The 288,358-nt window shown below is 44.9% G+C and overlaps 1 protein-coding gene across 1 annotated transcript; it reads left to right on the forward strand.

Annotated features, from left to right (window-relative positions):
• The first annotated feature begins 6,555 nt into the window (after window positions 1-6,555).
• On the forward strand, window positions 6,556-208,642 carry Ebf2 (EBF transcription factor 2). Its single transcript, XM_051160756.1, has 16 exons — window positions 6,556-7,063; window positions 9,445-9,601; window positions 10,698-10,761; window positions 10,978-11,033; window positions 11,441-11,514; window positions 18,754-18,822; window positions 149,370-149,451; window positions 165,888-166,005; window positions 167,680-167,810; window positions 168,505-168,631; window positions 188,842-188,930; window positions 190,411-190,476; window positions 190,559-190,736; window positions 193,268-193,453; window positions 204,062-204,229; window positions 207,647-208,642. Exons 1-16 carry the CDS (start codon window positions 6,933-6,935, stop codon window positions 207,676-207,678), a joined length of 1,728 nt encoding a protein of 575 aa, XP_051016713.1. The 5' UTR covers window positions 6,556-6,932; the 3' UTR covers window positions 207,679-208,642.
• The last annotated feature ends 79,716 nt before the right edge of the window (window positions 208,643-288,358 follow it).

Raw genomic sequence — 288,358 nt, forward strand, 5'->3', positions numbered from 1 at the left:
ACCCGACCCTCCATGTTCTCAGCGGCCCCTGGTGGACTTGCCATCCGTGATTGGTCAGCGCAGTAAAATGCTGCGTGTTCCCTCCTAGGGAGACCCAATCACTTGGTTGCTTCCTGCGGGTAAGAAACAGGCCCCAAAATATTTTCCTCGATAGAATTCCATGTTTAAGACAATTGCAGAGTCCATTGAGCGAACTCCTACCTAAGCCAGGCCAAAGTCAGTGCAGGGGAGCAGGGCAAGCCTCACTAGCAGGGGTTGTTGGGGCAGAAGGAGCACGGACACAGGAAACCGGTGAGAACACAGTGTGTACATTGAGCAAACACTGAACTCACATGCTCCATAAATGTGCAGATGCGAGCGGGAGAGAAGCTTTTATTGAATACCTACTACATGCAGGTTGCTTTCTAAGTAATCTTCTACTTGTAAAGGTCTGAGACAACCCACATCTCTATTTTACCACTGAGGAGTTCAAGCTCATAGGAGTTAGATCACATGCCAGTTCCTAACCAGAGACAACAAAGCTGGACGTGTTTTTTGTTTTTTCCCACCGCTAGGCACACCTTCTGGGGTCCACTGAAGCAACAGGCCTATCCCTGGCTTAGTCTTGAGCCTAGAACAGGAGGTGAGTTTCTCAGCCGGTAGTCCAGCGCCCCCTATGAGGCATGGAGCGCATTGCCCTAAACACAGGTCTGGGAGTTTCTCTAGCCCCGGCCCTTCCGAACTCTGTGATTCCCTAGTGTGGAGAGCCTCCTTTAGAACTCCTTGTGTCGCCTCTGCTGATAGTCTGGGTCCAAGCTGTCCGGACTAAACAACCACTTGTTTTCTCTGCTGCCTCCGAAGTTTATGCGGGTGCATCTTGGACCTAACCTCTTCAAAGCTAAGGAACCGGGTCTTGGAAGGTGGACCGGTGAAAGTGGGGCTTTACGAAATGTCTAGGCCTTGGGAAGAGTTTGAGGAGACCCCATCCTTGGAGATTCAATTCAGAACTCGAAGAAACACATTTAGCTCCAGAGCCTTTTCTTGGTTTTGCATTCCTACTACCGAGGTGTGTGGCGTGGGTGGAGGTGTCGGTGTGTGGGTGTGCGTCGCTAGTGCCAGCTGGATTGAAATTCGAACTGGTGTGATATTTGTAGCTGCCTTCCTACACACACACACACACACACACACACACACACACACACACACACACACACACACAGAGGCACGGGCGCGCACACACACCCCTACCTGGAGAGTGACTTGGGGAGGTAAGTGTATCACAGAGAAGAAAAGTTGCATCAGGAAGCCAAGAGTGAGAGTTTTTTTTTTTTTTCTTGTGGGGGGGGGGGGGGGGGGGGGGTGGGGACTGACGGAGAAAATGGCCTAGTGGGTGCTTTTTGTCACCTCCTACGGGTTCAGAGGTAGAGATCCCCTGGGAACAGTCTCCCTGCGCTGCCCGGCGGCGAGCGCCCGTACCAAGTGTGTACGTGAATATACGTGTGAAATGTGGCGGCGCTGGCCGCTGCCGAGTGTGCGCTCCGCAAAAATATGAATAATCAACACATCGCTCACACCTCCGCCGGGAGCGGGAAGGGAGCTGGGAGGTCCCGCGGGCTTTCCCCTGCCGGCTGGCAGGGGGCGGGGGACCACCAGGAAAAGGAGGGTTATTTCAGAGTGGCTCTTTGCGTATTTCAAATGAGCTGAGAAACTGGGAGAAGGGGAAAGCGTTAGGAGAGTCACATTTCACTTCCCCCCTTCAAGGCCATCTCCTGCCTATCCTGTTTGGAAATGGAAGACCAGCGGAGTGGATTGTTTTCTGCTTATCAGCGTATCCCCCCTCCCAATCTTATTTTGTTCCACTGTATGTACACCCCACTGAAATGGTTGCTGTTGTCAAGCTGAGTGGTGGAACTTGCAGGTAGTGCCCGGCACCCCACAACTTCTTGGTAAATGGTCCGACTTTGGGCATTTGCCCCTTCCTGATCATGGCGCCCAGATATTTGGGGATAGTGTGCCTTCCAGCATAGGTTCCTGGAAGTGGCCGAAACCAAGCACGAGCCCAAGGAGGGACTTGTCTAGCCCAGATACACAGCACCCGGAGACAGTGGATCCCAGCGTTAGAGTAGAAGCCGCCACCCCACCTGTGTTCAACCGTAGACGTTAGGCACGCTGCTCAAGGGCCCAGTGCAGATGACACCAGGGCTCCAAACACAGCAGATGTAGTTGTTGCCGCTGCTAGCACTGTCGGTCCCTCTTTACCTTTCCGCACTTTGGCTGGGATCTGTCTCCGTGGCTTTTTTTGTGCTCGCAACCTCGGAATGAGAAAGTGGGAAGGAAGCATATTTGTAAAGTGCGCTACCAAGGGAAATATGAGGGAAGTAGAGGCTGGAAGAGGAAGGTGAAGTTGTGGAGGATTTTTCTGGAGCTTCCACAAGTGTTAGGCTCCTGCGGTTCATTTGGGGTAAAGACATTCCAGAGACCCAGTTGACTTAGGCACCACACGGGTGCGCCTGTAAAACTTTCTATACCGTATCTTAGCATTCTTGTAGGCGGTCCCACTTGACGCTGGCTTACCGTGTTAAGAACAAAACCCAAGTTTGACTGAACTGTCCGAAAAGGAAATTTCTTGGTGTGGACACGTGAGATAGTCATCATGAAGTCATAAATGAAGCAATTTCTTTGCTATCCCCTCTCTGGGGAATTTGCACTTATGTACTATACAAATCTAGTTTCTGGAAGAAAAAAAAATGCCCAGCTTGCAATTTGGTATGGGAGTCAATGAAGTTAGATATTTTTAAAAACCCATTTATGAATTGTGGATTGACTACCCAGTGGTGCTCTGAAATAGAGCAAGTCATTTGTTGCTAGTTGTGTAAATAAAGAAAAATTCCAGTTTAAATAAAAACAAAAACCGGCAAATGAAAAATGCATGTCCAAAGACAGGCTATGACTACCAAAGCTTTTTAAATGTACACAGTTCATACTAGCTGTCCTTGTCCATTGAATTCCCCACGAATGGTCCAAGTCTGGGCAGCATAGATGCAGACGTGTGTGTGTGTGTGTGTGTGTGTGTGTGTGTGTGTGTGTGAGAGAGAGAGAGAGAGAGAGAGAGAGAGAGAGAGAGAGAGAGAGAGAGGGAGGGAGAGAGAGAGAGAGAGAGAGAGAGAGAGAGAGAGAGAGAGAGAGGAAGAAGATCGTGGGGGTGTTATGACTCCTGGTAGGCATGCCACAAACCTCTGACACAGAGAAGGACCGGCTGCAGGATGACAGGGCTGGGAAATATTGGGCTAACCTGGCCTTAAAACCAGTTCAGACCGAATATACTGTACTAAGTAAGCTGCAGTAAAACGCAAACAAGGGAGGAAAATAAAACCTGGACTGTAACATTTTAGAAGAGTAAACAAAGGCGGGTGACAGGGTATAATATGGAATACCAACCCCACCTCCCCACTCCCGCCGTCCAGTTTATGTAACTAGATGGTCCTGAAGAATAGTAATACTGTGAGCTCTGGATGGAATGCTCCAACTTTGCGTGGTGGAAGGCTTGGTATCCTGCGGGGCTCGGCTTCTATGATGGGGGGGCAGGGGCACAACTCCTCCAGCCGTGTCCCAGAGCAACCCTCTGGGCGCCAGGATTGCTGCGCACTGCCTCCTAAGCACCGCTCTTTAAGCGCTGGTGGTCAATTCTGCTGCCACCCCTCCCCAAGATCTCCACAAATATAATCAAAGTCAAGGCGGCTGGCAGAAAGGTGCTCGGCTTGCACGAGCGCCGCCGCAGCTTAGGGGACAAGGCCAACGGCCTTGGGACTTCATCTCCGCCTAGAAGGAACTTCTGGACTCTTGGGCTAGCCACCCTAGGGACCTCAAGCTGCTGGTCCGCAAGTTGTCTCCTATGTCCAGGTAGTGCTTGAAGGGAGGGCTCCCTTAGTGTTGACGACTAAGCCAGGTTCCACTGGGTTAGAGTTCTAGAGGTACCGCACCCGGGCACCATCACCCACCCGAGGCGCCGCCACCCGAGCTTGTCACCACTTGTCACCGGGGAGGAGGGAAATGGGACGCCACTGACCAGGGTATAACTTGGAGAAGGCAGCAGGGAGCTGGGAGAAAAGGAGTAATTCGTTAGCTTCCTGAGGGGTACAATTTGGGCGGCAGCTGTTACTGGTGAAAAAAAGAGGCGTCGGCGACCTTGGCTCTGCCCTTTAACCGGAGCCTCTGGGCCCCCCCCCCCCAAGGGCCAGGCTACGCTGGAGCCCAGTGCTGCTGCCCAGTAGCCCCTCGGGCTCTCCGCATCTTCTGCGAACACTTTCGAGGTGTAGCTGATCAAAGTCTCCTCGGGGAGGTTAAAACAAAACAAAACAACAAAACAAAAGCCAGCCGTTTCATCTACACGTCAGAGGGCTCACCGGCTGGATCACACTCTTCACCAAGGAACCTGAGGCCTTGTCCAGCTGGGAACATTGCCCGGACCACCTCTCCCCCCCCCAAAAAAAAGAGAAGGACAAGGGATTATTTAAATCCCGTAGATTTTTTAAAAACCGAGCAGGCCGGATTCGGAAACTCTGGGTGATTTTATTAATTTTTTTTCCTGAGGTCGCAGTTATCAGTAAAGTCTTCTAATAACAGACCCGAAGAGCTGAAAGCACAGTAAATGGGTGTTATTTCTACCAGTTTCCCACCCCCCCATCCTTCCTCTTTTTTTGTTGGACAACTGCCTTTTATGTAACTCAGCCATTCCATTTTCTCACACCCACCTCACTACAAGCCACCCCTCCTCCTTTTTTTTTTTTTAGCCACCTGGGAAGGCCAAGCTAAAGGCCTAGAGTTGGGGAACACTATTAAACCGACTCCAGCCTCCTTTTTCCCCAAGCCAGTCTGTGCAAAGAGCACTCACGCACCCCCTTCCCCTCCCCACGCGCGCGCATTAGCTTTCAAGACAGTCTCTTCAGTAGACGGAGACCAGATCTCGTGGAGCATCATCCCGCCTGCGCAGTCCGTAGTCGCAGTTTGCCCCTGAGGTGAAGTGACGTGCACGGGTCCCTTTCTATGGAGAGTCGCAGTCTCTGAAAGCGCAAGCTTTCTGTTCCAACGCCAGGCAAACGTGCACCCCAGGCACTGTGTCCTCTAGCGGCTAACTCTCGTAGTTCATCTGTGAGCGCTCACCTACACCTAGGGGGTCCGGGCAGGAGTCAATTGACACTCAGACCTGAGTTCTGAGTAGGGAGGAAAGTCTCCCGAATGTAATGAGGCTGGGAGGCTCGGGTGCAGTCGCTCGAACCGCGGCGCAGCTGATGGTCTCCTCCATGGCAGATGGTCTTTGAGCACAGATTTGCATTCATTGTCTTCAAATCTGTTTTCGCGCTGGCGTTCTAGATTTCAACAGCAGATCTACGCGCAGATCAGAATACAAAAAGAGAAGCAAGAAAATAACACCCAGCCAGGAGGATTTTTTTTAATAGGTACCTCCAGCCGTCTAGGGTTTCAGCTATTTTGTGGAGCGACCGCTTCCCGACCACCAACCCTCGCCACCGTAGAGCTCGGCAGACAAAGTTTCCCTGACTCCCTCCTAGCCGCCGGTGTCTCCTCTGCAGGGTTCCCCGGACTTCAAGGATTGGAGAGGGGAGATAAAAGGGGGATTCTCGAAACTACAGGCCGCAGATCTCAGCCAGGCGCACTGTCAGCAACCTCTCCCATCTGCAAAGGTGCGTGTTCTTGCCCTCCCGGGGCTGTTTTTCTTAGCTCCTCCACCATTGCCCTCCGCACTCTATTTATTTAAACTGCGCTTGAGCCTCATTCCGCTTTTGCCTTCCTTCATCTCTTTTCTCCTTTTAACACTTGTAGCCTTCACACGAAGTGAGAGTCACCCTGGAACTCCATGATGCTTGGGAGACCGGTTCAGAAAGATAGGTGCCCAGGGGGAGGGGGGAGTGTTTGCGTGAAGCGTAAGTACCGGTAGTCACACTTTCTGTTGCTGGTAAGCATGCACACAGGTACAAACCCCGAGAATGAGTCTGCCGGGTTCCCCTCGCGCCCCCACCCCGTGGCCTTCCCCCCGCCCCCCTCCGCCCCTCCGCAGGCAATAAAAACCTGCATCTAGAGGCAAATCGGCACAGGCTCCCACGATCTGACAACTCTGAGTCTTGCTACTCTGTTTCAGTGCCGAATTTGGGGATCACCCTCCCCTGCCCCCCCCCCCCCCCGCCGCCCTTCCCACGTAGGCCAAACACTCGGAGCTCTGGCAGGGACTCGGGGCTTGCAGCTTGCAGTGGTAGCCTTTCACCTTCCGGACTTCGGGCAGTCTTGAGCTTGGGGAACGCCGCGCTAGGACCTCCGCCCGGTTTGCCCAGAACCGGCCAATCCCCGGCGTCCATGCAAATGAGGCTCCTTATCGGGCCTCGACTCCGCCTCCCGCGGCCCCGGTTGTAGTAACCATTCACCAGGCCCCCGCGCCGCAGCAGCCCGGCTCTGCAGCGCTCTCAGCCACCGCCTCCTCCCGGCTCCGGGTCTTCCCCTTCCTCTTACAACTGATCCTGTTGGGGATTTTTTTTTTTTTTTTTCTATATTGGAACGGTGGGGAGGAGCAGCGAGGGGGGACCAGGAGGAAGGGGAGAGACCAGGCAGCTATCTATCTCCTCCTGTTTTTCCCGGAACAGGTGATGCTTCTAAATTGTGACCACTTTCTGGAGAGCGCTCTGCAGCTAGGAGGATGCGGGCGACCTAGAGTGGAAGCCCCGAGTAGGCAGATCTGAAGCCACCGAGGATAAAAATCCAAACTTTGACTGCATTGCGCTTGAAGAAAAAGGGCTGGTTATTTCTTTGCAGAAGGGCCCCAAACTTCGGCACTTGTTCCCTTTCTCGGATTGCTTTGGAGAACGCCGTTTGCCGGCAGCATTGGAAAGTCAGAACGGTGTTGTCAAGTCACTTTTAAAGCGACAGTAGAGGACCAGACTTTTTAAATGTTTGGGATTCAAGATACGCTAGGAAGAGGACCGGCTCTGAAAGAAAAGTCGCTGGGCGCCGAGATGGATTCGGTCAGGTCCTGGGTACGGAATGTTGGCGTGGTGGACGCCAATGTCGCTGCTCAGAGGTAATGAGACTGGGGCCCTTGTCTCGGGTTGTGTCCGTCTCCCTGTGTGCCCTTCCCTCCCTCTCTCCCTCTTTTCCTTTCCTCTCCGTCCGTCTTCCCAGGCCGTGTGCACTGGGGCTCTCCCTGGGCGGGCAGGCCGCTGCAGCCAAAAAAAAAAAAAAAAAAAAAAAAAACACACCCCTTCTTTGGAGTTTGCGAACTACCGAGGCCATAGGTGTTTCTCATTTACTTCTTCCTCACAGTCCATTCTTTGGGGCAAAAAGAAAAAAATATTAAAAGTAGCATTCAGGCTTCACATCTCGGCGTTTACTCCTGGACTCTAGCGGAGTGGAGCGTGAGGACCCAAGCTGGCAGCCAGCACAGCAGCGGAGCCGGCTTCCCGGTCACTCCTAGGTTTCTCCGCTGCCTGCGAGCGCCTCTTCTGGGGCATCTTTCAGGATGGTTCTGAGACTCGGGGAGTCCGGCGGCCAGATGGTGGCGGCGGCGAGAGGATCGGGAGAGGCCACAAGCGGCTGCCGGGGAAGGCAAGGCGGTCGGGAGCTCTGGGAAAGGAGGCGCGAGCAACCGAGTCCTGGGTCAGAGAGACGTTGGGCCAGACGAACCCAGGCGGCGAGAAATTAAAGAGGAAGGACCGAAGCACCGGAGACGTCGAGGTCGAGAAGAAAATGGGGATCCGTCGCCTGAGCCGCAGAGAAGATCAACCTCCACTTTTGCGGGCTCCTCAGGTTGATTTTGTCTCCAAATCTTCGGGTGTGTGGATGGTAAAGACTTGTCCAGGGTTCCATCCCACGAAGACGTTCCACTCCCCGTTTCTTACCATCGCTTCTGAACTGGGATTCTGGACTGGTCTTGGTGTTCGGTCCCCCGCCCCTTCCGTTCTCCAAGAGCTCACAAACTTCTTCCACGACTATCGTCTTCCCTTCCGCTCTCCGCGCCACCTCCTTAAATCTGGACTTCACACTGAGAAATGACCATTTTCCCGGACAGGCCTCTTCTCCATGTGTCCCGGGTAGAGCGAACTGGGTGCCACCCTTGAAGGAGTGGAAGCAAAGGCCGTATGCGCCGCCGGCGAATGACTGACGCCGAAGCCGTGGCTGCGGTACCCGACTGCCACCCATCCGAGTCGGGATGCTCAGTGATCCCTGAAGTAGATGGTACCTCGCAGAGGCCGCGGCTCTCGAAAGCGATCTGAAGGCTCGCCCGGCGGCAAGCAGAGGGAACCGAGGCCGCTCCGCAGATCCACACCGTGATCCATCTCCTTAGCAGTGCTTAAAGACATCTTCCTTTCTTCCGGTCCGAAATAAAATGCACTTTGTTAAAGTTTGAACAGGCAGTCAGAGTTGGGGGGCGGGGGAGGAAGGGTGGTCTAACCAAAATTATACACCTTTCAAGAAAGTGGCTATGCCGATGCCCAACGCAAGAATCCAGAAGACCTCAAGGCCACCGGGCTGCCCTCGCCATCTGTCGGCTCGCCGGCTCCGCAAGCTTTTCATTTAAATGTGGCACATACGGAGGCAGGTATACAGGGAGGGCCTGTGTACATATTCAAGGCCCTGGAGGGCCCTGGGTCCAGCTTTACATAGTCAGGGAATTGGAAAAAACAAAACAAAAAAATCAACAAACCAACCAACCAACCAACAAACAAAACGCTTGAGTGCGGGTCTCCTGGGTCTCTGGCTAGGACGCTGACTGTCTCTTAACATTCTGGCTTTTCCACGTGGAACAGCTCTGGGAGGCGAAGGTCCTCAGTAGCCAGTGCTCAACCCTGGCCCGCTATTTCCCAGCAACAACTGCAGGGACGCTGTCCTAGATGCAGATCTCAGTAGAGTAAGGCAAACTATAGGTGAGGCCCTGAGGACAGAGACTTGGCCCCCAGGCTTCCCTCCTGGTAGGCTGTAGAGCAGGTCTGGTAACTCATTAGATAGGAATTAAAGGGGGGGGGGCGTCCCTTGTTCAAATGCAAAAGTATCTTATCCCCCTTAAAGCTGTGCCACAGCTTTGAGTTTTGGCAGTAGGCTGAAGGAAAAGATGGGGCGGGCATCAGAGGTTTAGAAACGCTTCTCAGGACTTCGGCGGCGGCGGACAGCCCAGGTCTTTCACTTCTACTAAAGGCGGGACAGCTGCCTGGTGAAGGGACTTTGGGAGGCTGTATAACCGGGCCGTGGAAGCAAGGTGCCAACTCCTCCAAGAGAGTATGCTTCTTAACCGTAAATGATGAAGGGCCTGAAGGTTTCGGGTCTTGGGTTCTTGGGGTCTTGGGGTCTGGGCCGTGGACCTCCTGAGCCTTCTGCCATGTGGTTTGGGCCCGTTAGTAACTGCCTAACACCCTGTCTTTCTCTCTTTTCTCCTTGTCCTGTCTCTCTCCATCTCGTCCTGTGCAGCGGAGTGGCCCTGTCCCGGGCCCACTTTGAAAAGCAACCTCCTTCTAACTTGAGGAAATCCAACTTTTTTCATTTTGTCCTGGCGCTCTACGACAGGCAGGGACAGCCGGTGGAGATCGAGCGCACGGCCTTCGTGGACTTTGTGGAGAACGACAAAGTAAGCGGACCCCTGACGCCACTCACCCCCCAACCAGTCACTAAGGATTCCATCTGTCACTTGCGACACCTTTCCCCGCTCGCATCATCAGGGATGATAAATTGAGGCTTCTCACCCTCAGCCTCTAACTCAGTGGATTTTTTCCCCCCTGCACCTCAGTGGGGCCCCTACTTCGAACCAGGAACCAGGCGCTAGCGGCTGTGCGCGCCTAGCCTTGGGGTCAGTAATAGCAGCTGGCCACCGACTGACCTCTGAGAAAACGTTCTTTAGACCTAGTTTTAAAAGTATACCCAACCCTGCCGCTGTCAGCTTTCAGGTTATTTATTTATTTTACTTTTTTATTTTCACTCTGCAGCGGGGAAGAGGGCAGGGGGTGCAGGTGGGTTAGTTCAGCCTTATGTGGCAACTCAGGCCAGCTTTCTCTGGCTCCCTTTCCTTCTTGAGACCCCTTATCCTCCCCCCGCCCCCCCAACTATGCAGTGCCTCCTTTGAACTCAAACCCTGATGTGAGGGCTGGATTTGATCCCAAATGAAGGTTTGTTTACCTAAACCAATATATGCCCAACAGCTGGTACAAAGGGAAGCCTTGGGTAGTAGTTGCCAAGCCCCTGAACCCTTGACCTGGTTACTCCCGTTTTTGTTTGTTTGTTTTTTGTTTGTTTTGTTTTTTCAGAATAGGACGAATGCTGCCTGTTCTAAAAGACAGATGGGCTCACTCTTTTTTTTTTTTTTTTTTTTTTTTTTTTTTTTTTTTTTTTTTTTTTTTTTTAGAGAGAGAGAAGCCCAGAGACTTGCTAAGGACAGATAGATAGATTAGATGGGGACTGTTTAAAGACAGTGTTGGTGTAGGTGTATGGTCATCAAGGCTGGAGGCAAGGCAGGACTGCACTCATGAGGTTTTTTTTTTTGAGGGGGGGAGCTGGTGAAGGTCAATGGTTGCAGGTCTTGACAAATTTCCCAAGATGGCCAATAGCGGGAGATGCTCCTTGCCCTTTGGCCCAGGGGCTGGACCAGGCTTGTTCAAGGTGGCAGACCTGTTTCTCTCATTTTGGAGGGCACTGAAAAGTTCAAGAATGAAAGGCTTCTGTCTTTTCAGGAGCAAGGCAACGAGAAGACCAATAATGGCACCCATTACAAATTACAGCTCCTTTACAGCAATGGTAAGTGGCTTCTCAGTCGTCAAGCAGCCAAATGTGCTGTGGCTACCAGCTACTGAGCCCTGGGAGGTATCAGACTAGTAAGGGCAGGTCTGGAAGGAGGGGGTTCTTGGTTGGGGATGCAGTTGAGGGGTATCCTCCAGGGTAGGAAAGTGGTTGGGGTGGGGGAGAGGATCTCTGCCATCCTTGTCCACCACCTGTCCCCTCCCATGCATGCAGGTGTCCGGACAGAGCAGGACCTCTACGTCAGGCTCATCGACTCTGTCACCAAACAGGTGAGCCCTGGAGGCAGCTGCCTTTGGCTCCTCACTTCCTGGGTTGTCTGTGACTTCTGCCTTTTGCATGATTTTCACTGTGGGACTCACACTTCTCTTCACCTCAAGTCCACTCTGGGGGGTACCCCCTCACCACCCCCTCTCTGGTTAGCCTGTCTCATCTGCTGTGGGTATGTGTGGGGGTTGAGGGGGTGGCAAATAAAAGGCTGAAGGCACCAAACAATTTTTGAAGATTCAGTTCACCGGAGAATTCCTCTTTGCTTAAGAGCTAAGGGGCAAACTTCTTCAGCTGTGTCAACCAAGCAACCACTCTGGGTCTAGTGGGGGAGGGTGAGATCTCCTAACTGAAAGTGAAAGGGACCCGACCTTGCGCTTGTTCTGAAGTCCGGTGTCTCCCTTCCTGACAGCCCATAGCCTATGAAGGACAGAATAAGAATCCCGAAATGTGCCGAGTTCTACTGACACATGAAGTGATGTGCAGGTAAGAGCCACTTTTTCCATGGGCTTGGTTGCAAAGCTGAGGGGAATCCTGGGCCTGATTTGCTAAAGGCACCTGGTTGATTTGTCGGGCTGATCTCGGAGACCCCTCCTTGTCTTTAAGGCCGGTTCTTTGGAGCATAGCCCTTAGCATTGGGAAAGGTGAAGCGGAAGACGGATGCCATCCCCCTGGCTTTCCCGAATTTCTTCCACAAGATGGGAAACCTCAGTGGCTGCTTAGGCTGCTCAGAGGTTGAATTCGAGATGGGGGCTTCCCTAGGACTCTTGATTACTGTCCCGGCGGGGCGTGCGCAGGGTAGATTTCCCGGAAGTGCCACTTGTGGAGCTAGTTGCCGAGCCCTAGGCACCACCAGAGGGCTGAGAGGCTCATTTCCAGGCTCCGGAATCCTAGGCCTCTGTCCTCCGTGGGGTGCCTAGGCTTTTTATCCCTTTCTTCTCCCATGACTGCAAACTTTCGCACCAGAGCCATTTCTTAGGCCAAGAAGAAATCATGGGGCATAAAAATCAGAGGCGGGGCGGAGGCGCGGGGGGGGGGGGGCACCAATCAATACAAGTTAGGGAGAAACCATGCTTGAGACATCTGAGGTTCTAGGGAAGATGGATTCAGAGACTCACCCTGTGAAAGGCACAGTCTGTGGAGTTCTTCCCTCCAGAGCCCAATCCATTCTATTTTGAGCTCTGCATATTGCCCCCTTTCTTCTACTTATATAGAAGAAAATTGGTGGTGATGGTGGTGGTGCAGAATTCATCCTCACATTTAATCTTTCAACTGATGTTACCGGAGCGTCTGGTGTGTGCTGTTTAGTCCTCTTCGAGGGTGTTAATGAGCCTCCCATGAAAGGAAGAGGACAAGCAAAGGAAACTCTGGGAAGAACTCAGTATAAAATGTAAAAGTCTGGTTTCTACACTCTTCTCTCCAAAGTTGGCCTGGAGGGAGAGCCTCAGTCAGTCCCTCCCTCCGTCCTGCTCTCAATTCATTGGCTGTTGTTCTCACCCCAGGCAGTTTGGGGATAAGTGCCTCCCCCCCATCTGATTTAGTAGGGACCATATCTTAGGCAGCTCTCTAACACCCCGCCCTCACGCCCCCTTAACCCAGCCAGTAAGAATCATAACAACCAGACATGCTTGTTTAGGTTGTGGCAAAGATAATGTTAGAAAGCTAAATACACCAAGAGGTAAAGTTGAGCCCTGGCTATGGCCTAAGCTCCGCCCCCCCACCCCCACCCACCCAGGTGCCACAGACTGGGTGGGGTGTGGGCAGTGCATAGGTACTCCATTGCTTGGGTCTGGTCAGAAGGAAGCTACTGTTCCAAGATGTATGTGTCGCTGATGCCTAGGCTATACAGTCGCAGCGCTTTGATTTGGTTGGCTAGTCAAAAGGAGGGGTTTTTGTTTGTTTGTTTGTTTTTTCCTCTCACTCCTTTTTAAGTATCTTTGTTTGGAGAGACAATCTTAACAGAGAAGAAAGGCCTCAAATAGTTCCTTGTCTAATAAGGCCTCTCCATCTCTTTAAATAATCCCCACAACACCTTATGCAGCAGTAGTTAAGGATGACATTTTTATTTTTTTAAGCCTAATCAAATCCCCCTCATTTTATGCTGCTTAAATAGCAGTATCAATTTTTAAAGCCTCTAGTTTAGTCTGCATTAGTAACACAATATAAAAATTTAATGTTCTGTAACTTCTCTGCAGTGGAGAGCTGGGAAGATGCACTCTTACTTTCTTTCCAAAACTAGATCCTCAAACAAATATTAATTATAGGTCAGTAAATGATCTGTTGGATGGGTCTGCGGTGTGCGTGTGTGTGCGTGCGTGTGCGTGTGTATGCGCGCTCGTGTGTGTGTGTGTGTGTGTGTGTGTGTGTGTGTGTGTGTGTGTTGGGAGACAGGGGATAGGTGAGTCCTTAAGGCACAGGGCAACGGCTCACTAGTCAAAAGAGGCTGATTCTCCTGGTAGGGGAAAAGTTCCTTCTTCATGTGACCAGTCAGCCACAGCTGTCAGTGATGGAGAAGGATAGTGAAATACCCATGTCTTCAGTGGTCAATTAGAACACATACTTCCATTGCATAGTCTTGTCTGGCATACCTGAGTACTTCCTGAAATGGTTTGCTATTCTGTATTCATTAGTAAAAGTTTCATTAATTGGTCTTTAGGCTTAGTGGTGGTGGTGGTGGTGGTGGTGGTGGGGTGTGTGTGTGACAAAATAAAGATGCAGAATTCATTTCTTTAGGAATAACTTTTCCATCCTTCCCTGGTGATCTCTGCTCTTCTCTTTCCTGACTTAGCTCATTTTGCCAATTATTAGCAAGGAGATATCTAGGTGTTATGTTGCTGCCAGCCACCCCTGTGCCCTCAATGCTCAGAGGGTTAAAAGATATTATAATTTGAACAGAAGTCGTCTCTAGGCCTACAGCTGGCTAATAACAGAGTTGTATTGAGCGTGAGCAAACCCCACAGCTGTGACTTTTCGCCACAAGGCGCAGGCTAGACAGAGCCCTAATCAGATGGGCCAGCCGGGCAGTGGGGCCAGTGTCTTTATCGGCCAGATGGTGTGAATTTAGACACTTTTGTTATGCAATCGCAGGGAGGAGTTGGGGAGAAGAAAACAAAACAAAAGCCACCATGCTGTGAGCTTATTTGAGTTTGAAATTAGAGACAGATTTTTGAAAGTTGAGGGTTGAATTTTAAAAAACGAGTTTGGAAGGGAAAAGGGCACATTAGCTTATCTTGGGCTGGAGTTTGGCTGACTAGACATCCTCAGACTGCGACCAGGGCTTCTTTTTTTTTTTTTTTTTCTTCTCCCTTCCCCAGCCATCTTTTCATCTTTCTTTCTCTTACTTTCCCCTTGCCTGAAAAAAAAAAAAAAAAAAAAAAAAATCAGTAAGACTCAGAATTGTGATAAAACTCAGGCCTCCAGCTTGCCTTTCTTTTTCTTTCCCCCTCTTCAAAGATTCCATGTTGGGGGAGAGGCCTTACGAGCAACTTAGTGTTTCAAGCAGAAGGTACCTCCAAATAAATTAAAGTAAACCAAACCAAACCAAACTGGACAGGGGCACAGTAAGAAAAAAAAAAAAAAAAAAAAAAAAAAAAAAAAAAAAAAAAAAAAAAACCCCAAGCCCTCAGGGTACTTCTGACCTATTGAAGTTCAGTCTTATTTATTTATTTATTTATTTATTTATTTATTTATTTATTTATTTATCTTTTTCTGTTTTATAGTCATTGCCAGTTGAAGACAAAACAAAGCAAGGGGTGTGGTGGCGCACACCTTTAATCCCAGCACTTGGAAGGCAGGTGGATCTCTGTGAATTCCAGGCCAGCCTGGTCTATGGAGTGATTTCCAGGACAACCAGGGCTACACAGAGAAACTCTGTCTCAAAAACCCAAACCAAACCAAAAATTTCTTCTCAGGAACTTCAGACTGAGAGACCTGCCTGTTGGATTATAAACCTCAGAGCCTTTGAACTAAAATAGATGAACCTGAAGTTGGTCATTCGGGCCTTGTCTAGAGAGGAAAGAAAAACATACTGTCACCCAAGTAATTCAGAGACCCAGTTCCTGAGTGTCAGCTATCCACAGTGTCATTGGACTGTGTCTCTCTTTCTTCCTTTCTTTCTTTCTTTCTGTTTTTTTTTTTTCTTTCTTCTGAGACAGGGTTTTTTTCTACATAGCCTTAGCTGTCGTCGACTTGCTTTGTAGACGTGGCTGGCCTCAAAATTCACAGAGATCCACCTGCCTCTGCCTTCCTAGGTGCTGGGATAACAGGTGTGCACCACCGCATCTGGCTACAACAGGACTGTGGGTTTCTATGGGTCTTGGGTTCACTGCTTCCCTTGGTTGTCAGGAATGCTAAGACTGACTGTCACTTAAAAACCAAATGAAACACAACTAGACTATATTAATGAGAAATTCTTTTTTTTTTTTTTTTTTACAAAAGCCAAAACCAAAACCAAAACCAAACAAATAAGCAAAAAAACTGGAAAAGGAATTTGTTTTAACTGAGAGATGCAGAGAAACTTTGAGTTTCATTCACATGGGGAAATACAACCAACTCCTATTACGTTTATATTTTCACTATTGAGGTGTAGCACCGAAGGCAATGTCTCTATCTGTTCTCTGGTAGGTGTTGACATTAGAGGTGATATTTCAATGCTTTCCTATTGGAAATAAAGGATCAGCCCTATAGTGTCTCTGTATTTCTTCTTTATAGGACATTTCCTTTCCTATCTTGCTTTCTCACATTGTACCATCCTGGCACAAGACTTACTTTAAAAAAAATTAAAAAAAAAAAAAAAAAATCTTTCCCCGTGCAAACCAGCTGAATTTGGTTGAGCAATTTTGCAAACTTACAGGAGCCTCCTCAGAATCATTCCTCCCCAAGCTAAACATATCGGCACATTCTGAGGGCATGTGTGATTGTAATTATATTGTGCCAGTGCTGCACACATGCTTGGGACTAGGCCGACAAGCTGGGGATGTTAAAAGAGAGTCTAGCTCTAAGGTCTTTAGGCAGCTAGTGTGTGTGTCGACTTTTAAAAGCGAGGTGATGGACAAAGTCATCTGGCCTGACCAGCTAAAGTTAACACCCTGGCAGGTGGGATTGGGAGTAAGGCTGGGTGGGGGAGGGGGGAGAGGGAATGCAAGGTGCTTTGGGAGGCTGGAGAACAGCTGACTAGAATTGTCTTGTTTTTTTTTTTTTTTTTTTTAAGACATGGTTTCACTGTCTAACCTTGGCTGTTCTGGACTCACTTTGTAGACCAGGCTGGCCTTGAACTCACAGAGATGGGCCTGCCTCTGCTCCCCCACCCCCCGCACCCCCTGCTGGAGTGCTGGGATTACGGGCATGCGCTACCACACCCAGAGTCTGGCTAGGATTAATTTTTATGGGTGTTAATATTGGGATGAATTGAAAAAAAATTAAAAGTTGAGACCTAATGTAATTTTAAAGGTCAAATATTATTTCAGAAAGTTTCACTGGCTAAGGCTGTCATCCAGGGAAGTTGAGACAGTTTTTAATACTTACTAATTTAATACATATCTCTGAGTTGCATCGTGCTCATTTGGTGAGCAGACTTTAGTGTCTCTCAAGGGCCTTTTACACTGAGGGTGGTAAGGTTGCCCACTGACTAATTTGTATATCTCCGGTGAGAGAGATGGGTTTCAAAAGTTTGTAAACATTCATTAAAAAAAAAAAAAAAAAAAAAAAAAAAAAAAAAGTGTGGCTGGGAAGATGGCTCAGCAATTAAGAAGACTTGAGGCTCTTGCAGAGGACCCAGGTCCAGTTCCAAGCACCCATATAGCAGCTCCTAATCACCTGTAACTTCGGTTCCAGCGGACGACACATGTGGTGCACATACATGCAGCCAAACGCTCCTGCACATTAAGTAGAAGAAATAAAATCTTTAAAAAATTTTTCTGCTAGGTGTAGTGGCGCACACCTCTAATTGCATCACTTGGGAGGCAGAGGCAGGCTATTTTTGTTGAGTTTGAGGCCAGCCTGGTCTACAGAACAGGTTCCCGGACAGCCAGGGCTACACAGAGACACTCTTGACTTGAAAAACAAAACACATTCCTTTTCTGCCTATGCTTTGCTTCTATATATGATATGCATGCCTGGTGTTCTAGGTGGCCATAAAAGGGCATTGCATTTCCTGTAGCTGAAGTTACAGATGATGTGAGCCACCGTGTGGTGCCGGGAATCTGACTTGGGTCCTAGAGATGAGCAGTCAGTGCTTCTAACTGCTGAGCCATCCTTTCAGTCCCCACGTTTGGTTGTTGCGTAAAAAGGCTGCAGAGGGTCACTGAACAGATCCCTGACTGGGGTGGGGCAGGTTTTGGAATCCCTTGTCATCACATGAGCTTTCTTCCTATTTCTCCTGTACTGTTATAACTTTCAAGAACTCCCATTACTTCACCCTCAGTGACTTAAACCTGGAAGCTGCTCTAAAGATAACTAACCCAAATGGTTCCCGGAGATGGGAAGCAAAACTCAGAGGGATTCAAGGTACTGGACTAAGTTCATGCAGTGAGTTAGTGATGGGTAAGATGTCAGACCTCTTGTTCCTTGTCCAGCAGTTTCTCAGTGGCACCGCCCTAGGTCTGAGCTGCAGAAGAGCCATGCTATGGTAGCACTCACATGCAGATGGTTATTATAACCATGTAGTAGATAGCCCCAACTTGTAGGAGTGGTCGTGAGCATTTAAGAGTCTGTGATCTGACAAGCAGCGGTTGGGGAGTGTGTACCATGTTGGCTTTCTCAGGTATGTCTGTTTAGTTTGAGCAGATATTTTTGGACTGGTGTGTTTGCTCTCTCAGGCCATTTGGAGCCTTTCTTTGTTGTAATTACTCTGGGGGCTTCTTCTTCTTCTTCTTCTCCTCCTCCTCCTCCTCCTCCTCCTCCTTCTCCTCCTCTTCCTCCTCCTTCTCTCTCTCTCTCTCTCCTTCTCTCCTCCCTCCCTCCATCCCTCCTCCTTCTCCCTTACTCAACATTTCTTTGTTGGTCTGTCTACCAGGATCCTGTACTTCACAGAGGAGACACCTTGGTAGGCAGGGACTTCATGACTGGGACTTGGACACATTCAAGTCCTATTTCTGTTCTGACGAAAATCATTAGCTATCCTTCTCCAACTTTGTGTTTCATTTCCTTCCTATTTTAAAGTGTATCACATTCTTTTTTATACATCCATTTTTGTAAGATGTATAAATTGTCATCTTCTCCCTTCATCTTTGGAAAATGACGATAATGAGCGGATAAGTAAATGCTTAGAAAAGACACCACGTTCTCCAGAGAACGCTGGCAGCTCAACAACGTTTACAGTAACCCAGGCAGGCACTTTTGGTTTATTTTATACATTCTTGCACTCTTTCTCTCTTTGAATATTTACTAGGATACAAAGGCCTGAAGTATAGTTTCATAAAATCATTGCTCATCAGCATGGATGTGACCTTGCAAACCTTAAAATTCAAACATCTGTGGCCAAGTTACAGACATGGTTCTCGGCAAAGCTGAGGTCCGGCAGCTTCTAAGACAGAGAGTTTGAATGAGTTTGGTGGCTTCAGATTCAGTTAAAAAAAAAAGAACATTGTCACAAAGTTTGCTCTCCTGTGGCTTCTAGTTTGGAGGCTACCTTGGTCATTCGGGGATGTTTTTGTGCTGTATATCCACTGAGCCTTTTTAGTCTGGCACAGCTTCTTTCATCATTTTTTATTCCTTCCCCCTCTACAGTCGATGCTGTGAGAAGAAGAGCTGTGGGAACCGGAATGAGACTCCATCAGACCCCGTTATCATCGACAGGTAGGGGACCGCGATTTCTGCTCTTCAGCTTCTTTTCCTAACTCTGGGGGACTTTGCCGTAAATAAGTTCAGCTTTGTATTTTCTACAAGGCGCGAAGCTCCCACAGCCAGGATTTCCTCATGTTGGTGACATCTCTTGAAAGAAATCGGGACTTTCCCTTTATTTTTCTTTATTCTCTTTAAAAAAATTAATCTTTGGTGTTTTGAGACGTGGTTTTGTTTTGTAGCTGAGGTTGTGCTTAAACTCTCTGCCTCCCAGGTGTTGGGGTACAGAAGGTGTACCTCTAAATCACTGGCAGATTTATTTGTCTGCCAACTGACTTTGGTCTCATAATGTGTGCGAATGGCAGAGGAAGAAGAAGGCCCTGTCCTCCCACTGCCCCTCTCTGGCAGGACACGGTCAATCCTTTCTCTAGAGGAATCTCTACACTCCAAGCTCAATGCCATTAAAAAAAAAATTAACCATGTATGGTGGCTGCTGCTGGGCTTGAGGCCTGTCATTTCAGGTCACCACGTAGGGGGCTTCTGACAAATTCACTCTTGCATTCAGGGAGAATCTTTCCTGCCACTCAGGACCATAGCCTGGGATCTACGCGGTGTTCAGAGTGAGATAGGTTCTCTGGGACAAGATGCTAATTCACTGCAATGCGACTTAGGCGTCCTCAGCTGTCTGTTTTTGTGATTGGAAACAGAACTTACAAACCGACGAAGAAATACCAAATTAACTTCCAGCAATCATGTAATTTTTAAAGAAACCCCATATTCCCATCCCTAATTTTTTCTCTTTCGTTAAAAAACGGGAAGAATTCCCTGTTGCTTCTTTCTCTGGGTTTTCATGTTTCTAGCCAGGTCCTGAAATGGTTCGGAGAGACCTCCGTCTCCAAAGCTGTTATTCTAATATCCCAGCATATTCTCAGTGGGGAGGATGGAACCCCTGGCACTCTTCCCAGGAAAGTCGGCTTGCTTTCTGCATGGGAAGGATAGCCTAGCCATAGGGACAGAGGAGGCTGGACTTGTGATTCTGTCCGAGCTCTTGACCTTGGCCAAGGCTCTCAGCGTCACTGTTCATTCATGGTAAAGTGGGTCTGTCGTGGGGATGCTGTCTGTTGCTCCAGGCCGCAGGAGATGTTGGAGATGCCTGGAAGAGGGTGATGAAAAAAGTGGAAAGTGTTTGCGGGATGTTACGGTAACTCTGTAATTTAAAGGGGGCTGTTTGGAGTTCCTCTGGTATTTACAAAAGTGCTAACTTAAATACGTATCATTGGGAGGACTCTCTGGGGGCCATTCATCTTCCTCAATTTATAGATAAAAGAGAAACAAGAGACTTTAAAAAAACTAAACTGGAGCCCTAGAGTGGTGACATGGCGTACACAGTTGATGTGGCTGAATTAGCACCGGGATACAGTTAATCGTACTGCCAGGTTCATGCTACTCTCAAGGCGACGATTGCATTCTCCTAGCATGCTCTCTGTTCTAACCAGTGTGTAAGGTCCGATGACCACACAGCATGCCATTTCTGTCCTTCCCACAATGCCTTTAGGATCCGCTGGGAACTGGAGACATATGCAGGCAGCCTGGCTACAAGCCTTGCCTTTTTGGTGTATGTATGCAACAAGCTCATTGATGCGTGTGGTGGGTGTGTGGGATGTGTGCGTCTGTGTGGGGTGGCGTGGGGGTGTGCGTGCCTGTGTGTTCATCGTGTGATGTTTAGAGAACAATCTCAGATACTGATCTTTGATTTCCACCTTGTTCAGCATAGGGTCTCCTGCTTTCACTAGTCTAGCTGGCCCACCAGCATCTGGCCTTCTCCTGTTCTTCCTGTAGGGGGCGCTGTTATTACAGACACGTGCGCTTTCAAGATTGGCTTTTCTATGGTTCTAGGGACCTGAACTCAAGCTGTCAGATTTGGGTTGTAAACACTCTCCCCACTGTACCCAGTCCTCATCTAATCTTTCCCACTAGTTCTAGCCCCTCTTTCAGGAACCTTACCTAGTTCTATGTCTGGCATCTCCTCTTGGGATAAATACTCCATAAGCCAGTTTTAGAAATGTTTGCAAACCTATAAGTGCTAACTGACTCCTGCATCTTACAAGCACACATCCCAGTGACTGTGCATTGCAGAAACTCTCACTTTTAAAAGCTCCTTGTAAAATGCACTCATGGATAAAGCCGAATGTGCTCTCAGAAATACATGTTAAAAGCACCAAAGAAGCCGGGCATGGTGGTGGTGCACACCTTTAATCCCAGCATTCAGGAGACAAGGCAGGCAGATCACAGTGAGTTTGAGGCCACCCTGTTCTACAAAGTGAGTTTAGGACATCCAAGGCTACACAGAGAAACCCTGTCTTGAAAAACCAAAAACAAACAAACAAGCAAACAAACAAACAAAAAATCAAGAAAGAAAGCAGACTTTAAAAAAGGTATATGTGTCAGGTAGTGGTGGTGCACGCCTTTAATCCCAGTGCTTGGGAGGCAGAGGCAGGAGGATCTCTGTGAGTTCAAGGCCAGCCTGGTCTACAGATCGAGTTCCAGGACAGCCAAGGCTACACAGAGAAACTCTGACTGGAAAAACAAATAAACAAAAGTTATATGTGTGTGTGGGGATTTGTACACATGAGTGCAGTTTTCATGGAGGCCAGTAGAGGGCATCCAGGTGGCTAGACAATGATGCTGGAAACTGAACTCTGGTCTTTTGTGATAATAGTGTGAGTTTATAACCACTGAGCTATCTCTGCAGCTCCCAGAAGGCAATATTCTTTCTTTTGTGAAGACAAAAGATTTTCCTATCAGGTGTCTTCATGGGTTGTGTTAGAATGCCTTAAAATATTCTAAGATGAAAAAAAAAATATTCTAAGATGGTGGAAATTGTGTCCTTACAAGTTGAATATGACAGTGGCATTTATTTTAGCCATCACATATACATCTAGACAGCCTGGTAAAGTCTCCGAGTCACCTGAAATATGTGTTACTTCCAAAGCCTTGCACATGTCCACATGGAAGCACACAAACCGAGCAAAACCGAGTAGTGCTATAAATCGTTCAATGCTGAGTTTTAGGAGAAGTGGTTTTATTATGAGCGTCCGTATTTGTGTGTCTTTTTCTGAAGACATTGCTTCCTCACCAAGCCTCATCTTGCTGCTCTCCAATGTCTTTTGGGTGTAACCTCATCAGCTTGAGAAGAGACTGAGTCAGGATTCTGTTTGTTGGGTGGGAAGGAGGAGCTTGTAGCATCCACCGGTTTGGCTGACCTGTGCATATGGTCCTTGGGTTCGACGTCCGCCAGCTCGAAAGTGTCGCATTTCCGTACCAAGCACCAAATGGGCGCAAAGTAGTTTATTTCAGATTTCCTCTGAGTAAATGTAGAAGTCTCTTCTTTGCCCTTGTTCCTATACTGCCAGCTAATTATCTCATCCCCTTCTCACCCGACCTCACCAGATGAGGTTAATTTACACGTTTCTCTTTGAGTTTCCCCAGCATAGGCCCAGCCCCATTCAGGCTCAAGGGAAGAGGGTTCACGCCCTTGGATTTGTGAATGTTCATGGATGGGGAGACACAAGCATGAGTCTTCAACTTTTTACCCTCTGTCAAGGGTCTTGTTCATTTTTTGCTTTAGTGAGCACAAAACTGCAGTGAGAGAATATGAGTGCAGCCATGCTTCCCTCTTTATGAAGATAGTCGGATGGGAAGCAGGAAATGTCATCTTAGCTGTGTCATCATCAATGGCCAATTAGCCTTTGGTCAGGATGAGGCAAACAGCATTCCTACAGGACATAAGGGACTTTGGGCTGCAACAAAACACCTGGATTTCCCAAGGAGCCCTGGTGATCACATTTCAGCAACCACTCAGTTTCCAACAGGCTGCTCCAAATAGGAAAAGGAGTGTTCAGCATTGTGTGGCTTCTTGTCTGACAGTTAGCTTTGACGGTAGGGGATCATCCTCACCAGGAACTTAGTTTTTTGTTTCCCAAGACTTAGCCCTAAAGTTAGAGTATGTCCTGCTAAACGGCCCCCTATCTTGATTGATCTAGAAACATACACCTATTTGTGTGTGTGTGTGTGTGTGTGTGTGTGTGTGTGTGTGTGTGTGTGAGAGAGAGAGAGAGAGAGAGAGAGAGAGAGAGAGAGAGAGAGAGAGATAGATAGATAGATAGATAGATTTTTATTTTATATGCATGATATTTTGTCTGTATGCATGTCTGTGTACAATGTGGGTACAGTGTCTCAGAGGTACTGGGCCCCAAAGAACTGGAGTTACAGATATTTGTCAGCTACCATATGGGTGCTGGAAATTGAACCTGTGTCCTCCAGAAGACCAGTGAATTCTTTTAACCACTTAGCCATTTCTCCATCCCTATACATCTGTTTTCTTTTCCTTTTTTCTTTCCTTTCTTTTTCTCTATCCATCTCCCTCCCTCCTGGTTTTGTTTTGTTTTTATTTAGGTTTTTTGAGACAGGGTTTCTCTGGGTAGTCTTAGCCAAGTCCTGGACTCACTTTGTTGACCAAGCTGTTCTGGACTCACTTTGTAGACCAGGCTTGTCTTGAACTCAGAGATTCACCTGCCTCTGCTTCTCAAGTGCTGGGATTAAAGGCATGTGCCATCATATCCTGGCTCTATTTTCTTATTCTTATTTGTGTCTTCAGCATGCTTTTGTGAAGTTTTCAGTAACCACTCCTTTCTCTGGAAGCCAGGTCAATACCCAGGCCAGAAGAACTTGCAAGCATTTACAAAAGCAGTGAAAAAGCATGCAACAGGAGAGCATCAAGTTCATGCATTTTTTAGTTTAAAAATTCAGAGTTCTTCTCTGGGAAAGCACAAAACAACATAACAGATGTATTGCTTGTTTCATACTGCTGGCCTGATAGAGATCTCTTTTGACATGAGGTTGGAGGGAGTCCGGACCAATATGAAGGAGAAGGACTGGCACTGGGCAGCGTTATGGCAGCAGGAGCCAGCAGAAGCTGCTTATTAAATGGTTTGGACGGGGAAGCAGAAAGACATCAGGCCAAAGCAGGCAGAGATGTCACCCTTACGCCTGTATCCAGCTAGGCCTCATGACACAGGCATTCGAAACAGCGCCACCAGCTGGTAACCATGTGTTTAAATACATGAGCCCGAGGGGGACATTCCATGGTCAAACGGTAACAATGACACATAACCCTTCTGTGGTCTTCTGCTGGGATTACAGTCACGTGCTGCTTGCTGTGTGTGGCTTTTTACATGGATTCTTGGGCATCTGGCCTCAGTTCCTCATGCCTGCATAGCAAGTATTTTATTGACTGTGCTGTTTCCATAGTCCCTACTTATATACTTTGAGATGAAGTTCTCTCTGTCTGACATCTTGGTAGGCATCTTCCCCAGTGGATGCCAGCTCTATGCTAGTGTTCTCGTCCACTTGCCCGTCCCCCAGTTCCCAGAACAACTACTTCCCATCTCAGACTGCCTTATAGACTACCTTTCTCCCTAGAGTCCCAGTCTAGACTGTCTTTCCCTGGCTACTGTGGCCCATTCCCTCTCGTGAGTGTGGTCGCTCATGTACAGTCCAGAGTTGCTTTTGGGATAGGAACTTCTAGAGCGTCACTGTTGGGGTGAAGCCCCAAGTGTTCTGCTCTGCGGGTTCAAGATTATGCCCATCCCGAATGCAGAAAGCTCCTTTCCTCATCAAATGAGTCGATTTAACCCTATTAATCTGTGTTCCCGGTTGGTGGTGTAGACTCTGCTGGCCCTTTGATTACAGAGCCACTGCTTGGGTCACCCTTGCACTTGAGTTCTATACAAGATGCCTGCAAAGCCCCCCGAGTACAATGTTCAGCCTGTGGACCACTCCCTCCTTTTCCCTGGAAAAGGGCATGTCAGATAGCTTAGCTTAGAATCATTCTCTTCCGACAACAAATGTTTACTTAGTATTTAATTGGCATTCATTGTATGCCGGTCATTATGCTAACCAACTTGTGGTAATTAAATGGCTTCCAGGGTTGCTTTAAAAAAAGGGGGACACGCAGGGCATGTGAAGGATCAGTCTCAAGGAGTTGGGGGTCACTTGGTTAAGGCCACATCAAGTTTCAGTAGTACAATCAAATTTTACTCCATCAGGGTTGTTATGGAGATAAAAGAGTTTGGTACAGTTAGAGGGAGAAACTGTCTAGAATTCAGAGCCTTTGAAAGCAGGAAGACTTGGGAGCATGACAAGTAAGGACCCCTGATGGGAGCAGTGGCGCAGGAAGCTGGCAGGGGTTGCTGGCCTTTGCAGTGTGTTAGCTGAGGTTGCTTGTAAGTCACATTCACCTGCCTGGCAGACTAGGGGATGGATCCCTCCTCACTGTGGCCACCGAGATCAGGAACTGGGGCCCCAATCACCTACTAACCACCCGTGTTACAGAGACCACAAGGCACTTCCCGGCCTCAGTTTCCCCCTCTGTAGAACAAAGGGCGTTAGATTAGTAGGTGGTTTTCATGGTCCTTTTTAGGTTTAATTTCCTCTGGGTATAGCTGTGAGCCCAGATGTAAGTTTCGGGTGTGACAATCTGTGGCCATCAGTGATGCTTAGAAGCTAACTGACCTGTATGAGGCCACCCGATCTCCAGAGTGGGGAAACCTAGCTAATAATGTCAAGAGGCCACAAAAGCCTGGTCTTGGGCTACTTCCGGGGATATATATGAAAATTCCATTCCCCAGGGAAGATTTAGATTTTTTAAAAAAGATAAAAGCATCGATTATCTGTTGGACGTGAATTCTTCATTCTTTTATGTTTTTCTTTTGTTTCCCAAGGAAACTTCTGCTATTTTCTTTCTTTCTTTTTACTTTGAGTGAATGTCTATGATTTACATGTCATGCACCACCAAAATCCCTCTCCTCCCCCCCCAGGAAAATAAAACAGATAAACAAACAAACAAAAAAATCTTGTCACAGAAGCTGTAGTGTATCACGCAGTATAGCCTTTTGTCCACATATGTTTACTTTCAAATGTTCATTGTTACAAGTCACGGGTCTGGTTTGAGGCCTACACTATCGTTAACGGATCCTCACTGGGACTGACGTGGGATATCCCGTGGTTGAGAGCTATGGGTGGGAAGGGGGGCTCAGGAAAGGTGCCCCTGCAGCCTGTGACGCAGGGAGAATGTCATCGTGGGTTGAGGAGCTTCCATGGGTAACAGCTTGAACCAAGGAAGAGGAAATGGAACAAACCTTTCTCCTAGGAAGTGTTTCCTGGGGCTGGGTTAGCGTTTGGTGGTAGAGCGCTTGCCTGGCACGTATGAAGCTCTAGGTTCAGCCCTCAGCGTGGCATAAGATCGAGTGCGGTGGCACACATGTGCCTCCTTAGCTCTTGGAAGGTGGAGGCAGGAGGGTTAGAAGTTCAAGGCCATCTTTGGCTACATAAGTTCAAAGCTAGCCTGGTCTGCATAGGCCATGCCTCAAAACCAAAACCCAAACCCAAACCCAAAAACCAAAAAACAAAAAAACTCTTCCTACTATGAACAAGGTGGTTTTGGGTTTGTGATCAAATAAATATACACAAACAGACTGGACAGCGCTCTGAGATGAGTGGACGGCAGGTTATTCGTCATTTCCTGCTCTGTAACCTCCTGGTCTAATAGACCAAGTGTCTGTGCTCTTCTTTTGACACTGTTTCCTCCTAGGCTATCTACCCTAGGTTTTTGCCAAATACAAACCCTGTCCCTTTGTTGGGACCTGATTCAGATTCTGCCACTTCCCCCCCCCCCCCCCCCGAGACATCAGATTTTGTAAGCAAGGTCTTTTCACTTGTCACATCTCGGTTGGGTACATAGGGACTGCTTATTCTCTTCTAGCCTGTCTGTGCTTGCCGATTGTTCCTCGCTATGGTCGTATTCTTGAATATCAGATACCATGTGCCATTTAAGACTCAATTCCAGGATTGGAAAGACATTTGCTGACGTTAATGATACTGCCTCTCCCATTAAATACAGGAAGGTACTCACACAGTACATGATATAGTGTGTGTGTGTGTGTGTGTGTGTGTGAGAGAGAGAGAGAGAGAGAGAGAGACAGACAGACAGACAGACAGAGACAGTGTGTGTGTGTGTGTGTGAGAGAGAGAGAGAGAGAGAGACAGACAGACAGACAGACAGACAGAGACAGTGTGTGTGTGTGTGTGTGTGTGTGAGAGAGAGAGAGAGACAGACAGACAGACAGAGACAGTGTGTGTGTGTGTGTGTGAGAGAGAGAGACAGAAACAGAGACAGACAGACAGACAGACAGAGACAGTGTGTGTGTGTGAGAGAGAGAGAGAGAGGAGGAGAGAGAGAGAGAGAGAGAGAGAGAGACAGACAGACAGACAGATAGACAGACAGACAGAGACAGAGAGAGACAGAGACAGAGAGAGACAGAGAGAGACAGAGAGAGACAGAGACAGAGACAGAGACAGAGACAGAGACAGAGACAGACAGACAGACACAGAGGTGAGAGAGAGGAGAAAGAGGTTAGGGATTGAACCTAGGGCGCCCACCTGTGCTAGGAAAGTGCTTTGTTCTCACAGTTGTAACTTTTTTATTTTGAAGCAAGGGAGTGGAGTAATAGCTCAGTGGTTAAGAGCGCTGGTTGCTCTTGAAGAGAATCTGGGTTTGGTTCCCAGTGCGCACATGGTGGTTCTAACCACTTGTGTGTATAGTTCCAGGGGATCCAGTGCCCTCTTCCGACTCCTGTAGCTATCAAACATGCATGTGGTACATATACATACATGCAGGAAAAACACTCACACACATAAAAATGCAATTTAAAATGCCACAGCAATTGTCCCATTTCTTCTGGTATGTCTATGCTGTGGTTTTGACATTCAGTTGATGTTAATTGGCAGTGTGATTTTTTTTTTTTCACTGATAAACCTTAAGGAGTTTTGGTGGCTGAGGAATCTGCAAGTTCATAAAGAGACTTTCCTCTAACTGTAATCAGTTGACAATGACTTAGCAATCTTAGCCCCAGTGGTTGATAGATTAAAAAAAAAAAAATCCAAAAAAACCAGATGGCTAAGGTTATAAGGCAGAATGAATCCTTACTTGTTCGGAAAGTACTTATGAAGGCCGTATTGTGTCACGAACTTTGCCGCGTGCCCCAAGGAATAAGACTGACCAGAAACAAAGCTCTTCTTCCTTCAAGGCTTTATCATTTAGACAGAAACAAAGAGCTCTCAGACACGGCCTGATGCAGAAAGTGCCACACGAGAGACGGAGATGAAGACCTCCGGGGCATGTGAAGGGTAGAGGCGATGCTGTGGTGAAGACTGTAACCATCCACCAGACCTAGGGCTGAAGGACCTTCGGGAAGGACTGAGTGTGGGGAAAGGAATTGTGGGAAGGAAGTTATTTCCTGGATCCACGCGTGGGTTTAGAGGCGCATGGGCACTGTGTAGGGAGGGGGAGTCTGGAAGATCACTTAGGACTAGATCTTGGGGGGCCGTATATGTTCCCATGGAAACATAGGAACACTAACTTATCGACAGCAGAAGGCACAAAGGATACTAAATAGTACAGCTGGGAGTTCAGTATAGTATTTTAAAGAGACAACTTGGAGAGTGGACGAGTGGATTGGAAAATGGCGGGTGAAAGGGAACCTCCCATTAGAAAGTCAGCTCTCCCTCATCACCTCAGGAGAAAGGCCATCTTCTTGCCTCTCCACACCCCACTTCCCTCCCTTTCCTACTGCAAAGCTTCTGCTGATACGTTGCCACTTGTCTCCACGAACCCACCCCACCCCCCACTTTGTTCACCCAGAAGCTTCGATCCCTTGCAAAGAGCTGCTGTTATGCCATCTGGCAATCTGTGAAAATTTTTCAGTATCCTGTGTGCTGGTAAGAAAGCAGAGTGTCAAAGTCTAGCATTCAAACCACTTACTTGTAAGTAGTTCTTTAGATGGCAGGAGGAAGAGACAAGCTGGCTCTCCATCAGGGGCTTCTGTCCTTCCAAGGGCTTGCTTAATCTCCCCCATCAATTTCCAGTGAAATCTCTCCCGGCTGGTCCACTGGGTGCATGGGCTCATTGAGAACAGACGGCTTTTGCAGATTTGCCAAGAAGTGGACGAGTCAGGATGAGTGAGAGATCACAGCGTTGAAACTGGGCTGTGTGACCAAAAAGAAACTCGTTTCTAGAAAGTGTGTCTCTTCCCAAACCTTGTCCACCTGACTGGCACTGGAGCAACAGAAATTGTGGAGCTAGGGAGGGTGATGGTAAGGATATCTGGGAATTTCAGCCTAGGAGTGAGCACTTGCTTAGCAGAGGTAAGGCCTCAAGTCCAACCCTGTGCCGAAAACATTACAGTAAGATCACAGACTTACACTCAGGGAAACTTAGAACTCCTAGACAGTGTGTGTGTGTGTGTGTGTGTGTGTGGTGTGCACACACATGCATGTAGTATGTATTTGGGTCTTTTTATTTATGTGTATCTGTGTATATCTGTGCTTGTCTGTGTCAGTATATGCTACATGTGTGCAAGTGCTTATAAGGACCAGCAGAGGGTGGTGAGTTGCAAGGAGCTGGAGTTCCAGGCCATTGTCAGCTCCCTGAGATGGGTACTAGAGATCAGATTCGGCTCCTCTGGAAGAGCAGAAAACACTCCTCATGCTGAAGCCTCTCTCCAGCCCATCTTTATTTTTATATTTGGGTAAATGGGCCTAAGTAAGTTCTTTTGGGTCTATTTTTGACTCAGCCAAGAAACTAACAGGCCACGTGGTTGGGAGATGAGACAGTACATGCCAAGGAGATGAGAAAATGTTGTCTACGTGACTTGGCAAGTTGAGGACCTACCCATTAGACTATGTGCATGCTGATCACAATCTTGTAGAAATTATTCTTTGAGGTTTTGTTTCCATGTTGGTCTGGAGCTAAAACTGGAGGCTCATTTCTCAGAAAGGAGGGTTAGGAGATGAGAACTTGATGTCTGGCATTCAAACTAAGCTCAAGTCTATGAGGCATGCGTTTGGTAGTTGTCCTTGTTGGCGTCGTCAGCTTGATACACACTAGAGTCATCTGAGATGAGGGAACCTCAGCTAAAATCAGGCCTCTATAAAACTGGCCAGCCTATGGCACATTTTCTTGATGGATGTGGGCTCAGCCTACTGTAGGCAGTGCCGTCCCTGTGTCCCTGTGTCCCTGTGCAGGTAGTTGTGGGATATGTAAAGAAGGAAACAGAATAAGCTACGAGGAACGGATTCCCCAACCACTTCAAATCTGTTCCTGCCTCCAGTTCTTGTCCGATTTCCCTCCGGGATGTAGTATGCCTTAGGAGTCCTAAGAAAAAGTAAGCAAAAAAAAAAGAAAAGAAAAAGTAAGCAGTGTACTTCCCAAGCTGCTTTTGGCCATTGTCTTTATTTGCAGCAATAGAAATCCTAAGATAAGGCATTTGCATCCATCAGCTGAGTGGTGTCCTCCTGGAAGGTTTTGTTCTAGCCTCAAACTTTCTACCATAGGCACACTTTATCTTCTCTCCGCAAGATTACCAGGAAGACAGAGCCGAGGGCGGGGAGCAGCCCAGTGGCATCTCCGCCATAACAAGACCTTGTAAGACAGAGATAAGGAAGGGATTTTTCATCTACAGATAAAGTGACAGGGATGAGACACTTGCAGGGAAGGGGCCTCTGGGTGCAGGCTGATACTTTAGGGACAACAGTATGCCACGAGCCCCATATAATGCCAGGACTTTTTCAAAGGACAGCTGACACACCAGTGGTGAGAGGAGGTTAGAGCTACTGTAGCCCCAAATGCTCTCATACCTGGTCCCTTCAGGAAAGCCCTGAGGTGGGTCTCCATGGAAACACGGTGAGCATCATCTGCATGAAGGCAGAAGAGTATTTTTCCAGTTCGTTCAAAGGTATACACGACTTATTTTTAACTACGTACTGGCATTGTCACTCCATATTTCAAAGACTAAAACCCAGCTGTAGACGAATGATTTCATAAGCCAGGCGGCAGGCCAAAGACTCATCCGGGTTCCTAGCTTCCAAGACAAAAAACTGGGGTAGCTTGTGCAAGGAGAGGGACAGGCGAAACAGTGAGCTTCTTGAGTATCAAACCATAATACTGGATTATAAAGCTTCCGGTTGTACTGAAGGGTCAAGGCATGTGCCACCTTCTAAGCATACACCGCGGGGGCAGAGTCAGGGTAATAATGCTCTATGTAACCAGTTTCCTCCATGCTCAAGAATAATTCTTCTATCCTATGCAAAAAGCATCTTCTTATTTCAGAATATGTAAGTATACATTTAATTCAGTCTTAGAATGTGTAGGCTGAGGACTTAAAGTGACAATTATTCTTACAATATGATAATGACCAGAGTCAAATCTGGTCCTAGAATTAGCATGAAGACTTCTATGCCATCCATCCATCCGTCCGTCCGTCCGTCCGTCCGTCCATCCATCCATCCATCCATCCATCCATCTCTTCCCTCTCATAGACTTGCAAATAAAATTATAGTATACTCAGGTAGACTTGAAGCAGTGTTATTTTAAAAGTGTATTTCTCAGTTACAGTTAAATGCCAGATAAACAGTACATTTCTTTTTCTTTTTCCTTATAAGTCTGTCCCATGTAACATCCTTGGGATAGACTTACCTGAAAAGCAATTGATTTTCTGTTTCTTTGAAATTCAACAGTTAACCAGGCATCATGTGTTTTATACAGTAACGCTAATGGAATCCATTTTATCTGAAGGATAGGAAAGTAATGTATGATTTCCCAGGCCTGTGGGGGAGGAAGGATGACACATGACCCTGACTGGTCCAGAGCCTTTAAAAATCTTTTAAGTGTGTGTGTGCTTTCTCCCTGTGTGTGGCTTACCACCTTCAGCTTGTGTTTACATAGGAGTTGGTTCACCCTTAGGTATTTATTTAAAGGGGACAGACCACAGGATTCAAGTTTAGAAGTCACCCTCTTGACTCCCTTCCTCAGTTTCTTGTTCCAGGGAGACATTGACTCCTACCCTGCCCCCACCTTCGGTCTCTTCCCTCCTTTTTTGTCACTTCTTGGTGCCTTGGTCTCATGCTGTCTAGACCCTGTTTTATGGACTTGCCACCTCTCCTGGATTGCTTTTGTTTAGTCCCCTGTCTGCTTGGCGAGCCGGGCCTTCTGACTTCTCTAAAAGCCTTTGTTCCACGGTCCCTGGGTCTCCTTCTACAGTGTTTCCCACATGTGGGATTGTTTAGGCTCCGGTGATAAACTGCAAGGACTAAGGGGTGAGGAAGCCCCACTCTCCCTGCTCCGCTCAGGCTGACGTTTGAACAAGAGCCAGACTTGACTTCTGTTTAATGCTTGGTCCACTTGACGGTCATCTAAGTCAGCAGAGAGTGTCGGACACATCTGAGCAGCCAGATGTTAGTAAGACGCCGACAGAGGGGTAGCCACCCTTTACAACTATCTCCAGATAATACCTTAGGTGTGACCTTGAAAAATCTGGCTGAATGTTTGATGTCATGTAGCTCCAACCCGTGCAGAAGAAGGGGTAGATGGCAGATTTAAACCAAAATCAAAACAAAAACAAAAAGCCTTTCGTTCCTTTGCAGCACCAACCTCATCCCCATTTTCCTCTTTTTCTTTTCCTTCTCTCTGTTTCCCTGCCCTCTTGCTTCCTGCCTCCTGTTTTAGTATTTTCGTTGCTGTTTTCTCAACTGTGCTGTCTTTCTGGTGGTTTCAGTTTCTGATGTAGCCTGACGTCCCACTCAGTAATGCTACTGTTAGGGGTTGGGGACATGGCTCAGTTGGTACAATGTTCTCTCAGCTCACACAGAGCCCTGGGTTTGGACAAATCCAAGCATTGAATAAACCCTACATGATGGCAAGGCTTTCATTCCCAGTGCTGGGGAAGTGGAGACAAGAAGATCAGGGGTAAAAAGTCACTCTCAGAGACATGGCGAGTTTGAGGCCAGCCTGAGTTAATGAAACCCTGTCTCAAAATAAAAGAGTTGAAGATGCAGCTCATTTGGTAGAGTGCCTGCCTAGTCCGTTAGCTTCCTGTACCCTGATGCCTTTTTCTGGCATCTCCTTTCTCTTCCTTCTATTCCCTTGTGAGGAATGAAATGCTGCCTTCCCTGGAAGAGTTCTGATAATAACTCCAGGGTGCTGGCTTTTTCTTCCATTGGTGTCCATTGGGCTTGTAAACGGTATTGGATCAGTGAGCCCATAATGAGACCCCCAAAACCTAAACACTGGAGGTCTGCCGGGACTTTATTGTTCATAAAGCTTTGTCTCTGGGGGAGGGATAGAGTCATTAGGTGTGCACTGTGTTTAATATTTGGTCATGACAGGAAGCAATCATTTTCTATTTTTATGGTGGCTTTGGAGTTTTTTTTTTTTTTTTTTTTTTGGTTTTAAAGAAATTGTCTAATTCCCATCAGCAGGGCTGGAAGTAAATGAAGTAGACAATGAGACAATGAGGAACGCCCCTTAGGGTTTCGGTTGGGGTAAATCTTCCTTCACATCTTTCCTCATCCCTGTGCCCTGCCCACACTCACTGTGATGGCTGGTACCTGCTTACCGATGGGGATTCCAAGCTTTTCAAAACTGATGTCACCCTTGAAACAGTTGCCTCCCCGTTTCCTGACACCCCCACATTAAAGCAGGTATTCTTAAGTATGATAGCCATCCTGAAGACATTCTAAAGACTTAAACTAGCAGGAAAAACAAAGCCCCATGTTGAGGCCCAAGGTTTCCCCATCTCATAGAGATAGAGCTAGCTTTGGCCTAGACATTTGGGAAATGAAGCTCAGGTGATGCGGAAAGCCAGGGTGCTTGAAGAACACCGGAGAAAAGGCTGATGGGGAGTTTGCACAGAGCTGGGCAGACCTGGAGTGCGGAGGCACTGGCAAGTCCATCCCAGAGTAGGCTTACTGTTCCTGGCGCATCTGAACAGGCGGCTGGAACCAGCAGGTTGCCTCAGAGGCCACAGGGGCCATCAAATGGAGGACGCCAGCCTGTTCCAACAGGAGAATTTGCAGTTTCACTGCACGGAAGTTCTCTGAAGTCATTATGAGGCCAACAAGCACTTTGACTGAGACCCGTTCTGCCTGTGGAATAGCTTCAGAATTTTTTCCCCTCCTGGGGCACTAAAGGGGCTTCCGAGACACACCTCTGTGGGAAGTCACCACTTGCCATTGGTTTTGCCAACTGAGAAAAATGATAGTGCCGGGGCTGCGGCACGAACTCTCAGCTGCCAGCCTTGGGAAATACTGCTGACTGCTCCCTGGCGTTTGATGCCTGAACTTGTTGCGTATTAGCGAGTTCCAGGGAAACTTAGGAAACTTTGGCCTAGAGGCTGACATCCCAGTTCAGGAAGTCTGTGGAAGGATCTGGTCATGCCGACGGTCACGCATGCCTCTCCTCTGAAGGGTTTCAAGCTACAGGATGCCTACTGTTTCCAGGGTTACCTCTTCTTCGCCATGAGTTCTTAGTGCCGTACCCCTGTACCACTGTGGTGCCTCAGAGTACATTGAAAATGGAATGAGATGCTGCATTTCTGTTAAGACCTCATCAACCAAACAAACAAAGCCCTTTGAGGTAGAAGGTTTCCCCATCAAGGTCTGTGTCAGCCTCTAAATACACAGGAAGTACTTCACAACACACTTTCTGCCTTTTCTCACTCCTATTTGCTCACTCTGGTTGCTTTCTTCTCTTTGTTGCCTCTGTCTCTCTCTCCCTGCTCTTTTCTACTTATTTTTTTCCCCATTCATCCTTGTATGTGGGGCTTTCCTGTCCCTACTGTCTGTCTTTCCCTTTTTTGGAGTCACAGTGGATGTGTCTGAGAGCAGACACGAACATGGTAACTTTGCTTCCGTTCTATTTCCTCTCAATGGTTCAGGTGTTTGCTCTTGTGAAAGAATAAAGGAATTAAAAAAAAAAACTTTTCCAACCTACGAGTTCGGTTGTCTCCCTAGGGAATCCTTGTTTGAATCTTTGCTGTAAGATTTTTTTTTTCCCCTTCTCTATGAAGTACCAAAGAAATAATTGCCTTATCGTTAACAAACAGAACCTGGCTCTTATCACCCCGCACCCCAGAGCCTTGGTGCGAAAGTTGGCCTGTGCCAAGTGCATGCGTTAACCTGATACGCAGAACCCCCTTTCAAAGCTGGTCCTTGGAGGATGCTTATTGAGGGCGTTTTTTGTCGAGAGGTGGCACGGCAAAACCACTTCTTATGGTGCTGGGTGCCAAAAGAGATTGGCTGGCGTTTACACCCCTCCTGTAACAAAAAAGAGTGCATTTCTCTTTGAGGAACATTTTCAGATTGTTCTAATTGTCACTGGCAACGAGCAATCCTTGGAACTTGAGTCTTTCTGTGGCCTCGCTGGAGGTTTAACGCTTCCTTTGGCACAGGGGGGTTTTGGGTTCTGTGGGTGAGCTGCGGCCTCTAAAAGCAAAAGGATCATAAAAAAAGGCCTGGGTCTGACTGCCCACTTGGCTCTGTGAAAGGAGGTGACATGGACTGGAACCCCAGGCTGGGTAGTCAGTGTGGACTCTGGGTTTGTTTTTGGAGCCACAGCAGCCTCCCCTGAGGGCTCATTTGAATCTGGTAATAGCCCCTTGGCACTGACCTGTTTGTGTTGTACTTTATAAAGTGCCACCATCTTTCTCTGGAACATGAAGAAGCTGCGATGTCTTACCCCTCACTTAATTGATGGTCATTTGCAGGAAAACCCATTGTGGTAACTGGGCTCTTTCCATTATGATCTATTGGATCAGTAAAACCTCTGGTGCTATTTGGATCCTTTAAACAAGGCAGATGTAGGGACCTCTGGGAATCGTGGGCTTCAAGGTCAGCTTGCATCTCCCTGCTAAAAAAAAAGTTTTCCCTATTGTGTCTTCTTTGCTAACATAAAATAAATAAATCAAAAAAGTCCACAGCAAAACCCGAAAAAAGATATATGATGTTACATCCGTACCATATATGACAGCAAGTCTCCAAAGATCCTTGGGGAAGCTTTTGTTTGGGGTGGGAGAGATCTTTTGTTGAAGCGTTTCCCAGCATCCTTTCCAAACATCTGGCTCTCTAATTTTCTCTCTCTGACTTCTGTGCCTTAAAAAAAAAAAAAAAAAAAAAAAAAAAAAAAAAAAAAAAAAAAAAAAAAAACAATAATTCCACTACTGTCATGATTTTTTATTATTTTTAACCGTTTCACTAAATGTGCTGAATGGTGATCTCACGTGACATCTTGCCTAAAACTCCTTTGCCTTTCAGAAGTGATGACCTTAACCAGTTTTTACTGGCAAGTGTCCTGCCTTTGTTACTCAAGAGACAGTTTATTTGTGTGTGTGTGTGTGTGTGTGTGTGAGAGAGAGAGAGAGAGAGAGAGAGAGAGAGAGAGAGGAGAGCGCTTTTCTTGAGATCATCTTATTATTCCCAGCATCCTTAGAAATAAACAAGGTGAGCCCCAGCCATACCTCCTATAGCCACAACTCCCTCTGAAAGGAACTGGGTCCTTTTCTGTTTGCGGTTTAAAATTGTCTAGTACAACTATCGAGTTACTTTCTCGTGCTTAGCAGAAATAGTGGCCAAAATGATTGAGTGGGAAACAGGCATGGGTGAATGAATGGGTGAAGGAAACTAGGATGGTAGCTCTGGGATCGAGCTTCCCCGGGACTCAGATCTGAGTTAGAAGACTCCACCTGGCTGCTCTGTTTGTCTTTGGACACCCGCTGCCCCTAGCCTCTATCACTGAATAAATAAGCAGGCTGAGGAGTGTGTCATAGCACACACTGGCTAAATAGGCTCCCAGGTGAAAAAAACCAGAATCAGTATAGGTGGTAGCTGGGCTGCCCTCCTCTCCCTGCACTAAAAACTGATACATCCCAAAGCCTATGAGCCATTAGGAAAAAAAGAAGGAACATTGTGATGACCTTTGACCTGGAAATGGAATAATTCCCTTCTAGCTGTGTTGGGAAGACTATTAGGGCTACAATGTGGAGCATCTCTTGTGGTGTAGTCTAGCGAGGCTACAGCATGAGGCTTTCTCTGATGGCAGAGGTCTAGAAGGCACTGTAGTACTGATAGAGGAAATGTCAACCCAGAGCTAGGAGCTGCTGTCGTCCAGTGGCCAGCATCCATAGTTGTCACTGTCCCAGGGTCTCCTTTTTTCAAGAGAGTGTAGGTCCCGTGGGTGGAGGCGTTGTTGTGCACACACAGAACTATGATGGGCCTGGCCAAGAGCTTGACCAAGTCCAGCCTGGGACGCAGCCCTCTTTCTGGTATGCTGGAAAGAGGAGGGAATCTCCTTTCTATTTATAGTTAAAGGTTTGGCTCAATAAAGTACCAACAAACCACTTTGTGGTAAGTCTGATTGCTTTATCAGTGACAGGCTCGGATTTATTTTTTTATGTTACCCCGCCTCATGTCTGTCATCACATGACCCTAAGTTATTGGAGGCAAGTGACTCTATTGATTCAATTGTCTAATCAACTGCTTTATCAACCCAAAATGTGTAGTGAGTTCCTGGGAAGGCTCAGCACTTCTGCTCTGCTGTGAGGCATGGTGAATGAGAGCTTCTGGCTAAGGGTGGGAGGGCGAGGCTTTGTAGCTGACAGAAGGGAGCAGCTAAGGTGTGTGTGTGTGTGTGTGTGTGTGTGTATGAGAGAGAGAGAGAGAGAGAGAGAGAGAGAGAGAGAGAGAGAGAGAGAGAGAGAGAATGTGTACGTGTGTGAACATATGTGTGTGTGTGTGTGTGTGTATGTTTGTGTCTGTGTATTTGGGCATGTGCGTGTGTGTGTGTGTGTGTGTGTGTGTGTGTGTGTGTGTGTGTGTGTGTGTATGTTTCACACAGAGGTCAACAGAATATCTTGCTAGGACCTCGGGACTTGTATTAGGCAAAGTGGACAATGAGCCTTAGGGAACCATCTGTGTCCACTTGCCCAGTGCAGGGACTGCAGGTGTGCACTACCGTACTTGGTTTTTTCCAAGCATGCTGGAGATCAAGCTCAGGGCATCATGCTTGCATGGCAAGAACTCTACCAATGATGCCATCTCCACAGCCTCACATGCTCTGAATTCCATCCAGAGGGATGCATGTTTTTAAGAGCTCTTAAGACGCCTCACAAGTGTCCGAGGCTCAAATTTAGCCATTAGTCCTGGGAGCTTTGTTGATATTGCTGCTGGATTATTTTTCCTCTCTGGTCAGTTTTATTTTCTTGAGCCACCCATCACAAAACAGAGGTCACGGCAGCATGACCTCTTCCTAGTGGAATGGACTGCTCAAGGAGTCACATGGCCAAGTTTGGATCGGGGGGTCCACATTTGTTTCTTCCACTCTTTTAATCAGAATGCTCATTTAATTCTATCCCAGCACCTGTTCAGCAATTAACACCCTCCGATTTGCATCTTACCCTGACATTTGCTATCTTTCCAATTAGTTTTTATATCAGTATAATTAGGTAGGGTTATTACAGTGCGTCAAGCAGGGTCATGGTTATTCCCAAGCCTTTAAGCGCTTTCCCAGATTTGTTTAGGGAAGCCACTAAGGGCAAACAGTGATTAGGATCACTGTTTTTCTTCACTCAGATGAGGAGAAAACTGTTTCCCCATGTGGCTCATGAAAGATCAGGGAAATATGTCAACCTGTAAGAATTAGTATTATGTAGTTCATGACTTTTGGGCAAATTTACAGAGGATCATCAGCAAGGTGCATAAGGTGGCTGTACCACAGCTTTTCCTATGCAGGGGCCGAGGTGAGGTCTTCATTTGCCTGCTTTGGGTATCAGAGGCAAGGGCTGGAGAAAAAAATGTCAGGGTAAATGGAAACTTCTGAAGTCAACTTTTCAACATGTGCATGCATAGACTTGCACAGGGTGTGCGCGTGCGTGTGTGTGTGTGTGTGTGTAGCAACAAATGCTTTCTCCCTAATCAAGGTGATTAAGAAAAAGCAATTTCAAAATTCAGCCAGTATGTCTATTTTGGGTTAAGCTTGGTTTAGTAATTTTTCAAATTCACTTTGAGGGCATGGAAGATTTCTATCAATAAAAAGTCCAGTTATGGGTAGAGGCCCTGGTGGAGCCATGGGTGTACCTACTGACCAGATCCTGGATTCTGATCAATGCTTGGTACTCTAAGCAGGTAACCCATAATATGTATTGGAGGGAAAGTGCAGAATGGAAGCTGATTTTTGAAAAGCTCAGATTTGTATTCTATTTCATCTAGTAGCATATTGCCCTACAATATATCGTAATGTGTATGGTATTTCTCCGTATGTGTCAATAGCAAATTTCTGGATTGTTTCCATGAGTACATGTGTGTTGGTTTTACATAACTGTGTAGGTCAAATTCCATTTCATACCACACCGAAGTTCTGGATTTTTTTCCTGAGACTAGGTTTCTCTGCACAGCCTTGGCTGTCCTAGACTCGCTTTGTAGACCAGGCTGGCCTCGAACTCACAGTGATCTGCCTGCCTCTGCCTCCTGAGTGCTGGGATTAAAGGCGTGCGCCAACCACGCCCGGCAAGTTCTGGAATTTTTAGAGTTGCTAGTCATTGGAAACAATTGAGAACTTTGCTATCTTTTTTTTTTGGCGAGTGTGTGTTTGGGGGACCTGTCTCCTATTTCTAGGGTGCAAAAGCAAGAGGCTGCAGAATCTAGAGATGTCATAGTCATGTCTGAGTCTCAGCTTGACGCAGTTTGTTGGAGAAACAATGCCATGATTGATGGGGGATGTAATGGTGCCACGTTCCTTGGGGAGAGAGTTTTACACTGTCTGATTTCGTATCGACAAGATTCTCTTTTCCCTGTGCCTCAGGGTTGCACAGACTCATCTTGTCGTGACTTGCCTTGATTTTTTTTTTCAATAGTGAGTAGAAATGTGATTTTTAGGTAGAGCATATTAGAACATCCAGGGACTCGGAATAGCCCCAAAATGGAGCACATCTGTTTATTATTTGTGTGTGTGTGTGTTTGTAGGAGGAGGGGGTGTGGGTGTCGGAAATGAGACATCCAAGTTCTGAATGGGATTGCTCTGAAAGCTTTTAGCATTGAGAACGACAGGAAAGCGAGTAGTTGGTTGGAGAGAAAGACGGGCTTAAGACCCACGTGACACAGCAGATGCTGCTTACCCCAACAACTTGATGTTTCTTCCTCGACGTGTTTAACGTAGCATAGACACTCAGCAGATATTACCCATAGCAGCATTAAAGCCCCTGGGTAAGCCAGCAAGGACGACAGAGGCAAAGTGGATGAGAGAAGAAACAGAAAAGGATGTGGCAAATTGTGGTCCAGTCTGGAAGAAAAATGAAGAGAAACAGAGCTATCTTACCATCCTCTGTGACTGCAGTGGTAAAGGCGAACAGAAAATCTCATTAGTTAATGTGTGTTTACTGTGTAACGGGGACAGTGTGTTTTGGTGTGATACGTTAGCGTAATGTCTTCTGGGTGTTTGTTTCAACGCCGCTTCAGTGACGTACCCACCAATCCAGCACTTCCTGAGCCCCTTCCTAACTTAATATATTCAACACTTTAGGAATTATTTTTTTAATCATGTGTATGCCTATCTGTGCACGTGAATGCAGTGCCCTCAGAGGCACTGGATCCCTTGAAACTGGAGTTACAGGCGGTTATAAGCCATCAGATATGGGTGCTGGGAACTGAACCCAGGTCCCCTGAAGGAGCAGTAGTGCTCTTAACCAATGAGTCTTAACTTTTTTCTTTTCAAGACAGGGTCTCACTGTGTAGTCTTCGCTGGCCTGGAACTCAATATACAGATTAGGCTGGCCTCAAAGTTACAAAGGTTCACTTGCCTCTGAGTCCTGAGTGCCTGGCTCAGACTTTAAGAAAAATCAACAACCAACCAACTAATATTTTGTTAACTTATTCATAGTCTGTTTTCCCTGCCTGACACTCACTGCTAAGCTGTGGGGTGGGGCTTGAGGGCCAGTGGCTTGGGCTTAGCCTTATCATCTAGAACAGTGGTTTTCAACCTGTGGGTCTTAACCTCCCAAAAGACCATCAGCAAAGACAGATATTTACATTATGGTTCATAGTAGTAGCACATTTACAGTTATGAAGTAGTAATGAAAATAATTTTATGGTTGGGGGTCACCACAGCACAAGGAACTGTATTAAGGGGTCACAGCACTAGGAAGGTTGAGGTCCACTGATCTAGAATAATGTCTTTCACACAGCCTAGGTATGGGTGGACTTTTGCATAATGAGTAAATAACAGAACACCAGTACTGCCAAGCACAGTTTCTCAGCAAAGGCTGGAGGCAAGGGGGCTCCTCTGAGCACACGTAGCTTGCTCTAGCAAGGACGCAGGGACATTTCCTCTCATCTGTAGGCTTTATCAGCAACACTTGCCGGGAATCTGGCGAGTATACCCCAAATGTGGAAAACGTCTCAAAAGGCATAGTGTACCTAGGGACACAGGTCAGGAACAGAGAGGGAGGCTACACCCATTGGTGGAAATGTCTCAACCTTGTCTTCTGACTTTTGGACCAAGCTTAAGATTCATCTTAGTAGAGTTCAAATAGGAATGGAAACATGGTAGGAAAAGGGGGCTTGTATCACATGAGATGTGTAGTGCCAGGGGTGGGCAGAGAGAGAGAGAGAAACAGAGAGAGAGAGAGAGAGAGAGAGAGAGAGAGAGAGAGAGAGAGAGAGAGAGAGAGAGAGAGAGAGAGAGAGAATGAGCACAGTAAATAAGAAACATTTTGTTTTTACTGGTTTTGAGACAGTTTCACGTAGGCCAGGCTAGCCTAAAAACTCACTATGTAGCCAATGATGACCTTGAACTTTTCTAATTCTCCTGTCTCCACATCCTGAGTGGTGATATTACAAGTAGACGTTGCTGTACGTACTTGGTTTGTGCGACGCTGGAATGGAGGGGGGCATCCTACACAGCAGGCAAGCACCCTTGCAGCCGAGCGACACTCCCAACCTTCAGACTTTTACTTTAAGGTTAAAGAAAGCTCCCCAGCTATTTTCAGTTAGTTATTGTTGGCCACATTTTTCTTTGCATTGCTTCAAAGCTCTATTTTCATATACATTAAAATATACTTATTGTAGTGTTCCTAGTAAGATTAAGGTCAACGTGAGCACACATATATTTATGTCTATTGAAAACATGGAAAGGAAGTTTGGGAGGAGTTTATCTACTGCTTCTCCTCCCTCCAGCCCAACCCTGCCTACCTTCAACTTCAAGTACAAAATTAAAGGCCCCTTTCTTTAACCAGAATCAGTGACCCAAGACCTCTAGAAAAATGATATGCTTGCAAAGACGTGGAAGAAGGAGAAAAATAAACAGGCACCATGCTCCCTGCTTAGCCCTGGACTCCGGCTTGCTAAGGTGATGAAGTCGCTTTCTTCGCTTGCCCTGTTCCTGAGGCCTTAGCTCCCTGGGGTTCCCTTTGGGCAGTTCCCACAGTAAGGTGAGAGAGAGGAACTCTCTGAGGACGGGGCTTTGAGATGACCCCTGTCTAGGCATCTGTTTATCATGATGTCACAAAGTTTCGGGCCACATACATACCCCAGAAATAGGGTAACATATAACTTCAAGAAAAAGCAAAACCAAACCCACCTCCCAAACTCTAAATAATCCCGTTCTTTCCTGTCAAAGACTGCTACTGTGCAGGGAGGCTCCTGCCGGGGCTGGACACAAACTGACCTTGGTTCTGGCAAGGTTCCTTTGAGTGGATGGTCCTGCCTGATGAGTTCTCATGTCTCCGTTTATTAAAAGGCTTGCTGGGAGGCAGAGCACCGTGTTAGTGGATGTCTCTGCCTTTGGCCTTGCTGAACGTGGCATCAAGCGGAGGAATAACCGGCTTGTTTATTTGTATGCTATTTATTTATATACTTTTGCTAATGTTTATTTGTTTACTAATGTTTACTATTGCCAATGTTCAAGAATTCAAATGGTTAGAAGTGATCCGAACAGATTGTACTTATAGTAACTATTATTATAGATGAGGCTAGCATTTAAAGATGGTCTGTCTGTCCTCCCTTCATATCTTCTTTCTCCTTCCTTCCTTCCTTCCTTTTTTCTTTTCTGTGTTCTTACGAGCACATGCTCACATAGATACATATACAAGATACCTTGAAAGAGAAGCCAACAGGCTAATTTTATGCACGTGGAAGTTTCTGGAAGGGACAGGTAAAGCGCTGCCCACCAATGCCTGCTTGAGTCCACAGCTAGATGTTTTGGATAGCTCGGCAGCATCACGGAGTGTTCTCAGCGGTGCTGTGCCCTCGGATCCAGAGAAAGCATTCCAAGATGTCACAAATAAATAAATAACATTTGCCGTTGTTTATAAATCAATTAATTTGTAAGTTGAAAGGCCACGCAAAATATTTAGAGCTCTCGGAGGTGGCTCTCAAGCTGCACCGCGGCAGCAGCTGTCAGAATCCCGCACCCACCTCTTCTGCACTCGGTCCCACGTCGCTGAGTATTTTCTGCTGGGAACGGGTGACCGCTTGATTAGTTGCTACTGGGTTTTGTTCAAGAGAGGGCTCTGCATGGTTGCATTTTAACACCTCCTCCTCTAAGCAGGAGGCCAGCACAGGGTGCTAAATTCCTGTCTGTGGCTGTCTGTGAAATAAATCTGTGTTGTGCCGTTCCAAGCTGTCAGCAGTGGTTCGCCCTGATGGGCCCCTGAAAGAAGTTTCCTTTTGGTCTGTGAAACAGTGAGCAGCCACTAGGGAGCTGTCTTTAGCTCAGATTTCAGAGTTAGCTCATTAGACCAATAACAGTGGGCAACTCTCTTAAACATAGTCACAGAGTTATAGTAGAAGAAGTTGGGGCGGGGGGTGGGGTGGGGAATCACCCCAGCCATACAGTGCCAATATTTGGTTTTCCTTCTCCAACAGCCTCCACTGGAGACAGGAGGCTTCATGACCTCAGCTCCTTTCTCTTCTGGGTCTCCCCACTTTTTTTTTCTCTCTTTCTGATGGGCAGCCTATCTTTGAAACACATTTATTTGTTAAAAAAAAAAAAAAAAGTCTCTTTCCGTTTTCTCCTTTTCTCCTTAGTGGGAGTTTCAGCCAACAATATCTGCAGCCGAGGGCGTCCAATGAGACGATTACCCCATGTTCTGGCTTCTTTCCTTATTCTTCCAATGCGTGTTTTCCCTCTTGGCGTAGCAAGTCAGCAATCTCCACAGATACTTATGTGAGAGTCATGAAATGAATCCAGTAACTAAATTTCTGAGCGGGGTGTTTCCCCGTAAAACATCTTGCTTCTCTTCTCTGTACTTAACCAGTTTAGCCCCCTGACTTTCAAACACTTTCGACTTTCTGCTCCTCTCAGCCCTAGCTGTTCTTGGCACCACTGCTAGATGGTACAATATATTATTTGCAAAGCATCTTGAAAACTTTTAATTTGGGGGGTGGGCAGCCAGTGTCTCCCAGACAACCACAGTTGGCAGAGGCAGCACCTAGCAATATCAACATGCAGGGAGCTGGTGTTTTACGTTGCTTGTTCCTGATCTGGCAATATGCCGATCACGGACACAATAATTTTGGTGTTAAACGCTTCAAAAAAATTTTTTTAATCTATTCTTTTTGGCTGATGGGTATTAAGTACATGCTTGCTTTATGACTCTGTGGTTATTTATCATGGTGACATGGGGTCTGATTTGTGTCTGGTAATGCTAGTTTTACGGTTCTGGGTAGATCTGCCGGGAGAATCGCCTGGCGCTTTCTTGTACGGCACACTGAATCTGTTCATACTTGGCTTTGGCTCAAAGGTGATTTTATTCTTTGTGGAAAAACAACAACAACACCCCGTACACACACACACACACACACACACACACACACACACATACACACACACACACACACACACAAAACTTGGGTAAGCTATGTTTAGCCATTGTGAAGAACTCAAGGAACAGAAAAGAAAGAGCAAAATGCTTTTTTTTTCTTCTTTTATGTCAAATTCAAGCTCCCACCTCATGCTTCCCCCACCCCCTTCTTTTGCTTTCACTCATGTATAACTTAAAAATGGCTCAGCTTGAAATTTTCCATGTGTCCAGGGAAAGCTCCTGGGGTTTCTGAGGATATGTGGGCAGGAAGCACTTCAGAGTATGTAAGCAATCCAAAAACTGTGTTCAGTTTTTAAGCATGCTATATTAAAAAAAAAAATCACAAGCATTTGGGCGTAAAAGCCTCGGCTCTACAACTTCATCCATACCCTGTGTGTTATTGTTTCTTACTTTTTCTCACTTCTAATTGATTTTGGGAGGTTGAAACATCAGTCCGAGACTTGCTGGGTTATCCTAGGGGTGGCCAGTAAACTATGTCTTTCCCTCATTCTTCCCGTTTTAGTGTCTGAGAAAACGAATGTCCCAGGGTAGGAAGAGCACAGCTGATTAACATTGGTGTTAAAATCTCATACACTTAGGAAAAAATAGCAAGCCTCAATTTATATCCTAATTATACTTACTTGGTTTTTTAAAATAAAATGTTTGTCTGTGAGTTCATTTGTCTCAGTATTTTGCTGGCTAACATGTAGGCTGATGGGCTGGATGCCCTGTAGGGTCTCCAGTAGCCCCTGGTCTATCTCACAGTGGCACCAGCCGACTGGCTTTTTGCTCTTGATAAGTTGCTGGAACATAAATTTAATGGCAATGGAACATGACCTTTCTAGATCCTTCTCAGCCGACACTTTCACAGTGGTAAGGTTAAGAGCCTGTTTTTCAGTATTGTTGTTCAAACGCAGAAAGGAAAGGATGTGAAGGGGGAAATCTAGCAACCAGAAGGAGAAAATGTATGCACGGCCACGTTAGGGACCTTGTGACTTTCCACAGAGTTCTTGGGCTTATAAACTAGGAGAGGAAAGTGTGCTGTAAATACTGCTTGGTAAAAATAGACCAGCACCCGGGTGTCACTTCAGTTCATCTTGTATGCTATTGGTGAAAGCTATAGTGACCTCGAAGATCTCCCAGGCCCTGCTGGTCATGATGATTACATTGGAATTGGGGACAGAGTGTCCCAAGTGCATTCAAATATTAGCCTCTGTGAGCAGCCCAAATGTAGGACGTTTGAAACTGTTTCACGTGGAAACTATGCAGCCATGTCTTCCTTTGCAGGAAAAACTGCTGAGATATATGGTAAGATTATTATTATCATTATTATTAATTATTATTATTATTTTTTTTAGGGAGACTTGAGATGTCTATTTTTCAAGTTATACAAGACTAGGCTTGAGTGTGTAGTCAGGAGCTGCTTTCTCCACCGTGTGCATGTGTGTGCGCATGTGTGCATGCGTGAGTGCACTTGACAAAACTGCAAGAGTATGGGAAAGCAGTGATTGTTTTTTTTTTTTTAGGAGTCCAACATCTGAGTGAGATCCAGGCTCCCAGTGCAATCCCAGTATTTAGCCCAGCTCCCACTCTGTGACCCCACGGTGTGTCTTAGGCTTTTCTGGCGTCTCAGGTTGCTTTTCATAGCATTCCATATATGCACTTGTGCTTGCGTGTGTTTCGGTTGCTGTCCACCTCTTGACACACCGGCTTTGTGTTTATAAACATTTTTTCAAACTTACTATAAATTAGCTCTGGATTAGATAGTTGTCGGCCGACAACTCCAAAAAGTGGAGAGAAACCTCTTCCAATGGTATAGGACCACAAAGGGAAACACACGGCATCTCTAGTTTCCCATAGGAATTGATAGGGAAGTGAGTCACCCTTTCTGGAACAGAGGCTGCAAAGAGGCAACAAGAGCCTGGGCTTCCTTCAAACTCCTGGGGTGAGTCAAAGCAGCAGGCTGGACACAGCCTGGTGACTTCTCCACTCATCAGCACTCCCACCCTTGCTCCGTGCGCTCCGATAACACGTCAGGACAGAGGTGCCTAGAGGTGTAGCTCACTTGCGAAGATACTGGCCTATGCGCAGAGCCCTGACTTCTGTCCCCGACACCAAGTGAAACTGAGGGTGTGAGTGCACATCCGGAATTGCAGCACTCAGAACGTAGAGAGGAGACCAAGAAGCTCAAGGCTAGCCTCAGCTATGTAGTGAGTTCACGGTTAGACCAGGCTACACGAGGCTCAATTGCAAAAATAAAACAAACAATAAAATATTAAGATGTGTGGGAGGAGGAGCAGTGTCCAGACCACAGGAGAAATCGTCACCAAAGAGCCAGGAGGGGCCATAGATCTCTCTGATACTTTACTCTTGGTGGAGGAGACTATTTCTTTTTCTTTTTCTTTTTTTATTTTGCTATATTTTTAAAATTAATTTATTCTTGTTACATCTCAATGTTTATCCCATCCCTTGTATCCTCCCATTCTTCCCTCCCTCCCATTTTCCCCTTATTCCCCTCCCCTATGACTGTTCTTGAGGGGGATTACCTCCCCCTGTATATGCTCATAGGGTATCAAGTCTCTTCTTGGTAACCTGCTGTCCTTCCTCTGAGTGCCACCAGGTCTTCCCCTCCAGGGGACGTGGTCAAATGTGAGGCACCAGAGTACGTGAGAAAGTCATACCCCACTCTCCACTCAACTGTGGAGAATGTTCTGTCCATTGGCTAGATCTGGGTAGGGGTTTAAAGTTTACCGCCTGTATTGTCCTTGGCTGGTGCCTTAGTTTGAGCGGGACCCCTGGGCCCAAATCTGCCTATCATAATGTTCTACTTGTAGGTTTCTAGGACCCTCTGGATCCTTCTACTTTGCTATTCTCCCATGCTTCTCTCATCTAGAGTCCCAATAGGATGTCCTCCCCTCTGTCCCAGTTGTCTGGTAAGTGAAGGCTTTGGTGGGACATGCCCCTTGGGCTAGTATGCAGATATAAGTGAGTATATACCATTTGAGTCTTTCTGCTTCTGGGTTAACTCACTCATTATGATCATTTCTAGATCAATCCATTTATCCACAAATTTCGGGAATTCCTTGTTTTTAATAGCTGAGTAGTATTCCATAGTGTATATGTACCACAGTTTCTTTATCAATTCTTCTACTGAGGGACACTTAGGCTGTTTCCATGTTCTGGCTATTATGAATAAGGCTGCTATGAACATGGCTGAGCAAATTTTCTTATTGTGTGCTGGAGCATCTTCTGGGTATATTCCAAGGAGTGGAATAGCTGGGTCTTGAAGAAGCCCTATTCCCATTTTTCTGAGATAGCACCAGATAGATTTCCAAAGTGGCTGTACTAGTTTGCATTCCCACCAGCAATGAAGGAGTGTTCCTCTCTCCCCACATCCTCGCCAGCATGTGGTGTCGCTTGAATTTTTGATCTTAGCCATTCTGATGGGTGTAAGATGGAATCTCAGAGTTGTTTTGATTTGCATTTCCCTGATGACTAAGGAGGTTGAGCATTTCTTTAAGTGTTTCTCAGCCATTTGATATTCCTCTGTTGAGAATTCTCTGTTTAGTTCCAAGCCCCATTTCTCAATTGGGTTATTTGGTTTGGTGGTGTTTAATTTCTTGAGTTCTTTATATATTTTGGATATTAGACCTTTGTCAGATGTAGGGTTGGTGAAGATTTTTTCCCAGTCTGTAGGCTGTCGCTTTGTTCTCTTGACAGTGCCTCCTGCCTTACAGAAGTTTCTCAGCCTCATGAGGTCCCATTTATTAATGGTTGACATTAAGGCCTGGGCCATTGGTGTTCTGTTCAGGAAGTTGTCTCCTGTGCCAATATGTTCCAGGCTCTTCCCCACTTTTTCTTCTAAGTGACTTAGTGTCTCTGGTTTTATGTTGAGGTCTTTAATCCACTTGGATTTGAGTTTTGTGCAAGGTGACAAATATGGGTCCAGTGCATTTTTTTACACATAGACCTCCAGTTAGACCAGCACCATTTGTTGAAGATGCTATCCTTTTTCCATTGAATGGATTTGGCTTCTTTGTCAAAATTCAAATGACCATATGTGCGTGGATTCATATCTGGGTCTTCGATTTGATTCCACTGATCAACCAGCCTGTTGCTGGTTGACTATTTCTTAAGGCAATTGGTGTCTTTGTACTACGGTGCTTTCAGGAACCCGCTTTTTCGGCGTGGGGCGGAGGTGGGGGAAGGGCTGGCCATATTCGTACATCTCATGAGGAAGCAGGCATCACCTCTAGGAAGCAGCGATCTCCTTTCATGCTCAGGTGAAGAGACAAGGTAGTAGCAACATCAGACTAAGGAGATGAAAACATACACCTCATGGATCTTGTGTTCCTTCCTCTGCAGAGTGCTGTGAGTAGAAATGACTGGTGCTGAGGGGCCATGATGCAAAAGTTAGAATCCTCCTAATTTCTTAGAACAGGACCAGCGGGGACTTGGCAGTATGCCTTGCTCCAAAAATGCCAACATCAGCCTTGCTAGGGTCTCTGAGTTTTGTGTTTAAAGAACTCCTGTTGAGTCCTGGCAAGGAGCTGGGATCACAGAAATGCAATGAGCTAACTTTGCAGTGCGGATTTTTCTCATTAGAAAGTCTATGGGAGGTTGTCCGGCTCAGCATAGCCTACAGGGAGTAAGGCAGCAGGAAAAGCAGTCTGCTTTGGCTGGGCATGGTGCCGCACGCCTTTAATCCCAGCCCTCGGGAGGCAGAGGCAGGTGGATCTCTATGAGTTCGAGGTCAGCCTGGTCTACAAAGTGAGTCTAGGACAGCCAAGGCTGTTATACAGAGAAACCCTGTCTTGAAAAAGAAAACCAACCCCGCTTGTGCAAAGGTGCTTATTCCATTGTTTTTTTGTGGAGGATAGCAAAGACGTGAGTAAACCAGATGCTGCACAGGATGGAGAGTAAGCAATGGTCATATAGGGATAGGACACACTATTATCCCTGTACTTAGGACAATCATGGAAGCCATGCATGGTGGCCCATGTCTAAAACCCCAGAACCTACAAGGCTGAGGCAGGAGGATCATATTTTGAGACCAACCTGGGTTACAGAGTGAGACCTCGTCTCAGCTGAGTGAAGGCAAACCAAACTAAACCAGAACTGTAGAGGCTGTCTCTAAGCGTGGAAAGTGTATGGTGATTAATTTTGAAAGGTTTGGGTGTCTTTTACCCAGACTTCATGGGGCCTATGGATGTTCAGATTTCAGCATGTTTTAGATCCTGGGATATATGTGCAGAATTCACTCAGTTGAGTGTTCCTAATCTGAAAATCAAAATTGGGATATGCTCTTTACCCAAAACCTTTCAAGTGGTGTCATGCTCTTGATAGAAAGAGTTTAATGGTTTGGACTATTATTGTTTTCAGATTTGTGGATTTGGGATGCTCACTCTGCACTGTAAAATGTGACTGCACGTGGGTGGGCAGGAAACAGAGGATGTAAATGATCTGTGGTCTGAGTGCTGCATTCGCAGCTCTGACTTGTTCCCACTGGTAATGTGCTTATCAGTAGTGCTTCAAAGAAGAATCACACGAGCCAGCTTTCTGATGACCTGTCTTTGTACATTTTCACCCTCAAAAAATCTAACCCCCAATGCATGTGTCAGGAAGGTGAGATACGTGTGTAGGTAGGTGAGTGCATGCAATCGTAGAGGTCAGAAGACAACCTTAAGTTAAGACAGTGCCTTCAGGCCATCTAGGGGGTTTTCTGTCTCTACCTCTCCTTTCCTCATAGGAGTTCTGGGCTTACAGAGGTATGTGCTATAGCTCTGTCTTTATATGGGTTCTGGGGGCTTGAACTCAGGTCTTCATGCTTGCACACCAAGTGCTTTTTTCTGCCAAGCCATCTCCCAGTCTAGCATGTTTTGATTCTTTATTCCTACTCTGGCTTTGTCTTGGACCAAGGATACTTAACTCTTTGGGAACATGAGCCTTTATTCTACAGAAAGGAAGTTTTATTGTGTTGGGGGAGGGGAATTAAAACATCAGTGGAAACATGCCTGATGGAAGCCATGACCACTTTAAAATAGTGACTAAACCGTAACTACTTTGTGAGGGAGCTGTACTCTGCGGTAACTGTTTCCAGGCACGAATCTTTCTTGGTCGCTTTTCCCACCAAAGAAAGCGCACATTAAGAAAACACAACACACCCTCGCTTGTAATAGAGTTGTTGCCGTGGACATCAATATAGAAAACATGGTCATAAACCACAGCCCAGCTGTTGCCTACCATCCACGGCGCTCCATTGCAGTGCTGCACAGGACGTGACAGAAGACAAGAAAGGCACGCACTTTTGTCTGATTCCTGCTACCGAACTTAGGTTTCTGGGCAGGTGGTTCTTCTCTGCGCCTCAATTACGGTCTTCAGGTCTCTTGTCGACCTCAAAGGAATACCACCAGCCTCTCGGGACTTTTGTGTATGGATCCCATTATTCCAGACAAACAAAGATCTTTGTGATAATTCTGTTTACTCTTTACAAAGCCCCTGTATTTTGGGATGAGCTGAGTCACATTTGAACTATGATTTTCATCTCATAGCCCTAGTTGTGACGTTGCCAGTTGGAATGGCAGCAGTTTAGGGGATTTGCTGTTTCAAAATATGAGTTTCAAGAGGAATGGTTTTGTCGAAAACATCCTATTGGAGACCACTTTGATTCTAGCCTCGTCCCAAGCTCAAGCCAAAATTTCCCTGAGTACAAATCAGTAGTTGGGCATTAACGGAACTCATGGTAACCCCTTTCTATCCCCTCTATTTTTTCCTGCAGTAACTGTTATCAAATGTAACTGGCTTGGAGACCAGTTATTCCAGGAAAAGCCAATGCGTAAAGCATTTCTGCTTCCAGAGAGGGTCTCATTTTGTAGCTCCGAATAGCTCCTTGACTTTGATATGCAGCCCAAGGCTAGCCTACAACTTGCTTTCCTCCTGCCTCTGCCTTCTAAATTGGGATTATAGGCACGTGTCACCATGCCTGGCTTGGAACCATAATGGTAACAAACTACCTGTAGCTTTCATTTGAAGTGCTTTTAATCAATTTTTAGAAAGCATGGCAGGGTATCCTAGGGCCATTGGACATGGGGGAAAATACTATTCTTGCTACTAACTGACGTTAGCAGCGAACGACCTTGGCACAGTGGGAGGAAACCGTCTCTCCTAATGAGATGGAAAACACAGATGAGGGTGTTTCAGAGACAAAGACCTTTGGTACACATGGCTCCCAGTCCCGGGAGAGCAAACGCACTTGCTGGCAAGAGACAGCGCTTGGCCTAATCCGTAATTGTTCTCTTGGTGCTTCACCAGAGAGATGGTTTTTCAGGCAAAGATGTCATGGTTCAGATCAGAAGATCCAAGCATTAGCGATGGGGAGGTTCAAGAGCCTTCGCCAGGCTTGGGTGGGCTTCGTACCTGACCCAGCTGTGTGCAGGGGATATTGTTTTCCCACCTGCTGTGACATCACTGTATTCAGGCCCACCTGGTGTGGACCTTGAAGGCTTTTCAGCCAGGTTGAATGGAATAGCGGGAGGGTACTCCACTCTGCTTCCTGATGCTGGTTGCACTTGGAGTTAGTTGTTGCTCGAAATGTACAGAAGTAGCTATAAAAACAAAACAAAACAAAACAAAACAAAACAAAAACAAAACCACCACCAACAACAACAAAACATGTATATCTCCCCTTTGTGGAGATGGTCGAGAGAACAAAATAAAGATAGAGCCATGGGAGAAACTCTAAAAATTCTGCCTCTTAGAAAACAACAGCTGTATCCATGACACAGAGCAAGGGAAGAGGCTGGTGAGGCATTTGGATCCTTTTCCATTAGGCTCTAAATCTCTGGCCCCAGGGCCCAAGGTTAAACTGCATCGCTTAGATGTAGCGGCCGCTCTTATCCAACCACTCCCAAACAATGTTCCAGAGTTTCAGGAGACTTCTAGGGCGGGACTACAGAAGCAACTTGAAACAGTCTTTCCAGTTGGATCATGCCCCCCCACCCCCCCTCCCCTCCTCGAAACCACCCAGGGAATTATTCTACAGGGTTCTCTATTTGTAAGAAACCAGGCACAGCCTGGGGCCGGAGGCCCTCAGCTGAGAGCGGTCTACGAACTGTGTGGAGCCACTTGCTTGGCTGCCCCAAAATGGCTATACTTCACGGGGTGGCTTCGAGATTTGAGTCGGTAACCGCGAGCCTCTCCACTGACTGCAGAGGATGCTCTTCACCCAAGGGAAGAGGCGAAGCCGGGAAGAATAGAGCCCGTTATTACCCTCATTATTTATTTCTCACCCAGCACTGCAGAGCCTGTGAGGAAAAGGAGTCTAATTCCCTTCGCATTTCAATCCTGCAATATTTACTTCAAGCCAGAGCCTCTGACTGCTAATATTCTCTCTGAGGAGCAGAGCTGGCTTTGAGGCCCGGGCCGTGGGGACACAGAACACAAAGGGCAAAGGAGAGAGAGAGAGAGAGAGAGAGAGAGAGAGAGAGAGAGAGAGAGAGAGAGAGAGAGAGAGAGAGAGGGAGAGGGGTCAGGTCTGAGCCTTCCTGGAGAACTGGGTAATTTACACACCTCTCCTAACGTGCCCCACATGTGTGCGCTACAAAAAGGTTTTCAGTAGCCTGGTGCTGTCTGCCTCGCAGTGGGCCTGCTGGGCACGTGTCAGCACCGTTAACAATGACAAAATAGTAGTTCATCAATAATCCGCCTGCCCCCTCCCCCCCCCCCCCCCCCCCCCCCCCGCAACACACATCCTTATCCAACAACAGAGACTTAAAATGAAGTGCAACTCCCGATGTAGCTTGAACCCCTGCACACATCTGCCCAGCCCCAAGCCTTAGACACCAGGAGTGAATATCAGTCCAACAGTGGGATCCTGGCTCAGGCTGGGCCTCCCATTCAGCAGGCAGGCAGAAGGCCCGCGAGTTCTCTTTTAAAACATCTCTGCTTCTATCAGGTGATACAGTGGTCCTCTTGATTATGATGCTGCTGGCCCCCTTTTGTGCCCTCCCTCCCCTCCTCCCTCCCTCCCCCCTCCCCCCGCCGCCCTGCGCCAAGGGAAGCAATCTTATTTTTTTAAAATAGTGGTTTTACCACCTTTATCTACCACCCTTCTCATTTCTGGTGGTCTCAAGTGTATAAGGTGCATGTGCATAGTGCCAGTAGGTTTTGGAGGCTGACTGGAGAGGGTGTGTGAGAACTAAAAATAAGTACTTTTTCCTTTCCTTTTCTTCTTCCTTTCTTTCTCTGGTCATTGTCTTCAGTATCTCAGGCTGGCCTCAAACAACCAGTGTAGCCAGGGACCACCTAGATAGTCTGATCTTCCTGCCGCCACCTCTCAGGTGCTGGAATTCTAGGCACGCTCCATCGTATCTTGTTTATGCTGCAGTATTAGGGATTAAACCCAGGGCTTCCTGTATGCCAGGCAAACACTGTACCAACTGAGCCACTTCCCTGGCTCTGATCAGCTCTTTAAAATTTTTTTTTAAAATTACATTTCTCTCTTTATTGTGGGGGTGGGGTGTGTGTGTGACATGTGCCACATCAAGCATGTGGAAATCAGAGGACAACATGTGGAAGTTGGTTCAATCCTTCCACCATATGGGGTCCTAAGGATTGAATTCAAGCCACATGGCTTGGTGGCAAGCGCCTTTACACACTGAGCCATCTCACTGGCCTCCTCCTCCTCCTATATAATTTTTTTTTCTTCCTGAGACAGAGTTTCTCTGTGTAGCCTTGGCTGTCCTGGAACTCACTCTGTAGACGAGGCTGGCATAGAATTCAGAGATCCTCCTGCCTCTGCCTCCCAAGTGCTAGGATTAAAGGCATGTGCCACCACTGCACGGCTCTCCTCCTATATAATAAAGCTTACTTAAAAAAAAAAAAAGTGTGTTCCATATTTGACAGACTAGGATGAAAGTAAACCCCACCCACTAGAATTGACCACTAATAATAATTAGCAAATAAGTAGAGGTTTATTCGGCTAGATTGTTGATAGATCTTTCCATTGGCTCCATTTTCTCTCTCATACAGCAATTCTTTTTCTTTTCTCCAAATAGTTTTGAAAGGTTAGAGTCAGCTCTACGAGCCATAGCCCACGGGTTCCTTCCCTCCCCTTCCAGGGCTGAATGGATAGCTTGTCCCCTTAGAAGGTTCAGCTTGCCTGTGCTAAGCCCGGTACCCAGTCCTGCACATATATCAGGCACCATTCACGCTGTGGCTCAGAGTTCCTTTCCAGCTATGCTTGATGCCATATGGTTGTGATCCAGTCTAAAAACTGCTTCTAGAAGACAGCGTTCTACGTGAAGCAAATGCTGTTGGTTACGACACGGGGTTGAGGTGTGTCTGAATATCCAGTCTTCTCATCTTACTTTGAGCTTGTCCCTCATTTTCTACTGCATGACCAATGGTGGCCTAACCATACGATATTGATTTTTTTTCTCTTTATTTATTGGGCCAGCCCCCAGCTGGCAATTTTTTATGGTTGTGTCCTGTCTGTTGATTATCTTTGGCTAAAGAACAAATGCCTAGCTAATGTCCATGGGGAAGAGCAATTTGCAAATTTCTTTTATCCTTTTGTTGGTATTTTGGTTCCAAAGGCTTGAGGTTAGTTTGCCTATCTAAGGCTTTCTCCCAGGTGTTTTCTTGCCACAGTGTCCTCTGGACCTGACTCCCTGGCATGACATTTAAGATGGCTAGAACATGCACATCCTTATGAAATGCCAACAGCCCCATTTATTAGGGGTTACAGAACCAAGGTATAGCCAGTTGATTACAGGAACAAGTGAATAGCAGGCTTATTTATGTGTCAATGGAGGCTGCTTATTGAGTTCGTCTTATTTTTCTCATACCATATGCTCTCGTGTTGGTATACACTGCTGCTGCTGCCTGCTGCTGGCTCCAGGAGAGGAGACCAGAGGGATTATGTCTGCCCATCTTCCAAAGACTCAGAACCACACCCTAGATCCATCCATGCTTCATCAACTTGTCCTTGGCATAACGATGTACAGCTGTCAATGGATAAGTCAGCACTCAACCCTTCTGTTTGTCCCCCTAAGGGCAGACATCCAGGCCAGCCTCAAAGCGGCATGTGTGGCTTGGGATGGAGGCCTCACCATGTCAGATTCACATGTACTATAGCTTAGAAGGTGCCAGGACTCTGGAAATATCCTGGGAAAATGGCCTTGGGATCTGTGCAGTGCTCTTAGCTGCCACAGGAGAGTCTTCCATCTCAGTGGGCAGGCACATTGGCTTTGATTTGCTGATTTTGCCCGCTATTCGTTCTGAGACTATGCACTAGGGAAATTCCAGGTCGGAGGTTTTGGCATGGATGTTTGATCCAAACGGAGTAGAGTGTTGAGTCACACGGATAGGACTGGACTGGTCTAGTGGGTTGGGTGGGCAGTGAAGGAAAAAAGGAGGACCAGGATTGATGAAACATGGCGGGCGGGTTGCTGCTAGTTCAAACCGTCATGGACTTGCATGGGTATGTTGAGCATGGGGCAGGAAGAAGAAGGGAGGGACAAAAGGAGCTCTCCTGGAAAAGAGTGTGAGGATACAGGCGAAGAAGGAAGGAAAGGAAGCTGAGATGTAATGTAAGAACAGGAAGAAAAGCAGGTGTGTGTGTGTGTGTGTGTGTGTGTGTGTGTGTGTGTACCTGTGGGACCTAGCCATAAAACGCCAAGACTGCAGGGGCGGGGGTGGGAAAGAAAGGGGCAGAAGTTGAGTCTAGTGGTATTGGGGGTATGTGGGGAGTTGGAGTATTGTCGGGTCTGGGGGTCTTTGGGGGTGGGGATATGTCAGGGGTGGGAGGTTTGTGGGGGTTGGGGGTATATGGGGAGTGAGAGGGGGGGGGATTGGGGTATGTCAGAAGTACGAGGTTTGTGGGGGGGGGTTGGTGTAGGGGTGGAGGATGGGGAACTCAGCCAGCTAAAGATTTCATAAGACAAGCTGCATTTATTAGCTAACCACAGACATTGAGGGCCGAAACAATGAAATGTATTTTTATCTTAATGAGTTTGAAAAAAATATATCATATATATTTTGGCACCCAAACCCATGGGATAGGGGGCCCAAACCATTATGCAAAGGTGTCTTGAGGTGAAGGCAGAAAGAAACAAAAATGATTTTGGGGATCCACTGCTTTTCCTTTTCCTTTTCCATTTCAAAGACACTTTAAGGACAGTCTGGTTTTGAGGCCCTTCCTTCCTTCTGCTTTCCCTTGGGCCTTCTGGGTGTTCTCAGCTTGCCTCGTCTGTTAGCGTAGTCTGTTTACAGCTGAGCAGTCAGCTATTCTCTCACCCCAGCAACCCTGACCTGATTTACTCTGGATACTAAATATCTTCCCTGAGATGGGCAGCCAGCACCTTCAGTTTTCTTGAAAAGTTTCCCCCCTCTGCCACTGTGAGTCACCCAGTGGCTCTGCTAAGTGGGGTTTCCTCTGTTTATTCAGAAGGAGACTCAGAAGAGAGTGTATTTTCTGTATTGTGAAATCTGAACTCCTCTGCTCTCTGGTAACGAGATATCAATCTTTTGTGTAATGCCGGGTACTGTGCGTAATTGCCCTCTTGTAATGTGTTATCCCTGAAATGATAATTTGAGTTATTTCTTTGTTAACCTTTACACAGCCAATAACAAATTAAACATCATTATCTGAGTTTAGAATAGGCTGTAAATCTCTAAGCCCTGGTAATACTCAGACACTTACAACCAGGGAGTCATAAAATGACATTAAATGACACTTTGAAACACACCCCAGAAGTGCCACAAATAAATGGGTAGAGAGTGGAATGTCTCCAATAGGAGTGCCTGGGATGCTTCTGATGAATTGGGACACAGACACCTTTGAAGATGTTGATTCTGCTCTAACCTGGAACTACAGAAAGATCCTTTCCGGACTCTTTCTGCTGCCCCCATCTCCTAGAGACTGAGCATTCTTCTCCCCCTCCCTCCTTCCCTCCCTCCCCCTCCCATCTCTTTCTCTCTCTGTGTGTGCTTGGAAATAACCCCAGAAAGTTCACAATTACTCCCACCTGCCTGTTTTGTTTTGTTTCATCACCCACCGCCTGAACCACCCAATTGGATGCTGACTTCTCTCTGACTGGCACTGCAGTCACCACACCCTGCTGACAGGGAGGCGCTCTAGTGAGTGGCTTTGCGTCTCGCCCTTATTTCACAGAGCAGGTGTACTACAATCTGGTGACAGGGGTGAGGGGGATGAGGAAGAAGGCATACATGTTCCCACAGCTACTTTTGCGTTGTTATGACCCAAATACCTGAGAGGAAAACTTGAAAGGGTGGGGATTGATTTTAGCTCATGGCTTCAGAGGTATCAGTCAGTCTATCATGGTATATAGAGGGCATGGCAGACCAGGACAGTTCACATCATGCCAGACAGAAAGCTGAGAAAAGGGACAAGGTACAGCCCAAAATATATACCCCCCCTAGGGACCTACTTACTCCAATGAGCCCTACCTCCTATTTTCTCCACCTCTGCATAATACCGTCACATTAGGAACCATCAAAAAATTGATCCGTTCATTAGCTCATGGCCTGATTGTTTCTGGAAACCTCATCCCAGACACACTGAGAAGTGTGCTTTGCCAGTCTCCTGGGCAATTCTAAGTCCTGTGAAGTGGACCTTTAGGATTCACGGTCACAGCAGAGGGCTGGGTTGTAGTTCCCAGCACCCACGTGGTGGCTCACACCATATGTAGCTCAACGTCTAGGGGACCTGATACCTTCTTCTGTGTCTCGCAGGCCCCAGGCACACATATGACACACAGACATGCATGTACTCAAAGTGCTACTAAGATAAGTAAATCTTAAAAAAAAATTTTTTTTTCTTTCAAGGTTAACTGTCACAGCAGAAGACACTGGTGTTTTGCCACAAGTGTCCTAAGTTTCTTTGAAAACCACTTTGTTGAGTCACCATACATGTGAGATGAGGAGCAAAGATAAAGTGTCTTCCTCAAGAACAGTAAGACCCCAGACTCACAGGCTCCTGTTTGAAAGCTCTCCTTACTATGCACACCCCATGTCAGACTGAGAGGGCAGAACATGCTTGTTTGATTAGTTTTTTTTTTTTTAAGATTACATAAACACTGGTGAGAATCTGAGAGGACGAGGGTCAACAGCACCCACCCACCTCCTTGAAGCACAAAACCACAGTACAAACCAACATATGCCTAAGCCTGGGATAGGCATGCGTGCGTGCGTGTGCGTGTGCGTGTGCGTGTGTGTGTGTGTGTGTGTGTGTGTATGGGCTGCACCCCATTACATCCAAGCACTGCTTGCACTAATTTTTAGGATCTTGTGGTAAGCTAATTCTCGCCTGTGTTTTCTCTGAGCTCCTCAAAGCACACATCTTTGCTCACGGCCAAAGAAGACATTTTTTAGTTTCTTCCGACCGAGCTGTGTTTACAATTTTCTTCTCCTTGAGGTTTAGTCTACAGTGCAGTGTTTTCATAGAGATGCTGGCACGAACTAACATTTTCATTTTGGTGTTATGCACGGTGCTCTCCCACAATGTAAAACATCCCCACTTTAGGGGCTGGAGAGATGGTTCAGTGGTTACGAACATTGGCTATGCTCACAGAGGACCCAGGTCCAACTCGCAACATCCACATGTCAGCTCACAACCGTTCCTATCTCCAGTCCCAGGGGACCTGGTACCCACTTCTGGCCTCTGAGGGAGGGCATCAGGGATGCATGGGGTACATAGATGTACACACAGGCAAAAAACCCATACACACAGAATATTTAAATGAAACAAAATATCCCCCCCCCCCCAGCCCCTGCTCACTTTAGCTGTGTGGTTAAAGCCCAGGTGTTCTTTGTCCCCAATAAAGTGAGCATATCTCTGTTTTTCTGTTTTTCTCCTCTCCTCCCATGTCCTTGGTGGGGGTGCTACCAGTTTATATTAAAATTATTTATTTAGGTCTGTTTGCTAGTTCTACTTCATTACGGCCTGAAGAATGCTCAGCGTTCCCTTCATAAACGCCATCCTGCTTTGTGGAGGGTCTCACTCTTAAGCTCCCTTCATTGAATTATTAAGTTTTTTCCTTTCTTTTTTTTCTTAATCAAAGAAATAATTTTGAGCTATATATTTTCCTGTCTGTGCAGCTTTGGCCATGAGCATTCATGAATTTTATTCCTAGTTGTGATTTGTTTATAAGAACTTCAACTGCAATTTTGATTACTCAGTGCTTTAATTAACAATTAAATTGTTAATTTTTTAAAATGTAAAAACTATCCTAAATAACCACATTCTGGTTAAAATGTGTGGTTTGGATAATTTGTTTCTTTTGAAATTGAAAAAAATGTATATATAAATTTTAAAAACCATTTAAAAAATCCAGCTCAGGGTTGTTTTGCTTTTAATGTTATTTTGTTTATTACAGTTCTGTGGGCTCTGCTTAATTTTTGTTCACATTAAACTCCATAATTCTTTGTTTATATTTTTGTTTCTAGCATTTTATTTGATGGTTCATTAAAATAGTTTTATGGAATGTAGTTTACATGCAATAAAATCCATCCATTTTCAGGGTACGAGTCAAAGGCTTTTAATCAATGAATAGGGGACAGATCATCTGAGTGCCTCTATAGCTAGCACAGTTGAGGCTGGTGGTACAGATTAGCTGGTAGCTGGTGATATAGATTAATTGCCTAGCATGCAAATGGTCTACCATGGGTTCAGCCTCTAGTACCATGTAGTCTGGCTATGATGTATCACGTCCATAGTCCTGGCACTCAGATGCCAGAGGCAGGAGAATCAGAATTTCAAAGTTATCCTTGACTACATATTAAGTTCAAGAGCAGCCTGAGTGATATGAGACTCTGTCTCAAAGAAACAAATACCAAATAAATAGCATATCGTTTTGAATGATTTTTTTACCCAATGTGAATTTTCACTTCGTTGTTCTTTTGTTTTGTTTGTTTTTTAAGACAGGGTTTCTCTGTGTAACCTTGACTGTCCTGGACTCACTTTGTAAATCAAGATGGCTTTGAATTCACAGTGATCCGCTTGCCTCTGCCTCCTGAGTGCTGGGATTGTAGGCATGCACCACCGTGTCTGGCTATTCATTTTCTTTTAAAAAAGAGTTTAAATTATTTACATTTATTGTTGTAGCTGACACTTTTGGTGCCTTATCTAGTCCCTTGCTCTATTTTTATTATTTTCTAAAAAGTTCCATGTTCTTTTAGGTACAGACATTATTATTTGCTTTTACTTTAAAATATTTTTGGAATGTGTATGTCTTCTTTAAAACTATCAGTTAAGGTTTAAGGAAAACATTTCTTAGCTTATATTGTCACTCAGTGCAATGGTATTTTTCCTGTTATTGGAGAAATTCTGAATTCATGTTATCTCTTTTCTATCTTTGCTGCCACTTCCAAGACCTGTTACAACAATGCACTTACTTTTTATATTCAGATTAATGGATTTTCACCCTATACCTTGTCTTGGAGTGATTTTTAATATTACTGTTTAGGCCTTATAGCTGTATTTGTACTATTAGATTCACTTCTGTCTTAATTGATTTCACTCTCCTTTACTTGTCCCTGTGGGTTACAATATCCACACCTTTGAGGTTTTCATTCTCCCTCATTTTTCTGGAATTGTATTCCATCTTCAATAATCATATCACGAAGCGTACATAGGTGATGTATTTTCTGAAACCGAACATCTAAGAGTCTTTTCTGAGGTCTCCACTAACCCAAAAATATTGGCCATAAAACTCTTGGGTCATTACCCTTTTCTACTTAAAACTATTTAGAGACGGTGTAGTCTAATATTTAATGTGAAGTAGAAAACTCTATTAATACTTTGACTTCTATTTCATTGATAATTCCTGGAACACAATGACTGCTTAGCATCAGCACGTATCTCATTAACTCAGAAGGGTATTCCCTGGGCGATTCTTATGTTTCTTCCACTGTTATTTTTATTTTTATTTATTTATTTATTTATTTGTCCTTCCCTTCTGTGTTTTAGAAGAGCAGGTCAGGCTTGTCTTTCTCATGGAGTTTATAGTTTCCTCATCAGTTGCTGGGCAGAGAATGTACTGGGTGGGGGTGGCTTGAGATAGAGCGTCACAGAAACACAGCAGGGACAACAGTTCAGGCGGTTTATATGGGGATGTAGAAAACACCATTAGCATAGTTCCTAATGAACTGGTCAAGTGGAAAGAAGCAGTATTTGGGATTGCAGTGAGCTTGCTTCCCCACCTACCCCCGAGACAGCTCTAGGTATTGAGGGGACATGGGAGTCGTCAGCCAGTGGTCACTTTGAACCAGAAATGTGCTAACAGCTGAGCAGATCTATAGGGGAAAAGGAGTCCTATTTGTATATTGTTGTGAGTGAAACAAACACTCACAAAGTTGACTTTTAAAAAGGAGAGGCTTAATAGCTCCCAGTTGCAAAGGCTTCAGCCCATGGTCTCCTGGCTCTGTGACTTTAAGGCTGTGGTGAGGCTGAAAGACAAGGCGGTGTGCAGTGGTGGAGCAAGACTGCTCACCTCACAGAGGCCAGGAAGCAGAAAGAACTGGGGTAAGGCCCCGGGACAAGACATACACTTCAAGGATACTGCCCCCTCAAGTGCCTACTTATTCAACTGGGTTTTACTTCCCAGTTCTCTTCCAATAAATAATGTTATCAGATTATGTATGTCTGGATTAGATTAGGACCCTCATGACCCAATCATTTTCCTAAAACTCTACCTTTGAATATTGTCTTAGGGACCAAACCTTCAGCATGTAAACCCTGGGAGGACATTTCATGCCCAAACCACAATGATTTGGCTTCTGAAAATGTCTTAAAAGCTACACAGCAAGGCCTCACTTGAGTCTTGGACCCTGGGTACTTGGCAATACAGTAAAACAATAAGAAGCAAAAAAGCTAGGTTCTTCTGTGATGTGCTTGAAGGCCCCAGTCTGTTAGTGGCAAAAACATGACAGTCTTCTGTGTTTTGGTACAGTCTGGCTTTCTGCTTGCCCCTTGTATTCGAAAGTCTTAGGTGTCTTTGGAGACCCTGAACCGTGACCTTCAGGAAGGTCAGCCGAACAGCTGGGTGTCATCCTCCTGTCCTCATCATCTCCATATTGACGAGCGCTGCTGAACATATCTTTACAATTCATAAACAACATGAGATTTCTAGTGAGAGGAATTCACAAGTAAACAAGAAAAGCTGACAACCATCTCAGGTCACTGTAGTGCTGCTGGCCTTTGGGTGGGATGGGTCAGTGGCTTTAGTGTAAAGGTCACTGGCGTCTTCTCCTTATTCTTCCTTGATCTAGATTCTGGCCAAGCACAGCGCCGAGGGGAGGCAGAGTGACAGCTGGGAGACAGGCTGTGTGCTTTGTAGTTCAGCTCCACTGAGCTGGGAGTTTGGAAGAGGTGCCACTCCTGGCTGGGCCTGCCACCAGCCTAGGCCTGCCTCGCTCCTCTCTTGCCACGCCCATCACAGTTGCTCTTCTTGGAATGCGACACCCTTTGCTTCCTAGTCATCCTTTGCTTTCTCTGTGTTTTCCTATCACGATTCTTATTCATTTTTGCCAGCATCTGATAATTTGACTTCTTTTCCTAGGAGTCGGTTTTCATATTCTTTTCCTCATGTTCTTCCCTGTTTTGTCTTCCTCCCTTCCACCGGCCTTCTGTGATATCTGTATGTTTCCCTGTACACTCTATTATGAACGTTTAGCTATACTCTAATTTTTATTTCTACCTTCCTTTCAGTTGTGGTGTGTGTGTGTTGTTGTGTGTGTGTGTGTGTGTGTGTGCATGTTGATCTGGAGCACAGAGGTCACAGAACAACTTTGGGCATCAGTCTTCACCTCCTACCTTGTCTCAAACGGCTCTCTCTGTTGTTTTGCTGTGTTGGGTATGCCAGGAAGGCTGGCCTTCAAGTTCAGGGAATTCTCCACTGTGTCTTCCATCTCACTGTAGGAACACTGGACTCTCCTGCTTTCTCCTGCTTGACTTTTATGTGAAGTTTTGGGATTTGAACTCAGGTTTGCACAGTTATTTGCAAGCGCTTTTTTTTTTCCCATTGAGCCATCTCCTCAGCTCCCCAAAGTAAGTTGTAGATGTCAGTCATTAAGAGAGTCCCCTAACATATGCCATGCATACCATTAACTTGAGCTCAGTATTAGCTGATATAACTGTTTTTCTTTTAAGGTAAAATTTAATAGAATCTTAAGGGTGTGATGAGATAGATTTTGGCAAATTGATACCTGGGGTAATCCAAGCCTCTGCCCATATGGATAATGTTCCAGGTACCTCAGAAATGTCTTCCTATTGTATCTCAGTTAACCCTGTCTCCACTCACCCTCCAAGACACAAGCTGTGTTCTGCTATCTTACCACTCTAGGGGACTTTTAACTGCTCTAGAGCCTCACAGAAATAGAACCACACAGAAGTGGGTTTGTTTGTTTGTTTGTTTGTTTGTTTTGTTTTGAGACAGGATTTCTCTGTGTAGCTCTGGCTGTCCTGGAACTCACTCTGTAGACCCGGCTGGCTTCAAACTCACAGACATCCGCCTGCCTTTGCCTCCCGAGTGCTGGGATTAAAGGCACACATGGCTAACACCCAGTCTCTTTTTAGAAGACTTCTTTCACTCAATAAAGTGATGTAAAGATTAACCAAAATTAACATTTGTATCAATAGTTATTCCTTTGACTTGGCTTAGTACTATTCCACGGCAAAGTGGCCCAGTTGGCCACACTCTCCCTCACCGTCTGTGTTGAATGAAAATGAAGTTGCTACGAGCTCTCCCTTGCTTTTCCTCTCCTCTCTCTTCTTTCCATCCCCCTTTCTGTTTCTAGAACACATTCAAGTTGTAAGTGGAGAGGACCACATGCCTGTGCTGGGAAGAAAGCAACAGTGTATCTGACAGACATGCAGTTTAGCCCTGACACAAAGTAGCCACTCAATCAATGACAGTGTTATCCAGACAAAGGCTTGCCCTTGTAGGATTTTTTTTTCTGACCAAATTTATGTACTATTTTCTAGTTCTGTGGCTTTTGCCAAGTTATGTCACACCTATATGCCTTCATTTATTCCTCTAAAATCTCTCCCATTCCTCGTGAGTTACATAGGGATAAACATACAAGCCTCCCTTGTGTTGTTGGAGAGGCAGGATGAAGAAATATGATGGTAAAAGAATTCGCAAAGGAAATAGCATCTACTTCTTTTTTTTCCCCCACCATGACTTGAGTTTTGTAAGAAATTGCTTCGAGATCCTTGGATGAGAAAAGTGTATTCAAAAGCCAAGAGCTGCGGTGGGAGAGCTACCCGGTTCCCAGACCCATTAGCTGCCATTCAGCGAGGACTTAGCAGTTTCCATTGGAGCGGAAAGAAGTTTATTTTGCCATTTTAATTTGGTGCTGTTTTATTTACCCTGTTTGTGCTAGCCCAAATTTGGCACCCACGCTGTACTCCAAGTGCTAATTTAAGTGGCATATTTCCGTTCTGCCTGGGAAGAGTACACAGAAGAGCTGAAAGACGTGTGTTTATAATTATAAGGGACTGAGCTGGCTCCAGCGACATCTTGGAGCATATGGGAACTATGTGGGCTAGTTAGCAAAAGTTTATACTGAAGCCTGATGCTGTTGGGCCGAGTTTTGTAAACTCAGAGTTGTTAAGCTGTGTCTAATAAAACACTGAGTAAATTTAATATTTCCAGGCTAGTGTGTGGCAGCAGCGAGGACAGCCCGGGTCCCCTTTCTTGGCATGAAATGGCAGAGGCTTCCGATTCCATACTGGAGATGGTAATTTAGTTGAGAAAAGAGTGATGGGCTAATTCTTTTTAGAACAGCATGGTTTTCAAGAAGCCGAACACAAGCCTGGGCTCCACATGGACTCAATCTGATGTTTTATTTTTCACTTCAGATTGACATAGAAGAGAGTTCTGGGTTTGTATTCCACACTGCACATTTTATGCTTTTTTTGTTTGTTTGTTTTTTGTTTATTTAATTTTTAAAATTCTATTTTATGTGTATGGGTGTTTTGTTTGCATGAATGTCCGTGCACCATTCACGCGCCTGGCGCCCATGGAAACAAGAAGAAGACACTGGATTCCCCTGGGACAGCAGTTACAGGCAGTTGTGAGCCACCATGTGGGGGTGCTGGGAATCAAATTCGCGTCCTCTGGAAGAGCAGCCAGTTCTCTTAACTGTCAAGCCATTTCCCCAGCCCCAACTGTCTGTGTCTTTTTAAAAACTTAATTACGTTTTTGTTTTGCTTTGAGATAGGGTTCAGGTTAGCATCAACTCCTTATACAGCCAAGGACGACCTTGAACTTCTAATATGTCTGCTTCTGCTTCCAAGCGCTGGGATTTTAGGTGTGTATCACCATGTATAGTTTGTATGGTGCTGGGGATGGAGCCCCGGGCCCTGTGGATTCTAGATTCTTTACCAGCTAAGGCATCCTCCCCTCCGAGCTTGCTGTCTATAAACAGAATCACAGCTGATATATACGGCCCATGGATTCTATAGTTATGCTGTTTAATAGGATGTGTATAAATGGGGCATGCTATTTATATTTTGCTGTATTTGGGGCTGAAACTAGCATCTCATATATGCTAAGTTTTTTTTTTTTTATCATCAAGCTACATGCCAAGACTCTTAATGTTTATCTATCTATCTATCTATCTATCTATCTATCTATCTATCTATCTATCTAAATTGCACAGCCTAATCTTAAACTCACACTGTAACCCAGGGGCTGACCTTGAACTTTGATCCTCCTGCTTCAGCCTTTCAGGTAGCTGGCATTACAGACCTACCCCACTATGCCTGACTATAGGGAGAATATATCCCCCCCCCCTTTTTTTTTTTTAAATGAGTAGCCCCTGTACAGCAACTCTCTATGTGAAGCAGGCTGGGCTCAAACTCAAAGATCCACCTGCGTCTGTGTCCCACGAGCTGGGGTTAGAGGTGCCACTACACCCAGCCCAAGTCTTATACATGCGGTGGAAAGATGTTCTACTGCAGAAATGGGTCTATTAATCACATGTGTGGGTGGATATGCCCACCCAGGGCCCTGCTTTGTACACATGCTGTACATAAGCACCCTGACCATCACTAACTGTTCATGCCGAGCCGTGAGGTATTTCTGCTCGCCTACTGTGTTGTAGGTGGGCCCTAGGCCAGCCAAGGTCTTGCTTCCTGCCCTGGGCTTCATCGTCTATCTGAAACCCTTGGCAGTGGGAAGAAGAGGTGACGAGTGACAACCGCCAGTCTCTGAATCCCCGCCGTAAACCCCATGAAGCTCTGAGCTCTAGATCCTCACCCTTGGGCCAATCCAGCTGGCAGAACAGAATGCCAGGAGCCCTCCAAGGAAGGCTTCCTGGGCAGTCTGCCCTGTGGTTCAGGACACATAGCTGCTGCTGATTAGAAAGCCACCTGCTGGCCCTTAATGCAGAAAACCAAGCCAAAGTGGCTTGTGGCAGGGGACCTCTCACAACCGGCTCCTGGTTATTTACACGGAATACACAATGCAGCTACCGCAGGAGTGCCGGCCTCAGAGGTAGGTCGCTTAAACTCCTAGCAAACAGAAGCCCAGTTCTCTGTAAGTCATTTACAGAGTCACGTGTCTGAATCAATTTGATTCTCAAGCGCCGCGGGCATATGAAGCCTGAGACGATGTAACATTTCTGAAGTCTCTGAAATTCTCTGTCCAGGTCAATATTTCCTGAAAGACATGGCATTTTATGCATCATATGATGTGCTTTTCTGCTTGCGCCTGCTTCAGTTTTGGAATTGAATAAGCTGAGGTGTTGTGTTCACAAGTTTTCTATGACATGGGTCCCATGACCCACGGTTGAATGTATTACAAGCCAAAACCTTACCCTGAGTGCCATATGGGGACAGTGACATCGGCTCTAGTGTGGCATTGGACAGTAGTGATTCTTTCACCTGTGTGTCCCGGGGCAGAGGCCTTTTCTTCCCACCCTGACACTGCTGAATCTCGTGTGGTTCTTCCTTTCCTGTTTGCTGAGTGTATTCCCGTACACCACAAGCCTCATGCCTTTCGCCAGCAGAGGCTACCAGCATCCCCATCTTATGGGAAACCGAGGTGCTGAGTGGCAAAGACATTTGAAGGAAGTCTTCCATATCATCTGCAAGGGACAGAGGCAAGTTGTTCCATTCTCTGCGTCTCATGCAGCTGGCCCTTGGTTGACTTAACAAGATCTGATGACCCGACGTCATCAGTTTAATACCACCATCAGTTGGCGTCTCCGGGCACACAGCCATCTCCCAGACAGAACTGTGAATTGGAAGTAGAAGAACTTCACAAAATTCCATGCTCTTCTACTTTTTAGCCTAGGATGGGGGTGGGGGGTGGGAATGCCATTTATGCCTCTGTTTCCTCATCTGTAGAGTGGGGCTATAGTAGGTGGGCATAGTAATTGCAGGAGTGGTATTTGGAGGGAGCCCCTTGGAAAGCAGAAATCAGCTGTAATCTCAGCCCTTGAGGGGGCATATGCTACCAAATACATTTCAGGACACAGTGAAGGTCATAATCCAGCCTTTGATTTGTTTCCTAGAAAATGCTAGTAGGTAGGCTAGTATGTATGACATGAGGTATAGGCCATATGTTCTGTAGATTATCCACTGACCACGGACCTTTAGAAAATCAGGTTTGAAGCCCTGTATGGTGGTGGCACACACCTGCAATCCCAGCACTCAGCAAGGCAGAGGCAGGCAGATTGTTGTGAATTCGAGGTCAGCCTGGTCTACAAATCGAGTTGAGAACAGTCAAGGCTGCACAAAAAATCGAAAAACAAAACAAAACAAAACCCAAAACAAACAAACAAACAAACAAAAAAACAAGAAGAAGAAGAAGAAGAAGAAGAAGAAGAAGAAGAAGAAGAAGAAGAAGAAGAAGAAGAAGAAAAGATTTGACATCATCGCACTTTGTACCTGCCTCAGAAGGCCACAGAGCAGAGGAGAGGGAACCAGTGCAGGCTACGGTGTAACAGTCTGGCTTTGTGAGAGAGCTGGGAATGGAAAGATGGGTAGAGCTGAGCTTGATAGCACAAGTCTGTCATCGCAGCTACCAGGGTGGCTGTGGCTGGGGTTGCAATTTAAGTCCTGCCTAGGCTACAGGATGAGTTCAAGTCCAGCTTGGGGCAATTTGGTGACACCCTTTCCCCCAAATCAAAATAAATAAATAAAATAAAGGCAAGATAGGGAAGTAGCTCAGTGGCAGAATGTGTGCCGGTTACGCATAAGACCTAGGTTAGGTCCCCAGTACAGCAATAAAACAAAGAGACAGATATAGGATTTAAATAGGAGAGGGGGGCATTCCAGGTCTGAGTTCCAGCACAGGCTCTGGATCCAGTCTTGGCATGTATGTCATGTATGAATATGTAAGAAGGGACTTGATGGGCTGACAGACAAGTGTCATAGCAAACGAGCTTCCTGAGGGCAAGACCCACAGTGTGTGCCCAACACTCTATTTCTCAACAAGTAACGTGTTACAGAAATGAATGTGTGCCTTATGGCTGCACCACAAGTAACTACGAAGCTCACGGGATCTTGCTGACACCACATGTCCCTTGTTGCTGTTGATGATGATCAGCAAGGTTCTTGTTACTTCCTGTTTTCTCCTGACTGGACCAAGAGCAGCCTTTGAGGGAGTGCCGATGGTGTGATCTATCCAGTGTCACGTGTCACGTGGCCCTGCAGCCGAAGCAACACTGTGGCCACTCCTTCTGTTTCTCAAGTGTGTACCTGGCTTTCTCATTTGGGGCAAAGTGACTCTGGAAAGCCCTGTGGCCCTAGGACTTCTTTTTCTCCCTCTGGAGGTGCCCCATCTGGGTTTACTGATGGAAATTTTATGTGCATGTCAGGTATGAAGAAATTGGACTGTGGTACTGTGCATTTTGTTTTATTCTTATATGTTTTAGGCACTTTTTTTTTTTTTTTTTTTTTTTTTGAGTCAAGGTCTCACTATGTAGCCTTGGCTGGCAGGGAACTTTTTATATAGACCAGGCTGGCCTAGAACTCACAGAGACCTGACCATCACTGTATTCTAAAGGCTACAATTAAAGGTGTGTGTGTGTGTGTGTGTGTGTGTGTGTGTGTGTGTGTGTGTGTGACTATGCTTGGCCACTTGTTCACTTTTATTAATTTTTTCTTGTTTACATTTGCCTGCTTTTTTTTTGTATGTGAGTAGATGAATGCATATTGGAGGTTAGAGTTCAACTTGGGGGAACGAGTTCTCTTTTTCACTGTGGAGTCCTGGAATCAAACTCAACTTGCAAGGCTTGGCAGCAAGTGCCCTCGTCCACTGAGCAATCGTGGTATCTCCTTCCTCGTGTATTTTATATGTGTCCACTGGGTGTTTCAGGGAAACTACCCACTGACTCCAAAAGGCACTTCATACCCACTATGGGCACAGGAGGCTCCCTCCACAGAACCCTGGTGCGTTTCGAGAAACTCTCTGGAGCCTTGAGGTGGACCAGGGAGCTCCAGTCTTGGCAGCCTCCCTTGCAGCTGTAGCACAGGCTCGGTGACTTCCTTCTGTTTTATCACTTTTCAAAGACAAACCATTCCCCTGCCTCCTTTAAGAGCAGAATTCCTCTCTCTGTGAGATCCCCCTGGAGAGAGAAGAAAGCCCTTGTAGGCTTTGCGTGTTGTGTTGCCACGATTATTCTTATAGTAGAATTTTTTTTTTTTTTTTTTTTTTTGGCAGGGCTGAGTTTTCAGAGGTCTCTCAGTTTCAGGAGGTGGGTGGGTTGCTAAGAGTCTTCGAGAACACCCAGGAAGGGAAGCCACAGACCTGAGCTCATTCTGCAAACTTCATTTGGCAGCACTTTTACTAAAGGCAGGGTGGTGACTCCTTTTGGGGGCATGGGGGTGGGGAGGGGGTGGGGGAGAGAGGCTGAATGTCCCTTTTCCAGAGGTCACCAAGGACAGACAACCGGAAAACGCAGGTATTTTCATTATGATTCGTTAACAGTAGCAAAGTTACAGTTGTGAAGCAGCAACGAAAACAATTTTGTGGTTAGGGTCACCTCGACAAGAGGAACTGTATTCAAGGGTCGCAGCATTAGGAGGGGTGAGAATCCCAAGCAGTACCCCAAAATGTAGGCAACGGGGAACCCTGGGTATTCCCTGGAGAGAGACTGGGCGTTTCTGAGGCAGGACGGGTGTGGGGGAGCACTGCTTTTCCCAGCCTCTGTACTTTGTTTACCTAATCTAGATCCGTGGATTTTGGGGGGTCTAGTTACTTATACTTTTAATCACGTGCTGATGCCACTTATGAGTGGAGCTGGTGATAGTGTGCCAGGTCCTCCCGGAAGCTAAGCTTTGCTGTGGGTGGTGTGGGGTTCCTGATCCTGTGCTCACCACAAATCTGGGAGACCCAGCCCTCTCTCCTCTTCACATTCCAGAAAGCGTTTATTTGGATTCCAGTCTACACCCACATGTACATGCTAACACACAAACACACACACACACACACGCGCGCACGCACACACACACACACACACACACACACACACACACACACACACACACCTTCTTCCCACCTTCTGTGGCCCTGGGAACCCACTGCCGTGATGGAGTGGAGGAGTGGGCCCTCCCAGTATGGCAAATATACTGAAAAAAAAAAATGCTAGATTTCATTTTTCTAGAGTGCACTGGAAAATGAAAAACTGAGATATCCTTGTCTTCCCTAAGACAAGGCCTTCTGTGGCCCAGGCTGGCCTCAAATGTAGCTAGTTAGCTGAGGATTACCCTGAACCTCCTGTTTCTCCTCTATTCCCGTGCACTTAGCTTTAAGGCATGGATTAAACCCAGGGCATTGTGCACTGTAGGTGAGCTCTCTGCTAGCTGAACCACAGCCCCCCGACCCACTTCCCGCTAGTGGAGTAGAGAGGTCACCAAGGCAAGCTTAGAGTTTTATATTGACGTTAGCACCAAGGGTGAAGTTCTTTGTTTTGGCTCCTCAGTCTCAGCCCATTCCTTGGTATCGGTGGGCACAGCCTACAAGCTTGTATAATTCATAAGCCCAGAGGCGGCACTAGCTGGGGCTGCCCAGAGCCAAAGCCAAGCATCCCGCTTGGGAAGCAGGGCCTGCCAGGGCTGAGTTCTGGAGGTCAATCGTGGGGACTCCTTGCTCCTCTCGTTCCAGCTTCCTGGGGTGTGTTGGGTCCCTGAGGACAACCCAGAGGAAGCCAGGAAAGGGAAGTTCCCATCAAGTCAAGGGACTTCACGTAAAATTTTCCTTTTATCATAGTATGAGATGATGAAACAAAAGAAAAGCCTGGAAAAGAGAGAAAGTTAAAAAAAAAAAATCACTAGGGTTTTCAATAGTTTGACATATTTTTATCTGAGCCATGTCTTCTATATTTCCTTGTGGGCCTATTTTACATGGGTCAGCGCATGCACGATTTTGTATTCTTTTATTTTAATTTACACACTGAACTGTGCACACTTTCCATGCCTTTAAGAGGTTTCTACCCCCTTTACAAAGACTTATTTATTTTTATTTTATGTGTATGAGCATTTGCCTGTGTGGGTGTCTGTGTACCATGTGTTTTCGACACTCTTGAAGGCCAGAAGATGCTCTGGGAATGGTTGGGAGCTGCCAGGCAGGTGCTGGGACCCGACCCCAGGTCCTCTGCAAGAGCAGCCAGGGCTCTTAAATACTGAATGTCTCTAGACCCCTTCAACTTGATATAATGGGTGAACACTGTTGCTTCCAGTGAGTGAGTAGAAAATAAGCCACTTAACCATTTCAATAATATTTCTGGTAGGGAGAGGTCCTCTCTATTTTTTTGCCTTTAAAAATGCTACATGAATATATTCATATGGGAAGCAGGGCATGAGCCGTGGCTCGGGAATATATTAGGGTCATAGCCAGTGATGTATGGAGTAATTTTTCTTTTTTTTCCCAGAGAGTCCAAAACATTCTACTTAGTTTATCTACAAACATAAGCCCTAGAACTATATGAAAATGAGACACAAGGATTATGTTGATGTCGTTGTATGCCTGTGTATAATATTTTAAGTATACACATGTATAGCATATAAAACGGATATTTTGGCTGTGTGTACACGTTTCCTTCCGATATAATAAAAGGGCTAATATTCTGAAAACCAAAATAATTTAAATCAACCTTATCTTTAAAGGATAAAAACAAAGCACAATTTTCTATTTCCAGTGGTGACAGAGAAGAGGGACGATATGTATGTGTGTATACATATGTACACACATGTACACACACACACACACACATATATATGTACATATACATACATACAACTCTTGAAAAGTTAGGGGCCACTGAAGGGCCTTAAAAGGCTTGGAGGATGGTGGGAAGACAGAACAATGAAATGGGACACTGGGCCTCCTTTTAGACAGTAGCGTTAGTGTCCTCCCTCAGTGGTCAGACTCCCTCCAGTGAGGATGGTCTGCGCCTGCCTCACTCTCCACTTCCCAGTTCCACATTTTGGTGGATGGGTCAGCTGCCTGGAGGAAGACAAAGGGCCACTGCTAACTGGACCATAGCCTGCCTGGGATGTGCTGACTACAAATTGGGATGGCCCCACCCACTGGGGGCTCTGGGAATCAGGAGAAGAGCTCAGTGTGGGTGTTCCAGGCAGATTGCTCACCACTAGCCATTTCGCACATGTCTGAAGGAATAGGTCACAGAATTGGCAGCAGGGTGCAGAAAGCTAGAGTCTGGGAAACAGGAATGCTTAACTCTTTTCTGAAGCACAAAGGGGAATGTGAGGCCAGGTGCATGAGAGTGGGGAGCTAAAAATGCCTCCACACCCAGTTCTAATTGGGCCAACTCTGTATATAACACAAGGGGCCGGGACTGTGGAGACAGCCCTCTGGGAGACAGGCAGCCGAGAGAGATCTTGTTTAAAAAGCTTAGTCCACAAGCCAAAAGAGACTCCCCCTAAAGTGTCTGGTTCAGAGAAAACCTTACACTATTTTATTAACCAACTGTGAGATTCTCTTTAATTTGCATTATCAGCGAGAGCATTTTGAGGCAGCTTGAAACCGAGTCTTCTGTTTTCAAGGAGGGAAAACTGGGCACCTTTCAGCATCCTGCTTGCTGAGTGAATAAACCACACACAATTTTCAGTGGAAGGAAAACGCGGGTGTGCGCTACGTGACTCCACATACTGATCTTTGCCCCAGATCTCATGGCCTTTCTCCTTGAAACCCATGCTCCTCAGCTGGTTTGGAGAGAGAGAGAGAGAGAGAGAGAGAGAGAGAGAGAGAGAGAGAGAGAGAGAGAGAGAGAGAAGAAGAAGAGAGAGGAGAGAAAGAGAAGGAGGAGAGAGAAGAGGAGCGGAGAGATGCTAGAGCTAACGATCTCTCTCTCTCTCGATCCGAGAGAATCGCTCGCTCGCCGCCTCCATCCAGAGTGCCAATGCCCACTCCTGCTGCTTATAAGTTATAATTGTTTTTATGGGTGATATCCCATGGCTTTCCCTTATACTCCTGCAGGTGTGAGGCTGTGGGTTTGATCTAAAGCAAGATACACATTTTTTTTTTTTTAAAGTAGGAAGCAGGAAGATGAAACAATGTCAAGAAAGGGATGCACGTAAGTGAGCATGGAGGCCAGCTGTGTTGGGAGGCGGTGGCAGCTGGAACGGAGGGTCATTGGGATGGCTGAGGAAGAAGGCTTTGAAGGCATGGTGTGGAAAGGGTGGCGGGTGGGGCAGCTGGGTGAGGGCAAGGCCCAGAGGTTGAACAGAAAGAGAGATATTTTGAATTTAGGGCAAGGAATTCAGCCCTTCCAGGAGCTGGGAATCAAAATATATGGTAGGGTTTTGAAATCATGTAAGAAGACATTCTATGAATGATCCACTTGAATCCTTCCAAAGAGCAGTCACAGTTATGCAAAGGGTATGGGGGCGGGTCACCTCCACCACACCACTGCTGCTGGAGTGTGCCTGTTCCCCCCACCACCACCAGCACCCCTCCCCCACTTCTTCCCTCCAAGGCATGTGGCATCCTTCCTTCTGGTGGCCTCTCAGTGTCATTAAACAAGTCAAAGGTCATCAGTCTAGAAATTGACACACTTGACCCATTTCTCTTCTGTGTTGGACCTGGAGTCTGGAGCCAGACGCCCCCAGGGACCATGTGGAGGCCTCAAAGCCCAGGGTTCATTGCTCTCTTCCCATGAGGTATATAATTTGATATTTATTGCCTCTCTCCCCAACAAGGTCTATGGTGCCACTGGGATCCATTCGCTAAAGAATGCTGATCCCTTATGAATTTTTGATGGTGGAGGAGGAGCGATTGAGACCACTGGGGGACCTTGTGAAATGGAAATGTTGTTTCTTTTTGATCTCTCTCTCTCTCTCTCTCTCTCTCTCTCTCTCTCTCTCTCTCTCTCTCTCTCTCTCTCTCTCTCTCTCTCTGTGTCTGTCTCCCTCCCCCCCCCCTCTCTCTCTCTCTCTCTCTCTCTCTCTCTGTGTGTGTTTTCTGTTATTTGCTTTCTCCAACATTGTTCCATGCGGGGCCTTCTCTGAGTGCAACTGTTTAACTCTCTTTGCAACAAGACAGAAGCACAGCTCTTTGGACCAGGAATACCCCTTTTCCTGTCTCACTGGGTTGGTCACAACCTCTGAGAACTTTATTCAAGGAAAAAGATGTTCCCGGGCAGAAAACAAAAAATTTCAAACTAAAACAAAGTAACAGACAAGATTCATCCTGGAGGAGAGGATGGTGAGTCTGTCGCCCCACCCCCATGGTTCCCCTTTTGGTGGTCTGAGGGGCAGGACTCCAGGGACCCAGGCAGTCAGAATCAGTATTTCACTGCAGAGCAGTTGACAGCCACAGTGCCTAGCAATACAGTGCTGCTTTTTATTAGCCTGTGTGAGTCCAGTACAGAAAAAAAAGAGTTCCATTTCCCCTTTTCTTTTCATTTTTCAAAAGTAGAAGTTTTTGTTTTGTTTTGTTTTTTGTATTTGTGTGTGTGTTTGTTTTTGTTTTGTTTTGTTTGCCAAACTATGAAGATGATTCAACTACAACTTCCTTCCTGATTTTTCCCCCAGGGGTCGGGGGAAAGGTGGAGGAGAGAGCCGGGTGGGTGTTATTGTTTAATAAGATTTAAACAGGGTGCCTATTTTGTGGCTGGAACAGCTTTCTGTGCCCTTTATCTGTACTGGGATTTCAGCTGGGTTTTTATTTTAGTGACATATGGCCCGTCCTATAATAAAGAGAGACGAACCATTCAGATTTAATTTGAACGGCTAAGGACGTCAGAAGGGCTGTAAGGGGGGAGGTTGTACCTGAGCCTTCTTCTTCTTCTTCTTCTTCTTTTTTTTTAAATCATGGAGTGAAGTTGAGAAGGTGACTTTTGGAATTAGTTTGGTTTGGAGGCATTAAGTCCCGGATCAAGAGGGAAGGTCAATTCCAAAGTTTGGGATCTATGCCAGCTTTGCTCGCTCTTTTATTGGAGTGTTGCCTGTGGGGCCTTTCAGGGGGTCTGTCCTTCAGGGGTGCTGCTTTCCACCTGCTACCCCCTTGAACAGGGAAATTGGCTTTTTAAAATATTATGCAGCATGCCCCAGCCGGCACCCTATCCAAATGCCTTGTGGCCTGTCACAATGTGACTTGGGGGCAGGGCTTGGGTCTGCAGCTGGCACACAGAGCCTGTCCGTTTGAGGGGATTGCCTCTCAGCTCCCAACACGAGCTGCCTTCTGAGGACACAGCCCACCTGGCTTTCACCCCCCCCCCCCCCCCCCCGGCAGCATTCCCAAGTCATTTACTCCCTTTCATTCCCCAAACACTGCCAATGGAGGAAAGGCCTTCAGCATCTAGGAGCCACACAACAACTTGTGGGTACGGTGGAGGCTTTGTGGGACCCGTGTCTTACAACGACAGAGCAAGCAGAGACATTTGTAAATGACATGGGACTCTCACCAGCAACTCGTATGTAGATTCTTCCTATGGGTGTGTGTTCATACACATGAGACTACATACTGGTATTTTGGAAAGCACACTGCATGCCTCAAGCGGCTTCTTTGCAGCCTGAAGCCTCTGCGTGTCTCAGAAAGGAACATTCCTTATGTTGGTCCCGTTTGCCCTACGCTTCTAACATGCATCTTCGCCATAATCTTTTACAGGCTTTCAGTACATGACCTGTGGCCACTGTGCTTTGAATCACCCCTTTTGTATTGCTTCTAATGAACTTTGATATCACCGATGTTTTGGAGGAAAGGGACTTGGTTAGTTTCCTTCAGCCAGGCCTGTGCCATGGGGGTAAAGTCACATTTTATGCTTGTGCTCTGGTTCTGAACTTGTGGCCAGAAGGCATAAGTGACTTTCTTCTTTCACCTGTATTGAGAACCAGAAAGACACTGCTTGCTTCTTTAACAGTCATGCAGAGCCTAGCTTGGTATAGACCTTTTCCAGGACGCCCTGCCCTTCACTCACCACCATGGGATGACAAGGATGACTGTTCAGGCCACTCTCTAAGACAGCTGCCAATAGCATCCTTGATTTACTTGCGAAGTCTTAGAGATTGGCTGCTAACAGCCATCTTGATGAGAAACAGTACTGTAATTGCTTGGGGAGAAAGGCAGGCATTTAGCAGTCGTAAAAGAAAATCTGCCCACCGCCAAGCCAAATGCTGCTGTTCCCCTTTCCATGTGGTTGGCTGTCTGTCCCTCTCTTCCAGCCACTCCCCCCCCCCCCCACTTCCCTCTCTTCCAGCCACTCCCCCCCCTCCACTTCTCCTGCAGCCAAGGCGGGTCTGGATGTTTTGGAGGAAAGGGACTTCTTCACCTTTTCCATTGCTAATTCTAGGTGCGAGTGATCCCTTTCTATTCCTCTTCAGAGAGCATGGGGCGGGGGAGGGGATTGCAGTATTCAGTACATGTTTTCCGGGCCTTCCAGTGTGCCGATCTTGGTGACAGGAGCCTCTTGACGGGTTCTGGGGCTGCCCAGCAGCCTGTGACCACAGTTGATCAGCTGGGGGGTTCACACTGCTATCTACCTTTTCCGAGTGACAACGAGGTAGAGGGAAAAAAAAAGAATGACAATAAAGCTTAAAGCAAGCCCCAAGCTTAGCTCGAGGGGAGCATATGAAACCAAGAATCATCCTGCTGTGTTCCTTCTCGTGGGCAGCCTGAAGGTGGTTAGTCGGTTGTACCTCGTCCGTACTCTGCGTCCACAATCTCCTGCCTATTTTATAGCTCTGTTTCTAGGAAAATGCATCTTTGACATGTGTCAGCCAGTGGCGTTTGTCCTTCTGCATTGCACGGAAGGAAGTGAAGTCTGACCAGAAACCTGGCCTGCACATAAAATGGTTAGGAATGAGCCTACACCTTGCTTTTACAAGAGAAAAAAAGGCACAGTGGCTTGGCCCTCACCTCCTTGCAGTGTCTAGCAAGGCCCAGATAGAGCACAGGACAGGAGACAGAAAGAGGATTCTTGGGGCCTGGCTAATCATCCATCACTCATCATGGATATAGCAAGCACCCCTCTGCATGTGGGGTACCGTGTCGCTGAAGCAGAAAAGCAGAGACCCCCAGCCCTTGCTTGTGTTCCTCGGAAAAATTGGGTTCAGATCTGTGGTGCTCTCCTGAGCTTGGTGGGTCCAGGAATGCAGGCCGGTTATGCACAAGTACCTGGCAAGGTCCCTAACTCCTGTAGGGGGTGGTTGGGGGGTCTGGTTGGGGGGCATTTGATGAGAGTTGAAATGATACAGCTCTGAGCCACTGTCCTATGCTCAGCCTGCACCTCCCGGAGTTCCAGGCCAGAGAAGGAGGTCAGGGTCTGGCTTAGAAATACCTCCTTGCTGTGTTCCCTAATCTGATCTCAGTCAGATAACAGCTCAGACCTGGGAACATGAGATTTTAATGTGAAATGAATAAGTACCCTGAGACTGAGGCTTGTCACTGCCGCGCATCTGGAATCACTTACAGTTGGGTAAATTCGCTGGGAGCTGCAACGCCAGTGAACAGGGCTCCAAAGGAGGCGCACAGCGGCGTTCCTTTTAATGTCTAAACAATCTGATGTTGACAAGCCTTTCACATTAGGCCCCAAATGGCAAAGTTTAAACCCTTTATTATTCGATTCAGTTTGGCAAGTCATTTAGAGGCTTAAGAGTCCATATTTACACGGGAAAGGCTGATCTCTGTCTCTCTGTCTCTCTCTTTCTCTCCCTCCACCCCCAACAACACAAGTACCACTAATATTATGCACATTTATGTTTACTTAGAAGGTTTAAAAGGCCTTGGACACTGAGGGAGACTCAGCCCAGAGAAAGTAAGTTGATTCTCTACCCCCCCCCACCCCCACCCCCAGGAAGCCCCTAATCTCTCTAGAATACAAAATGCACAAACCTTCCAAATCCTGGAAACACTATCAGATTAACAAATAAGTAGAGAAAAGAAATAACAGGAAATAGTTTCCAAATAGTATTTAGTCTTCATTTGAAATATATTGTCCCTTGGCAGCTAACCCTAGCTTGGTGTCATTTTCCTAAGATTTTTGCCCAGAACGTTATGAGAGATTCTGAAGACCGAGAAAGGTAGTTTGGGTTCTGTAGGGGACTACAGAATATTATGGAAGTTAGAAAGCTTAATAACTATCTCTTGGACCTGTTGCCAAATGGGCAAAACCTAAAGTGTCTCCATTAAAGCACGTGTAAGACAGAAGGAAGGCCGCAAGTGGTTTTTAAGACATAGATTCAATAATGATTTAATACTTTTACCACACCCTTTAAAAGTAATGAAGGCATTTTAATTCTTCTTCATTAAAAAGGTGTGACGCAAGAGCTGAATTTTTAATTTTCATCAGAGAGAGAGTTTTAATGCAATTTGATTCATTAATATTTATGTTGAAGGAGACCCCCAAACTGAGACCATGGTCCCTCTGACTCACACCAATGTAGGGATCCTGGTGGAAGCGTCCACTGTTACCTTGGATTCTCTTGAAGACACTTAGAAAGATGAACACAGCAGTGTAATTTTGACTGCAGCTGTTCACCCTTTAGATAAAAATTTTAACTTTCCTTTGGCAGCTGTACAGAGTTGAAGCTCAAATTATGAGTCTCCTGTTTTGCTTAAACAGATTTTCAGATTTGGTCCTGATTTCTTTTCTTTCCCTATTAAATCTCCTCAGCCAGTACACACATAAAGCCAGTTTTGACAGCTCAGGATACTACTGTCCAGTTCTGGTAGATAGGAAGATTTCTGTTTGATTTCAACATTGCTAGGGAAATGCAACAGCCATTTAACCTCACCTTTCAGTTTAGGGTTAGGCCAGAAAAAGAGGACCTTAGACTCTCACATGCATAAGGGCACTTCTGGGCTGGATCGATGACCCCGCAGCTCAACGCTTCCTTGTGCTGTTCTTTTAAGAGGATCCAAGTTTGGTTCCCAGCACTCATGTCCAGAAACTCATAATAACTTGTAAGTGGTGGTATGGGAGGAATGAGATTCATGGCTTCTGTGCAAGCCTGCACTTCTGTGCATACACCTCCACACAGGCACATACCATGCCACAGTTAAATATAAATCTAAGAAAAATAAATAATAAAACAATCATGCCCCACAGCAAACATTTGCAAGCTGAAAATAAAGACTGTGCGTATTCAAGAATTTCATTTGATAGTCAGTGCGTAGGGCCTGCATATTAGTGACCTAGAGTCCATGGATGACTCCACTTCTAAGTGTGTAGGTGTCTGTTTAACACTGTCATATTAATCAGAATATTTGCATGTGACTTTCAGCAGAAAGAAGGGTCAGGCACTGCTTCCTTCAGGCACTCCGCACCTGTGGCATGTTTGCCTGACGTCACCATTTCCTCACCAGCCACACTGCATGGAAAGGGAAGCCAATGCAAATTGCTGCAAAATTTGAAACACGTATAGTTTCTTTTGCTTTCCCAGGTCACAGCCTTGAGTGGAGAATGTGATTTCCAGCTCCACTTGGGGCTCCCGTGTTCACAGAGGCGGCTGAGGACCAGTTGCAGTTTCATTTCATTGTGTTTTCTCTAACTGTGTGTGCCGGGTTGAAGGAGGGACTCAGAGCAGAACCTGGAACCGCATGGCTCTGAGGTCTCTCCGACTGGTGGCTGTTCTGGAAAATAACAACGAAGGTGATGTTGATTTGAGAAACTGAATTCTGCTGTGTAAAGAAAGGGTGAAGTAGCCGCTGTCGCTTGATTGTTCCGGGTGAACTGTCTGGGATCTGCTGGGGATCCTGGTGCCTTGACTTCCACAACCCTCCAAGTGCTGAGTGTGGAGAGTGGGAGGTGTCCCTGGGCCTCAGAATGTACAAATGTCACAGATATGCGGAAACTGTGCTTTTCCGGCTATAGTAGAGCAGTGTGTGTGTGTGTGTGTGTGTGTGTGCATGTTCATGTGTGTATATATGTACATGTATGTGTGCATGTGATGGATATGCATGTGTGTGTGTGTGTGTGTGGTGTAGGGAGGGTGAGTGTGAGGAGGTGTGAGGAGAATGGAAGCTTATGATGTTTTGCAGTGTGAGTCCTAGGTCTTGTGCCCTGAATAGCTTTGTGTATTATTAATCTGGAGAGAGAGAGAGAGAGAGAGAGAGAGAGAGAGAAGATTGAATTGTGTGTGTGTTACATCACTTAGCTGAGTAACAAAATTCTAATTTCCTGTGTGTGTTTGATCCACACCCCAGTGAAAGTTCAAACTAGGATTTTTTTTTTTTTCTTTTTAAAACTCAGTTTCTGGCTCCAGACACTATCTAATATCCAAATGGAATTTTCCCAAACAGGTATGTGGGCCGTTGAAATTTTTCCTTTGAAGGAAAGAGTATTTCTCTAGCAATAGTCTCAGTGTATAGCAAGTACAGGGACTTCCATCCTTTCTCTCACAGACTCTTGCTGGAACCCATCAGGCCTTAGAAGGAGGTCACGGAATCTAAGGTCAGCCCTGGACTGACCTGAAGTTGGTGGGAGGAGCTGGCCAGAGCACTGAGGTAGAGTCCTAGAGACCTGGCTGGGGCCTGCCTTTTGCCTGTTCTGTCACCAGGACATGTCATGTCAGTGACTCCATCTGTGAAAACCAGTTTGCTGGCTTGACCTTGCTTGCTTCTTCGTACTCCAAAGTCGTATTTGGGGGTGAGAATTTTCAAATATTGCATTTCTACTTGGAATTGCTGAGCACCGCAGTTCAGGCCTCATCTTTGGAAATGAACCTAGAGCCTCCCAATGATTTGCAACAGAATAAAACTGAAAACAAAACAAACAAACAAAGCATGCCGAGCCAGTGCATTGGCATACACCCAGCACTGGGGAGGTGGAGGCAAGAGAATTAGGCATTCAAGGTCATTCCTCAACTACACAGTGGGGTAGAGGCCAGCCTGACTTCATGACTCCCTGTCTCACAAAAAAAAAAAAAAAAAAAAAAAAAAAAAAAAGGACAAACAAAAACTTACACTAGTACTTAAATGCACTGAGCAGACAGATCTCAGTGTGGGAATAAATTCAAGGCTGTTAAAAAAAATTAAAAAAAAAAAAATCACCTTTCACTGAAATGTGGCTGACATTTAGAAAAACTAATCTGCTCTCATTTACAATTTCATAAACACTTGGAAACACCACTATTTCTAAGCCACTTTGGAAAGTGCATTCACACTGACTCACTTTGGTATAAGGAAGATTTCTTCTTGGTAAAAATGGCAGCAGGAACAAGGCCTAAAGGGAGCAGAAAAGGCAGAAGTGGTACTGGGTGTGGGACAGCAACCAGGAAGGGCCAGGAAAAGTATTTAGTTAAAAGGATAGATTCCTTAATTTTAAAATCCTCAGATATACATCTTTCTTGTTTACCTTCTATTTACTTTTTAGAAGTCTGAGCAGGCTCTTATTTACCTGAGAGCAATTGGCACGGAAAGTCAGCCTGGCTCCCCTGTGTAAATAACAAGTACTCTGCAGACACCCAAGTGCTCCAGGCCTGGCAACAGCTGCCTCTGGGGTAAAGGCTGAGCTCAGGAGACTTGGTGTAAAAAGATCGCAAAGGAGGAGGCAAGCAAGAGTTTGGCAGCACAGAGTGGAATGGGTGTGGCAAGTGCCTGGGCTGCACACTGAATTGGAAATGCAAGGTCACTTGAATAGAATTGAAAAAAATTGAAAGAACAATGCTTAGGCCCGGAGCTTGGGCACACACCTTTAGTCCCAGCACTCAGTAGGCATAGGTAAGTGGATCTCTGGTGAGTTCGAGGCCAGCTTGATCTACCTAGGGAAATCCAGAGCTACACAGTGACATGAAAACAAACAAATAAACAAGCACCAAAGCTCACCCTGGTGCTAGAGTTCATGATACCATCTTGTTTTTGTGTGTCAAATATCACCTCCCTGTGTTGGGCTGTCTCAACTCTTACTTGCAGGTGGCCAACAGGCCATGCACAGCATCTCTGCGATGCGCGCATGATCTGAACGGGCTTCACTCCGAGGCGGATCATTTCACCCTCCAAAAAACTTCCCCACCATTCCTCAAATGCCACCAAACCCCCACCCGCACCCCCACCCCACCGACTTAGGATCAGGTTAGTGAGTCAAAGGTGCTCCTCAGGGGAGGGACTGTGCCTGCTGGACCCTCCACTGCTGCGGGGGGTGCATCACAAGGCGCATGACAGGGGAGTTCCGTGATCCACGATTGCTGTCAGTCAGGGAGAGAGAGAGACTGTACAATACAAGGCCTACAAGCCTCTCTCTGTGTCAGAACTTGGATTTTAGAAGCTAGACCCTCCCTTTTGCATTCCTGGAAGCCAGCGCTGAGTCTGTCCAAGGCACTCACTCTCTCTACCGGTGCTCTTCCGCCTTGTCAGCTGGAGCCAGCCCCACCACCCCCTCGCAGAGCTCTAACCTTTTGATTTAACTTTATTTGCCACAGCAGGACTATCACCAGAAAGGGAACAATACGCCCTTGCCATCTGGCCCCGGCAGCCCGAGGCGCCGGTGGTGTGCTCTCAGCCCATGTCCTCCGAGGGGGCTGCTGTGAGCCGGGTGAACAGAATCCCACCAGCATATTAGACGGGTGCCCTGTTTTTTGTGTTTTTGCAAATCACCCTTTTAGGATCCAGATGCAGGCTGCAGCCGGTGATTCAGAAAACCATAAATAATACAGCAGGCTTTTGCTTGAGGAAAAAGAGAAAGCACACAAAGGTGTGTCTATCGTTATAGTTAGGGTAGCAGTCTGGCGATGAGATAAAGACCCCCTCCCCTTTTCCCCATGACCCTTAAGTAAGTGTGACAGGCATTAACCCATCAATATTAGTGAGTGATTTAATATACCAACCAACATTTGCCTGCAATAATTTCTGTTGTAAATGACTCCTTTTGGGCCCTCCTACCAATAATTCAGTGCTCACAAATCAGAAAGCCGAGTGTGTTGCTTCACTCATGCCCTGGGCTATTCTTGAGGTCTTTTTTTTTTTTTTTCCTGGGGAGGGAGGTCTGGAATCCATTCACATTGTTCTATTTCCTTTTTGCTCCAACTGCCATCTTTCCCCCGCCACAGTGCCTCTCTCAGGGGGCTTTATTCTGGTGACAGGGAGCTCGGCTCTGTTTTCATCACTTTTCCTGGACACACTGGCAAGGGGTAAACTGGAATTTGGGTGGAGGGCATTCTGTGTGGATGCTGAGGCCCTGGCAGCTAGCTAGACCCTCTGTGAGGTCCCTTCTAGAAGGCTTTTCTCTGAGATGAGACTGGGGGTGGTGGTGGTAATAGTTACAAATCTGAGGTGAGTTGGTGGGAGCGGGGATGCAAAGGAAACAGTCCTAGGGAAGCAATGAGCCACTGAAAGTTCCAGATCAAGTAAGAAGTCAAGCACCACCTCAGGCTGGAACTATCAGGTCTCATTTCTGCGTCTTATATCCTTCTGATCCATGTATCTGCAGGCAGAGGCAGGATGGGTACACTTGTGCCACCAAAGAATATACCCACTTGAAGAAGGGTGATTTCTTTAGAGTGAAGATTTATTAGGAGAGCCTGAAGAGTCGGGGGGGGGGGGGTTGTCTGGGAGAGACTGAGACCCATCTGGTTTGTTGTGGGTCTTTTTTTATTAGAAGAGGAAAAAAAAATCACTCTGTGGGTTCATATGTCCAAGGAGAGCTCAATTAAAGTTATTTGCTGAAGCTTAAAATATGCCCACACCTGCTTCCGCGCCAGGCTCAGAGACCGACAGGCACTCCCAGAAGGCGGAGCAGATGAAGGCTCCTGTCGTAGTGAATGGAGAAGCAGGGGACAGACATGCTTGCACGCCTTCTTGGGTACCTCCAGGATGGGAGAGTCTACAGCCAACCTAGAGGTTGCTTTCTGGTTTATCTGGAGAGCATGCCTTGTGGACAGCTCTGTCCAGCTAGCTTTACTGCTTACAATCTGTCTCTGGGGTGTGTGTGTGTGTGTGTGTGTGTGTGTGTGTGTGTGTGTGTGTGTGTGTGTGTATGAACATGTGTGTGAGTGTGCATGAATGAGCATGTGTGTGAGCATGTGTGTGTGCGCATGAGTGTGTGTGTATGCCAGTGTGTTTGTGTGCATGAGTGTGCGTGAGCATGTATGTGTATGCATGAGTGTGTGTGTGTGTGTGTGTGTGTGTGTGTGTGAGAGAGAGAGAGAGAGAGACAGACAGACAGACAGACAGACAGACTAGGGTTCTTCTTTTTCTAAGCAGGCCAGGAGTTAAGAAGAAACAACAGTATGAAAGGGCTGTGTCACCTTACCACCTCTCTGTGTGGCTGCTTCCTTGTCAACTCCAGGACTCATAAAATCTATTCCTAAGGTTTGTTTTGAGAATAATAAATAATAATGGCCAACATTTTCTGTGTATTAGACCCCAAACTAAGCCCTGCTTAACACATCAGTCTATGGATGCTTACCACAACCCCAAGAAATAAACGATGTTTTCATCCCCCTCCTCCCCCCCCAGACCCTCAGTTTATAGATGAGGAAATTGATACCAGGAGAGATGGAATTTCTTGCTGTGGTTGCTCAGCAACCCAGCTCCATCTGGCTCCCAAACCTGTGTGTTCAACTACCTCACCTCAGAGAAGACTTGTGGGCAAAAAAGTTCTTGAGCATAGAGGGTCTGTGAACTTGCCATACACTGGGAGATGCTGAGCAAACACATTGCGACTGGACTGTGGTTTTTGCTCTTCTTCTCTATTGGAAGAGAAGTTCTTCCGAGACTACTACTGGCATGTGGTTCAGTATGCCCGAGAGGACCTGGGTTCAATGCCCAGCACTACATACACCAAGTGTAATGGAGCATACCTATAACCCCAGCACTTGAGAGGTTTGAAAACTGGAAGATTAGGACTTCGAGGCCATCCTCAGACTCTAAGGGAATTCAAGGCCAGTTGGGTTACATGAGACACCATTTTAACTCCCACCTCAAATGCCTAAAGAACAAATAAAGACAATTCTTTGAGAACAGATGCTCATGTGTGCTGGCACCACATTTCTTGCTAGATGCGAGAGTCCGGGCCTGGAGCTAGGACCATAGCTCCATTCCCTGTTCTCAGAAGCACAAGGAAGCCCACAGAAGCAGGAGTCTTCATTGTCTCTGTGTTCAGAGCAGGTGATTGATTTCAAGGGCTTGGTCTCTGCTCCATGGAGCCTGCCTCCTCTTAAGCTGTGATCTGGAATCAGAGACAGCTCAGGCAGCAGAGAGCAAGCCACACACAAGCAGAGGGGAAGTTGCCAGCTTTCTGTGATGGAGGTTCTTAATAGACATGAGCCCACTTTTCAGATGATCCCCTCTCTCCAAGGGATGAGTTGGAGATATCTGAAGAGAAGAACTCAGCTACAGGAGGAATCTTGAGACCAGCAGCAGTTAATCTCTACTTGAAGTACCTTTGTGTGTGTGTGTGTGTGTGTTTCTTTGATATTTTCATTTTAGTCTTATATGTTTGTTTATTTATTCATGGAGATTATTTTTATTTTATGTTTATGTATTTGTGTGTACTATGTGTGTGCAGTGCCTATGGAGGCCGTAAGAGGGCATCAGATTCCCTGGAATTAGAATTACAGATGGTTGAGCTTCCATGTGGGTGCTGGGACATGAACCCTGGTCCTGTGTAAGATCTATCAGTGCTTCCCACCACTGAGCCACTTCTCTGGTCTCTTTTACTTTGATTATTTCATTTCTTGTCATTTTAAGTTTAATTTTAAAAATGCAGTAAAACATATATACATGTTAAGCACGTTTGCATGATTGTACAGTCATTGATACCAACCATCTCTAGAACTTCTTTACCTTGTAAAACTAGAATATTGTACTCATTAGGCAATAACTCCTATTAACTTTGGGTAGTCATCTTGTATCCTGTGTCTGTGGATTTGACTTCTCCAAATGCTTCGTGTAACTGAAGCCATTCAATACTGGCCATTTGAGGCTGGCTCATTCCACTTGGTGTAATGAATCCTTAGGGTTTACCCATGTCATTGCACATCAAAGAATGTCTTCCCTTTTAAAGGTTAAGTGGCATTCTATTGTGCAGCTATATGACACTTAGTTCTTCTGTCTGCTATAGACACGTTTGCGTCTTGACCATCATGAAAAAAAGCTCCTATGAACATGGGTGTACAAATGTAATTTCTTTGGGGAGAGAGCTGCAGAAACGAAGGCCAAGTCATGAACAACTGAGGTTATAGTGCAGCCAACACATGCCCCGGACTTCATTCAATAGCCTATTAGACAATAGAAAAATTCCCCAGTGCCACTTCTGTTTTGTCACCTTTGGAAAGTTTTTGTCCCAATTCTTCCAGCTGAGGTGGGAGTGCATGCTGAGCATGTGCACACAGTGTGTGCACTTGCCTTGTTGTGTAGCAGGTGCCATTGAGTGCTGTCCTCGGCTGTGGGCCACTTCATTTCATCCTTCCAATTTTTGTTGTTCTGTGGTGCTGAGGGGCAGAACTCAGAATCTCACACACATTAACCCACGCTCCGCAACTAAACCGCGGCACCACCCCCTATTTGATCCTCATAAGCAGGTACTGAGGCTGAGAGAGGTTAAAGAGTTTGTTGTCCCTCCCCTGCCCCCCTCCCGTTAGTAAGTAGAGAGAGGCATGAACTTGACTCCCAGAGCTACAGAGTCTTCAACAGCTGATCTTTTCTGGGTCTTACAGAGACTGTATAAGGGGCTTATTCTGTCTTTACCATCACAATCACCTTCCCACCAGTTCCCCACCCAAGAAAGAGCTCTCTTTTCTCTGTATCTTTGCTACTGAAGACTTCCGAGCTCTTGCCTCTGTCTTCTATCTTTAGCGATGATGTAATAAACACACATCGGTTTCCTCTTCAGCTCACCCTTAGCAGCATGTTGTGTGCTCCGTTAACTGGAGGTTTGACCTCTCTGGGACATAGACCCATCTGCATTTTCCTGGCTTTTTCACAGAAGAGAACTTTACCCATCAACTTCTTTTCCATCCACTGCAGCTGTATGCACCGGAGCTCTCGTCTCCCACTGACTCTCACCCACACCCCACCACTGCCATTTTTTTTTTTTTTGACATGGGCTTCAGGAGTTCCAATATTCAGGGTTGGTGTTTGGACAGGGAATCTAGTGACAATCAACAGAGAAAGTTCCCTGGCAGCCATGACAGGAAGGTCCCAGGGCTTGAAGCTGTGTGGGTCTCTGGTTAGCCCTAAAGATTGCCTCCTAGTCTTCTGCTCTTGTTCACTCCAGCATGTTGACTGACTGGATTTGGGGAGTAAGGGTTTCCATCACCTGCTTGACTTGCTTTAGGGATGAATTGACAAGCCAAATGCCAAAAAACCTGAAGCAATACGAGGGGACAGGAGAGAATTAGTCTTTTTCCTCAAGTTTCCAATGATGGGTTGGCTTGGCTGTCCCCTCCTTGGGTTCTTGAGAAAAGACTAAGCCAAGAGCCTACCGCCTTCAACGTACTGGACTAGAACCCTCTTGGTGTCAACATGGTCCTCCCAAACTTCTAGAAACTCCAACTGTCTGGCTGTGTCATCGCTGTTCCTTTTAAGGAATCAGATCAGGGCAGTGTCGTAGCAGAAGTCCAGATGGGGTAGGGACAGCAGGAAGGAAGGATGCTCCCTAAACCACATGGCCACATCTTCCTCTTCCTTTCTGTACCTCCTTGGGGTCAGGAGCAGTGATGGGTGACTCTATGGTGTACATGTGTTCTTGGAGTCTTTGTAGCCCCCTCTCTGGTTAGGAAGAGCACTGATGTTCCTGAGATCTGGAAGCCAAGGCTGTCTTTTCCTTTGAGAGTCAGCCAGCCCCATCAAGGGTGGGTTAGCCTCTATACCTCAGATGGGATCTGCTGTTCAAAGTTACTTCTTTTTTCCTTCCTCATCAACTTCTCCCGTGTAGCTCTGTTGCAACCCCTCTATTGATTGTTTAAGGAGGAGACTGTCCTCCACATGAAGCTGTCCCTGAGAGAGGTGAGCCACATACAGAGAGAGCACATGGGCCACAGTAGTCAGTGTAAATAAGGGCAGAAATACCTTATGTCCTGTTAGAAGTGACCACAGACTGCTGCCCTGGGTCAATGCTTATCATTGTCCACAGGACTTCTTGGGGGACAGGCACAGCCTGTATAAAAGTGGACTCTAGGGTCTTAGGGTGACTTTGTAGGTGGGGTAGAGTCCCCTACAGCAGTAGCACTAGTGGCCACTGGTCACCTTAATAGCAATTGTCATCCTGTGTCTTTAAGTGGTTCCTTAAGATTCACTTGAGGTCGATGCCATTTCTAGTGTCTGGTGTCTGTGCTGAAAGCTCATAATGTCTGATTCTTCCTGGGTGCATGCTTAAGTTTCTAGTATTCACTTTAAAAAAAAAATATTATTTCTGGCAACCAGGAGAACAAATAGAACTCTCTACCTCCAAACTTGTCAGCATTTCCATGCATGATGGAGCCGAACTCGGCATTGCCCTAGCAATGGCTAGCTGGCATCAAAGCACCGAGATGGTACAGAGAAGCAATGTGCTATATACCGAGCTCTACCAGGGAGTGCTTTTAATGTTGCTTAACAAAATATGTTCCACTAAATCTTTATAGACTGGATAAGCACTCAGAGTTTCAACATAGTAAACCCAAGTAAACATCACTCGGATGGGAAATAAAATTCCATGCGGTTAGGGGCAGGGCTGTGATTAATTCTGTGGCAATGCAAGGAGCATGAAAACATAGTAAGGTTATTGACTCTCAGAAATGATTTACATTTGGGATGTGTGTGTGCTTATGTGTGTGTAAGTGTATGTATGCCTGTGTGTGTCTCTCTCTGTATATATGTACGTAAATATCTATGCATATTCTTTAATACCAAATGATTGGCGGTAGAAGAAGAACTGGTGTTTCTCATCTTTAATTATAAATTAATGTGCTGATACCCTAGGTGTATAGTCCCATCAATTATTGATGCTGGCCTCGCTATAGGAATTGGTAAGAAAAACAGTGATAAAAGGCAGCATTGCAGAGAGGAGGAATGAATTTCTGTGACATCTCGTGTGTGTGTGTGTGTGTGTGTGTGTGTGTGTGTGTGTGTGTGTGAGTGTGATACATACACAGCTGTGCAGAAAACCCAGCTTGCCTTTACAGTCATTATCTTCTGGTTTGGGGATTTTCCAGGGCACCCTTGGACTGCAGCCTTGTCCAAAGTGCATGCCTTCAAAATGCGCATGTTAACGTTAAATGATTTTTAATATTCTACATATGGTTTCATGGTTTTGAGTCTCCTCTATGGGAATGAACAGGGCTGTGGTGAGATGAATAGTGGACTATGTCCAGGACACCCACTTACTTCCCTGCATATCAAACATGTGGCGCTCCCATTAGAGGGGGCTGGTCCCGGGAGACTGCAGTTGTCCTATCTAATCCAGTCTTGTTTTGGTCCCTCGGCCCCGGATTGAGAAGGATACATTGTTCTCAGACATTCTACTTTTAATTAAATGCAGTAGATATGTCACGTCTGTGAAATAGTCCAGGTCTGTTTGCACATCTGTGGCTGCGTTCTCCTCCTCCTCCTCGGCTTCCATTTGGTTTCTTGGAAAGAAAGCCAAGCTCAAATGTATTCTCGGATTAATTGATTGGTTGTGTGCAATTGGCCTGGACAGTTCAGATATGATCTTAGTATTTTCATTTCTATCTGCAGCAGAATGTTCTGTGTCACGGTGCTTTGCAGACACTCACCAAAGCCTTCACAACCCATTTGCAGTGATTTGTTTGAATACGGCGTTTCATTCAGGTTAGTTTGTGTAGGTTCACACATGCCCCCCATTCACGCACAGGGTGGGGAGGCTTTAGGAAAATGTTCGGGTGTAGGGACATGGCTGTGTGTGCTTTAAGCTTTAATTTGCTAGGCTAATTTGCTCATTAATCCTATGGATACAAAGTACTGTGAGGAACCTTCTATGCCGGGCAATGAGTCCTCTGCCGAAAAGGCAACCTGATAGCTGGTAAAATTCTCCATTCAATTATAATTTTAAAATACTGGAGTAAACTCAGCAATTCACAAGAGGCTAAACTAGAGCCCCATTAGAAGGGTACTACAAGTAAACATTATTAATTATAAAAAATTGCCTAAATTAGATTTTTTTCACACCTGCTTCTTGCTTAATTAGCTAGCAATCCACATATTCCATTCAGTTGAACTCTTACTATTTATTCAAGCATACTTGACATTAACATACTGTTTGATGTTTGATATCCTCAGTTTTAATTTAACCACATGACAACAAATGGTGTTTATGAAATACCAGTGAGCTGGAAAAATATCATGTGTTAGAGTAGCACATGGGAGTAAGTAGGGAGTTTCTTGAGAAAGAGCCTGAAGGCAATAAGAAAATGAGAGCTTCATTTTCTTGTGTTTCCATCCCTGTTTTTTATTTATTTATTTATTTTTATTATCATACCCTGTGGGAGCGCTAAAGACCCTTCAAGAACAGCACCAGGGTACAATGCAAAATATCCCGATGACATTTGTGATGGACAAAGTGGTGTCCTCACACTGGCAGGTTGGGGAGGGTCTCACAGAATTAACTGCTGTATCCCAGAGACAAAATGATCTTTGTGTATGCCTCGGTGTCGGGTGAGCGGGGAGGCGATGAGTGTTCGAGCATGGAGGCCAGAGACTGGCCTTGACTTCCTTTCCTGCCTACTTATTCTTTGAGGCAGGATCTCTCACTGAATTGGGGTTCCCTAACTGGATTAGACTGGCTGGCCTGCAAGCTCCAGGCGCCCTTCAGTGTCCACCTCCCCATCACTTGGATTACTGGTGCCCGCTGCTGTGCTCAGCTCTTCCATGGGTGTTGAGACTCTGAAGTGAAGTGCACTGCCACTTTAGTGTAACTACCTTTCTCACCCCGGTGACTAATGTATTATTGTTTGGGGGAACCAATAAGGAGGTGAGGTAATGAGGATCTTACAGGTGCATGCAACCCTCAGTTGTCAGAGAGGAGAAAAATGACCTTGTAGAGAGACCAAGGGCTATGCCTTGATCTTTATCCAGAGGCTTCCCCCCCCCCCCCCCCCGTGTTCCCCTCCCTCATTGCAACCCCCACCCCTACCCCCGGCTTGGCCTAGCCAAGGTGATCTGGCAACCACAGGGTGAGGTCTGCAACAGAGCACCACCTGCTGGCATTGTTACTTTACCTCCTACGAGTCCAAAGCCGTGCCTGCATATGGGGTACAAACAGGCAGCAACAGTTCAAAACCAACCCGCCAGTGAGGTCTTGGACTTCCTATCCTGAGACCTCCGTGTCTAATTGGATTTATTCCTTACACTTCTCTTTGGTCCCCTCCGATAAAGCCGTGGGAGAGAGTCATGGCTATGATTCCTGTCAGCTACCTCGTACCTTGTGATAACAAAAAATCAATGCAGAAAATTCTTTGCGCTGAGAGACAGAGGAGAAAATCGTCTCCACAATGTATTGACTCTGACTAATGACACACTTGTTGGGGAGGATTCAGATTGATAGCTGCTGGCTGGTCTCCAGGAGGACACCGTGTTCCATCTGACTCTGATCAAACTGTCTGTAAATCATTTTGAACTTAGGTCCTGCAGATTTTGTGTTCACACCGCGGAACTATGCCTAGGATTGGATGTCATTATTCTTGGGGCTGTCTTTGTTTAAGAGCCACTTCCGGTTTTTGGCTGCTGGTGAATCAGAGAAGGCGAGGCAAACATGATGTCATGCACTTGCAGGACTGTTTTGTTTTTCAGTTTTGGTCAGGCTGTGTGGCTCTAAGAAAGTGTGTGGTGTCCCATGTAATGGATGGCTTTTTTTTAGGCTCAGAGGCTGGTTCCAGACACATCTGGATAATTGTGGGACGTTGACCCAAAGGGGTTGACATCTCTAGGGACTCAGACTAGTTACATTGGGGCCCATAGTCCTTGATTCTGGAAGGCTCATTATCTTGACGCTGACTTGGTATCCAAATCAGCCGTTTTACATCTGGGTCCACAGAAAACCAGGTACACCACAGAGCCACTGGCACCAGCACCCTGTGCTCACTGTTTCTCACGATCAAGAAAAGGAATCTTAGAAGTGTCCTTCAGGGTTTTGGCTTTTCTTATTTCTTTGTTTTACCCTTCATGCTCAGTAACATATCTAAGTGGAGATGTAAGCAAAAGGGGTTTGTGTTTGTATTAATTAAACACTGTCACCAGTTGTGTCTAAGTGTGCCTGCTTCAGTGAACTGGCATGGCTTAAGAGGAGATTCATGGAGCACTGGGCAGAGGGACATTCTTGAATTACAGGATACACTTAAAAACTATCTAAAGAAGCTTTGAAAAGCTTTAATCTCTAGAAAGAGAATTAAAAATATTTTCTTTTCACTGATGTGAGTGTATGTGTTTCTGTGGCCGTGTATGTGCACGTGGGTGCAGGCACCCGTGGAAGCCAGAAGAGAGCGCTGGGTTCCTTAGAGCTGAGCTACAGGAGAGTGTAAGCTTCTTGACATGGGTGCTGGGCACTAAACTCAGGCCCCAGGCAAGAGTGGTGTGTGATTTTAACTGTACAGCCATCTCTCCAGCCCCTAGAAAGAGGATTAAAAAACAAACAAACAAGCTCTTAAATTGGTAAGAACGATGGTAACTTCACCCCCATCTGAGGCGAGCACACACCTCTGCTCAGCTGCTCTCTACCATTTTCATGTTTGCTTCCCTAGTGCAGAGGCCCTTTCCAACAAGACCTATTAAAATTTTCTGTTGAAAAAAATCCTTTTTTTCTTTTTAATTCAGTGTAGGAAAACCAGCATAATAAACCCATTTTTTTTTTTGTATTACTGACTATTTGAAATATCCCATAAATTTTAAGATTTATCTTCATCGTGCCAGGTAAATTGAATTCCTGCCTTTGAAATTTTAAGCATTCTGTTATGGAAAATTTCAAACACATGAAAAATATCAGGCTAGTAATACAAAGAAGCTTCGTACACCAGATCACTCAAACTTTCTGCAAAGACAACAGCTCTTTTTGAATTTTAATCTTCTCCCTGTGCCATTTTTTTTCATGTGTGTGACTGATATAGTATACATCTAAAGTCATATGTCACTTAACAAGAAGAGATGGTTCTGGGTCAGTTTTGTCATTGCGAAGTCATCATAGACCACATTTATATAAACTTAGTGGCTTAAGATGTCGCTGTGTGATGGGATATTAAAGGACACCATGATAAGCCAGGCATGGTAGCACACACCTTTAATCCTAGCACTCAGAGGCTGAAGCAGGTGGATCTCTGTGAGCTTGAGGCCAGCCTGGTCTATATAATGAGTTCCAGGACAGCCAGAGCTACATAGAGAGACCCTGTTAAAACAACAACAACAATAGTAGAAACAGCAACAACAAAAACCAAACAAAAGGACACCATCATAAATGCAGTCTGTCACTGACTAAACATCCTCAAGTGGTGAGCATACACCTCTTTATTACCACATGCCATATATAAAATGAAGTCAGAGTTCGGGGAGAGTTATTTTCCTACAGGTTGATATAAGTATTTATGAATGTATGCATACTTAGCATTTGTGTGTATGTACATATTTATATATGTATGCAAGTATGAATATTTATAGATTCATGAATATGTGTATCTAATGGTAACATTATCCTCACCCGTAGTTTTAAAGTGTCTAAAACAGGGGAATAATACAATGAATTGAAAGAGATGGAAACAATAGCTTTAAGTGGATGTATTAATTTCATATTATATTCTGGCTTTCTGGAGAATCTACCAGTGATTCTTTTAGAAAGAATTATGATTACTCTTAACAGCTTCATCTCTCAGGGGAACTTTCAGAAATACTCCAGAGAAGAAAGAGTCAGTGAGTAGAGACTCTTGATTGGACCGTCTCTTCTTCCATTAATTTATTTAGTGTGTGGAGTGTCTACAGGTACCCCTGAGCAAAGCAGAAAACTGACAGCAAATGGAGCCTTTCCAGTGGGGATATAACAAACGATGCCGCACGATTTTAGGCCCTCGTTTGTTTATTATGCTGGAGAGCTCTGATAAATATTTATTCTGGCCATCTACTTGCTCATTTGCATGTAAAGTTTGTTTTCGAAAGGCTGGGGTTTTGCTTTGCCTCTGGTCCTTAGAACAAAGGGTAGACAAGCCCTGCCTGCTTTCTCAGCCTGCTTTGAGGGCTCTGTGTCTTGGCCCTGAGCAGAAAGAGAGAGACACTGATGGTCCTTCAGGAAGGCGGGCTCTTACACTCAGAATCTCACTTCTTTAAAAGTAGACTTCCTGGCAAAGGTAGACCTCTCCTCACACAGGACCTCAAGGGGCCAAGTGCAGTCTCTTCCATCCATGAGCAATCGTTGAGTCCGTCTGTCGTGGCTGGAGATTCTGGGGCTGGTGACTAGATGAGGGAAGCACTCAGCGTCTCCTGGTGGCCATAAAAGTGCTTTCTATGATCTCCCTAGACAGTTGCAGACCTTTCTGTTAGTGACTAGAGAAGTTTAGGGGAACGCTTGACCTCAAAGTAGGAAAGGGCTTCTTCTGTCTTTGGATTTGTATGCTATCCCATATATACAATGGTGTGATATTATCTAGTCTTTGTTGATGCACTTGAGATGATGTGAGTGGACACACACAGTAAATGCATGTACACACACATACACACACACACACACACACACACACACACTTTACACTTTAAAAAATCTGACTTGGAAGTTGGGTGTTGGTGGCACATGTCTTTAATTCTAGCATTCGGGAAGCAAAGAGAGGTGAATCTCTGTGAGTTCGAGGCCAGCCTGGTCTACAGACTGAGTTCCAGGACAGCCAGGGCTATATAATGAAACCCTGTCTCAACCACCACCCCCCCCCCCGACAAAAAAACAAACCGAAATAATAATAATAAAAATCTGACTTGGAGAAATGTTTTCAGGTCTTTTGATTGCACAAGTTCCATTACACTATTGCAGAGATGGATTGGGATTGAGAAGACCTAAATGAACTCAGCTCTACTGGAAGAATGACTTTACTCTTAAAATCTGAATTAAGTGAATCGATGAAAAGTCGTGGTTTTGAGGTCCATATCGCAAACCTGGGTCCTAACATCATGCAAGAAGACTGTTTCTTGCTTGCCTATGATGTCATGTGTTGCTACCGTGCAAGCTACCAGTGGAGACAACACCACACTTTGTGTGGTAGAAGTATGGTCCTGTAGGCAAGGTGTTTAGAAGGCTTCTCTAGAAACAGACAAACAAACAAACAAACAAAAAACCAACACAGCCTGAGAGAACCTGGGGCTGGGAGCCAGAGGTCTGATGCCATAAATCAACTTGAGGGAGATGAAATCCCAGAGAGGCAGGCCTTCAGACAGTGGACGGTCTGCCTCAGGGACAGCTATGATAAAGGATGACCAAGGAAGTATCAGTCTTCTTTCCACCTCAATGACATATGGCAATGTTCTTTTCTTGTCCCTTAATCCCATTTACTGGGGAGACATCCAGGCATTCATATTCTGGGGTCTCTGGCCCTGTCCAGTTTGGATATTATATTTAGCTGTGACTAGGGAGATATCAATTTAGGTGGCAAAAGCCAGAGGGACAGAACTGGCGAGCAGAATGTGTCGGGACCTGCCTGAGTGGGAGAATGTTGAACGAACAGGTCGTGGAATTGGCTATGGTGTAAAAATGAGGGCTGGGCAGCTGAGCCATGGACCTGGGAAAGACAAAATAAAACTGGGGACCTCCTCAAATGACAGGCCAGAACCAATTCCCACCATGCAAAGGAGGATGGTGGCCATCTTTGACACTTCTGCCCGTTTGCTCATAAATGCTATGTTGCAACTGAGTAGGTGAGGCAGGAAAACAGCTCTAAGCTGTTCCTGGCTAGGCAGAGCCATCTGATGCAAGGAAGAGTCCCTCATCCCCGAGAAGTAAATACCGAGTGTTTCTTCCTTATTCTCCTCCCTGCAGGATCTCACCTGCTGTCCTTCCACTGAGCTTCACGTGATGAGGCTCTGATAGTCCTGGTGCCGACAGGCATCATCATGGGCTCAGGTGGACTGTGTCACCAAAGCGACTGTCACCAAAGTGACTGTGTCACCAAAGCGTCTAGGTTCCACTTTATTGTTTCCTTTGCCATCAAAACGGAAAGAGGCTGCCGCAGCGTGGCATGAAACAATAACAAAGCTAGACCTACTGGGTCACCATATGTGGGGAAAAGTTCTCTTGGGCCTTATTGTACACACCCAGGGAGTGAAGCAAAGAGAAGGGGGGAAGCAGGCCCTCCTGGCAGCGTCATTAGGCAGTATAAACAATGGCTAGTCACTGGCATGGAGCAGAAGCTCAGATTCCAATAGCACTCAATGGGGAGCCTTCCTAAAAAAAATTACAAGAAGCTGGGCTGGAGCTGGTCCATGCTGGGAAAGGCAGAAGAAGCAAAAACAAGAGTAAATGAATGGAAATTAAGCAGCAGGAAATAGGGATTTGGCACAACGCTGGAATTTGAAACTGTGGAAAGGTGTCAGGGATAAGGCTGTATAGAGTTTCTGGGAGAGAGAGAGAGAGAGAGAGAGAGAGAGAGAGAGAGAGAGAGGGAGGGAGGGAGGGAGGGAGGGAGGGAGGGAGGGAAGGAATGCAGATGTGTTCATTGAATAAAGTGCCGATGGGGAAGAGGGAGCAGGAAGAAAGGATGCTGGGAAGCTGGACTGAGTGGAGGTACATTTAAGTTCAAGCAAGGCTTTAAACCATTATTTTCTCCGCATGTCTGGATGGAATTACAGGTTGTTTCAGATTGTTCCAATCTACGGGAGAGATTAAGGAGAGCTTTATTTGCTTTTACCTTTTCCTGCTTTGGGCAGCCTGGCTTATTTCTGATGGGGAGGCTGGGAGTGGCGCTGGGCAGCAGGAACCCGGTGAGCATCTCAGGCTGCGGGGTGGGGGTGGGGGGTGGGGGTGGGGGTGGGCGGGGTGGGGAGTAGGTTTGCTGCTCAGCTTGTTGTTGTTGTTTTTTTCTTGAAGTCTCTAGGATGTGTCTGGAGAGCTCAGATCATTGTACAGGTTCACTGACCATCCAGGGAGCTCAGGGAAGACCTGCAGCATGGGAGTCTGGTCAGCACCCCCTTCTCTCGCAGCTATGGAAGGAAGCCTGACCATTTGGGTTCTATCTCCCATGTGTCAGTGCTTGGGTGGAGTGCTCCCGGCCACAATGTCAACCCTTCTGGGATAAGCATGAGTTGAAACAGTCTCACTCAGTCTCACTCAGCTTATATAACAGGAAAGGTGAACTTTACTCTTATAGTTGTCCTCTGTAGGCCTGGACTTAGAGAACCAGGCTTCCACAGATGGTGAGGATCAGAGGCAGCTGGGTTGGTTGGAGGTGGCAGTGAGAGTTTAATGAGTCTCCTGCTCTGAACATGTTGGTGAGATTCCCCCTACAGTTGCTTGGTCATCCACATTGCCAGTGGGACTAACAATGACCATCCAGGATATTTTAGAGGGCTTGTTTTTTTTGGAGGGGGGGGCAATATGTATGGCAGTGCTTTGCAGAGATCGTTTGTTACCTATTGCAAGGTACCATCCTATCTTTGTCAGTGTTGCAGAGAGATGTGGTTTTAAAGAGGAAAACGGCACCTTTTTTTTTTTTGGAAAGAGTGAAAGTGAGTGTCTCTGACCCTCTCCATCCTGTGTCTCAGAAGCAAAGGGCGTGGCATTAAGTAGGGAGGATCTTGCCAAGTGATTCCAGGGCATCGATATGGATATCAGCAAACGTAGGGCAGTGAGTGTTTGGTGTCTTCCATTTGATGAGCAATGCTTCCTTGGGGATGTCCACAAATGTCGTGTTTTTCTCTATCAATGTTGTTGACATAATAGTCTAGATTACACTTAAGTCTTACTGTGTGTCCTCTTGGGAGAGAGAATAGTATTTAAATGTTAGCACTGAGCAAAGAAAATTAGGTCAGGCTCAGAGAGGGCCTGGCCGTTGAAATATACCTTGCCACAGCTACTACCTGCTTGGTAGAACTCTCACCCTTACCTGTTTGATACTATACTTATGAGGAGGGGGCATATTACTACCTCAATTCTTTTTTGTGTGTGGTTCAAATCCTTTTCCTTGTTAGTTGGGTATTCGTAGATGTGTGTGGCACTTGTGCATATGCCTGCAATGCCCATGAGAGCCAGAAGAGGGCATCAAACACCCTGGAGTTGGAATTACAAGCAGTTGATGTGGGTGCCAGGAATTGAACATGGGCCTCCTGCAAAAGCAGTACATGTTAACTGCCAAGCCATCTCTCCAGTACCCCCAGTGACTTTGCAAACGTCACCAAAAAGAAAGTAGCTCGTGAACTTAGCCAGAAGAGAGAGCTTCCTTCCCACTCCCTTGGAGAGTCTCACATAGCCCCCAGGCTGGTCTTAAACTTACTATGCATCTAGAATGATCTTGAATGATCTAGATCTAGAGTGATGTTTTGTGCTTCAGTCCCCTGCTTTGATCTCCCATGTGCTGGGATCAGAGGCGTAAGCCATTACACCCGCGTCCTGTGATGCTGGGGTTCAAGCCGAGGATCCGAGGATGTCGTACACATCAGGCAAGCACTCCACCACCTGAAGCAGCAGCTCCACAGCCCCAAAGGAGATCTTATAAAGGGCTCAGTTTGGATGAATACATGGACACATCCTTCGCTTAGCTTGCCACTCAAGCTACTGGAGAGTCTGAGTACTAAATCCTCCCTTTCCCCTTCCTCCTCATTGTTCAAGTCTTCCTCTTCTGCAGGTCAGCAGGCTGTACGAAAGTAGAGAAACAGCCAGGATAACATTTGAAACACTTCCAGGAATCTTTGACTTCATTTTTATGTTCCTAGACATGAGAATGCGCATAAGACATATCAATCAACATTTGGTGAATCTCTGTTAGAGTCTTCATTTTTTTAAGCCCCTGGACCAAATGAGTAGTGCGTCACAAAATATGTGGTGTTACCCCCAATGCATCCCCAGAACTTCCATCTATCAAAGGTCACCATCCTGATATAGGCACCATTCTTTCAATGCAGTAAATATAATGGCCTCCCAGCTGTTTTCTTACCTCCAGGTCCCCCTGGGTCCTCAGAATTCCCTTCCTGGAGCAAAAATTTGGCCTTTCCCTGAGCTTTGCATAGCATCTTTGCGCCCATAAATGGCAGGACCCTTGTCTTTGGCCAACCAGGCTAAGGTTCAGCTGCCAGACATGCTGCCTAGTGACCTGCCCTGGGTCCTACCCTGTTGCAGTCATCCCTGAGGACAGTGCTGTCTTCTGTAAGCCGCCTCTGATCCACCCAGCTCCTTTGGCTCCAGGCACCTTGTTTGTAGCTTCCTCATGAGTTGGCATTGTGTGTGTGTCCTCACAACAGAGATCCTAGGTCCTCAGCCAACAACAGTCACTGCGGGGAGCAAATGAGGCATGCACTAAGCCATTGGGATGACAGTCATAGCATAATTAAAATTGAGATGAGTACTAGGGTCCTCCAGAACCATAGGGTGCTATGACAGCAGTAGTCAGGGGGCCCTCAAATACATGAAGGGAGGGATTTGGATTGGAGACCTGCTGGGTCTCAGGGCAGGGACAGAGGGTAGCTGCAGAGGCAGGAGAGAAGATGTTAAACTGAGAAGAGAGGCCATAACACTAATGGGAAAATGTGGTGGTGGGGGGGCAGGGTGTGGTAGATGGTATGATAGTGATTTAAGGCTATGGAAATACCCTCCCTCCCACCCCTCAGAGCATTTGTGAGAACTGATGCCCAGGGCCCTTGCCTGTAAGGCTCCTTCTCCTTACCAATATCATCTCTGTCTACATATTTGTCTAAGCAGGAGCCCTCTCACTAGCCACCTCCTTGGCTGCTAGAAGGCACTGCCTGTGGCAGGCTGGCTAAGGGTCCCCATCACCAAGGAGGTCACGATCATAGTAGTAAAGGCTAACAACACTGCTCTGGGATTCAGGGCTACTGTGTCCTCCAGAACCAAGGACTCTAAAGCCTGGTTTGGGTTTCCACACAGCCCATTGTCACCCTGCCTCCACCAGAACTATTTTGAGCCTCTCCTCTCATCTTCCTCTCCCACACATTCCCTTAATATGACTAGAAGATAGCTAGTTGGTGCTAACATATGTTCTTATAATTATGTTGCTAGCATGATAGATTATTTATTTGACTTCTTCTTCTCCTCCTCCTCCTTCTTCTTCTGAGTCTCTGCTCCATGTACCAAGACTAAGGATCTTGTTTAAATGAAGAGATACTAACACACCTTGACAGTGCTTGTAAAAAAAAAAAAAAAGAAAAAAAAAGAAAGAGGAAAGGCCCCAGCTTCAAGTGGTCTCTAATCTGCATCCCATCTGTTTGATATGTACCCTAATGTACATCTTTGGGGAGACTGAGTCTGCAAGCCACTGAAGGAGTATCACAGCTGCCTGCTAATGCTAAACTGCTCATTTCTGAATAGAGAGCGGCCCCCCCCCCCCAACAGGGCCCAGCCTTGGGAAGAGGGGTTGTCCTTCTTCCCTGTGAGCAATGCCCAGTAAGTGGATCTGGGGCAAGAAAGTACTTCAACACTCTTGTCACAGCTGGGAAACCTAATGATCTGAGCACAGAGTCTGTTTAGGGTGACACAGAACTAACTGGTCAAGAGTCAGACTCCAGATCTATGGTCTGGCTTTGGAGTCAGTGTCTTCCCATCTATGGAGTGAGCTTCTGTATTAGAAGCATAATGGAGAGAGAGAGAGAGAGAGAGAGAGAGACAGAGAGAGAGAGACAGAGAGAGAGAGAGAGACAGAGAGAGAGAGACAGAGACAGAGACAGAGACAGAGAGACAGAGAGACAGAGAAATCAAAGCCCAGTCCAGTGACACACTTTCTCCAGCAAGGCCACACCTCCTAAAGCCTACCCAAACAGTGCCACCAACAAGGAACCAATTATCCAAGCAGCCAAGATGATGGAGAACATTTTTCATTTATTCCAACCACCACAGCCATGGTAGAAGGTTCCCCCAGTGGAAATGGGTTCTCCAAGCTCATCTAGGAGCTAAGCAGAAGGAAGTTAGCTAAACCCAATAAGTGGTTCCATTAGTATTTCAAGAAAAGACATGTTTTCTTTTATCTCTTCAATTATTCACTCAACCGGCATTTTCTGAGTGTTCATTGGCATGGCAGCCATTGGATAGGATGATCAACCCAATGAATTGTTACCTTCTGGGATTTTCCAATATGGTGATTAGTTTTGACATCTTCAAAGCGTTATTATAACCCAGGTGCTATAGTGAAAAACACCACATGAGCTGCCCACAGTTCCATGGGGACACAGAGCCAGGGGGGTGGGAGGGGCTACCCTAGACTTGATAAGGCTGAGAGGCTGAGTGAAGACTCTTCTCTCTCACACAGCTCATATTCTTGCGCTGTCACCAGGGTTGGTGGTCTTTGAGAAGTTTGTTTTCCTTTTTAGACAGCCCGAGAAAAGCGTGCCGTTTACCTACTGTATGTGCAAAAAGAAAGTGAGTGAGCCCAGCTTTCCAAGAGGCAGGAGTGATGAGAGCTGAGCGGGCTCAATCCGTGCAAGTCAGAGAGGCAGTGGCATGGGTCTGGATGGGCAGAAAGATCTGGGCGGGGGGAGTGGACATTTGCCTGGGTTTTAAATAAAGCATCACATATGCCAAGGTGAAGGGCAGAAGGAGGAGTGTGGGGGGGTGGGACTAGCAGAACCTGCAAAAAAGAGTGACCATGGCCGACTGCAGGTAAGGCAGACGACTAAGAGAACATTCAGGAGTCCTTAACCTGAAGACTGCCTGGCCTTTTTGCCAACATACCCAACTCCCAGTGATGAGGGCACTGGTCCTAGTTTACCTTGCACAGGCCTTATTTACATGTCAGCTATGCTGATGTGGTGTGTGTGTGTGTGCATATGTGTGTGTGTGTATGTCACATGTGTGTTGACACCCATAGAAGCCGGAAGAGGGTGTTGGATCCCTGGAGCTAGAATTAAGGGTGATTGTAAGCAGCTTAATGTTGGTGCTGCGAACTGAATTTCACCTTCTTGAAATACTCTACCAAGCACTCTCTGTAAAAATGACTTTAAGAGGAATAGCCTCCGATGATCTCTCTGTGTTAGATTTGACCATTTCTTTTTCTACTTAGGGCATGTACTGGAAGGCATGGCTTATCTTCTCTGTTTGTTTGCTCTCCTGCCTAGAAAGTGGGGAGCATTTCCGGCTCTGGTTTCTTACTAGGAATGTATGTAGCTCACTCGTTCACTGGTGGGACATAAGGGCAGCAAACACTCAGCCATCTTTTCTCCAGCTAAGCGTGTCCATCCGCTCTAACCCCGAGTGAATTTCCAGCTTCCCAGAGATTGAGCTGACTGAAATGATTAGAGAAAACACTTGTGTGACTTGGGAAATATTTGAGAATTCTTTGGACAGAGGCAGCATAGAAATACCAGGTGGCAATTAGGAAACAGGAGGGTGGATTCCATCCAGTGTTGTGCCATTTATCCTGGCCTCCTGGGTGGCCAGGGAAGGTTCTGGAGCAGAGAATAAAGGGCTGTGTGTGGGGCTGGATCTTTTTCTTGCAGCTGGACTTCAGCTCACGTAATCACTTCTTGCAGCCAGCAGGGAAGGTTCTAGCCTCTAGCACTGTCCACCCAGAACCTCCTTAGGAGTACTAAATTTGTAAAAATTATAAATGAAAATGAGGTTGTGTGTTATTTCAGCATGTGTTCTATTTAATGAAATAAGATGGTGATATCAAATTACTGGCTAATTTAATTGCCTGGAAAAATTAATTTCTAAAAATGCCAAATCAGAAGGAATAGAGAGACAGCATCTATTTTTGATTTTCATTTGGGATGAAAGCTATACAGAGAGTTTATTTTATTCTTTCTTTAAAAATTCATGAAGAATCACTCTGTCTTGGACTGGAGAATTGATTCAGCCAACAACAACAACAACAAAATTAAAATAATTTTTTTTTGTTTCAGTTTGAATTATATGTAGTCCATCACTTCTGGGTCTTTAAAAAAAAAATCAGTTTGTGCTAAAATAGTGGCAGTTTAACCCCATTTGTGAGTAGATTTACCAGCCTGTGAATTATGTATTTCTGATACTATTTGGAGCACCAAGGCTTTAAGAATGCCTGAAGGTTGCCCAAATCCTAGGACTGGGGGTCTATACTTGGGCCAGATAATGAACAGTTACAGTGATAGGTGATATCTTTGACCCTAGGTGGAAGATTGAAGAGATTTTAACCCGTTCTTCCCTGGTGAGCCTCTTGTTTTTTATGGCTGCATTAAATCTTTCTTGTGTGCCCCAGCCACTACTCAGATGCAACTATGGATGTACTAGCTTAGGACTTTCTGGAGCAGTGGTTCTCAACTCTCCTAATGCTGTGACCCTTTAATGCAGTTCCTCATGTTGTGGCGATCACCAGCCATGAAATTATTTTGTTGCTACTTTATAACTGTAATTTTCTACTGTTATAAATCACACTGTAAATAATTATCTGAGATACAGTATACCTGATATACAGTGACCCTCCAAGGGCTTATGATCCACAAATTGAGAACCACTGTGTTCCACAGCATAGGTACAGATAGACTGACACACCCTGTGCAATGCGCATGCATCCTCTAAGCAACATGAACACTTCCTGGATTTTATATTCTATTTATTTATTTATTTATTTATTTATTTATTTATTTATTTATGAGAGCTGTTATGTAGCTGGCCACAGACTCTCTTCCTATGGATCCAAGGATAACTTTAAAATTCTGATGTTCCTATCTCTGACTCTCAAGTTCTAGGATTGCAGGCACATGACACAATGCCTGGTTTATGGGATGCTAGAGGTCAAACTGAGATCCCTGTGCATGCTGGGCAACCACTCACCCCACTGAGCCGCATCCCCAGCCATCTTTGTGTATGTTCTAACATACACAATGCGGTGGGTAGCACTGAAGCATTTTTATCTTAGTGGACTCCAACACTTGGAAGCCATCTTGAGGGTTTAGAGAGGAGAAGTCTTTGCCAAAGCCATAGAACTGGTGAGCGCTCTGGAATACTACGTCAGTCACCGACAACAGAAGACAACAGCCAACTCGGCGGGCGCGGCTCACTTCAGATGACTTAGGGACTACCCCTTCCCATGGCCATCTTTCAAATAGCAGCTTTCAGCATCTCTAGACTAGCAAGGTACTCGCGAGTCATCTTTCTCAAGTAAAGCCCCACATCTGCTTGGCCGGTCTTTGTTGGGCTGCACTGTTTCAAAAGGTGACAAAATTAATGTTTCTAGAAATCACGATTTAGCCCTTAACCGATTTAAGACATTTCACCACAAATGTCATCCTGTGTGGTACTGATGAATGCCCCCAGGCCAGCCCTAGGCAGAACTGTGAAGTAGGCCAAGATTATTTTACATGTCTCTGCCTGCTTATTATAGCCGTCACTTTCAGCCAATGCCATCCTCTCCCTCAGTCCCGTGACCCCTCCTCCATGTCCAATAGTGTCCTTTTAATGCCCTTGGCTTTTTTTCTCTCTCATAATGATGAATGGATGAACAGAGATCTGGAAGTTTCCCTGTATGGAGGCATTAATGACTTTCCGTATTTCTTAGAGGTACTTGCATTTTAAAAGGAACTCATAAAGAGGGGCCCCTTGACACCCAGGGTGTTTCTTTCATGCCCTTGGTTGTCCCTAGCAATTAGTGGCTGATCTCTGGGTCATTTGATTTTTTATTTAAATCAAAAGAGGATCCCTGTTAAAGTGTATGTGTGTGTACATGCACGTGCGTGCATGTGTCTGCCGGTCTCTGTGTGTGGGTGTATTTGTGTCTCTATGTGTGAGTGAGTGTGTGTGTGTGTGTGCATGTGTGTGTATATATGTGTGTGTGTAAAGTTCATATGACTCTGGACATGGTTACTGAAGGCGCACTTTCAGTAGCTGTTATGTAGGGACCAAATGGAGAAGTAGGCATGACATAGTCACTACAAAGCATGCTGGAGGCACAGCACCTGGCCAGAATGGCAGCCCCACTTCTTTTGGGCAATTTACTTAATCTCCTGTTTTCACTCTTTTTTTTTTTTTTTTTTTTTTAGTTTTGTTTATTTATTTATTTTTTAAATTTTTTATTAATTTATTCTTGTTACATCTCAATGTTTATCCCATCCCTTGTATCCTCCCATTCTTCCCTCCCTCCCATTTTCCCCTTATTCCCCTCCCCTATGACTGTTCCTGAGGGGGATTTCCTCCCCCTTTATATGCTCATAGGGTATTAAGTCTCTTCTTGGTAACTTGCTATCTATCCTTCCTCTGAGTGCCACCAGGTCTCCCCCTGAAACAGGAACAGTAGTGGTCTCCTGCTTCCCTAGGTGGGGACCAAAGGCCTTAGTGTACAGACAGCGATCAGATGACATAGGAAGAACCGCCAGCAAATGGCACCAAGCTGTGGCGCCCGTGGAGATGGTTCTTAGGATGACAGCATTTTTATAAGACTTGCCATTATTTCCAGCCCTTGGGTGTGTACTGGGGTCTCTGGGTGACTTGTAGGAGCCTCCATGATGCTGGAGGTCTGCAGCCATAGCTGGGGTTTGAGCTGAAGCATTTTACTGGCCTCTTTTTTACAGACAGAGAAAGGCTGAGCAGTCGGCGCCACTGGCACATCAGACTGAGGCACTCCCAGGGTTCCAAAACCCTGGGGTTCTGAGAGATGTACTCATCTTTCAGTTAAGGCTCCATTTATTTCCCTTGTGTTCAGAGGCTCAGGGAGGGAACCACTATCTCCTTTACTTTATGAGTCATGGCTGTTCTGTCATTTTGGGAAGGGCCTCGGGCCCCTCAACAGCGTTATCCCTGTCCAATTATCTCGAGTGAAGGCACACAGCAAAGAGTATTTCCTTTCTAATGTAGTTATAAATGTCGAGTCAGTGGGAGATTCAGGAATGCGACCAGGGACCCCATTTCCTAGTCAAACGGGGTGTAATTACAGTGGGACTCTGGGCTCGTCCCGCACAAGGCACGGTAACTGGGGAGGGGGAAGCAAGACACCTGGGTGCCCCCTCTGGATCAGAGGGGTGTCTGGAAAAAGGCCGCTGTCTTGGAAGTCTCTCTCTATGGCTTTGCTTGTTCAGCCGCAGAACTAGTTTGTACCCCCAGGGTGACAACACCTGTTCTCTAGAGATACAGCAATTGGGGGGGGGGTTTCATTCATCCACACAACACTCGCAATGGGGTGCAGCTGGCAGAGGAGACTCTACAGGTTGTCATTTTGACTTCCTCCAGTCAGAGAGTCACGGAGAAAGGTTTGTTACCAGCACTTTGGTTTCTGGGGAGACTTTCTACAGACACTACTGTAGAGAAGGACTGTAGAATAGTTCTACAGATGCAGGGTGCTCAGATGGCCAGGCCCCCTGGAAGAACATTCCAGTTCTATCCATGGCTGTTTCCTGTGTCTTCTGTGTAATGCGCTCTGCTCTGAATTGTGTGTCACAGTTGCCTCCTCCCCTACAGATGACGAAACCCTACATGACAGATCACTGGGGTCTATGCTTGAGGTCTGACTCAAATTCACAGTAAGGGAAGCCATCTTCAACTCTCCCTGGGATAAGAGAAATATCAATTGTTTCCCAGAGAGGAGAATGCCCAGAGTGGGTGAGGAATGAAGAGAGTTGCCTGACATGACAGTGTCACATGCCCAGGAGGATAGTGTGCAACACTGCAAAACTCCCACATGGGTGACACAGGCGTGGACGGCACTGAGGCCTGAAGGGAAGAGGAGGCATGGTCATCAAAGGAGTCATGGGTCAAGCAAAGGAGTGCAGTAGGAATGTAATGTTACTAAATTTGTCTTTAACTAGGGGTGGAGTCTGGGGGAGTCACCAGGGCATCATTAGCAGTAACCAGACCAACAGATAGAGAGTTTGAATAAGGCAGCAGCTGTAACTAGAGGCTGAGAAATGAACTTGAAGGATACTTTGAGATAGAATCACAAGAGTTTGACTGGATTAAAAAGGAGTTCTGAACTCTAAGTGTAGCATTAGGGTTGGGTGGCTGTAGAGGAGTGTGCTAGTCTATGTTTTGTTACTATTACAAAACACATGTGGCTAGGCATCCTTATAATGAAAAGAGGTTAGTTTTGACTCATGATTCTCATTCAGGTTTAAGGACTGCATCATGTGATTACTTTCTTGCTAGCAGAGTAACAAGGGTTTGTAGAGTATTACAAGGTGAGAAATAGAAGCCTCTTTCTCTCTTCTTCCTCATCCTCCTCCTCTTCTTCTTCAATGTATTTATTTTTATTTTATGTGTATGAATATTTGCCTGCATGTGCATATGTGCACCACACGTGTGCCTGATATCCATGAAGGTCAGAGGAGAGTGTCAGATTTTCTGAGACTATAGTTATGGATGGTTGTACAATTCTATGGGGTGCTGAGAGCCAAACCCAAGTCCTCTGCAAGAGCACCCAGTGCTCTGAACCACTGAGCCATCTCTCCAGCTCTTCTTTCTCTCTTCTTAAATGGCCACTAGTATTCAGTGATGGGGGTCTGATCCCACTTCAACATGAGAACCCTTCAGCGACTCACTTGAATTCTATCTAAACCACAGTGGCAGTGATGTCACATAGTGGGGTTGTTGAGAGGCAGAGTCTGGCCTGTGTAGTGGAGATGGTGTGGTGAGGGTAGAGAACAGTGTAGAATCAGGGAGAGGAAACACTTTTCTCGTAGCAGCAGTTTCCCCCGAGCCACACTCCAGATGACTGCCTCGGGTAACTTTCCATTTCTTCGCCCAATAACTTCTCTTTTAGCAAGTTTGCCTGGATAAGATGTGATAGTGTGGGCCAGGTGTAGGTCATGGCTTGGAGTCAGTTCTTCCTTAGTTATTACATCCGTCCAGATGAAATGTGATAGCAAAGCCTGGGAGTTTTGGCTATTATCAATAATAGGTGGATTTTTGCCTTTTGTTTCTCATTTTTATGAGACAGGGTTTTGCTATGTAACCCAACATGGCCCCATGAGCCTCTGCTTCAGCCTTCCAAGTGCTGGGCATATGGGTTTCCATGTAGATGCAGGTAAGAGGAGATTGTGGAGGCCAAATCACTCTACTTGTGTGTGGGGGGAGGGGGAGGGGAGTGTATGTAAGTGTGAGATGTTGCATGTGTGCATATGTGTACTTGCAGGTCGGGACCAGGAAACTACCTCAGTTGTTGCTCCTCAGGCTTGCTTGCTCCCTCCCTCCCTCCCTCTCTTTCTTTCTTTCTCTCGGAGTGGGGAGAGGTGAGGCAAGTGCTAAACCAAATAAGTCATCTCCTCAGTCCCTGGAGCCCTCTTTCATCATAAATACTGAATTCTGAAAGTGGCAAGTCCCCCATCATGCCAGACAGTGAGAGAGATGGTTTGGGCCCATGAGGACTTGGTCTATTGACAGGCAGACCACGAAGGTGGCAGCTGCTCTGTCAGCTTGGACACTCCTTTAAGTTGCATCTTCTTGTGATTTTGATATCACATGGCAACGTAATGTATTACTTACTGGTAAAGGCTCTCTGACTTTCACATGAAAGCAAGACACTTCAGTGGCTTGGGGAGTCCCAGATCCTTGTATAATACCGGGAATATGAGTCCCCACAATCAGTTTCCTTCTAGCTGCGTGCGCACACACACACACACACACACACACACACACACACACACACACACACACACACCAGAGTTAGGGTTAGCATTATCCTCCCACAACACACACACACACACACACACACACCAGAGCTAGGGTTAGCATTATCCTCCCACAACACACACACACACACACACACACACACACACACACACACACACACCAGAGTTAGGGTTAGCATTATCCTCCCACAACACACACACACACACACACACTCAACAGAGTTGGGGTTAGCATTATCCTCCCTCCACAACACACACCCACCCACCTCCATAATTCCAGCTGTGGATCCAAGTTTAGGGGTCCTTTATGGACTGCATTCTCAGAATAGAAAGCCCACAGACTCACTGTCCTCTGATTGTACCCCTAAGCAGAAACATGCTCCAGTTGAAAGGGGCATAAAGAGGAGGAGGAAACACTTGATTCTGTACGAAGAAGCCTCTTCCCATGAGTTGGTACTTGGGTCAGGAGACTCAGCACTGGTGAACCTGGATGCTCTCTCTCTAGCCACTGGTGCTGGAAGCTTCATTCAGGTTAAGACTCAGAGCAGAAAATGCATGAAAAATGTAGATGAGGTGGGCGCCATTCCTGGGTTACTGAGTCCAGTTGTGACTGAGCTCAGAAGCCTACAAAGCTGCAGATGGAAAAAAAAAAAAAAAATGTCAGGAACTCCGCCTTGATCTGCACTCAGTATGGAATGGGGCTCTGTCATCTAAGAGGAACTTGTGTGAAACCAGATAGATGCAGGGTTTAGCTTTGGGGCCACAGCAATGAAATATTGACAAACTAGGCCTGTGTCAAAGGAGAGCCACTGGAACCATGCAGGCCTCCAAACCAGCTGAGGGAGCCACTGCCTAGGCCATAAGGCCTGGACGAGCATGGACAAGAGAGTCTGGGTGGAGACCACATACCAACTGTGATTTGACAACCGAGTAAAGAAATAATAAATCCATCATTGTCCCTTTGGATCATTAGTTTCTTTCTTTCTTGTTCTCCACCTCCTGCCCCCTTAAGACAGGGTTTCATTATAAAGACCTGGCTGGCCCATAACTCACCATGCAGGCCCAGGCTAGCTTTGAACTCACTCTTGCCTCGGCTTCTTGAGTGTGCTGGGATTAAAGATGTGTGTTACTGCGCCTGACATAATGCTTCCCTTTTGAGGACCCTGAAATCCAAAGGAGTCAGTTGGTTTTCGGAGTGCCAGCCAAGCGACCTATTGTCTTCTCCTGCCAGGTTAGAAAAACAAAGCTGCTTGGTGGGGACGGACTACTATGGTGACAAGTGAACGACCACATATTTTGTGGCAAGCTGACCTTGTGGGGAATCCGTGGTGCCCAACAGGGAATCTGAACTGCACTTTGACCTTTGCTTGTAAACATGTTATGGTCTTACCAGGGGAAAGAAGATCGAGGTGCCTGACAGTAAATCAGCTACATTTCACCAGAGAGTCTAAAGAGGCCTCAAGCTGTGGAGTCTGGAGGTGTCAATGACCATTTGCTGAATGCTGGGGCACAATGTTGCCTCTTAACTTCATGCTTTGAGTTTACCTCTCATGCCTGGTCATCTATCTCTGCAGAGTCCGCAGTCTGAGCTGCATTCGTTGCATTAATAGCATGTTTAGCATATCTGAAGTGAAAAAGTATGAAAGGATGGATCTTTTAAGTGGAGATCTGTGCTCCCACCTCCACCCCTGTCCTGAGACAGGGCTTCTCTGTGTAGCCCTGCCTGTCCTAGACTTGCTTTGGAGACCACACTTTGTAGACAAGAGATCTGCCTGCCTCTGCCTCTGGAGTGCTGGGATTAAAGGCGTGTACCTTCAGAGACGCCCTTCTTTTGGAGCTCAGAGGAGTGTGGAAAGTAGTCACGCCCTGTGACGTCACAGAGGAAGGAGGCACTGGGTGGAGAGGTCCTGAGCAGGCAGTGCAAGTAGTGTCCACCTTCTACAGCCACTTTGTACCACAGCCTCCTGGAAACGCTCACTAAGTTACCAAGGCAGAAGCCATGGGCGCAGTCTCCAGTTTAGGCTTAAGGAAGCACAAAAGCCTCTCTCCCTCCCCATCCTAGAGCTATTTTGCCATATATGTAACTTTGAAGTGGCCTGAGGAGGGGGGCTGGGTGGAGACTCTGCCCCTTCCAGTGACCTTAGGTGGCAGTTAATCCCCATGGAGCCTCTCTAAAAGGGGGACAGGCCCCATGGGGACCTTGTGTCTATTGGCTAATGACTGTAAAAAGCTGCTCAAACCCCCAAGCGCTGGGGCAATGCTCTCACAGTAAAGGGGATGAGAAAGAACTTAGCTCTAGGAGGACACGTGACCTCCAGGCTTTGAAGGGACCATTTGCAGCTTCTCTCCACGCTGAACCAAATGTAGTGGGGCTGAGATTCAGGCCATTTAAGGACCTAGGGACTTCTGGGTAACAGAACTAAGCCCTGAAAGAAGAAGTATCATTCCAGATGGGGTGTAAGGCGTCTGAGGATATAAGAGAGAAGGCACTAGGAATAAGCTGCCACAAGCCATTAATGTGGCGGTGAATTTATTAATCCCAGGAACACTTATGCCTTCTAATATGTCCTGTGTTATATATTACATATTCATGCATCATACATACATTTTACTTGTTAGACACTAGGGCGGTAAATGTCTGGAAGAATCCACATCTCCCGGGATTAAAGTATATGTACATGAACACACAGGAAGATGGCTATATGCAGTGCCAAATTCCCTCAAATCTGTTGTGTCCCAGTTAGGGCCCAGAGTAACAACTGAGAAGTGACTGCACCTGCCCTGTCCTGTACCTGATGGTCACCATGGGTCATGCATAAAACATCATAGTGGTCAGCATTCTAACTGGAAAAGCTTTTAGTTACTAGTTGTAAATGTGTCCAAAAGGTCTGGTCTTTCTTTGTCTCTCTGTGTCTGTCTGTCTGTCTGTCTGTCCCTCCCTCCCTCCCTCTCTTTCTCTCTCGTTTTTGGAGACAGGGTTTCTCTGTATAATAGGCCTGTCTGTCATAGAACTCTCTCTGTAGACCAGGCTGGCCTTGAACTCACAAAGATCTGCCTATCTCTGCCTCCCAAGTGCTGAGATTAAAGATATGAGCCACCACGCCTGGCTAATGTAAAATATCTTTAAAAAGGGGGTCTGTGGAGATGGTTCAATGGTAAAGTGCTGGCTATGCAAGCATGAAGACCGAGTTCAATCCCCACATGCCATGTTAAAAATCAGGCATGGTGTACATACTTGTAACCCTAGTGCTGGTTTTACAGAGACGGGCAGATCCCAAGGGCTCACAAATCAGGCAGCCTAGCCTACCTAGTGAGTCCCGGGCCAGTAAGAGCCCCTGTCTCAAAAAACATGGTAGACAGTTCTGAAGAATAATTCTCTCTCTCTCTCTCTCTCTCTCTCTCTCTCTCTCTCTCTCTCTCTCTCTCTCACACACACACACATAAAGTCACAGTCACACAGTGCAGCGTTTAACAAACAACACAGTCGGGCTTCCGTCCAGTTCTCTTTGGAAGCACTTCCCTTCTAGGCTTCACTTACTCTGCAGGTGGAGGGCTGACCGTGGGCCAAGCATTGTATAGAAGGCAATTACATTGTGCGCTCGGAAAGGTTACTATGCAACTGGTCTCCTTCCTTTAACAAACACCATACCTGAACAGGAGGAGCTTTCTTTAGAGTGCAAGATGCTGGTGGGGCTTATAACTGTCTGTGTTCAAACTGGACGACGTGCTTTAAGCCCCCTGGTGCTACCCTGTGTTGGAGTTTGTTGTTTTTCTTTTTTTTTTTTATTTTTCTTTTATTTTTATTATTTATTTATTTATTTATTTATTTTTTGAGTTTGTTGTTTTTCATGTGTATTTCTTATACACTGTGGGCAGGAACGCACGTAGTTCCCTCTCCAGTATTTATGTCTGCTGCTGCTGTCCCGCAAGTCCTGTGTTGTTGGCAGTGTGTCCTCCTCTCGCTAGCAGAGTGGTAATAGGTGCCCCAGGAAATATGTGCCGAAGAAGCAAGTGATCTTGGCCATCTTTGGGACAGTACAGGATTGCTTTGGACACTTACACTGCACTTTAAAACAGACGTTGCAGGTGTTAGCAATAACGGTTTACTGGGAGCGGAGGCCTCCTGGAAAGCTGGAAGGAAGAGGAAGAAGCAGGAAGGGATAGATGTAGATTGTACACTCTGACGCGTCAGTGACCGAGGCTACTCCTGGATCCTTCTGGGCATCCTGGGCATCTTCAGGGCTCTTCCACACACCAGAGCATAGGGGTAGGGAGTCCAGTGAGGGTGGATCCCTGCCTCCTGTTACACTTCCCCTCCCCGGAGATTTCCTCCATTGCCCTGTCCTGATCCCCTAGACGTGTCAATTAAGAAAGGTAGACATAAGACATAAGGTGGGGGTATCTATGCTTTGGGAGATACCAGTGGTCATCCTGCTAAGTCCCAGTGACCCTGCCAGAGAGCAGAAGGCCCTGGGACCACAGAAGAGTATCGTCCACTCCTGCCTACTATCATCTAGTCTTCACACCCGAGAGGTTGGGTGTCACACCCCATCAACTTACTCATGAAACCACATGTGAAAAATACGTTCAGCCCTACAGCACCATACTTATTAGTATAAAATATCCTTATAATTGTTATTACATCTTGCCAGAGTGAAGTATTTCCTTTAAGATGAAGTTGTTTGGCACTCGGGGAAAATAACCCATACTGTCGGCCCTGCAAATAGCTAGCAAACATTTACTGGTCCGCTGTGGGTCAGGGAGGGTGGAGACAGCAGCGGCTGGGGGGTCTCTCTCTCCCTACATACATAGCCCACATGCCTTCCCTCGTAAGGCACATGGAAACGGCAATGAATGAAGTCATTCTTACGATCACCTGGTTTAAATCACGACTTGCCCAGAGAAACGGGAGGGTTGCCTATTTTAAGGTCTTTGAGAATTCAGGCCTAAATCAAGCTTTTCCTTTTCAGTGGGCTACTCAAAGGACCTCTCCCAGGCGTGAGTTTCCTTTTTCATAATATCAAAGATTAAAAATGGAAGGAAACGATGGCAGAGGTTCTTTCTTTTCCTACCTCTGGCATTCAGTCTCTACAGTGAGCCATACTGCCCGCCACTGGGAATCATGGGAAAATGGGCTGACCTATAGGGAAGCAAGTGTTCACAGACCCTTGAAAAAAAGGTGCTACTGCACAGGCAGCTGTACTCGGGTGGAGTCTCCCTATAAGCCCTGCCCTTACCTTGCCGCCTTTCCTTCCTATGTCAGAAAAATGTGCAGTTTAGAAGGTCGATGTGAGTCTCAATAGGGGCATGTGAAAACCTGTGTTGTAAAATATTCTTCAGTTGTTAGGAACTGTTCATTCTGGATCTACCGCCACTAGCAGGGAGCATAGGGGGCCCCAGATATTTTCCACGCCCCCCCCCCCCCCAGAGACCTTGTTCAGTTCTATTTTTTTCCTTTAAAATGATGTTGTTTGTTATTGTTGTGTGTGTAGGATGTGTCTGTGTGAGCACAGGTGCTTGTGCTGCACAACACACGTGGAGAGGCTGGGCTTCTGGGGCCTCTTGTCTTAGGGTCAGACTCAGGTTGTCAGGCTTGCGTGGCAAGTGCTTTTAGCCACTGAGTCACCTCTCTGGTCACAGTTGTTTGTTTGGTTTGGTTTTGGTTTTTTTGGTATGGGTTTCATTTAGCTCAGACTCGTCTTTAACTTGCTATGTCACTGTGGCTGGCTTTGAATTCCTGATGCTCCTTTCTCTACCTCCGAAGTGCCGGCCATTATAAAAATATGTCACCGGGCCTGGTTTTGTCATTTTTTTTTTTTCCCCTCATGGTGATATTTCTGAGTACTACTGTGACACACTCTACTAACAAATTTTACATCACATGCAGATATTAACACCAAAGAGAATATACATAGCTGCATATGCTTGTGTACAAACATATGTAATTATAATATATCAATATGCAGTATGTTTATTATGTGCTTATCACATGTAGCATGCTTGCCATATACTCATCATATACAATGTAGTTGTAAGTAGCTAATCGTTTTATCATCATCTAGTCTGATCTAATTAGCTCCCACAGAAGTTCTTTCCAGCAGCCTTGAAGACTGTTAGCTACTCTGATGTGGATCTTGCTCTGCCCCTGCCCCCCTCCCCCCCCACCAGAGGTAGCTTACTTTGACTTTGGCAGTGTGATACTGTTGCAAGTCTTTCTCCTGTTGAGCCAGGTCGGTGTGGTGGTGAATGCAGCCCCATTGGCCGTTGTTTCTGCCTTCTGGAACACAGACCATCTAAGGCTAGTGGGGTGAACTCTGTCTCAAACTCCACTTACCTAGTTCTTTCTCCCTGTTCCGCAGAGAAAGACACGACCAAAGTCAAGTTGCCAGTCCTTGGGCCCACTGGTAGTGGGACATATCAGGGCATAAGGAGGGCTACCTGCTCTGAGGCTTCTAGGGTGCTATAGAACCCCCGACCCCCGACCCACATGGAGGTACGCTGCCTGCTTAAAGCTGAAGGGCTCCTTTCATCTCACCAACAGCGTGACATCTCATATTGTTTTAGAGTCCTTTGCTTGTTAAGTGTTTTCATTATGTGCGTGGTAAAAGACCTTTTTGAATGATCCAGCCCAACTTGTGAGAATGGACCTAGACTGTCCACACATGAGAGTGTGTGTGTCCCCAGCCACATTCACTCCAACACTCAGATGCATGTGACAAGTGTGACATGTCAGGAGACTCTGGGCTAAAGCTATCAAATGGTAGTACTGTCCCATTAAAGTTGAACCATAGCAAGAAAATAGATAATAACACGGATGTTCCTGACTCCTCAACCTGAACAAACCCCAGTGATGTCAAAGAAAGTGATGAGAGAAACAAGAAGGGGAGCCGAAAAGGTGGGGGAGCTTAAGTTTTGTGGGTTAGGATATGCAATGCTACCCTAGTCTCGGATTTTTGTTGAGTTTTGCATTTTTGCCTTGTGTGGTAGATGTGCTTCTGTGGACCAGTAAGGAAAAACAAGGCTGGAAGGTGGGGGACACTAAGCCCCTTCCTGGGAGTCCTTGCAGCCGCGGGGTCAGGGTGGGGAGGGTCTTCGAGAGACTCAGCAGTGAGATGAAGAGGGACAACCCCCAGGGCCTTGTAGATAGCTGATCATGTGGAAGTTTCCATAGCATGGAGAGAGGGAGCTGTGGCAATCCTTTTTGGACTCTCTGTCTTTCCAGGACAAACCATATTTCACAAGGAAACGAAGGCTCAGAAATCTATGGCAGGGTGTCTACCACCGTGTGGCTGACAAGGGAGAGCCAGGACTAGAACCTTGGTCTTTGGGTCTTAGTCACTGCCTGTCCTCACTGATCTCTAACTGAACAGAGTGAATGACTTTGTGTTGTGGCTGGGAAGATGGGCCCTTCCATCACTGCAGCTTTCAATCAGGCACAAATCAGGTTTTATCACTGTCCCCATCAATGACCCCACCGCAGCTTAAAGTCACCAATTGTTCAAGATGTATTATTTCTCTTATTTAGATTTAGTACTTATGCGATTGGGTACTTACCACTTACCGTCTGTATTTGCTGTCAATGAAAGATGAATTGTAACAACTGTATAAGTAGAGAGGAAAAAAAAAGCAAACCAAGGAAGGCAAAGAGAAAATCAGGCTTTTTATTTTTTCAAAGTAGAGGAGAAAAAAAACCTAACACAAGCACAAAAGAACACTCTTACTAAGAGTGGGAGGGGACAAGCAGTGGGAAATAATACCTCAAGATGCATTGAAACATTTTAGGGAATTAGGGAATTCTGATCTCTTGGAAAAAAAAAAAAAGAAAATTAATATTAAAGACAAGCTGTGAGTTTCCATCTGGCCTTGCCGCTTTCGACTAACGCTTCCATGACGGAATTCATCTGTCCATCAACTGTCAAAAATTCTCCTGTCAGTAAATCCCACGATACCCCAGTGAGCCCACCCCGCTCAAAATATTCCTTGCCACAAACTATTCCGAATTCTGAATTCTCAGATCTCTACACTGTAAGACATAAAAGTTGTGGCTTCTCTCCACCTCATCTCTGTTTTCTCTTCCTTTCCTCTCCCCTCTTACCTACCCTCTAGCATCGGGGTGTAAGGGAAGTTGAGTGGGAAATTTGGGGATCCCTCGATCGTTCGTTTGGAGACTGCGTTCCCACCAAGATCCGTCTAAACTCTTCTCCTGGCGTCTGACAACAGACAGCTCACATCTGTTTTAAAACATGGAGTACTTATGAAGTGTGAACTCCTACTGTTTAATGTAACTACGTGACTATTTAATGTACACAGTGGTAGAGACACTCGGAATGCCAAACTGTTGTGACATGCCTGAAGGACATATATAAACACAATGTACTGTGGTTTATTGTGACAAAGAGCATCGATGCCACCAATAGGAAGATCTGACTGTTCACCATTGGAGGCAAATGAGGAAGGAAAAAAATGTCTGCAGCACTTTCCCTGGACCGTCACTCCAGTCCATGGCGCAACTTGTACAGAGCGGATGACTCGACACTTACGTTTCCAGAATGGGCTTTTAAAACGGTCCCGTTTTGATTGCTGAAATTTCATATTTCTTTTTTGCAATGAGTTGTTCTTTAAGTTAATCTGAATATGTGATTCAGTGGGCACGGGAGGAGGCAGAGGTAAAGGTGAGCTACTAAAGGCTTAGCCGCTTGAAAGACTTGGTTCGTTTTTTTGTGGGTGTGAAGGCAGATTTTTCAGACGGTGGAAACCTTAGATGACATTTTGCTGCTGCTTGAGGCTGACTTGGGGACACTAGTTTTTGATTCATCATAATCGACAGAGAAACATCTACAGCCCTTGCCTGTGTTAATACCTAAATAAGAGGGAATATGTTAAAGCTTTGCAAAAATATTTCAGTTTTTAATACCTTTCTCCCAAAGGTGAATTCTTATACCTTCTGACATCTCATTAATCAATTGACCAGAATCTGTTATTTTACATTTCGTTGCTACAATTCTAATTAACCTTTGCTGGTTAAATATTTACCCACCCCCATCCCCCAAATTGTAGCCCCTTTTCTCTCATGTAAAAATTTCAGTAAAACCTTTTCCTTGTTACTAGCCTTTAATTAGGCATTAAGTGGGCAGGGACGGGCGCTATGAGGCATCTACTGCTCGTTAAGGGCTTTGGAAATGCTAGAATAAAAATCTTAAGGCGCAAAACACATAGGAAGTGGGTTCTGTACAAAAGCCTCTGAGATAGATCAGGCTGTCCTTATACATACATTTAGCATGCTTTTTAAAATTCTAAGCTGACATTTCCCAGAAAATAAATACTTCCATGGTAAGCAAAATGAAGCATTCCCCTGAAGGAAAGCAATAAAAAGCACCCCCACGAGAGTCCGTGGAAGCCGAGGAAGAGAAGGACCCAAACATAAAGATACTCTGGAAACTGCTGTTGTTGTGGATTTTGGAAGACCAACACTCAACTTTATTATTTGTAGATGTGGGAAAGCCCTGCCATTAGGACCACTTGCCCCAGGCCCTGGTTATATGATTTGGGATTCCTCTAGATTTTTAGGTTACTGTGTTCTGTGGGTTGAAGTATTTTCTCTCATAACTTGGCAGTCGCTAAGGGAGTGAACCTTTCAGGGGGGAAAAGTGGCAAATGCTCCCTTTCTGCCTTAGAAGTGCAGGCTGCATCCTGTCCAAGTGCGAAGGACTTTCTTATAAAGCTTATTTTAGAATGACAGTTTGAGGCGCCTACGGCCAAAAAAACTCAGCCACATGACCCGGAGAGGGCAGAAAACCACTTTTGCAGATCTGGGGAAATGGAAGAGTTTGGGTCTGAGGTCTTGTAGAAGTGGATTGGTATCTAAAAAGAAATGTAGTGAATTAGCTGGCTTGGCTCGCGCGCAGTCTCCCTGTTTCACCGGCCGCGGTTCATCCCCGTAGCGTTCTCATTCCGTGGACCGCCTCACACTGCTCCTCGCCTAGAGAAGTTTCTGGTTACAGGGCTGCAGCGGCCCACCTAACATTACCAGCCTTCCGCAGTGGCCTCCAAACAGGACTGGAACAGGCTTTTATTTTAATTTCCTTTCTCCCCCTGGTTGCAACTTTGGGAGGGACTGCAAAAGGTTTGCCACACAAACAGGGTTAGTGCCTCTTTAAGGAATATTTAAATTGCATTTCCTACTGTCAGTTAAGTCTCATCAATCATGTTTTTAATTAAAAAGAAGGACATCTACATTCCACTTTCCACTCAAAGTGCATAATGAAATTGTAGATTGGGGCTGGGCTGGAGAATCTCAGCTCCGCTCTGTGCATCCAGTGGGGAAGCGGGGAGGTCAGGAACACTGGCGCATATGCAAGTGGCAAACAAATAACACTCCTGATAGGGCCGGGTGACATGTGTCAACCCTTGTCATCGGGAAACAAGAAAGGCAATGTGCCCAGACAAAGGGTAGGGTGGAATCTCTACGCACTGGCAGAACCTGACCCACGCGCGCGAGGGCTTTGTGTAGCAGACGTGGGCTTTTATTGTTCTGTGCCTGCCTCCCCAGTACCCCTGACAACAGCCATCGCCGCTGGCACTCCACCCTGACATCTGTTCAGCTTTATTGATGCGGCCCTGGAGGAATTCCCAGTGTAAACAGGGAATTCTCTAAGGGAACCCCGTGTTGTAAAAGGATGAGCCGCATAACGCAGAGATTTAACCACTATTTAAAGGTGTGACACTTGATTGAAAGTGACTTGATTCTCCCCCCCCCCTTCCCAATCCCACCTCCCTCTCCACCCTTAACTGTATTTGGCACAAACTAGCTTCGGCAACACCCCCATCTCCCTCTCCCGCCTTGCTTTGTTTTCCTGTTAGGAGGAATGAAGGGTGGGGGTGGGGGACTGCTGGATACCACCATCCAAAACAGCCATTAAAAAAAAAAAATTCTGGGTTACAGTCAATTGCATCTAGTTGTTGCGCTGGGATCTTGCCTGCTGCCCACCCACACTCCTGGCAAGAAACAGCTTGAAAGTCACTTGGTCCTGTGGTGGAGGCCGGTGGGGTGGGCTTTGTCCTCCCTCTAAGCAGCAAGTGTGGCAGTTTACGGCCCCAGAGCGAAGCCTGGCCGTACAAATTCTGGCTGTTCTTTGCTTCAGGGACTTAACTATGGAATTTTATGTTTTTGGCAATGGCACCATAGGATATTAATAAGATTCTTTTTATATGTATAAAGGCAGACCTGACGGGACATACAAGGCATCCGTCATTGCTCCAGCAAATACATGCACGCTCTAAGGCCAGTTCTGAAATGTTGCAGTGTAGATCAACTTCTTGGCAGACATTCAAGTACAGGGAGTGTCGCGCAAGCTCTGGCCACTAGCATTTTGTTGCTTCAGTTAAATGTGCAGAACTCCGTAAACAGGGTCCTGGGCAGCGTGACGGCATGGAGCGAGCGGTGAACTTGACTTGTTGGACAGTGGGGATGAAGTGTATTTTTGCAAGGCTGTGGGGTCATGGTTCTAGGCCCTGCTCATAGATGGAGGAAACTGAAAAGCTACAGTGATTTCCTCTTGGGCTGAATCAGAATAAATGAGGTTCCGTGTTATCGTAATCAAGGCAAAAGAAAATGGCAAAATTATGAGACTATCAAGTCGAAAGTCACAGAAGAAAAGTCACCCCAAGACAGTGTTTTCAAAGAATAGATATCTAAAAGAAAGGGGTGTGTATGCGTGTGTGTGTGTGTGTGTGTGTGTGTGTTTGTGCGCGCGCACGCGCGTGCGCACATGTGCATGCATGGAGGCTAGTTTTCACTGAGTGTATTAAGGTTTGCATCCATCTACTTGGCTGTCTCCCTCACATTGTATAAGGCAGCAGGACTTTAAGTGGAGGTCTCCACAAGGTTGCTGTTCACATTACCGCAGGTGAAATATTTCACTTAAAGCAACAGTATGGATTTTGTTTCTAAAAGTAATTTACATATACTTTCTGGTTGGAAACAATGCATATTCATCTCACACAATTTAGAAAATGTGAACGAACAACATAAATAAGATGAAAATGGCCCAGTAAACTGCAGCTCAGAAATAGCTGTAAGGCTCCTTAGGTACTGCGCTTCTTGTCTTTTCTCTCTTAAAAAAAAAAAAAAAAGAGTGGTTATCCTACGTTTACTCTTTCGTAATGTTTATTTCTTAGCATATCTGCTTTTTGGTGTCATTGGCTGTCCTCTGATGATCCAACTGAGTAATTATCTACGTTGGGACAAGTACAGTTTCTACTCTTTTGTCCACTGCAGGCAATGCTGTGAAGACCATCTTTCTTCAGGGAAAGCTTTGGGCATAGGAAAGGCTCTTTCAAGACAAATCCTGGGGACAAATTCCTGGGCCGGTGGCTGTGTGCGTTCTCAGAGCTTTTCATCCATATTGCCTTAGAGCCAGAGAGATTGTCCCAACTTAGATTCCCTCTGTAGTAGATAGGGCTCTGGGATGGAAGCCCGCTGCATGCGTTCGGGGATTCCCTCATAACGTGGCAGACTGCATGGGAAGCAGGAGTCCCCTCTCTGTAGATACACGGCACGCTTCTAATTAATATGTCCCCTCCCGGTCCCTTCCCGTCTGTATTTTCCTGCCACAGTGATGGAAAGCAGCTAGTCGAGTAGCTCCGTGCTGATAAAAGACACAATTCTAACGACACCCTACGTCCCTCCCTGTCAATTTAAAATGAAAAATAAGTTAACGTTGACGTTTTTGCCTGTCACAGCTTTAGTCCAAACTGAAAACAGGATATGGACCTGACTCTAAAAGGGATGTGGTAGCCCTCCAACACACAGACTAGGACCTGTTGGACGGTGGAGGATAAAATAGCTCTCTCTCTCTCTCTCTCTCTCTCTCTCTCTCTCTCTCTCTGTCTCTCTCTCTCTCTCTCTCTCTCTCTCTCTCTTCTTTTTCTTTTTAAAGCAGGGGACCCTTCTATCCATGCATGGCGGTTGAGGACTGCCCCTTTAAGCAGTCTGCCTTCCCTGAGTCAGTATCTATCTTTTGGGATTCAAAATAATTTTGCAACAGTGGATACAGGCTTTCTTTATGTGCTATTGGTCTGGGAACAGCAACAGATTAAAAAAAAATATTACCGGGTCAAATAACAGCTGTTATTATTAAGTTCAGCTTTTATTATCAATTTGCCAGTAGATTCCGGCAGTAAAAAAAAAAAAGTCTGCATCTGAGCTTTCACTAATCAGTACCCTCATTCTGCTAATATTCTAACGACTGTCAATTTACTTCAGTGCTGCCATTTGCAGAGTTTTCCAATTAGCAGCAAACCTGTTCCACCTTCTCCTGTAATTACGGGGGACTCGGTTCAGATCAGCTGCGGCCAGACAGCGCATGATGTAGTTGCCAAAATCATCGCGATGTTGTTTTTAACCTTTGCGTGTGCTGGCACAATTTTAACATCTCTGTTTATAGGCAGGAGGCTCCCGCAGTAGTGGCATGTGTCAAAATAGCAAAATTATTCTTAATAAACATAGGAGGAGGGTGAAAACACCAATATGGACTTATTTGGGTTTTGGATCCGTTTAGTGTCTGCTCCAGATTTCGTAGTGTTCTCGGGGGGCTCTGCTCCGCTCCCTCCCTCACCCCACCCCACCCTTTAAAAAAAGATGGAGCCTTGGAAAGGGACCACTGAGAATGGCTGAATTTCATTTGGTGCTACACGTTTCCTTTGCTAGCGAAACAAAAGTTATTACAGAATCTTGAAACTGGAGATGGACGGGCCTTTAGTATTTATGAAGGATCTCCTCCTTTCTTTCCTTCTTTCTTTTCTTCTCCTTCTCCTCCTCCTCCTTCTCTTCTCTTTAATTTTTAGTTTTTTAATACACACAGAAACCAAGGCCAAGAATGGAGAAGAAACCCGCCCAGCGACACACAGCTAGCTAGAGGCAGAGCTGAGACTAGAACCTGTCATCTGCCTCGAGTCTGGGATCAGTTCCACGATAGCCAGCCTCTCCCCCTTTTCTCTTGGTGGTTTCTAAATATGGCAGCAGGCAGCCAGGGCAGCCGCACTCGGCATCCTGCCTTTCACAGAATGCCTTCCCAGCCAGATCAAAGCCAATCAAACACTCTGAAAGCCGGCTCAGCAGCTGACACTGCAGTAATAACAACAGCGCAATAACTATTATTGCTACATGAAAAAAATATATTTAATAATAAGCTCATTGATTTTCAACAGCATATCTCTGTGTTGCCTAATTGATGGGAACTTGTATGTTTGTGTAGCCGATGGGGGTTATGAATTAAATATGGCCGTCTTTCCTTGAGGGATACACGCCATTCCAAGAAAGACAGGAGATCTACATTTCCCCCAAGCAAAATGGTCCCCTTGTAACAGAAGCATGGAAGACTGAAATGCAAACAAAAATAAAAGCCATCCATCACTGTTTATTAAGTGCTGCTACTTGAAGGTAAAAGGGATATTGAACTGTTTTTAAATTGGAAAGAATGTAGCGGACAACATATTGATGGTCATATTACGTGGGTGACAAATTTTATTCTTTTGTTCACATTCATCAAAGGAGCTGTTTGGAGTGAGTTATCCTCTCTACGTCCATAAACCATTTTCCCCTTTTCTATATATTTTTTAAAGCACGCGTGTTTATTAAGGAACAGAGGGCCAGAGAAGATAGCGCTTCCTGGCTCAAGTTGCTCAAACCCTGCTGTATGAGTCAAAGCTTCCACACTCTCTCTCTCCACCAGGATTTAGGGTCATCTCTGAGATGCTGATGTGAAATTTACTATGGCCTTAAAAAACTGGGCCTGACTGAGTCTGTTCCCATAATTTAAACGAAAAGGGGCGGGTCAGGTTTGATTTCATTTTTAGCTGTGGTTTTCAAGTGGAAGTTCTGAAGCATTTATTTGTTTTTCCAAATTTATGGTATGCCTCTCCACTCAGCTGGCCAATGCGCAACGAAAACACCCAAGCTTCTGTGACAAAACGGGCCAAGCGAAGGGAACAAAAATCGAAGATGTCGGCCCACAATGGGGAAGAATTTCAATAAAAATTTAGTTTGAAGTTTCATTCGCTTTCAACTCTATTCAACTTCAAAATCCTTTTTGTTTTTATGAGGTCGTGTTAACTCAGACTCGCTTCTTCAATTAGGCAGGGCACTGGACCATTTCCTCCCTTTCTTTCCTCTCTTCCATTTTTTTTTCTTTTCTTTTTTTTTGACAGTCTCATGCAGCGTTGACTGGCTTCAAACTTCATGTGTCTCTGACATGAACCTTGACCTTCTGACTTCTCTCTCTTTCTCTGGGATTACTGACCTGTGCTATCATGCTCAGCTTATGTGGTGCCGGCAGTCAAGTCCAGGGCTTCATGCATGTTGCACGAGCTCCACTGAGCACCCCACCCCTATGAGTGTATTTCTGTCTCCATCTCCCTTTTTTTTTTTTTTTTCTTTTTCTTTTTTTGAGACAGAATCTTGTGTGGCCCAAGGCGGTCTCCAGTTTACTCTGCAGTTGAGGTTGGCATTGAGTTCCTGACTCTTCTGCCTGCTCCTCTGAAAGACTGTAGACATGTGCCACCATGCCAGACAGTCCAGCATGCTCAGCTGTGGAGTGACACTGGAGGATGCAAGCCCCTGTGTTGTTAGGTATGCCTAATTGTAGGTTTAGATAGTCTTTTGGGAGGGTGGGGTGGTGAGATGGTGGCAGCACGGGTCCCTTCGTAAGAGTTTTGAGATTCAGGCTTTGTCTTCTGTCTTCAGAGCTCACAGTTAACCAAAATGGTTCCTTCAGTTCTTTTTACTAATATTGTTGTTAACCAAAGCCAAGGTCATTGAGCAGCGGATGAGGATTGTTTGGGCTGGAGGCATAGCTCTGGCATAACATGCTTGTCTGGTGTCACCCAGAACAGGACCAAAACAACAACAAAAAGAGGTTCTCTTGCAATCAAATTATAATCTTTTTAAAAAAGATTTGCACAGGCAGGAAGCTGCTGGAAAGCAGGAGGCCTTTTGCAGCCACTCCGTTATGTAGCTGCATCTTCCTCAAGTAAATGACCCAACTTTGAAGGACACTGGATTCTAATGAGTCCTTACAAGGTGTTGACTTGGTGACATGTACACATTTCTGGTTTGAGATCCACTTTCCCTCATATTGACTTATTTGTTTCTCATAGGTAGATATTAGTGAGAGACTCCTGGAGTTTCAGTGACTTCCTGAGCTCCAACTTGTGTCTCCCAAAACTATTTATATCATACACAACTTGAGATAAGTCAAGCCACTGAGAGACCAAGTACCAAACAGGCAGTACAATCCACCCTCCCAGGTAAGACAGAAAGATACAACCTGAATAAAGCCAAAAGGCCACGCATCCATACCTCAGCTGACAAAAGTGATTTAAAGTAAGTCCAGTTCTTTTTTTTTTTTTCCTTTTCTTTTCTTTTCTGTGCATCTTTCAAAGAACATCAATGTGAGGAGAATTTATCACGTAATATTTTGTCTCTTTATTTCATTGTCTAACCTCTCTTCTCTCTCAGTTGCCACAAAGCTTGTATACATGCTTAGCCCACCCACTTTTCGGTTGCAATAACAAAATGTCTGTGGCTGAGTACTTTATTAAAAAAGGAGGTTATTTAGTTTGTACTCTCGGGTATCGAAGGGAGTGATGTTGGCAGCTGGGGGACTCTGGTGAGGGCCCCCTTTGGCTATACCACATTGTAGCAGATGGTACCATAGCAAGAAATCACGTGACACAGAGAGAAAACACAAGACAGGAAGCCAGAGAGTGACTGGGCAGGGCTGGTACGGAAATCTCTGCATAGAACAAACCAGGGTTTCACAAGAGCAACTTCAATCCCTTCCTAGATGGGTTCCCAGTGACAGGAGGATGTCCTTACAGGCCCCATCTCTTAAAGGTCTTAGGACCTTGTTTTGGTTTGTTTTGTTGTTTTTTGAGAAGCGGTTGCTCTGTGTAGCCTTGGCTGTTCTGGACTCACTTTGTAGACCAGACTGGCCTCGAACTCCCAGAGATCCGCCTGCCTCTGCCTCCCGGAGTGCTGGAATTACAGTCACGCTCCACCATGCCCAGCTGTCTCAGGATGTCTTTTTCTTTTCTTTTCTTTTCTTTTTTTTTTTTTTTTTTTTTTTGTTTTTCGAGATAGGGTTTCTCTGTGTAGCCTTGGCTGTCCTAGGCTCGCTTTGTAGACCAGGCTGGCCTCATATTCACAGCAATCCGCCTGCCTCTGCCTCCTGAGTGCTGGGATTAAAGGCATGTGCCACCATGCCCAGCATCTCAGGACCTCTTAACACAACAACTCCCAACTAGTAAATCCTAAAAAGATTCTTCCAAGCCACATCTAAACCCCGGCACCCCCAATTTCATTCCCCATTGGTCTTCCCCAGTTCTCTCCTTTTGGTTTGCCATTTCTTCTCTCAGAAGCGAATTCCTCTGGGATTCCATCACTTCCCCTATGTTTATCTAGATCTGAAAATGGCACTGGAGCTTGAGGGTGGGGGCAGAGTGCAGTGAGAGAGAGAGAGAGAGAGCAAAGCTGGGAAGTTTACTGGTGTTCAGCATGGTTTCCCTCTCAAATGTGAGTAGATATCCCGGGGATGAAGTTACTGTGATCGAAAGAATTCAGACTTGTAGATCAGAGGGCATTTGTACATAGGACTGACTTCAAAAGCAGGAGAGAAAACTCTGCCTCGGGCCTGGGAGATGGTTCAGTGTTTAAGGATACTTGCTGCTCTTGCAGAGTATCTGCACTCGGTTCCAAGCCACCATGTCAGCCAGCTTAACCACATGTAACTGCAGGGACTCTAATACCTTCTTCTGCTGCCCTCCAGCACATACACACACACACACACACACACAAATCTATAAAAGAAAAAAAAACCAATACGCAATAGAAGAAGACAAAGTGAATATTAAAATGGAGACATTTCCTGTGTTGAAAACACTTCAAGTTCTCAATAAAAAGCCTCACCAAGGCTCTATTCTTTAGAAGCCTTGGACTCAATGTGTATTGGAAGCTAGGAACATTTCCTGATCTATCTGTGCTTGGCCATGCCTAGTGGTCTTCCTGGTAGAGAAGGACACACTCTTCTTTCTTTCCACCCTTCAGCTCCCCATGGGACATGTCTGATAGGTGCCAGTGAGAATCTCTGTCTTTTCCTGGTCTCTTTCCCAGCGGACCCCAGGCACAACTTTAGTTATGAAGACCAGACCTCTATGAGGAGCGCCTCTATGTGCAGCTGTGCAGCTCCAGTATGGACACATTAGAGGCCCGACAACTGAAGAAACAGAGGGAAAGTTCCAGAAACCCACCCTAGTTGCAAACATTTAGTTCTGTCAGATTCTAAACAATTTCTTTTCCTTACTGATGAGAGGAAACATACTTTCAGCATTCTCTCCAACTTTGCTACAGATACGTGGACAAGAGGGGAAGAACTTAGCCACGATCTTTAAGTGGAGGGCACAGGCAACCATGTGTCTATTTTCACGCAGTATGGAAATGCATTCTTGGGTTTTCTCACATCAGTGGAGGCCAAGTGCATTCTGGATAAAGCTTTTATGTATCTCACCTAGGAAAGCAAAGGATTTCTCAGAGAAATAAACAGGTAAAGAAACAAACAGTGCATATTAATGTATGAGCAAGCTGGGCTTGCTCTCTGTTGGCGTCCAAACAAATGTCTTTAAACTCAAAACCCAAGACTCAAGTGTTAGGAGGCCAATGGCAGGAATCACAGAGGCATTCCACAGGCCCTGCATGACCCCCCTCTGTAAGCTGGAAAGCCCAGGAAGCTGGTGTCCATGCTGGTGTCCATGAGAGCAGAAAGGTGCCCACTGTTTGTATCATCAGGTTCTTTTGTGTCTTTGTGTTTCCATGGTAATTGAGATTATCTCTATAGTAGAGATTTCCAGATGGTCCCTTTATAGTCACAGGTCTCTGGAGAAACAGAACCAATGAGAAATTCCATGTGTTGATGTGATAAGGAATTGGTTTATTGACAGGTAAGGCTGGGGATGAGATGGGCAAGTGTGAAACCTGTGAGACATCAACAGGCTGTGAACTTGGACAGAAGTTGATGCCACAGTCCCCAAGCAGAATTTCTCCAGTCAGTCCAAGTGTTTGCATTTAAAGTGTTTAACTAACAGATGAAAACAACCCACTTTAGTGATGGTGTTTTCTAACCTAAAACTCAGGTGAATACTTATGTTAACCTTAGCCACATGTACAGAACACCTTGAGAGAGACAGCACTTAATTTAGTGTTGGCCTGAGTAGTTGGGTGCCATCACATGGCTAATTGACACACCAGATTGAATGTCAACTGAAGCCTCTTTCAGTTTCTGAACTCAAGAACATACAATCTTCTGTCTGGCCCCCAAAGCACACACATAGACATCCTTCGTTGTGCTCCAGGAAATGATCTGGCCTGTTGCAGATCTTATGTACACACAGACCATCAAGGTGGTCTGGTGAGTTTGGACTGCCTCAAAGGTGAGGGACAGATGTTATGTCATTCTTACCCCTAGTCCCATGTCCATGACTTTTGAAACTGAATGGAAGTAAAATCTCCAAGAACATTTCTGGAGTATGCAGGGAGAGTCCAGGCCTCTTTGACCCATATGTCAATTTTTATGGATGACTTTTGAGGAAGTGGAATGAGTGGAGGAAACAATGAGGTAATAGAGATGGATGTGGACTTCCTGACCAATGAAAACCCTCAAAAGAGCATACTTCCGTCTGGAAAGGGGTTTTTACTTTTACATTTATTTATTGACGTGTGTGTGTGTGTGTGTGTGTGTGTGAGAGAGAGAGAGAGAGAGAGAGAGAGAGAGAGAGAGAGAGAGAGAGAGAGAGAGAGAGTGAGAGAGAGAATGTACACATGTGTGCATAGGTGCATATGTGTATATGCCTGTGTGTACATATGGAGGCCATAGGAGGGTGTCAGGTGTATTCTGTTACTATCTTGGTCATTTCCTTTGAGACAGGGTCTCTCCTGAACCTCGGGGCTCCCATTATTTCAGCTAAGCTGGAAGCTACCAATCCTCGGGCATTTTCCTGTTTGCTCCCTGATTGGAGTAATGAGCAAGACATGTGGCTTGTAATGTGGGTGCTGGGATCTCAATTCTGGTCTTCATGACTTTTCACCAAGTGCTCTTAACCACTGAGCCATCTTTCCAACTCCCAGAGAAGGGATAATAGAAAACATGGTGGGTCTATTTTTGACCATTGGGGTCAAAACAAAACAAAACAAACAGCAAAACCAACTGATGTGCAACTCAGAGAAATGAGTCCCTTTCCGTTTCAAGGCTGTTTCCTAAGGTGTTTGATTGCCACTTGATGCCAGCAACAGTGACATGTCTCTTAGAAGACTTGGAAAGGACATACAACAAAGATGACAAAGGAGGGGGCAGAATTCATGGGCTGACATGATGTTCCTAGAATGCCTGCCCTTGGTGGTAGTGACTGCCACAAGGGAGTTGTTCTCCCTCTGATTTAGGCCCAGAGGACACTCTAGAGCCAGGCCAGCTCAGGGACAGGATGAGGACCGTCTTCGACCCCTGGCAGTGTGCAACTGTGAATGTGGAGCTCTTTCCTTGTGTTCCTAACTCCCTGTGAACTGACTATATATTTGAAGAAACCCCTTAAACCATCTGTGTTGAAGAACTAGAGGAAAGTTTGCAAGTATATAAATCAGAAAGGTAGGAGACATTGAAATCCAGAGAGAGAGAGAGAGAGAGAGAGAGAGAGAGAGAGAGAGAGAGAGAGAGAGAGATGGGGGGTTGGAGAACACAAAGGTGGATATAGCCTACAAAGAAATTAACAAAGCGAAACTTTCAAAGATTGGCTGATACCTACTCATATCAGTTGTATTTCAGAACCACTAATAAACATTTATAAATCATTTGTAAAGCCTGGCTTTCTAAGCTCTAATACAGAGCTAGTCACACATGACCCTTAAAATATACTGTCTACATAGCTGTTCAGGTTTTTAAGAACGTTTTCATTGTCTAGAGATTGGCTGCCTGTTGCTTCATGGTATGCCATGAAGAGCTGCTCTGTGTTTTGGAATAGCACATATGTTCCTATACACACAGGCACATATACATGTGCATATACACATGCATGTACACACATGCATATTCACACATGCACACACATGTGCACATATAGGCACATACATGTACACAACTATATGTACACACAGACATAGAGACACATGTATAATATGTACATATATATCCAGGTTCACACACATGCACATGAACCATCATGTATGGACTCATGTCAAAAGGCAGCCAAAGAAATGTATTCATGGAGCTGAGGAGTAACATAATGGTGGAGTCGGGGTGACTTGGGAAGAGCATGGAAGACTGGCAGTGAGGAGCTCCTTGGTCCCCTCTCAAGGTTTCTAGTGCTTTGCCAGCTTTTTGCCACATGTCCTTCTGATAAGCTGAGAAGTACCCCAGGTTGTTGATAGACACAGGATGTGGACAGTCCCTTATGTCCACACAACAACTTACTCTGATGACTTCTCTTAGCCCGTCTTGTACAGGTCCCCTGTTTTGCATGTGTCTGGCGCGTTTGGGGATCCCGGCGGGCACAGTTGTACTGAGTGCTGGTTGCTTAAGCCTCACCTTGTGGCTCTGATATTCAGTGTGTATGTGTTAGAGGCACGGAACAGCCAGACCTATAACATCCTGTGCCAAGTCGCATGCTGCAAGAGTCAGAATTCAGGCTCAGATGTCTGGTTAGGAACCAGAGGATGTGGGGATTAGTTATGCTCAGGAAAGCTGTTTGGCCCTGTTTTCTTTGCGAACAAAGCTATCTGCATTGCTTCATTTAATCTAGCATATATCTGGCAATTATTGACGTTAGATTGATTTAGTGTTTTGAGCGATGTTTCAGACCCCAAACACGGAACTGCCATTTATTTTACAGCTGAGAACGGAACCCAGATTCATGCCTGATGTAATCAGCTTTGTGTTTAACCCGTAAAGTGTAAGCATCGATCCCGCCTCAACTCGCAGCTTAATTACTCTCCACTGTGCTCCCCTTCTGTGTAATTTATTCTTTGGAAATAAACAGAGCCCTTTAGGTGGAGGGTCACCCACATAAGCTCTGGAGAGAGGATCGCCTTGACGATTCTCAAACTGTGTCCTGGTTATTTACTGGGAAGCTGAATCCATGCTAGGAGCACTGACGGCACCTGCTATTTTACCAGAAAGTTCTTAAAGGTGTTTTAAGTCTTCCCCAAACCTCCTAAGTAATTCTCCTAGCATCTCTCAGAGGTATTATCCAATTTTACAGGGAAGACATGTGAGGGAACACGCATGAGAGGTGAGAGTGGGCTAGTGAGAGACAGAAGAGTGAAAATGTTGTTGGGAATATAAGCAGTAATTGGGCGCCATCCCCTTACTCTTAATTTTTATCCTGCAGATCACACTGTCACCTTCATTATGGTGTCAGTGTGAACATGGCATAGGAGATTAACTTTATGCGCCATGCAGGTGACACATGTGCTATCCCCTCTCTCTTTTTCCATTTTCTTCTTCTTCTTCTCCTCCTCCTCCTCTTCCTTCTTCTTCTTCTTCTTCTTCTTCTTCTTCTTCTTCTTCTTCTTCTTCTTCTTCTTCTTCTTCTTCTCTCTCTCTCTCTCTCTCTCTCTCTCTTTTTTTGAGACAGGGTTTCTCTGTGGAGCATTGGCTGTCCTAGACTCACTTTGTAGAGCAGGCTGGCCTCGAACTCACAGCGATCCGCCTGCCTCTGCTTCTGTACTTCCCTGAGTGCTGGAATTATAGGTGTGCGCCACCTCATTCAGCTGTATCTTCTCTTTTCGATGACTCATCTCTCCTTGGGAAAAACATAAACATTGGTCTCAGGCTAAGATGGTGGAGTTAAGAGCAAAATTAATCTATTAGCTACTTCAGCATTAAAATATTACAATGTAGGGACGAGTGTCTATAATACAGGCATTCCTGTATTTGTCCCACAACCATAAGGACCTGAGTTTGGATTCCAGTTAGAAAGCTGAACAGGACAACATAGTCCTGTAATCCCAGAGCTGGGGAGCCAGAGACTGGAGGATTATTGGTACTCATTGGCTAGCCAGTGTGGCCAGCTCTGAATTCAATGAGACCTTATCCGAAAACATAAGGTGAGAGGACTGGAGGCACACACACACACACACACACACACACACTCACACACTCATGTACTGCCATACACTGATGCACATACACACCAACACACACACACACACACACACACACACATACACACACTAATATAAAAGTCTAGTGTAGCTTTGTTTTCTAAAACGGTTTCATCTATCACAGACTTGGCCAGGCCAAAGTGAGAACAGACTCCTGATGAAATTATAAATATAATGACAAAAACACACGGTGGGAAATAATGACCCAGGTCTTACTGGGTTACACAGTGGAATTACTGTGATTACTGTTGATACAAAGTCTTGCTATATAGCAAAGCCTGGCTATGAAACTTAACATCCTCCTGCCTCAGCCTCCTGAGTGCTAAGATTACTGGCAAGTGCTATCACGCTGGCCTTCTCAGCTCAGCTATCAAACTTGATCTTCAGATGGTCTCCATTTCCCTGCTTTACCTCAGGACCCTGGCTGACACAAAATAAATAAACTTTTTCACAAGTTTAGTATCTACAGACACAGAAGCAGGTGTGCTCCTGGGGCTGATAAAACTTTTCAAGAATTTTAAAGAACTGGAGACGTAGGACAGCCATCAAGCTGTCTGCCCTGTGTGGGCGTCTTTGTATGTTGTGTACCACATATGCAGTGCATGTGGAATTGCACAAGCCTGTGCACACGTGGGTCCAAACAGAGGAGGATGTTGGGTCTTTTCCTCTCTTGCTCTCTGAGCTTTTCTCTTGAGACAGGGTCTCTCACCGAAGCAGAAGCGCGCGGTTTTGTTAGGATGGCTGCCAGCAAGCTCCCAGGATCCTCCTGGCTCAACTCCCCAGTGCTGCAATTTCAAGCACACATAGCCGGGGGCCCCTGTGCTTCACACGGGTGGTGGGGATTTGAATGCAGTGCCTCCTTAAGCACGAGCTCAGCATGTGTTCTTACCCACTGAGCCATCCGTCCCACTCTAGTGTGGCTTTTCTTACCATCACTCTGGCACGAGGAGGGCTAATTTTAAAAGGAGAAAAACAAAAGCCGGGGGTTTTCAAGTCTGTTAGATTTCAAGGCTGCTTCTTCTGGAAGGCATGGTGAATTTAGAGCAGCCAGTAGATTCTGACTCAGGCCATGGGACAGGATGACTTCCTTGTCATAGTGTTGGGCCAGAGCCATTTCTAGGAGTGGCGGTGCTGACAATGAGTGTAGGGTGAGCCTGCTGTCAGGTCCCTGGTGTCCTGAGTCAGCAGAGGTCGCTGCTTGAGAGTGGCTTTTCTCCCAGCATGCCTGGACTGGGTCTTGTGTGTCTTCCCAAGAGAGCGGTGGCTTCTGTTTCCCAGGCTTCCAGGCCTCATTTGCTGCTCCTTGAGAAAGCAAAGCCAGCCCTGTGGCCTCCGAGTGAAGGGCAGGGATGCTTCACTTCCGGGTCAGCTGCTGACTCCGGAAGAGAAGAGTTTTGTTTGTTTGTTTCTGTTTTTAATTTACCGCATGGGGAGAAAGCACAAACATGACACCCAAACTCCAGGGTCCGAAGGTCCCTGTGGATAAAACTAGCTCTCCACTTCCACAGATTATCACCGTGTGAGACAAGTTCAGCCCCGTCCACACACACTTTGTGGGTGCTTGTGATCCCCAGGGGTTGATTTGAACACACCAAGGATGCTAGGCAGGTGCTCTACCACTGTGCTGCATCCTCAGGCTAGTTCCTGGATCAGTTGCAAATTTAGTCATTTATTTAATTCTCTGCCTTACTTCAAAAAAATCCTTGAGATGATGTTTTTGTTTTATGGGTACTTTTTTTTTTTTTAGACTGAGGTAGGGCTGTGTGTGTGTGTGTGTGTGTGTGTGTGTGTGTGTATTCACAGGCATACCCCTGAAGGCCACATGAGAGCATTGTGAACTCCCTGAAGCTGGTGCCGGGAACTGAACTCTTAGCTCCTCTACAAGAACAACAAGCGTCCTTTGCCACTGAGCCATCTCTCTGGTCCCATAGGAACTTTGTCAGTGGCAGCTAGGAGTACGAGAAAACCAAATGGCAACGAAAATCCCATCTGAGTTTTGAGCGATAGTTGTGACTTTTATTTTCTTAACCATCTTTCACAGTGTATGCATGTGTGGAAGGTAGTCCACAGGCCGCCTCAGAGCACTGGGCGCTCACGTTCATGTCGGCTTTGGTTACCTAGTGGAACTTTTTCATCTGTGCTTCAGTTTTTAGAAGAGAAAATAAAAGAAGCAATTCTAGACATCTACTTCCCCTAGAAATTAAAAATAAATTATTGGTGGTTTCTGTAAGGTGACCAGCATTGATACCAAGGGAAATTTTTTTTTACAAATCATAGAAAAATATGAATTATACATATGTTCATACATATCCATCCATATTTGCATACTTACATGCATACATACTTAAACACATTTGTGCTGTACACACATGGCTAGGGAGGAAGCTTAGCTGCTAGAGTGCTTACCTAGCATGCAGGGAGCCTGAGCCTGGACCAACTTGGGCTACAGGAAACCTCACTGCACACACACACACACACACACACACACGCACACACACACACACACACACGTGGAGTAGGAGAGCAGAGGAAGAAGCCTGAAGGAGGAGTAGGAGGAGGGGTAGGAGGGGGAGGAGGGGGAGGAGGAGGGGGAGGAGGAGGGGGGGAGGAGGAGGGGGGGAGGAGGAGGAGGAGGGGGAGGAGGAGGAGCAGGAGGAGCAGGAGGGGGAGGAGGAGGAGGAGAAAGAGGAGGAGAGTGTGATGACAAGCACGTGACCTGAAGCTGAAGGCTGGTTAGGGGAAAGAAGACACAAGGAAAGGGGAGAGGGAGTCAGAGAAAGATGGTGGGGGCGGGGCAACTAAGAAACACAAGTATGGAAATGCAACAGTGTGACTCATTACCTGCTAGCTTACTAAAGACCATTTGAAAACCAAAGGGCGGGCCTGGGAAAACATTCTCATGACATGTCAAAGAAGTTTCTGGCTTCGGTAACTAAGGTTTGGAAACCTTCCCAAAGCTGGTAATTCATGCCCAGTGAATAGAGGTTCTCAGAGCCAACAAAGTTTGTACAACAAATTGGAAAAATAAATGTTTGATTCCTCTAATCTCATGCAGGCCAAGGGGCTGGGGTCAGATTAGACTAAATATGATCATTGAATCCTAAACTCACAACACTGTAGAATATTATTAGCCATATCCGAATGCTTTTTGTATCAAACTCTTGACCTGATTTTTGTCCTAGTTTCACTTTTATATCATCTAGGTTTAATTCTTCTTTTAAAAAAAAAGTTAAAAAATTTTAAACGAAAGCCAGTTACCTCTCAGTAATAGAAAAATCTGTTTTGCTAAGTGAGCCACAGACTATTGAAATACCTGGTCTTATATTTTTATGTGGGTTGGCAAATGCAGTCTTAAGGTGGTTAATGTGATACCCAAGCTGGTGTTAATAGGCAATGATAAACCCGTATGTGCCACCTGCTACCTGTCAGGGCACACATTCTCTCTTTCCCCCTTTTGGCATGGCTGCACTGACTGCGGGTGCAGGTCTTTATGGCTGGAGTTGAGGCCGGCTGTCAGGTTTACCTGATGAGTTGAACTTGCTGTCGTCATCTTCTCTCTTTCCCGCTGGTTCCCTCCGTTCCTCACCTCCCCTCTATCCCCATCGGCTTCAGGGAGCGCGTTAAAAAACGCACTGCTTCCCCCTGGGTCTGAGAACTGGGGGAAATGAGAGGTGGGAGATGAGTGAGTCAGGAAAGGAAATCCTCCTGCTAAAAGTTTCTTAGGAACTTCCATCAGCTGAAACACGTTAGCCAAAGGGATGGCTTTAAGTAACCGTTTTACAGCTGGACGTTTAAATGCCACACGGTTTCGGTTTCTTTTTCTCTCTAATAAGTCCCCAGGAATGACTCACAAGCTACCCGCACATAGTCAAAAGTGCTTCCTCTCAAAGGAACATACTCTCTCCTATGAATATATAATTTAAATTTGACTGGGCAAAGATGAACAAAGCCTCTTGGCCATTCATAGGTGGGACTTAAACCCCTCGGGTCTTTTCAACTCTCAGATCAGCTCCAGCATGTTCAGGGATGCTCAGGCCAGCACCTCATGGGAGGAACCCCGAGGCGCTCCATCTCAGCCTTTGAGTTTAACCAAGAAGCTTTTCTCTGTTTCAGAAAACCAGACACACTCAACTGTCCGAACCGTAGAGAAACTAGGTTCCAGCTTTCAAAATGACATAGCCGACGCTTCGCAGAAAGCTCTGCACACTCAAAGGAATTTTCACAAATCTAGCTTTTTTTTTTAAGGAATAATTTTTGTCTTTTATTAACATTTTCACACCAGTGTTCCTTCCACCAATGGAAGGAATGTTTAAGTTTTAGGAACATTTTAATGAATCATTTCATCTCTTTGAGCAGGACTGACCATAAGGGCTGCCCAGCATTAAGACCCTTTAGCTCATAAAAATTGTTATAGCATTTCCCAAGTTCTCCCAATATATATATATATATATATATATATTTCTTTTTTTGCCTAAACATAATTCCTAAAATACATATTTCAGTTGTTGCAAGAGCCCCATGAGGCAGCAGGTGGAACCTCTCCGTCCCAATGAAGGAGGAGGTCCCTGGGGTAAACGGTCTTCATGAAGATGAGTTGACCTAAGAGAATGGGCCTGGCGTCCACCCCCTGCTTTGGCCAAGTGGAGGTCAAGCTATTTATTTTCCCTTCTTTCTTCTCAACTCACAAGCTAATTAATCTCTTACTTTTGCTCCCCCCCCCCCCCCCCGTCAAAGGAACACACACACACACACACACACACACACACACGGAGCAACCATTGTGTGTCAGGAAGCCAGGTCCTTTTCAGTCAGGGTATGTAGCTCAGTTGGCAGAGTGCTCACCTAGCATGAAGCTCTGGCATCACCCCCAGCACTGGTGAAGCCAGGGGCGGTGTCAACTTCTCCCAGTGGTCCTTATCTTTCCTAATGCTTCGACTCTGTAACACAGTTTCTCATGTTGCCCAACCATAAAATCGTCTTTGTTGCTACTTCATAACTGTAAAGTTTGCTACTGTTATGAGTCATAATGTAAATGTCTGTTCTTTCTGGTGGTCTTAGACTAGCCCTTTGAAAGGAAGTGTCTTTTAACCCCCAAGAGGGTTGCAACCCACAGGTTGAGAACCACTGCAAATGTGACCCTAGCACTGGGGAGGCAGAGGCACAGAGACCAGAGGTTCAACAAAGTCAGGTGTTCCTCAGCAACCAGGCGCGGTCCTTTAGGCTGGACAGCCCTTTGGCTACTGGCGTTATCTTTTCACTGCAGGGAAAAGCTGAAGTTCTATTTTCTCCACAGTGGAAATTTCTGTCACTCTGAAGCTCTCTTAACCTCTCCTTAGTAGCCCATGTGCTCCCAGGCTGTCTCTTCTCATGCCTTTTCAAGTTGTCTGACTGCTGGTCCAGCCTGCCTAGGCCTTCCACGTTCTTGTCTCGCATTGAGTGTTCTACCATGGCCTCTCTCTGGCCCTGAGCTTTCCTGAGCCTGGCTTCTGTAGGGAGATGATGGCGGGACCAAGATTAAGTTTCCTGTTTTGTCATGAAACTCTACAGTTTCACACATTCAAGTGCGCAGACGTGTAGTTTTGGATTTTCTTCTCTAGACTCATAGTTTTGGGCTTTTTGTTGACTAGACACACGTGACTCCCCTGCATTGAAAAGGGGGACCCTTCATTGTAATCATCACCAAATGTATACAGTACTAATAGAACTTAATTGTTTCCACTAGACAGATCTCGGGTGTTTTTGGCAGCCAAAATGAAAATGATTCCAAATACCATCAAAGAGGCTTCTAAGCCCCCAGCATGCACAGAGTGTTTTGATATACAGTACAGTGTTAATGTCATTATCTCATCTGATACAACATACGGTTACTTTAATCCTTTCCCGCCTCTGTGATCTTGGAAGATCCGACGGATAGACGGCAAAGAGTAAAACACTATACAAGGAGACAAAGGGAGACTTAGTCCCCATCCTCTGGGTGTGATTTTTTTTTTTTGATTGTTTGAGTGCTGCCTTCAAATATGAACTATTATTAATACTGACTTCTGCATCTTCCATGCTAGTTTGAGTTTGTATGTAACATCAAACATACCTTTTCACACATGTTCTTTCCAGACTTTTTTTTAACACTTACTTAGCAGTTTATAGAAGGAAGTGAATGATCTCCTCAAGCTGCTTACAAATTAAAAAAAAATCTGTGCTTATTAATTATGCAGGATTAGTCTAATTATAATTCAGCAAATTAATTAGCGACAGAAGGTGTTCTGAAACATTGGAGTACATTTGCATGTTAAATGGAGAGGCTAGTCTGTAATATATGTAAATTTATGCATGGCTTCATAGTTTAATTTAAAAATTTGCAGCTGCATATGGTATGGGAGCAGGTGAAAAGTCAGTTTTAGTTTAATGATGCTAACAAACATTGGATGGTGTCCTGTCTTAGCAAGAGAGTGCGCTCGTATCTGCTAATCTCTGAATCTGTCATAAGAGTCTAATGTTACGTAGATGTTCAAGGTCACTAGAGAGTGAATGCATAGGTGCAATAGGTAGAAACTGAAGGCCGCAGAGAGAAAGTGATGCTAGGAGGCGTGCTTCCACTCAGCTTTCTGTCTCACTTTCTCCAGTAGTGCATGCTTACTCGGCTGTCTTTGGCTTGAGGAGAGTTAGGTTGCAGTCTGGTGAAGTAGGGCTGGCTATCTCTTTGTCTCCCTGGTGTAGAATCTGGCAGGTGTAAAATAGTTGTCCAACCTTGATTCCCTTTCCAAATATTCACATTTGCACTTCATTTCAATTTCCTGGAGTCGTGGGAAAGTTATTACTGAGTTATGAATTAATGGTAGGGTAGAGAGTCTTACACACTGGCCTCAACCATCTGGCAAAACAGTAAAAACCAGCGGACCAGGCAGCAGCAAAGGGCTCTTGGTGTAATTGGTGTTCACTGCTCAGCCTAGCATAGATGAGTTTCGCTGGGAGGGCACAGAACCAGAGGGGGAGGGGAGGCCAGGATTGACAGGGAATGGGGCTGAGAACCCATTAAGCCGATGACTGGCTAATAACTTCATTTCTCTCCTTCATCCAAGAAGTCATTGTACTAGAAGGAAAATAGATTTGTATACTCACTCTGAAGTCTCAGTGATTTTCTTTCTTTCTTTCTTTCTTTCTTTCTTTCTTTCTTTCTTTTTTTTTTTGTGAGGCAAGTGTGTAGGTGATTTGGTTTAAAGAAGGCCTGGCTTGAACATTAAAGAAAGATTGGGGTGCGGCTCAGTGGTAGAATGCTTGCATAGCATCTGCAAGGTCCAGGGTTTGAGTCCCAAGCACTGATTTTAAAAATAAGTAAACAAACAAACAAACAAACAAATAAATAAATAAATAAGGAAAAAGAAAAAAGTAGATCTAAGTATGTTGCCAAAATCCCCCCAGAGACACCTTCAGGGACAATAAAAGTGAGAAACTCACTCTTCCTTTCCAAGTCAAGTCCAAGGAGGTCTGTAATCATTGTCATTAATGGCATTGGATTTTGATCTGAGTGCAAAACCAGAGACTTTTCCTGAGAGATGTTTTCTCCCATTTTTTTCTTTTTCTTTTTCTTTGTTTCTTTGTTTCTTTCTTTTTTTTTTTTTTTTTTTTTTTTTTTTTCTTTTTTCTTTTTGCAGTCCCTTGCTTACCACTGGGGCTGTGGGAGAACCTTCAGAAGGCATGGGAAAAATGGCTTTGAAATAAAGTCTATCCATCCAGGAGTCAGGTTTACACAGTTGGGGAAGTCTTGCCTCCTGGTGCCTAAATGAATACAACAGATCCTACCGGGGAGGTACCAGGTTAAGAAGTAGAGATCTATTGCCAAACTGAAATGCCTGTCTCTTCCAGGAGCTTGTCACCCAAGTACACAAGGAATAGAAAATGATTCTGATGGCCTGTTGCTAGCTAGGAGCCAGTATGTTCTGTATGTCCTCTGAAATAGTTTACTGACCAGTTTTACTGCAGGGTCGAAGACTTTGAACAACCATCTTTTGTTGTCTTTCTCCCTGTAATCTTATTGGAGTGAATTAATTGTTTTTTCTTTTTCTTTTTTACTATGTCCCCTAACAATTAAGAAGAGTTCAAGTAGAGCGAATATATTAGTATTGAGGGGATACCCAGTCCTGAGAGAATCAAATCTAAGTTTGTGGCAACTCCCTGTGGAGTAGTTACATTTTAAATATAGTGGGAGAGGGCTGGTAAAATGATTGCTTGCAAAGAGGAGGATTTAAAATTGACCTTCAGAACCCATGTAAAGAACCAGCTGTTCTGGCACATGCATGTGATCCTAGTGTGTGACGGCACATGCATGTGATCTAGTGTGTGCCGGCACATGCATGTGATCCTAGTGGGGAAGGGGGTGTTAGGAGGATCCCTTAGGGTTTACAGACAAGCCAGCCACACCCAAGTGGCAACTACTTTGCCAAGGAGAGACCCTGTCTCAAAGAACAAGTTGGGAGGGGATTGAAGAAAACATCATCATTGACCTCTGGCCCCCACAAGCACCCACACTGCTCCCACCACCAATATCGTGAGAGTGGAAGCTGCAATACAGAGGAAGGGGAGAGACATGTAAAGGACTCTAACTTCCTACGTGCCAGGCACATACCCAAACATTTGACATGGATAACTAATACCGACCTTGGGTGATCCTAATTTATTGATGAATATTAAGCAATAGTAATCACAGTGCTATCCACGGTGGCCTTGAAGTCACGTGACAGTGGCTTGGTAAGGGGCTTCTCTTTAGGGGCCACGCATGACACTGGAGTTATCAGCCATCAAAGAAAGTAGCTGTTGCTGTATTCACAAATCTCTACCATAGGAGATCCCTTTTTTCCTCTCTCTCTCTTAATGACTTGACACTCTTTCAAGTTTGGCTTGAGAGACTTGACTCTCAGAAATTGTTTTCTAAAATTGCACTCAACTCCTCCTGCTGATTTCCGCCTTCTTTCTGTAGAGTTTGGTGAACAAATGGTCTGAATCTTCCTCATTCAGTCGAGCAGCTTTCTGATTTTTTTCTCCAGGGCACTGCAGCTCTTGTCGCTATGCTACTTAGACTATTTGAACTCTTGAGATATCTTCTAACTGTCTGATGGAGTTCCTGCTTTCTTCTACACACTCCAATGTCACCACTGGGGTTTCCGGATCCCAATAGAAATGATAAGCTTTCCCCCCCCCCCCCCACTTCTTATGTGCTTGTTTGGCTTTGCAAACAGAAGACTGACTCCACACTAATTTCTGGAGGAAAGTGATGTGATGGCCCCAATGGAGACCAACGGGGGGTGGGGGGGTGTGTCCCAAAAGCAGAGAGCAGCTTGGCAATGTGTAAGGTATTGGACAAGATCCCCAATGCAGTAACAATTTGTTAAGAGTCAGAGAGAATGGAGCTTGGCCCCTTATCCACTCTTCTACAAACTAACGTTTTCACCTTTGATAATAAATCTGATAACTTTTGAGAACTTTTTGACTTCTCCAAAGAACTAGGACGCTAATGTGCATGGCGTAAGTTTCAAGAAGTTAATGAAACCATACATGGTGAGTGATACATGGGCCATAATTACTATTGTCACCATAGACTTTGAGCCAAGAGGGCTTGAAGAGATTGAGTGTAGTTGGAAACCAGAAAAATTGTTCTTAACAATATTTCTGTTGGCCAGGTGTGATGGCACACATCTATAATCAGCACTTGGGAAGCACAGGCAAGTGGACTTCTGTAAGCTCAAGGCCAGCCTGACTTACATAGTGAGTTCCAGGCCAGCCAGAGCTGCATAGAGACACCTTGTCTCAGAAATTTTGTTCCTTGTAAGCTTAAAAATGTTCAAATCCCAGTAGCCTTTTACAGAAATGTTCTGGATAAATTAATGTTAAGGATCATTTGCTTCTTTCTTAAGAAAGTCTTGGAAGAAAGAGATAGTTAGTTCTCTTTGTTCATGTATCATGTTTACAGTATTTATTTATTTTTTAAATAAATGGAGACAATAGAAGTCATCTTACAAAAATGGCTGCAACCATCCCTCACTATCTCTAGCCATCCCTCACCCACGGATACTGAAATGAGCAGATGGCCACTCAAGCCAATCAGAACTTTTCAGTTATCCACCCTCTCCATGAATCTTGTTGGGCCTTCGTTGCTAGTCACCTCAAACTTGCTTAGGCAGACCCCAAATCCTAGAGTCTTCCATGCTCTACCCACATCTTGTTTCTGGAGGTAACAGGAGACGATTGGGAGCTTAGCTTATCAGTCTCTTGTAACAGTTGTCAGGGTTGTCACCGGATCCTTAAAGCTTTAGGGTGCTGGATGGACTCTTTGGGGATCAGACTCTTCAAGGTTGCTGGTCCTTCTGCTACTTAAATTTGGAGGTTTTTTTGGAGGCTTTTCTTTCTGCATGAAACTGTATTCTGTTTAATGCTGGAAGGCCCAGAAAAGACACTGAAGATCTAGATTAGAGAGAAAATTCTGGTGTTTGTCACTCGTCACAAGGGAAGATCAGCCTCATGAAGGCTTTCTCATCACTAAAAGCAAGGTCAGCTATCTTGAGGGATACCCTCAAGATGAGACAGCTGACCTATCGACCTATCCCTGTGTCTATCCATCCAGCATGGCTTCTCACCTTGGCACTAGAGACTAGATTGCCAGATCTCCTGAAGGGTGAGACTGTATGGAAGATCCTAGGAGAAGAGAGCATCAACCCACTCCTTTTCCTTGGCACACTTTACTGTGGACATCCACACATTTGCTGTGGACATCCACACATTTGCTGTGGACATCCACACATTTGCTGTGGACATCCACACATTTACTGTGGACATCCACACATTGACTGTGGACATCCACACACTTGCTGTGGACATCCACACATTTGCTGTGGACATCCACACATTTGCTGTGGACATCCACACACTTGCTGTGGACATCCACACATTTGCTGTGGACATCCACACATTTGCTGTGGACATCCACACATTTGCTGTGGACATCAACACACTTGCTGTGGACATCCACACATTTGCTGTGGACATCCACACATTGACTGTGGACATCCACATACTTGCTGTGGACATCCGTACATTTGCTGTGGACATCCACGCATTTGCTGTGGACATCCACACACTTGCTGTGGACATCCACACATTTGCTGTGGACATCCACACATTTGCTGTGGACATCCACACACTTGCTGTGGACATCCATACACTTAGTAGTTGAGATGCTTTAAGAGAACTTTAAGGAAAAAAAGTTGTTGTCTTTTTTTCCATCACACATGAGCAATGAAATGCAATTGTGTTTTAATTTATTGGGCTTTAAAAAAGTTTTCATAGCTAATCCAGATAAAAAGGTACCTTCTTCAAAGATCAATGGACACCTACCTGTATGTACCCACATGATCTATCAGAATATAGTCACCAGCTGTTTGGCTCAGCTTAGAGAATCTGTCTGCATATGTGGCCATCACAGCAGATATAGTACCATTGTTCATGGCCTTTTGAGGATGTGTGGTACCATCTTGTTTGAGGCATATGCATCATGGTTATGTTATGGCAGAATCTCTTTCTAGAACATAAGAAATTAGATTTTCTCATTTGATGAGAATCAAGACTTCAAGAGGAATCTTAACTTCAAAGGGAGTCATTTGACTTTGGGTAGATTTCTTTATAGTGGTAACTATTCCTAGCATGTCTCTCTTCAGTGTGCATCTCTGTATACTAATTTTCTTGACTCTTCTATAATGGTTGACTGACTAGGTTTTGTATTAAAAATTTAAAGAAAGAGTTAGACCTTAGAGTTTAAAATTGGAGATACACTGAAAAGTCTCTTCCATAAACCCTGATAGGCAGGACACTGGCTGTGACCTTCAAATATGTGGTCCAACTTCTAGGGTCTGAAAAGGATGTTCAATAGTTTTCCTTCCCGTGGTTTTTGTGGAATATCTGCCTCCACTGTTGGACACTAGCTTTGACCTCTATTGTACATTTAGTTTGAAATTCAGTTTCTAGTTAAGATGGGTCAGGACCAGTCTGAGCCATCTGAGAGTTTCGTTGTGTTCCTACACAATGCAGACTATCCCAATACCACAGAGATTGGAAGGGAAAAGACAAATTTTTTGAATACCGTGTAATATGCTTTGATCTTATTCAGATTCATATCCAGAATTTCTAGAGTCATTTGAGACTCTGGGCCAAGCACATCCTGAATAGTTTGGTTGTATGTGCACAAGGTCAAGTCCTTTGCCATTGTGTATGACCTTTCCTGGCATCTAGAACATACTTAAAACACATTGATCAAATGAGACAAGAAACAGAACCAGCAAAGGTTTTCAACATCAAGGGCATCTTCCTTTGTGGCCATCTTTGGCTTAATGTTTTCTTCTTGGGTGTATTTGCTCTTCAAGAAGCCAGATCTCTCTCTCCTCAGTGCCCCATTCATTTATTTATTCTTTTTTGTTTTTCTTTTTTCCCTCCTTATTAGGAGTGCTTTCTATAGAGACAAACTTAGCAGCTTTATTGCGATGTAATTTACATATCATGATGCTGATTCCTTGAAACGGGTACTTTAGTGTTTTTCAATATACCCAGGTGATGGTGCAGCCAGCACCATGGTGTGGGGAACAGAGAGCACCAGATGGCGCTGGTTGCCAGGTTCCAATTTTATGCCCACGCTGATCCCTGACACATTTCTCAAATACCTGGCTGGGGCCTTCATTTCCCCACTCACGGATGGCTCTTCACTGGAAGGGCTGTTTAAAGATTTAGGTGATGCTTTGTGTGCTAACTACATAATATAGTCTCTTTCTCTATGGCCTCACCTTTTCAGGTTTCAGCTACCCATGACCAACTATGAATGACCCAAAAATATGAAATGGAAAATTCCAGACATGAGCAACTCATGAATTTTAAAGTTCATGACAGCACATTGTTATAGTTGTTGAATTTTATGAATTAGGAATTGCTAGTTTCCCACTGTGCCAAATTTATAAATTAAACTGTCATGGGTATATTAGGACCCAGAATATGCTCAGGGCTTGGTATTATTGGTGGTTTTAGGGATCCCCTGAGAGTTTTAGAATGTATTCTGTAGAATAAGGGGAGAACCCACCTAGAGAAACAGCAATTAATCTCTTCTGCTTTGGTGTACCCCGATCCTTTAGCCATTCATCATACAAAAGGGGGCGGGGCTAGAGAAGGCACTGACCTATGGTCTTTAGCCATTTTTCCTTTCCTTGGGAGAGCAGGAAAAAATTATGGGTCAGAGGGGTGCTCCTTGCCCTATATGTTTATTCACGTAGATTTTAATGACTCTATCGGGGATGGTGGGGGTCACGAGTAGGTTCTTATCCCAAAGTAGCCCTTTCTGGAAGGTTCTCACTTCCCAGCTATAGATCGTTGATGTTGCAATGAGCTCCAGAATAATCCAGTTAAACGTTTCCTTTAGCAGTCGGAGAAACTAAGGCCTTGGTCACATGGTCAAGGCTAGTTCACTTCTAGTGCCTATTTGTTAGAGTGAAGCAAAGCATTCTGGGACATGACGCTGTCTCAGCTATGTGGAATGCCAGGGTTTGGGGTTTAGTTGTTGACCCCACATCTCCACGCCTCTTTCTCCAAAAGCAAGGCTACCCTTGCTGTTGTTTGGGTTCACTTGTTAGGAATGCAGTCAGAAGGCTGGCAAACTGCAGCACGTTAAGTGCTTATAATATCTGTGTAGTCGCTGTTGTTTGGAAAAAGTGGAAACCACTCCCATTCTGAGAAGAATCCGCACATTTGGTCTGAATCTTGGAATTCTTTTGGGTTTTTTGTTTCTGAATAGAGAGGGCTGACATTCTCCAGGCACCTCTGGTTTTGGAGAGATCGAGACCCAGGGGATTCTGAGAGAATTTGTTCCTTGCAAGTTACTCTGTTGCTAATAGATAATATGGCTCATGAGAGTTTTGCACCAGTTGGGAAGAGGTGTGTGTGTGTGTGTGTGTGTGTGTGTGTGTGTGTCTGTGTGTGTGTCTGTGTGTGTGTGCATGTGTCTGTGTGTGTGTCAGAAGACATCAGTAAAATCTTGAGAGAGATTTGACAATGTTTGTAAGCCCTAGAATTTCTTTTTAATTAACTTTTAAACTCACATGTAAACGCATCCACAGCAGCATTCTAATGTTATCCACTTCAGCAATTATATATTGAATAATGTAACATCCTTCTGTCCTCACTCCCATCCACTCCTCTTTTCCACTGTTCCTTTCCCCTTTGTGAGCCGGACGCTAAATCCTCGGTATGTGGGGGTCTGCTGTGTAGGTTACAGACTCAGCCCTCAGACAAGCAAGAGAATCAAAACTGGGTGTTTTCCATCCAAAGAACTGTTTAGGGTCCTAATTTAAAATGAGTAAAGCCTTTCACCAGGCCACATGCTTCCCTAAATCAGTTGGATTTTATGTAAACATTTATCTCTTTCGCACTTTTCCACCTACCACACCATTCTGGTAGTAATGGCTCGGTGAACATTAATGCTTTCACCAGATCCTGTTTGGGAACAGGAGTGGGGGAGGAGAGGGGGAAGTGCACACAGGGCACACAGAACACGTTATCTGGAGCCCGGTTGTTGAAAAGCAAAACTTCAAAAATCAAGGAGCAAATGAGAAGATGTGCTTAGCTTGGCTCTGACATGGGGAAAGAGGTGAATGACTTCCGGCAGGTATATGTTGGGGAGCAAGTTTGGGTGGGGTGGGGGGGCTCTTGCTCAGAAAGAGGTAAGTTTGTAGCAGATGGTTCGAGCAGGCCTGAGTGTTTGTAAGTGGCCGTGGCTGATGAGTGTAGGAATATCGTCCCCTAGAAAGAAGATGCTTGATTCTGGTCAGTCCTGACTTAAACAAAAGCCTCTCTCCTTCCTGTGCCCACCCAAGTGAGTGCAGACAGGCTTCTCCTGTGCTGTGGAAAGCTGTAGCAGGTTATAAGCGTTCCGTACGGTGCACAGTGCTGGCACAATGATTTCTTTGCCTTGGTCTTTCGGGAGAATTTTGATCAGGACCCCCACACCTTCATAGCACACAGAAAGCCATGCCTGCCTGGCCTCGCACACACCCCATACAAGATGGCCCCAGAGACAAGCCCAGGGAATATGCCAAATAATGGAAACATGTTTTTGCCATTATTTCAAAATCCGTAGCCAACCTTATTCATAGGTAGGGTCGGGAGCATGTTGCCCAGTGTGTTTAGCAAACAAAGATTAAGAGTCGCAGAAAAAAGATAGACCAGTTTCCCCCTCTGTCTGTTACCTCATGGCATCCTCTCATTGCCTTAGTTTTTAAGTGAAACATACAGTTAATTGGGGTGCTTTCTTTTGTGTGGGTGGTAAAAAAACAAAAGCAAACAAACAAATAAAAACACAAGGAGAAGGTCATGTCAAGATCCTCTTACCAAACCCGGGCTTTTAAAATAGAATTTTCTTGAAACTGATTCATTTCTACTTATTTTTATTGGTAAATCCTGGGGAAAATGTATATCTTTTCCTTTAAAGTTCTAATTCAAGGCGTAGATGCGAGAGTTCTGAAGGGACCTTGGGACTGCGGTAAAATTTCGTTGTCATAGTAACAGAAAGGGAAATAGGCCTAGCTCACCTGGGACTTCAACACTGCAAAAGCTAGATTTTTTTTTTTTTTTTTTTTTTTTTTTTTATTTAAGGAAAAGGACTCTGCAAGTGAAATAAATGAAAAACTTATTGTATTTTGAAACAAAAATTTTAAAATAGGGACGAGGCAAATTGCTGCAAAGGTTCCCTTTGTCATTTTTCTTGGTTGGTGCAACCGTCTGATCCGAGATGCCCAGTTTTGAAATGACACAAATTATTTAAGGGAATAAGGGCTTCAAAAAAAGAAAGATCATGCCTTACAAACAATAAGCACAGGTTGTGATTTGTGTTTCTCTGGGCTGTCTCTAGAGGGGCAGAGAGGCCGTTCCTGTTTGCTGTTCATCACAAATGCCTGGGCTATCCTTGCCCAATGGACTTAAGCTTTAGATAATTGTATACTGTTTTTTTTTTAATTATTTCTGCACATGTTGTGGGAAACCGAGACCACCTTCAGATGCAAGCATGAAGGTATTGTGTGGTCAGAAAAGGCTGAGACCTGAGAAGTCCTAGGTTCTGGGCCTTGTCCTGTGATTTCTAAGCCAGAGCAGTACTTTCTGTACAGCAGGGGTCACTACTGCACTCAGAGCCCTCTTTTGCAGAGGGAAGGCTGCACAGATTCCAGGCCGGTGGGTGTGAGGACCAGAGCCCAGATTGTGAACCGCTTAACAATCCCCCACCGTGATGGAGAAAGGGGTCTCCGAGCTTGCCATTGAAAACGTCCAAATTTGCAAATTGCAGAGGGTCAGCAGCCGTCCTCTCCCAGGCACGGCTGCTTGAAATTCCCCAGACCTGAAACACAATCGCCTATTTTTTTTTTTCTTTCCCCTCAAATCAAATCTAATAGAACGCAGATAGAGTCTCTCGTTAAAAAATGTTTACTGAAAAAAAAAAAAAAGTAACACATTGCTTTCTCTTCACAGATTCTTTTTAAAATTTTTCCTGAAGTGCAATCAGAATTGTTTGAAAACAGCAGGAAACCCAAGGGACATGAGACGGTTCCAGGTAAGGGGCCCTGAGGATCACACCTATTAAATAAGTCACCCTGTTTTCTCTCTCTTCCTCTCTCTCTTTCCCCTCAAATCCATACCTCATGGATAGTGCTAGCCCCACAAGAGATAACATTGATGAAAACCTCCTTCTACCAAGGTGGAAGGATGGAGGTTTTTCATTTTGTAGGGTTTAGGTTATTTCTTTTTCTTTTCTTTTCTTTTCTTTTTTTTTTTTTTTTTTTTTTTTTTTTTTTTTTTTTTTTTGCCTCTACTGGCAGAGCCTCATGGGAGAGGCACTAGCCTGGGCTGGAGATTTGATTTTCAGCCCTCGGGCTGCCCCTTGCACTCACAGCTGCCCACACCAGGGGCCATGTTCTTGATACTCAGCCACCTTGGGAGTTTTCAAAGCTGCTTCTCTGTGTGTTTTCTGCAAGCAACAGCTCCGGTCCTTCTCTTCCACCAGTTAACTGTTAGTGGTCCCTCGGCCTGTTGGAAGGTAGCAATCCAAGCAGCCATGGTCACTTTAAAACTGCAGCATGACAACAAGACCCAGGGGACAGTGACCCAGCTGCCTGACAGTGAAATCTGCCACCGATTTCATCACCCCTGCCACTGATGTGCTGAGGAGACAGCTAATAAACAGAGCTAGGGCAGAGCGTTGGGTTAGAGTTGGGAGGAAGTACAGCTGCCAGGCTCACTTCCCCATGATCTGAAGGACTGTATTTAACTCAACAAATGGTTCTTCTCCCCTCCATGTCTTCCCTGGGTATGTGTGGCTCTGTTCTCCACAGAGAATAAAAAAAAATGTATTAAACCATTGACGCTCAAGACTCAATAAGTTGAAAAAACAGGGTTGGTTACCCTACTGCCTCAAGAGAGGGAAGGTTCTAGAAAATGTGGCAACTCGACCCTGCTCCGAGAAGTGTCAGAATAAGGAGGATTGGTCACAGACCTCCTAGATCATGGGTGTGCAAGTGCCAAAGCTTCTGGGGTTGTGTTTTGCTGTGGCCTTGACATGGGCAATGGGTTTGCTGTGAGAAGTGATATTTGTTTACTCCATTCTGGACCCGGGGAGTTAGGTCCTGCCCCTGTGTGTCCTTTGGAGAATGTCTACAGTGAAGCCAAATGTCAAAAGGGTGTTGGGGACAAAACTACTGAGGAACTAACAGGGGCTTTGGGCGTAGCTCAGGGATAGAGAGCTTGCCTGGATCGGGGACCTTGGGGTTCAGCTCCCCCCGGCCCCCAGTACTGAAAAGAGAAGAGAGCAAACAAGAGAAAAGGGAAGGAAAGGAAGAAGGAGAGAAAGAGAAAGGGGAAAAAAACAGAAAAGAAAAAGAAATTAGGAGTGATGGGCATCCAGGAGGCCAGTGCAAATTGCTTCAAAAGCAATCCTGAATTCACTGTTTTCCAACCCACACCATGGTTATCCAATGATTTGCTATGACTAACTAATATCTATCTATCTATCTATCTATTCATGCATCTACTTTCTATTTTCTATATCTATCTATCATCTATTTTCTATATCATCTGATCTATCTATCTATCTATCTATCTATCTATCTATCTATCATCTGTTTACGGGTTTTGTTGAGGCAGGGTTTCTCTGTGTATTTTTGGTTGTCTGGGAACTTGCTGTGTAGACCAGGCTGGCCTTGATCTCTGAGAACTACCTGCCTCTGCTTCCTGGGACTAAAGGCAAGGCGTGCACCACCACCACTTAGCCCAAAATTGTAATTATAATATTTAATACCATCATCAAGCTCCATTTAAACAGTTGCTGCTTTGGAGTTAAAAATCTCCAGCAGATTCCTCTGTTGGATCATAGGAAGACAAAGAGACAAGCAGTCAGCCTTCCTAGAAATCCTCAGGAAGGTCCCACACAATGGAAGTTGACCATGCCAGCATTCCAAATGCTACTACAAAGTTAATTTTTGTTAAAGAACAGTGAATATTACCAGATTCTCAGGTTGCCACCAGGAGCAAATATTTGCTTCATTGCTGGAAGAAACACAGTCTAGGGAAAAAGAAGCAGGCAGCGTGGGTTCTATGCTATCTAAATTGGGGGTAGGGTGGGGCTGAGTGAAAAGTCAGGGTGTTCAGTGGACACATGCCTCAGAGGATCTTCAAATTTAAAACCCTACCCTCAATTTAGAAATGTATTCATGAGGCAAACACACACCAGCCTTGCTTGAGTCTTCAGGTCTTTGCTAAGTGAGGGTTTCTCTGCCCTTTGGGCTCTGTGGCTTAAAATTAATATGCCAACATCAGAGCCCCCGGGAAGCCTTGGCCTCCATGAGGGTAGTTAGCTTCTTCATAGACAAGCAGTGTGCAAGAAAGCTTATGAATTCAGGTATTATTTCTAGGGCCAACCTAACATCACCTGTCCATTTTGTTTCACGTTTTTAATTTAAGGTGAGGTGAAGTTCACGAACAACGCACACCTCTGTCACAAGCACTTTAGCGTGTGCCTGCCAATGGCTTTAACACCTCAATGGTGTTGTGTGACCGCCACTGCTGATTCCAGAACATTCTCATCACCTTGCAAATTACTCTGTGCTTCCTAATTACCATTTCTTCTCAGTTACCTGAAACCACTAACCTACTTTTTGCCTTTATGGATTTGTCCTGGAAATTTCATGTAAATCAAATCTCTCAATATGTCATGGATTTTTCACTTAGCATTGTTGTATTCAAGGTCAGTGAGGTAACAACACCTCATTCTTTTTTATAGCTGAGTACTATTCCATTGTCTGTGTAGATTGCATTTTGCTTACCCATTATTTAGTTAACTAACATTTGTGTTTTATGCCTTTAAAGCTTCTGTGATATTGAGTTGTTTTGGGAACATATGTTTTCAGTTCTCTTGGGGACAGAGCTAGGAGTAGCATTTCTGGATCACAGGGTAACTCTATCTTTAACTTTTTGAGAAACTGCCAAATTCTTTTCCACAGTGGCTGCACCAGTTTGGATTTCTACCAGTCATGTGTGAAGACACTAGCGTCTCTAATCCCTCCTAGTTTTATTTATTTTTTCTAAAGATTTATTTTATTCATAATTGTGTATGCGAATATAAGTGCGGTGCTTGCAGAGGCCAGAAGAGGTTGCTGGCTCACCTGGAGCTGGAGTTACAGACAGTGAACTGTCTATCATGGGTGCTGGGAAATGAACTTGGTCCTCGGCAAGAACAGCATGTTCTCTGCTCTGTTAAGCCATCTCTCCAGACCCCCGTTTTATTTTTAAAATGAGTCGCTCTATGGCACTAGAGTGGTCTCTCATCGCTGTTTTGGACTGCCCGTCCCTCATGCCTGAGGAAAGTGATGCCAGCTCCCTTTTGATGTATTTGTCACCCACTTCATCTCCTTTGGAAGATGCCCATTTAAATCCTTCGCTCATTTTGAAACGGGGTCTTTTTTTATTTTTATATTTTAATTGTCGAGTTGGCAAGGATTCATTATATATCTGAGATGCTGGGACCTCATTAGATTTGTGACCCAGCAGCTTTAGAAACGGCTCAGATTCCAGGAAGAAAGTAATGGGTCAGTAGCAGCTCTTTTATGTGGGGGAGGCTTGTATGACACAAGGGTTGCCTGTGTGCTGCATGGTCAACTGAGAAGCCTGGATCAGACTTCAGATGTGACACAAAGCCAGAGACAGCAGGTGGTGACGATGGTGGGAGAGTGGTCACAGAGCACAACTGGATTATACGTACCATTCGCATTGATAAGGGTGGCAGTTCTTTGCCTCACAGTAAAATAACTTCTGCTCATGATCAAACGCGTATATGATCGAAGAATGCTTCTGGGCAGATCTGAACGGAACACAGGCATTTCTAACAAAGCCATGAACCTAGCCGAACTCTTACTCCTCTCTTAATACTGGCAGAACTTAGAATCTTAACTTCCCCTCATCTGCCACCATTGAACAGGACCAAATCATTATATGAAGCACATGTCTGTGACTGAACCAATCAATCTCTTCTTCAGTTCTGATCAAACCCTAAACACCATAGGATATGCAGTTAATTGACAATTGTCTGTGGAAATATATGAGTCTTAACCCCTTCCCCCCCTTTTTTTTTTGGTCTCCAATTCCTTTGAGAGTCTGGGAAAGGCTGCATGCATAAAAATCTTAGTATGTTTGAGAATCTCCAGAGCATGTCCCAGGGTTCCACGGGCTTCTGATCTAAAGAAGTTCATCTAGTACCATGCATCAGCCTCAGCGTATATTCTGTACTCTGTCCACACAGGCCTGCCCCGTCTCCCAGCCACTCTCCTGGTTTTAAGGGTTACCTGTGTCAGGTGACTTCTGGCTCCATATCCTCTTTGGATCTGTAGATGAGGCTTTAGCTGGCCTTCTGAGCATCTTCCCTTCAATGGCTAATGAATGCATCTTAAAACAGAGCTTAGTGCTTACCAACCCCCCCCAACTCCCTCCAACCCCCCACCCCCTGCAGCCCCCCACCCCTGCTCCCAATCATTTCCCCCTCTTTCTTTGGTAAAGTGTCACTTCCTTCTCCTAAGTGTCCAGCAAACCCATCTCTCTCTCCTGTGATGGGTCCCTCTACTCCTTCCTAAGTCCAAACCCCTCTCGGCTCTAATGACAAGTGACCTATTAGGACACCACTGGCTAGCAACGCAAGAGTCTGGTAAGATACATTGCCTCAGTATCTTCATCACAGACAGATCTTCCACCTTACACACCTCAGGAAAGCCCCCGTGTGTTGTCTACTGCTCACAGGCACACCCCTCTGCTTTCACTGCCAGCGAGGCATCGTCTCACATGCGCACTTCTCTAAAAACCCTTCACTGTTTTCTAATTGGTGATTCCTCACCCTTCAGGACCACATGTTTGTTTGTTTGTTTGTTTGTTTGTTTGTTTTTGTGGTTTTTAGAGACAGGGTTTCTCTGTGTAGCCTTGGCTTTCCGAGACTCGCTTTGTGGACCAGGCTGGCCTCGAACTCACAGCGATCCGCCTGCCTCTGCCTCCCGAGTGCTGGGATTAAAGGCGTGCACCACCGCGCCCGGCTCAGGACCACATATGTATGTTATTTGGTGGAGCATTTTCTGCCTCCCCAGGGCTACTGGTTTCTTGCCCAACACACCATAGCCTCCATAACCTCTGACTATCACCACATTTCCAGGCAACGGGTATTTGTCTCTCTAACACAAGCTCCTTGAGTGCAGTTTGAATGGTTTGGTAACTTTTTATTTCTCACCTGTCCATAGCATCATCTGTAAACTCTGTAGTGCCCAACACATTGTTATTCCCTGAATTTTTAAGAGATGAAAGAAGAAAGGAAGGAAAAGGATGGATAAGGGAGAAGTTAGCATTTCCAGGGATCACTCCCCCTAAAAGGAAGATGTCCAGTGTAAGCTAAGTCAGAATGAGCCCCATTCTTTGTTTCTCTGCTAGATGGGTAAAGAATAGGCAGTTAAGAAACCCAGAGGAAGGTCAGCACGATGCTGTTTCCCGTATTTACATTCTAAAGCACAGTTAGAGTTGACAACAATTGTGGACTCCTCGCTGTTGTGTCTCCATCACGGATAGGTAGGCTGGGCCTGTTCCAGGTCACAGTGAAAACTTGCATGCCTTCACTCAGCTTGTCATCTATGAACATTGCAGAGAACTTTCCGTGTTCTTCTAACCAGGCCCAGGCAGGAGCTGGAGACCTAGCAGGGCAACCCAAATGCGCACCATCTCCATCTTCGGTGGGATGCAAGAAATAGAAGCCAGGAATGTTTTTCAGTGCCCAGGCCTGCTTCTCTAAGGTGTTTTGAGGAAGGACCCCTGCATGGTATAGTTGTCTTAGTGGTGCCTGTTGGAGTTCAGCCGTGTGGCCGGCGATGACGTAGACTTCTCATTGTAACCACAGTGTGGGCGTCCTTCTCAACAGTTTGCAGAGCTTACGTATGATGCCAGCAGGTCTACCACTCAAGACGGGACATTCATTAATAGAGAAGGCTGGGGTGTCTTCCATCCTGGGGGCAACACCAGCTTTCCCGTTAAGCTATCCTACTGTTGGTCTTTTTGATGGGTGTCCTACCTCCAAGTCAAAGTGTAAAGAAGGGTCATAGGAAGATAAATATTAGGACAAAGAGGGAGACTCCAGATGTCTTAAAATTATCCCCAAATTCAGGCCCTTTAAGTTCTACCAAATGATTTGTTTTTAGTTCCAGTGGGCTTTTATAAATGAACAACAACAACAAAAGCCAAAAATTTTACCAATTTTTTGTTTGTTTGTTTGTTTGTTTATTCTCTGACTTATAAGCTCAGCAAAGACTCTGGTCCGTGTCCATTTTAATTTGTATTGCTATGCTACGCAGAGAACCATCCAGAAGCCACATCCTCCTTGACCTTAAGAGCTATAATGTGGGCTGGAGAGTTGGTTCAGTGGTTAATAGCACTGTCTGCTCTTCCAAAGGTCCTGGGTTCAATTCCTAGCACCCGCATGGCAGCTCACAACTGTCTGTAGCTCCAAGTTCTGACACCCTCACACCAATGCACGTAAATTAAAATTAAATAAAGACAGATATATATATATATATTTTTTTTTTTTTTTTGAAAAGAGCTACATTGTAACTATCTACAGAGGGACACCTGAGTTTCTAGCAATTCACAGGATGGATGGGGAAAGACGTAGGAGCTGATTTGGTTTTTTGGATCGCATCTATTCATACAAGATGAGGTATAAATAGGGCATCTTGGGGAGGGTTAGGGGCTCCAGGGGAGGGGTTGACACTTTAGGGATCATGCCTATAGCAGGCCTGCCAGACTTCTGATGCGAGAAATATGTGGTGCTGGGGAGAACAGGGCCTCGGACACACAGATCCTCCGGTGGAAGGACTGACAGGCGTGGAAGAGCAGGATAATGTGATGTCCTCAGGTTTTTTACTTCAGCGGGCTGCAGCCACACAAGAATGATGGAGAAATTAGCTTCTCTGACAAAAATGCCTCGTCCACACAGCTGGGCGTTCACCATTAGTCTGTTTGACTGAATGAAGCAGGAGCAAAGGCCACGGCTACTCATGTCTTGGAACTGAGCCAACATCTATCCAACAACCCCTTATGATTTTTTTTTTTAAACCCCTAGCTCTTATATAAAACTTTTTAATGGCACTACCATCTATTTTCCTTAAATAAAAAATGTTGAATGTTTCTCTCACACCCGTTGAAGAGGGAAAGGAGAGTTTAAATTAACTCCAAATGGTACGAATTTAATACAGCCCCAGCTGCCGGCAGGTTTCTTCAGCGCAAACCTCTTGGTCTGAGAGCTGCCCCAGCTGCTGTGTGATCTCACAGCCCATCCCATTTGAAAGTCCCTGTGCTACCAGGGCCGCAGTTCTAAACACATAATGAAAACCACTTGACTTGGGGGCCCCTCTGATCAGCGGCTGAACCCACGCTTTGGCCATAAGCAAACCAGGTAGGCCCAGGGCGGCAGTCATCTCTCTGGGGTTGAGGGAGAAGCTCTGAGGGGATAAGAGGCTTTCTCTCTATGTGACGCTCTTGTTGTGGAATGCTGCGAGCTCCTTCTAGCTTTTCTCCGCCGAAGCAACCTTCTGTCTTCACACCTCCTGACCTTCAGTATCTCAAATGTGGCCAGGAATCAGGGTGATGTCAGTTGTGACTAACTTGCATTTTTGAGGATTTTGAGTTCTATTTTTTGGAGGAAGGGGGCAGGTGTCCAAATTGACAGCCACATAAATAACTTTTAGGCAAGGATATGCCAGACCTCGGACAGGTGAAAGCAAGTTCTACGTGTTCAAATGTCTTAGAGGATGCAAATTTGGGTGTTAAACTACCCCTGTGCCCATCCCAGTACAATGAAATAAAAAATTAAGAAAAAAAATTACTAGAACACAGACCAGAGCTTTCTCAGTCCTGTAACAGAAATGCATGCCTTTAAACTGCGTATGAGGAGACTATGTGGTTCTGATTTTTGATGGACAGCAGGTGACTCATGGTGTCCTTTGGGAGACAGGGTGGTGGGAGCGAATCATGGAGTCAAACAAAGAACTGCATCAAATGTATTACATGGCTCCCCAGAGGCTCCCAAAATTCTGCTAGTAAAATACCGCTCTTGACTGCAACATCCTTCTTGGCATCCAGTTTCGATGGGAAAAGCAGTGGGGCTGATGGAAGACGGTGAGGTACGGAGGCACGGCAAGTGTCTATGGCCTTTGAGAAGAAGGAATTGAGAATATGAAGCAGATGAACGGGCTCTAGGCTCTCTAGGGACATAATGAAAAGCTGGCTAAAAAAAAGTTCTGCCTCTTTATTTCTCTATGTATTCAATTCGATTTTTTTAAAAAGCAAGTCTGACCTAAAACATTTCTAGTAAGTGTTAAAAAAAAAAAAAAAAAAAAAAAGAACTAAAATAATTGATGTAAAAATAAAAACAAGCTCTATTCCAAAGCAGAGCTTGCCAAAACACCCCAGCAGAAGACCCTTGTACACAGAGTCTGTCTAGGTGGACTCCAGGCTTTTGCTTGGTTTTGCTTTCAAGTCAGAACAGCACTGGGGAGATAGCTCAGTGGAGACCTTGTCTTGCAAGTAAGTGTGAGGACCTCAGTCCCATTCCCAGAATCCTCATAAAAAGCTGGTGGCGCACTCCTTTAATCCCAGCACTTGAGAGGCAGAGGGAGGTGGATCTCTGTAAGTTCGAGGCCAGCCTGGGCTACAAAGTGAGTCCGGGAGAGCTAAGGCTACACAGAGAGACCCTGTCTCAAACAACAACACCACCACCAGCTGGGCACACTGCTAATCCCATCAGTGGTGACACGGGAGGCAGAGGCAGGCAGGTTCCGGGAGGCTCACTGCCAGTTAGTCAGCCTGCCTGGCAAAGTTCCTGAGTGACAAGAGACTCTGTCTCAAACAGTAGGCAGAAAGTGCTGGAGATTGTCCCTTGATACCACGTGAGCTCACCTCACACCCCCAAACCTGCATACGTGCCCACAAGCTTATGTACACAAGCCAGTCGTCTGAGTGTCCTCAACTTGGATAACTCAAGTTTTAGAATTCTCTATGAAAATACCTATCAAGGCTTTCAGGACTAGATTTTTTTCTTCTCATCTTTGAGGCTCAAGAGTGTTGAGTGGTGACACGGCTTAGTTTTCATGGATGTATTGCTGCACAGGGATAGTCACTGGTGACGTCTTCTGTTTACTCTGCTCCATCCTCCTTGCAGGCTGCTTGAAGCATTTAGTGCCTCAGAAGCTCAGTGCAAACTGATGGCAGCCTACATATGGTGCATGTACATATATGTAGGTAAACACTTATGTACATAAAATAAAACCCTCAATGGCTAGTTGAAGCACCACACTGTCTGGTCAGTTACGAAATAATCTTGTCTTTAATGCTACAACTCTTGGTGCAAACAATCCCAGAATCCTTCTGTCTGTTTCTATGGCAACCAGTTTTGTGTTCTCCTGTTTGGGGACTTGATACTTCATGGCACAGAAACTTTACCTGCAAAGAATGTAAAATAAAGCCTCTTTCTAAGAATCCTGGGAATACTTAAATATTTTTTTATGAAATTAAAAAAAAAAAACCCACCATGCTTGTGGGATAGGCATTTTAAGGTGATTTGGGGGACTCCGGAGTCCAGTCAACAAAGATGAATCTGGGCTTTAAATCTGGCTCACAACTCCACGTGCCAAGAGTGAGGTAGTATTGAGACGCGAATTGCAGTAGCCAACTGGTTTGTTGTTAGGCTGGGTGGCATTAATGAGGGCGCAGGCAGAACCATTTCATTATCCTCTCCCCATCAGTAACGGGGATTAGCCGGCATATTAAAAACACAATGCATATTTCTTCTTACAATGTGGACGCCCAGCTAGGTTGTCTCCCATGGCCAGAAGTCTGCCCCGATTCCTTCTCACTTTAATGGTCTCTATGCCTCTTTTCTCCTTCCACAGGTGGAATATAAAATCCCCACATACAGTTGTGCTTTGGGAAAGCTGAAATAACACATATAGCAACTGAACAGTAATAAGGGAAAAGCACATCATGAATTTAATTCCATTTCCAGATGTAAAATGTCATAAAGGTTCCCCCCACCCCCATACTTGGCAGAACAACGGGAATTTTTGGGGACCATTTTATTTCGCTGCATGTATGCATGTTCCTAAGTATGGATATCAGAGAGGCCTCGGCAGTGGGTAAGCTATAAATGCCTCCTGTTACTGCCTTCCTGAGGCCCCACATTGAGCTGAGAGGTGTATGACCCTCACAGAAATGGCAGAAGCCAGTGCCTGGCTAATAGTAGAATCTTGTGTGATTTGGGGGCGAGCACTCTGAAGATGGAGAAGGAGTCTTCTAGCCAGAGTCATTACCCCCTACAAACAATGGGATTGTTGTCTGTCCCAGAGAGCAAGTCACTTAGATGTCCCACCCATTTTTCTTCCTGACTTCTTTATTCTTAATCATCGTCACATAGGCACCTTGGGAGGAGCGCCTAGGTATGAGGTGAGAAAGGATGATGGGCCAGGACCAGGCCGTTCCTCTGATTAACATTAACCAGCAAAATCACGCAGTCAGAGCTTTGAGAATCGAGCTCTTGATAAAGATAGCAGCGGCCAAAGTGCAGTGTGAGGTATAAAGATAACCCACGGGTGGGGGATAAGTCTGTTTGGATGTCTACTTGCCATGTGCATAGTTTTGTCACTGAAGAAACCAGTCCTCCATTGGAAAATGAACTGTGTGGGCCGATTAACGGGTGGCCTTTTATGAGCTGGGAAGAACACTTTTCAACTCTGCTCCTGAGTGGTATAAATTATTAGGGTTAGAACCATGGGGTGTCTTATGGGCAGTAAAAAGAAAAATAGAATTAGAAAAGGGCAATCAGTTTTCACGTGTACTTTTGAGAGCCTGCTCTCTTACTGGTAGGTTCTCTTCTTACAGCTGTCTTTGGCCTCCTCCAGGAGCCTCTGCGGTGTTTCTCACTCATGTCTCTGCTAACACCACCTTATTCTTAGGTGACTTAGAATAGAGACACGCGGAGGCAGAGGCAAATGAATTGCTGTGGATTGGAGGCCAGCCTGGTAGTGAGAACTTGGTGTGTGTGTGTGTGTGTGTGTGTGTGTGTGTGTGTGTGTATTGGCCTGGAGAGATGGCTCAGCAGTTAAGAGCCCTGGCTTCTCTTGCAGGAAACCTTCATTCAGTATCCAGTACCCACGTGGTAGCTCACAACCATCTGCAACTCCAGTCCCAGGGGACTTGACACCCTCTTCTGGCCTCTTGGGCACCAAGTACACACATAGTGCCTACACATACATGCAGATGATACACAAACAACATAAAAAAATCTTTTTTTTAAATGAGAAAGAATGAGAGCCAACAACCACTTGTCTCTTAGGTCTATGTTTAGTGAGCTGGCTAACCCAAAATCTAAGATTTACAGTCAAAGTAAAATAAGGAATAGCAAAAAAACAAAACAAAACAAAACAAAACAAAACAAACAACAAAACAAAACAAAACAAAAAAACAAACACATATACACACAAAAAACAAAAAACAAACAAAAAACAAAACAACAACAACAAAAAAAAACCCAAACAACAGAAAGAGCACTTTCACTTCAACTGTGAGAGCTTTCAGTCGATCTCCCCTTCCCTTTCCTAGAACTTTGGCTCCAGGGTATCTTGCGATGATTGAATTGCTTGCTGGTTGGGTGTTGACTTGAAGTGCCTGGGCTGAGGGGAGCTGCCGTCGACAAGGACTTGTGTGGATCTGAAATACAGACACATCAACACTGAGAAATAAATGGAACTTGTCACCAGTACGAGCAGCAGACGCTGGGGTCCATCCCTCACAAATTATAGACATCTGTATTCCTAATTGGCATTCTTGTGGGCCGTGCCAGCAGAACGGCAGTGCCAAGAGAGCAATAGCCTCGGAAAAGATGAGATGTCACGTTTAGGTGACAAGAGACACGGATGAGTCATAGGAAGCCTATTGTATGGAATCTTGGTCCATATGGTTGTTATAACACCAGTGGCTTTGGGTTTGAGGGACCTCCAAATGGCATGTTTTATCCAGACTGAAAGTGCTATTTTCAAAGCAGATGGGTTTATGATCTTAGAATAACAAGTGGTTTTTGATGGTTGCGTGACCAGTGGAGTCAGCGCTTAAAGATGCATATACGTTAGTTAACAAGGTAATGGTAAGAAATGTTGACCTTGATTTGTTTAGCTAAGATGTAAAGATTTTTGAAGGTCAAAGGTGTCCTTGTGTAGTGTTTTGGAGTCTAGCTGTGTCTGACCCTCTAACATTAAGCTGCTGTGGCCCGCAGTTTTGAAGAGTGAAGCAAACCAGGGGGAAAGCGAGGAGGGGGAGAGAACAGGAAATGGAGTGAGGTGTTTCAGGAAGTTGTCAGGGGTTGACTGATTGATTCCAGATGGACAGGGTCAGCCTTCATGACCCAGGAAATACTCACTAGGGGAAAGAAGTTGGCTTGTGGAAGGGGAAGGCCTGGGAGTGAGATGATGTTGGAATGCGCGTTCTACTTCCTTTAGTCTTAAAACATGTAGAAATCCTGACTCCTTGGGATAGAATAATATCGGCATTGTCATCATCCATCAGAGAGCAGAGATGGAAGTTAAAGCTGAAGCTCTGACTGACCCAAAAGGATCTTCCCACCCATAAGGTAGTTTATCTGGCTAAAAGTAGAGAGAATCCATGTAAAATCCAGTGTTCAAGCACAAAGACGAACAACTCCTGTCTGATTTCATGTGTTGGAATTTGTGAATCAAAGCCTCTAATGTCTGCAAGTTTGGCTTAGTTGGCAAGTTTTCTAGGTACCTCACAGGCTAAGATATTTGAAATATGAAAAATTGAACTACACACACACATACACATACACACACTTGGACATAATTTAAAATCTTGTAATAAATTTTGCAGACACTGAAATAATTCAGGTTAATTCCCTTGCTGTCACGAGAGGCCAGCACTAGCCAGCAAAAGATTAAAATTTATTTCCATTGTTAATAGAAAATAATGAAGTGCATGTGAGCCACCAGGGTATGTCACTCGGGAAATGTTCACTTTGGAACAGAGGCTCACTCCACCCAAAATGGTCTATGATGAAATCCCTGGCTGGAGAAAACTCTGGTGGGGGCGCACAAGAAGCGTCAACGGTCAGTGTGCCAAGCTTGTGTAATGAATCAAAGAGTTCCACTGTTCCTCACAGCCGCGTCATCCTAGGATGGGGTTGGGGTTCCCCTTGGTGCTCCCAGGCTAGCTTGTTAAGGACTAATGTCTTTCTTTTTTGTTGTGTTTGAAGATTTTTTTTTTGGGCACATACAGCCTGATGCCATCCCCTGCTCCCCATCCTACTATTTTCAGAGGTAGCATGTGCCTAGGTGATGTTATACTTCACCACCACAGTCCCTAACCATGCAATGAGGTCTGTTTCTTCCTTTGACTGGAGCGCAGACTTGGACTCACTGAAGGCAGTCTGATAAGCACTCGGGCTTGGTGCACTGGCCAAGAGCGATGGAGGTCTGTTTTGCGGTCGCCACCACTGGATAGGAACTCTCTAGAAGAACTTTTCTCAGACGTTCACATTTAACACAGACACAATTGGAAACAGACCCAAGCCTGGACAGGCTACATCCCTGAATTGTGAGCAATTATATGGGCGATAATTTTCTGAATGACAACTGAGCTTCCTTTAAGTTTGTTCTCTGTGCCCCGAGGGCCTGTCATGACCCTCATACATAGCTGGAGCTCAGTGATGATCTGTTGACTTGAATGATTGAAACTCATTTACATCCATGTAAAATTTTCATATAGGCTATGTCAAGCCCACTGAGTGAGGCTACACGAAGTGATTTGTGGAGTCATGGGGTCCTGGGGATTTTTAAATAACCTATTAAATTACAAGTCTTAACACAATGTTAAAAGACGATGTCTGGTTGGCTGGTAGGGAGCTCCGTCAGTAAGATGCTTGCCATGTAGGTATGAGGACCTGAGTTTGGATCTCCACTTTAAAATGTGACATGTGATGGCATGTGTGTATAGTCCCAGCACTGGGTAAATGACAACAAGGCAGATCCGTGGGGCTACTGTCAAGCAGCCTAGTCTAACTGGGAAGCTCCAGACCAGTGAAAGCCTGAGAGAAGACACTTGAGAAAGTGGCTATCACTTGAGAAATGTCACCCAAAGTGGTTGACTTTACATATGCATTCACATACTAAGGAACACACACACACACACACACACACACACACACACACACTTGAAACTTTTTTTATGGTAGAGAGAGAGGGAGAGAGAGAGAGAGAGAGAGAGAGAGAGAGAGAGAGAGAGAGAGAGAGAGAGAGAGAAGAATATTCCTTAGGATTATAGCTGGGAGGGTTCTGAAGTGATTTTCTGAAGATAATATCATGAGAGAAGAGTGGATTATACAGTGAAAATTTACCCTTAACACTCTCAGTCCTGTGGTTGTCATAGTTTTTCATAAAGTAGGAGCTATGGAGATGACCATGGTACCAATGAGAGGAGAACAGCATCATTTAAGTGGGTTTCGAAGTTGGATGACGGGTTCTCAAATTTTGTTCTGCTGTTGTGTCATTTTATTTGCTTTAAGTTATCCATAATTTTTTTTTAAAAAATGTGTTTTTATATGTAGCCAAATGGGAAGATTGGTCTTCATGTGGGTCCCCTAGTAAGGGGAGCAGGGGCTGTCTCTGACTTGGACTCTGTTGCCTGCTTTTTGATCACTTCCCCCTGGCGGGGCTGCCTTGACAGGCCACAGGGAAAGATGCGCTCAGTCCTGATGTGACTTCCTGATGTGTTAGGGTGGGTTGGGGGGGGGGGGGACTCTCCTTTTCTGAGAGGTAGGGAAGAGGGATAGCGGGGAGAGGAAGGGAGGTTGGGACCGGGAGGAGAGGAGGGAGGAGGCTAAGATCGGGAGATAAAGTGAATAAATAAATTAATTTTTAAAAGGTGTTTTAAAGTAATATTGAATTCTTTCACCTTGAGATATAAGCAAGGTCAAGCTCCTCCACCCTCCTCTTTCAGTTAATAAGCTGGAAATGTGTGGCAGAACAATTACAGGTAGGATATCAAGAGATTGCATTGCGGCCATAGGCAGAAAGAGTCATTTTGAAGCATGACTCATTAGATTATTCAATGTCCTTCCTGGAAAGGTCTATACATATTCATGAACACATATATACTATGTTTCTTTCTCCAAAGAGCCACAGAAAACTTGCTGCGCATAACTGCATGAGCTGAGAAGTGGCTTTCCATCTGGGACACTCCTCTTCCTGGGTCTAGTCCAAGGGTGGTAGGTGTGGCCAGGCATGTTCTTTTCTGCCTCTCTGGGCTCAGCTCCGCCTCTGAACTTCTTTCATGGTCTGACCAGAAGCATATAGAATTAAATTCCTGCCATTTGTGCCTGGCTTGTTTGTGTGTGTGTGTGTGTGTGTGTGTGTGTGTCTGTGCTTGTTTGAGTGTGTTTGTATGTATTCAACATATACATATGTATAACATATACATACATATATATGTTACTATTCTTCAGTCTGGACCTAAGACCTCTGAGGACAGTGGTGTGGCAATGCCGTTCAGTTGCTGTGGTTACTAGTACTAACAGCTCCCTTTCTAGCACCTTCTCCAGAGTTTAGACTATGGTAGAATTGCACTGGATAATGCCATCTCTTTTACTAACTGGACAAAGGAGGCAGAAATGGGGCAAATGGGACACGGATCATCACAACTTGGCCTGCATTTCACATTGTGCCAAACGCTTTATACACAGCACCTCATTTGGGCCTGCAAGACAGATAGCATTATTTATGTTTCCTAGATAAGAAAAACTGAGATTTTTTTTTACAGGCTCAGTGATTTGTCTGTGAGTTTAAGGTAGGAAGCAGTGGCCTGGGATTTCGATTCATTTTTCACCCCAAGTCATTGCTCTTCATCACTCTCCACCCATTCCCACCCTTCCCTCCAGTTCAACACTAAGCATCCTATATCTCCCATAGGGCATTTGGGGAACTTTATCTTCTGACAGAATCTTTATCACTGTCCACTCATGCAGAGGGACACTGGAGATAGCTGATCTGCTAAGTGTTCCAATGACCACATCCAAGGTGCAGGATTCCTGTTTCCAAGCTTGGAGAAGTGAGTTTCCTAGCAGGGGTTCTGTCTTAGTTCCTGCATTGCACTGTCTGTAGCTCTGTCTGTGGCCGGAGGACAGTCCTGCTAGTGATGAGGTTCCTGGAACCAGCAGGCAGAAGGCCAATTGCCCTCCACCATGACAGAGACAGAGTTTGAACTCAAAGACATGATAATGCATGAGCCAAATGCTGAGTCTTGTTCTACTCCAAAATTTTGTCCTGTCTCCCACTCGCCTTGTAGAGGTGTTCTGCAACTGGTATGCAGACAGCCTGCTGTGAAACTGACCAAACTCCCCCCTTTCTGCTCCAAATGCAGGTCGTGCTGTCAACAACGGTGAATGTGGACGGACATGTGCTGGCCGTTTCTGACAACATGTTTGTGCATAACAACTCTAAGCATGGAAGGAGAGCGAGAAGGCTCGACCCATCAGAAGGTAGGGCTGGGAGCCAATGCAGATACAGTGTCCTACACCCTGTTTGTATGATTCGTTTGTTTATAGACAAAGTCTCTAGCCTATACTAGTCCTGAAATCAATATTTTGATATTCCTACCTCCATCTCCTCAGTGCTGGGATTACAGGTGTCCACCATCACACTCAATATACGCAGTGCTGGGGATTGAACTTGGGACCTTTTGTATACTAAGCAAGTACTCTACCACCCGAGCCACATCCCAGCCTCATGTGCATTTCTAGGTGCTGCTGTCCACGCTGACTGCAGTTTTTTTCCCATCAGCTGACTGCACTCCACCCCACTCAGCTCCCAGCCAGCACTCAGGTCCCTGCACCTCTCAGTCTTTTCCACTCCAATCTGTGTTTTTCTTTCAGCGAGGCTGGTATTTCAGGCAATCGCAGGCCTATGACATCTTAGTTAAACAGGAACAGTACAGTGCCAGACGTGTATGAATAAGTGTCAGATGTGCCCTTAAACAGATTGTGGGCAAAACAAAACAATGTGCAGAGTGAAACTGACACTAATTGATTTTTGTTTGCTTGGACAAGAAGAAATCATGGGCCGCTCTGGGTAGTTTTCCAAGTGCATTAAACTAATTAGAAATACTGGTAACTGTTAAATTTCAAGTTGTCCAAAAAATTAAAGTATATCAATGAACAAGCTGACAAACCTAAGTGAATTCCACCTCACTTGCTTCCTTTCTTTCCTTACCCCAAACTTGCTGATGTTGGAAGACCTCAGGATAGAGACAAGAATCAAACCCAGCCATCCGAGTTTACTGCTGATGCTTTTGTTACATGCTGCCCACCAGCCCTCTTCCCAACTCAGCCTTTAAAATGTATCCTATATCATTTTAAATAGGAATTAATGAACTGAAAGAAAATGATTGAATCAGTAAAGAATTTGGAGCGGTGTTAATTCTCCCACAGTGGGCACTGAGAGGGAAGAAGAAAATCCCTGGGTTCAGAGCTCTGAGCCCCTCGAGTTTCTGTTGACTGATTGGATGTGATTGACTGGCCGTTCAAAGGGGGCTCATGTTTTTGGAGTCCTGCCAAAGTTCTCCTCCACCTTTGACCCTGTCAGCTTTGGAAATGGAGTGATGGATTGACTTCAGTTATGGCCTGAACACAGTATTGGGTTCCTGTTGGGATGCAAAGTCCAGAGGCCTTGAACATATGCAAGAAGGGAGGAAACTCCGTTCTACAGCATCGGGAGAGCGCTTGGAGGGAGTCTCTAGGTGGGGTTGAGCAAACGCTTCAACCACGACAGATCCCGTTTCCTCTTTTTCTACCCAGCATATTAACAACCCTTGTAAATCTTAGCATTGCAGGGCAGAGGAGGTGGGGAGAGAAAAGGGATTTACACTTTTCTAGAGTAATCAACTTATAAAAATATGGGCAAAAAACAACATAGTTTTAAAAACACCCTTCACACAATTAGCTAAGTGTTTCAGTTTTTCATACATAATGGCCAACTCATTAGGCTTTAATGACCTGGTAAAAACCAACAGCCAATTAGGAGAAGACGGCAAATCAACACAGCTCAACTTGAACTTCTTGGAATGACCAACAGCTTTCCAGGACAGCACCTTTCCCAAACCTCAGACATCACTCACAAAGGACACAGAGCTGACTTGTTCTTTCTTGTCTACCCAGCTACACCTTGCATCAAAGCCATCAGTCCAAGTGAAGGCTGGACCACAGGAGGGGCCATGGTCATCATCATTGGCGACAACTTTTTTGATGGTCTCCAAGTTGTGTTCGGTACCATGCTTGTATGGAGTGAGGTAGGTCAAAGCCATTGTCTTCCATGATCTTTGGCTCCGTGGCTCTTTTTGGGCCGGGGCAGCTAGCAATTCCTGGAGAAACAACACTATGAATACTAAGTCCTGTGTGCATACTATAAGCAAGACACCCAGGATATCAGAGACATGTAAAATCATAGCAGTTGGAGAATGAATTCCTTAACATGGTAAATATTTGTTGCAGTATTATATAAGATTGTGAAAGTTAGAGTCTAAATATTGAATCATAAGAGAGCAATGGAGAAAAAAGTTAGGGCATCTTTCCACCATTGAAAATTATGTTTTGGAAAAGTTCTAATGATACACGAGAAGACCATGTTTATGTTATGATGCTGGGTGGGGAAAAGTCAGAATCACAGTGGGTATACATAATCTAATTCTGTGACACACAGCCATCGAAATGTCTGGGCAACACACCAGATCTTAATGTTGGTTGCCTCTGCACTATATAACTTTTAGATTTCTTTGCATAGTTCTGTAAATTCCCAATTTTCTAAATTGGATATGTTTGACTTATAATTTATAATCAGTGAAACTAACTAAGCACATTACCAAAAGAGAAATATGGGTGCTGAGTTGAGCTTGGCAGTTGCCAACCTAACATGTAAGGCCAGAAGCAGTGACCTCTTTGGTGGCGTGTCTAGTGACTGCCTGTTCTTGCCTCTTTACTTCTTAGCTTATAACCCCTCATGCCATCAGAGTACAGACCCCTCCCCGGCACATCCCCGGAGTTGTGGAAGTGACACTATCTTATAAATCCAAACAGTTCTGCAAAGGTGCCCCGGGCAGATTCATTTACACAGGTAAGACAGAATATGATTTCTAAGGTATCTGGTAACCAGCTCATCTTTGCTCTAGTTATCAGCATCTCTGCTTTGTATTCAGCCTAGTTATACTAGGTCTTTCTGGTACTGTGGGAAGAACGGACTGAGCGATGGACACCAAATTGGAAGTGAAGACTCAATTCTAAATTTGAATGTTACCTGAGAAGCCTCTGTATGGTCTGACTGAGGGTTATGGCAGTTCACTTTGGGATCACACCCTTAGAAACTCCTCTCTACTGCAACTACTCTAGGGCAGACTTGCATATGACCAATTGGATAAATGCCACCCAAGTTGTTGGCTGTGTGTTTTCTTGACAGCAGTTCAAGAATGTTTCCCAGTTGAGTGGTACAAAGTATTTCACAACCTTACAAAAGTCAAGTCCACCCAACCATCCAATTTTCACTGAATGTCCTTTTCACATTGTCTATTCCAAAGCAGTTGGACAACTGCTGTCTCTTGTTGACTACAGGGGGCACACTAGACGCAGTTCCTTCCCTGTCTATAGGCTAGAGCTTTTGGAGGAAGCAGTTGCTTGATTGCCAAGTGTAGGTGGAGACTTTCTAAATTCGAAGTGCAAAACGTCCATTGGAAGAAGTGTAAGTTTCAGGAAGGGAGCTCAGTGTGGGCTGGTATCGTGGGACTCAGGATGCCTACCTGGTTTCAGTGTAGACAGCAAGAAATGGGAAAGAAGAGCTATTGCTATGGCTCCCAGTGGGGGCACAGTTCACCTGCTCATCTATGCCTTTTGTGGAATGACGTAACTCGAGCTTTTGAGATAATTGAAGAGAGGGAAGTAAAGTGCCTCGAGTGAAGTGAACATTCTGGGGTCCAAGGCAGCAAATGGTATGATTTTAGTCAGGTGAAAATAAGGGTAGGAGAATGAGAGGCCTCGGGTGGGTCAGCAGAAGAGACATTGAGCTCAGAACAGCATCACATTGCCTTACCCCGTAGCCCCACAGAGCTGCCAGGTCAGTGGTGTTCCTTGGAACTGTACCTGGAAGGCTACTGCTGTTGGAGTGACGGGGTATACCTGGCAAAGAACACAACAAGATGATGAAGCTGGAAATGAACAAGAGCCCAGTGGCACTAGGTAGGATCAAGAATGCCAGAGTATTAGAATGAAGTCCCTGGGGTGGGGAGCCATGGGAAATGAGGAAGGCAGGCAGGCAGGATGAGGAGAATATGGAAGAGGTTGAGCCCAGGGACTATGGAGACAAGAGTAAAAACTGCAAGGATGGATGTTGCCATGGGTGGGGAGGCAGCCCCTACCGTAAAAAGAAGCCTGAGAAGACCCCCTTGGGAATTCCAACAAGGAGGGCTGAAAGCAGTAAGAAAGAGCTGAGAAGAAGCATTGAGGGGGAGCCTAGGAGAATGGACGGCCTCAGAGTTCTGGTGAAGAAGGACTTTACTTTAGTACACTTGACACATACTTGGAATCTCCAGTGTTTAGTCCTGGTTTCCCTGGGAGTAGACGATGGGTCTAGCCATGGAAGACGCAGGTGAGTATTCTAACAAGTATTTTGAAGCCAGCCTTCAACTCTCTACTGAAGCTTGGGATGATCTTAGTCCTCCTGGGACTATAGACACTTACAGCCAGATTGTGTGTGTGTGTGTGTGTGTGTGTGTGTGTGTGTGTGTGTGTGTGTGTGTGAGTGTTTCTACACTTACTCTGAAAGCTGAGGTTCTTATTCCTAGATGCGTTCAATTGCCAAAAATCTACCTTGGCTCTCAGACAAATGATGTCAAATATCTTAACCTCTGACTCTGTAAAGTCACTGACTAAATATATGTTCAAGATTATGTCCAAGATACATGACCAGTAATGTCAGGATACTTCAGCATCCTACTTTCTAGAAGAGAAGACAGATGCTCTGTATCCTGATAATTAGGTTAAGCCTCATCAGACATGCAAAAGCCAACAGGGTTGTTGAAAGGTCTGTCAGGGAGGGACTAACTCAGGGAAGATCTAGAAAGACTTCTTGGAGAAGGGAACAATGCAGGGGCATTTGAAAAGTAGTAGTTTTCAGGCTCAGGACCTGTATTTCTTGGAAACAAACCCAGGATCTAGTGGAAGAGAAACCCATGATGCCATGACTGCTGTGTGGTATGCCTAATTGTCAGTGTCAGCACAGATCGCACCTTCTAGTTGGATAAGATGTGATGATGCCTTGTGTTATTAGTGTACTGACATGTTACTGACATTGCTCTGTTTGTATGCACTGAGCATGCATGATGCTTAACCTCCTCTATGTTGAGCAAGCACACCGTGCTCAATGCTGACACCTGGGACACATCGGACCTTCAGGCTCTCAGCTTCTAAGACATGTAAACCGTACATGCTGTAGAGTCAGCATGCCTGGACCTACAGTTGTACTGGCCTGCTGAATAGGTTTTTTTTTTTTTTTTCCGTCTCCAGCTTATAGATTAGGATACGTATGCCAAAGGGCTGAGAAAAGAACTGAGTAACAGTGCACAGAGACTAGAGTAGAATTGTCAAAGTCCCGCAACCAGCTCTACAGGTGATTCAAAACAAAGATGGGGTTGCAGTATGTCCTAGTTTTCAGGGTACAGGCCCCCTTTCTACCGTAATTTCAACCTAGCATGTGGCACCATAGGTTCCTGGAAATTCAACCACCTGCTCTCGCAAGCTGGAAAGCCAGGGCTTCAGAAGCACTTGGCATGAAGTGGGTAGACGGTGATCACTATGCTAGATACATGTTCAGAATGTGTTATCAATATTACTTTTATTCTCACATTGGTGTCAGTGTGGCCTCTGGTTTGAAGGAGTAGCAAGTGTGATGAATACTAAATACTTGTGTGATATGTTATAGCAATTAAATTTCAATTGATTTTTGTTTGTTTGTTTGTTTGTTTGTTTGTTTTTGAAGCAAGGTTTAGCTATGTAGCTCAAGCTAGCCTTGGGAATGACGTCTTCAGGCCTTAGCCTTCCAAGTGCCGAGATAAACCGAGTATTCTCAAACTAAGAATAAGGCCAAACAGAAGGCCTAGGGCACAAAAGCCTCTGGGGTGGGAAGGGCAGGTTTTATATTTGACTGACACCATGAATGAGACAGAGGCCTGAATATGAGGTAGTTCGGGTACAAGCTGAGGGTGTAGAGACTCCGTCACACAGGGATAGTCGCTCAGCTCATCAAGTGCTGTGGGGGAATAGTGCCACGGTCAGATTTGCCTTTTCAAAGGCAATATGAGCGCTAGAGGATGGCGCAGTCAGTACAGTACTTGTCATAGAAACATGGGGGCCTGACACTGAATTATAGAATACATAGAGGGAAGAAAATCCAGGCACGGTGGTGTGGAAATCAGACAAGAGGACATCAGGCTCATTGGCCAGCCAGCCCACTTAATTGGTAAGCTCCATGTTTGTCAAGAGACTTTGTCTTTAAAAGGAAGCAATGCTCATTGTAGACTGCTGGCCTCCACAGATGCATACAGCTGAACATACATGCACTCATACATCATACATGTGAACACACACACACACACACACATACACACACACACACATACACACACACATACACACACACACATACACACACACACACATACACACGCACACACACACACATACACACACACATACACACGCACACACACACACATACACACACACATACACACACACATACACACACACATACACACACACACACATACACACACATACACACACACACATACACACACACATACACACACACACATACACACACACACATACACACACACATACACACACACACACATACACACACACACACACACACACACACACACACACACGATGTGTGCACAGAATGCACCACTGGCTGTGGTGCAGAAAATGGCTTCCAAGGCAGTGTGGGTGCAGAGGGTCAAATGGAGGCCAGTGTGGTGGCCCGGACCGGCAGTGACAGCAGCTTGGACTACAGTGCTGGTGGTGGGGACAGGCAGAAGTGAGTGGAATTTAGGAAGTAGCATTGACGGGACTTGATGATTGATTGGATGGGGTGGTGGTTGGAGACGGGAGGGATGGGGACAACGCTCAGGTTTCAAGTTTGAAAAATTGGGTGGGTAGAGTTAGAAAGTGATGTTTTTTAAGGTATAAAGTGCTGGGGGAGTTCAGAGGGAGGACAAAATACTTCCAGCTGGCGGAGAAGTGGGAAGATTTAATATTGTAAAGATGTCGATTAATGAATACATTTAGCACAATGCCAATCAAAATACCAACAAAATGTTTGGGCAGGGGGAAACTATACAAAGTTCTGGAAAGGTGCTAAACTAGAAACTCTTATTTTGAAAAATGAAAGGGCCTTGCCCTCCTCCAGACATTAAAACCTATTTTAAGGTTTAATAATTAAAAGAATATGTGGTTGTGCAGGGTTGTATAGAAATATCAAGTAGCAGAAGAGAAAAATCTAAAAATAAACTCTTTCTGCACACATCAAGTGTGTCAGTACTTAAGTACCAGCATGCTGGGGTTATTTCTCATGTCAGTGAAGAAAAGACAGAAGGTTTATGCAGTGTGCTGGGCCAACTGGTTAGAACATATCAGAAGAAAGACTCAGATTTCTAGTTGGACATTGTCAACTGGAAATGTTTCCAAATTAACTATTGTCCATTAGGCTGCAGATATTTCAAAAGATTGTACAACTAAAACGTAATTATCACCTTGAACCTTGCTCAACCGGACCCTAAAAAGAGATCACTGAGTCAAAATGAAAAGAAGACAGGACTATAGAAAAAGTGAAATTTGGTACATCAAAATGTCAAGCATTCAGAACAACACTGGGACCATTCTTAGCTCTGGAAAGCATACTGTCTTAGCTACAGAGGATCCATCCATTTGCTGAGCAAAATAAATAAATAAATAAATAAATAAATAAATAAATAGCCTCCTATTGCCAACTACCCTTCTATCTCATTGTGGATAAAGAAGTGAGCATTAGACATCTTACATATTAAGAGATAAAGACAAAAACCAAGGAAGAAGGCAGTAAATATGATCACAAGTGGTTCATGGACATGACTGTCATGGCAAGGCTCACATGTAATCCCAGCTCCTGGAAGGGAGCTACAGCAGGGTTATGATTCAAAATTATCCCTGGCTCCGTAATGAGCTTGAGGCCAGCCTCAGATATAGGAGACATGGTAAAGAAAAAAGGAAGGAAGGAGGGAAGGAGGGAAAGAAAGAAGGAAGGAAAAAAGGAAGGAGGGGAAGGAAGGGAAGAATTTATTTCAATCTACTTATAATCATATAAATGCAAATAAGTGCAAGAAGAGTGATATAATTTTCTTTCCTATCAAGGTGGCAAAGATTTTTTTTTTAAGCACATGGGAGAGCTGGAAGAAAGTGGGGACTTTGCTCATACAGCACGGCAGGGAGGTGGATGGTTAGAGAAGTGTTCCTGGCTGGTCCCAGCTCTGAAGAATTGTGTGTGCCTCATGATCTAATGGGTCCACTCCCAGCAGTGTCTACCTAGAAAAGAGTTGGATTTGCCCAGGGCTCTCTGTTGGAGTTCTATTTATAGCAGTGAAAAATTAAAAATAGCATTGATGTCCAGTGGGGGGACTCATTAAATCAAAATGGGGATATGTTTATACATTTCTAAGCATCAGAGATGACAGTGTTTATGGAAGCTTGTCTATGTGAAAGAAACGGTGACTTAAGTTCTTTAAAGGCTTGTGCATAGAACGCTGGGCAAGGTGCATACCTATAATCCCAGCCCTGGAAGGCAGAGACAGGAGACTCGGGAGTTCAAGAGCATCCTCAAGATAAAACCAGTGGTTTCATGCCATCTTTGGCTACATTAAAAAAAAATAATAATAATTTTAAAATCATATACCGAGCACAGCAGCATACACCTTTCATCCCAGCACTTAGGAAGTGGAGGTAGGAGCATCATAAATTGTGGGACAGCCTAATCTACATAGCCTACCTGCTCTGTTTGCACAGCATGCTAAACTTTTGACAAATATAAAAAATGAATAGTTGTGCCAATCAACAGATAAGCAGTTGTGTTTTTTCGGTATTAATATTTTTTTAAATTTTTTTCATGTTGATTGGTGGTGTCTATTTGTGATTTTGATTAAAAAATTGCAAGATAAAAAGCTCCATGCCATGTATGTTTAAATATGGAAAGCATATGCTCCTGGGTACAAAGATGGCCTCTGTGATAGATGTTGGGGGGACTCTCCTTGCCTTTAGAGAGGAAGGGGCCTCAAGAGTCAGGCAGAGGGAGGAGGGTTGGACCTCTGTAACTGATGCTTTTGCAGTCAAGAAGAAACTAGAAATACAAACACTGTCTAGGAGAGCTAGGAACTGTGGCCGTTCTTGAGGTCACTGAGACAAGTGCAACTCTTACCGGTGGCCAAAAGAAACGGACAACCACCCATAGAGGAGTCCGGGTCCCCAGGAAATGGGTTTGTGTCCTCTGGTTTTCCTTGATGAATGAAGGTGCCATCATGAAAGCTGATTTAGTTTTGGTGTGACGGCTGGAAAGGCCCTGACTACCATGATGGACGGACGTAAACAGGTCAGCACGGAGACCCACATCCTTCCTCCAGCCGGCCCACAGAAGTGTGGCTGCTTTTTCTCTGGAGGGAGACAGAGGTGCAGGGCTCTTGGATTTCTAGCTGACCTGGCCTCCCATTGAGGGTTGGTGACTGTAAGCTGCATTCTCTGAGCACCTCCCATTTTCAGTTCTGTATCTGGGCTTTTCCTACGGGATGATCCTCATGAACACTGATGGTCCAGGCAAAATGCTCAGCTCCAGTATTAATGTGCAAAACAAAACAAAACAAACAAAACCCTCATCCAGGTCTCAGAGCAAAAGAGAAGCGTGAAGCCTGGGAGAGCTGTACAGGCCAGGGGAGGAGTGGGTCTAAAAGGAGATGTGCTGGGAGAGCCAGCAAGGCTGCTCCTGTGGTCTTCTGCAGCATCAGTCTTTTTCTTGTCTTTTTGTTAGGTGCCAGCCTTTCTGAGCTTCAGTTTCTTTATCTATAAAGCTTGGATAGCAATTTTGTGACTAGCCACAGATGGTTCCCTAATTGAACTGATCATAAGAAGCATCAAATCACACTTTTTGAGGGCTTCAGCACCTGTATTTAAAGAAAGAAATGAATTCAGGAGACATGGGCTCTGCTCTGGAGAACGTCTCAGAGACGTCATGCCTTGGAGAACTAGAAGGGTTCTTAGGAGAGGGAGGGCATGTCACCATGGACACAACAGTAGTGTTCACCGTTAGGCAGAACTTCCGAAATCGAGCCGCAAAAAGGAGGCAGGAAGGGAGACTTCAGTAAATCTCCCCTCCTTCGCCATGCTCTCTTCTGCCCACGCCTAGATTCTGGCTGCAGATGATTCAAGGAGGTACCATCTTGATAAAGTGTAAGTAACCCATCAGGCACACCTGCTGTCATTAGGTAGGATGCAATCAGTTCTCCACAGCTGCTGTTGCCAAGGACGACACAAGCAACATCGGGGCTCGGATAAACAATACAGTTCCTTCACACATGCGGCTTTGCAGCACTGTTTTTCTTCAGCCACAGTTGGCAACTTGCTGCTCTGAGAGTCATGTGGAACTCAGCTCCTCAGAAGTGTCCAGTTGCCTCTGTCTGGTTTGAAATTCTGAGGCAGTATGCCAGCTGAGGCTGAGCAGGGATGAGGCCCTCTCTTCTGCTGTTCTGGAAGACTTTTCTGTAGACCACTGGCAGTTAAAAAAAAAAAAAATCATCCTTGTACCAGTGGGACCACAGTGGTTGGCTGGGCAGAGTTCTCAGCTGTCTTTACTTGATGTGGCAGCAAGTTTACAAGGAAATGCTGTCCTAAGCATGGCGTGTGTGTGTGTGTGTGTGTGTGTGTGTGTGTGTGTGTGTAAAACTGCCATCCTCTGGTTGTAAACTTACATTATTTGCAGAAGCCGGGTCAGATGGGCATGAGTGGGTTGACAGCCAGTCCTTGATGACCAGGGATAGATGAGCCCAGGTTTTTACTGTTGTTCCTATGGCTCTTTGCAGAATTCAGGCTACATACACATATGCATGTGTGTCCGTGTGTGTGTGTACAGATGTGCATGCACGTGCAGGTGTGTATGTGTGCAGGTGTGCATGCATGTATGTGAATGTGTGCATTGTGTGCTTGCCCATGAGAGTGTGTGTGTGGCCACCATAGCTTGATGTTGGGATGACTTCCTCAGTTACTTCTCCAACTTCTTTTTCTAGACAGACTCTTTCACTGAACCTGGGCCCTTCTGATTCAGCTGGGCTGGCCAGCACAAGGGCATCTGGGATCCACCTGATTCAGCCTCTCCCCCAGTGCTAGGATTACAAGTGCACACCACTATTCATGCCTGTCTGGGGACCTACACTCAGACCCTCACGCTTCAACATTAGTCATTTCCCCCACAGAAGCATCTCCCCAGCCCCAGGCTGTACATTCAATCATAAGTGAGAAGTAGGAAGAAAAAAAGCAGTGATTGTAATTTAGTAATTGTGTCTGTCATCTGTTGAGCTCACAGGGCCAGGCTCTTCCTGTGGCCTCTAATAACTACCACCTTTCCTCGTGATGACAGTTTTATTAGTACGTTAGCTCCATAGGTGAGAAACCCTTTGTGCAGACAAATTAAGTCACCTGCCCATGGTGGCCAAGCAGGTCCCATCTAAGCTGTCTAGTCCCGAAGCTCAGACCTTACTCACTATCGTGTTCTATCTTCCAGTACTATGCAACCTGGGCCTGGGGCAGCCCAGAGGGTTGTAGTGGGATACGCAAAGTAACCGAGAGGCAGAGGCCTTCATCCAAGCATTAAAAACAGAATTACCACTCTATGTGTGTGTGCGTGTGTGTGCATGGTGCATGTGCGCGTGCACATGTGTGTGTGTATGTATGCGTGTGTGCGCGTGCAGATGCTTGCTTGCTGTGGTGCACTTATGGAGGTCACAGAACAATGATGCGGAGACACCTCTCTTCTTTAAGCTGTACATGGGTTCCAAGGATTAAACTCAGATTTCTAGGCTTGCAGCATTTTTCTAATCCAAAGGAAAATGAGGGGGCTGGGGGTGGTGGTGCCTCAGTTATTAAAGTGCTTGCCAGGAAAGCACAAGAACCTGAGGTTAAACCTCCAGCACCCGCAAGAGAAAGCCAGGCGTGGAGGTGTGCACCTGTCAGCCCTGTGAAAGCCAGGTATGGAGATGTGCACCTGTCATCCTCGTGCTGGAGAGGCGGAGCAGGCATGGAGGTATGCACCTGTCATCCCCGTGGAAGCCAGGCATGGAGGTGTACACCTGTCATCCCTGTGCTGGAGAGGCGGAGCAGGCGTGGAGGTGTGCACCTGTCATCCCCGTGAAAGCCAGGTGTGGAGATGTGCACCTGTCATCCCCATGCTGGAGAGGCGGAGCAGGCATGGAGGTGTGCACCTGTCATCCCCGTGCTGGAGAGGCAGAGCAGGTGTGGAGGTGTGCACCTGTCATACCTGTGAAAGCAGGTGTGGAGGTGTGCACCTGTCATCCCCTTGCTGGAGAGGCGGAGAAAAGGGGGGGAATCCCTGGAGTTTAGTGGACAGCCAATCTAGTTGAACCAGTGAGAACCAGGTTCTGCGAGAGACCCTATCTCAAAAATTAATTAATTAATTAGTCAATTAATTAATTCGGTGAAGGAACAAACAATTGGAAAAACCCCACTGATATCAGCCTCTGGTTTTCATGTGCATGCACATACATGTCTACCCACATGCACAAAAATCACGTGCACACACAAGTGAGATCAGCCTATTTTAAAGGGACGATAAAGTCATTTATGTCCACAAGGGTAATTGTGCATGGGGCTATGAAATCATGGACACGGTCACTATGGCAGGAGCATCTGGCAAGAGGATTCACTGTGGTTGTGATGGGCCCAGATGGTTTCCTCCCTCACTGCTCTTTGACCAGTAATGGCCTCTTGTGGCTCTTCTAGCCTGTAAAATGTGACTTATGTCTGAAAAAAATTTTGCCAGGCTATGCCTTTAATCTCTCTGTTTGGATTATGCGAGATCACAGTTGTTCAGGATATGGGAAGGGGCCGTCTGAGAACATGGCCTTGGCAGATGTTGGTGGGGTGGTCAGTGAGAAGCAGGTCACAGGTGGACTGAAGAGCAGAAGAGATCGAAGGTCCCAGCTGGCATGGGTGTGTGCAGATGCTTTGCAAGGTGTGCAATTAAATTTAAGAGTGACAGCGATGGCCTGGCTACTGAAGACACCAGTGAAAGTCAAAGAATTTGTGTTAGCTAACCCTCCGTCCCCCAAGACTTATCTTTTACTTTAGCAGAAGCCCAAAGTGTTGATTAAGTATCACTTTTCATTATTTGTGAGAAAGTATCTATCAACAGGAAGAGGCGGCAGCTGGGAGGAGAAATGGGCAACTCTGCATCACTCTACCCCACCTCAAATCATATCCCAGACAGCCTGCTCCCCAGGGCTCTGCTGGAGGTGTGGGGTCTCCCCTCAATAAAAATGCACCAGGCAGATGTGAAAACTTGATTTCAAATGTTAATAGCTCATCCATTTTATATTTCATTTTTCCCCTCATAGCATTATCATGGGGGAGAAAAAAAAATCCCATCAAAGAAATGAATCTGATTTTCACTTTAAAATATCCAGTTCAGACATCAAAAACCGGCCTGAGTGCAATTAATCCCTGTTCAAACTGGAAACCAGTTGGATCAACAGCCCTCTTGGTGGCTTGTACCTCTACAAAGTCGCTCTCATCTCCAGCTCTTGTGAAACGCAGTTGCTTCCTCAGCTCAGTCGAAAGACTAATGTCCCCCTTGCCAGACCCAGAGTCGGAAGCTTTGCTTCATGAGAGACCGCCCAGCTCCTTAATGGTCTGGTGCTCCCCGCTATAATATTCCAAGCGCAAACTGCAGAGCACGTACACATTCATAACTGCTGCCTCGTGGCATTTAGGCTTATGCTTGAAATTTATCTTTAATTTTTTTACAGTTGTCTCCTTAACCGTGTATATTACTCCCTTCTTCAAACAATCTGTCTTATGACTGAAGTTTCTCCTGAAACCAAAGCGTAATTAAATATTAAATTAATATTTCATTTGAAATTAAATATCAAAGGCTTCCGTCTAATCTTTCTCTCGTGCATTTTTGGTTCCCCTGTGTTCTTGCTCCTGTGTCCACAAAGGCAGGTGCCACCTTTGACTAATTCACTCTGGTTTTGTCTTTATTCATTTTATTTATTTTTTCAAATTGCTGCTGCTCCATGTTCGCTACGTTGACTCAAATGGACTTGAAGGGAGAGTTCAGTACGTCCCTAAAGCTAAGGGCGGCACAATGCAACAGCTTATGACTGTGGTGTCCCCATGCCTATTTCTCAGAGAATGTCACTAATTCAAATGAATGAGACCCTTAGAATCATAAACAGCAAGGGGTCTTTGAGGACAATGGGTCTGACCCCCATGTGTCTGCAGAGACATCTCCCACTGTCTCTCCTGGCCAAGTGGCAGGGTGAAGGCAGCATCCCTGGACATTGCTGAAAACTAAGGCAGATTCTGTGGTGGGGTCAGATGCTGTGAAAAGTCTTATCTCAGGAGCATTCGCAAGACGAATTAACACAGCTTGAGCATTCCTAATCCAAAGATTTGAAATCGGAAGTGCTCCAAAGATCCCAAGCATTTGGAGCATGAACACAATACCGTAAGTAGAAATTTCCACACCTGACATTCCATTATGGTTCCCAGTCAAAATGCAGGTGGGGTAAAAAATGTTGCACGAACCTTATACTCTGCCTTTATACAACATGTATGAAATGCAAATGAAGTTCATGATGTATGTAGGTCTGATCTCCATGCTATCTCATTATGAATATGCAAAAAATTCAAAATCTGAAATACTCCCAGCCCCAAGCATTTCCAATAAGGAACACTCTACCCTCGTAACTTCAACTGTTGAACATATTAAGACGTTTGACAGGGTTGACATGGGTTAAGAGGTTGGGAACAAGGAGAGCCCAAGTGAGAGAGGGCAGACTTCACTGGAATCGGCAGGCAGGGTCAAGGGACCTTGAAGACGTGGATCCTGGAAAGGAAGGGAGAAATGAAGTTCTCAGGTGGCATCCGGGACAGACGATTGTCCCAGGATCTCTGAGGTCCTCCCAAAGCTGGGGCTGTTCACCCCTCTTTTGTGCTGTTAACAAAGCGTCACTCTCTGGGGCTGAAGCCAGAGGCCAGAGACGCCCAGTGAGCTCGCCTTCCTTTCTGTGAATTCACATTGCATAGATTCCAGCTTTCCTTGGCTTCGTGGTGTTGGAACAAGAAGTGACATTCCTTTCAAGTGTCTTCTTTATTCTTGAAGGGAGTTGGTATTTGTAACTGGGCCTATGGGGTCCTTTGATTCTGGGGGTCCTGTGCCCCCTCTGTGGACCGTAGTGTCTGTGAAGCTGTCTGGACATCATATCCAAGGCAAGACCATCCTTTGCTGATATAGATGCAGACACATAGCTAAGTACAGAACTGCTGCCTTTCTTGGCCTTTCGTTAGAAACTCATCTGCTACACCTGTTTCTAGGATCTAAAGGAGGACTCACTGCAGAGTGAAACCCATGCCAGAGATGTGATTCCCCAGCAGCTCTGAGTGGCAGTCAGACTGACCAATCAGATCCTCCCTCATGCATCACCCTTTTCTTGTTTGAAATTCTTGCAGCAACCCCACAAATAACTCTCATCGTGCTATGTTTGTGTTTTGTACTCTTAGCGGTCAGGGCACGAGCGACTTCGCCTTTTAAAAGACTTGTTTTTCTTTTTAATTGTGTGCATGTGAGTGAGGCATATACCCTGTGAATACATGATGCACATATATGGGTGCCCACTGAGACCAAGGGAGGGTGCCGGATTCCCCCAAAGCTAGAATTACAGGTCTTTTTGTTTGTTTTTAACCACTGAGCCATCTCTTCAGCCCCAGGATTGACTTCTTGTAATGTCAATGTCTTATGGATGAGATAGTTCCAGAGCACCAACAAACATATTCTACGTTCATCAGTGCTGTTAAATTTTGGGAAAACCGAAGCAGAACAGAAGCTGGGGGGAATTCTGGTCTGATACTTGTAACTCTTCTGAAGATATGAAACTATAAAAATCATATAGGATACATATATCTCATCAATCCTTTGGGAGAATTAGTATTGAATACTAGCCAGCTTTCTGTTTGTTTATGCATAGTTCCCACATAGCTATTTTTAGTTAAATACTATTTACTTAAAAAGTAACCTTTGCATGCACTTCTTAAAGTTTGTACCTTTTTGGGGGGGGCAAGATAGGTAAGGAAATTCACATATTACACTCACAGTCAAAATGAGAAATGACACTGAAGATCTAGGCTCTCAGGAGATATGTTATGAAATCTCAAGGTATTGATGAAAGTTTTCATGGCTGATCCAAATGGGATTTAGACTCTGTGGCAGTTGAATTGTGTGTTATTAAACTCCTTAAGCAAACCCGAATGAATCCCAGTGGAGGATTAAGACATTCTATGTATAGCAAAGACAGAATTCTCATGTCGGAGTCTTCTCTATTGAATTCCCCTTGATTAGCTTCTGTAATATTTAACTTCATGCCATGCTGTAATTATTTAATAAAAGGTAAATATAAATTATGCTTCAGGGGGAAAATGACCTTTTACCTTAATGTTATATTCTAAAGAAAGACATAGATAAACAGAACCTATAGGTTGAAGCATATTTTTAATTTATTCTATTTTTGTCTCGCCAGCATTTCTCTGTGTCCCTGTCAGCCAGAGCGTTGGCAGGACTTCACAGCATCCCATGCCCCATGTGGTAGAGGAGGTTGTAAATTTACAGGGATGATGGCAGTTAATGACCTGCTAGGTCCTTCGAGACAGCCTTGGTGCTGGTGTTGGGCACCTCATTAGCTAATTGAGGTTTGCTTGGCTCACCTCGAGTCCCCAAAGCCAGAGAACACCCAGGGAGACGGGGAAAGGGAGTGTGAGGGAGAGAGGAATGGGATTCAGGGTAGAGCTCAGGAAGTCGGTTCGGAACCAAAGTAGACCCTGTCAAACTCAGCTTTGCAGTGTGCAAGTCTGACATGGTCCGATACTTGTAATGGTTTGGTGTCTATAAACAGCCGGGGTGGGTTTGATTTTGTGATTCCTTCTTCAAGTACACACTGGATTCAATGGGACCATGGATGTTGGTGTCTGGTAGTTTTCAGCCTCCTAGGGAAAACAGTGGGGACGGAAGTGTCATAAATTCTATTCCAGAGAAACTGTAGTGTGTGCTGATCAGAGAGAACCACTTCTGCACGTAGTAGGAAGACTGGGAAAGAAGATTAGTGGCGGGGGGTCATGGTAGTGGGGTGCCATACTGCTCTCATATATGTAGGAAGTGTGAGCTTGCCCCAGGGAGTGAACATACATGCCACAGAAGGGAGGGACAGACAGACAGAAAGACTGTAAGCCAGCCTTCTTACTGTACCTTTTCATGTGCCTCCTGTACATTATGAGTGTACCCGTGTCTGCTAAGACAATCTGTGTGTTGGATAACAAGCAGCACGTAGCTCAGACGGATTGAAACAATGGTTAATTCTGAGGATTGCATTTGTGAGTCTGTTTGCCCTGTGGCATCAGGCAGCTGTTGTGTTTGCTGGTTGACACCAAATGGTGCCTTTTCCCCCCCCTCTATCAGTGGCTGCAGTCAGGTGGCCCAGGCAGACTCCACAGCCATCTGTGGTCCTTTCCTTGAAGCTAAGAGTGGTGCACAGGATGCAGAGGGAGGAACGCTGCACTTGGCCTGAAGGAAAGGTTAAGAGAGTACATGTTTAAGGGTTAGAGAAGACAGATTTCAGATCTCATCTTTGCCAGCTGTCACTGCATTTAGGATGGGGAGAGACCCTATGGGGTAGCAGTGAAGGTTAAGGAGCTAATGGGCGGGGGGCAGGGCTTTGCCAAATGCCCACCTTGTGGTCACCCCTCAGTGCATTCTAATAGTGGCAATAACAATTGTTATCACTGCATACCACAGCCACTGACTGTCTGTCAGCTAGGCTCCTATAATTGCTGACATTAGAAGGACAAGTGAAAAAAAAATTTCAGAATGAGCCCAGCTATGCATATAGCTTTTCTTACATGCGTCCTGGGTAAGAGTGAGCTCTGAATACAAATGTATCATACACCTATCCCAAAATACGTTGGGCGACATTTTGAGGAAAATGAGAAAAAGAAATGTAGTCTATAAGTTATTTTCCTCATTGCCAAGACAAAACACCTGGCAATAGAAGTGTAAGGAAGAAAGACTTTATTTAGGTGTTTAGTTCGAGGGTGCAGTCTGCCAAGGCAGGGGAAGAACAGTGGTAGGAATGTGAGGCAAATGGGTTTTTGCATCCACAGTCAGGAGGCAGAGAGAGATGAAGGCCAGAACCCAGTTCACTGTCTCCTTTTAATTCAGCCTAGGACTCCAGAGCCTGGGATGGTGCTACCCACGTTCAGGGTAGGTTTTTCTCTCTTCAGCTAATCCTTCCAGGTAACACCTTCCCAGATATATCCAGAGTGTCCACACATGCGCCCCCCCCCCCCATGTGATGCCAGTTGGCGATTGAAACTAACTGTTGCACATGCTGTTACTGCTTGGAGCTAGGCTACTGCCGTTGATGGGAGGGGAATATTGTGCCATGGGCTGCTAAGGGAAGAGTTCTGCAGGATGTGTGGAAGATGGGCCTCCTCTCTTGGAAAAGAACAGTATTAGAAATAGAAGAAGGGCTGGAGACATGGGTCCGTGGTTAAGAGTATGAACTGCTCTTCCATAGGACCTGAGTTCAATTCCTAGCACCCGTATCAGGTGGCTCACAACCACTTGTAACTAATGCTCTAAGAGGATCTGCCACCTGGACCTCTGAGCACCTGCACTCAGTGCACACACTCACACACACATGTACATATACCACACAAACAAAACTAGAATAATATTAATATTAATATAAGAAGACCATGGAAAGACTTACAGTCTAAAACATGGATGGCATGGCAAATATTATAATCAAAACTATTTAATAAGATGTGATATAAATCGGTGGTAGAATGCTTGGTGCTTGGTTTGTATGTATGAGGGTTAGATTTCTTTCCCGATAGCACACACACATGCACACACGTACACATACACTCATGTGTTTTATTAAACAAGACATCAAAGCCATTACCCACAGAACACAGATAAAACTAGTATGTAGTGTAACACACAAGGAACTAAAAAACCAAAAGGGTACCATCTTAAAGCCAACCAGTAAAATTAGCAGTAACTTAATATTGTACTACCTAGAAACTTTGAAGAGGCTACTTAGAAAATTAAAACAAAAAGAGGGGGCAGTAAAGCAGTGGGTGGGATGCTAGGAATTTTAACCAAGTCATATAAAATCAATGGAAACATACTTAAATTCTTGAAAAGGTGGCTCTCTCTCTCTCTCTCTCTCTCTCTCTCTCTCTCTCTCTCTCTCTCTCTCAAGAAAAACATTGCAATATTAAAAAAAAAAAAAAGAATTAATTCCTTTTGGTTTTGTGTTAATGTTACAGTAACCTCAACCCAGGCAATTTTGCTAAGGTTATTTCAAAATTGTATTCAAGAGACACTGTCTGGGTTAGAGGGCAGCACAGCAAGTGGAGTTCATGCTGCACAAACATGAGCACATGAGTTCAGGTGTCCCTATGAATGCAAGAAGCTTGCCTTGGTAGTGTCTGCCTGCCGTCCTAGTGCTAGGAAAGGACAGGCAGAACAATCCCTGGACCTGGGTGGCAAGCTGGTCTTACTAATCAGTCAACTCCAGGTTTAGTGACAGATCTTATCTAAAAAAATGAGGACCATAATAAGAGATGACACTAAAAAGTGAGCTCTGGTTTCCACCTGCTCACAAACACTCACACACACACACACACACACACAAACATAAACACACTTATACCCCCACATACATACACTACACAGAAATCTCAATATGTGATCATACTAATTACTTTGCTACTTTGACAAAATGCATCAAAGGAGCAAGTTAAAGGAGGAGGGATTTATTTTGACTCATGGATTCAGGGGATGCAAGTCCACCATGGCAAGGAAGGACAGCTCATCCTGTGGTGCTGGGAGTGGGAGAGAGCAGGCAGGAAGCAGAAATATATGTCACCTTTATGTCTTTTCCCACTGGCATTCAAATGTGAGAGTCTTTGTAGGACGTTTGACATTCAAACCGTAATAAAGTATTCTTGAGTAAAAAAAGGATTAATTTTGATTAGAAAAAAGGAGAATATCAAGTACCTTACAAAAATATAAATTAAAATGATAGCAACATAAGAAAAAAAATCATCAACCTCACTGATGAATAAAGAATTATCAGTTGAAAATTTGAAAAACTATATAAGTTGAGATAATTATATTCATAGTAGGAGGGAGTGTGAATTTACATATTCTTCCAAGGAGTGATTTGATAGTATGTGTGAAAAGCCTTAAATATAAATTATAATTTTTGGTCCAGTAATTCTAATTTTTGGTATTTTCTGACTGAAGTAATTAAAGTTATGCACAAATGATAATTATTGCTTTGGCTTTTGTAATAGTGAGAAATTAGGATCAATTAAATGCCTGAATTAGGAAGCCATTTAAATAAGTTATAGAGCATGTCATGGAAAATATGCAGGGATTTAAAATAATGTTGTAAAAGAATATCTAAGTACCAGAGGGAAAGCTTATGGCATACAGCATTTCTAGGTGGGTTAAAGTAGGCAGTGTAGCAGCATAAGTCACATTTCTCAGAGTAATTTTAAGTATGTGTGTTTAAACCTGGAAGCATATAAGCAAAGGTGTTAACCCTAGGCATTCCATTTTCTGACACCCAAATGGAAATACTTTCATTATTTTCCTTATTATAGCAGGAGTGAAATTTTATTATATAAATACCCAGTTGGTATAAAGAGGTAGAAAGTGAAAATACTTCACACTATTCCATCAATGCCACTTTTAAAAATATACTTTGACTAAATCTTTTATAATGTTTTACAATGTATTTGGATTATATTCATCTCCCCCCATACTGATCCCCCTAACTTCTCCAAGATCCTCTCCCTACACCCTCCACCACCTCTCAACTTCCTGTCCTTTTCCCTTTAAAATGACCCACTGTATCCAATTTGTGCTGTCTGTATACTCATAGGTGTGGGGCCATCCAGTAGAGCGTGGTTGACCTGCCAGGAACCATACTTTTAAAGGCGCCACCAACTGTCAATAACTCCTCAGCCAGCTGTGGAGGCTTGTGCAGCCTCCCCCTCCTCCATGAAGGCATCCTGACTAGCTTCACGTGCACATCTTGTGTAGGAAAACACATCTACCGAGAGGTTATGAGTGCGATTCTCCTGTTATTCCCAGAAAACACTGGCTCCTACAATCTTTCTCCTACCTCTTCCTCGATGGTTCCTGAGCCTGAAGGCGTGTGGAATAGATGGCCTATTTGTGGCTGAGCACTCTACACTTTGACCAGTGCCTCAACCACCATCCACTGCCTGAAGAAGCTTCTTTGATGAGGACTGACAGTTGTACTAATCTATGGGTGGAGAGATAAGAATTTAGAGGGCAGTTTGGTAGAAAGTAAATTTAGCAGAACCATAGTAAAAATACTAGAGAGTTTACCCAAGGCCAAGAGCTTCCTAGCCATGTGTTGTTGGCTAGATTACAGTGCCAAGTATGTATTTCCTCCAATGGAATACACCATAAGTCATTGGTTACCCTCACAACATTCCTGCCACTATTGCACCCAGTAGCATATAGTGCCACTGTGATCAATATTATAGTTCACAGAGTTCACAGCTGGGCAAGGGTGTTCATTGCATCCTTCCTGGCCCCAAACAGACTATATAGCACCTTCTAATTCTATGGAAGCTAGCCGGCAGGAAGGCAGCATCTGAACTTAATTTCTCCACAACCTATGACTGAAGTATGTAGTATCTTGAGTGATAGGCACTAGGTGCTCACCATAAGTTCTGGTGAGCAACCAAGAGCAAAGGCAATAGCTGTGTTGTGTGTGTGTGTGTAGGGGGGTGGTATCTAACCCCGGTCATCTCTTAAGTGGTAGATTTATGTGTGATTTTTATTCTTTTCTATGTAATTAAAATAGCTTATAATTTGTTTAAGGAGAAGGTATCATTTGATAGCATAATAGCAACAGGTGTTTATAAAATAACTATGGAAGTAGGAAAATTTAAAAATACACTCTCTTGGGTTGCTTGACAAGAGTGCAGGAAATTGTTATTCTATGTTTTATATTTTTGTCCTTGCTTTGGCCCTGTATTAGTTTTTAAACCATAAAGTTTAAACAAAAGAAAAGGAAAGAAGGAAGAAAAGGGGGTAAACTCTGGAGAACTCTGTAAAATAGAAGAGATACCACAGTATACAGGTCCCTTACTCCCTTGTTTTATAGTTACGAAGTTAAATATCTAGTGTGTGTCGTCAGCCATGAGACACAGTGGTAAGACAGAGTGACTGTTGCTTCCCTGAGCCTTTCAGGGTTGTGGGGAGTGCCCAACTCTCTGAGAAAGCACAAGTAGTCACATATAATTGCAAATCTTAAAAGCATGGTTTGCTCAAAAAAGGGGACCCCCCCCCCAACCAACTCACGTTAGCACATCAAGTTGAATCGAGACTGAGCTCATTCTGATCCACTGGAGGGAGAATGGGGGAGGACAGTGGGAAGGAGGGACTGAGAGAAGAGGGAGGGGACTACGATCGGGATGTAAAGTACATATATAAATTAAAAACAAGAAAGTAAGGAAGAAAGGAAAAGAGAAGAAAGGAGGGAAGACGGAAGTAACTGGCATATGACTGGCTGAGTAACATATTGATGACTTGGTACATGACTGGCTGTGTAACATTGATGACTTGGTACATGACTGGCTGTGTAACATTGATGACTGAGAATGTGCAGAGGATTGCTTAAGGCTGAGATGATGAAACATCGACCTGTTATTTTAATGGTAAATGCAGACTTACTACAAATTTCAAATTATGTATGGATTAACCAATATCAACGCACAATCCCCTAACTGACTGTAGCATCATGTATTAAGTCTTAGGAAATATCAGAACTCTTCTAATACCCATGAAAGACTTGATAGAAGAATCCCTTTATAGCCCAGGTATGTACTCAAAAAAACGGTCTTGTCTTACAGCTTTAAATGAACCCACTATAGACTATGGCTTCCAGAGGCTGCAGAAAGTCATCCCAAGGCACCCAGGGGACCCTGAGAGGCTAGCTAAGGTAAGAAGCTCTGGGAATTGACTTGCGAGCATCTTTTTGTAGATGCTCAGCAAATTTAGACAAACCCAGCCATTAGAGTCCCATTAAAATTAATTAAGCCTTGAAACTGGCTATGCTTTAGATAACAAAATGAACATTAGGGTTCTGCTAATTTTGAAATATATTATGTTTAATATCTTAGGAATGCGAAATCTGAAAGTTTGGTGTCATAAAACAGATACGCTACAAGAATAGACAGCTTATTATTTTTTGCGGAGTCGAGTGAGGGGGGCTGCAGTGAGACAGGGTTTCTCTGTAAATCCCTGGCTGTCTTGGGCTCCCTCTGTAGACCAGGCTGGCCTTAAACTCACAGAAATCTGCCTGCTTCTGCCTCCCCATTGCAGGGATTAAAGAATGTCCCACCATGCTTACAAAACATTGCCAACTGCATAAAAATAAATGTTTGCACCAGTGCTTAAAGCATGCATTTCACTCCTTTGTATTTCAGTAGGATTTTTATTTACCCTATGGTGTACATAAGAATTGAATAATGCTAAAAGGTCTTCTCCATACAAAACCTTTATGAAAGAGGTCATTTATGAACTCAGAAAATGCCTTCTTGAATCTAGATCATGACAACCTCATTCTTTATTTAAAAATAGATTCATCTATTTGTTGCCATTTGATTAAAGAGAAACTACTAGATTTTTTTTTACATTTATATTTGTGCTTCAAGCATGCAGATTTTGAAATGACATGTTCTTCATTCTACATTTGAATAAAAAGCCAAGTGCTAGTGGCTTCAACAACACACTTTTTCTTTTCCTCCTGGGAAAATACTCAGCACCATTAAGTCAGACAATAGCTGGACAGCAGCTTAATAGCAATTTAAAAGGCTATAAACAAAACAATAATAACAAACACACAGACACACACAGACACAGACACACAGACACAGACACACAGACGCACACAATCAGGGAGTAGAAAAGGATAAAGGAGAGGAGAAGGACTAGTGATTGCTACTTTTTTTTTTCCGGTTAAAATGAACAAGGGGAAATAATATTGAATACGTATTAGAATAAAAGTTTGAGTAGAGATTGTCAAGGGAATCTCAGAACTCTGTCAACTCCTTGGCAAGCAGCTAAACTCAGACCCATCAATCACTTGAAGAATACCTGATTAATTAAGAGTACCAGGACTTTAAAATACAATGATCTCAAACTAGTTACCAATAGAATATCCAAAACGTTGTCAATTTTAACTGACTTTGCCCTCAGTCCGGTGGGGTTTTCTTGAGTATCAGAAACCATTATGGAGCCATTATAGTGGTGAATTTCTACAACTACCCACTTGTAGGATTTGTAAATATGATTATATCCTATTCATTAAACCTAATATCAGACTTCTTGCCTCATTGTATTTGGAAGGGATATATATTGATTGATTGCCATTTGGGGTTTTATCTTTGATTGTACCCACCCTGTCTTTTCTTTCCCAGGAAATGCTACTGAAAAGAGCTGCGGACTTAGTGGAAGCGCTCTATGGCACACCCCACAATAACCAGGTTAGATATGTGCATCTTACACTCTGTCGAGTTTGACTCCTGGCTCTGGATACAGTGCTTACCCCAGCATGCCTTTCTGCAGGACATCATTTTAAAGCGTGCTGCAGACATTGCAGAAGCCCTGTACAGTGTCCCCAGGAACCCCGGCCAGATTCCAGCTCTCTCCAGCTCCCCAGCTCACAGCGGTATGATGGGTATCAACTCTTATGGCAGCCAGCTCGGGGTCAGCATCTCAGAGTCCACACAAGGAAATAACCAAGGTACTAACAACCCTTTTGAGAGTCAGAATCCAAATAGGGCTTCTCCATTAAAAGGCCAGCTCTGCTGGGGTATGAGGAGTTAGAGAACACACTGTAAACCATCCAATGGGGCGTGCGCCTAGGCTAAACCCCACTATTACAAATGGGTTATTTCACCATTCCAGGTAGTCTGTCATTCGATTCTCAGCTCTCTGGGAGCTAGGTAGAATTCTTTTGACTAGAAATATCAGTGGGTAAAGTTGACTCTCATAAATTTCAAAGAGCTTAGGCATATGGAAATGAAGCTCACAGCTACTCATCAAATTCATTTTATTCTGATGCTATGTGATAATCAGGTGGAATAATAGAGCGAGCTGACGGCACCATTGCCTTCATCTTGCTTGGTGATTTCTTTTGTGCATCACCTCATTTGGAAATATATGGCAAGTTATTTAGTGAGCTCTACTTTGTATATGAAGTCCACCATAGGAAGATCTGTTGCGGTGGCATTGATTTTTATAAAAAGGCCCATCTACATTTGTTATATATAATTCTACGAAAAGGACATTTTCCCAGTAATGTTCCTAACCTTGGGTATTTATTTCTAATTTTATCCACTCACTATGGTCTATATAGTAAATTATTTTTCATTTGATGGTATATATTAGACTGCCTTATAATTTGTTTTGTGTTTGTTTATTGGTTTTGAGACTCAGACAAGCTACCCAGTCCAGACTGGCCCTAAACTCACTATGTAGTCCAGTTTAGCCTTAAATTTGTGGTACTCTTTGTGTCTCAGATTATCAAGTGCTATGATTATAACCGTGAACTGTCATGCCCAGTATTCTTTATAAATATATTCATATATGTACATATATAATGACACGTGTGTGTAATACATATGATGTATTTACATATAAATATGTGGCACATATATACACTATATTTGCTATATAAGATATCTATCTATATCTATATAATCTAAATCTATTTCAGTTCTTGGACTAGAACCTAAGGCCTTGCCCATGCTAGGCAAGTGTTCTACTGCTGAGCTATATAGCCAGGTCCAACCACTTTTAAACATGGTCATCCAAGAGTTTCTTTCAGGACAAAGGGATGCTGGCTCTGTGTCAAGCCTTCAAAACCATAAGAAAACTTTCCATCCTTCATGTCACTCACGATCTGGATGTCCATACTTGAGTGATAATGCTCAGAGCCCTGAATCAACATAGTGCACTGTGACCCTTAGTACTTTCTGAGTGAAAATGACCTCCAGCCCCATGCAGGTGGTGACTTTGAAGTACCCATTTCCAAACCTCTCTGCAGAACTCAAAGGGCCCCAGAAACATTGCTAGGATACCCTCCTCCACCCCAGAACGCTAGGTGGTCAAAGTTTTGAGCAGGATATTTATTCCTTAGGCCCTTTAGTTGACAATCTTCAAAAACTTGCTTTGGTGCTAGTGTCCGCCTAGCATTGCTTGGCTGCTGGATGATTTTCTCAGTGATAGCAGTTAGCATCTTGTAGATCTCCAACGTCGGTGTCCAGTGAGGTACAGCTTGGCAAGTTCACTTACCACTCAGCTCCATGCAGGGCCCTGGGGGAGACAGACAGAGAGGGAGAGGGGGAGGGAGAGGGGGAGAGGGAGAGGAAGAGGGGGAGGGAGACAGAGAGGGAGACGGGGGAGGGGGAGAAGGAGAGAGAGAGAGAGAGAGAGAGCTGCTGAGGGGAGAGAAGAACTGGGTGTGGTGTGCACAGCTGTAATCCCAGCACTCTGGAAAGTGGAGGCAGGAAGAGCATCCCTTCTGGGCTTCTCTGGGATGTTCAGCAAGTTTCAAACCAGCCATAGGAACATAGTGAGATCTTGTCTCGAAACCAAATTATAAGATAAAGATAGGGCCGGGCGTGTTGGTGCACGCCTTTAATCCCAGCACTCGGGAGACAGAGGCAGGTGGATCACTGTGAGTTCGAGGCCAGCCTGGTCTACAAAGTGAGTCCAGGACAGTCAAGGCTACACAGAGAAGCCCTGTCTCAAAAAAAAAAAAAAAAAAAAAAAAAAAAAAAAAGATAAAAGTAAAACAAAACAAAATAAAGAAAAATAAATAGAAGAGGAGAGGTGTCAGAGGCAAAGCTGAGAGCATTATTATCAAGAACTGCAATGCAACTCTAGAGGGGAATTAAATAAGCTCTGGTGTGCTGTGGCGTGGTCAGGTGACAGCCAGTAGACGACGGTAGTTTTTCATAAATTCCAAATAAGCAACAGAAATTTGAGAATGCTTCCAATACCAGGAAGTGATTAAATACTTGAAGGGCTAGATGTGCCAGCCACCCCAATGTGATCCTAGTCCACTATATGGATATGTAGAAAAAATGGGGGTGGACAGTGACTACATGTCAATTAAAAATAAAATGCTGCAAGCAAGCTTCACTTCCCACCGTTGCTTGGCAGTGGTGCCTATATGATCTGGGACGGATGTGGACAAGCACTATCTGCATTTGGCCCGACCCGGTGGGTATGGCTTTGTTTACCTTGCTTGTTTCTTCTGTTGTCAAGGATACATTCGCAACACAAGCAGCATCTCCCCACGAGGATACTCTTCCAGCTCCACGCCTCAGCAATCTAATTACAGCACCTCCAGTAACAGCATGAACGGCTACAGCAATGTTCCTATGGCCAACCTGGGCGTGCCAGGATCCCCAGGATTCCTGAACGGCTCACCCACAGGCTCCCCATATGGAAGTAAGTGACCTTTACCATCCATCTAGCACCGGGAGCCTCCCTGCAGGGCTTCACCTGCCTGCCAGCCAGCCTTTTAGGGGAGAGCTGTGTTCCCAAATGCTGTGAGCACGTGGGTGGGAGACAGTCTCATTTCCTGAGGAGGTGTCCTTCTTGCCTTTTGTTCTTTTTTCTGTCAACTTGGACTCCGCAGTTTATGCCCGTGCTCCTGGGGGAGGAAAAGGGGAGCAGTTGTATGTAGCTTCCATATGTGAAGGGAAGAATGGAGATTTCATCTCCGCCCGCAGGGTGTGCCTTTTTTCACTAGGAAATTTTCACATGTACTCCTTTGTTCCAGCTGCATGTTACAGGCAAAGTTTGGGGCAGTAGCTACCCTACCCACCCACTGTGGCACAACTGGAATTTTTTTCAGGTGGCAAAAGGCACAGAGTTGATGCCTCCCGTTCCTCTGACACATCTTAACCTGTTGTTTTCTTTCACAGTTTCTCACATACGATCCACTCTGACCATACCCACACCCCCGCCCCATCTTATCTTATCTTGTCCCCCGGCCCCATCCTGCCGCCAAAGCCTTTCTCCTTTACAAGCTTCGCGCTGTTCAGTTTGCTTGTGGACCATCGCATTTATTTTGGACAGCTTGCTAAAGGTGGCAGGGGGTGGGCGGGTGAGGTATGGGAGAGTAATTGACTTGACCAAGGGGGAACTTATCAGTGTTTACACATGGAGGAGTATTACTTCCCTTTCCCTGGCAACCATTACCAACCTACAGTTCTTCAGGGAGTGGGACCCCTCGCCCCCCCAAACAGGACATTTGTAGCGTGCTCTGTGTGACTTTGTGACATGGCCCTGTGTGCCATTGAGCACCTCCAGAGAGATGGAAGTTGACTGTGTGTGGCAGTTTGCTGGATTGAGACAGAGCCTCTTCGCCTTAATCTATGGCCCTAAGTAGCAAAGTCAACGCCTTGAGGAGTTGTGAAAACCCTTTTGGGTTGCTCTGGGAGCTAAGCTCGAAGCTTACACAATGGTCCCTGGAGCCTGAAACAGTGTGTGTTTTTCAAACCTACTCAGGGAATACTTGAGGCCAGGGGACACGCTGACACGGCGAGCCAAGCGATGGAGTAGAATGCTCTTGAAATGTTGGCTGTTGTCACGAGGCCCTGCCCTCTCTTACCCAGAGTGGCTCCCTTGGGCCAGAAACAAGGACGTGTCAAGGACAGCACACAGCGCTGCCAGCCACGGCTCAAGTGACAGGCCTTGGGGACTATTTCTCATTGCCTTTAGACCACTGGTTCCCCAGGCCCACACATGTATTTCTGAGCTATGTGTTTAAGTCATAGAACCAATATTACCCAGTGATATGGCGATACAGGACTAGGAAGCTGAATGCAGCGCAGACCCCTTTGGTATAACTACCATGCGTCATGCGTGTGTGGCTTTTCACATGGCCTAGACTCCCTGGAGCAGAGTAGCTTATGGAAATAGGTGTCGTTGCTTTGTTTGGTTTTATTCTACTTAAAACAAACAAACAAACAAACTTATCTTGCTCCAAAAGTATGTGGTAGAATTACAATAATCAAGTGGACCATATGAGTGTGTAAGATTCAAGGGAGGAAAAAAATGTATTGAGAACAACTGGCTAAATCTAAGTATGGCCATTGATGCTAATCTACATGAAGAGCTCTTGTTTCCCAGCTAACAAGATGCTATTGCCAAGGCTGTTTCCTGTGCCTGTATATGACCTTGTTAGTGGACTCAGAAGAACTATGGACAGTTTAGCTGCTGAGGCCAGGACAGGTTTATAATTCACTTGGTCATGAGTGAGGTACCTTCTCCCTCTAACAGACCCCACCAGGAGCGTGATGGCATGAGAGAGAGAGAGCCACCCCATAAACAAAGCTACTCAATAATGATGATGGTAGTTCATATATTCCTCACTACAGGTTAAAGAACAATCTAGAGCCCAGTCATGTCCCCTCGGCTACCTTGTGGCACAAATATAACAATAATTATTATCACCACTTTCCCTTATAAGAGACGAGGAGTTGATTAATGACTCACTTGAAGAGTCATAGTAGATAAATGGCTCGAATGGGACCAAAGCACCTGCCACCAGACTCAGAAGGCTGTGCCTTAAACTTAGTCAGTAATTAAAAGTATTGAGACCGCTTGCAATGTGTCAATAGGCTACAGCACATGAAGTTTTCTTTTTCTGACCACCCTTTAAATTATTTCATTAAATTTGTTTTATGTATATGTGTACATTCGTACACACACACATGCACATATATGCCTTAATACATGTGGAGAGAGACCAGAGAAGAAATTTCAGGAGTTGATTCTCTTCTCCCGTGTCAGTCTTAGATCATCAGGCCCCTTTACCCACTGAGCCACCTTGCCAGCCCTCATCTGGCCATTTTTTTGATATACAGAAATGGCAGTTTCTTATGGTTCAATCATAGGCCTGGTTATATACAAGGTTGAACATATTAATAATAGTTGTACTGTGGGTATTAAATAGCTTATTAATATATTAACATGCGCTCCGCAGTACCTCTTGTGGCATTAGCGGTGTGTGTGGCAAGTGGTTTGTTAGGTATTATTTGCCTAACATTTCTTACTAGATCGTTTATCCGGGAGGGAGATGTTCTGCTTGCTCTTTCAAGTAAGCCAGAAAAACCATTACACCCCGAGTCTTTAAATTACCTGTTGAAATAGAAAGGCAGGATGGTGTCTTGCCAATAGTGAATAGCGAGACCTCAGAGGACTCTCCTTGCCACCCCTACTGTCCTGAAAGTGACCCCTTACACCCTGGCCTTGGAGGGAGTTGCAGGCTGTGAATGGGATTCCAAATGGTGCGTTCGTTACCATCACATTCGCCTGTTGTAAAATCCCAAATACCCAGTGGAGTTCATTACGATAACACCTGACCTGTATTTCTAACCAGCGAGGTCTTCACTTCTCTGGGAAATTTTTTTTAAAGCCCAGGGGGAAAGGTTTCGTCAGTTCAGTTGCTTATGTCTGAAAACACAATCCTATGTTGTTGGTTATTTTTTTTCACATCTTTTTTTCTTCTAATGAGCCTGGTGTGACTGGACCATGCCATGGGGCAATCACTTGCCAGAGACATTAAAAAAGCAATAGAGCCAAAGGTTGTTCTCTCAGTCCAGTTTGCCTTGCATTACAGCCAACATAGACTATCAAAAGCCCTGCATCTTCCCTGCGTTTGCTCTCACACTCCTTCAAAAATGGCCAAACAGATGTTTTTTCAATCTTACATACAAACTTCACTTCCTGGCAGTAGCTGTGTGTGCCAAGTTCCAGCTCGCTGCAAGTTTTTATGCCTGGATTCTAAGCCCCTGACAATAGGGGGTTCTAATGAGATGCTGACAGACCCCCTGAGTGCCAGCAACTGCGCTGGCTGGCTGCAGATGCAAAGGAGGGGCCTGTGAGTTCCAGTCCGAGGCCGAGCTGGCCAATCAATCCTTGTGAAAGAAGAAAAGTGATTTCTCTTTAACTCCCACGTTCACATAGATTTCTGGGCCAGACGTGCTTGCCTTTGCTTGGACTCTATCCACAGATGGATGGATGGATGTTCACAGACATTCTCAATTGGAAGTCTATGTGATCAGCTTTCCCAAAACGGTGCACTCCACTGTCCCCAAACATGGTCTATTCAACAAGCCTGCAACACCCACGGGGACCATGTCTTCCAAGCTGAATAACCACAGAGCCAACCCAAGGTTTGGAACAGAATCTATTCGGGCATGTATCCAATCTAGTTCGCTTGCAGTCTCAGACCATGCCCTAGGCTTCGGTCTTTTTATATATTGTCAGAAATAAATATTAAGAAGTTTTCCATTATAAAACATTAAATAGCTATTATAGAAAATACCAAACACAGAAATAATTTTTAAAAGAGAGAAGATTCCCCCCTGCCCCATGCCAAGAAAAATAGGCTCAATATTTTGATGTGTCTCAATTGCATGTTTTTAAATGTTAATTCTTTTATTTTTACTTTTTAAGTGCACTGGTGTTTTGCTTGCATGTATCTGTGTGTGAGGGTGTTGGATCCACTGCAATTGGAGCTACAGACGGTTGTGAGCTGCCATGTGGGTGCTGGGAACTAAACCCGGGTTCTCTGGGAGAGCAGCCAATGAACCATCTCTCCAGCCCCTCAATTGCAGTTCTTAAGTAAAAAATAACCAATCCCCCTTCCCCAAATTCTGTGATAGTAGAATTCTGACTTTAGACATTCTGAAAAACACATATAGGTCCAAAAAAGAAGAAAGAAATGATATGCCATGTCTGTGCAGGCGTAACCACTGGGGTGTTTTGTTTTTCTTTTGTTGTTGTTGTTTCCAATACTGGAGGTCAAACATGGGGCCTTTTGCATGCTAGGCAAGTGCTCTACCACTGAGTGACATCCTCAGCCCAACCTCCATTGTCTTTGAAAATGCAGCCTTGTGGTCATGCTGGACACACTTTGAGAACTATGTCTCGGAGTATGCAGGGAGGTACACAAAAGGAGGGTGGGAGGAAAGCAGATGCATGACCAAGGTCATGATCAGATGTCAGGCTATAAAAAGCCCATCAGTGGTGCAAACTTAAGTCCCGAGACTGAAGAAGAGGGATTAGGAGTAACATTTGCCTACTGGGGTTGGGGTCTTGACTTAGCAAGTGAAAGTGCTTGCTATGCAAGCATGACAATCTGAGTTCAAATCCCCAGAGCCCAGTAAAAAGCTGGCTTTGGTACTGTTTCTATAACCCCAATGCTATGGGGGGTCAGGTAGAGACAGGAGAATCATTAGGGCTTGCTGGCTACCTTCTTAGTTCTAGTTTTAGTGAAAGATTTGTGTCAAGGGATTGAGGTAGAAAGAAATAGATCAGGACACATGATGTCATCATCTGGTCCCATGTGTGTACAGACATGCACACCTGCAAACACATATTCTCTCTCTTATACACACACACACACACACACACACACACACACACACACACACAATTAACTATCACCATCCCGCTTTTGCCAGAAATTTATTAGTGTCTTAGTGTTTCTATTGTTGTGATGAAACACTGTAACTAAAGGCAACTTGAGGAAGAAAAGTTTTATTTCAGCTTACAACTCACAGCTCATACTCTATCTCTGAAGGAAGTCAGGCCAGGAATGGAAGGCAGGAACCTCAAGGCAGGAACGGAAGCAGAAGCGATGAAGGAATGTTGCTTACTGGCTTGCTCTTCACGACTTACCTCATTATACAGCCCACGACGCCGGCCCAGAGGCAGCAGAGCTTACAATTATCTAAGCTCTCCTACATCAGTCGTTCATCAAGAAAATGACCCTAAGCTGGCCCCCAGGCCTAATTGATGGGAGCATTTTCTCAATTGAAGTTCTCTCTTCCCAAATGACTCTAACTAGTGACAAATTGATAAAAAACAAAGAAACAACAACAACAACAACAACAAAAGCTAAACATAGATAATTAGTCTGGTTGTTTTTTTTTGTCAGAGAAATTAACAAAGATGTTTCTTTCTAGGCTGTAAAAAGGATGATGGGCACAGGAAAGCTTCAGACCTTTTGCTAATAACCCTTTTATTTTCTACTGTAAAAAAAAGATATTTCCAATTTTAGTAGCATTATTTTCTCCTGTATCACAAGTAATATATTTCCATCATATAAAATACTGAAAATAGGGATACATCTGAAAATAGGGATACATTTGAAAATGATCACAACTTTGTCACCCAGAGATACCATAATCAAATGTCTATCGTATCCCTCCACACTTTGCTTTGTGAATTCTTTCTAACTAGAAGTCAGGTTTATGTATGTATTATTGTATACTCTGCTTTATTCATCTGTAGAAGGGTTCACCATTGTTAAATTTCCTTCTCAAACATTAGTTTAAATGTTTTAGGCTGTTTGTTGTTGTTGGTTTTTAAAAAACATTCCTTTGTATGTGTGTTTTACTCTATTGTGGGTTATGTATTTCCCAACTTCTTTCTGTTGTAAAAAGTCCTTGAGTCTTTTTTTTTTTTTTTTTTTTTGGCACATTTGTGATCATCCCTTTGAGATTAATTTCTAGAGATTAAATTAGTGGGTCAGACGATATGAACGTTTGAACACACTCTGCTATGTATTGCCAAAGTCCCTCTGGAGGGATTGAGTCTCTCTCCGCAGAAAGAGCCAGCATGTGTCTCCTTCCCTGCCCGCTACTCTTTCCTTCATTTTTACCCATTTAATAAATGGAAAGTAGCATTCTGCAGTCGTTGTCACTCCTGATTTCTTCAGTAGGAACAGCCCTGTTCAGGTCCCTCTGCCATTTTCATTTGTGTTCTCTGCCTATTTTTCTCTCTTTTTCCTTTTCCTAATTAACTTACAGCAAGACATTAGCTATCAAGGGCATAAGCACAGGAAATGCATATTGCAGACATCTTTCTTGAATTGTCATGTGCCTCTTGTGCGTATGTGAGTTCCAGAAGCTTTTTTCTTGCGTGTCAACTCTATCTTTCCAACTTCTGTTGTGACTTTGTGGTTCAAACAGTCATGCAAATCAAAATCATGAAACCTTCTGGAGGTGTCTGCTACCACTTCCATCGCTTTATTTTTGCAAATAGTTTCATAAGTTACTCAGATTTGCTTCCCCGCTGAACACAAGGAAGGACTCTAAGTTGTATCTGTTTCTCCTCCCATCCGTTAGGGAATTGGCTTTACACATCCGCTCCCGACAGCATGGCGCATGTGTTAGCTAGCGCCTTTAGTAACCATCCGTTCTCATCTCTAACCGTGTCCTCTTCTGGGCCTTGTTTCCCCACTCCCCCAGCTATTGTCCACCTATTTGTTAGTATAGCGCAGGTTTGTATTTACCACATCTTTTAATATCTAGTGCCAGTGCTCTCCTTGTCAACAAAACTTTGTTACCGTATGGCCGTTGAAGCATAAAGCTAGAGGTTACATTGCCTGAAATGCACAGAACTCCTTTAAGGCGTCAGCTTCAAGTGCTTTAAGTTACAATTTATGTTGGGTGTCATTTGTCATTTTCACAGACTGTTTGAGAAAGGTCTTTACAAGGGTTTGTAGTAGCTGATTTGGCGACAACCCTTTTTTGTCACGTTGTCAAGCTCTTCCTGAGAAGCTGCTGTGGCTCGAACTGAGCTGTAGGTTGAATCAGCACATTAGAAAACATGTTTGTAAAAATGAGATACATGGTGGCATGAGTAGGATGCCATGTGCATATATGTGTGTATACATGTGTTCTGTATGTGTGCGTGTGTCTATTTGTGTGTACATGTGTGTTTGTGTGTATGCGCACACATATGTTGTACGTACATGTGTTATATTGTGTGCGTGTGTGTATGTATGTCTACATGTGTTATGTGTGTACATGTGTGTATGTGTGTGCACATGTGTGTACGTGTGTGCACATGTGTGCACGTGTGTGCACGTGTGTATGTGCGCACATGTATGTGTGTGTGCACTGTGTGCACGTGTGTGTACATGTGTGCACATGTGTGTACGTGTGTGCGCATGTGTGTGCACATGTGTGCACATGTGTGTATGTGTGTGCACATGTATGTGTGTGCACATGTGTGCACGTGTGTGCACGTGTGTGTATGTGTGTGCGCGTGTGTGTATGTGTGTACATGTTATGTGCACGAACATATGTGGATTCTATTTACACTAGAACCTACTATGATGACATGCACAAAATCAAGCCAGTCAGCATTCCATCATAAAGGGGAGAGGGAGTCATCAATTCCCGAATTCTACCCGAGGAGCTATTGACAATTGTTGGCTTCTGGAGGAGGGAGAGTCAGTTTTCATTGAGGTGTGACTGCTGGTCTGTTGACCACTATTCAGTGATGCCCCTCCCAACCCACCACACCACCAGCCCACGCCCCCGGGAGCATATAGGAAGCACAAATTGGACTTAGTAGATTACTTTTTAAAAAGGACATGAAGTCTGGAGAGATTGTGGAGGTAAAGGTGGATCAAAGGGAGCTACAGGGAGGAGTGGGGAATAAATGATCAAAATATACTATATGCGTGTGTGAAATTCTCAAAGAATTAAAACAATATCTTTTGTTTTGTTTTGGTTTGGTTTTGTTTTCTGAGACAAGGTTTCTCTGTGTAGCCTTGGCTGTCCTGGACTCCCTTTGTACCCCAGGCTGGCCTTGAACTCACCTGCCTCTGCCTCCCTGAGTGCCGGGATTACAGGCGTGCGCGACTGTACCCAGCTCAATATATATTTTTAAAAAGAGGTTTCTCTATTACCCTGCTTGCATGAGGCTATTGGCACTAGGGTGTCATTTTGGTGTCTACACTGAGGATTTAATAATGCAGAGGTTGGACACAGACCCAGCGCCTCCTGACTCTCAGCCTTTCTTTGGCTTCTAAATCTGATATTAAGAGACTGGGGAAGCATTTTCATATCATCATTTTATATTTTATTGATCCTAAGTCACACCTAGAAGATGATATTAGACTTGGAGCGGAGCCATAAACACGACCCATTCCTAATGATGAGCCCACATCTTGTATAGTACAGTGAATTGGCCTGATTTCTCACACGTCTCCATCCTCAAGCACGATATGAAAGTCTGCTGTCTTTTCCAGTGTTATTTTTCCATTTGTATTTTATAAATATAAATAGATTTTAGTATTTTATATTACATCTATAAAAGCAAAAATAAGTTTATATCTATAAAATAAATACAATGTATTGTATTATATCCTTAATGTTTGCAAGAGTGGAGGAGATGTGCTCATGTGAGTCTTTGGTCACAGCTGTTTAATCAGTACTGCCTAAGCATGAGTGTTCCTTAGAAAAAGCTCTTCTTTTTTGACACCCTTGGCTTATGGTCCTCCTGTAACGACATCAGACTGGGGGCTGGAGGCATGGCTCAGTGGTTAAGAACTCTTACAGCTCAGGCAGAGGACCCAAGTTCAGTTCCCAGCACCCTTATGGGGCAGCTCACAACTATCTGTAGCCCCAGCCCCTGAGTGTCCAGCACACTCTTTTGAGCTCCTTGGGTACCTGCATTCATATGCACATACCCGCACACAGACACACATAATTAAAAATGATTAAAAACAAATCACTAAGAGGAAAGACATCATATTGCATGCACTGTCTGTGATTGATGTAGGTGCAGTCAAGATGCAGAGGAAGAAAGTGTAGTGTCTGCCTCAGGGTACCAAAGCCTCTGCCCTTCATTTCACCTTGTGCTTAATTGTCAGTGCTGTTTCTCCCCCATCGCATCTGCTCCTTCTGAGCAAGCTTAGTAACAAATAATAAGATCTTCTTGGCTGATGTAGCTTGGTGGAGTGTATGCCATGAGGAGGTGGGGCCCTTCACTCTTTAAACTGCCTTTATTTTTCTTGGAAATTATCACAGTTAGCCTTTGGCTCCCCTTAAGTCATTTTTAATGTTAATCTTGTTACCATTTGGTGGTTTTTCTCTGAGCATTATGTCAGGGGAGACTGAATTTCAGCTTTATTTCCCAAGCGCACCAAAAGTCCAAAGAGGGAGAGTCATCTTCTGAATATTGTAAACTCCCGCACCGAGGGAAGAAGTAGCTATGGAGAGGACAGTCATGGCGATCTTAGCCCTGGACGTCAACCCTCTAGGCATGGGAGTTGGCACGTGGCTCATAGATGCAGATAGGGCATCTTTTTAGGGGGAAGAGAGGTTTCTCATGCTGCATAGATTTTTTTTTCTATCGTGAATGAAGACCTGCTACATCCTGTCCCCCTACCTTGATGCCTCCCTTCCTGGGCTCCCAGTTGGAAGAACATTCTGTCTCGTCACAAGGCCTTCCTTTCCTCGAGTGGGATCATTGCCATAGTAGTTGTCTTATGTGTCTGTTCCTCCTGAACAAGGAGACGCTATTGTCATATTGAACTTTTTTTTCCGACTTTTCTTTGTGTCATTGGTATATAGTTATCGTATACAGTATTGGGTTTCCATAAATGAGTCTCTTTCAAGTCCTTTAACTATACCATCCCTTTCTGCTTTCATGTCATATACATGCTTATGTACATATACACGCATGCACATAATGGCTTTAGGCAAATACAAAGAACTGTAGGTACTACAACTGGACAAACATGCACCGTTGTCTCTCTTGCACCTGACTTTTTTTTTTTTTTTTTTTTTGGCATAACAGGATGATCTCCTGATAGCCCAATCAGTAAATGGATTATAATGACACATGGTAACTCCTAAAAGATGTATAAATGGCTGTGCCATACCTGTGAAAAAGTTTTCCTCTACCTTGGCTGTAAGGTCAATGCAAATTATAACAATACTGAGATTCTTTCTCACCCAGTCAGAATGGTTATCACTAAGAAAACAGCAACAACAGAAGCTGGCAAGGAGGTGTGGGAAAGGGACACTTACACATGGCTGGCGGGAGTGTAAACTGACGCAGCCACTATGGAAACTGGTATAAATGTCCCTCAGGTGTGGTGGTGCTGTTAACCACTGGAACCTGGACTAATACCTGTGAGCTAATCATTTCGCAAGCAAATTGAGGGGAGTGTGTATGTTAAGAAAACATGGCTTCTTGATGAACCCCGGGTAAAGAGTGTCACACCTTTGCTTCCAGTCATGTCATCCAGCCCCACCGTTGGATCCTCCAGCACGTCCTCCATCCTTCCGTTTTCCTCTTCAGTTTTTCCTGCTGTCAAGCAGAAGAGTGCCTTTGCCCCTGTCATCAGGCCCCAAGGCTCCCCTTCACCCGCCTGCTCCAGTGGCAATGGAAATGGATTCAGAGGTACGTGAAGAGACCACTTTGGGGGTGCGTGTGACCCAGGTGCCTTGAGGCCTGCAAAGGAAGAGGAAGCATCCAGCTTCACTCTAAAGCTCTAAGACCTTGCCTACAGAGCTCCCGGAACGCTCATGGTGGGTCTTGAATGGCACATGTGCTGGCCTGATACTACATATACCTGGTGCTGGGTTGGTGTGTGTGGGGGGGCAAAGGAAGACAAGCAAGGCATCCGCAGGGCATGGAAGCAATGATGATAGAGCCACATGTTCCACCCAGGAATGTCTGGGCAGCCCAGGATCGTGCTTTCCGTAGGTGGGGTCAGCCGCTGTTTCTGGAAGGCGCCTGTTCACCCTCCCAAACGCTGCCTGTGGCTCTTTCTTATCTAACTGGCTTTAGCATCTGCACCTCACGGTCAGTCCCACGGCACATGTGGAAGGATCCATCGGGAGCAAAAAGCTGCTGGTTATGTGCTAGCCAAATTGATAGCAGGTGCCTGATCAAGGGGTAAAGTAGGAAAGGAAGAGAGGAAAGTCATACTGTTTCTAAGAGAAAAAAAAATTAATATCACCCGTCAAACCCACTTTTGAACAACGTCCTAAAATGTAATATGACATGACGTAACACAAATGTGATGACTACATGAGAATCTAATCATCCCTCCGAGCACGGGAGGCAGCTGATGGCAAGAGAGCAAATTGGAAACTGCCGAGCGCCGTGGCTCAGCGGTGACCCACGTTGTTTTGGGCTGTTCCTCGTGCCTTGACATGAAAACATTCATGACAGGTAGTGTTGGTCAGCAGAGCTCTGTGGAGACCTGGGATGGCCTGTGCTATCCTGGGGACCTCAGTTTCTTGGTGGCTTGCTGAAAGCCTGTGTGTTCTTTCGGAGGTCACCCTGTGAGGTCAGAGGAATAGCTTGAAAGGCATGCTGTGTCTCCGTGCCTTTCACCACCAAGGGCTGTGACATTTTGACAGAGATGACAGAGAAACTGTCAAATCCATTACTGGGAACCCAGCTCTTAAAACAGCCACTGAGGATTTTTTTTTTTTTTTCTCAGTAGGACCAGGCTGCTGGAGCTCCGTGCCACCCAACGTGCGGGTAGTTGGAAACATCTGGATATTGGAGGAAACTTTTTTTTCCCCACCCAGATGTCTAAGGCAGAGAGAAACAGCACAGCTTGTAACTAAGTGTCTCCACCCGCCCTGTCTCTCATCAAACACACACGGGTCCCATCTTACTACTCAGAGAGGAATTAGAACTGTCTCCTTGAGGATAGTGTTTGCATCCCAGGAAATAGGCACATGTCTGCTCTGTTCCCCTCCTCGCATGACCTTGGTCTCTGCTCCCTAAGTTCTCTGCCTTCGCTCATCAGCTTTCAGGGAAAGGAGAATAGAGTGGGGAAGTGCAGGCCCGCGACCATAGTCCCTAACGCTCACCCTCTATGCAGTGAGTGCTGCACGAGCCTCCTGCAGATCAGGCCCATCCACCTTATCCAGCTGCATGGCTTATCTGAGGATGAACCTAGGCACACGGACTCCAGAACCTGGGCTCTAACAGCCCACTATGTCCAAGGACAGTGATGGTAGACTGCCTCTCTTTGTCCACCCTTCCCTGATACCTACTTTGCCACCAGGACAGAGGGAGGGCATTGCTTGCCTGTAAAATGCTCAAGGTGAGGGTGAACTGGCCAACGAGCAGGTAAGCTTCTCTCCACCATGAAGAGGTCACTAAGGAAAATCCCCTGCCCTCGTGAATTTCTATCTTTCTGTTTGTTGGCTATGGTTTCTCTAAGTGCAAAGTCAAGGTCACCATCTAGCAAGGTTCCAGCCCGACTAGTGTTGGGTGGGCCAGAAAAAAAGGCCATTGGTGAAATCTACCATTCCGAGCCTTTGAATATCTCTGACCTCCTGTACACAATTTGATAAAACCTTGAGACTGGAAAGAAGGGCTTAAGAGCATTGAGTGTAATAGATGGGGAAGGAGTAGGAATATGAGTCAGCACCCTACACCCTAACACTACACTTCCAGCATTTTCTATCTCGTTCTCTGCTTTACTTATCAGGCATTTACAGTTGATGAACACAGATAGTCAAGGTGATCTTATATGCTGTGAGTCTCATTTTCTAGCTCCCTCCAGAAACACACACACACACACACACACACACACACACATACACACACACACACACAAGCTTCCTACGCTCCCGGATAATTACAGCAGTTGTTATATCTCCAAGTCATCAGGGAGTGTCCAGAATTGAACTGCCTTTATTGAAAACTTACATCGATTCAATATATAGTAATACAGGCAAAAATAATTAAGGCTTTGCTAGCTGTGTAAGACCTTAATCCAGATCTCACAAACATTCAATAAAGGCTGTACGGGCAGGGAAACAGACAGCTGACAATTTTGCCCGAGAGAACTAGCTGGGGCAGAGAAAGGGGGTGAGGAGAGACGAGGGAAAGGCAGGAAGGGAAAAGAAAGAGACAGGGTTGGGGCGAGCATGAACGGCCAGAATTCTGGCCATTTTCTCGGAAGCATCCTGGCCAGCATCGCTCAGAAAGATGCTTGCATAAGATTCCTTATTCTCCCTGCAGTGTAGATAAAAGGAATCTAGGAATCAAATTTTCAGTGATGGCTGGAAGTTTGAATACAAGGGAATGTTTGTCATTTTCCAAGTAAGAGTCTCTGGGCTCCTTGTAAACGCATCCAAGGACAGAGGGCTAAGTTTCGCTATGTGATCTTCCCCCTTTGTTCACACTGCACGAAGAGGGAAAACACTGGACTTGGCTTTACCCAGGCAAGTGTCATCCGCATCCTCTCGACTAGATGCAGGAGGCAGTGGATGATGTGCATGGGAAATGGGTTGACTCTCAAGTCAGTAACTAAGTGAGCAGCACTTCTAAGTGGATCTCTCCATGCCCCAGCAGTGAGCACTGAACGAGGCTGAACCGCCTTTTTTTTAAAGCCCTAATCCAGTTTAGGGTACAACGTCCATGAGGACCCTTAGGATGGAGAGAAAAGCATCTTTGCTATAACTGATGCTTAGGGAACCAGCAGGCTCAGCACCTGGGGTGTCCCTACTGCTCCCACCTAGTGATGGATATACACACGTCTACCGCAGTTTGGTTTACGTGTTTACTTCTGCTGTCCCAACATAACCCATTAATACACAGAAATGGTAACGTGTTTGCCAAACAAGCATGGGGACCTGATATAGGGTGCCAGCACAGAAGCTTCTCTTAGCCCAGTCCGGGAGAAATCTCACTCAACATATGAACATCTCACCTTCTCCCTGGGTTGTCTTAAATGCTATCACTCCCACACACACCTGCCTGCCCTCCTCTCTGCGATCAGCATCACAAAAAAAAAAAAAAAAAAAAAAATTGATGTTTCAACCCTTTGTCACTCTTTCCTTGCAGCCATGACAGGACTTGTCGTTCCCCCGATGTAAAGTGGAGAAGGAACTGCTTTCTCATAGCACATAACTACTTATTCTAATGGACCAGTTACAAGGAAGCACTCTGAACTTGTTGGGGCAAGTTGCGCCCCCAAGTGGCCATGTTGGACAGATTTGGGAAGGCAAAGAGCTGCCATCTTGGTCTCTCATTTAACAGTAACTACACAAACTGACCCCTTTGAAGACAAGAAGAGACAAATGTCATTGACGTGGTCAGTGCTAAGAGCAGAAACACAATTCTTTGTTATGAACGTTATGAAAAACACCTTCCTATGTTTGTAAAATATTTAAGAAAAACATTGGCAAACATTCATGCTTAATATTTTGGATACTATTTGTTTTTCTTTGTAGGAAAAAAAAGTTAAAAGTTTCTATTTTCTATGAATCCTTTCAGATACCAATTTAGTTTATGCAGAAAAAAAATGAACAAAACAGGGTACCAGCATGGAAGACTTTCTTAAAATGAAACCTGAATCGAATGAGGAAATGTTGTATGTGTGTTTGCTTATACTTTAAGCTCTTTAAAAAAAAAAAAAAACAAAAAACAAAAGGGAAAAAAATTTAAAATGTTTTACAGTTATTTAAATAAATAAACGTGTAACTTATTGTAAGTAGAAGTAGAAATTAAGACCTTTTTTTTTTTTTTTTAAAGAAGAGAACGATTTCTCTTCCCAATGTAAAATGAAATTGACACAAACAGGTAGTGACGAGTTTTAAAGGTGTGTGGTTATTACAGTTGCTTATTAGATTCTTATCCTACACCCCGCATTCCCCCCTCTTTTTACATCGTTTTATTGGCCTGTGCACAAGAACATGAAACTTGTGCAGTTTCCCACTGAACAGTCCACCACAAAACCAGACTCCGATAAACGCCAGACACAAACACTCCCACCCATCACTTCATCCCCAGAGCTGCTTTCCAATTCACAGATCACTGTGGTGTCCATTCTTGGTGAAGCATTATTTAAAAAAAAAAAAAAATAAATAAGAAAATTCTTCCCTGAGCGATGCAGGGAATCCCCAACGTTACCGTCTCAGCTTTGAACATCCCTAGGCAAGAAGTTTCCCACCTCTAAGAAAGGCCAAACTCGCGTGACTACACTAACCAAGGGCTCTTGAGAAATTTTCTCTGACAGAGCTGTACAGCTCTTTGGGTGGAAGACTCAGGTACAGAGGTAGGAAGCTCCATAGAGCTTTACAGAAAGACTTTGGGGAGATTGGCTGTGTTTCTTGAACTCAGTCTTCGGCTGTTTCTTTTCTCTGCCAGTTTCCTTTTATATTATAAACTCTCTAGGAAGAGCATGTCTCTCACCCGACACTCTTTCTGGGAGGAGTGGGATGGGGTGACCAAGAGAGAACTAAAAAATCCCTAAACCCCTCTTCTACTGCCCAAAGACACAGACGCTGGGATTCCTGGGAGATTGGGAGATTAATGGCAGCTGTGTTCCAAGTGGTGCAGTTACGCAGCCTGCCCTGGAGTCCCGGGGCTACCTACCTAGTTTTTAGCGGCGGGGGGAGAAAACCTTGCAGTAGTTGCTAACAGTGGTAGACTTTTGAAAATGCGTGTGGTCTTGGAGATGCATCTAGACTGGCTTGCCGATAGGATGTTATGATTTTCCAGGTCAGGTGTCTTCTCTCTGATTGTGAGACTTAGCTTGGGGTTCTTGGGTAGGCTTTGAGCGCCGGAAGTTGATGCAGCTTTCATGGACAGAACACATCATTAGAACTTCTGAGCCAATTTTAGATGACCCTTTCATTGCCTGACCGGTATGTGTACTCACTTACCCTACCCTCGACTATCCTGTTTTTTAGTTTGGTCTGAAGTTATACAATACGACATTTTTTTTCCTATGCACATGAAGAATCCACAATTTTAGAAACCTGGCACGCTCATAACTCCTGCTGACAGTCCTTCATAGGCAGGGCTCACAGCGCCAAAATATACGGAAATGCATGAGAAAAAACTTCCCTGGCTTAACAATCCGGTACGGAGGGGAAAGAACGTGTGGAATACAAACGTTACCATCCCAAAATGGAGGCAGAACAAAACTAAGCATGCTTAGAGCTGGATTTGAGCCAATCCAACAAAAAGGACTTTTTTTTTTTTTTAAAGTAGCATAGCTTTTAGAACCCGTGATTCTCTCTTGCATGAAGATTAGTACAGTACTGTCTTCAGAGTGATCGTAGACTCTGTCAGTAGCATCACCCGGCACGAAGACTGTGTGTAACTAAATACCGGACATCCTTGACCACTCACTAGGACCTCGGCAGCCACAGATCTATTTAATTGTACAAATGTGTGTAAGGATTATTTTTTAGTGTATTAATAAATTAAAAGCAAAGCCACTCTGTCCTCTTTAGTCATTGCTATTAAATGATTCTGGTCCCAAGTTATTTTTGTGCCACTTGGCAGACAAGTATCTCTATAGGTAATGGCAAAAATTCTGTTCTTTTTTTTTTTTGAGAGGAACTGTGTAAGATTTTCCATTTAAAGGGACAACTTACTTCATTATTTATCTCATTTCTTTTGTTGCAGCATTGAAATTCTTCCCAGTTTTTCTTTGCACATTTTCAACATGCATGGTTTGAAAACCATTACCTTTACCTTTTGTACAGTAAGGTCTCATTTCCAAACTGTATAGTTTTGTTGTTGTTTGTTGTTGTTGGTTTTTTTTTTTTTTTGCTTTGTCAGTTACATACAGTATAAAGTTGCTATGCACAGAGCTTTTTGTAAAGACGGCTTTTTTGTTTACTGTTTTTAATGGTCTTCCTTATGAAAAAATAACTTGTTTGTAAAATGAATATGTCTACTTCAGTTTTAAACTTTAAATTATCCTAACAAAAAAATAAAATTTTTGTACTGTAAAGATGATCTTTGCCTTTTTGTGTGTGGAGGGGAGGGCAGGAGAAATTCCGTTTGGGAGCTGTTCATGATTTGGTGGTGGTGGGGGGCGGGTGACTTCCAATCACTCAACTTTTCCTCTGGTTAAGGAAGACTTACCCAAAATTTTGCTCAGATGGAAGTATGATATCAAGGTGATTAATTAGAGAAGAGATATTGTGATGTTAGGCCAGTTTTCTGCATGTATTTGTCATGTGTCCACAGACCAAATTCCTTCATAATCCTCTCCAGACCCAAGGGAGTCTGTCTGCTGTGTTGGTGCTGAATGTATGGAATTCTTGAGGTCGTTAATCTACTGTGGGTTGAAACCATCTATTGAACAAATGTAAGTTGATATGTCAGACACTGGATGAAGAACTGGAGGCACAAAAACTCAATGCCTACCCTTAAGTCATAGGGAAGAAAGGAGACACACTTCTCTGGGACAGTCAGAGCTAAAACAGGTGAGATAGCTGTGCCCTCATTGAGCCTCTGAAAGTCAGTCATAGCTGTCACATGACTTTTGGGTGTGAATCCTAGTTTTCCCACCTGCCAATAGAAGGAAGGCGCAAAGAAGGCCAGGCACTCTCAGGTACATCATCCTTAAAGAGGGGGAATCAGAGCTTGGCTATGCCTAGAGTCAGTTGACATCTGCATCTCAAGGACCAGAGCTGTACCTCTCAAGGGCTGAGGAGAGAAACAGACATGGCTCAGGATTTACTCTGCCTGTTTGTGGCTAAAACAGCGAATAGCACTGGGACCATTGTACCCTTTGGTCCAGGGAAAACTGAGTCGAACAGTAGATGCCAGGCCCAGGAGGTAGTTTTCTAGCATCCATGAGCTTGGTGGGGAGTGACCTATGTAGGGATGTCATGGTCCCAGTTCTTAGGATGATAAGCCCTAACAACAGTCTGAGTTCTTCCCAATAAAACATTAATAAGAATGCTTGTAATCATAGGCTGGACCATCTGCTGTGCTGTGGCTTTGACTTTTGAGGACAAAGCTCACATTGTTTTCAAGTCCAGATTTTTGCAAGTCCAAGAGTTGGAGGCCATGGAAAATTGCTTTTAAGACAAGAACGAGGCCAAAATGACTACTAGTATCAAGTCCAACTATTGACCATTTCTGAACTGAGAAAGAGCACAATGGCTACATAGACTCATGAGCAATACAAGGACTGAGACCTCGGGAGTTTGGAATGTTGTGACCGTTAAACCTTAATAGCATCACTAGCGAGGTAGCCCAGGGCCCCAGGGGGCTTGCTGCCCTTATAAAGAACCTAAATCTGGTTCCCAGCACCCACACAGGACAGTTCACAGCCACCTGAACTCCAGATCCAGGAGATCCAATGCTGTTTCTGACTTTATGAGGACCCACAAACATGTACACAAACATAATCATATGTAGAAGATATCAATAGCCCTACTACAAAAAGTAAGGGTAATAACTAGGCCAAAGGAAACACTAATCTTCTGCCCTCTGTTCTGTGGAGGAGCAGAATGAATGCGAGTCTTGGAAGCCGGAAGACCTGAGTTCCAATCCTAGCCCCACCTTTCACTGTAACTGATTCTCAGCAAATTATACTTATGAATTTCAATTTCCCCATCTGTAAAAGTGGAGGGGAGAGCTTCACGCCAAGACCCTTGTCTTCTCAAGATTGTGGTGAGGTTTAAATAAAAACAACGAACGTGAAGTCAGACACAACAAGTGTTTAGTTCCATGTGTCATTGTTTCTTTTCCTGTAGCCTGTGATTAAAAATTTGTATGTGTTTATCGGAAAAGCCATGCATCACTCTTTCTTTACAAGGTCTCCTTGGCTGCACAGAAAAGAAGATTATTAATTAGTCAGTGTCTGTGAAACAGACATGTTTGGATCAGAGTGTCGGAATAGCACCATTTACGTCACAATTCATGAGCTGGCAGCTTCTTCAACTGGATCCATTGACAAGATAAGGCTCCTAACACTTGTACTCCCGTCTCCTGAAAGTTGGGGAGAGCGGGGAGGTCTTAGAGGACCTAGTCCTGTGAAGTGGGCAAGCCTCTCTGGAGAGGGGTAGCATAGGAAAAACTGGTCAATTTTCATGGTGTGTGTGTGTGAGTGTGTGTGTGTGTGTGTGTGTGTGTGTGTGTGTGTGTATGTATGTGTGTGAGTGTGTGTGTTTCGCATACATCAGTTAAAGGAACTCCAAAGTTTATCCCTTTGAAATTAGTCAGTGAATTACTACAATTCAGCCTAAGTCCCTCATCTTTTTTGAGTGTTGTGGTTTGCATGTGAAATGCCCCAACAGCAAATTTATGTGTTTGAATACTTGGCTACCAGCTGGTGGCGGTGCTTGAGAAGAGTGTGGAACCTTTGGGAAGTAGCACCTCAAGAAAGGAAGTAGGTCATTGGGAGGTGGGCCTGGAAGACACTTCCCTGCCCCACTTCCTGTTTACTCTCCGTTTCCTGACTGCCAACCCTCTCCCTCCCCAGCGAGATGGACTATACTCTCTAGAACTCTATGCCAAATACAGGTCTCTTCTCAGCTTGCTTTCTGTCAGGTATTTTGGTCATAGCAATGAGAAAAGTCACTAATGTTCCCTGGAAAGAGAAAGGTAAGAAAATAACTTCACGCAGACAAAGGTAGCATCCCCAGGCCTGCAAAGGTCATAAAACCTCCAGCAAGAAGCCTCTGCCTGGTGGAGGCCCTAGGGGCGTGGCCCACAGGCCCTGTATCCCAATGCTGGTCCTATCTACTTTTCTGATCTCACTGAAAGGTGCCGTTCCTCTGTGTTCTCGTTGCTTTTAAACAGCACCATCCATCACTGTAAATTAATGCTTTTACTATTGACTATATTGATTTTGACTCTTCGTACTTTGTGAATTTCTTCGATTAAAACAAGCACATATAAGAGCATGAGAATGTGGTCTTTAGTTTTAGCATTGTGCAAAATCCAGCCCAATTAAAATTTAAGGAAAATACTATGGAATGGACTTTCAAGAACACACTCTCTCTCTCTCTCTCTCTCTCTCTCTCTCTGTGTGTGTGTGTGTGTGTGTGTGTGTGTGTCTCTGTGTCTCTTCTCTCTCTCTCTCTCTCTCTCTCTCTCTCTCTCTCTCTCTCTCTCATTAACACAAAGTTCTTAATTTCCAAATCAATTTCACAAATTTGAGAAGCGCCAGACTATGGGGCTGAGAATGGGAAGGAAAAATTTGGTAATCGACGAATTGGTCCTCTCTTGAGTAATCAGGGTTTGGCTGAATGTGACTGCCTGTGCTCTGCAGCTCTGTTTCAGTAAAGGAACTCTCCATGTCTTATTCCAAGCATTTCATTCTTGCCTCTGAATTATGTTCATATCCACAAATCCCAGCCAAGGGCCCATTGAATAATTGTCCCCACATGTAACATTTTCCTGGTGATGTTTTCCTTGCCTTCATCCTGTGAAATATAGAAATGTGTTCCCAATTATTAGCAGAACCATCTGGTAACTGCAGTGTATCCCTCTCAGTCAGATGGACTGTTGGATAGAACTCAGTCACATTTGACACCATCTAAGCAACAGGACTTTTATAATTACCTTACAATACACTGGCTCACCTGCAACCAAGGTGATCGTATTTTGTAAGCCAACAAGCAGAACTTGTGACTTGACAAACACAAATAGGTCCACAGCTGGGCATGTCATAGGTGTCCACGTCACAAGTAACAAGAGTCATGTGCCCCCTACTGCCCTGGTGTCTTTGTTCCTCTTGCTTTGGGAAACATAGAACAACTGGTTTATATCTTGCTGCCTTGGTTGCTGCATGTGGCTGGGGCCCAAGAATCTATCTCTTCCCGGCATTACTGAGTGGAAAGAGATGGGCACCAAAACTAGCTAGCTCTTCAGAGAAACTTACCCCTGGCTTTTCAGAAAAAAAAAAAAACCAAGACATCTCTTCATGTAAAATAAGCATCTTACAAAACTGCCTTCTCCTCAGGCCCATGGAGATGGCATTCTGGTAGTTATGCTCAAGAGGGATGTGTGTATACCAGACTAATTTCTTCTTTGTTAATTCATCTTTTACTGACTCCTAAGTTTATGAGCCTGTGCTAATTAGCATGGATAGTTCCCATATTCAGTGACACTCTTTTCTTCTCAATTATGTGACTGTTGTTGCTATGAGAAAGCAGAATAAAAGATAAAATGAAAAGGGAGAATGGAATTTTATATATATATATATATATATATATATATATATATATATATATATATATATATATATATATATTCTTTAAACTAAACGCAGAGGATTTCTTAGCTGCGCCATCTGTGCTGGCTTAGAGCTGGGTACCAAGCTGAAGATAAATTTAGTTAAGTAAACTGTCAGAGGACTTGGGCACAGGACGAAGTAAAAGAGAAACAGGAAACAGCACTGAGATTCCATCCCGTAAGATACATTTTGATGTAGGAAGTGTGGCGGGGGTTGTTCCTTGGTGGGAAGACAGGCAGCGTGATGGATGGCAGCGATGCTGGGGAAGTGACAGCAGAACCTGGAGCCCCACCTTGACACTCATCAGAACGGCAGAGCAGAAGAGCCCTTGGCAGAGGCAGCAGCTAGAAGAGGCGGGGAAGGGACAAGGAGACATGAAGCCCCAGGCAAATGCTTCTGGTCTCTCACGGATGCACGGGGCTGCCCTCTGCCTATTGGAGGACTGTGCTGCCAACATGAATACTTGAGGGAATAAGTCAGTGAAGAATGCCTTCCCCAGTGTGTTCTAAGTCGACTCTCTAAAAACCAAGGGCTTCGGCATCAGTAATGAAGAAAGCGGCATACACCTTATATCCTTTTGTGTGGTCTTTCCTCAAGTATGAGCGGAAACACCAGGTGAGCTCACTTACAATTCCTGCTTTCTAACCAGGGACCCATGTTTCCAGGTCTTCACACATATGCTGTCCTTGGCAAGGCTTATCAAGGGCATACAATACTGTACCAGGGTGTGCCGGGCAGGTGAGAGCTAACTAAGGTCAGCAGCTGTCTTAGAATCATGCAGTGGCCCATTTTCCAATGCTATTACAGGAGCCTAGGTACTAATAGAGAACAGGGGTTTACTTGCAGTTTTGGAAACTACAAATCCAACACTGGGCAACCCCATCTATCCCAGGCCTGGCAGTGAATGTGACATCACAGTGAGAGAAACACATGTTGAAGAGATACATGACGAGACAGGAAGCCAGAGAGAACTGGGGCCTGGGTTTGCTCTTTTATTTTTATTTTTATTTTATTAATTTATTCGGATTACAACTCAATTGCCATCCTATCACTTGTATCCTCCCATTCCTTCCTCCCTCCCTCCCTCCCGCTTTCACCCTATTCCCCTCCCCTAGGTCTATTACCGAGGGGGACCTCCTCCTCCACTATATGGTCATAGGCTATCAAGTCTCATCTTGGTAGCCTGCTTATTCTTTCTTTGAGTGCCACCAGGTCTCCCCCACCAAGGGGAGCTGGTCAAATATGGAGCCCCAGAGCTCTTTTCATAATGACTAAGTCTTATAGAAATCAGCAGGTGTCTTGTGAGGACTGCATGGACATTGATCCCACTCAGAAGACAACTACCTGATGACCTAATTGCCTCACACCAGACTCTACCGTTTACAGAGTCTGTCATTTCCCAACAGCCCCATGCTCGCTGGGGACAGACCCTCCAGCACTCCAGCACTCACACCACATCCAAACTACCAAACCCTAGTCATCAGCTGATGGTTTGTGTCAGCGTTTGGCCCCAATTGAGATTATTTATTATTATTATCATCATCATCATCAATATTATTATTATTGATGCATAAAATGGACCAGTGCCTCCATACCTCACAGGACTGTTGTAAGAAGGAAAAGAGTCGATTCCACTGAACACACAAAACCCAGACTAGGACTCGATGTGTGCCCATAGAGTTCTGTGTTCTTGAATATGAATCAAGGCATGGGGCCTCACTAGACAGTGAGTGTTTCCAATTCTCGCTGCTGAGCATCCGGCCATCGGGAGGAAACTGGAAAGGCCTTGCTGAAACACGTTAGACTAAAGTCAAAGTCCTGGAGGCAGTTTTCTTTCTTTCTTTCTTTTTTTCCCTCTGATGACAATAACAGCAAGAAGGATATTTATCAAAGTGAGTCAAATGAAGATGTACTTACAGGCTTGAAGCGACAGAACTCCTCCAAAACTACAGTGTGATAGTGGCACTGCTCTAGCAAACAGATTGAATCTTCACTGACACCCTGTCCAGGGAGCAGTGTCAACACTGGCCTGGGGATTTCTCTGAAGATCCTTAGAACATCTGCAATCAAATGACCTTCTGTGAAAGGACTTACCCCAGGGGACAGTGAGAGTGAGGGGGGGGGGTGTGTGGGCGGGGAGAAGGGTTCCCTCAGTCTTAAGAGCAAACATTGGAGTCTCTGAGAAGAGAAGAAACCTTCACTCAAGACCCTTAGCATCAGCTCCTGCCTCTGTTTCTTATCTACGGCTCTGCCACACGAATCTCAGACTTGTAAGCCTCACACCTACGTGAACCAGCTCCTTAAACTAGACCAGTCACTCTCTATGGTTGTCTCTCGGTCTCTAGGTGTCTGGTATGTGCCTCTCTGTCTCTGTCTCTGTCTCTCTCTGTCTCTGTCTCTCTCTCTCTCTCTGTCTCTCTCTCTCTCTGTCTCTGTCTCTCTCTCTCTCTCTCTCTCTCTCTCTCTCTCTCTCTCTCTCTCTCTCTCTCTCTTTCCTGCCTTTCTTTGAATAACCCTGACAAATACATATATTTAAAGCAAGCACCAAGGTGTCTGTGTGTCCATGAGGGTGGGTGTGAGTGAATGTACCTGTTTATGTGCATCTGTTTGTGTGTGTGTTCACTTTATGTGTTTGTTCATCTGTTCATGTTGATGGGTGTGTAAGTACACACCTGTGCAAGGAGACCAGGGGACAACCTCCAGTGTCATTCTTATGGCCACCCATCTTTTAATCTGAGATACAGTCTTTTATCATCTTGAAATTTGCTGATTAGGCTCAGCTAACTAGCCAGCAAGCCCCACACATCCTCTTGTCTCTGCCTCCCCAGTGCTGGGATTATCTGCGCACATCTGGCATTTGTTTGTTCGTTTGTTAATGTGGACTCTGGAATCTAAGTGCTCATAAAGCAAACACTTTACTGACTGAGCTATATTCTTAACCCCTACCAAGCAGATTTGGTTGTATGAAAATCGCATCTGAGTAAAATCTTTCTAAAAATGAAACTCCAGGCTGCATAATTCCATCTGTATAACAGTCAAGAAACTGTGGACTAATCTGTGGTGACAGAAAGCAGATCAGCGCTTGCCAGGGGTCTGGGCAAGGTGACAGAGAGGCTTGGGGGAACGCTCAGGGGAGATGAATGAGCTTTCTTGCTCGGGGGTGGTCGTAGTTTCATGGGCATTTACAGCCATCAAAACTCGCCCACAGGCACACTTAAATATGTGCAGTTGATTGTATGTCGCTAATCCCCTAACCAAATCTTTTATTTTTTATTTAAAAAAAAAAAAAAAAAAAGAGGCAAAGGGGACACAAAATCCCAAGTAGAAAAATATCTAAAGCTCAAAGCAAGAGAGATCCAGGTGGCCCACTTGGTTCCTGTCTGTTCTGTCCCTGCAGTCCTGAAGCCTAACAGAGTGAGTATGCCATGCCCCAAAGCAGGCCCAGGCATCAAGGGTTCTGGCCCCCAATTTACCTCCAGACAGGTAAGATGAGAGTAAGGATGTGTCCTTGGAAGTATAGTCAATCTGGGCTTTATTGGAGCTGACCTAGGAAGTCAGAGAAAGTCCAGCCTGTTGTCATAGAGCATGTTGAGAGACTGGCAGGGTATCTTGGTGGCTTTTGTGTATCACTAAGTCAGACACAGAGTGTTTATCTTTTTGCTGCAATACAGGTACAGCTTGACAGAGAGCACACACTTCTAGAATTGTTTAAGATGTAAAACAAGGGGCTGGAGCGATGGCCTGCTGGTTAGGGGTGCTTACTGCTCTTGCGTAAGACCAGAGTCAGGTTCTCAGCACCTGCGGCAGGGAGCTTACAACTATCTGAAACTCCAGAGTCGAGGGGATGCAGTGCCCTCCATGGACACCTGCGTGTAGGCACACACACACACACACACACACACACACACAGAGAGAGAGAGAGAGAGAGAGAGAGAGAGAGAGAGAGAGAAAGAAACAGACAAACACACAGACACACAGAGAGAGACAGACAGACACACAGACACACAGAGAGAGACAGACAGAGAGAGAGAGACAGAGACAGAGCCACAGAGACAGAGAGAAGAGAGAGACAGAGAGACAGAGAGAGACACAGAGAGAGAGAGAGAGCACACATATATACACACAAACTAGAAATAAGGTCTGGAGAGATGGCTCAGTGGTTAAGAGATTCTAGGTTTGATTCCTAGCACTCACATGCAGCTCACAACTGTCTGCAAAGCCAATGAAGTCCTAGGGTATCCAACACCCTCTTCTAGCCTCAGTAGACACCAGGTACACATGCTGTGCATAGACATATGTGCAGGAAACACACACACACACACACACACACACACACACACACACAATAAAATAAGTAAAGAGAGAGAGAACACAAAATTACTTCCCTCTTGCTGGGCTGAGAAGCAATGAGCATTTTTCAGTAGGTACAGTAGACCCAGCTTCTACTGGCGTGGGACCTCGAGCAAGAACATTCTATATATATGAACAATGTGTGTGTGTGTGTGTGTGTGTGTGTGTGTGTGTGTGTGTGTGCGTGTGTATGTGTGTGTTGTTCACAAACAGCCACCACGTACAGATGGTCACCGCAGTCACTCCCTGCTATAACTAGCTCCTGCCATTAGTAGCTTTCCCCCCCTTTTAATCCACATAATGTGTCTTAGAGTTAGAACTACTTTAGGGGCATTTCAGGTCAGACTCCAGTGCCCAGAGTAAGCAACAAAGCATGTCTCAAAACCTCCTAGAGATAGCTTACTCCCCTGAGGTACAGGCCAAACACACTCCTCCATCACAGAGCAGCTTAAACAAAGTTATGGACTACAGAAAGCAGGGATACTGGAGCTCTTGGTCTACCTGCAAGGCAGAGAGCCTGGGCATTCGAGATCAAGGTATTGGACAAATGGGCTCTCTCCATGGTTTTCCTCCTGGGCTTGCAGACGGCTACCCATTCACTCTCTGGCTACATTATCTTCCTTCTAATCTTGTTCCTAGCTCACCTGTGTATAACTGGCATTTTGGATGAAGAGGCAAGTGTTGAACTTGCATCTGGAAACAGGAAACAGAGAACCCTGGGGCACAAGGCTGAGAGCTGGCAAAACCATTAAACTTACTTTTAAAGACCCCTGAGCTTTGTGGGTCACCATGGCACATACCTGCAACCCCAGCACTCAGGAGCCTGAGGCAGGGGGATTGGGAGCTCAACACTAGCCTGGGTTACATAGTAAGACCCCACCTCAAATAACTAAAAAAGATGTAGGCCAATGTTTGAGAGAGTTTTCTGGTGAGTGATTTGATGGTGGGGTTTTTACCTGGTTTTTCTGAGTACTTTTTGTTGACTGTAAAATGGGTGTGGCTTCCCAGCTCATGGGACAATGATGGAGCTGCAAGGAGACAATATAAGAAAACCTCTAAGAAAGCTTTGAGAGCTGAGAACAGAGCCATATGCCTGAGTGATCCTTGACATTGGCATGGCAGCAGCGGGGGTGAGGTGGGGGGCGGGGCATGAAGGGCATCATTCCAGACACACAGGCATGAGACGGTCTATAGGGTAGAAAGAATGAATCCCAGGACTGTGGAAGCTGGAAAAGCTGTCAAAGGTGTCACAGACAAAATATGGTGGGTGTTCTGCTGTTTTTGAAAACTACGGGCTTGTTTTAATTTTACAAAATGACAGTGGAATTTGGACAATGATATCATCAGCAGCAGCAGCAGCAGCAGCAACATTAATACTAAAAAGAAATTGAGGCTGAGGAGATGACTTCATAGGTAAAGTGCTTGCCATGCAAACCTGAGGACCTGACTTGGGATCCATAGCACCCCCACACACAGCCAGGTATGGTGTTCGGCAGCTGTAACCCCAGCAATGGAGAAAGAGCCAGGCAGAGACAAACAGATTTCTGGAGCTCACTGGCCCTGGCCATCACAGCCAATTGATGAGCTCTGGGTTCAGTGAGAGACTGTCTCAAGAAATGTGGAGAGACATTGAAGAAGACCCTCAACACGGATCTCTGGCCTTCACATGTCTGTACATACATGCATCACACACACATCAGCATAAAGAGCTATTTCAGTTAATCATCGTTATTAGTGTGTGTGGCGTGAATGTGCCTTGGTGCTTGTGAGGGAGGGCAAAGGACAACTGTACGGCTTCCATTCTTTCTTCCCACCTTGATGTGGAGTCCAGGGTTCGAGTTCAAGCCAATCACCTTTACCCACTGAGCCGTCTCACTGTCCCACAGGCCTTTCTATAGTCACTCTCTGAAGCGCATACCAAGCCTGTGCTTGGCTTTCGCTCTAAGTGCTTTAAAATGGACTTAACCTGGGCTGAGACGGGTTGGGGACATCGCCAAAGCCAAGAGCCAGGTAGTAACAGGGCCAGAACCTAACCCTCCCGCTAATTCCCCTGATTTCCCACTTGCATTTAAAAATAATATAAGCAAGATGTTATATGTTTTTGAATCTTAAAAACATCTTTTAAAATAAGATTATTGTTTTTCTGGGTTCAAGTTGGGCCTTGGAAGTGAGGAAAGAATTGAGAGAACTTGGAAAGGGTTAGGGAAGGACATGGCCAAAATGAGCAATAGCTTGGGAGGGCAAGAGAAAACTCCCTCACCAGCAGGAAAGAATTTGTTCACTGCATGCATGGTACACTCCACAGAGGCTAGAGCTGGTGTCTTATAACTTCTCTCTATGGCTTCTCCTCTCCCTCCCAACTTCCCATCTGGGAATAGAGTACATTTTGAGTTGTCAATCATGTTATCAAACCAAGAAGGAAAGTTCTAGAATGCTTTTGAAAAATAACTTGTTCTCTCTCTCTCTCTCCTCTCCCTCCCTCCTGCCTTCCCTCCCTCCCTCTCTCCCTCCTGCCCTCCCTCCCTTCCTTTCTTTCTTCTCTGAAGTAGACATAAGACACTTGACCATACAATGGACACTACTCTTTACTCTGCAGACTCAGGCGCCAAGCCATAGAACGGATGGCAATCTCCCACACACAGTGTTGGGGGAGACCTCTTCTAGTAAGCCAAAGCCCGAAAAGCCAGCAATGCCCAGGTCCTTGCTGATATCAAAAGGCTCATTTCCACATATCTCTCCGCAGGCTAAAACGACTTCTCCACTTATGACAAACCTTACAAGTACCCAGAGGACTCTGGACGACGTGGCTAAGCCACAGGCAAGCTCAGAAAGAGCTTTTCCAATATCATCCAAGGCTTTGTGGGCCAGCGCACACGGCACCATAATAGATGCTTTCTGATCCTGCTCACACTGCACCTGGCTCTCCTAAGTATTGGTCCTATTACATTTTTAAAAATAGCTCTCAAGTAATTTGTGTGCTGAACTGGCTACAGGATGGGGAAAAAAACCCACCTGAGTACATTCTCTGTGTTCTCATCAGCCAGAGACCAAGAGCAGCCGAGGCAGTTTGCTCTGAGCTAATTTTCAGCATTAGGGCTTATCAGAACCTAAATTCTACCCTAATAAATGATGAGACAGCAGCCACTCTCTTAGCCACTTATTCAGGTGACCAGGGAATTGGCAGATGAGTTAAAATTTTCCATCGGTGACAACACACAGCTGTTGAGGTCCAAAGATCCCAGGCTCTAATCAGACCAGGTTATATAGGTAGCACTGACTCATTATCTCTGCTTGCCGGATAGGTTTCATCCTGCAGCTGTGGCTGTGCAGGGCCGCCACACAGCTAATGGGACGTTGACACACAGAGATACCAGCTTAGAAGACAGGCAGCGTGGAGCCCTCTGCTACCTTCCAACCCTGCTCACATTCCCCGCCCCCCGCCCACCGCATTAAGTACTATAAAGTCCACGCGATACTGTTTTCCTGGCTTGCTTTCTTTTCTTTTCTTTTTTTTCTTTTTTCTTTTCCTGGCTTTATTTCTTAAATGGTCCTATTGGGTTGGTGAGGTGATGCAAGTGGGTTGAGGCATTTGCTACCAAGTCCGATGACCTGAGTTTGGTCTCAAGACACATATGGTGGAAGGAGGGTCGTGAGTGTCTGTCGAGCACCGTCTCCTGACCTCCATATTCTTGCGGGGATGGGGGGGCTGCACTGCCCTCCTACCCACTCTACAACACTTGCTCTAAATGTAATAGGGGCTACAGAAATGGCTCAGCTGTTCAGATCACTTGCTGCTTTTGTAAAGAACTTAGGTTCTGTTCTCAGCACCCATATGACAGTTCACAACTGTCGAACTCTTCCCCCCACAAACTCTTTTAAAGAAAGAAACATTGAAAATAAATAAATGTAACAAAACAATGCCACCTGGAGCTTCTGGTTGGCCCACCCTGAAGCTCTTGTGAGATCCATGGTGTCCCCAACATTTGAAGGACAGCTGTGGTAGCCACAAAGCAAGAACGGACCGCTCAGAGTGAGACGTGATGGTGAGCAGTAGCATGGAAATCAGTGAGGAGTAGCAATCCCCATTGCCCCTCCACTGAGGTGAGTGATGCTTTTTGAAGCCTTGATTTGACAGCATGTCAATGCTCATCTTAGACCGACAGAAGCAGTGCCGTATTAACTACAGTGATTAGTAAGTAGTTCACAAAGTATGTGCCCATCTACTACTTATTTACCTTTTCAATGCAACATGGTGTGAGGAAGAACGTATTTATCACTCAGCCTGTAAAGGTGAGGCTTATTGAGGGGCTGATGTGGACTCTCAATAAAGTGCTTGTCTTACATGGATGGACATTTGTGTTTTAGCCCCAGAGCACACATATAAAAAGCCAAACATGGTAGCCCGTGCTTGTAATACCAGCACTTGAGAGGTGGAGCTAGGTTCCCTTGGGATCCCTGGTCAGCCAGCCATCCTATGTGTTAAGCTGCAGGCTATGAGAGACCCTGCTTCAACCTCCAAAGTTAACTTCTGGCACGTGTGCACACGCGCGCGTGCGCGCGGACACACACACACACACACACACACACACACACACACACACACGGGGATAAAGTGAGGTTTGTTGATGGCTCTACAAATAAATCATATCCATGTTTCCCCTCAAGTTCAGAATTTAGTGAAGCCCAGAACAGGAGGAAGTCTACTGAAGTGATCCATGTCAGATTTTTATCACCTATCAAAGTTCTTGAGGAGTACTGAGGCTGAGGTGGTAAGGGGCCTGGTGACACTCCTTACCCCAGACTCTACAGACACAAACAAGACACAGTCACGTGTCTATGCAAGTTCAGCTGATGAGTTTTCCAAGACGCCAGGACTAGAGAGAAGAGAGCCCAACCTGGGCTGTGATGCCTGTTCCCAATGGGAATGTGAGAGCTCTAGGAGGGTCAAGATTACAAAGGCAAGCACAGGAGTTTTCTCTCCACTGCTGTGTTGACACGTCCAGGCAGTAGGCATCCAAGCTTGTGTCTGCTCAGCATGGGAACGCGAGTGAACAGCACAATCCCACCTTGATGAGGCATTCTTTTATAGACTTAGTCTGGGATCCAAGAAGGGTAGTTGAGAGTTTGCTTTCAGAAGACACTGACTGGGGACCAAGAGTAGATTAATTTAACTGACAAATTCCCCTTTCCTTGTCCATTCCTCGTTCCCCTAGCCCCTGATGTCTACACTGTCTACCGCACACTTTACAGAGGCTCTGCAATGTGGGTAAATGGCAATATAAAGGCATCCAATAGCATCATTATATAGCAGCACTGACTCAATGCAAACTCACCCCTACTTGAAAATTCCATGTGAGATAGGGAGATCCAAAACTCAAAAGCGTCTTCTAAGTAAAGTTGAAGTCCAAGAAAGTTGAAGTCCAAAGGAGTCATGGTCCAAAGTTAAATTTCCTTAACACGTACAAGTAAAAGCCCAAAGAAATTAAAGTCTAATTCAAGCTTTTATTTTTCCTGTGACTTGATATGCAAAGGCATGAATGTCCAAAATTTCATTTCCCAATTTCCAGTTCTGTTCAGCCTCAATCAGAGAGGCCTGATGCAAGACCCTGAGCAGCTGCGGCCCGGGCTGCCTTCCATGAGAAAGGGTGTGGTCTCCTCCATGGCCTCTCATGAGTCTCATTTTTAAAAAGAGTTCAAAGAGTTAATAAAACACATAAGATTATTATAGTGTCAGTCTCATATTCCACAAAATATAGAACCACAAGCAATCCCCAGCTGCCAGGGCAGTTATCCGAGGAAAATTGCTTTTTCAGAGTCCCATACTTGGTGCTGCCAGAGGCCTAGCAATATTTGGAAGATGGACAGGGAAAAAAAAATCTGTGGATTAAACTACAATTCAGGTCCTAAAAATCTCAAATCTTACCCAGGGTTTACATATTTAACAATCAGAGCCAAACTGGGGTGCACTTTTGAATGCAAACAAGTCAAGTGAATCCAAGCAAACCCTCAATCCCTCCACAGTTGCTTTCCCTCAGCTCTCCCTCCCAGATGAGATATGAGGTGACAGAAAGAGTGGCTTCTGGAACATCTGATCCACCCTGCTGACCTGTGCCTGGCACAGAGACACTGTTGCGCTCTGCAGATCACGTGCTGACTGTGTTGTTGGAGCCCTTGGCCTTCAGTTGCAGCTTCAAGCACAGGTCAGCCCTTTGCCTACGGAGCAGGCAGGACAGACGCCAAGGCTGGGTAGATGCAGCACTGGTGAGAATGGATTTAGGTCATTCCCCCAGCAACATGCCTTCTCAGGAGACTGAGCAGATAATTGGTCTCATTTTCAAACCACTGCAGGCAAACCTCCATCGTCCCACCAAGAAAGCCTCCATGGTCAGAAAGGCCACATGGTGTTCAACCTAGGAGGCTTCTATGAGTGCAAACGGGAAAGAATAAGAAACGTGATGGGAAACGCATTCAATGTCCTGGGTGAGGTGTAACGTGCGGCTGGCTGTGCCAGCAGCAGCAGCGGCACCATCTTGTAGAGTGGGGGGGGGGGGCCCTTTCCCCAAGGAAGTCCTTCTAGATGGGATACCAAGAAATTTCCTAAAGAAAATTGCGGCTCAGAGGTTGGTCTGGGGTTAACTGATAGATGATGTCATCAGAAATGAATTTGGGTGTCTGCATTCCAGCCAAGGTCTTATCTTTCCACCCTGGTCACCATCCCCTCCTAATTCTCCTTCCTAATTGTACTCCAGCAGCCTGTGTGACGCTTACTGCTCTTTGGCAGTACTTGGCGCTGACCACAGGGCCTTGAGTGTGCTGGCCAAGAACTCTCCCACCCGCATATATCCTAGGCTTCCAGGGTTTTGAGACAAAGTCTCCCTAGATTAGCCCAAAGTTAGCCAAAACCTTGAGATCCTACCTTGAGATCTTAGATAGGCATGCCCCACCATGCCCAACTCTGCATTAATTTGAACACCTTTCAACTCCCTTTGTGTCTTTGGTTTCTTAAAAGGTGACGCATATTTTTCTACTCCACAGGTAATCAATGTTCACTGTGTAACTATTTTCTATAATTTGAAAATTATAGAAAAGAATAAAGAGTTGACTGGGCATAGTGACACACATCTGTAACCAGAATACTCAGGAGGCTGAGGTAGGGGATCGTCAGCCTGGGCTACATACCAACCGTATCTTTAAAGAACCAATGATTAACATGTAGATAGATAGTTGGACAGATAGATAGATAGATAGATAGATAGATAGATAGATAGATAGAAATCAATTGCATATTTGCAATTACAAAGTTCTCTGTTAATTTTTTAGTCTATATTTTGCAGATTTGTTTTTGAATATGTATATATTATATAAAAATAAAATGTAACAAATATTTTGAGCAGTTGCCCTCTTTTTTCCTTTCTTGCTAATACGTCTCCCCTTTCCCTCTTTCCTTCCTTCCAGTGACTATGGGGCAGTGTGTGCATCACCTCAGGGAGCAAGAGACAGGGCAGAGGGCAGAAAACATGGAGATTTTGCTTTCTGAAACCCAAGCCTGTCCAGAATATCAGCCTCATCACTGCTGAGGCCAACAGTTTTACTCTCTTTCCCAATATTTTCATGTCATATTTCTTTTTTTGATACTCTTATGACTAGCAGTGCCAAGAAAATATTAAAAATTTGTGATGATGGCATGAGCTCATGGCAAGGTCTGACTTCAATATCTATGTTTCCCCCATCAAAAATGACTGTGGCCAAATTGACATAAATATTCTTCATCTGGTTAAGGAAATTATCTTCATTGCTAAGGAGTTTCTGTTTTCAATTTTTATTAAACATCAGTAATGCTATTGAAAGTTCTCATATGTATTTTGGCATCCTTTTTTTAAAGAAATGCTTTATTTTTATTTTATGTACATGAATGTTTGCCCACATGTATTATGTGCACCATGTGTGTGTAGTACCCTTGGAGGCCAGGAGAGGCCAGGTTGCTGTGCCCCCACCCCCACTCCCAGCAACTGGAATTGCATTGGTTGTAAGCTGGTTTGAAAGCATGCAGGGACATGAACCTGGGTCCTCTGATCAACAAGGGCTCCTAACCACTGAGCCATCTTTCCAGCCCCCTGTCTACTACATTAAAAAATAAATAAAGCTGAAGGGGAAGTGAAATACTTAAATTAGAGAAAAGGAAAGATCACCTGAATCACTCTCTATGAGGTGTAGTTGGGAAGGAATAAGTGGCCTCAGGAAAACTCACCCCAGGCATGCAACATGCAGGAAAACACTGGAAGGATGTTGGATCCATGTCTTAGCATTTCTTTCTGATACAATTCAGATGCAAGTGACCACTAACTGAATGACATTATAGGGTTAAGAAGACACCTATGCATTTACAGGTTGAATCATAACCCCTGCAGATCAATACTATGCCAGCCCTCTACATGTTGATTTTCTCAAATGAAATATTTAAACATGTCTTTGCTTTACAACCGGCATTAACATTTTTGCTGTGAAAGTACTGGTTAAGATTTGTTTCTTAATTTTAAGTTGTGTATATGTGCACATATATATGTATGTGTAAGTGTGTATGAGTGCAGATGTCCACGAAGGCTGGAGGTGGCAGATCCTCCTGGAACTGTACTTGGCTATGCACGGTTGTGAGCCACTCAACGGACTCAGTTCTCTGCAAGAGCAGCAAGTGTTCTTAACCACAGAACCATATCTCCAGTCCCAATCTTGGCATCTTACACACCAACCACAGGACTAATTCTGCTTTGCTATACAGATGATGAATTAGATCAACTGAGTCTCTGTCATCAAATCATTTTCCCCCAGTCCTGATTACACTGTTGTTCTTTATTTAAATAATCTGCTTGAGTTGGTTGGCTAGGGGAGCCAAAAGTAAAGTTGGTTTATATAATTTTTTTTATTTTTAGCAGCACTAAGCTTTTTTTTTGAGAGGCATGAAGCATGTTGAGATAAATTGGAATAATTTTATTATTTTTCTAGCTATGTAACAGGAGAAGATTGTTTTCTCTAAGAAACTTAAACCTGGCTCATGGAATCTTTCAGGCTTGGTGCATGGTGTGAGATAATCCTTTGACAGCTTTTCTGTTTTACTGATGGTTACTGGTGGTGGAGTTTTATTTCATCTTGTGTCAACTTTATTACTTCAACCTTTTCTCCGTAAACAGCCATTATGCTGAGCATTTCAGGTTGATTAGCACTGAGTCGCAGTTCTTGTTTTCTTCTTGTAAACTAATTTAGTATATATTTTGTTATGCTTTAAGTGATTTGATTCCCCCCCACCCCCAAAATAACAATTTTTGGATTTATGACTAATTTTCCATTCGTATGTCAAATTTAGCTTTTGTCTTTCTTTTTTGTTTTTCTCACAGATGTTCTTTTAAAGAATGGTACAATGCTGACTTTCTATTTTAATTCAAGTGGAATTTGTTTATATTTTACGTGTTAGTAGTGCAGTGATCTGAGGTCTTTAACTTCTTCCTGATGACAGATTTTTACCACAACCCACTTATTTAAACTTCTTTAGACGTGTGTGTGTGTGTGTGTGTGTGTGTGTGTGTGTGTGTGTGTGTTCATAGCATGATATGCATGCAGTAGTGCAGTAGTCAGAGGACAATTTGCAGATGTGGGTTCTATCCTTCTATCATTTGAGTCTGTGGGCTCAAACCCAGGTCACCTGTTTGGTAGCAAGCACCTTTCCCGATGAGCCAGCTCACTGGCCCAGCCAAGTGATTTTTTTAATGATGATTCATTTCATTTGGAGTGGAAACTTCTGTGGATGATGTCTTCTCTCTTCACATGGTAGAAGGGATAAGGGACACTAAGTCTCTTTTGCCAAGACACATATCCTACTCCCAATGTCCAGGCACCCTAGCACCATCATTGTTGTGTTGTGGGATCCTACATACAAACTCATAATCAATGTGTTGGAAAAGAGGATGTGTCTTTAAGATAGAATCTAGTCAATATGATTACCTCATGGAGACTCCCCAGCCTTACACCTTTTCTACTAACCAACATATCAAGGACTGAGAAGGCGGTGCTCTCAGTTCTACTCAACTGATGATCCCTGTGTTGGAGAAAAGCTTTGTTGTCCTATTGAGATATACTCTATCAGCAATGGCCTTGGATTTTTCTGGCTATTTCTGGGGTTCCCAGAACAACTGATTCTGAATTTCACTGAAAAGAACCAACTGAAGAGCCTCTAATGAGAGCCAAACTAACACCCTGCAGTCTACCATTCCTCTCCTCAGTGCCTCTCCTGGTTCGTTTTCATTGTCAACTTAACAGAACTTATAGTCATCCAGGAAGAGGGAATCTCAACCAAGGAACTGCCAAGGTCAGATTGGCCTGTGCCTATCTCTGTAAGAGATCGTCTTGATTGATGACTGATGATGTGAGAGGGCTCAGCCCACTGTGGGTGATACCATGCCTAGGCAGGTAGGCCTGAGCTTTATAAGAAAGCCATCTGAGCATGAGCCAGAGAATGAGGCAGTAAGCAGCGATCTGCCACGGTTCTGCTTCAGATCCTGCCCCCAACTTATGACCAGGAAGTTTATAAAATAAACTCTTTCCTCTGTTAAGCTGCCTTTGGTTCGAGTGTTCTGTCACGACAACTGAAGGAAAATAGAGCAGAACCCCTAAAAACTGCAATATTCTTGGTATCTGAAATCTCCTCCAATCGTAGGGAGTACCTCCCTGGGTTGAAAATTACAAATGTACGCTTATGATATGTCTTTAACTTGATGCCGTTCTCTGGGCATCCTGCCCAAATTCTTCAAAGATTCTGGAATTTGAATTGTTTTCTACTTTTTAGCCTGGTGCAGTTCTTCTAGTTCCCTTTGCTCTGTGCTCCTAGGGCCGAAACAGTTTAAGTTAAAAGGTGGAAGCAAATTTCAACTGAATGGCCAGTTTCAGAAGGTCGGGGCGCTTTTCTTTTCTAAGGAAGATGAGCCCACTGTGTCTAATTCTGTAAATACCATGTTCTGTCTCCTGCTAGATGCACTATTTTCTGCACTGGGGGAACTTTTTTTTTCTTTGCTTCCTATTCAATGCTGTGCCTTGTGGGTCCTTTTTCTCCAGGGTTGAGAAGTCACTGTGTCCTGTTGTTGATTATGTACCGTGTAGCTCTCTCTGTCAACTGTCTACTTATTTTCCTTCTGTTATGTTTTGAACTGTTGCTTCATTTCCACTTTCTTTCAAGACAAAATTGTCAAAGCTTGAGTTTATGCAATCTGTCAATCTTGCCTGTCATTTTTTACTCTTATTGTTTTCCTTCCTATTTAGTCTCTAACTATTCCTTTAGTATATAGACTGTATTTTGCACTGTCTCCATGCTCTTTACCTTTTTTACTTATAAAATAATTATGTTTAATTGGAGCTTAGACAATAACATACTGACAGTTAAAATATAGTTTAAGGTTTTATTGATTCTATGCCAAAAATCAAGATACGTAGAATGTTTCCTTTGCCACCAAACATACTCTCACACCTCTTGTTGACCATTTCCTTACCCAAGTGAGAGCCTAATACACCAGTTTCATGTCTCCATAATTAACTTGCCTCTTAAAATTTTTATAGTAATTATTTGTGCCGTTTTTCACTTAAGAACAGGAATCTTTACATTCAGCCACATTTTTTTTTCTATTAGCGGTGTATTCCTTTTCCTTGAAGAGTGTATTGCATTGTGTGAGTGGTCAGTTTACCTACTCAACCACAAGCCAATGGAATTTGTACTTTAAATTTTCAAATGGTCTGTGTCACTGCAGGCAAGAGTCTGAACACTGGGGCCCCTTGTATTACCTCTTAAGGCCTCAAATACTCAACACCCATGTCCCCATACTCTGACAACCATGAGGTGGCTTCTGTATCCCTAAGTGTGTCATGCCAACAGAGCTATAGAAATGGGTCCTAGTACTTCACTGGGGCTTCTTTTCTCACCCAGTGTAATTCCCCTGAGAGTCACTTAAGTGGCTGCATGCATCAACAGTTTGTTAATTTTTAATTCTCGGTAGTATTCTATATTGGTTGTTTTATTATTCACTCATTAGATGTCATGTAACTTATTTCTAGTTTGTGCTGCTATGAATGACACTATGTGATAAGTTACATACACATCTTATAAAAACACACATGTCTTTTCCCTTTTTCTACGATAAATGCCCAGGAACTCAAGTGTCCAGCTGTAGGTAATCGTGTCTAGTATTGTAAGGCTCTGCTGAGCTGTACTCTCCATTTACAACACTTGAGAGAAGGAAGCAGTTTCTTTGCAGCATGGCAAGAATTTGCCACTGTTTTTAAACTTATATTTTATGATAGGTATGTGGTGACTTCCACTGTGGCTCTAATTTACACCACGCGAATTGCTAGTAAGGTTAAATACCTCCATGCTACCCATCGCCATCTAAACACCATCTTCAGTACAGTGTTTCTTTATGATTTTTGCTTATTACTAATTAGGCTTGTTTGTATGTTTTGCTTTGTGGTGAGAATTCTTCATCTATCCTAAGTAGTAATACTTTGTTGTGTATATGGCTTCCAAATATCTTCTGTCAGTCTGCGCTTGTCTCTCCTCAGCATCTTTTATGGAACAAAAGTTTTAACTCTAATGGAGTCCAGTGTTTACATTTTTCTTTAAGGATTATTTACACTTGTGATGTAATGCGTAAGAGTGCTTTATCCAACAAGGATATTAAAACTTTATCCTGTGTTTTCTAAAAAAAAAAAAAAAAAAACGCTCATAGCTCATATCCTATCTTCAAGTCTGTGATCCATTTGGAGCTCACGTTTGTAAAGGATATGGATTTAGTTCTAGAACAGTTTTCCCACCTATGGCTATCCAATGGGAACATTCTTTGAAGGGGGAATGTTTTTAATTTTGGTGAAATCTAATTTATAAATCCATCTCAGTTTTATGGACAGGACTTTCTGCTTCCTGAGCAGTCGTCTGTCTGGTTGCTGCTGTGAACTTCCTCTTTTGTTTTGTTTGCTAATAGAACTCTTAGTTCTAGGTTTGCATGTAACATGATCAGTTCCAAGTTTTGAATGTGTTGGGCCAGAAGTAAAGGTTTCCCGCTAACTGAGCTTTTTTTTTGGGGGGGGGGCTGTCATCTACTTTAGAACTTTGTTTCCTTATGTGCATTTTAGACAAGGCTGACCAGAAGATCTTCTACCCAAAGGTCTTCTGAGGTTCCTAGTGCAATGAATCTGCTAACTCAGAAAGAATGAAAAGTGTCACAACATCCAGTTTTCTGATAAACATTCATATCCCCCCCCCCATTCCTACCCCTGTTGACTTGGGTATCTTCCTGTCTTTCCCAGTTTTCATACTTATTTGACCCTGCCACATAAGCCAGTTAGCCCCCTTCATGCTCCAGCGCCCTTCTGTCCGCGGTTTAGTGTGAATGCTTTCGACTGCTCTGCCCTCACGCACATACTCTTCTGTGTTGTGCATATGATATACTCCTGAGCCCATGTTGTGGTTTTCTCTGTTTTTAATATCTGAGATTTCATACATGTATACAATAAAAAAATCATCATATCTAACCCCCCATTATCGCCCTCAGCTCCCCTCGTGTCCCTCCAACATGCCCTTTCTCAACTCTACTTGAGATAATGCATTTGAAGTGCTAAAATCTCTAATTCATTTTTATGGTTCCCCTTTCCCTCCTTAGGATCATAATAATTTTCTTTATAAAGCTTGAATTCTTTACAGTAGCTACTTTGAAGTCCTTTCTAACTTCGGCATCCCTAAAACTTCCGGTCCTTTTCCACAGACAGAGTTCTTCCTGATGATGGGGCACACGTCCCCGCTTCTGTGTAATCCCCATAAGGTACTTACTAGATTCTGAATATTATAAATACAATGTTGTTCAACGTCTGGATTTTGATGTCTTCCTTTAAAGAATGTCGATTTTTACTTTGAAAGGCAGTAAAATTATTAGCTAATCTATTTGATCCTTTGTGAATTTGTTTGAGCCTAACAAGGAAAAATCTAGAATAGCTAGAATAGCCTTCACTCTGGGGTTGAGTACGGTGTGTGTGTGTGTGTGTGTGTGTGTGTGTGTGTGTGTGTGTGTGTGTGTTTGTGTGTGTGTCCTGAACTGGTCGTGTTCATCAGTGTTATTTCACTCTGACTTTTTAGAACATTAGCAATTTTCAGGTCTTCCTGAGCTCTGCCCATCGCTCAGCTTCTTAGCTGTTTATGGCAGATTTTGTATGGCCTCTGAAGAAACCTTATGCTTAGTTACTGTGAGATTATTTAGAACACTGACAAAGCCAGAGTGGAGAGAGTTATTTCTTGGTTGTTTCCTTGCAGACATTTTTCTGTTTACTTCTTTTTTCAAATGTGTCATTCTTCCCTACGTTTCTTGAATTGGGGGAGATGTGAGGTTCATTGAGTGGTAAGATTTTGGTTTTTGTTTTCTTTTCTCTCTCTCTCTCTCTCTCTCTCTCTCTCTCTCTCTCTCTCTCTCTCAGGCAGGATTAAGCATATAGGTCCATCTGACCTCAAATTATCAATCCCCCTGACTCAGCTTCCCAAATGGACTACATGTATGTACCTAACTTTACTAAAAACAATGACTTTTGAGTTTGACTGCAGTGATGTACTGGGAAGAGCAATGGACTCGGAACCTCTGGGCAAAAGGCTTAGTTTGGTCATTTTCCTCAAGTAAGAATGGCACCTGTGAGGACCGGTGCTCTCACTCTATGTCAGATACGTTTGTGTTTATTAGCTAATTTCATTCCTGTAAAATTGTTTAGAAGATGAATTTCCATTGTTAAAAGTCTGTACATAAAAGCACCACTCTCCTCTCAGGTATTTGTCCAAGAGTGACAAACTTTTGATTCTTTTGTTTAGTTTAGTTTTGTTTTGCTTTTTTGAGACGGGATTTCTCTGTGTAGCCCTGGCTGTCCTGGACTCGCTTTGTAGACCAGGCTGGCCTTGAACTCACAGAGATTCACCTGCTTCTGCCTCCTGAGTGCTGGCTGGGATTACAGGCATGTGCCATCACGCCCAGCATTTCAAACCTTTGATTCTTTGAGTAAAGAAAAAGAAACCAAAAACTTCTAACACAATGTGAGCCAGGCCGGCAGAGACTGACAGAAGGAATAGAGAATCATAATTATGAAACTAAAGACCACCCAGAGCAATGGGGGACGAGTGCTTTGAACTACCTCCCAGGAGGAGAAAGAAAATAAGGCATAATGAATCCCCTGAGCAGTCTTGACTTGTAATACCTGTCGGCAGTCCAGCGAGGACAGTGTTACAGTTGGCTCAATGTAAACTGTGCCGCACATTCTTCTAGAAAGAGTCCTCTTTTCATTCGTGTACATTTTCTTCATTCACAGACAGACAAACAGACAACCATTCCTAGTGGCTGGCAATAATGACCAAAACCCAGGCTAGAATTTTTCATGAGAACTGCCTCAAAAAGAGGTGTGTTCAATGGGAGAAAGAAGGCAGGTTGTAGCAAAAAAAAAAAAAAAAAAAAAAAAAAAAAAAACCAACCAAACAAACAACGATTTTGCCATCTGTGACAGATGTCTCGGAACCCTGTGGGCAACATCTTCACAATAGACCAAGACATGAAGTCCTCCCATAGGAAACTGCGGCCTCCTTCCCCGTCCTGAAGAGCAGATCCATAGACCCACAGCCAACCACCAGGCTGGGCAAAGCCTATGATTGATTGTTCTTTTCTCTCTTACATATCCCTCTTACTTTCATCGTCTCAACTCACAGCATATTTAATAAAACCCGTGGGAATAGAGAATGCCTTGACAGCAAGAGGCAGAAGAGCAGCTACATTTCCCCTAAGCCTGTTCTCCTCACTACAGCCAGGAGGATCTTCTTCCCCTACTCCTCCCCTCCTGCTCCCTTCCCTTGTCCTCCCCTTCCCTCTTTCCTCTCTATACCCTTCCATTGACTCTGTCAAGCAATGAGGAACCCTCATGCTGGGTGCTGGAAGGGGTGCCTTATGACAGTCAGCCAACCCCTGATGGGGGTGGGGGGGGGTGGGGACCTTACTGCAAAGGGCTGAGTGGAAAGAAGAACAAGTAAGGAAGAGTTGACAAAGACCAAGGTCCCTGAGACCTGTCTGTTCTTCTCCACTTCCATTGGAAGCTCACCTCTTGCCACCTCGTTTTTCTGACGTCTCTGTTTTCTCTCCTGTATTAAACGTGGGACAGCTGATCATCCTCTCATTTCCCTCTCCTACCAGATACCACACCTGAAGGAAGAGGGGTGTTGTGTGCCAGAGCCCTTCTCATCCTAGCTGCGTGGAGATGAACAGAGCCTTGCACCTCCCTAAACATTAAAATGCGTGTCTGACAAGACTGTGTCTGACGTGTGCAGATACACGTAGAAGCTAACGGTTCGACCTTGGGTGTCACATTTCTCCAGACTAGCTGGGTTTTGTTTGTTTTGTTTTGTTTTTCAAACAATGGGTCCTGGGAAGATTCAAACTCAACACATCTGTGCATGTTGTTCCAGGTTAGGGATTAGTTTTAATTACTTGTTTGGTTCTTGTTATGGAGATCAGGCTGGTCTTGAACTCACTGTGTAGCACAGGTAGACCTCAAACTCAAGATAATCCTCCTACCTCGGTGTCCTGAGTGCTAGGGTTAACCAGCATGGATCACCATGTTCAACGGAAACTTCTTTCTTTCTTTCTTGGAGTCTGGTGAAGGAACACAGGGCCTTGCATATACCAGGCAAGCACTCAGCCACTAGGCTATGTCCTCAGTGTGTGGCTTTATCTTTGAGAAACATTTTCACCAAAGTGTTATCGTGAAATTCTACTTAGTTAAGAATGCAACAAATCATTTTGGTGGTAATGAATGAAATTATGTAGGATTCGTGACAACTTGGAAGAGATAGGCTAAGGTCACTGTAGGTACAGGGAGCCAGACTCAAAAGAAGGCCCTTTGTACTCTTGCCAATTGCTACTGAGTTTTAATTAAGTGTGTGGATGACGTTAAAGAGGAAAGTCTTTTTCCATGTAAAGCTAATGGTAGCAACAAGCAATATGCTAGGTAGCCCTCTGATCATTGCAGAGAGCTCTTGCATAAATTACCTTACTTAATCCAACCCATATGTGTAACAACAGTCACACATACCAAGGCAGAAATGTCAGGATTAATCAAGTTCAAATTCTCTCAGACGGTGTTCCTTGGCCTAGCCAGGTCCTGATCTTCTTAGATATATATTCCCAGCACAGAGGGTCCAGGACTGAGGGAGGGGAGAGGTCAGCGGGACCTCTCACACCTCGAGGGGAATGTCTCCAATTTCAGGTCAGGAGGCTGGACTCCCAAAACAGCATGTGTTGCTCCAGGTACTGGTTAACTTGCTTCCTCTGCTCTAGAGAGCTGTAGTTTGGGCAGTGATGAGGGGTGGGGGGGGCACTGTGAAGGGACACTTGGGGATGGGGGTAGGGGGTGTGGTGTGTACTTTTAATGGAGAACTGAAGTGAAAGTAAGGAGCTTTGACGCAGGCTCATTCAAGGAGGCGGACGTTTCCTGCAGTCCAGACCTAGTAAGAGCCAAGGGCAATGAAGGGAGCCAGGGGCTACCCCGGAGGCACCCAGCCAACCTCAGCTGTAGACTGTGGACAGGAAGCCCAGGGGCGAGTTTCTTTGGAAAACAAGACAAAGGGGGAGGAGACTGTGAGGTGCAGGAGAGACCTGGGAGTCAGGCTTTGGCCAAGCTCAGCGGTGGTAGGAGAGGCTCTAATTATACCTCGGGTCAGTAAAGCAGAACCAGCTGATATGCTGCAGGATATCAGCTGCAGGATATCCTACAAGGCTTGTAGGATGCGTGATGCAGCCCCGCAGGCGTGCAGTGGCTGGAAGAGCTTTGCTGTCTGTTCACTAGGCCAATCGCTAGACTTAGGAGTTATCAAGGCGCCAAACATTGTCTCTCTGCACACGATATCTCTGTTGACATCTTTCACCAAGACTTCTGTTTTGAACAGCCAACTTCTCTAAATCCCACTCTCTTTATGAGATTCTGCTGAGTAGATCTCTCTCTCTCTCTCTCTCTCTCTCTCTCTCTCTCTCCGTGTATGTGTGTGTGTGTGTGTGTGTGTGTGTAATGTATAGGATATATATATAGAGAGAGAGAGAACATAGCTTTTATTATAGTATAATTGTTCTATTTTTAAAAGATCTATCTATTTTTATTATGCATATCGCTATTTTGTTCACATATATGTATATACACTTCGTGCGTGTAGTGTCTGAAGATGCCAGAAGAGGGCATCATATCCTCTGGGACTGGAGTTACAGAGCATTGTAAGCCATCTTATGGGTGCTAGGAAACAAACCCAGGTCTTCTGAAAGAATGGTTAAGTATTATCAATTACTTAGGCATCTCTCTACCTCCCACAGTTGTTCTATTTTATTAGTTATTTTATCTGTTACTGTGCCTAATTTATCACTAACCCTTACCGAAAGCTGTGTGGAACATAACTGCTTCCTTTAGGGCCCAGTACTTTCTGTCATCCTGAGCATCCACGGGCATCTCAAACCATGCTCCCTGTGGATAAAGTGCTCCTATGAGAACATGTAACATCACTGCCTGGGACTGCCAAGGAGATTTCACATTTAGTGTACCCCAAAGGAGTATGTGTGTGCTGTGCAGGTAGATTAAACCAGGAAGGTATGTGTGGAGGCCAGAAATTGACATTGGGATGCCTTTCTCAATTACTTGTGTTGGGGGGTGGGGTGGGGAGGGGAAGCAGGGGAGTGGTCTTTTCATGGTCTTGAGTTTGCACAACCACACCTGGCTGTTGCATGGGTGCTGGGAATCTGGACTCAGGCCCTCATGCTTGTATAGCAAGCGCTCTACTCATTGACCCACTCCTTCTCCTTCACTCATTCCTTCTGCAAAATGTTATGGTCATCCTTGATGCTTCCTCTTCCTTGGCTTCTCTAGATTACTCACCATCCGAGTGTGCCAGGTTTGTGCCACTACACATCTGGAGTCTGTCTTTCTCTCCTCATTTCCTCAGCCAGTCATCAAGACACGCCTCGGTCTCTAGGCTCATCCACGCTCAAGGCTGTCTAAGCTATCTTTCTGGCTCTTTTCTCTCCTTTCCCCATACATCATGCACAGATTAGTGTGGATGGCTTTCTAAAACCGTAGACTGGTAGTATCTTATTCCTTCCCACACATGCTATCCTGTCCCACTGCTTATCCAGTGCTGAGGACCACTGACTCTGTGGTTTGCCATTTTCTTCTTAAACCTAGCAACTGTAACTAGGCAGTTTATCTCTTTATGATTCCCAAAGACTATGGGCTTTTCCTACCTCGGGGCCTTTGCACATGTGATTATTTGAGTTAAACATAATTTCTTCACTTCTTTAGTCAATTTCAACATATGATTCATCTGTCAGTACAAGTTCTACTTCTGCAGACAGTCTGTACCTAAATCTCATCATCTAAATCACACCTTCGTAGCACTGGCAGCTACAAGCATATAACTGAGCTGATTGACTCAGGGAGAATGAGAATTGCTTGGAATATGCTACGACGTCATGCGTAGATCCCAAGGAAAGCTGGAAAACAAGCTCATGGATGTCAAGGCCTGGGATACATCAATAGAAATGACAATAGCCAATGATATTTATGCCCTGTGGAAACAGGAATGTGACTGAAACCCAATGGATAGATGTATGGATAATACAGAATGAGGTGGATGGACAGATAGATAATGGGTAGATGGATAAATTGGTGGACAAACTCAAAGATGGTAGAGACAGACAGACAGACAGACAGACAGACAGACAGACAGATGACATTTTTGTTTTGTTTTTATTTCACTCCAAGGTTACTGTCCAGGGAGAGAGTTTTATTGGTCAAGCTGACACCATGTGATAAGAGAAGTGAGGCTACAGGAAGCCTTGGAGAAGAGCTGCTTACTTTGAAGAAGGGCTGTTTCCAAAGTTGACAGGCACTCCAGCAAAACAAAAAGAAAAGGAAACTCAATGCCGGACTTGTGGCCATTTCTATTGCAGGACAGTCCGTGTTACCTCTTTTTCCCTTGTAGCACTAGCCACCATTTGTGACATTGCAATGGGCAAGCACCCATGTCCTCTTTTCCCTGATACCTTCCAGACTCCTTTGTAATGAGGAAGGAGTCATAGCATCAATTTTAGCCAAATGGGATGTGGGAAATGACAGGTGCTCCTTCAGCTCTTACTCACTAACGTCTCCCACAGGATCTGTGCCTCACTCTCTTGGCCACACAGCTGAAGACTAAGTCTAAAGCCATGGAATAGCCTGCATGTTTGGCTCAGTACATAGAAACATTAGGAATGTAACTGAAATGTAGATGGGTGGAGGGAGGGATGGATGGAAGGCGGGATATAGGGAGGGATAAATGGATGGAAGGCAGGAGGGAGGGATGGACGGATGGAAGGTAGGAGGGAAGGAGGGTTAGAGGGATGAATGGAAGGCGGGATGGATGGATGGAAGGCAGGAGGGATGGATGGATGGATGGATGGATGGAAGAACAATTATAAGAGACAGAGACAGGCGACAAATATGTAGGTATGTTTAGGCTAGATGTAAAGATACCTAAAATTGGAAATTTTCCTGAATATTAGCGAAACATAACTTTCCTTGCAGTAAGTCTCTGAGACTCAAATTGCTGTATGCCACAGCAGATAACAGCCACCAACTACCCTGACTGTTAAAAACATTCATTTGATTTCTGTGGTTTAATTTCTGTTTCCTCCAAAAGCCTATGAACATCACAGCATCCTCTACTAGAGTGAGATAAATGGTGTTCAATAAACAGTTACTGAATAAATAAATTCTCTCCCCCCCCCCCATAAAGCTTAGAGGGTAAAGAGACTTTACCTCCTACTTTATCCTTTTCTTCAGGGCAGGCTTACTGTTGGCCACTGGGGTCATAGGCAAGAAGCTCTAGGACATTTCTTCAATTTGGTGTCGTCACAAGAGCCTCGTGGACTCGCTTAGCACATCATGCAAGCATTAAGGATGTGATTGAAACCTAACAGCAGGTTACCTGTGACGCTACAATCGCTCCAGTCATTTCTTTGTCTTTAAAATGCCATATAATTGCTAATGTAATTAGTAATGTATACAGAGGGGCTTGTGCAATTACTGAGTCCTAAGATCAAGTAATTAATGTTCTGTCAACAAAACAGCAACTGTTTCATTAACAACTGCTTGGATCTGGAAACAAGCATAATCAGATGCAGGCAGACCAACCTAAATCAGCAAATCAACCCAGCTGATTCTGTTAGTCTCTAAAATGTCAGCCCCACGACAGCGAACACAATGGGTCTTTCATAACATCCTTCTCTGTGTCTCTAAGGCACACGATTTAGTGGATAGAATAAAATAGAACATAGGTAGATAGATAAATGCGATAAATGCACACACACATATATGGGAGGTAGTACACAGATAGATGATAGATACATAGATAGACAGATAGATAGATAGATAGATAGATAGATAGATAGATAGATAGATAGATAAATGATAGATACCCAGGTACCTGATAGAAATGGCAGACATGGATAGGTGATAGACGACAGATCTATAGATATATAGATGCATAAATACAAAAACATACATACATACATAGAATAGATGGGTAGACACACAGAAAATTGACAAGTGATAGTAAGGGAACAGGGAACCAAATTGCCCTGGTTTGTTCTCAGTCCCAAACAGATATCGCAGGAAACAGAATTCTAAGAATCGTGGAGGATAAATGTGTCTTAGCTTAGACTGTGCCTCTGCCTCTGTTTTCCTAAAATGATTATACATAATCATTTAATCTAACTGGGATAGTCGTCTCTCCTGGTAAACAGACTTGACAGTCAGGCCTTACGAAAAAGAGGTCAGCATGTGCTGTCTCGTTAACAAAAGGTGATTGGAACACTTTCACTCTTGTTTCAGCCATCCTGCAGCTAAGCTGCTCCGCAAATTCCCGCGGTGCCCAGTGCAAGCCTAACCCTCCGTCTTTGCCCTTGGGTCTGCACTCTGGCAGCTCTGGCCCGGGCTAAGTTTCAGATAAACTGTATTTTACAAACTAGGATGAAGTGGGAGGAGGCAGGAGCTGCTTCTGTGGCGGAAGGAAGGAAGAAGTTCAGGAGCCAATCCCAACAGCCTACCCTAGGCAAAGTGCTACTTTCCAGTCTGCTCACACTTCATTGGCCAGATAGGTCACGTGGCTCAGCCCACCCACAATGCAGGGAAGTCACCGGTTCAATATAGGGAAACTTGTCCCACCACAGTGTTTCAATGCAACATGACTTTCAACTTCTCATCTGTATTGTATGTGCCAGATTCCCTGTTTTCGGGGGGCGGGGGGATTACCAAACTGGTCAAAATGTTTTGTTACTATTATTGTAGTTGTTTATTCTTACTGCGTCGTGGTTGTCCAGGAAAGATGCTGCTATTTCTAAAACAATGGGAAAAGCACTAACTTGGAAGGTGGGAGACCTGTGTCATTTCACTTTTACGCTTGGCTAATTATGTGAACCTTAATTGAATCACTGGCCACCCTCAGCTTCACTGTTAAAAGTAAGACAAGTTGACCAGGTGAATGTGTGTGCATGCAAGGGTATGGGTACACACTTGCATGGCATCCCTGTGGACATCATAGGACAACCTCTGGTGCCAATTGTCAGGCCTCTCATCGACCTGGAACGTCACTAAGTAAGTCAAGTTAGCTGATTGGTGATCTTCTAGGGATCTGACTGCCTCTTCCTCCCATCTCTTCATCACCGGCAGTACAGTGATGCTGGCCTTATTACATGGGTTCTAGGGACCAGGAGCTTAGGAGCTCATGTGTGCAAAGCAAGCACTGTACCAACTGAGCCATCTCTCCAATATTTAGAGTAGGAAATACACACACACACACACACACACACACACACACACACACACACACACAGTGAAGCATACAAAATTCTTGCTGTGCTGTAAAGCATATAGGAGAAAGGACTGGGAGTCTGCACATCTTCAATAAAAATGCAAGATTTTTTCCTATTTCCATGTTGATGTTTGCCTAAATATATGGGCTTGCTGCTGCAGAGGGCCCACCGTGCTTCCAGAGGGATATCTTATAACAAGTGATGGGGCATGTGTCACAGTATGTCACAGGATAGAAAACATCCGATTGCTTTGGAAGACACACAGCTCTCACTTATTTGACTGGTCAAAAGACCTGCCTATTCTCCCTTTAGAAGTGAAGAGACAGGTGTTGCAGTCTAGGATTGGTGCCTGCACATGCTTGGACACTGCTTTAGACAGCAGTGGCTCCTCCCAAGCAGACTGCAAGTCTTTGAGAACCATCCCCGTGTGACAAAGATCACCTCCAAAGAACCTGCTAACCCTGCACTGAGATGGGAGTTGGGAGTGCAGCCTCTGAAAGCCTGTCGTGCTTCATGCTTTTTTGGCAGATGTTCACTGACTGACAAATTAAGTATACTTTCTACCCAGCCTGTTTTAAAAAATAGATTCTCCCCTACAAAATGGCTAAATTAAGTAAAGGCAGCCAAATGACTTGATTATCATGTCCTTCTTGCATCTAACTGGGTACACAGTTTGGAATTCTATCTTCATGACCTGTAATTGAACAAGTCAGACTATGCCTGTCAGAACTAGCTTTAGGACTGAAGACCTGAGCAATGGAAGGATCTGTGTATGTGTTTGTGTGTAAGTGTATGTGTGTGTGCATGTGTGTGTATGTGTGAGTGTATATGTGTATGTATGTGTGTGTGAGTGTATGTGTGTTTGCGTGTGTTTATGTGTGAGTGTATGTGTGTATTCGTGTGTGTGTGTGTGTGTGTGTGTGTGTGTGTGTGTGTGTGTTACATAATGAGTTAGGCATCAGAAAATACCAGCAAACCTCCAGGATCTGTGAAAGTCATGGCTGCATGTCTATCATGCCTACAGCTGTCAGCCCCGTCCGTGGGAATGTTGGTTTTCAGAGCTGGAGAAGCCCTGACTCCCATGCCAGCCCTGGATCTATCCCCGCCCCTCCCCACCTCAGAAACCCTGAGTCTGCTCAAAACAAGGCAGAGAGTAGAGTGGCATCTGTTCCATGAACCAGCTCCTGCTAACCCTGCAGGCCCACTCAGGAGGCACCCACCAGCCCACAAGTTAACACCCTATGGAGGGAAATCAGGCTCTCTCCTGGAGGAGGAGCTGGCTTCACTTCTGAAGGAAGCAAATGGCAGAGCCTTGTCCATGGCGACTTCTACTTCCAATGAAATGGGGCCAGAGGTCGCTGCCTAGGGTGTCTTTGCAACATCACTGCTTAGGGTTCTAGAACAAAGAGAGGCAGGAGGTGCGGTTTGTTGGTTACACCACATGAAGCCCTGGGTTCAATCTCCCACACCGCACATAAAGCAGGCATGGTGGTGCATACCTGTGATCCTAGCACCAAGGAGACAGATGGAGGCAGGAGAGCCCGAAGTTCAGGGCTATTTTCCCTTGCCTAATGAGTTAAAAAACTAATACAAAATAAATAGGTAGAGAACAAGGAAGAATGATAGTAATCCCAGGCATCTCCAGACTATAAGCTGAGTGCTTATCCGCTTACTGAAATTAAGCATTTATTAGAACTCATTTTATGCTGGCCATGTGTTGGTGAGGTATAAGAAATGCTACCTAGGTGAAAATCCCCAGCTCTTATGTAAAAAGGCAAGCAATGTGTTAGCCACACAGTCTCCCAGCTCAGCTCTGGTCGTCAGCAGAGACTTGAGGATCCCTGGATAACTAGTCTGTGGGAACTGCAAGCTCCTGGTTCAGTGAAACATGGACTCAAAAATTAAAAAAAAAATCGAAAAGAACACCTGACACCAACCTCAAGACCCATACACAGACACATGCATGTATGACTGTGCATGAGCGTATGCGCACACACACACACACACACACACACACACACACACACACACAGAGGCTGAGGAGAGAAGGAGAGAGGGAGAGGAGAAAGAGAGAGAGAGAGAGAGAGAGAGAGAGAGAGAGAGAGAGAGAGAGAGAGAGAGAGAGAGAGAGCTGTCTCCTTATCCACAAAGCCCAGCATACTTGTACTGCCTCAGAGTTGCGTTTTGTGTCTGTCTGTTTTTAGTGATGGGGGGAGAGTCTCTTGGTCATCTCAATTTTTCCATCGTAAGAAAGGTTACATTTTACTGACTACCTTGGGACCCCCTCCAGTACAGCCTCTTAGATCTTTGTCTTACCAAAAACTTGAGGGTTTTTTGTTTGTTTGTTTTGTGCAGGATCTATGGCTCTAGTTCCTCCCAAGGCTCTCCATGAATGGTTTTGTCTTGCTCAAAACAAAAGGAGCTCACATATCAGGTAATAGCCAGTGACCAAGAAACTCCAAAAGCCCATGTCCTGTCTACACCAGGAAGCAGGCATGGGCCTTGGTCTATTCTGACGTCACCGTCACATGGAATGGGAGGCATGAGGTAAGCCAGTGAGCACAGAGGGGTTGGGGACATCCATGGGGTCCTGCCTGGTCCTCAATTAGCAACCAGCATCTGTCTTGTTTGCCTTCTATCCTCCTCTCCAGCATGCTGGACAAATTCAAAGATTTGCTAAGTGGATAGATGAGGACACGGATTCTGAGCAAGGGATGTGATTTATTTGACCAACAAAGCTGAGCTAGCTTGGGAAATCTGACCCAGGTCTCCAAGCCCCTAATTTGGTATACACCATAGGGGATCAATGGTTGAAGCTGTGGTCAGATTTTTCGAAGAATCTCAGCCTCGCTGCCTTGCAACTAGACTGGATAAACTTATAACAACATCCATCCTGTCCCTGGACATGGCTGACTGTATAATTAGCTTATTTCCTACCCATATGGAGCGGCTCAGCTCCCGCACCTCAGTGGGGAATTCCTCATATGTTGCTAGGGTCGCCTTCTGGGATTACATCTTCAGAGGTGTGCAGGAGGAGGAGCCAGCAGTGCTGATAAATGAATCAGAGAGACAGGAGGGAAGCTGGCAGGGTCCCTGCAGGCAGTGATGGGGGCTGGATCACAGGCTCTGAGCCACTCAGCCTGCCTCTTACCTGTGGGGACAGAGCCTGGTCTCTGGGACTTAAGGCTTAGTGATAAATCTCCATTCACAAGCTGTGCAAAGGGGGTGGACAGTGGGAGGGAGGGGGAGAGAGAGAGAGAGAGTGACCAGGGAGGACCCCGGGAGGAGGAAGAAAAAGAGACAAAGATGTCTGGTAAAAGTTGAAGGGCCAGCAAAACCTCTTTAACTCGGGTTCCGTAAGTTGAGAAATATTTTATCATCCTTGCAAGAGAAACCCAAAAATCAATAGGGCTTGAGAGTTGCCTATATTGATCTGAGAGCCCTAGATGTATTGAAATATTCATGGCTGGATGTGTGTGTTCAGACGAGACGCTGGGGGTGGGGCCTGGCTCTGAGAGTGGGGAGGTGGGTAGGTAGATTTCTAAGTAAAAGCTGTTCGCATTTTCATTAAAAATACATTAATTCTATTAGTTGGACTAAAACCTCACACTTAAAAGGAAATGAGCTTGTTTGTCAGGAAAACAAGCCACTGGCAAATCCAGAAGAAGAAGAAGAAGAAGAAGAAGAAGAAGAAGAAGAAGAAGAAGAAGAAGAAGAAGAAGAAGAAGAAGAAGAAGAAGAAGAAGAAATCCACATTTATCTATTGCTATTTAATAGCAGAAGAGCCAGGGGGAGTTGATAAAATTAGCACTCTGTCCCCAGGGGGCAGGCAGGGGGTTGCTTTGTTTGCAAGGCCAATTTGGTCACCGAGGCTTTGATCTTCACTTTGAACATTTGAGCAGGCATGTTAGTATCACTCATTTCACAGGAGGATTGGCATTCAAGCTCCCCTAACAATCTAAAAAAGCGGTACATTAGAAGGGGATCGTCTGCCTGTAGTCTCCAAGTCTGAATACCCTTGATACTAATTTGATACGATGCTTCCCACCAGATGTGTCTACCTGAACGCTACCCGATGCCCAGGAGACCATGGTCCTGCTGGAGAGTATTAGACCTGGATTTCCAAACCCCTTGGAAAAAATGACTGGATGAAAGCATTCATAATTTAAAATCTGCATATAGATATGACATATGTTGCAAATATTTGAGAAAATTCATGCAAGGAATTGAACAACAACAACATATGGGAACTTGGTTCCAAATAACAAGGCGGAATTAAAAATAATCTGTTACCTGTCGCTACCCTCTCCTTATACTCCAGGGCAACCACAGACAGAGATAGCGACAAACCAACAACTGGGGGGAAAACATGCCCAACGAGGCATCTCTCTGCGGAGCAAGCACTGGGGTGGGGGGTGGGGCGACCAAAGGCAACGTGGGGCCTGGCTCGCGTTCTGAAGGGTTCATCACTTCTTTATGATCCAGGTGTGAGGCTGATTCCAAAGACAAAGCGGCAGTCATGGAAATGCGCGCGTGGGCGTGTCCGTTCTCTTGAGGAGCGCCAGGTGTGCTGGGAGTGTAGCTAGCTCGGTGGCAGGCCATTTCCGTAGCAAGGCACTGAGTTCCATCCCCACAACGCAAAATCAAACAGATAAATAATATGTTTTCTTACACGGACAGGGCTAGAGCGCTGGTCCAGTCATGAAGACCTGACTTTGAGCCCCAGAACCCATGTGTAAAAAGAAAAGGTCACACATGGTGGCACACACTTGTAATTCCAGCACTTGGGAGGCAGTGATAGGTGGATCCCTAGGGCTTCCTGCACAGTCAGATGAGCCTTTGTGAGTTCTAAGCCAATGAGAGGTCCTGCCTCAAGTAACGAGGTTGATGGTGCCTTAAGGAACGAGCTTGTCATTTAGTCTCAACCTGTGCACATCCCCACCTCACCCCTGTCTCTCTCTTTCTACACACACAGACACAGACACACACATACACACACACACACACACACACACACACACACACACACACACACGGACACACGTGCGTGCGCACACACACACATGGATGCACACATGCGCGCGCGCACACACACATATGCACACACACACATGCGTGCAGGTGCACACACAAGCATGTATGCACGCACACACACATGCACACTTACAATGCCAGCTCTGGCTTCCACAGGTAGTTATTTCCAAGTGCCAGGGAGGCCAGTTTAACCCTCTCGTTCTACTCCTCCCTCTGATTTCCACAATATGGCTGTCGTGTACCATCAAGAAGGGCTGCCGAGCTCCCTCACTGCTCAGAGGTCCTTGGAGGGCCTTTCTTACGGGAAGAATCAAAAGTCTGCCAGAAAGCCAAGAGTGGTTGTAACTCTGCTGTCCCTTCGTGTGAATACAGCCATCCATCCATCACGGCTGGGCCTCCTTCCTGCTGTATTTACAAAGTGCTCTCTAACCCGCTGCCCAGCCCTCCTTCCACAGCAGGATAGCGTTTGGATTGTTACACCCATATAATAGCCAAAGGAAGGACAGCACAGAGACACTTTCCCAGGGTCTCACAGGAAGAGCCTGGCTTAGATATAGATCTTCAGACCCCTAAACCACAGCTTAACCAATGCACTCTTCCTCCCTGCCCCCTCTCTTTCCTAAGCACAGAAGATCCAGCAGGGTCTTTCTTCTTTCTCGTGCATGATTCTACAAGGTGCTCAGGGAACATAGCCAGAGAAGAACCTCTGCAACTAAGTGTGAGCAGTGTGTGGCCTGGGCTGATGACTCCATTTGTGCATGGTGCCTTCTGTCCCTCATCCGTGTCGCCTTCCCTTATAGGTGGCTTTAAGGCCATGGCACCTTCCCAAGAAGAGGCAAAAGTGCTCTGAATCCACAAGAGGTTTTTGTTGTTGTTGTTGTTGTTTTGTTTTGTTTTTGTTTTTGGTTTGGTTGATTGTTTTTTTTTTTTTTTTTTAATTATGTTTGTGTTTGGTTTTGTTTTTGAGACAAGATTTCTCTGTGTAGCTCTGGCCGTCCTGGAACTTACTCTGTGGACAAAGCTGGCCGTGGGAACTCACAGAGATCTGCCTGCCTCCAGAGTGTAGGGATTAAAGGCTTGCATCATCATTGCCAGACATGATTTGCATTTTTAAAAACCACAGTCTTGCTTTGCAGTCCAAGCTAGCCTTTAGTTCGGCAGCATCTTTTCTTGCTTCTCAAGTGCTGGGACCAAAGGCCTGAGCCACCAGACCCAGCTAATAAATGGGCTTGATAGGTATAAAGTGTGGCCGTTACTGCTTCAAGGTATGGTTAAGGAGGTTTGTTGTTGTTGTTGTTTGTTTGTTTGTTTGTTTTTTTAAGATTCATTTATTGCGTATATAGTGTTCTGCCTGCATGCATATCAGCACACCAGAAGAAGGCACCAGATCTCATTATAGATGGTTGTGAGCCACCATGTGGTTGTTGGGAATTGAACTTAGAACCTTTGGAAGAGCACCCAGTGCTTTTAACCTCTGAACTATCTCTCCTGCCTCACTGAGAAGGTTTTTTATTGTAGCTATTATGTGAAGTGTACATCCAGAGGCATCTGGAGGAGTCCAGAGCAGGCAGAGAGAGTGGGACACTGACCAGGCCCAGCAGACTGAACTGGACCATGAGAGGAGGGAGGTTGGGAGAGGCAGAGATGTGGAGAGAAAGAGAGGAAGAGTTAAAGAGTGTGGGCCAAGGAGTCTAAGAAAGAAAGACAAGAGGACCAACAGAGAGCATGTGGCAGAAATGGCAGGGTTATATAGAAATGAGAGGCTGGGGGCGGGAGGCCCATGGGCTGGAGAAGGTTAGCGTAGGGGTCGGAGCCAGGATGCCAACATGCACTTTGGTATGCTAACGGGCCACCACAGACAACCACTTGTCCCTTTTGACAGATAAGGCATTGGCTCCTTTGGTAGAGGGAACCAGGGCCCAGAATTTGGGAGAGTGGAGTTTCCTTAGGATCTGTCCATCTTGTCCATCACCTAAAAAAAAAAAAAAAAATTACTGAAGAGAAAGGAGTTTGGAAAACCAAACCACTGTGTTGCTATAAAAGACTCCTAACTGGGGTTCGGTCTTCCACATTTCCAGATGGGCTTCTTCTCATCCATCATCCTGGACACTGCTTCAGGGTTCATACGGACAGCAATGGATACAGCATCAGTAGGCTTAAAACCTCCTATTTTCTTCCCGCTGAGTGGAACATAGGTAGCAGGTGTCAAAGCATCTACAACTCTCCCTGAAGACGAATGTAAAATGTATTATGCGCATATGTCACAGCACATCCGTTCCCCAGTGATCTACATGCTAGAGGAAGAGAAGAATTTGCCGCAAACAACACAAAGACCAAGCTCTTTTCTGGGGCCTCTGGGGCCCTTGTGGTCATGTCTTCCCTTGCCTCCTGCTTCATACATGTGCTTTTAATTTTCATACCCAGAGTAAACCCCGAGTCTCTGGGCCAGGCCATATAACTGCTTTTCTTCTCTCATCTGTCTGTCTATCATCTATCTATCTATCTATCTATCTATCTATCTATCTATCTATCCATCTATCTATTATCTATCTATCTATCTATCTATTATCTATCTATCTATCTATCTATCTATCTATCTATCTATCTATCATTTGTCTAAGGTCTCATGTAGCCCACGCAGGCCTTGAACTCACTATATAGCTGATGATAGCCTTGAACTCCCAATTCTCCTGCCTCCATTTCCCAGATCCAGGGTGGAAGGGCAGAACGAACTCCATATGTGTCCCGCAGCACGTGCACATGCACTTGCGCACACTGATAAGAATTCTGATGATGATGCGTAAAGGACCAGTGGGTATAAATTAACATCATATAATTTTTTTTCCCTTTTCTTAGGCCATATCACCCTTGGTGAGAGCATCTGATAGCCAGAGAACAGACTCCTGAGACACTAATCCTTGGCATCCTCATCTGCCCCTCTATGATTCAATGTGACATTAGGCCAAAGTCCTGACTCTAGTATCGTGTATCATATTCCACTGTAATGACCCTAAAGGAAAAAGGATGTCACTGTAGGGTCATTACCCCCTATTTTACATTCTGTCCTGGGACCTTCTTGTACAGTTGTTTTGTGATCCACACAAAACTTCCGTGAGTCCATTATATTTGTTAATAATAGATGATTAAACAGAAGCCCAGAAACTTTAAATCGGACAACCTATGTCACAGGCAAACATGCGGGGTTTACGTGTAGACTGAATTGCTAACACAGTTCATTCTTTATCTTGGAGAAATGAAGTATGTGCGTTTGAGGGTTGTTCATGTGAATCTCTCTCTCTCTCTCTCTCTCTCTCTCTCTCTCTCTCTCTCTCTCTCTCTGTGTGTGTGTGTGTGTGTGTGTGTGTGTGTGTGTGTGTGAGCTATGGATGTATGTTTGCATACCTATAGAAGCCAGAGGTGGTGTTCTTCAAAAGCATCTACCCCTTTTCACATTTATTTACTTACTGTGTGTGTGTGTGTGTGTGTGTGTGTGTGTGTGTGTGTGTGTGGTGTCTATGTGTGTGTGTGTGTGGTGTCTGTGTATGTGTATGTGCATATTCTTATGATGGAACATGTTTAGGGGTCAGAGAACAACAGGAAGGAGTCTGCTCTCCCCCTCTGGCATGGGTTTCAGGCTCAAACTCAGGCTGTCAAGTTTGACAGCAAGTGCCCTGTCTGCCGAGCTACCATCCCACCAATCCTTACTGTGACTTTTTTTGAGGAAAAAAAAGTCTCTCGTTGCCCTTAATCTCACCAATAATCCCAGGTGGTTGCTCACTGGGCTCTGCAAACTGCCTGCCTCTGGAATTACAGGCACATGCCGCCATGCCTGGCTTTATAGTGTGGGTTTAGATGATTAAATCATGCCCTCGTGTTTATAAAGCATATCTCCAGTGGCATCGCCCCAGTGCCAAGGAACAGGAGACTGCATCTGGTCACAGCAGCCTCACTCAATGTAAGCCTCACTCGCTCAGGGTTCTGGGAGTGCATACAGTCTCCACCACACACTGCTGTGTGGGCTTGAACACCTGGTGACTATTTTCCTGAGTAAGATGGAAAAGGTGTTGCTGAGCCCTTCACAGCCGTACAGGAAGAGCCGCATGAGTCACTGAATGTGACACAGATAGAACATCCTGTCAGGGCCACATGGTTACCATGATCACTTGGTGACCATATGCTCCAAGTGAAAGATGACACAACTAAAAGTGAATTCAGGTGTTGGGCTGCGTCACATCCCAGAATGGTCAACTCTACCATGACTCTAGGAAGGACCATCCACAGCTCTGGTTTAGAAACCTTTGATTGACAGTCCTCCTCCACTTGTGACACTTTGCCGTAGATTCACTTCCAAAGCTACAGAGAAACATTAGGATAATAACTTGAACCAGTTTTCCCCGACAAAGCCCTCTAAATCCCCTTCCTCATCAGTATGCTGGTAGGCACATCTATTTAATATGGATTCCTTCTCCTCTTCCCTCCTGGTGCCTCTCCCATGCTCACACGGATTCTTCTGTGTTTTCATTAAGAATGCTTTCTAGTCGCCAGCCCCCCAAAACCGACTTCTCTATACGGTGGCATCATTTCTTGCAGAGATGAGTCTTCATGACCATTCACAAGGCTCAGTTCAAACAAGAATTAACTTCCAACCTTTCTGCCTCCGATATCAACGGAAAGGTCAAGCGCCGACACTGGAGATAGTATCCTGCCTGTGTCTGTATGTAAATTGTGAAGATCTTGAGGGTGTCTTGCTGGGAGTTTTTTTTTCTCCATTTGTTTTATTCCTCTTGTGTTCTAATTTGGTTTTGAAAAAAAAGAAAGTTCTAGTAGCTTAATAAATGTCTCTTGGCTATCTGGGAAGAATAACATTAGAGGCTGTGTCTGAAGGAATATGGTCAGGTGACTGCTTTTATTAGGGTGTGTTATTTTGGTGTCGACAGATAAAACGTATTTAACCAACTTTTATTCAGTTTGTGGACTAGTGTAGGGGATGAATAAAGTTAGACCCTCACCTTTGAGAAGATCAAACAAAGATATTTGTGGAGTAAATCAATATTTTCCTTGTGTTGTAGGAGCTGTAAAAACTGCAAGTGACAGGAGAAGAAAAAAAAAAAGAAGAAAGAAAAGAACAATTTGCTGTTTCAGAAAAGGAAAGAAGGGGAGAAAAGGAAAGAAGGGGAAACAGAGCCAAATCCCTGGGGCTCTCAGGTTCCTTTCAGCCAAGATGAGCCTAGTCAGTGAGTTCCTCAAGTAAGAGAGCCTGTTTAAAAAAAGACGAGGTAGACAGCTCCCAAAGACCGATGCTTAAGGTGACCTCTGGGCCTTGCATGAATGTGCATACATGTGAAACCACACAAACACGCACAGATGCGTGCACCTGTACATAAAACGCTGGAGCATGTCAAAAGGGGGGTATCGAAGGAGAAGGGGGTGGAAGGAAGGAAGCTGAGCATGGTGGTAATCCACCACTCAAGAAGCTGAGGCAGGAGGATCACGGGTTGGAAGACATAGCAAGACATCTAATAGATAGATAGATAGATAGATAGATAGATAGATAGATAGATAGACAGACAGACAGACAGACAGACACTCCACAGACAGGGAAGACTCTTCCACAGTCTGAAGCCTGAAGACGCTGAAGCCGGGGCAGGACTTTCATCATGATGACAAGAGACACTGATGGGCAGGGAGAAAAAGAAATAAAGGAGGGAACAGGGAAAGTGTCATTGCACAACCAGAAGAGAGAAGGACACTGCTTTAAGTGGACAAGATGGCTGAGTTTTCTTTGGACAGACTATGGAGGTCCTGACACCAAGACACAGCCATAAAACACCAGAGAACCACTTCCTTAAATGACAGTAATAGACTGGATACAGAGCTGCTCCAGCCTAAGCCGTGGACGACTTCTTTTAATGGGAAAAATGTCTTGGCAGACCCACAGTGTTGACTTAACACATTTTTATTATGTTTTGCACAAACATAAAACTGGGTAGGACATTTTGTGAGTATCAAGCATCTGTAAAGTCAAGTTCACTTAAGTAGATGGAAACAAAACTCACAAAGCAATAAAAACCCATCAATTTAGAATAACCAACAGTGTTGTTTGGCAGCAGCGGAGGTGCCGTTCCCAGCATAAGCAGAGTGCTGAGGACTACCGCCCAGTTGCTTTGGAGCTTGGAATGTCTACACTTCTATGTGATGTGATGACTAAATTTTCCTATCACTTTCTTCTTTTAAAAATGACTGGAAACTTAAATTCAGACAGCATGCCTGACAGTATTTAATGTCAACTTTATGAAATGCATAATTTATCTATTAAGCCTGACTCTGTTCTTTTAGCCATCTGTTGGGGCATGTCGTTTTCATGACGTGAAATCAAAGTCTTCATTTATTTAAAAACATGAGAAATAAACACCATAGCTGATGACTGTCTTTCGGTTATAAATGATCACTGGAAAATCCTATCACTGTATTTATGAATGCTCTGAATTATAATACAAATACAAAGAAGACTGGGGGTCATAGCTGTCATTATCACATAAGGACTTTTCACCCAACTCACATATGAGCCCAACACGTGTTCCTTTTGTACTCACCTCCACAAGCATAAACACAGTCCCAGAATCATGTAACCACATGCACTCATTTCAATTTCAAATATAGTCCAATTATTAAAAAAATAATATCAGAAAAATAATGATAACAGTATCAAAATAAAAACATAAATGAAAACCTTCATAAAGAACTTGTAAACCCTTATGTGATGTTTAACCATTCCAGGAGGTGGCTAGGAGGACTTTGAGGAGGGATGAACTATGGTAAGGATCCTGTCCATCTCTGAAGCTCTCCTATAATGCACGCTGGTCATAAGGCTGTGGAGATGGCCCCGCCCCACCCCACCCCCACCCCATCAGTATAGGATGTATTTCACAAGTGTGCGGACCAGAGATCCATTCTCTGAACTCATGTGCTTGTAATCCTGTGCTATGTTAACATGGGAGCTGGAGTTGGGCAGGTCCCTGGGTCACCTAACCTACAAGGCAAAGATCTAGGACAACGAGAGACCCTGTCTCAAACCAAAAGTGGAAGGCACCTGAGGAATAACACCCAAAGTTGCACATTGATCCATATACACACACTGCATTTATACACACACACACACACACACACACACACACACACACACACACACACAAATAACACTCATCTTGTCCCTCATTCTCAAGCTTTCTCCTTCTCTGGGAGCCTAGAACCCTGTCCACACAAAATCTACTCTTAGAAAAAAGCAGGGTCTTGGACCTTCAAGTCAAACCATGGGTTTACGCCACATTGCTGCTTCCAAGGGCCGTTTGCAGTATGACTGTATTCCGTGTTTTCAATTTCTTTTCATTCCCTATTTTCAATCCCTCATGCAGGTATTCCTGATATTAATAAATAAGTGCAGGAGGGGGGGAAATGTTTAGTGGGAAAAGAAAGAGGAGCTCAGGGGCACAGCAGGGAGGTGGTGAGCCCTCGGGACATTTCAACCCTGAACATCTGGAGCCGGAATCACATGAGTGATGACAGCAAGAGTCGCACAATTATAAACCGGGCAGATTTGAAAATTGATCCTGAATCAAACAACCGCTAATTTTCCTGGTCCCCTCTGGCAATCATCCTTTCAAACTATTCAGGGTTTTTAAAATATGAAAATAACGAACCTCTGGTGAGCCCCCTTTCGTGCCCTCTTCTTCCCCTCCCACCAGCTTCCCTCCCCTCTTCCTAGAATTCCTTCTGGTTGGCTATCTATATTCAAATTATACTCTGCAAGCTGCTCCCCGAAGAAGTTCAAGAAAAGCCCCCCTGCCCCCCCCCCGCCGCCACACACACCCACACCCACACACACACACACACACAGTTGCTGCTAACCTGTAATTGCCTGCTGTATCTTTTGCTCTGTTTGGAATAAGTGGTGTTAGCTTTGCCACTTGGACTAACCCTCAGGAATGTGACCTGTCATTATAGAAACTTCTAAAAATATCGTCTTGCACCTCACAGCTTCCGCCCTGGTTTCATGTGATTCCTCTTCAATATGTTTTAGTTGAACCTGCTAACCTGCTCTGAGATGGGGCGGGGGGTGGGGGAAGGATTGCTGGCATTGCCTGTCATTTGCTGTGTGTACCTCCTCTAGAATGCAGGTCCCTGGATAGTTGAATAAAAATGAGAAGGAAGAAATAAAAGGACGCCTTATTGACACTCACAGCTCCCTCTGCTCTCCTGTGATTGTAGTTGAGAATTTGTTTCTCTGCCTTTTTTCAACGAAGGCACCCTGGAAAGGCCACAGTTACTGAAAAACACCCAGCATGCAATGCTGTCTTTATCTGCTTCGAGATACCGGAACGGAATAAGCAAGAGTGGGTGATGAGTGGACAGCAGAGGCTTAGGCTTCAGTTCTGGAGATGGGAGAGTTCAGGACCAAGGGCTCACACAAGGCAAGGCCTGCCACATGGCAGAAAGCAGCAGACAGAAACAAGGATATTCTTGTGAGAATTTTTTTTCCCACCATAAGCTCCCTTTATAATAGTATTAACCCATTCATGAAGGACAGTTTCTCATGACCTAATGACCTCTTAGAGATCCCAGCATCAATAGTGTTACACTGCGGACCAAGTGCTGTGGGGAGTGAGTTTAAGCTATAGCATGTACCTGGCTTTCAAACACCCCCCACAGGACCAGACACTGCATTGTCTACTTAATGCTAATGGTTAAGGCTAAGGGTTTAGAAAGCCTTTAGTACCTCTTGTGGGCACACTTGCTGCACCTCCATGACTCAGCCGTGTCTAACAAAGGTCATTACCTGGCTTCTGGGACCCACCCTGGAGGCCTGCCCTGGAGCTCCAGGCTCTGGCTCGAAGGCCTTGTTACTTCTGCCTTCTCATTCAGGTCCCTTCTAGGGAAACCAGCTCGCGATGGGGTGTCCACAGGGCAGAAGGGGCCCAGTGCTTTTCTCTTTTATGTTCAGCCCAATAGACATGTTCTGAGGATCTCAACATAGGCCAAGATCTGGATGGGCTAGACAACGGAAGGAGAGTGAACAGAGAATTATTGTCTAATGGGCACAAGGCTTCAGCAAATAAAGATGAAGAAGAGTTCTGAAGATGAATGGTAGTACCGCCAACAAACCAGTGAAAGATTTACTTAGTTGCACTAAGTTTTACATTGTGTGCACGCTGCCACAATTGAACTATTTCAACTTTACTAGGTAATTTACATTTGTATAGACCAGTAATAAACTGAGTTTATTGGTTACACCTCTAGTTCTGAAAGACATAGTAAACCAGCATTAACCCAGAGTAGGCTAAGCACACTGTCAGCTCTGCGGCAAGCATAGGCCGATGGGAGGGAATGTCTCTTTTCCCACAGAGCAAGGAGGGCCTGGGGAAGCTGGCAAGCAGGACAGCCCCAGCTTCTGACATCCCAGCTGGGTAATCGCCACTATCTGGTAAATGAGCCACGAAGGAAAGGGACCCTAGAGAGCTATGACTGGACCCCTAAAACTTAGGGTATGTGGCGATACCAAGTGTCTTTTGCTTCTTGTCCTGAGAGCTTGTAGGTAGGACGTCTTCTCTAGTCATCAGAACCATCAGAGGTTGAAGGTGATGAGGTATCATGCACCCAGAAAGAACATGGAACAAATACCTCCTCTTCCCAGCTCTCAGTGGTACCCATGAGTACAAAAGAAGAGACACGATGGTATGCTCAGCCTTAGAGGGCTGACCATATGGAAGGACATGTGGGAGTCCCACTGGGTGACTTGTCATTGTTGTAACACACAACTTTATTCTACCTTGTACAGAGGGCATAAGGCTTCCACCCCCACCACACTACTCAAGGCAGTTTAGTCTTACGTTTTCCATAAGCAGTTCTTTGCTCACTCCATTTCTTTCTGTCACGCCTGTGTCCCCTAAATCTGGGCCTCATGGCTGCCAAAACTCTTTTCTACTCTCATGCAACCAAAGCAAGTGTTCATGGTTGTACTCTGGAGCGGCCTATGCATGCTTTTAAGCTCTTAGGTTGTAACATGGTTGTCATAAAGCACAAAATGTGGGGTGAGGGCACAAGACACCTATTGCAGCTCAGAGGAGCAGTGGGCTCTTGTCTGAATGAAGGGCCATGTCCCTCATCTACACAACCATGGTGACAGCGTCAACGTTAATAACTCATTTTTATTGAAAGCTTAAATCTGAAGGGCCTGGTGCTAAGTACCTTTCACATACTAGCTCTCAATTCTCAGGAGTCAGCTCACCACCAGAGACACCCATGAAAATTACTCTGGAGCCCTTCCTTGTGACACTCACATATCCTCTTTTCCAGTTTAATGATGACTATTATTTTTATTAACTTCTTTTTACTAGTGGGGGCATTTAGAGCCAGAGCAATTTAATAACTTGGCGGAGGATTATCCACACAATTTGAGTGACTTGTCCTAGAGCAGAAAGCAGTAACATAGTGGGGTGGTTAATCTCCATTGTCATGTTGATTGAATTTGGAATCACCTAGGAGACACACCTCAGGATGTGTCTTTGAAGACATTTCCAGAGACGTTAACTGAGCAAGGAGACCCACAGTCAGGGTAGGTGGTACCATCACACAGGCTGGGGGCCCCCATACTGGATAAAAAAGAAAGGAGGAACTCTGCTGAGCACCTGGCATAGAGAAGTCCTAGCTGCCACACCATCTCCACCACAATGGATCACTTTCTCTTAAACCATGAACCGAGGGCTGGCAACAACAGTATCCAGCACACCTAGCCTACGCGGGACTTGAGACCGAGAAGAGGGAGCAATTTAGGATCAGATATTTAAAGGCTACATCTACATCCAAAATTACCTGTATTAACAGAGGAAAGGATTTCTACTTATCTGCCCAATTGAATTTCAGACATTTTCTAGAAGATTCTCTGATGCTCCAATTTGAAATCCACATACATTAGAATACATGTGCCCAAGGATTTAAGGCTCCGCATTCATAATACATGTGTGACACCAGTCTGCTTTATTCACAGGCTAACATTTAAAGAATGGGCAGTGCCCGGTGTGAGCCGGGAGGGCAATGAGTTAAGCCAGCCTGGGTGATTTATCCAGGACTTGTCAGAAAGGGATAGAGATATGGTTCAGTGATAGACTACTTGCTCAGCATCATTATATCTTAGTTCATGCACGCAGTACTGAAGCAAACAAACGTAATGATAAGTATTAAAGTGCTCAAGCTGGGCGTGGTGGCACATGCCTTTAATCCCAACACTTGGGAGGCAGAGTCAGATGGATTGCTGTGAGTTTGCGGTCAGTCTGGTCTACAAAGCGAGTCCAGGATAGCCAAGGCTAACACAGAGAGACCCTGTCTCAAAAAAGTAAATAAATAAATAAATAAATAAATAAATAAATAAAATGCTCTTATTTTCTCGGTCTGATGAGGAAAAACATGACACCTAAAATAGAGAGTATTTTCTTCACTCAAATAACCAAGAAGAGAAGGAGGCACTGTGATGATTTAACTGGGTACCAGAAGTTTTAGAAAATGTTGAATGTTGACCCTTAGGAAAGTTTCATAGCTCACATTGAGGTTATTATGCCAATTAAATAATAGTGAGATTCAGGAAATCTGACCTGCCTATTTTAAAGAAACTGGGGGAATAATTGTTCTAATAATTGGATAAGTATTGAGTGATTTCTATGATTTATATGTATATTAACTTAAGACATATGTAGATAATATATAATATATGTGTTTTCAATGGATCTGGTACTCAAAAGGAACCCCCTCATGAGGTACAAGTGTTATTCTTTTTATGCCCAACTCACAAATAGAATAACTAAATGTGATAATTGGCTTTCTGTTACTGTAACAAATACCTAAAATTAAGTGCATACTGGGAGGAAAGGTTTACTTGGCTCCGAGCTTCAGCCCACTGCTGCTTTGGCCTTGCTGCTGACAGCAGAGGGGGTGCAAAGCACACGTTGGAGGAAGATGCTCACATCATGGCCGCTGAGCGTCAACATGAGAGAAGGCACAGGAACTGGATTCTCTGTGGTTCCTCTGAGGGCATGCCCACATTGACTAACTGGACTCTCTGTGGTCCCTTTGAGGGCATGCCCACATTGACTTAACTTCCTCTCCTTTGGCCCTAAATCCTAAAGCCTCTGCCAACCTTCCAAAAGTGTCATGAGTGGTCTGGAGAACACGTAAAATTCAAAATATAGTGCTGAGGTTCCTAACCTGAGCTAAGCCAACTAGGAGACAAGGCTCATATCCAGCAGGCTGGATCTTAGCCTCCAGTCCTTAACTAATTTCTGTAAGGTGTGTGTGTATGTGCGTATATGTGTGTGTGTGTGTGTGTGTGTGTGTGTGTGACAAATGTTTCACATAGGGACACCAAGAAAGTACACCCACTGCTAGTTTAACCCTCTTTCTTTAATTGGTCCTGTAGTGCTTAATTGTACCTCTGTGATCAAACATTGCTTCTCTGAAACTTGGCAACCACTAAATATAGGTGCCTAAGGCTCTCCAAAAAGTTAAAATCACTGCACAAATGTTGGTATTACTGATTTTTACTGGCTTGAAACACCATTCTTTTAAAACAGGGCCTGAATAGATGATATTGATACCCCCAATTCAGAGCTGAGTTTTGCTTGTCCAAATAACACTCGACACGGAGTGCTGTTGGAACACCTTACGTAATTTCTTTGAACCCTTCCAAAAACCCAAAATATGACTCTATGATGTCAGCCAGAAAGATGATATTAGAGAGAAAAGGAGCTTTATAACTATTTCTACTAAAAACAATAACTCTATCAAATCTCCTACCATCCGAGGGTGAAGTCCCTTTCCCAAGTCAAATGCATCCTCCGAGAACAAAGTCTCACAAGGATGGCATGCCACGGGCGAGCATGGTGTCTCCCAACAATGCTTCCTGGTAGGATACCCAACACGGTGCTTCAGGCAAGGATGGAGATGGTCCTAGGATGCAGCTTCTATCAGAGAACTATAGCACCCACCAACACTATTGCCTTAAAAAGGTCACAATGCTTAACAATATTATTGCCGACATCATTGCCCCCCTCCCCCGCACCGCGAAGTGGTGTGAAAGCGCCATAGCGGTTCCATCCATCTGTTTAGAACCTCTTGGCAAACAGTTTGGCTCTATGCTAAGGCTCAGAGTGAGAGCCGCCGTAAACTCACCCGGTGAACTCTCACCCTACCCCCAAGCCCGCACATTTAATATCCTGAGCTACAGGACAGGGAACGGTGCTTGTGTCAGAACGAGCCAGGACAGAGGTCAGCTGGTGAGGAATGTCCCCAGGACCCTGCACAGCCAGCTCAGTTGGGGCTGGTGCAGAAGGGCGTGATGGGAACCAAGACTGAAGGCTGCAACTGTTGGAGCCCTGTTATCTGAGCCAATGTAAACACCGAACCACAAATACTTCCCCTTCCTCCTCCAGGGTCCAAATGTCAATTGCTTCCAGCTTCAAAGTTCGGAATCCCCACCACACCTCCCTTTGATTCAAGCTCGCTTGGAAGGAGAACAACAGGTCTGACTCCATCTGTGTGGTGCAGAGTCGGCTAGCTGAGCAATTAGAAGATGCAAGGCGCGCCCCAAACCTGGATCTCTAATTCACCCAAGAGGAAAAAACTGGCCATCTACCAAACGACCACACAAACAAGAGGTCGACCTTTCAAAAGGCCATCCTCTAGGTGGGTGGGACCCAAGGCAAGCTTTCCTGGGGTGGCTTAAGGGGTGCAAAGGATGTCGTAATGCTGAGCCTGATGGCCGCTGGTGTAAGGCCTCCACCTGGGTACAGGGATGAAGGGCAGAGCAGCGTCTCAGTTTTTCCTTGCTCTTCTTCCCCATCGGCACAGTCTTTTGGCCATATTTTACCACCCCTTTTTATTAGCAAACTTATCCCAGCCCTTCAGTATAAAAGCAGCTGACCTAATGATCTGCTCTGATCAGTCTGCCAAGTGTTCAGGCCGCTCTAAGTACTTTTTGGCATTGGTGTGAGTGTTCTGAGCAAATATTTTCAGTCATCTATATTAGTCTACATCATGTGACTCTTCCTGGGAAGACATAAAGAGACATCCACTCATGCCAGACCATTGGAAGACCAGACCATTGACAGACCAAAGGAAGGATTCTATCCAGGTCCGGCTTAGAGAGCCAATGAGTTGATTGGGGGTTACTTATAGATACCTGCATCACCCAAAAGTCTCACTCCAAGGACAGATGACTCACTAACAGTGGCACCAGAGGAGTCCCAACCCCCAGTCATGCTCCCCCATTTAGTACACCCCCACAAGAACTGAACTGAAGCAGGATTCTGTTCAGAGTAGAAAGGAGGGGTGACTGGACTCACAGGTGAAGGTCTAGTGATCTTCCCCCGATCCATGACAAAGAAATACTGACAGCCTCAGTAGCATTACTATAGACCCAGCCATCACTGCCAGCTTCCATTTATTTCGTTACCATGACTGCAAGATCCTTGGTAGGTCATTATAGTTACTACTTCATGATGACTATGGACCTCTTGTGTCCATAGGAAACAGCTCCAGTTCGGTTTCCTATTACTCCAACAATATACACAAAACAGATAGGTCAAATATCCAATAAAAGCATGGCACCTGCCCTGAGGAGGGCTCCCTTGGCTGTATCATGTAGTGGTGAGTGGCCTTATGGTAGAGTGCATGAGGAATGGAGGTGTTACAGGAATCAAATATGAAACCAGGGACAATCAGGGTTCAGATTTGTTCTTCTATAACAACCCTAGCAGGGCCCCTGAGAACTACATAGCTTCTCCTGAGGACAGTGCCTGCTCCCTACCTAACCAACTCCAACCAGGTCCCACCTATTAAAGACCTGCCCAACGTCACTCTATTTATCAGCAGGCATGTTTTATTTGCATGTATGTCTGTACACCACATTTGTACAGTGCCTGAGGAGGCCAGAGGGTGTCAGGTCCCCCTGGGATCAGAGTTACAGATAGTGGTGCTGGGAGCAGAGGGTGCCGGGTGCCCTGAAAGAGCAGCCGGTTCTCTAAACACTAGACAGTCTCACCATAGTCTAGTCTGCGAGTTGTAACACTGAAGTCCAACATTGGCCTTTGGCAGTCTTAGATTTTTATCTTGCTCCAGCAACTGGGACTCCAGCCACAGTGACTTTAGGTGTAGTCTAGCTAGGTCTGAACGGTTCCCCGCTGCTTTTTGTAGCACTCGCTCTGCGCTGGTGGCGAAGGGGAACATGGGAGCAGAATCCTTTAAACACATCTGGGCAACCCTAGCCTCATTGTGGTGCCATCTCCCCGCACCCACAGTCCAACCCTGTCTCCAACGCTGACTTTTCTTTGTCCTGCTTGGATTCCAGCTTCATTTCCATAATAGGCTTTTTTGTTGTTGTTTTTCCCTCTCCCGGGCCGTATTTTCGTGATACATAATTTCCCTCGGGTTCATAGGTTGGAATCTGACCTCTGTTTTCACAGGGCTGTGTTCCTGGCAAGGAAGAGAGCGGTTTGCTTTTTTTTTTTTTTTTTTTTTTTTTTTTGAGAGAGCAACTTGGGGGCTCATCGGCGCTGCTGCACTGACCCTTCCAGCCTTCCAGGCACCGGTGCTGATCCCCCACACACTAGCGCCTCACACATTCCTTCATTTTCAGAAGTGAGAAAGTGCTTGGCTCTTTCTTTCTTAGGATCCACAGGCAAACGAGAAGTGCCTGTAGAAGGAAAGACAAAGGCTTGAGGGTCTGAGGGGCCTGGATTCCAAGCCTGTTTTAATCACAAGTTTGTTGGGTCTCAAGGGAAAGATTGGTGGAGATCAAACTCTTCATCTGTGGAAGGAGAAGACACACATCTGTGGAAGGAGAAAACACACACACACACACACACACACACACACACACACACACACACACCGCTTCAGGAGTGGTTGCGATAAAGCAGGGGATGGTTTAGGATACACGCTGGTTTTCTGTTCTTGTCACACGCGTTTATCTGTATGGGGGTCCTCGCTCAGGCTATCCCTTTTCCTAAAACCTTTCCAGACTTGTTCCCAATTCAAGACCACCTGGCTTAACTCTTATTATTCAGGCTTTAGTTTACATATCATTTACATATCCCCCAAAGAATCCATCTCCACCCCACGCCCCCATCCTGACATCACTCTAGGTCATACATTCTTTTCTGTATGTCTAGGGTAGTGTAGGTACTTTCACATTTTATGCCCTTTTTTTTTTTTTTTTTTTTTTTTTTTTTTTACTTTTTATTTCACTTCCTCTCCTGGGATGTCCTATCACAGTGGTTATTTTTGATTCTTTGGGCTTTTCCGTACAGTGATGGTTTCTCGGCTTTTCCTCGTTTTTCGTGACCTTGACAGCACTGAGGCTGCTGGTTCAGTAGTTCATAAGCCATTCCTTAGTTTGCATTATGTCTGTCTGATGCATTCATGGAGCTAACGTTCTGGGTTCTCATCACCTTCTCAAGGGTACGGCTGTCAATCTGACCTACCCATATTGAAGTTGACATTGGCCATCTGCCCAGGGCAGCTTTCCTCATGTCTCTCCACTATAGAGGTATTTCCTTTCCCCGTGTTGTTCTCTTTGACTGTTAGTCACCATGTGCAGACCATGGTTAGGGAATCAAGAGTTAAGCTCTTTTAAATAGGAGGCTTCTACAGAAAAGAAAAACTGAAACTTTTCTACGTGTAATATTTTTCTTCTCTATTTATAAAATTTATATAATTGTGGACTAATGTATATTTGTCTAATGTTTTAGACTTGTAATCTAAACTTCACGGTTTATTCCAGTTTTGGACACAGAAAACTTCAGTTTGGCTCTTGTGTTCTTTTAGTATGTAATCATCTGTGTTTGTGCATGTTAGTGCAGAGTGTGTGTGTGTGTGTATGTGTGTGTGTGTGTGTGTGTGTGTGTGTGTGTCCAGGCATATCTCATATATCCCTGTCTAGGCCCTAAGACCAGCCATCTCTTCTCAGAGCTCTAATTCCTTGTGTTGGAGGAGTTATTCAAAATACTGCATGCCAGTGTGCTCACTGTCACTGGAGTATCTTTTAGCATCAAATAATCCACAGACATGTACATATTAATATTTACCTCTAGACATATTTTTTATATTTTCATTTTAAAATTATTTTAATTATGTGTAGGTATGTGTGTGTGTCTGTATGTGGGTATGTGCACATGAATGCAGGTGCTAGACACAGAGGCCAGAGGAGCTGGAGTTATGGTTATGAAGCATCTGACGTGGTGCTAGGAACTGAAAGTTCTTAGCAGCCAGCTGCCAAGCCATCTGTCCAAACCCATTCTTCTGTATTTATATTGAGCTAAATAAGAGTTTGTATTCCTATATCAGGTTGACCATAAGCATTGGACTGAGGTAGCTTTGGCCATGTTTCTCCATTCTACATGTGTTTCTATGTTATTCCAATCTATAAATCTTAGGGAAATTACAAATATATATTGTCTCTCTCTCTATATGTATAGATTATATACTTTACAGAGAGATTTATATATCTGTATACATCCAGATCTCTCTTTCTCTATACACAAATTATATTCTATGCACAGAAAATTCCATACAAAATTAGATAGATAGATAGATAGATAGATAGATAGATAGATAGGTAGGTAGATGAGTGTTTTGTGTACAATCTTGCACAGATGAGATTGTGTGATGCTTGGTCTTTTACTAGGTTTTTTCATTTAGCGTTCTGTGTTTCTGTAACCATCTCTAACCACTCACTGCTGAGGGCTACCATAACAGCTAGTGGTCTAGGAAGGCTAACCATATGTTTCAGTCTACCTGGAGTAGTTCTTGCTCATACCCGGTAGGCTTGGATCGCACTCATTGTATCTTAAAGCTAAATGTCTCCATTTAGACGGTGAGTTATTCTGCCATCTTAGTTCTAGGTCATGGAGCAACTCGAGAGTCTCGCACCTCACGTTGCATACACTCTAATGATCAGTAGCAGACAGAAAAATAAACAAAGGGATTTCCTGTAGTGCCACAAGGAGAAAGAAAGAGAACTGTAACTGACCTAAGTAACGGCAGGGTTCTTAGTGAGTCATACGGGCACCAAGACCCTGTAAGGAAGCAGGGGAGGAACTTCCCTCCAAGCTGAGGCAACAGCAGAAACCTAGCACAGAGACAAGGGGTCATGTTTGAGGGGGGGGAACGGAACTGGAGGAGAGTGGCATGCAATGGGGCTGTGCTAACTTCCAGGACAGCCAAGGCCGCACAGCAAGAAATGCTAAAAGAAGGAAAAGAAAAGCAAAAACGTGTTCTAGAAACCCACATCTTAGGTTCTGACAGTCTAAAGCATAAGGACCCAAAGTGGTATTTACAGAGTTTTCCAGAATAAAAGGAAGGTGGGGCCAGGGAAGTACCTTAGAGGGTAAAGGCTCCCGCCACCAGCCAAGCTTCACAACTTGAGTGCAATCCTAAGGATGCCCATGTTAAAAGGAGAGGACCAGCTCCTGAAAGCTGTCCTCCGACCTCCACGCATGCTCCGAGAAGCTGCACTGCCTGTGAAGAAATGGGAATCCATTTGACACCACACTTAAATTACAGCACCGAAGGCAGATGGTAAAATGGAGAAATATTTTCAAAATGTTGAAAGAAATTATCCTGAAGCCTAGAATTTTATACCAACAGCAACATCCTTTTATATATAAGCATGTAATAAAGCTATTTTATGCACACACAGCCTTGCTGTAAATATCTCTTTGGAAACGCTCCGGAGAAAGCATTCAAGCCAGAAACACAGTCAACTCAGCAGTGTTGTGTAAGGCAAATGAAGAGCCATAGGCTTATGCAATTTAAAATACCACCTGGAATTAAAATTCTAGATTATATCAGCCAAATAGAGATAAAAAGTGGGATAGAAAGTGAAAAAAAAAAGACAAATAATTTCATGTATGCATTGACATGCACAGATTCAAATGAGAAAGTCAACTAATTAGAGTCAATGTGCACATCCTGATTGATAGCGCCAAGAATTAAGAGTGATGCGACATTAACGATCTATTTCTGATGTTTATTATATTACAGACAGATGCAGAGATAAACACATTAAGTTAAATTAAAATTCTTAGTTATTATCTTAAAGTGTCCCAAAGATTTAGAAATAAAAGACAATATCTTTATCTGTATCTTCAAGAGTTATTTATTTTTGTTTTGTGTATATGAGTGTTTGTCTGCATGCGTGTATGTGCACCACTTGTATGGCCCAAAAGAGGGCATTGGATCTCCTGGGACAGGAGTTGTAAACTACCATGTGGGAACCAAGCCAGGTCCTCCAGAGGAGCAATATGTACTCTTAACCTCTGAGCCATCTCTCCAGCTCCCCTAAACATCCTTATCTTTATAAAACCCTAAAACAAACATTATGTGAAATGTCTGGATGCAATTTTTGGAATTTTATGAACGCATGTCTTTTAACACCTAGAATAAAGTATGCACTTTTTCCATTATGACTGCTTTAAACAGCATTTACTATAAAATGTTGAAGATTAGAAAGGACAAGAGTCAACATTGTCACTGTTTGTTAGGCATCTATACGGCAAACAAACAGGGGCTGTTAGAATAGGCATGAGGCCCTAGTGAGACTTCTTCAGTACTAAATCACCACCACCAATCAAAAACAAAGTAGAGCTGGCTATGGTGCTGCACACCTTTAGTCCCAGCATCTGGGAAGCAGAGGCAGTCAGATTTCTGTGAGTTCAAGGCCAGCCCGGTCTTGGCAGTGAGTTCCGGGACAGCCAGGGCTATGCAGAGAGACCCTGTCTCCAAAAAAAATGAATGAGAGAGAGACAGAGACGGAGACAGAGAGACAGACAGACAGACAGACAGACAGACAGAGACAGAGAGAGACAGAGACAGAGAGACAGAGAGAGAGAGAGAGAGAGAGAGAGAGAGAGAGAGAGAGAGAGAGAAAGAGAGAGAGAGAGAGAGGAGAAGAGAAAAGAAGAGAAGTTAGAAAGCTAGGTGTCTTCCTCAATGGATTTAGTAAAGTATCAGGACTCTGATGACTCAGGAAATAAAAGTAAGAATTGATCATGGGACACAGCAGATTAAAAAGCTTCTACACAACATAGTAAGCAATCAACAGTTAAGTGACAACACACAGGATGGGAGAAAATCTTGGACATATTCATATAATAAAGGATTGATATCTACACTATATAAAGAACTCAAAAGGTTAGCCCCAAGCTATAATAACCCAACCAGTTACTGAGATAATCTAGGCATGGTGGCACACACCTGTAAACCATCAATGAGAAAGCAGAGGCAGGAGAACCCTAAGATGGAGCTTAGTCTGGATTACATAATAAGATTGGGGCCAGCCTGGGCTACATAACAAGAGCCTGTCAAAATCAAGCAAATACGTATTTAAATACTTGAACAGAAAATTTTCAAAAGAAATACAAATGGCCAATATATTTTTAAATGCTCAGCTGGGCACAATGGCACATGCCTGTAATCCCAGCACTCTGGGAGGCAGAAGCAGGCTGATCTCTGAGTTTAAGGCAAGCCTGTCCTACAAAGTGAGTCCAGGACAGCCAAGGCTACACAAAGAAACCTTGTCTTGAAAAAGCATGCCAGACTAACCAACCAAACAACAACAAAAAAAAAGGTGTGTCTCCTAGGTGATACCAAATCTATCAAGTTGATATTTGGGGTGAGCCATCATACCATTGAAAGTTAAATTCTATTAAAGGTGCTTAAACAATAAAAAAGATTGTAAAGATACTCAGAGAAAGAAAGCACATTAGAAGATTCTGTATTACCAAAGTGCAAGCAAATTCTTAAAGAATATATGCCAAAACATTAAAATATTTCTATTACAGGAGAGACCTTATAAATGATTTTAATTTCAACTTCATTCTTTCCACCACTGCAAATTTGCTACATGAACATATACTTGTTTTACGAAAAAATATGTGATACATTAATTTTATAAATCATATTGGAAAAATGGAAATATAAATTTATTGTCTCCTTCCTCCAATGCATTCATATTGAAATATATTCAAGGAAAATGTAGTATGAGGAAGCATTAATAATTTATATATAGTGAGCCTGGTGAAGTCTAAGGATTTCACTGGGCTTCTATTTTCCTTCTAGTCTACTAATTGGCACAGGTGTTCTAGCTGGAACCAAGAGCCCTGAACTTCAGCAATGGATCCAGTGGCCCAAACTCTGAGAGTTGTTCGAGCAAGCTGAGTTGCTCATCATCATAATTATACTGGGAAGAAGGTGCTGGAAACACTGGATTTCCATGTGTCAAGGACATAAGTGCATACTTAATTCAGCCTAGCACATTCAGTGTAGTTATCAAGAAGTTTCTGGGGGTGAGTCTGTAAAAACAACCAGAGAATCATTATTCTCAAGCACGTTATCCATACACTTATTCCTTCATCTCCAATAGGCTTTAAAATTTTTATGATTATTTATTAGCCATGTATAAGATGTCACATGAGATGCTAGTTACTTGAAGGGGGTGGAAATACAAAAACCCATATCATGGAAGTGGTAAGTCAGTCTCTCCCTCTCTCCCTCTCTCTCTCTCTCTCTCTCTCTCTCTCTCTCTCTCTCTCTCTCTATCTATCTATCTATATATATATATGTATATATATGTGTGTGTATGCATATATGTATATATATGCAAATTTGTGTATATATGCATATGTGTTATTATGATTGGCCCTCCTCTCTCCATACCCAAGATTGTCCCAACAGAAGATTCTACCAATGTGGACAAAAGTTACTAACAAATTAAGAAATAACACTTAAAAGTAGGGGCTGAGGATGTGTCTCAGTCAGCAGAATGTTTGACTAGCACACATGAAGTCCTAGGTTCAAATCCTCATGCTGAGTAAACTGGGAATGGTGGTGCACACCTATAATCCCAGCACTTGGGAGGCAGAGGCCTGGGTGTCAGGAATTCCAAGTCATCTTCAGCTACCTAGTGAGTCTGAGGCTGGTACGGGCTATATGAGATTATATAAATAGAAATAAATAAAGAATACTATCACAACTATTTACATGGTATTCGATAGGATAAATGATCTAGAGGTAATAGCAAGTATATGGGAGCACAGAGGAAGGACCATATGCAAATGATTTTAAAAATCTTATACAAGGGACTTGAAAACTTGCATGTTTTAGTATCAACATGGAGAGATCTGTGAAACTCCTGAGGACACATGGCAGCAAGTGTCAGGAACTAGCTGCACACAGGTGAGAAACAATGCTGTGGGACCTATGTATACAAGCATCATTGAATTTTCCTCCAGAGCACAGTGTCTCTGTGTGGGACAACTGAGGAAGAGGACGTTATTTCAGGCTCTGCCTTTCTTCATGCCAGTATTTTCACTTTGCTCTCATTTTCTTCTCCTATGCCTGAATTTCTCCATCGTTGATTTCCATCTCTTCGTCCATTTAATCTACTTTTTCTGTAAATTGTTTAACATATGTCTTTAATACGAAGGAAATTTTTCCTTTTGTAACTCTTTAAAACACAATTTACTACTTAACAGAAAAAGTCATTGGCTATATATTCTTGGCTTTATAAAGTCTAGAGGGGGAAGATGTATAATAATATATCAAAAAAGAGCACTGGCATATTTAGCATCCATTTGAAGAATTTTGGGAATTCCAACATCTTGCCTCCATTCATTCGTTCTCTGCATCTTAAGAGTCGCATGTCCCGGCTTACTGCCAATCTCCATAATGTTTTGCTATACGTTGAACATTAGGTCTAAAATATCAACAGAAAACAAAAGATATAAGCAGGGGTAAGTTGAGGAAAGGCTTGTCAGCTTGACTTACATAGGAAGAAAATTGGGAGTAAGCTGTCATGTTAATTTCTCTAGATGACATTGGTGGTATAGAAGGTTTTTTTTTTTTCTCCTTTTCCCCAGCTCTATGACTAATGACTTATAAGAATTAACTATTATTTACAAGTACCTAAGCCATATAGCTAGGCTCTTCTCTGACTAGGTCATAACTTAAAATAACCCATTTAAACTAATTTACATTCTGCCGCGTGGCCGGGTACCTGAACTCGGGTACCATGCCATCCTTCTCTTCACATCTTGGTGGCTGAATCTCATGCGCCCACCTCTATCCCAGAATCCCTTCTGCCTCCTGGATGCCCCACCTATTTTCTGCCTCAGACATAGGCCATAGAGTTTTTTTTAATCGATAAGTACATCCATACAATACACAAAAGACTCCTCTACACATTGGGATTTAAATGTGGGGGATCCAGGGAGATTGAACTCTGTCTGGCCTGAGGCCTCCATTTCCTGGTGCCAGCCTCCCTTTGTAATTCTAATCTCCATGAACTCCCTTAGACTGTTCTCACTACAATAGATTGTACTCTTTCAAGCAGGAGCTAAAATAAAACCTTCCTCCTTTAATGCGCTTCTGTCAGATATTTGGTCACAGAGGGGAAAGTACCTCAGAGAAAGGCTCCCTACTGAGGTGCAGTCAAATGTTAAGGGAAGACAAGTGTGCAGATGATAAGCATCAGTGGGCTAGAGTGATGGTTGGCAGACTGCTTGCCATGTCTGGATCCCCAGCACATACATAAAATCTGGGCACGGTGGCACAAATCTGTAACCGTATCACTGTTAAATCGGGTGGATTGGAGATAGTGGCTACGTGCAGTTAATTGGCCAAGCAGCCTACCTAGCCAAATGATCCCAGGTTCCGTAAAAGGCCCTATCTCAAAAGGCAAATTGAAGAGTGATCTAAAAGAAAGACATCAGAACATCATTGACTTCTGGCCCTCCACAAGCATGATATACAGATTCACACACACTTGTACACATATGTGCACACACACACATAACTATGTACACACACACACACGCACATTGATGGGCATGAGGCAGCCCTAGAACTAATGAATTGAGAGGTGTTACAGTTTGAATGTCTTGACCCCACATGCTCATGTGTGGACAACTTGGTTCCAGACAATGAAGCTATTTAGACAGGTACTGACAATGCAGAAGGAGACGCTAGCTGGAGGAAGCCAGTGACTGGAAGCACGTCTCTCAGACCCGCATTTTTATCTAACCCCTTTCTGTCTCTGGTTCCTGATTGCCTAGGGGGGAATGGCCTCCTCCATGCCTCAGGCCCACAGCAATGAACCAACCTCCCACAAATCAAACCTTTGGGACTTCAAGTCCAAATAAATAATTTCTCCTTTAATCTGTTTTGGGCTTTATCTATCTATCTATCTATCTATTTATTTATTTATTTATTTATTTTATTTTTTATTTTTTGGTTTTTTCGAGACAGGGTTTCTCTGTGTAGCCTTGACCATCCTGGACTCACTTTGTAGACCAGGCTGGCCTCGAACTCACAGCGATCCGCCTGCCTCTGCCTCCCGAGTGCTGGGATTAAAGGCGTGCGCCACCACGTCCGGCTCTATTTATTTATTTATTTATATTTTATGTATATGGGTGTTCTGTTTGCATGTACGTCTGTGCACCACATGCATCTGGTGCCTCAGAAGGCAAGAATGAGGGCTTCAGATGCCCTGGGACTGGAATTACTAGAGATGGTTATGAAGAGCCACGTAGGTGCTGGGAATTGAACCCAGGTCCTGTGCAAGAGCAGCCAGTGCTCTAACCACTGCTCATCCTGTCTAGCTCCCTCCCAGCTGTTTTAGGAGCCATCTGTCACAGAGAAAGAAAAAAGTGACTGACAAGAGAGTTGAAAACACTTCCCATAATCTAATATAGAAGTATTTTATTGTCCTATCTCGAGCAATTCTTGGTGCTACCACACTTCAGTGAGCACTGAAGGGCAGGAGCAGGTCAGCTAATGGGTTAAGTGTAGGTGGAGAGCAGACAGGTATGTAGTAAGGTAAGAGGTGACTCATTGTATGAAATGCTAGAGCAATCAGCAAAGCCCCTGGTCCAAGAACTGAACAACTAGAAGACCAGAGAAGCTCACCTTCCATGCTTCCTCTGCTAGGAGGCTTTCCCTGTTTCCACTGTCTGGCCTAGCATGGAATGTTGTAGGACCCACAAGTCAACTGTTAGCTAATGCGTCCTTGATTTAAATGCACAGTGTCCTGGGCCGAAGTGCTTGATTTGTTTTCCCCGTGTATTCCTATGGCTTAGCAACAATCAAGGATAGCAAATATTTTATTAGCATGAAACAAAACAGGAAGAAAAGCAATTGGGACGGAGCAGGGAAAGGGATAGTACGATGTTTCAGGACACTGTTTATTTATTAAGGTTTTGAAATCTAAAATTTTGCTTTTCTTCAGGCTCAACAGTCCACCAGGAACCAAAAGAATTTGAGCTTCCAAATTCCTGATTGAGGGTCTTTCTGGAAGCCCTGGGTGGGCATTTTCACCATATCACTTATCGCTTGTCTCATGGCATTTGAAGTGGTAATGTAAAACCCAGGGAAGGGGGCCAGTTTTTAATATCCAAACCACCAAGTCTAAATGTGGGTTTGTGAGCCTCCGAGGCTTCATTAAAGGGAAGGGTAATATCAGCTTAGACCTCACCTGAACCCACGAGACATCTGAATTCTGATTTATGATCTAGGCTGGACCGGCATAAGCAATCAAGAAGTCTCATGTTCCATTGCTTTTCAAAAGTGTAAAGTAACAGGAACAGGACCAAACTTTGCTCAGTTGCTGATGGAATGGCCCGTGGGGTCATGGGGGTAGTTAGAGGTCAAAGGAATAGTCCAGAACAAGCTGTGTTTTTTTTCTCCCTTAAGTTTGTCACTGAATGACTAAGTTATTGCATTTAGATTCCGCCAACTTCCTGAGAGTCTCAGGCAACAAAGACGATGTTCCCTGCATTTAGAAGAACTGCTTGTGTCGGTCCCCAAGGCCAAGGGGACATGCCTGCCTTGAAGCAGGCAACAAGATACAGAGATGACAGAAAATGGGAGTGGTCTATGTTATGCAAGGGTGGCATCCCTTCCAACTATGAGTATATGCACCTGATTAAAAAAAAAAAAAACTATGTTCACTTTTTAAAGGCTCATTTTTAAAGTTCTGTGTTGGGGTTAGATTAATAAGTGGGCTCTCCCACATAAGAGTCAAAGTGTTTAAATGTAAACAAGATCTTACAGTATAAAAAGTATTTTCCCATACACAATCTAGTTAATTCTAACAGCCTTTCTATGAGCTTTCTTTCTACAGAAGCACATTCAGGTTTAGGGGTGACAAGGACATGGATAAAGAAAGGGTGCTTTGAGCCCACATATCTTGGTTCAAAGCCCTTTCTCTGTGGCCAGGCTAACACTGGGCAGCAAACTGAGCCTGAGGATGCCATGGAGATCCAAGGGTGCCCTTCTAGAATAGCAACACAGAATAGTTACATGGGATTAGTGTTGGGCAAGTTGTTAAGAAAACCCAACTCGACCATTTAATTGCACCTGTAAGAAATGAAGAACTCAAGAGTGACTTAGTGGAGCTTGAATGCGGGTTCAGTTGGTAAGTACCTGGGTTCAACCCCCAGCACCCACATAAAGAAAGGATGTGTATTCCACATAAGTGTTCCACTCTTCTTCTTCTTCTTCTTCTTCTTCTTCTTCTTCTTCTTCTTCTTCTTCTCTTCTTCTTCTTCTTCTCCTTCTCCTTCTCCTTCTCCTTCTCCTTCTCCTCCTCCTTCTTCATTAATATTTATTTAATCATTTTATAGCCTGTTTGACAACCCCTCCCTTCTTTCCTCTCAGCCCCACCCTCACGTTCCCCTTCCCTCCATTCCCTTTCCCCTTCTCCTCAGAGAAGGGTACCAACCCACCCTGGGACATCAAGCCCTAGCAGGACTAAAAAGCTTTCTCACCCACTGAGGCCAGACAAGGAAGTCCTGCTATGGGACAGGGATCCAAAGGTAGGCAACAGCATCAGAGACAGCCCTGGCCCTCTGCTCCAATTGCTAGGGGGACCCACATGAAGAACAAACTGCACCTCTGCTACACATGTGTAGGGCATGGCCCAGCCCATGCATGCACTTTGGTTGGTGTTTCAGTCCCTGTGAGCCCCCATGGGCCCAGGTTAGTTTACTCTGTAGGTCTTCTTGTGGTGTCCTTGACCCCTCTGGCTTCCTCAATCCTTCCTCCCACTCTTCCGCAAGACTCCCTGAGTCCAGCCTACTGTTTGTCTGTGGGTCTCTGCATCTGTTTCCATCAGCTGCTCGATGAAGCCTCTCAGAAGACGGTTATGCTGGGCTCCAGTGCTCCACACTTGTAATCCCAGCACAGAGGAGATGGAAACAGTTTGGTCCTTGAAGCTTCATTGACCAGTAGAACCAGTTGGTAAGCTCGAGGTGTCCAGAAGTGACTTCATCTCAAAGAATTAAGTGGGGGCTGCAGAGACAGTTCAGTCATTAAGAACACTTGTGCAAATCATGAGGATGGACATTCAGAGATGCCAGGCCACACAGAACAAGCTAAACATCCCATGAATGCTTGTAACTATAGCTGCAAATGATTTGGTGCCCTGTTTTGGCCTGCATCTGAGGCATGTACAGGCATACACACTTGCACATATATTCAGGACTACATTTCCTGATGCCTAAGTCCAGATTTTTTGTTTGTTTGGTTTGCTTTGCTTTGTTTCTCTGTGTAGCCCTGGCCATCCTAGACCAGGCTAGCCTTGAACTCAAGATTCACCTGCCTCTGCCCCTGCCCCTGCCCCTGCCCCTGCCCCTACCCCTGCCCCCTGCCCTTGCTCCTGCCTCTGCCCCTGCCTCTGTCTCCCGAATGCTAGGATTAAAAGCATGTGCCACGACTGCCCTGCAAGTTCAGAATTTTTATACCATTCTGAGAGGTAGAACCTACTTTTATTTCACAGAACTGAGGCCTGTGGAGACAATGTGCCCAGCCTAGATCCCACACACCTATCAACTGGGCCTTATTTTGCTTTGTTTGTTTGAGCAGTCACTCTCAGTGAAGTGAGCGTGGGTCCCACAGATTTTGTAATGTCAAAGAGCGTGAGTTGTCCCTTAGGCATCTCTTTGCCCTTCTTGAGGACAGATTCTGTGGGTCCTTCTATAATATTCAATCCAATTCAAATTCTGATTTGGGCTCGTGCCGCAGAAGGAAACCTTTACCATGTTTGGTACCTCTCATTATGGAGATGGCCTTCCAACCTGGGGCTCCCCGAGCATTTAAAATGCTGTGGCCCCCACTGTTTTCTACTGTTAAGAACCATCTTGGGACCAGGTCCCGCTGAAACTCCCGCTCTGTGGGAAGAACCTAGGAAAGTTTATTTTGCTGCCAGTGCACGCGGCTTTGCAAACAAGTAGGCTTCTTTTTCAGGTCAATTAAACTTGTGTTCAATAAAATCGCGCCAGAGCTGAGAGGGCTGGGGGCTTATTGATTAAGAGTAGGTGACACCTGGGCAGAGGCTCTCCTTGCTGAACTTGATTCAAAACCACTTCCAAATCTGAATTTCCACAGAGCCACACCATTTTCCACAGAGCCACACCATTTTCCACAGAGCTACACCATTTTCCGCCAACCCCATCCACCCTCTCCCTTCCCTATCCGCCACCCCTCCAATCTTGCTAAAGACGCTGTGTAAGTGGTAGTGTGTTGAATTCAAGACCACCTGCACCTGGCATGGGCCAGGACACCACTGAAGAAAGTGTTAAGTGTGTTTCTTTTTCTTCCTGTGAAGTGAGGGGGAAAATAAAGACAAAGAACAGAAGCACTTGATTTAACTAACGCAGTGGTGGGAGAGAAGTCTTCAATCTGTTACCTTTCAGTACCTAGTTAAAGCTAGTTAGGGCTCTCAGCTCACAGAAGTTACTTAAGCTGCCAGAGTCTCCGATTCTTGGCTCGTAAATGGAGATAACAATGCTTGTCTCACCCAGCACTGCACTAAGTGAGGCTTCTCTTGTTAGTGAGACAAAAAAATCTCACGAACACGGATAGAATGCTCCAGCCACCCAGGTCACCGTCATATGACTTAGTCACTGGACAAGCATGAGCTCACAGCGTCCCCAGAAAACATGGAAAAATAAGAATTTAAAAAAAAATGTAGATTTGGTTGTTTTGTGAGGAAATTAGCACACATGCCTGCATCAATAGCCCAGCTCCATCAATCTCTGACATAAAACCTCGAGCAGTGAGTGTGGTGGTACACGTACATCAGGCCAGAGCTTAGAAGTTTGAGAAAGAGTTTTAGGATAGCCTGGGCAACTTACTGGGTTTGAAGCTAGCCTGGGCTCTCTAGTAAGACCCTGTCTCAAAACAAGGAAGCAACCAAAACCAAAACCAAACAAAAACATTCAAATGTAAAACTAGAAGCTCTGTGCTGGAATTCTGACTCTGTCCATGCATGTAACCCACCAGGGAGCGTCAGCTCAAGTCTGCACCCAGTTTCCCCATCTGGCAAATGAGCATGAGGCTGCCCTCCTTAAAGGGCAAGGCCCAGCCTCACACCAAGTCCACACATGGCAGCAGTCGTTTTCATTCATTGGTTGTCATCACTGGGAGGGAGGCTCATGTTACTCATCCAAAGTCACAGTGAAGAGATAGCAGACAGGAAAGCAATCCGAGCTCATCTCAAAAACAACAGCAGCTTCCTTAGACTGATTTACACTCGTGAAAACCAGACTGGCTCCTCGGGCACGTTCTCCCAAGATGTCTCATTATGCGCTTGCATTGAGCATCTATGGCCGCCAAGTTCGTGTTGTTGGAAGGTCTTACACCAAACGGAGGAGAGGCACCAGCCTGACCTATTCCGTGGGAGGCACTGTGTTAGCTACTGCACAGATGGTACTGACATATGTCAACTATGTCTGCTGCTGCTTCTGAACACCATGAAGGAGGAATGAACCTGACTATGGGTTTAACACTCAAGGAAACTGAGGCACACACACACATTCAATGAACTGCTGACAATAAAGAAGAAAGCCTAGACTCAGACCAGGCCGAGCAGCCTACAATGCCAGGACTCGGCCTCTCATCTCTCATCAGCTATGGGGGCTTCCTACAGAATCAGGGGAGAGAGGCCAACCTGTAGTGGAAGTGCAGTTCTTCTTTGGAGTGTTAGGAGAAGCTAAGCTGTGAAAGATCTAGTAAGAGTAATGCTATGTTCTCTAGTTTATGAATCCCTTCCTACTTAGCATCTTCCAAGGCCTTGAGAAAAGGAGTAAAGATCAGAACGTTGACAGTGAGACGTGTCCTGAGATGCATGGGACAGACTGCAATTTTAGTTGAGCGGGCTATGTGCAAAAGTGCAGCCGTCGTTTTTCCTTCTTTCCTAACCTCGTCATCTCCTTCCTTCCTTCCTCCCTAAGTCACTTCCTCACCCCTTTCCTTTTTTCTTTCTTTTCTTCCTTACTAATCTCCCCTTTCCTAATTTAGTTCCTTGTGTCTTTCCTCCCTCCCTTCCCAACTTCCTTCTTTCCTAACCTTTCATTTCTTCCTAATTTGTTCCCTACCCCTTTCCATCCTAACTTCTTTCCTTCCTTCCCTTCCTTCCTCTCTCTCTCCCTCCTTCCTCCTCTCTCTCTCCTTCACTCCCTTTCCTCTCCCTTTCCCCCTCACTTAGCTCCTCTCTCTCTTTCATACCCCCTTTCTTCTTTCCCCACATAAAGCTAACTCAGGTACTTATATAAGGAGACTGTCAGAAACAGACTGTGACAATCCGTTCCTATTGGCCGGGAGGAAGGGACTGTGCTAAGTGGACGAACGTGAGTGTCCTACTGAGGGATAGGGAAGCCTTCAGGCCAGTGTGGCACCTGACTTGTTCTGTAAGCACATGCACACACGTGCACATATCAGAAGAGGGTCAGACACTTCCTCCAGGGTCCAATTCTGTCCGGAAGGTGTAAGCGAGAGAACATGTGTGAGTCACATGTATAACTCTCTCGTTTAATTGCTGAAGCTTACAAGGAATCCTATAAGGCAGGGACTCGTTCTTGTTTTACATTTTATACAAAAGCCAATAGACTTCTCTTTAAAAAAAAAAAAAGGTCTCAATAAGTAGAACTAATTTGAATTTGATCTTTGGATGATTTTAAGTGAAAACAATTTTCATTTATAATGAATGCACCTAGAATGTTGGTTACCTTTCCTGTCGCCCTGGCAAAATTTCTGACGGAAGCAACTTGAGGGAGAAAATACTTACTTGGGACTCAGCGTCCAAAGGTTCAGTCCATGACAACAGAGAAGGAATGTAAAGAGGTCCAGTCCATGGAGTAGGAAGGGAAGCAGCTACGGCTTACACAGCATGGACGAGGAGGCAGAGAGCACAGGCCACAACCAGAGGACAGGATAGGCATCAAAGGCCCATCAATTCTTCCTTCAGGCTTGCCTGCCTCCCATGACAGCCTCACCAACTGAGGAGCATATGTTGAAACACATGGCCTGTGAGGACATCTCACCTTAAGCCACAGCACCTGTCACATGCCTGCCATGGACACCTGGCTTCTGCTCTCACAGCTGAACCACAGGTAGGCTATTTCCTCTACTTCTAATCCTCAAAAGGCTGGATTAGGCAGGCCAAGCAATATATATATATATATTTGCTTATAAAAAGAAATACTTGCTGTTTTAATGCCTTATAATGATAAACCCGTTCTTATGTTATTTTACACAATAAATTTAACACAAAAATTGAAAAAAGAAGAAAATTGAAAAAAGAATACTTCATTTCATAACTCAAATCATTCATAATTTTTATCATAAAGACATTCACAGAAACTTCTTTGACTCTAGAATTGCCAGCCTCCACTTTCCTAAAGTGATTTTGAATTCTGCAGTTTCAGGGTATTCTTAGACTATAATTAATAGAATTGACCGGTGATGCTATTTTCTCCTTTTGTCTTAACTTCTTGTAGAGATTGTTATTATCATGGCTGCTTGAAACGAAGCACCAAGCAGTATTTTTAAAGCTACACACCTAGTTAGAACCGCAGGCACAGTTCTAACCCAGGCCTCTAGGACTCTAAAGCCATGACATTTAGGGCTCCGTGACATCTCATCACAGACAGCAACCACGCCAGGCTTAATGCATATGGACCAGCAATAGGGGTGAAACCTGGGCCATCCTCAGGGTGTGTCTTTGTGGTATTTGTATCAACTGAAAAAAGAATAGAGACTGTGGTTAGTGTGGGAGCCTTGTGATTGGAAAAACGGCTTCTAGAAATGAAAAAGAAGAAGAGGAGGAAGAAGAAGAAACCGAGTGAAGAAGAATCAGAAGTTTCCATAATGCAGCTGTGATGGTTTAGACACAAACGAGCTAAACAGAAAGACAGGCAGGGTCGGCTACAGGAATCTGTCCCCTAGAAGCTCCCTGGACTAAAAGAGCGGGAACAAAAGAAAGACCCTCAGAGGACTTAGGGTCAGCTTTGACAGATACTGAAGGAGCCGGGATGAGAAAGGCATTTCTGGAGGTTACTTTGAAATGGTATCTTTAAAGCAAATGAAGAAAGAAAGAAGAAAAAACAATTAAAACCAATGAGTTACAGTATAAGACAGCCAGCAGACCCCAGCCACATCGGCCTCAGTTGTGACCATACCTGTGTACTGTCATTCCACAGACAGGGTTTCTATGTTTCAGACTGACATAAATGACAGGCACCTGGCAGCCCCACCCCACCCCTTCCCCACCCCCATCATTGTGGGACACTAGGTAGGATTCCCAAAGCTGCTGCCAGCCTTGAGGTGCCCTGCTGACGCTACACTATTTTTGTGAGAGCAATCAGATGAACAGAAGCAAAGGGGTATAGAAGTATGGGGCAGGTGGCAGGAAAGATGTCCGACTGACGGGAAAGAGAGGAAATGTGTAAAGTGCATCTGTATGTACATATGGCTGAAACTGGAGTTGGATTAGAAATTACTCAGAAGCTAATTAGCGCTCCGAGAGAATCCCTTTGTCATAGGCTTGATCTAAGCACTTTATCTCTGTGAACAATGGGCCCGGGCTACACTGCCTTAGGCTAGTGAGTAATGGCCTGGGCCATCTGGGGCTGTTCTTCAGGACCCGAAGCCAGGGGAAAGCCTCTCTGCATGGGACCAGCACCCCCCATGGAAACTCTTCTTCTGCCCCAGGCCCCTGCCGGTCAGGAGTCTGGATCTTCGCACAAGGAACAAGATGTCCCCAGGAATACCCTGAAGTCGCTATCTTAAATGCTTTCCTCCTTTTGCCTTTCCCTTCTTTTTCTTTCTCTTCCTTTACTGTTAACACTACGACACAATGACAGATCACCGCACTGCTAGTCTTTGCAGGAGGGGTAAGAACAAAGTATTGCATGGTGGAACGGCTCATGGCCCAGCTGGGCAAAGATAGGCCAAGTAGCCACAGCTGAGAAATGCAGAGAAGGAAAGAACAGGAAGGAAACGTCTGCTTTGGTTCACCGTGCTGGAGGTTGCAGTCCAATATGCGTTGGCCCCATTGTTTGCGGGGGAGGGACAGTGAGGAAGAGCACTGTGGCCGAAGTGTGTGGCAGGTAAAACAATTCTTCTCAAGGCCACCAAGAAGTAAAGAAAGAAAGAAAGGAACACAGTCCCACGATCCCCTTCCAGTGTATCCACCCCCCCAATGACGTAACTTCCTCTCACTAGGCCCTACCCCTCTATGCCTCAATAGTACCATGGTGACACACTGGCCTTTAGGGGGCGTGCAATCAAAGCCTAGAGCGTAGCCAGCCTTTGCTTGCTACTTTCCCATTCTGTGAACTAGGTCCTTTACACACGTTAGCTATCTTTCTCCCAACAGTGCTGTGAGTCAGGTCCTGTTTGACTTTCACCTTCAAGGTCAAATACAACATAAGCATCTGCAGCCACACAACCTGTAGCAGTAAAGTTGAGTTCACATCAAGAATCCTGGGGCTGACCTTCCTAGTCAGTACAGTTTTTGTCTTCCAGACATTTATTCTTACACCCACAGAAAAGCGAAGCTCTCCCCCACCTCTTCAAAGAAGCTTCCTTTAAGCCATAGACAAAGAACCACAGAAATCGACAGCGGGTCAAAAGCAGAGTCATAAGCTACCATAAGGTTCCTATCCCAGGTGGTGTATCTACAACGCAACCCCTGCATCTAAGGCCCAGACAACATCAGCAAAGAGAGAACAGAAAGACGGAAAGATGCAAAGGACCAGGATACTCTGAGACGGAATCTTTTATATATGTGACAGGGATGCATCACCCACGAAGTCTCAACAATGTGATTGCCTACATGAGACCTGCATGATGGCCGTACCAATCAGAATGCCAGGGGGATGGGGAACATTTCATAAGGACTCGCCTCTAAACGAAGAACTGCAGACAGTCAGCGCCACCTGAAAGTTGGAGAATAGATTTTTACCAGGGACAAGACCACAAACAGGTCATCCAAACCCCAGTGGTCAGCCCTAAACACAGGTACACAGGAGCAACACTAAATGGAATCAGCAGGATATCAATCTACATCTAAATCTATAGTTATATCTATATCCATATCATTATGCAATGATAATAATTATAGAAGAAGAAGTAACGGATCTAAGAAGAAAGAAGGCAAGGTGAGGGGAGAGGGAAGGAAAAAATCATGCAAATACCATGCGCTTATGCGTGAAATTGTCAAAATTTTAAATATATATTTTTAAAATTCTGTGGCTAGAGATGTTCTAGATGGCTTAGCGGGTAAGAGAGCAAACACTCTGGGCAAGCATGAGGGTCTGAGTTCAAATCCCCAGCACCCACACAAGAAAAGAAACAGGCGTGGCCACATGTACCTGTAACTCCAGCACTATGTGGGACAGAGACAGGAGGACAGGAGGACAGGAGGATCACTGGGACTTGACAGCCACCATCCCAGCTCCAGGCTCTGTGAGAGACCCTGGGGTGAGCATGCCTCCCTCTGGCCACTGCATGGGAGGCATAGGCACACACACCTGCACACTTACATGTGCATGCACCACACATGCATTCACACAAAGAAGTCTTCCTCACATCTTTTATGAGATCTTCTAGAAGAAATTAATATGTGAATAAGGCTTTATTCTTTGATTTAATTTTAACTATATGCATAACATAGAATTTCAAATAGTACCTCAAGGCTTCAAAATGAAATCTAATGCCTCTCCCTTAAGACATCCCCAGTTCCCACACCCCACAAGCAGCTATCCCCAATTATTTCGCTGCTGCTGTTGCTGTTACTCTTCAGCCAGGTATTTCAAAGTGAAAAGTCTGCATGGCTTTCCTCAACTCTTCAGTTTCATGGACTCCCAAATCTGGAATGTGAAGATGTATCGCTTTATGCACAATAGTGTCCTAACCTCAACATATTCAGTCAAATCAATACTCTCTGCTTCTCAGTGTGAAGATACTATCCACCAAATCTTGTCGACTGGTCACACCCTACTTCCTGTAACAGTGCCACGATGCCCTCCCCTCTGTCCGGAGTTTGTTTATGTGCCATTTTATTTGTCTAGTTTTCCATGAACTATTCTCAAATGAAGTCCCTATTCCTCTCCCGCCGCAGACTTGTGAATGTCCACTTAATGTAATTGAACATATCTATTATACCCATTATTTCATTTTTTCATGAAAAAATATTCTATTTAATGTAATACACTTTATTAATTCTTTGAGAATTTCATACATGCATGCATGTAAAGTATTTCGATCTCTCTTCTCAACCCCCCCACCTTTAGCTAGCTCCTCCCAGATCCTCCTTCTATCTCCTTCATCTCTCTTCTCCCCTCCCCCCTCCTTAGCTAGCCCCTCCCAGTTGCACCTTCTATCCCTTTCTCCCAACGTCCTGTCCTCCATTTTCTTTAATAACCTTTAGAAATAGCATGATATTTTGCGATATTTTGTTGCTTCTTCCTTCTGTCTGGAAAGCTTTCTTCCTAGATATTTTTCCCAGATGCAGTTTTGGACAAATCTCTTCAAGCCCTCTTCAGTTTGTTATTTATCTTCTCCCCTGGTACTGGGACCCAAGTGGCTTCCTGAAATGATGTCAAAAAAACACGACTCTTCTAAAAAAAAATGTACTTCCTCTATTTTCACAAATAAATAACCATGAATAAGTATGAAATTCCCAGTTGCAAGTAACCTTACCTCAAAAAAGCTTGAGACTATTTTCTGCCCGTCAATTGTTTTCTTTCAGAGAGATTTTCCTAATGTTGTATTTCTAATGTTTAGGCAACATTATTTATTTCTTCTGTTTTAATTTCTAAGAATTGTGTTTTAATCTGCAAACACACACATTTATTGTATCCCACCCTATGATTATGATAAACTACCTCACCTTTTTCTTTTGAAAAACACTTGCATTGTTATGTTTTGACATTCTCTTCTGTTTTCTACCTTGTCTCAGCTTCCTCTGAGCAACATTTTTTTTTCTGTTTATTAATGTCTCTTCCACACTGCTTTTTCATTGTTACTGCTGCTGGTGGTGGTGGTGGTGCTTTTTCGTTTGTTTTGAGGTAGGGTTTCTCTGTGTAGGGCTGGCTGTCCTAGAACCCACTGTGTAGACTAGGCTGTGCTTGTACTGAGAGATCTGCCTGCCTCTGCCTCCCTAGTGTTGGAATTAAAGGCGTGCACTACCACCAATTGGCTTCCACGTCATTTTTAATGTGTTTACTATTACTTTAATTAGACTCTCAGAGGAGGCTGGCTAAGATAAACTCAGTGTGTTGTTTTCCTTGTTCAATCAAGAGTTCAGTCATAGGATTTCAAATCAGTGAGAAAAACCTATATTATTCAATCAGTAGCATGGAGGTGATTATGAAACCAATTTGGATTTTTCTGTACCATTTATGAAAAATAAATTTTAACTTGAAAAATTAAAAAATTCACACATGTGTTAATTCAGTGTTGTAATTGGGAACATGTTTTAAGGACACCAAATAGTACAAAATACATAAAGGGAAGTTACTAGATTGGGACTTTAAAGGTCTAAAATTTCTGACTGACAAAATAAAACAACTTATAAGTGATTAGACATTTGTTTCAATATAGATAGATGATCAACATAGGATTAGTAAACTTGAAAGAAACATCAATGAATGACACAGAAAAAGAACCCAATTTTAAAAGACAGGAAAGAGTGGTTCATGAAAATGGAATATAAATGATAAACAAATGATTACAAATATAATTGATACTTTCTGATTAACACAGCATAGCTATGTCCTAAGGGCTGGTTATTTTTTTTCCCCTTAAGGGCAATGCCAATAGCTGACACAACACAGGATAGTGATTATTTTCTGGCCAAAGTATTTGGCTCAGCTTCCTGTAGAGCAAAACGCCAATCTAGTAATGGCAACTTAGCATAGCAATCTATTGAATCTATTAAATGTTTAGTATGCCCAACAACAACAACAACAACACTCAATTTCTAGAGATTTTTGTTAGGAAATTATGTGTGTACAATGGTTTTCATTACAGACTTATGTATTTGCTGCCTTAGTGTGCATTGGTGTTTTATGTGCAGGTATTTCTGTGTGAAGGTGTCAGATCACCTATAACTGAGGTTTCAGACAATTGTGAGCTTCCATGAGGGTTCTGGGAATAAAGCCTGGGTCCTCTGGAAGAGAAACTGCTAAGCTGTCTCACTAGTCATTACAAAATTATTAGCAGAAATGTTCTTTATAATAATAAAACATGAAAAATTACAATGTGATAAAATATAGTTTTTTCTTTCTTTTCTTATTTGTTTATTTTTTGGTGGTATTGTGACCCAGGGCATTCTACATATTAAGCAGGCATCTCTAAGATTTTCTGTCCCTTCTTTCCTTTCCCTCCCCTCCCCTCCCCTCCCCTTCTCTCCCCTTCCTTTCCGTTCCCTCCCCTCCCCTCCCCTCCCCCTCCTTTCCCTTCCCTCCCATCCCCTCTCCTCCCCTCCTCCTTTCCCTTCTTAGGATCCTATTTCTTCGGATCCCTAAGATCCATAAGATACATTCCCAGCCCACTAGTCTTTAGTCTTTTAAGAACAATAGTTTAATTGAACACTTTTTGTCATAGGAAAATATTGGTTATATAGCGCAAATGAAACTAATAGAACTATATTTTTTTCCTACTAAAAAAAAAAAACCATTCTGATGAGGATTAACAGTATCTGTCCACATGCACAGGGGAAATGTGCCGTCTGTTCTTACCACCATAATAAAATCCCCGACCAAGTAGCTTAGTGCAGAAGGGTTTATTTTGCCTCACAGTTTTGGAGACTCTCAGTCCATCATGGAAGGGAAAACATAGAGGAAGGTGGAAGTAGAGGGGTCTCTTCACACATGCAAGGGTCAAGAAACAGCAAGCTCAGGCTTGGAGAGAGGCTGCGATATAGCCCTCAAAGGCCCTGCCCTGGAAGTTTACACCCACCCAGCAATACCACGTGTCTCAAAGATCACCCTCACCCAAAAGAGAGCTAAGCTGTGGATCAAGCATTCAGACACATGAGCTCACAACAAAAGGTATTTCTAGAATATTCTACAAAGAAGCTCACGGAACACCACAGATTCTCTCTCTAGATTAAGGGCATTTATCTCTAATGTATCATCACTTTTAGATTTTTCTCTGAAATACGCATATTTCTTTCTAAATTAGCAGAGAAACGAAATATTTTTTATTAAAAACATACTTTATCTAAAATAGTACCACAGTATACAACACTTAGGAATAAGCTGAAGAAGAAACATACTGAGTCTAAGTAAACAAACTTTAAGGGAAGGGTACATGGAAGATTTAGGTCAGGGCTCCATTGAGAAATAACATGACTATAGGGGAAGTCACAGTTTTTAAACTGATCCTTTAGACTGCATTCTGTTCTCTATTCATATTGAAATAGGTTATTTTTTCTTCCTTGTTTGTCATGAAGTCCCACGGGAACCTCAGAGTGAAAACAAAAATGTATTGTCTTTTTAGAGAAGTTCAGAAGCTTAAAGAGAGTTCCAGCCTTAGCCTGGCATGGTGAACATGCTTATAATCCTAACTTAGGAGCCTGTTGGGAGCCTGAGAGAGGAGGAGTTGTTCAAGGTCATCCCTCCCTAATTTCTAGACCAGCCTGGGATACTTGAGTTAGTTTTCTATTGTTGTGATAAACCACCATGCTAAAGGTTCTAGAAGGAAGGTTTTATTTGAGCTTACAGTCCCAAAGCGTAAGAGTCTATCACCATTATAGCCGGTGAGCACAGCATGAGGCAGCCCTGGTGGCAGAAACAGCAAGCTGAGAGTTGAACCAGAAGCAGGGAAAGAGACCTGGGAATGGTACATGGCTTTTGTAATCTCAAAGCTTGCCCTCCAAGGCGACACATCAGCCTCTCCAAACAGCACCCGAGAAAATGAGGGATGTCTTATTCAAGCCACCACTGTCCGCCTCCCCACAGTTTTGTTAGCATTGAACCTTGAACCTCTGTGACTTCGGAAGCTGGGTTTATTCCGTTTCATCACGGGGTGGAATTATAAAGCTGGAGCTGAGCCTGTGAGCTAGGATTGCATAGGAAGACAGAAGTGAGATCTGCCCTGAGCCTTGGAAAGGGGTCTGATATGGTTAGCTAACAACTAATGAGGGATCCATTGAGAGCGGTGCCTCAAGAGGGCTTTATAACCTTCTCCAGCGCCACATCTGCCTGCGCGCCGCCATGATTCCCATTATGAGGATAATGGACGAAACGTCTGAAACCGTAAGCCAGCCCCAATGAAATGTTTTATTTTATAAGGAGAGAATGAGGGCGGGGGGAATACTTTATAGCTTTGATTAATTTCATCAGATATGAAGAAAGATGAAAAATTAATGTCCATCTTCAGAAGTTATAATAATGAACAACAAAGTAAACTCGAAGAAAGTAGAATTCCATGGTTAACTGAAGAACAGACACTAATGGAGATGCCCATTCACTCCCCCCCCCACAAAGCAAACAAAAAATGAATAAGCAAAGGTAATCAATAAAGGTAAAAGTCTATCCTTTGATACTAAAAATGGGATTTGTAGGGGAGGTAAAACTTTACAAGAAAATAAAAAAGCCTTAAATAAATAATATTATAAGTTACAAAATGTAATGTCAGCACTGAAATATTAATATTTTTAAACTTATATAAAATGGGTAAATTCATAGAAAAGTTTACCTAACTACGACTAACTTAAAAAGAAATAAACATCTGGAAAAAAAAACATTAAAGACATTTAGACAATTTAAAAAGAAATTACCCACACTAAAAGTGCTGACCCAGGAAATTTTATAGGATCAGGAAACACATGTAGAAAGACCCGTTCTAACAGTAAAAACATAATGCAGAGAAATGGTTCTTATTTTCATTCTGTGAGAACAGCATAATTTTCATTCCAGACATGGTTTGACATGATTGGAGAAAGAACTATTACACTTACGAATAAAAACACAGCCCTCATAAATGGGAGATTTGAAAAATAAATTCAACAGTACTTGTAGACAATTAGAGTGGAACCAGTAAGGGCTTGACATGGCAAAGCAAGTGGTTTTAATAACTTAAGAAACCAGGGCCAGAAAGATGATTCAGTAGGTAAAGGTGCTCACTGCTGAGCCTGAGGACCTGAGTCCAGTGCCTGGATCCCACATGGTGGAAGGAGAAAACTGACTCTTATGTTCATCCTCTGTCGTCTGTACACGTAAGAGAGCGTGTTTGTGCATGAGCGCACACAGGCACACGCAGAGACACAAGTAAATAAGTAAATATTAAGCAAATCACTACATGGGGAAGTTTTTTAAATTATAATAATCTGATGTAGATATTAAAAATGTACCCAATGGGATCCAAGACCAACGCATTACAGTCTCTCAGTGAACAAAAATAAAACTTCGTGTGAGCAGATAAATGATTTACTATTTTTTAAAGCTCCAGAACAAACATCATCCTAAGTTAGAAAATACTAGAATTATTTTCTTTACAATCACATTATCTTACTACTTGCAATATTAAATAAGCTGGCTTAGCCAATGTACTGAGGCATAGAAAAGAAATTGCAAGGACTGAAGAGGGAACAAAAACTTAACATTATTTAGAGATTATGTTAAAAAGTAAACCTTTCAAATGACACAACTGGCTAGAACAAAGATGGCCCCGTGTACGTGTTTGCATATATTCATCTCTATTTAAAGGTTACTTGTATTTCTTGACAATGAGACCAAACTCGAAAGTATAAGTAAAAAGACAGTAGCTTTTAAAACAGCCTCAGAGAGTGTAAGTAATCAAGGACTAAGGCTAAAGTAACTGCACAAAATGAGAGATGCTACAAAGTAGACA

The sequence above is a fragment of the Acomys russatus genome, chromosome 18 (genome assembly GCF_903995435.1).
Source record: "Acomys russatus chromosome 18, mAcoRus1.1, whole genome shotgun sequence".
Lineage (NCBI taxonomy): Eukaryota > Metazoa > Chordata > Mammalia > Rodentia > Muridae > Acomys > Acomys russatus.

What these genes read in the sequence shown, in the direction of transcription:
- Ebf2 (XM_051160756.1), top strand. Translation starts at nt 6,933, where the DNA reads ATGTTTGGGATTCAAGATACGCTAGGAAGAGGACCGGCTCTGAAAGAA. An exon ending in GCCAATGTCGCTGCTCAGAG is followed by an intron (nt 7,064 to 9,444) that starts GTAATGAGACTG and finishes CGTCCTGTGCAG; the next exon opens with CGGAGTGGCCCTGTCCCGGG. An exon ending in ACTTTGTGGAGAACGACAAA is followed by an intron (nt 9,602 to 10,697) that starts GTAAGCGGACCC and finishes CTGTCTTTTCAG; the next exon opens with GAGCAAGGCAACGAGAAGAC.